Genomic DNA, 288358 nt, shown 5'->3' on the forward strand with positions numbered 1-288358 from the left:
GATTTAAGACATTTGAAAGGGCAATCATTTTGACAGGGCTGTGCACAGAGCTGTGCATATGAGAGCAACCACACGTCAAAGGGCGAGGGCTAAGGCAGTCCCCGAGTCCACTAAGGTTAACTGGGTTGGAGCAAGAGGGACAAGGGCAGCCATCTTGGCTCAAAGTGGCCGGTGGATCAATGCACTAAAAGGGAAAGCCAAAGGTCAGGCTGCTCAGGGATAGACTGTGACAGCCACCAGCACGGGGGAGAGTCACCACCTCCATGTGACCACACACTGATACATTTAGACCCCAGACATCGCTCTTAACACACGGCTACTATTTTGTGTAGGTCTAGATCTTGAAAATGTTTGTTAGTCAACACATGGCTTTCAATCCCCTTGAATTTTAAAGATGTACTCAGCAAATATTACCAATTTGTCACAGATAGGAAGCGTGAAAGCAACAGCATTGCCTCTCCACAATGCTCATCTCCCCACAAAGGCTACGTTGGCTCACGGACAGAGCTCTTGACATACTGGTCTGGACACCTGCTTGGAATACAACTTCTGCTGAGTGGCATACTTGGCAGACCACAGCCAAGGCCACAGCTTTTATAGCGGGCAAACTGACAAAAGAACATCCTGTCCACAAGACCTAAACCTTTCAACTCTCAGTATAAAAAAACAGTTGTATGGCACGTTTAGTTTTAATCTTTTATTTTGCTGTATATTTCAATCATTTTCAGACGTGACGTACCTGATTTTCACCTTCATCCTTTGTGTCTTTTTTTTCTCTCTTTCTCTCTCCCTCTCTCTATCCCTTCCCTTATTTGCCTCTTTGAGCAGACTATAACATCAAACTATCGCACAAGTCTAACTAAATTATAGATTTTCTGAGGGGTGTGTTGGTTGTGTTTGGCAGCGAGATGCAGCCATAGCAGGAAATAAACAAGATGCCCACCAAATTGAAAAGAAAGAAGTCCCCCTGCCGTGCATTCAAATTGGTTCGCGCAATTTGACAGGCCACTGTCAAGCTCGTCTGTTGGATTAGAAGGCCCCGAGATGCTGTTTATATGTGTCTGCTCGTTCGCAGGATATTTTCACTTTTGTCCACAGCTTATCAGCCCCTTCCTCAACCACCGCTGTCAACCCAACTAGGCTTTTAAAGGCTGCAGAACTTCTGTCACGAAGCACTGACCCCTAAAACATCCCCTCTTCTGAGTGTTCCTTCTCCGACATTTCTGCTCCAAACAATCAAGCCAGGGATTTATCACTGGGATTATCCGCGCTGCTTGACAGTCGCATTGTAAAGTTGGATCATGTTGAAATGTTTAATGTAGAGCTGTGGCCATCTACGATTTATTTCACCAGCAATGTAAAGGGTGAACTTATAGATTTTCTTGCATTTTCTAAGACATATAGTGTCTTCAGTGATCAGCATTATAATCATTCTGGTGATCCGTATGTTTTTCCTAAAGCAGTTAAATGCGCTGAAAAACATCAAAAAGCATGACACAATCTTTTGCTCATTTGTCCAGTTGTGAATAATGCTGCACAAACCCAGAATCATCCACCCCCCCTCCTCCACGCAGCCTCTATTTTCCAGAGGATCGCTGGACTCCAAACAGGCAAGAAAAATCGCCAGCATGCTCTCCTTACTCCCCTGAGAAGAGAGTCCTACACGCAGGGATGTGGCTATTACTTATCATCATCAAAAAGTGCTTGTTTGGTGATAATAAGGGCCTGGGATAGAAATCTCAGCTAAAGGGAGGGAGGGGACTACCTGAAGTAGCAACGGAGGAATCCTTCCTCTGCTTACCCAAGCATTTTTCTGCCTCTCTGTAAAGCGGAGGGCCAGCTCTCAGACCCGGCTTAGCCCAGAAATAGAGGAAGATAGGAAAAACTGTTATTAGCCATGGTTAGAGGAACGAAATAAGATAAAGAATAACAGTCGACAACATCAAATGTGCTTACTGTGCAAGAGACAATCGTCAGGGAATACGGGAGGAGGGTATAGTAAAGCATTAGTAGCATTGTGTTTTTATCTAATGTTCTTGTGTGTGAAATGGTAAACATGAGAGTAAAACCACTTCAGACAGAGATGCTGTCAATTTGTGAGGCGTAAAAGGAGTAAAAGTAAAAATACTTTTGAGTGAACCAGTTTATTGTGTATTCCGTCCCCACAGTATTCAACCTTAAGGCATAGTCACATTGCTAATAGCAACGTTCAACCCAAAGGAGAAGTCGCAGCTCATAAATTTCCATCTACTTTGTTATTTTATTTTTTTGCAGTGGGTCAGGAGGACCGTGCGCCTCGGGGGGAAAAGCAGGGACAGCTCACAATTCAACATGAAACGCGACTCATGTCATGCTACGTGGGGAGAAAGTTCACACAATACATAAATTTAGGGTCACATGTTAAGAGTTCCAGCAGGGGTCACGCTCGATAATAGCCCAATTGTGATGCAGGGCTAGCGGGCCTCATCTGTAAAAGTTCTCGACAGTGCGGCGCGTATCTCCTCGCCTCCCTTTGCAAGCAGTCCACGTTCCTTGTTTGTTTTATCTACCGCCATTCAGCTATTTGAGTTTGACACTAGGTTCATGACCACTTCAATTCACCTCCTGGTATCTGATGATTCTGTCGCTCACACTCACTGCACTAATGTATTCTAAGGAGAGAGGGGATACGTGTTGGAGAAAAGGCACACGTCCCATCTGATTGCTAAGGTCCTCTCTGATGAATCATGCCACAATGGACATCTCTGCTTTATCAAAGGGTGCTTTCCACCTCACGAGTGTGATTAATCAGAAAGGGACTTTATTGTTAACACAAAAAGTCACTGCAGATCACCGGAAGACTCATAAAATCAAGTATTCATCACTCTGTCTGTTGATGAGACGAGACCTCAGCATAATGGGATGATATGACTGATGAAGTTCATCTTCAAGTCTTTTTTTTTTTTTTTTTTAGGCTTTGTTTATTATAATTTGGTGAATTAAAGTCGGAAAGGTGAGGATGGTTTATAACGAGGGTAGGAAAAAAAAAGATATTTCCCTTTTAAATAACTGAATGGAAGAGGAAAAGAAAGAAAAAGACTCATAGATTTGTGCTGACAGAAATACCTGCCTTGCCAAAAGCGTTTTTCCGTTCTGCGTAGATTTCTCCACTGGTCACAAGCGGTAAAGCTCTATACCTGTAGGACAGAGGGGAGAGGGAGGAAGAAAAATTGAGAGAATGAAATAAATATCTATTTAAAAATAGCCTCTCAGCATGGCAAGGAGAGATTTGAAGATATTATCCTCAAAGGCTGCTGTGAGTGAGGCCGGGAGAAGGGAAGGCTGTCTACAGTGAAATATGAAAGGCACATACTCCCTGACAGCCTATGGCTTTTCCTGATACTGCCAACACCAGCCCACTGGAGTGATCCATAGACTCTTTGTGGAGACTTGTGATATAAATGCTGAGGGCTAGATGTTGAAGATCCTTAGCTCGCTGCCGCCCCACCCTCCCTCGTCATCCTTCGCCATTCGCCTTGCCCGCCGCATGGGGGGAATTTGTTATGTTCCCTCTCGTACGCCTGCCTCGGAAATATCAGGACGCCGGACAGGGGGGGCAAGTCGACTGACTTGTCCTTGTCCCTTTTCAATTTGACAAGGCAAGCAGCCTTGGGGACTTTCCAGTCTATTTTCAAATTGACCATTTATAATCAGTTTTCTAAAGGAGAAAGAGAAGGGGTGGAGGAGTCGAGCTGTCCCCGTGTTGTTGTGGAAGGTATAGAGCTGGGGGTTGGGAGATAATAATACAGCAGCGTGTTGTCAGATGTGTCAGCAGGTAAGACGAATGAAGAATAGGGAGTGGGTGCATAAAAGGGAATGCACCGTGGGGAATTGACCTCTATTCAAAAAGGAAAGAAAGAGGAAAAAAAGGGAAGAAATCTATATCCTCGAGCAAATAAACATATGCACCACCTCTCTATGAACCCAAGTCGGAGGAAAAAGTTGTTCTGGCGATGGTTAAAAGCTTCCTCAAAGAAGAGTTACCCGTTGTCCATTTTTTGACACCAATGTGGCTGCATATATCAGCACCTGCAAGGTCAGGCCGACTCGGGCGTGGCAAGCGTGGCGAGGGCCCCAGCCCGGGAGGCGTTACAGCATTCTGTCACACTGCTTGCTCCACCGCCACCGCACGATGACATTTCCACAAGATGGCTCTTCTGAATTATGCGGCCCAGCGGAAGGGTAAGAAGGGAAAGGGGGAAAAAAAGCTCATTTTCTGGGTGTCTGCTCCCGACCTGAAACCGCCACTTGTTTTCATCAGCGCCTTTTTGCCGGTTATGCAAAACGCCGTGCAAGGTAATAGGGGAACAATCAAGTCGGGCCTGCTGCTCCTGTTCTCCATGCCACAGCCGCCTCTCGTTCCTTGGGGTGAAACGACACGGTGTCACCTCTACAATGGCCCCCATCCTCCACAAATTAATCCCAATTTGGCCATCAAGCTTTGGGCCGTCCAAAGGGGCAGGCGGCAAGTAATTGACATTCTCAGGTGCATGAGTTTTGTTTATGTAGTAACGCTGAGCCAAGGCCTTTCGCCGTGGATGACAGCAGACCCGGTTTGCATACACCACTTGATTCGGGGGCCCTGCATGAGTGACTGCTCAGCAGCCCGTGGCCCTGTGGCATTTCAGCAGAGGACATTTCAGTAAAGACCGCCTCAGGTGTCAAGCGGCTTGGAAGGTGAAGGCGGCAGCTGGAGGTCGTTTGTCCAGCACATTGATTCCACCGTGACCCCATCGCTCTCTCTAACTATTGATCCATCCCCCAAGACCCCATACAATGCCCATACCACACTGGGGAATTGGAGCTTAGGCGTCAATGTGGCATACCCTTAAACAAAAGAGTGTCAAATTTTCAATAGGACATCACTAGATGAAATGGGCATTGCGGCAGCCACTTATCTCCGAGGTCATTCCAACATTAGGTGGAGTCCATTTTGGTTATTGGGATTCCATGAATGTGGGGAGTGGGGAGTTTATAAGCATGAGAGCATGCTGGGAGCAGGGAATGTCCGTAAGTCATTACGGGTTCTGTGTGTGTGTGTGTGTGTGTGTGTGTGTGTGTGTGTGTGTGTTTGTGTCTGTGTCTGTGTGTGTGTGTGTGTGGTGAAGTGGGGGTGTTGGCACTCGTATATGGAAAACCCTATCCTAAATGCTTTCCTAGGCAGATCTCCCATGCCTTTTAGCTTGTCACCAAGGGCCATGAATCACGATTACAGCACCAACATTTTTACCTGGGCACCTCTAAGGCTTTTTCATTAAGGTAAAAGGGACCCCAGGCATCAGGGACAGGGTTGTTGAGGGGGTTGGCTGTGTTTGTGAAAGGAAGGGTCAGGGATTTGGTTTAGGTGGGTTAATTACAATAACAATGGGGGCGGCCAAAAAAAAAAAAAAAAAAAAAAAAAGGAACACACGCCATGGCAGGGCTGAGCTGCTCTCATTTGTTTCAATAAGGTAAATTGATTCCTATGTCCTCTGGTGCCATTTGCATCGCATCCATTTAGCGCGCGCCTTTCATCCCACTCTCCTCCCACCCTTTTGCCACCACCACCTCCGCCTCCATTCACTTCACGTGCGGAGGGCAAGACGACATCGATGCGGACGCATTGATCTTCCCGGACAGCAGACACATGAGAGTGCTTGTACGGCCATGCGCATTCATGTATTTCACTCGTGCATGGACGTGCATATGTGTACATACATGCACACATGGAACGCACATGTGACCACTGCTGAAGTTATTTGACATTTAGGATTCAAGACTTACTCAGTCTTCTTCAAATAATTATCTGATGAAAACAGATTTTTCTATTGTCATGTTGAACTTTACCCAAGCTGCCTCAGTATTTTAGACATAGAAGACTAAAGGTTCCGCCATCATAACAGTGAACGCGGCTCTAAGGTAGACTTTGTCGCATTTTCTTAACTTCAGTCTTGTCTTATGAGCATCACGTTTCATTCATTTTCTCATCGTACCTGTTAAAAATGTGTTAATTCTACTAAGTGGCGGACTCAGGCTGTCTGAGTGGCAGGTATGAAATATATCAAATTTCTGCATGCAGTTGGGCAGTAGCACTCAGTTTTCTAGCATGTAGTGCAGCCTATATGGCATCATGTTATCTAAATGTTAAGGTCACCTGAGAAGGCACTGCTTTACATTTTCTCCACTGGAAGGGCACACAAGAGGGCCCTCTATCATGTTTTATCTACCTTAAAAGCATCCAAGAGGGCACTTTTGGTGCGATTTGTGAGGGAACCATGGGCCGCCAACCCTGCCCCCCCTCTGAGTCGACCACTGATTATTTCATTTCCTTTTTCAGAAAAATCTGGCAGACAGAAATCTTGTTATTCTGGCTAGTGTGAAAGCACTCTTGTTTGTTAATTGTTCCAACGTTGAACCGATTACTTCAACTTTAGTCAAACTTTACATGTCCCCCCAGTGGACCTCCACGAAACAGTTTGACAACCTCTGTTTTGGAGTAACAGTAAAGCTATGATTGACAGGTTCTCCATTCCACTGGTGAATTTAAGCCACCTATGCCATTCAGCTACACAGTGCCAACATCCTGCTGACTCTAAATTTCTTCTCAGTGTCATTTTGTCCATGTGACAACTGATCCATCTCACCAGCACTGTTGTCCTTGCTTGGCTGCTGCGTGCATTAGCCCCTGTATTGCTCACAGGCATGGTCAGTGATGATCAGCACTGCCTACTGGCCTCTAACCCAGCCCTCACTCAGGGTGGCATATATCTTGCCACCCTCACTGCCCTGCCTACCTGCCACGGACCCCCCCTTCGACACAACATACCACCGTGGTGCTAACACACACTCACACTCTCCCGTCATCAGTCACCGCCAGGGCCGATAGCAGCGGCCGTCAGGCAGATGAGTGACGACTGGGCCTGTTACCTGAGTGCCTGCATGACAATGGGCCTGTGGGTTTGAGATAGAGAGACAAAAGCTGCAACTCTGCGTGACACAACACACCAGCTGATCTTTATTGTCCACTGTACAATTAGCTGTCAACCAGCGGCATGTAAAGATGTGCTGCACAATGCACCCAACCTAGTAACACGTAATTGAATACTGCGTGTATGTGCCTGCGCAAGTCATCGCTACAAAACTTTTCAGACGCCATAATTAGAGCAATATTCTGACAATAGGTTTGATCGCACATGCAGAGCAGTCAGAATACTGTCTGCATTGATCCAAAGTATCTGAAATGAGGATACTGTGTATCCATAGAATAGGGAGCAAAATGAAGCTGCATAATAATGCATCTAATCCAGTCATCATTGCAGTTTCAACATAATAATATCACCAATTCCTTCAAGATGACAACACTCTGAAGGGCTTACACCTCATTCAGTACAAAAACTTGACAGCAAAGGTATTGCGACCACCTCCTTGAATCAGCAATAGGCAAATCCTATTAAATCCCCTTTAATTGGGCCCCATTCAAGCAACCTGACTGCTTGTGAACAATATAAGAATATAGATTCTAATGACTTCAGGGAGGTGGAAAGACCTTGCATATTAGACTCATCAACAGTGTTTTTCCTCCCTATCCTGGCACACTTCTGCACGCTGCAAGTGTGGGATGGTTGAAGGCTAGGAGGGTGCACTCGCCTTCTTAAACCTCCATTCGCAAGTTTACACTAGCAGATGTTGTACCCAAGCTTGCGTTCGACTCCCTGGCACACACGAACACATTTGCTCAAACATACACGCTCTGAGTACGCCACAAGATTTATAACAATAATAGTCTGCCCCAAAAGGCATTGAAACGCACCAGTCATTTCGCGGGCAGCCTTGAACCCTGGCTGATCTGCTATTTGTTACCTCGAGCACTAACGGCTACAGCCCAAACACTTGAAAGGGCTTATTGCTCATGTTGCCCACAAGTTCTGCGCTGTCTGGCTGAAACAAACTATCACAGTTAAGCTCGCTAGACAACAAACCAAAAATACCTTGATCCAATTTGAAACACAGGCTTACTCGCCGAAGTATAAATGCTTAAATTGGTAATACCAGCAGGTAATTATGAAATTCCCCCAAACCCGCCCCCCTGCAGAACATTTGTCTTGCATCCGGAAACACTATAAGCACAACAATTGAGTCACAGATTTGGGCACCAAAGGATGACGATTATGGTAATCCAACAATGCCAAAGCTCTATTGTATGTCACAGATTTTTGTTGCAAACTCATGACCTTATTAACCTTCTTAATCCTCAACTGGGTTCTAGTGATAAGGGGCTTACACGCACACACACAAGCGTACACTCAAAACACTTTCACTTTGATGCCCAGCAAACACTTTAGCGGCCATATCCACCTGTTTTTACCCTGCACACCTGAGGATCCCTGCATAATATCAGCAGAAGCCCTTGAGCCATCCAAGACAATTAAGACTCTCCCTTAGATCAACAGTGGGGAAACAAGTGGATGGCGGCATTTGGAGCAGAGGGCCCTCGCAGTGTAGGCACATGAGAAAGCAGGTCTGATTGGTATTAAGTAGTGAGATTAAAAAGCCATCTCATAGGTCAGGTCAGCTGGTGTTCATTTGAATGCATTACCAGGGTCCGAGGCTAGATAATTCTCTCATTAGCGCCACTCAAACCCTGAGTGACAACACGGGTGAGAAGGGAGCATGTCTTACAACACTTAGAGTTAATTAGTCCGCTCACACTGTTGCTCTGCACCCCATGCGTCCGCTCTCTCTTGAATTGGCCTCAACCTAAAGCGTGTGCAGTTAATCAAAGATGAGCTGTGGAGTTTACCATAGGAACCACCTGTTGTTTCAGGAAATACCTGAAGACTTTACAAACCTCAAAGCTCTCAAAACTGTTAATGCATTATGATGTAATGTGGCATGGAGAGTACTGTGGCTGAAAATAAGTTATATTTTAGCTATGGCCATCATTTCTATTCTATTCTATTGGTTATGATAACAACAGGCCAAGAAATAAGAGCTGGTTAGCCAGAATATCAATAAACCAGGGGTAAATCAGCAGCTAATGTTGTTGTACTCAAGATCCGTCTTGGTCTCAGACAAAGAGGACCCGGAATTTTATTTCAAGATAATTCTAAATTCCAACACATGAAATTCAGCAATAACAGTGCTAAGTAACGGTGCAAACAGCGCTGGTGGTGCAAACAACTGCAACAGTACTGATGGAGCTAACAGTGTTTACCTGGGGGTAGGGGCCGTTATCAGCTGAAACCGCTGCATGAGTGCAGTGCAGAGCGGCGCCCGTCGGCTACGTAGTCGGACACGCTCACGTGCAAAAACATGAGCTAAAAAGCAAGCACGGCCAGCCCAGCTATGTAGAAAAAACAAGTCCAGAGAAACTCAGATTATAGATTGTGATTGTGATTCTTTGCTTGTGTAGCTATTAATGCGCTGGATATTGTATATAGAGCTTTTTTCATGGACATTTACAGCTTGTAGTTATGTGATAATGTACCGCTCGCCTCCATTTGTCTCACCTTGGTCATGAACATCTGACTGCTTGTGTTTCGGGCTCTGTCTGATTTCATTTTAAGGATATCGCTGCGTTTCAAGATCTCAGCAATTAGCTTGTTGAGTTTTGTTATTACCAATGGGAGTGATAGTCAAAACTACGAAAATAAGAAGCAGGTTGTGCCAAACCAGAACTGTCCCTTACATTTTTGATTGAAGTAGGACATGGAAGGCCAAGGTAAATGTGGGATAAAGCTTCTACCGTAAATGGCCCCCAGAATTCCTTTCATTATTTTCAGACAGATAACCATTTTCTGTCTCCAAAGTTTCAGAGGAGATTTACAGCAGATGAATTTTCACTCTTTCTTTGTTGATGACATTGTGTCTGCATATTGGTGGTTATATCCACGTCAATGGTTTCTCTGCTTGGATCCAGGCCTATTAACTACACCGCTATCACAGTTATATTCCCTTTGCTTCTAAAGGTTCCATAAATTGTCTCTTTTTCTTCCCACTATGTTCACTCGCACTCCTACCACTCTTTCCATGAGACAAGGCACTTGGCTCATTGGCCACCACACACATTCACACCCACACAGGGGGGGGGGTTCTCTCTCACCACCACCACCACTGGGCTTACCCACACACACACACACACACACACACACACACACACACACAGACCCTGAATACCAATCTCTGCAATACCCCCCCCAATCACCACCCCCAACCAAGCGCACAGGGTTAGCTGAATATTCTAGAAGCTCTCAATTTTTCAGGCAGGTCTGCGAACCCCCTCCCATCACGCGGCGCCATCACACTCAGGGGAGTTAGAATTTCAACAGTCGTTAGCAGGGTCATCTGCAGTCCCTCAGGGAGGGACTTGAAAGAAAAAGATTTGAATTGCCTTTCTCTCTTTTTTTATTCTCTCTTCGTCTCGCCGCTTTAGTTCTCTGTATGGGTCCGTCATAATTTCACTTCCTGTCTTCAAGGCCTAGCAATATTCATCCCCCTCAATCTTGTCTGCGCCGCCAAATTCATCAATCAAAGGCGAGGTCTTCCAAAAGCGCTTTTTATAGCTCCGTAGTCATGCCTCTTATGCCACTGTCAAAAGTGGCGACAGAGCTCCGAACGGCTGGTTCTGCCACGGTAAGGCGTTTATCCACTTGTATAATGCACTGTGGTGGTCATACAGGATCAAATGCGGGATGTGAGGAAAATGGCTTCCAGCTGAAAGAGAAAGGGAAGGAGGGGGATTGCGAGGAAAGGGGGGGTGAAATGAGAAAAACATTTCTACTTCTAACTCTTTTGCACTAATATGAATTCCCAGTGAAATGTCTGGCGAAGTAGGTCAATGGGATTTAGAAAGTTTGTGCTGTTTTTTTTTTCTCTTTCTCCTCCCTCTCTCCTCATACTCTCTTGTCAATGGAAAATGAGCAATGCGATTAGGAGAGGGGAAGATGATGAGCTACAGAGAGTGAGTGAAAAAGAGCAAGAGAGAGAGAGAGAGAGAGAAAGAAAAAGACAGAAGGCAGTCTGAGTGGTGGTTTGGGCCTCTCACTGGTCCCTCACCAGCTGACTGAAAGACCCAGACAGAGAGGGAGAGGGGGAGGAAAAGGGAAGAAGGAGATTGTATCTGTGCTCCGGAGGAAGGGAGTGGCTGATGTGTCTTCATCTTGATATTGAAGCAACAATCTAATTATACAATTTCCCCAGGGAATATGCATATGAGGGTAATCGGTAAATAGAAAAAAGGTAATTATTTGCCAGAAGTCATACCCTTTGCACCTGTAAGCACTGCACCGATACACAAGATTGTGCTTTTTCATTCAAAGTGAAGATAGTTTTATCAGCAGCTACATACTTTAGTTAATTTATAATAAGTAAATTAATTTCCCAGTTCTTGAATATTTCATAGTTACTGTCAAAAATATAATCAGTTAAGTTTGGTCAAATACAAATGGGCCCTTCTTGGTAATTTGCCAGAATTTTCTCCTTCGGGGTAAATCTCCGCCAGCGAATGTGATTGAATGTTACAATTAAACGTACTAATTCATTGTCAAAAGCAACTTATCTATACACATGATATATTTGGCGCTTAATTGGAAAGCACAATTAGAAATGGTTTCTTGTGGCTTTCTACATCGCGGCCTAATCAGAATAAATTCTGCCCTCTGTAATGAATTGAGGTTGAATGTTCGTTGTTGGGCTATTAAGAGACCGGAGGAGTGAATTATTTAAATGCTAATTAATGTTTTAAGCTTTCCAACCTGCAATAGGCACATATTATTCCTCAGCCAAACGACTGACTCTAACATTCACTAAGCAGAGTAAATTCCTGCTCATCTTTCATTCAATCAATTCAGCTGCAGTGGTGCTTCTTTCACCCATGCACCTACCTCCAGCTAGTGATGGAGGAAGATGGAATCCATCAATACTGGGAGACAGTTGGTGGAATTACTAATCAACTCTCAGCTGAGAATTCAGTTTCCCATTGGAAACATGATTCCAACCTGCTTTAGTTATTTTTTCTCTGACACAGGTAAGAGAATTTTGAATTGTTGCTTTTACTTTGACGACGAAAGATTAAAGTTGTTATTAACTCATCGCTTGATGTTTTTAAAATTCGGTTTCCACCAGTGTTCCCACCCGATGAGCTGCATATTACATCTGTTTAGTAAACGTTTAGTGCTTTGTGGTCTGTCGCCATCATTCTGCTGAGACTTAAAGCTCGCCAGCAGCCTCTGACAGAGCCACAGATATTAGATGAACTTCATTAGCATTGAAATAGTGTGAGATGCGGTTCAACTTTGTGCTCAAAGCAGCCTGCAAAAGAGTTCTAATGTGAGCGGCAGCAGCATTATTCATGTTTCCACAATAGCTTGTTATTCATCATAAGACAAAGGAGAATCTCACTCGGCTTGACATAGATGGAGGAGGGCCACGAGGGTATTACTCACATCTGTTGAAAACAGTATGCACAGCCAACTGGATGTCACGATACACCATGCTTATTAATGCAAACAAAGTCTCCCAACACAGAATATAAATTATATTTTCCTTCACATCGGAGCATAAATATTAATTGTGTTAAATCTATGATGTATTATGGTTAGGGATGGGCTTTAGTTGTTTATTGTTACACCAACAGGATGCATTTTATTAATCAAAGCAGCACACCATGTGACACCATATTGTGATGTGCAGAACAGCACACACTGAGCTGTTGAACGCAAAGCAGTAGTTCCCTTTATCACCACAAGGTGGCACTGTAGGCTAACTAACTGGTGCCTTTAAAAGCCCTCCATTTCCGTGTACTGATAAGAGCATTTGCAGTTGATTTCATTTCTCATTTCCTTCAACTTTGACCTAAACATCACTAATAATCTACAGTATACCACTCTCTTTTATACCTGTATACACTACATGTACAATTCTCAATACTGCTCTCTCAGCTTCGTATATCTGCAGTGCATTGTTCGGCACCCCATATAAATAATCCTACCGTAACCACAGCGTGCACAAAGAATCAACAGAAGGCCTTTGGGAGGCTTTTCATCTTGTTCACTCTTCTTTCTTTAAGTAGAGAGTTTGCACAGCTGTCCGGGGAACACAAATGGCATTACACTCCCTTCCTGTGGCAGGACATCTGTTGCTTTCAGCTGGCATCCCTTCTGAGTCTACCGGAGTGTGCTTTATGCAGCCTGGCGGCATTATGAGTACGACTTTTTGAAGGGTTTCATTCCAATGTGACGGGTGACGTGGCACAGGAGTTTTGCGTCGAATAAACAGAGGAAGGCCAAATTGTTTGTAAAATGTATTTTTCGTTGTACTTCAATAACTATAAAACTACAGTTAACAAACAAATGTTGGTACTTAACAGTAAAATGGAATCTTCCAGAGTACCACCGTAGAGATAAACCAACATCACCTTTATACACAATAGGTGAATGCATGTACTTAAGACACATAACCACAGTATTACTCAAGATGAGGCCTTGATTAATATTGCTATCAATTGCTGAAAAATACAATTCATTCCTACGCATCCTTCTGCAGCAGCTTGGTCTCACAGCTGCCTTGGACCGTCTGACTGGGGAACTCTCCTCTCTCCATAAACCTCTCAGTACAGACTGACTGGGCAGGATAGAATACTAATTTGCATCCCACCGAATCAACTTACGACTCATAGCCCATGTCCTCACGTCCCCGGATGAAGTCAGACTTTCTATAAATGACCCTGACCATTTTCTAAAATGAAAAGAAATTAAATTGCAATAGTGGATCTACAATGAAATGAGCCAGGTTGGTTGACTCATCCTATTTGTATGAATGTCTGAGTCAGACAAAAAAACTATTCCAAATTGTATAAAAAGTGAATATAGTTTTTTTTATTATTCAGTCTTCTCATTTAGATTGACCACATTTGTAATTTGAGATAATCTTTGCATACTCCCGTCCAGACTGATATATGGTTCGGATTAGCTGTGCATCTTTGAAGTCCACATTGAACAATCCAAAACGAACACTGAATCCATCAGCCCATTCAAAGTTGTCCAGCAGTGACCATGCGAAATATCCACGGACGTTGACCCCATCTTCTTGTATAGCTATAAACATGAACACAGAGAGGTAAAACATGATGTAGAAAAAAGTTAAATCAAGTGCGCTATTTTAAAAACAGAAATATGCTGTTTTTGTACTTTAGGAGGCTACAGCCATCATTAACACATCACAAGATAAGCATATTATCAAGATGTCGGATGCATACCAAGAGCACAAATTGTTTGCAACAAGCAGAAAGTAAATATAAATATGTATAACAAAAGTATATATGTAACCTAAACAGAGGGGCTCAAACAATTATCATTTTCTCTGATTCTCGCCTTAGATAACTGCTATGCCATTCTACAGAAACCATCAGAGTTCCCGAGCGACCTTTAAATCCCTGTCAATGACACGTACACAGATTGGCCACATGGTGGTGCCAAAACAAACAATTCTACATTTAGACATTAACTCCTCAGCCTTAAGGTCTGGAATTAAATAATATTAATACAAATAATGATTTCTCCTTTTGTCATGAATCCAGGAAAAAATCTCATCCAGATGTTTGTTGCACCATGATAGCTTTTCTACCTTTTTAGAATTTTACCTTTTTTCGTGAAATACGTAAATAATCCAATTAATAAAACTTGAATCAAGGGTTCTGAAAGTTATAAGACTTTGTCCATAATGCATAGGTGATGTTTTTTTTCGGTGATGTGCAAAATAAAACAATGGTAAGAATTCCTGGTGCAACAGCAACCAATCTTTCCAGATTTGTGACTCATTTAAACCCAATTGCAAGAGGTGAAGGTGTAACAGACCACATTTGATCTTCTGCTACTCTCTGCTAATGGCAATTTGCTCATTCCCAGAGCAGATCTACCAGCCATTACCTTTAGCCACTTCCAAGATGGTGTCCTTGTAAAACTCTGCGCGCTGGACATCCTCAATCTGCAGCTGCCCCACCTGAGAGAAGCCATTCTCTGTAATGTAGACTGCTGGGTTGTTGAAAGTGTCCTGGAAAGTCATCATGGGGCAAATATTATTGTCAAACAAGGCTTCTCTGCTGTCAGACTTTCCGGAGAGAGACAGATTGGTCTACAGTGTGCCGTTTAGCTGCATTTCAACGGTGCCAAGCTCAAACTAATGGCCTGTGACAAGGCACAACAGCAGGAAATTGCAATTGCAAACACTTTCAGCAAAGTAACTGTTTCATTCAATGTGACAGCCCTAATGAAGCATCAATGTGTTTCTGGAGGTGTTAAAAGGAGATTACCGCATACAAAATCAATAGCAAGACACTAAACAAATGTCAGGGTGTTCTACTCATTTGGTTGAAGGCGATTTGTCTTCTTGTAGGTCAATTCAGTTTGATGCCAAGAGAAAAAAGAAAAATGACTTCCCATTTCAGCTGATTGAGTTCACACTCAAAATAAGGGATGTGTTTGGGGATACTTTAAAGTGATGTGGACAGGGGTAATGATGGACCAGTAGTTGTAGTTTTACCTTGATGTACTTGAGAAGGTTCCTTAAGCCATGGGGCACTACGGCGAGCCAGGACACGCCACAAATAGGCCAGGATGGATCCAAAACTTCTTCTGCATCTCGGTCGCTCTTCATACACAACATCCCTCCACATCCTCTTCCCGACTTGACTTTACGAGACGTATAGTAGTTCAACGCAAAGAAGTCAGCTGTTCCCAAAATGGGAGGCTCATCCTTTGAGAAGCTGGGCAACCTCGAGCCACCATTGAATCCCAACTTCTTACTTTGAGCGTCGATGGCAGATCTCATTATTTCTGGATAATCTCCTGTTCCAAACACAGGACAGGCGAACCACCCCAGTGTGAACGCAAGTTGGCGTTCAGTGGCGGCGATATCCTCGGCGCAACCCTCATTCAACGGCTCGATCCAGTCGCTGTTGATGGCCAGGGACACCGCACCCTTCTGCTCCGTCCTGTAGGAGGAGTTGTAGCTGTGCCAGGCCATGGCGTGGGCACGCAGCATGTTGTGGCCCACCAGGTAGGCAGCGACCCCCGGCTCTTTTAACCCCGGGGCGTGGATGCCATCTTCGTGGCCCAGTTTGGCGCACACATAGGGCTCGTTGATAGTGAGCCAGAGCTTGACGCGGTCGCCAAATGTTTGGAAACAAAACTTTGCGTAGCTGTCAAACAGGGTCGCTGTGCCCGCTGATTTCCAGCCACCCTGATCTTGAAGAGCTTGAGGCAGGTCAAAGTGGTAAAGTGTCACCATCGGTGAGACATTGCAGGCCAGCAAATCATCAATCACCTTGTTGTAGTACTGTACACCTGTTGGACACACATCCAGTGCGGTTGTTAGGGAGTGACGAGGTAAAACGTTAATACAACCATCTATTAAAACCAAATGAACTTGCTTTGGATCCAAATATGGCATGGGTGTAACGGGGGTACGGTAATACCTTTTTGATTGACATGTCCCGTCGTCCCGTCAGGCAGGAGGCGGGCCCAGGAGAGAGACAGACGATAGTGTGTCAGTCCAAGCTGCTGGATACACTCCAGGTCCTTCTCCCACAGCTCATAGCTGTTGCAGGCCTCATCTCCATTCTGCTCCCCAAACACTCTGCCTTTATCGTGACAAAATGTGTCCCAGATACTTGGTCCCTTGCCGTCTGCCTGCCAGCCACCTTGATGTGAACAGAGAGGTTGTTTCATTTTTATAAAAGTATATAGGACGTTGACATAAAAAACAAATCACAGTAATGTTTCTGTTGGGACTTGTGTCTGTGGATTTCACTGACTATCCCTGTGTAGATAGTGTCATTTTTTACATTGGGGTCACCTGTGAGCTAGTTCAATTTGGTCCATTAACTGCAGACAGTGTCAGAGTTGGTCCTACATTACAATTGTGAATGGCCGTGGTCTGCATGGGTTACAATTTAACATCCATGCCATTTATGAATACAATACACTTTTGGTATATAAAAAAGACCTTGTGTGACCTTTGTTTCCTGGTGTGTGCTATCTATAGGGAGTTGATGCAATATCATAAAAACCTGTGCAATCTAAAGTAATTAGATCCAAAGGTTCTTCAATAAAATCAACCTTAATGGAGCCTATGGTGTACAGTTTGTAAGAGAAGTGTGGAATCAACTCTGGTCATTTTTTTAAAAGATCATTGTTTGACAAATTGGACTTTATTAGAAATATACTGGATAAGGCTCATGCTAACTCCCATAATGCAATAGTTAATAACATCAGCACAAACTAGTGCAGTTAGTTGGTAATGTTACAGACTTTCTTGACATACTAAATGTGATAGCAAGGATAAGCACTTTTGCATATTTCATGCATATCAATTAATTGGTAACGTTTATTTTAAGTTGAAGCACAAAGCTCAAGTCTCAACGACAATTTAACTTAACTCTTTGTTTTAGATCTGTTAATTAAAAACTGCAAGAGTGTTGCTGATATTGTGCCAAATTCATACATCTCGTGGTTGTGTTTACCTACCTTCTATTTGATATGCAGCAGTTCCCGCTCCCCATGCAAAGTCTCGTGGGAACATGTTTTTTTTAGGATACAGGTAGGCGATTCTTATTTCTTACTACCTGCGTTTTGCTTATCTAATGTGAATGGATTGCTTGGTTTTCATGCAGATAACATCGCATCCGCACGACCAGGAACTCCGAAATGTGACGTTTAGGGGGCGTGTCGGTTGTCTAGTAAAGTAGGATTTACAAGCCAATGCTTTCTATTCGCTTCATTCTGACCGTGCAGCACAACTTAAATGCCGTGTGCAGACATAAGGACACAAGCGCTTTAGTTACTCGGGTCTGCATTTCGATATTCACATGAAAGTTGTGTCCACGAGTTAGGATCTACAAATCTTCCGAGGAGCACTTGAAAGCAGCAAAGTTGTTGTGCCTGCTCTTTTCGCGGGAGCGCGCACAGTGTAAAGCAAAAACTATGATGTATTCGGAAAAGTGAGCTTTAAAAACGATATAGTCTACTTTGTGGGGTTCAACAATTGTGAGAATCATGTTAAATGATGTGACATTGTTTAAATGTAAAGTTTCTAAAAAAAGGAACTTAATAGGTGGATGCATTATTTGGCAATGGGCCTACTTATATTGCACCTGACAGGTTTTGCATCCCCTCTCTAAGACTAGGCCCTTTAGGATCAAACATTGTCACCAGCTCATATATTTTGTTCTCTTCTGAAGGACAGCCTGGATTTCATACATGTTACTACGTGACACTTCCCTGAGAAAGGGGGATGCAATTCTTGGCAGGCAATAAAATAAACCCCTGCTCTGCTGAATGCCTCCAGTTTGAAACTTTATTTATAGACAGTGGGCATTTTGAAATCCACTCATTGCACTGTTTGCTGCATTAGAAAATTGTGATGTCCTGTATGCAGTCAAAGAACGCTAATGTCCTGAAAACAAATAGACTACTGGAGGTGAAACAATATGGCCTGAAGGCATAGGTTCTCTTGTCCTGTGATCACTTAAATGCTATCCCTAGTCCAGTTTCCCATACAGTGAAGGGTCTTCACTCAACCTGATCATAACAAAGAAAATGGATTGTTTGCTAAAGGGCAAAACCCTTTCTTGTCAGCTAAACGTCAGGTCCTTATATAGCTGCAGGATACAATTGGAGTTTTGTGACTTTGTCTTTCATGGCTATTGTGGAGAGCAAACTAGACTGAACTTGTTTAGAGACACCAAAAGAGGAGAAGACCATTGGCTGGAAAAAAGTACTGTTTGAGTAGGCCTAGATTAGTTTTTTCTTGTTTTTAAATAGGCTAAACATTTCTGTTTTAAGCGGCATGTTACTGTAGAAGTTGGTCAGGGAGGAGCTATAATTTAACTACTTTTAAATTGTTAGGTAAATTATTTTGTGTCTTATCCTGCAAAATGATCCACTGAGAAATACATACAATAAACCATACAAGCTCAACTGAATGGATCAGGAAAGAAAAAAGCCTTTTCTAAGAGTTTTATTTTGAAATGCAGACCGGATATGGTTTGAATCCCGAGGGACTTGACAATGGTGGAGCCCGGGGCTGAGCTCTGGGAAGAGGGACTTCTTAATGGACAGAGAACTGGTGTTTGAATACTTTCCATAGACTCACTGGAGCTAAAAAAAAATAAAAAAAGACAGAACAAACTCTTTAGTGATATTTTTTCCCGCGTTGTAGTAACTTTTATTTAGTTTTTCGCGCATTTGCAGCACACTTTGAGCTCAGAAGTTTTGTTGGAGCTCTCTTGGGTGTTTTTTTTTTTCTTTTTTGGAGTAATTTCCTGTTGCTCTCTGGAAAAGAAGACAAGGGGGGGAAAGTTTACTCGCTCTTGTTTGGATCCGTACGTAATCAAAAGTAATGGGGGAAATAAAATTTGTGTGTTTTTAAAAAAAACTAAAAACTAAAGTAAAGTAAGTGCGGATAACGTTGGGACTACTGCAGCCGCCTCCCGTGGAAAAAACAACACTGAATTGGACCCACGCTGCGGACAACAAAGAAAACCTCCCAACAACTGGACGAGTTATTTAATAACCAGCCAGCAGCATTATTATTATTATTATTATCATTTTTTTTTTTTAATTTATATATCTGCAGATTAGTGGAGTTGCAGGAAATGAACAGCACGCCGGGATGGAAAGGGGAATTATGAATGAGTCGTTCGGCAAACAAAGAAGGACACCTCTGTCGGACTGAACTAGGAGCAAAGGAAACGCGTTGGAGAGAAATGGAGGAGGAAGGCTCGCTTGAGACAAACAACACACTGGCAAAGGACTTATTTCTGTCCTTAACGGGGTCATTCTCATAACAAATCTTATCAAAAAACAGTTCCCCCCCCACCACCCTTTGCCCAATGCTGCGGTGGGTTTCTCGTCGTGCGTAAACATGAGGGTGGCTCTGCTGCAGTTGTTGGTGGTTTTGCTGCTCGGTGGAAGCGGCCGCGGCTCGGTGCTTTCATCCGATTGCAAATCATCCGACGAACGTTTGAAAAGCGGGGAGAAAAGCGTCACCTTAGACAGGAAAGTGGTCTGCAGCAACATGGAGCTCCATCAGGTGTTACCCGCCGACTCCTTCCCCAACAGGACGGTCACGCTGTGAGTATACAGGAGATGAGCAATGTTTTACACGCAGATTACTTTGAATTCCTTGTGTTCCACTTCTAGATACTCTATTTAGGAGTCACTGCAGGGACTTTGCATGGTTTTCTGACACGTTGTGCTATTTAAACTTATCCTATTCATAGTAGTTTGTAGCACTTACTATATTCAGATTAGTCTGTTGCAATTATTGTTTTCATAGTAATCTGCCTCTGCACTATACTTTTGCTCTGGCTTATGCTTTAAGATGCTTGTTTAAGAAAGGAGATGCACTTATGACTTCTGGTGACTAGTAGTTCTCTTGAATACCTATGTTGAATACACTTCCTGTAAGTCGCTTTGGATAAAAGCGTCTGCTAAATGACTGTAATGTAATGTAATGTAATGTAAACTGCAGAGTTCACAAAAGGTCATGCTGAAACATTATCTAACTATAGTTATCTGTGACTTCATCCAGTTCATTTATAGCTTAAATAAGGAAAACAAGCTTGACAAGTACTCTTGTTGTCAGACATAGATCAGCCTTTCACAGCTGCACACTGTTGGCTAATGGTGTAAATGTAAACCCCATGTAATAGTAGCTGACTGTCTTCCAGTAGTGATTCACACAAGAAGGAATTTTGGCAACAGAATTGGTGCTCACACAAGTCACATATCAGGCCAAACCTCTGAGGCATTTTAATTTTAAGAGCTCATTAGCTGTTGAGGTAGGTTTTTGGGTTTTTTTTCCCCCCCAACTTGGCGGAGATATAAACTCTCTGCTGGAGTAAGAGCTAGTTTGGGGTATTTTGTTATTGATGAGACAACTCACTATCAGTTTTTTTTTTTAAGATGTCAAAGAGTGCACTTGAACATGCAGGGCGTTATCTAAAATTTTAGCTTGGTCCTTGATTGGTTATTAACCACCAATGTTCAGGTAAAAACAGTTCACTATGCAATTGCAGAGCAGCAGTTGTGATTGCATGTCTTCCACAACACAACAATAACATTAGTGCTATTGATACAATTGTCTTTGTCGGGCAACCACACACACATTAACACACACACACACACACACACATTAACACACGCACACACACAGATACAACGGAGTGAGCACAAGTGGTAATTTCATAACCTCATCGGTTGAGGTCATGAAATCTTATTATGCTGACTGATTTTTCAAATCATGCCAGATTTTTACTCAAAAAGCGTTTTTTAGTTTGTTGGAGAGTGCTTGGCGAAACAGAACAATTGACCCCCCAAAAAAGAAAAAAACAGAATTCAGAGCTGTGTCCATTGCACTTGCTTTGTGGTGGTGGTGAACGATGGGGGGAAATCTGAGAATACCAGGGCAGGGTGCAGGAGTAGGAAGCAAATAATAGACTCCAGGGAAGGAGAGAAAGAGATGGGATTGGCTGCTAAGTAGACTGGGTTTTAACCCGTTAACCACATGTACATTACTTTTGAAGCGCTTACCAAAAGAACACATTTTCAATTCTGCTTTCCATAGACTACATGTTTGTAGTGATTTCAGGACAGTGTCAGACTACAATTGCAGAGACTTGCTTGAGCTAGGGAACCCATTAGTCATTATTTGTTGTCACAAATGACACAATTGTAGCATTGAGATGTTGACACAAGCACTTTGATTTGGGAAATTGTAGATATACATTAGCATGCTGTCTGTGATACCATGTTTTTGTAGAGTAGGTATGGTTGAGCTTGGAGTTTGGGTTTCTGTTTGCGCTCCTTTTATTAGTTACTGGAGCCAAAAAAATCCTGATTAGGCCTCTGTGGAGCTGAACATCTGGCAACAACTAAACTGAGAGTTAAAGCCAAACAGACCTGTCAGTAAAACAGACTATATGCCTCTGTTTAACACTAAATGATCCCTTGAACTCTACCTTACAGTATCAGTGTCCCACTAAGAGTGCAGCATAATGCACTTCCACCTTTAGTTCAACACCTGTTGAGCTGACTCTGACTCTGAAGTCGCCGATGTTGGAGCGTCCCAACAACACATAAATGCACCACATTGGCAGACTGTTGAAGAAATGAACCCAATCAACTACATAAGCATGAAAGTAAACAATGTCCAATTGCCTGGCTCAAGCAAGTGCCATGTCTATGAATTAACAAATGTACAATACCAAAATAAATAGGGACCATCAACTGCCTGGGGAAGTTTCATTGTATCTTATGTGAGCAAGACTTTTACTTGCTTTGAAAGATATTATAAATTGAAATATGCGGTTCTCTTTTAGCAGTGGTCTGCTCCAAAGTCATTTAGTAATAAGCCTTCCATTTTGTCATACTGATTGCTACGTTTACATGTCCTCTTTGAGCCTTGGTTTTGTCATTTTGTTCTGACCTTGATGGATTGGAGCTTCCTATGTATTTAGCAGTGATCTGAAGCACTGCAGTGTCTAAGATTGCCTCCAAAGTACAAAAAAAAGATGTAATTAGAGAGCACAGACAGAAAGCGGTGCAACTTCCAGGACTACCTCCCCGTCTCCGCTTTTGTTTAGCCATTTGTTTTCGTCCATTGTAGGAATGCAACAGCACTGACTTTTTCAAGACGTGCTCTGTTCACAAGTATTCCCTGTAGACCTGAGTCTACAATGAAACGGCAATTTACGTTGACTGCAATGTTTTCGGGTGGTAATTTATGACCAGTAAAATCGGCGTGCCCTCTCAGTTAGTCAGGAGGTCCTGTTTTACGACTCCCCCGCTATCTTGTGGTGGGGTTGACCGTGGCCGAGATGCAGCTGGTCTGGACTGCAATGAACTGAAGAGGAGGATCTCAGTTGCCAGGAGAGACCTAACTCAGGCTTGAGGATTATTACCAGCCATTATTTCTCCTTGTTAAGCCAAGGCAGACCCCACCCAGTGTGAGTGAATTTAATTCTCACTTTAAATTCACTAGAATACTGTTGTGACTCAAGTGGCGGTGACTATTTTACCAGACATAAGATTGTGTTTGGTTTTGTTTCAAGAAATTCAAAGACAGATTGTAGATTTTGTTAGCTTTCATGGAACTAGTATCTAAGTTTTTCTTTGGCTTTTTTTAAAGAGATGTTGACGCTTTTCAACTCGTCCTTTTGGGTTTCGGTGGCCATGTTCTCCAAACATGAAGGACCTGGATCTAAATGGCCAAAGCACCTAACTTGAAATAGTTTCTTCGGGATTGTAATTAATAGTTTTTACTACTACTACTACTACTACTACTACTACTCCTACCCCTTTCAGACAAATGTTTTAAAAACATGGCAACAATTAACAACTGTCACAGTTGGCTTATCAGTCACTCAGTTTTAAGATAATGATATTTCTCCAATGTGATGGTGGCAATACAGTTCTCTGGTTATATGGATGTTTTTCAATTTGTGTGTTGCCATGTTGTGTAGTGAGTTAATTAAAGGCCTTGTCAGAAACGACAGTATAAGCTAAGTGTGATTAAGGACCTGTTCCATTCATCATACTTGCCCCCCCGCCTCCCCTTCTTTGAACTTAAGATTTCCGGCTTTCCTCTTCAGGGGTCTGGATCCTACTGAATAGAAATTTTGATCAGGCTTAAAAAAAAAGAGAACATTAAAAAAAGCGATTTGGAACACAAGCAGATTTTTTTTATTAAATCCCTTAACTACTCTGTGGGCTTTATTGAACTTATTGAACCACTGGGAGGATTGTTTCGACTCAGACACTCTCACATGATGTGATTTATTGTTACCTTGTCCTTTTTTTTTTTTTTTTTTTTTAATAAACCATTCCTATCCGCTCATGAGCAGTTCATAAGTTAAGTAGCTTTTTTTTTTCCTAGACTTTAAAGATAGCTGGTACTAGTTTACTCTGAGGTGGAGTGCATGTGGACACTCTGCTCTGAATGCTTCTCTTCAGAGGAATAATGAGTGGTGCATTCCCCGCATTTGTGCTGTTCAAATGATTCCGCATGCCGAAGTAATCCGAGAGGAAATGACACAAATGTGTTTACAGCTGGCCTGTCCTCCCATGTTAGCGTAGGCCTCGGCTAAAATACGAAAAGCTTGAATTCAACCTTTGCCTCACACGGAAGGATAACTCAGGCTGCTTGAGTAGGGTGTGTTCGTGAGCATTGTTTATTTCTGTGTATCTATGTTGTAGTTTCAGCCTACATTCCTCTGCCTGCATTTAAGCCTTCTGTACTCACCCAGCTCATATTTCTTTACAGGTCTTGTTTAGTGTAATCAGGATCCTTTTACCGGAGCACCTGGGTTGGACAGTGCAAATAAGTGCACCTGGTTTTGTGGGCCTCTACAGAGCAGCGCAGGATTAATGTCAGGAAGAAAAGCAGGGATTTCCTCCCTCGCTGCAGGAAAAAGAACCCACAGTTTGATGACACGTTTGAGGGCAGTAAACGGTCTTGTTTCACAGCAGAGCAAACTGGCAGTTAGGGTTACAATGTCATCTGGTTTCCTTGAGACTTCACTACACTTCAGGCTTGTGGGGAAGTTTCCCATTTGGATGTCAGATCTTTAAAAAAAATCATATGGTAAATACAGACACGTGAGTCTGGAATGCATGATCAGTCCTTATGTCAATCATCTCATGTGTGTGTTCTCCCCGGCATTAAAAAGCTACCGTGTCACACTGGGAGCCTTCTTATTTGTGTAACTAGAACACAGGTGCCTGCTGTCTTCCGTGTCCTCAGAGGATTTGTTTTTGTTGCTTTGAAGGCAAGCCATTGGTCTAAAGGAACGTTCCTCCTGTGTTCTTTCAAAGTTCCGCAGTGTTTGCTAGCAAAATCCCAAAGGCGAGGCACCGGCAGCTGCACATTCAGTCAGTTCGCAGCCTTTCATTTCAAAGACCTGTTGAGGTTTGACTTCGCCAGGTTGCTCCAAGTCTCATTTAATCCCAGACAAAGGGCTCAGTTTAGTGCGTAGATATGAGGCAAGGCTGTGCAATGCCTTCTGTCTAGTTAACTCCACTCCTTTGTCTGTTTTTTATCCTGGTGTTTGCATGGTGGATAATTTTCCATTCAGCCGGAAAGCTATAAGGTGAATACATTGCCTTTAATGGCCTGGCCTGTTGGATGTTGAAAGAGGATATTGTAAGGTCCAAAGTTTGACTTACAAGAATGAGGGTGCACCTACAGCTTATACAAACCTTTTTTTTTTTACCTTGCAGCACCACAAGGACTTGATGTTATGTGTGATCAAAAAATCTTCATCGCAGTCTTTTCTACTCTTTGGTCCCAATTCTCAGAGTAAATCCCAAAACTGCAGGAAAACCTTTGGATCATTGGCGGAACAAGAAAGTGCCGGTTAGCCGCAAGAATTACCTTGGCAAGTCGCAGCACCTCAGCCATTGGACCAGTTCCCTTTTCCACCTGATCTGAGGCCCACTTTTCCATCCACTATATTCAGAGGAAGTCACTCTAGAAGGGGTTTTATGAGCTCAACTGCAGCCTGAGACTTATTTGAAAACCCGTTGAAGGGTTACAGCTCCCCGCTCATGGGAGTTCTTTGTCTAAAAGCCTCCTGAGCATAAAGGAAGTGTTGAGAGAGCACCAGTTGGCTCTGTCCTTAAGTCGCTATGTGCCTGTGAGGGGATTGTGTAGTGGCTGGCCATTTTTTATTCCTCTGGATAATGTGCCTACAGCAAGAGGCGTTTGTTTTCGGAGTATTTTCTCAAGAAAAAACGCGACTACCTTTTTTTGAAAGTGTCATTAAAAACTCATTTTGAAGGCAAGATTAAATTTAGGCCAATGCATTTTGTAACTATATGACTGAGAGGAGACATTTGTGTCCCATAAATGTCGTTTTAGATTTATGGAATCTGTATCAGGAGACAGGATGTGAGATCTGGTAGGATCCCCCTGCAGCTTGTTCCTGGCTCAAGCAGGTCTTATCTATGCATCAAGATAAGAGAGGTTCCCCTCCTCCATGGTTTGAGGCCTAGCCTAAAGACATTCCATATACAGTTTTTCAGTCTGGAGACCTAAGGCTGACATCCACAGACAGACAGTTAGGAAGCAGGCGGTCTGGTTGCAGACCTCCTGAGGGCAGTGGAGTTGTGGGTGGTTGAATGGCTCACCATACAAATTTGAGGCATTGCTACATGTGTATCGCTTGTCAGCAGTTCTATGTCTTTCTCACGAAGGCAAGTGTAAAGATTTGCAGCCGAAGCATTTTCCAAGGCACCAAGGTCACACTGCTGTCATGAAGAAGGGAGAGGGAGGCGCTAGTGAAGTTATTTCATAAGGGATGCGAAGATCTGAGGGATGGGGGCAAGAAAAGGGCCCATGACTCTCAGGAGGACTCTCCTTCACGGTTTATTTTGACGGCCCATAGAGTCACAAGGCTAGAAATGTGTATTTATGCAGCCAGGCGAGAATGATTCCCAGGACATGTTGTTTAAGATTCGTAATCTATTCTGTAAACCTAATTATACCACTTTCCATGAAGAAGAAAACTCCTGTTTGTGGTGTATGCAACCTCAAATAACTTAACGTCAATGTGGGGAAGGGGCTACTTGTGACCACTGTACATCTTTGCTGATAGACTTTTCCTGTTTGGTAAATGTTGTCATGATTTGGCATGCTTTCCTGTCACCACATTACGTAGTTTATCAGTTTTTCTGCCCTCTTTGTACCTCTGTAAATTGGCTAGGCATGTCGTATGAAAAGGGTTATTGTCAGGCCTGAAATAAAGATGAAAGATATGGTGCAAAGGAGGTTGTGTGACTCAAGAGTCAAAGGATACTCAAATATTGCGAAGGCAACTTTGTGATATTGAACTACATAAATAATATTGGCTTGACTGCTAATAAGATAAGATAAGATAATCCTTTATTAGTCCCGCAGGGGGAAATTTACAGGATTACAGCAGCAAAGAGGATAGTGCAAAACAAGAGACATAGTAAATAAAAAAAACACAAGATCAAAATAAGTATTAGAAATAAGCAAATGAGCAATAAAAAAAACAGTAAAGAACAGTAGAGAATCCACAGTAATATTATATATACAGACAGAAACTATTATAAATATTGTATTGCACAGTGTATTAGTGTCAGTATCAGTGGCGACCAATTAGGCCTATTACCACCTTAGGCTACATACACACTACTACGTTTCCATTTTAAAACGCATATCTTTTGCTACGTTTATATTGAGCGTCCACACTACTCTGAGTTTTAGAACACCCAAAACAAAGGTGTTTAGAAACGCTACTGAAGCCGCGTAAGTTGGCAAAGGCAAGGGTTACCTCCTGGTTTGAACAGGCGTAACCGCATACGTTTTAAAACCATGATGTAGACACCCACATTCGCTTCTTGATTTGGTTTTAAAAGTCAAGATGTTTCCTTCCCCGATTTGTAGCGCCCCTATCACATGAGCCTTTTCTGGTAGAAAACAAACAACAGCCTTGATTGTCGATCGACTACCAGTTGTTAAATCAACATTGATAGCGTATTACATGTGTTGCTGACCTTGTTGTCTATGCTAGCAGCTTTTGTGCAGTAAAGCTCTGCATTTTTATTTGTACTACTGCAGACATGGGGAGGAAGCAAGCTATTATTGGAGCGATTTGCAAACAGGATGTCCAGCGAAAGACCTTTTAGTATCAAGGACATTGAGATTGCTTTCATTTTAAAATCCCCGTTTTTAAACGAAAACATATTGGTGTGGATGTAGCATTCAATTCTGGTCCATCAGTTGCCAACACTGTCAGCCAGACATTATGAACTGGCATTATCCGCAGTTCTGTGTTTCATAAGGTGTTTTTGTGCTCTCTTGAGACAATTTGGAATAAGGGCCACATTCCTTAATTCACACAGGCCTCATGGTAAATGCATCCCATTGGCATGCTAACTATTCTGCAATATAAATGAGACTTTTGTGACCACAACCTCGGAAGGCCCAGCGTCTCTGCCTATATCATCAGAACATGTGTACACAGGCAGTGATAGAATTTGCAGCCTTGTACATCACCGTGTTTTAACATCTGCCATTTCAGCATAAAGAAGCCTGTGAACACACAGGAATCGTTTGTGTGAGCACTCTCTCTGAGCGGCATGGAGCCAAGCAGCAAATCTACAACGAGTCTCCACTGTCCAACTCTGTAATAAAACAACCCCTCAACACCCCATAATGACTCCAATCTGGCCCCGGGATTGTGGGTGCAACTAGCATGTATGTCACCCACCACATCCCCTCCCAGCTGGCCAGAAACATATGCTCACCACAAGTCCCTGCTGGGAGTTAACGGTGCTATTGATTCCCCAAGGACCCTTTGAGAGTAGTTTGGGGGGAAAGTCTGGAACTCTCAGGGACAGAAAGTGGAGCTTAAATTAGTAGTTAGGTATGCAGTGAATCAACTTGTGCTGTGCACTGGGAATAAACTGGATAATAAAATCTGTTTTATTACCCAGGGTGTCAAGAATCCACACTTGGACTTGACATTTTAAAAGCTCGCTTTTATTTTTGCAGTCCTAAAGTTGAAAATGATAGATTTTCTTATATACCAGGATGTGTACTTGTTGCTTGTATTAAAGGTATATGTAAGACATACCTCAGTGTACTACTTTGATAATCCTCATTGAGCATTTGCTGCCTCATATTGCTTACATTTAATCAGGCGTTAGCTGTAAGTATGATAAGTTCTCTGTGGATGGCTCTTTTGCTACCGTAATGTAGCATGTTGTATAGAATCACAACTGGGGCAGCATTCTGTTGATTGGTTCAGTGTTAAAAGCAAAGCCGACATAACGGAGGCTTTTCATTACATCAGTATTGCAAAATCTATGTGTTAAAAGGGCAATTGCTGCTACAGACCAGATATTGCTGCATTTACCTGTTAAAGTCAAAGATACTTCACAGAAAAATCACTCTTGATCTTGCATTGGCTACCTGTCTCAAGAATGCTCAGTTGCTGCCATGAAAGATGAAAGCAGAAACCCGGCTGAAGTTTTTTTTTCTTCTGATCTCTCCCTGGTGGCGGGGAACATTCTGTGACATGAAGCTTTAAGAGTGACAAGAGGACACAGAGCCACACTTAATATTGTTATCAGTCAACAAGTGGCAATATGGCATCCTTGCACTGGTTGAAACGGAGACAAGATCCTTTTGAATCCACTTTCAGAAATAAATGAACAAACCTTCCTTGCTGATATTTTGAGTACTGTGGCAGGTTTTAAAGATTTATAAAGATGTTTTATTTGGTAAATTAAATGTAGGCCTATATTAAAGTTGATTTAGTGTGATATCTTGACAAAAACAGTCAAGGTGCCACCAAAAGTGTTTTTATATTCAGACATCAGAAATTAATATGTAATATTTTGGGGACTTTGTTTATATGACGTACAATACATTTCAGTAGTTGTACTATTTTCTGTTTCATTGAATCAATTTATATTCTTCTCCCTACAGAGTTTTGAACAACAATAAGATTCAAGAACTCAGAAATGGGTCCTTCATTGGATTATCTACACTCGAAAAATTGTAAGTATTAGTATTCATTTCCCTTTTCTGCTGGTGATTTGCATGGGCAATTTGCAATTATGCTATGCTTTTCATGCCTAGACTATTCTTTGTTGTTGTTGTTGTTGTTGTTCTCGGTGCACTTTTAAAGAAAAGTTTGCCTCAGCAGTTGAAATTTGTGCATTAATATTCACAGCCTAAAACATTGAATAATATTAGCTTTAAATAGCGATGTTTTCCACCTTTCAAAGTATATTTTAAGGTTGTATGCATCAATGAAATATCAAACGCATAAATGGGGCATTTAGCCAAATACCTTAACAATATTTCATGTTACGTCTACTAGAACATCCATCACTCCACAAATGAAGCTTGGGCTTGTGGAGTAGGTTTGTAAAACACATGTTGGTCTCATGCAAGTGGAACATCCAGGTCATAGAAAATGAGAAGGCCCCCACACAGCACTTAGCCTCAGTCAAGATTATCAGGCTATGGTGGAAGACTGGAGATGCCACTAGAAAAGGCTAATTATAGTTATAGCCCCGAGGGTTGGTTTTTGTCTGCCCGGCGACATACTCTCAACATACAGCTGCTTGGTTATTCTTGGGATGGGGCCCCACTTTTTCTAGAGCAATAACATATAGAAACCTATTTGCTTCCCCAGTAAGAGGAGACAGAAATGAGTTCTAGAAGGAGAAGTCATTTATTGGTATATTCATGTGTAGTCTCTGAGATTCCTCGAACAATGGAGGAGATGTCATCCACACCATTTGACTCTTACTTTGGAGATTGGAATGTCATTACCCGTGTTTCCTTTTCTACAGAGATTTCAAGAAAATGGCTGTGGGCCTGCACATATGGGCCATGGATGATTTATCACTCTGGAATGGCTTCATGCAGATAAAATAACCAGACCTTTAATGGCCGTGCTTTTACCCAAGGCTACAATAACACATGACTGCATTGACATGGAATTCTAAGGGCATGTTTCCCCGTCAGTCTTCTTGGTCTTGTTAAAAAGGCCAGAAAAAAAAGAAGGTATATGGTCACTGATGACCATTGATTTTATGATAACCAGAAAACCCAAGTTTTATGCGTTTCTTGGCAATACTTGCAAGAAGAATCTATTCCTGCAAACTTCCTGCATAACTAGCATGCATAATTATGTACATAAATATATAAATAGTACTGCATTTGATTGAAGTGTCTCAGTCCTTGGAACCTGCAGTTACCCCTCACAGCCATACTTGCAAAGCTAGATATTGTACATTATCAGTATGAAGCACATGCAACATCTTATGGTTATAATTTGTTGTGTTATATCGTCCTGCATAACTTTTCTTGAGTTGACTCCCATTTTGAGATAATCACTCTTTTGCCTTGATTGTTAATACATTTGGAAGGAGAATTCCCTGTTGGCTTTTGAATTGGGTCAAATATTAGTTATAAGAGCTCAGGTCTAGAGGATAAACAGGAGACTGTGTGCTGAATATGTGTAAAAAAACCATTGATCTTTCTCCACATAGACAGCCTTCAAGGCACTTGTGTGCTTTGTCTGTGAACGGCCAGTCAATTTGGTTGTAAACTCTGTCCTGCCTCTTTTTGCACCAATCCACAGGCCAGTTCACCACCCAAAGCAGCTCCCATTGTCCTTCATAGACCCCACCCCACTCCTGTCCACCCACAACCAGCGTAGAGAGGTTGCTAGATGGCTTGCTCGCTTTTGTCATTGTAATGAAGCCAAGCCGAGACCAGAGGTGTCAGCAGTACGATTTCCAAACGCACTGTGAATGCTGGAGCCTCTCCGTCTCTCAAATGTCCCTATGCCCTCCCTCCTACCTTTAACCACACGCCCCCCTTTTCTCCAGGAACTCTCCAGTCTGTTTGAATGAGCCGAGCCTCTCCATCTTGCCTTCCACCCCTCCTTCCCTCCTGCCTTCTTACTTTTTTTTTTTTTTAGTAGTCCACAAAGCAACTCTCCCTCATTTGGACTCTGCCGGTATGCAGTCGTGAAGACTGAGACAGCAGCTGGCTGTGAGCGCCGGAGAGGGGCAGAGAATTGATTACGCCTATCCGGCACTCTGCATGAAATTGCAAAGTAACTGTGGAGACCGCTGTGTTTTGTCGGGGCCAAAGGTGCCCCTGCTTGGAAATAAGCCACACAGAATCCCCATTATCACCCTCCTCATAGAAATAGGAGCCAAGCTAGGCGACCCTCACATGCTAATTCCCTGCTAAATCCGCTGCTGTGGAGGAATGCTCATTGTGGAATACAGAGCAGGGATAACGGCTCTAGTGTGCAGTGTTTTCTGAAGATTTGATTGTTCTCTATTCATAAGTGGAACAATACCTGTGGAAGTGAGCAAGTTGGACATAAACAGAAAGTTAGTTTGAAATGGATATTGCAATACTGCTTTTACCAAGTGCACCTTTTTGAAAGGAGGACATTGTAGACAGAGCTCTGGTTTGCTTAACCAGTGGGATTGAAGCAAGACTTTTTTAAAATGCAATCTTCTTCTTATGAATGCATTAAAATGCACCCTTGCTCAATTCAATACACAGAGTCATTTTGTTGCTACAGCCTTACTTTGTCTTGTATGGCGGGGGCTTGTGTTGGCCAGGGTTAGCTAAGTTTTTCAAACTTTAAACAGCTCTTTCTGTTCAACTAATTAGTAAGTTAGTTATCTGACTTTATTACTCTTTTCTGCCTGTGTTACCATAACACTATGTTTTACCATTACACTTAGCAAAAGTCTTGCTTTAATGTGAACCTATGTACATTTTTCTGAACAACAACCAGTGTGTCCAATTATAGGATGATGTTAAATAGAGTAGAGAACGGTAATATAATAGGAGCACTGCCTAAGTAACATGAGTAACATAGCCGTATCCGCTTAAGTTTGCTAATATTAGACACCAAAAGTTTGTTAGTTCTTCTTTGAGAAGTTACATAGTCTCTATAGGCTGGATTTTAGCAGTGAGTTTGCACTGTAGGGAGGGAAATATTGGTAATGAGTTCTGTATTAATTATCTATTAACGTGGAGCCATCCATCATTCATCACAACTGGTGGCATGTTCACACACGTCAGTTACTCCCTCCTCAGAGGGACTGTCTGCGTCATGCCAGAGATTTGGCATATATACACACACACACACACACACACGCACACGCACACGCACACGCAAGCCTCCTCTAGAAAGAGACGACGGAAGCAAACTTAAAAAAGAACTCCAATTCACAAGCCTGACATGAAAACCTGGAATTTTTCTCTGCAAATATAGGAAATAGGTGCTAGGTCATGATTGGTCAGCGGTCTTTGGAATCAGAAGTGCAGATATGGATAGTAAAGCATGGACTGGTGCCCTCTGGGTAACGGGATACAGAGGATACAGTGTTCTTTTTGGGGTAATTCATTGTAGTGGTTACTGTGGGCAATATTGCAGGTGACCCAGTGGGACTGATAGCTGAACTGTGGAGAAGACCTTACAGTAACTCCATCCTTTAGAATTGGTTAAACTTTATTTAGACATCCTTCTTGTAATGGGAACTTTAAAACAACATAACTTTATTTGCTTTTTTTGTTTTTTTACTTCATTAAAACTGCATTAAAACTTTAAATACAGTATTAATTATCATGTTTGATTAACGTAATTGATTATAAAATATCAACGCTATTGGTAGTGACTCTGTAAATTGGCTCTCGCTAGTCATAAAGGTCTTTAAAGGCTGTTTTTAGATTTCTTTGTCCTGCCTTCTCATTTTTCTCTCAACACCCATGCACGGAAGAGCCATCTCTGCTAGTTCACATCAAACGCTCTAACACGCGATAGCTTTCTGTCTGACTTATCTATGGCCACCTACCCGCCTTCAGATGACGGCTCCTCCACATCAAACGGGCAGAGTTACCCAGGGGCCCTTTGTGTGGGTTCAGGTGGCGACTAGAAAGCCTCCTGAACCTCCACTGTAATGAGTGACTAGGCAGTGCCAGCGCAGGTGAGCGCCAAAGGAATTCTGTGACCGCAAGCCTTTGAACCTCAGGGGAGGGAGTTGTGTGTGGGTGTGTGTGTGTGTGGGGGGGAAGCCACAGAGCACCTTTGGAGAGTCAGGAAGTATATTAAAGATCCTTGGGTGACGCTGGTGGAGTTTGGGATGTTCCAGTTGGATAAAAAGAGACCCATGTATATGGAAGATATGCTCCACTGTGCATATTCAAACCGTATTATCAGTGACGGTGCATCTTAATCATTATGTTCTACTGATGGTAATCCTTTCCTTACCATGTTGATGCTTGCATGAAATGTTAATTTCAAAAGGCCAGCGATTTCTATGTAATTAGACGATTTAATGAGTAGTCTGCGGAATGCTAAAACCACTGTGTTAAAAGTCCATAACTCATACCTTTTAAGAAAGTCAATAAAACGCTTTAATGTATAATTAGCATGACTCACATCCTATGACATCTGCAGATTATTTTTCTGTTGTTTGATGATCAACTAATCGTTGCAGCTCGACTATTTTGTCTCTGAAAAAATTGCTCATGAAAGTTTTCTTTTTTCTTTTTTTCCCCCCACAGGGACCTGCGGAGTAACCTGATCAGTCGTATTGAACCAGGCGCTTTCCTCGGATTGCCAGCACTCAAAAGACTGTGAGTAGCGGTGGAGCTTCTGCAGCCTCACGGTCTCTTTCATGTGTGTGTGTGTGTGTGTGTGTGTGTGTGTGTACTCTACATTCACACATTCAGCCCCTCTGGGACTTCACTGAGGTGTTCTTTTATGTATTTGCAACCCACAGATCTAAATCCCAGCCTTTTTTTTTTAAAAAGGCAGTTTGGAGCGCTTGCTTTAATTATATTATAATAGTGGCTTATGAGATTTGTGAGTGAAGAGAAGCCTCTTGTTCAATTTAATCCTCTTGTGATTATTTGTCATTTTGAAATGTGTTAAATCGCTTTCTTTTGGTACTTTAAATTGGTAGAACTGTTTGTGTTTTGATAAATATACTGCGGGACCAAAGCTTTCCTTAGAAGTCCATGGAGTGTCTAGGCCGTGCAGACTGTGTGCGGAAGTGTTTATTTAACAGCATTTAGTCAGAGGACGCTCTCAGCGATGACACAATAACATACTGCGTTTAAAGCAGCTGTTGTTTCCTAGCTATGTAATGCGCTGTGCATGTTCGGGCAGGTCTAGAGTATATTCAGTGTCCATAAGGGGGCATGGTCAAGCACCAGTCTATTTCTACTGCCTTGTTTTCTCTGGCCCACTGCCAGAGACCACTGCAGACAGCATGATGCTTTATATACTTTCACACACTAGAGGGGGGGAGGCTATATGAACGTGTGTGTGTGGTTTCTGTGAATGTCATGTGGGGATCATTTTGATACGCAAAGAATACTTCTGGGATATGTGGTGAGTGTGGGAGGTCAGAAGCTGTGTACGCAAGTGTTTAGTTTTGTGTGTGTGTGTGTGTGTGTGTGTGTGTGTGTGTGTGTGTGTGTGTGTGAGTGTGAGCGTGAGCGCATGAACACAGCATGACTTGGAATCACCCGACAGTACTCAGCCGCTGCCAACACAAACTTGAGCTTGGCTGCTGTCGCTGCTGCGGAGCAATGAGAGCGAGACAGGAAGGCAGTCAGCTCCTTGGCTCAGAGACCCGGCCTCATTTCTCCCCCCCCCCTCTCCCTTCATCCTCACTACATATTCATGCCACATTCAAATGGATTCACGCATGCCTATATGTCCTCTGAATACCGAAGTCCCACCCACCCCCACCCCCGCACACAAGCTTTTCATAAAGGCTTTTCCCCATCGCCACAGAGTGATCTGCAACCTCGCATGGATGTTTGTTCCAGAGTACAGTTTGGTTTTGCCCCAGAGGGGTAGAGAAGTTTAATTGGCCTCACCCGCCCGCCTCAGCTCATTTTCAAAAGGGGGAGTTGTCACTCACTCGACTGTGAAAGGGAGGGAGCACAGAAAATAGGGGGAGATCAGCGGAGGAGAGGATGAGGTAGTGCTGGACCCTGGGAATGTAAACACAGAAGCCCTACATCAAAGGCTGGCATCCACCACCCCACCCTACTTTTCCCTCCAATTTTGGAAAACGGGAATGGAGTTAATTGGCAGCAAGAAGTACATAAGAACTTGGTCTTTAGATCACATTTATTTGACATACCTTTGGCACATGCTTCTCCACGTTTCTCTCTGTCCTCAGCTTTGACTCTGCTCAAGCCAGGCTTTGAATTCCCTCCATCTGTGTGTCTACCTTCCCCCTCAGCATTACCTAATTAGATTTCTTCTCATTTCAAGATGGGCCATTTGAAGGGCCCATTCATCTCATGTGTTTTGTCACAGAGCAGTGACATGGGCTTTAAAAAGGAGGCTGCAGAAGTGTGGATAATGTGGGTTCCACACATCAGACACATTAGTCTTCTCTGAAACACTCAAACAGTAGTTGTAGTTAGTTTAGTTATAGTTGGTGAGTCATTTTCAAAGTAACTTGGAAAACATGGGATTGTAAAATGCATTAGCTTCATATATACTACATTACCATGTGCTACTCGGTGTGCTATGCTGCTGATGACCTCCTAAAAAAAAAGTTACTATGGAGATACCACATTGGGACCAAAAGAACTGTGATTGGTCAGTATGGAATGCTACTGATGCCAGTGGAGATTACTGAAAGTGAAGACATCTTGAATCAAGTTGGGGGAAAAAGGCCTTATTTTCTCCTCCTTTTCAGTAGCACACATCTAGCAAAGTCATCTCCACTCTAAATTATATTTATCAGTCCTTGACTTGGTGTTGAACACAGAACATACAAACTAAAGTGGATAAATAAAAAAAAAAATGTCACTTGTCACTCTTGCATCTTGTGTTTTCTGAAATGAGTTTGAATTTTAATAAGACTAATTTTAAAGTTCACGATCCAAATCAAAATGCCAAACGAATAATAATAATAATAATAATAAAAAAAAAGACAAGTGTATCCCCTACCTCCCTTTCCACACAGTTCAAACACATTTTCCACACTCATACAAATATTTTAACATGCCCTTGTCTCTCTAAATGTACAACACTCAAAACCCGATCGACTCATCCGGCCTCATCCCTCTTCACTCTGCATTCCACCAACAGCTGAACAGTCCCTGCTCCGGCCTAATCACGTCGGGCTATTTTTTGCTACTGCTCCTCGTATCATTCACAACAACTCGAGCCCTGCACTGAAACAATCCTCTGTGCTGCTAATGTGCCACATGCCCGAGGTTAAAAGCGTTTGGTAATGAATACTAGTCGACTAGTAAAAGCAGACGGAGGATAGAGACATGAGACATGAGTCAGTATAGCCAGACAAGAAAAAAAATCACTGATGTGCATGAGTTATGTGACTTCTAACGACTCCTAACACAGTAAGAGTGAGTTAAAGTGATAACAGTGTTCACCATCTTGTCTTGAGTCCCTTGAGGTAGCTGTAACTCTAGGATCTGAAGTGAGATGAAAGTATGCCTGTAGCTAGTGGAGCCTCCTCCCTCCCTCCACCCGTTCACATCTCCCGTGTTATCCTTCCCCCGACACACAATGCTCGCACAAATTGGCACGGCTGCTATAGGCGGCCTTTTTTTCCTTCTTTTTCTCTCCTCTTCCAAGTGGAACTAATAACCTCACACGGTAAATTCCCCAGCTGGTACCTTTAGGACCAACACCGGTGATTACATAAATGTTCGGATGTTAGCATGTGCCTGACAGTCATTTTCCCAGGTATCATTTTGTGTCAGTATGGCATTCCTGCAGCGCCCCGGGATACAGTTTAGCTGATGGGTGGAGGTAATGAACCGTCTTTTCTCCCAGGCTCTTGTTGTTTTTTTTTTTTTTCACTTGGCACTTCTCAATGATTGGATCATTCACAGAAGAATATATTGTATTCCAACTATTGTGGAGGTGCTGAGACTTTGAACCTTTGAGTCACTATGACTATGGTTGATGTAGAGGTTCTCTCTCTGGGAAGATAAAGAGCATAATAATAATAATAATAGTCATGTTTGACAACTTATCAAAGCCAATTATTGTTTCGCTTTCGGCCATTTTAAAACTGCACAATTATTCTTTTGTCAACAAAGGTTCCAATTTTTTTCCCCTTATTTCTTATATTTTATTTATAAGAAGTCACCTGCAAAAACACTTTTATGATAAATAATAACTTTTTTTGTTTTGTTGGGTTTGTGGGGTCCCAAACCACAGGTGGGAGAAGCAGTGTATCAGAGGATGGTGTGCTACAGTTAACCTGGAGCCTCCAGTGAATATTTCCCTCTTTGCAGCCACTTCTAAATGTTTGCACACTGAGCGTAATTCACTGAGGCAGGATCAGCCTTTTCCATGTTCGGCCGCAGACTCGCCTTTGATATCTTCTGAACGGCATCAGGAGTTTCACACACTTCCATCTGATGTTTGCCTGAGACATCATGTCAGGTCACATCCAGAGGAGAAAACACACACTTTTGACGTTTCTTTGACATTAATCATAGGTGATTAATTGTCTCCCAGAGTCTCACTCTGCCTTTGATATGTAGGTTCCCCCTGGAGCGCCCGCACAGACACATTATCCCAAATCACCTTGAACGTTGTAAACCTGTCAGCTGAATTTTTGGGCTCTTTGCCTCAACCCGTCTCCGTTAAACTTGGCCCTTTTTAAAAAAAAAAATTTTAAACCCAGCTACGCTTTATCTCAGCAACATCAGCATTTTTTACCATTTTTTCACATGACACAATATGATTTTTCGTGGCTCATCTTGTTGGTGAACATTCCAGCCTTAATGCAGCTTGCTAATTGATGGTCTTTAAAACCATTGTGTAGCTGCCATGTTTTGTTTATTCTGAACTGTGAAAGAAATAAACATGAAACTATTTTTTCTCTGTTCTACAGGGACTTGTCCAACAACAGCATCGGATGTCTCAACGTAGACATCTTCAAGGGCCTCAACAGCCTGATCAGACTGTAAGTCTTTCTAATGAATATATGAATTGCGTGCTAAAACAGGCATTCATGTTATCATGTCTTTTTGTAATAGACTGGGATACATTTTCAGTGTTTTCCTTCTTTTATTTCTTCTCCAGAAACCTTTCAGGGAACATGTTCTCGTCATTGACTCAGGGGATCTTTGACAGCTTGGTGTCTCTGAAGTCAATGTAAGTATGATGTGTAGTTTGTGACGTCTGAATGTTTACAATGAAAATGACTGCCATCGAAAACACATTTTTTAACAAATGGCGTTGTTGTCATAAAACCTGTGTTTCTATACATCCACAGGGAGTTTCAGACGCCTTACCTGCTGTGTGACTGCAACCTCCTGTGGCTGCTGCGTTGGATCAAAGAGAGGAACATCGTGGTCAAGAACACCAAGTGCTCCTTCCCCCAGTCTCTCCAGGGCCAGCTCATCACTACCTCCATCAGGCCAGAGCTCCTCACCTGCGGTAGGGACACACACCTGGAAAAACATTTGCACACATACATCCATGGATTTGATACAGCAAAACGATGTCACCCTAAAATAATAGTTTTAACACTCTGAAACTGAGTCATTTGTCATTTCAGTGACACTCTGATGTGTCGTTTGTCCAGTCCCAGACATTTTGAAAGGTTGAAATAAGTCATGCTGAGTCGTGACACAGATTGTAATGTCAAAACGGCGCACAGTCTCTTTAATGTTTCTTTTTTCGGTATCAGTGAGGCTGCTGGTGTTTAGGGAACAGGGGGCTTGTGCAATGACACGGGAGATAAGAAAAGGGCTGCCCAGGCCAGTGCTGCCTTTGTTTGTACTTGCTCATGTCTTATCAGTTTGGCACTCATCACAGTGAGGGATTATGAAATACATGGCACAGATCTAGCAGGAGCCGCAGCCTGACTTGAATGACAAAGTAGCCAGAATTCAAGACGCTGTTTTTAGTTCCCCAGTGGGTCCAGAAAGTGGACAATGAAATTAAAAATAGTTTATGACAAACATGAATCAAGTAACAATTGTTTTCATGTGAGAGTTTAAAACCCGAATCTCCTTCTAACTTTTGTCTGGTTTTTCCAGATGCTCCACTTGAGCTGCCCTCGTTCCAGATGACTCCGTCCCAGCGTCAGGTCGTCTTTCAGGGGGACAGCCTGCCGTTCCAGTGTCAGGCTTCCTTCGTGGCCGAGGACATGCAGGTGCTGTGGTACCAGAACGGCCGCATGGTGAAGCCCGACGCCGCCCAGGGCATCTTCATTGAAAAGCGCATGGTGCAGAACTGCTCTCTCATTGCTAGGTACGGCAGTCTACATTCAAGTTTATGCTATCCAATGGTGGAGAATTATATATTAGGAAAACTAATTGCTTATTATTACATTGGCACTATATTGTGTGTTACAATCGGCATTTTCTATTTTCTATAGAAGCTTTTTGTCAGCTAAATTTCCCTTAAGAATCGATTAAAGCATCCCTCTCGAGCTTTATATGTTCACCTTCAGGCTGGTTGTTGTGTTCATTTATCTGGAATTTCTCCTCCATGTTTCCCCTCAGCGCCTTGACCATCTCAAACATTCAGCCTGGCTTCACGGGGAACTGGGAGTGCCGGGTCAGGACGAGCAGGGGCAACACCACCAGGACCGTCCACATTGTTGTGTTGGAGAGCTCCGCTGAGTACTGTGCACCCGAACGCGTCACCAACAACAAGGGAGAGTTCAAGTGAGTGCAAACGGCAACGCATAAGCAGACACAGAGCTTCTCACTTATACTCGTCGCCTTAAGCACCAAGGGAAACCTTATTCAATGGCAAAGCCTGAATTTTATGTTCCATTTGATTAAATTGAAAGAGCTGTGTTTCACCACAATTCCACTACAAATAGCTGATTATTTTAAAGTGGCGTATTGGGCGCTTTAGAAACTAAATTACGTTCGCAAACAGGAGTTTTATTCATAAATAAATCGCTTTTCTTTTTTTTACCTTGTTCATCTTATCAATGAACCATTATATTTGAAGCTGTTACATTTACAGCATTTCCTCATGTCAAGCACGATGGCCCCCTCTTGTGGTAAACATATAAATTACTTCAAGGCTTCGGCCACAATCAATAAATGAATCTGTTGCTGTAGAAGTTATTCACATGACACAAAGTAAGAAGAAAATAAGGATATCGCATTGTGCCAGTTAATGATCAATACAAACAGCAGGACTGTGTTGTTATTGGTGCTCCTTCCAGGTGGCCCCGCACCCTGGCAGGGATCCGAGCCTACCTCCCCTGCAACAGACTGCCATCGAGCGCGGGCTCCTACTCGGGCGGCCCGGGCGAAGAGCAGCGGGCGTGGCGCTACTGTGACCGCACGGGGCTGTGGACGGAGGAGGACTACACCCGCTGCCAGTTCCAGAAAGATGTCACAAGGTTTCTATACGTCATCAACCAGGTGTGTATCTGACTAAAGGGATTTTATGTTCTGTAACCTCAATCACTGTCTTTCACGGAGCTCCTCTTCTTCTTCTGCTGGTCCCTCTTTTTGCTTGGACCATTTCAATTTGGATACAGACTAATTGTACTCTCTGTATCTTTCTGCTAGATGCCTCTAAATGAGAGCAACGTGGTGGCTAGGGCTCGACGCCTGTTGGTCTACACGATCGATGCTGCCAACTTCTCAGACAAGATGGACATCATCTTCGTGGCCGAGATGATTGAGAAGTTCGGCAAGTTTGTTGAAAAGTTTAAAGACGTAAGTACTACAGGAACTACTCTCGTGTCTGGGAACCTTTTTTACGAGCTTATGTTCAAGGCGTTGCATGCGTTTGGTGTATTACCTTGTTCAAGGACAAATAGATTAATGCTCAACAGCTGTTTGCTGCCATGTTGTTTAATGAGAAAAGATGTCTTGTCACGACTTTCAGCAAAGCTGTAGGCCAACAAACAGGGAAGTTTTCAAAGGAAAGGAGCTCCCAGCATGTTGTAACTGCCGTAGGCAAGGAGCACTATGGTTTTAAAGCATATTAAAAGTTCTGCTTGGCGACACCATGCTTCAAATGTGTTTCCAATAGTCACTTAGCCATGAGACTCCCTAAAGCATGTGTTTAGGGCTGTTTGATGCGAACAAGATGTGGCTTAACATATTCACGGCTTATGTTTCCATTCAAGTAATTTAGAATATAAGCTGTTATGCTGCTGCTGCATGTAGTAAGCAATGTTTTTGGTCACAGAAGTTCTTCCGAGCTGTTAAATCTGCATGTGCATTCACTCAAGTAAAGAAAAATGCATCTTGTCACGCAGCTCGGTGAGGTGACGATAAGCATGGCCAGTAACTTGATGCTGGCCGATGAGCGGGTGCTCTGGATCGCTCAGCGTGAAGCCATGGCCTGCTCCCGCATCATCGCCTGCCTCCAGAAGATTGCTGTTTACCGTCTGGCCACAGCACAAGTCTTCTCCCTGGTAAGTCCTGTCAACACTATGGGCGCCTGTTTTTTTGGGGCTGTACAAAGAACAATTCAAGCAGCGACTTCTTCGACAGTTTAGTGGTTTCCTCACATTGAGGGGAATATGCAAACTCGACAAACACAGACTCTAGCCGACCTGTGCAACATCAGCTATCGTCATTGTACAAATGAAATAAAAACTCAAACAATGGGCCTTTAGCTATAGATTTATGGTGCTGCGTGTTAACATAATGTCGCTCTGCACCATCCAAACAATATCAATTTCCTGAAAAAGTGCCTTTTTTTTATTGTTGTCATTTCTTCCACTTCCCTGTGATTGGCAGCTCATTCCCTCCACCCAGCCATTTTTCACTATGTGCTTTTGCACCTACATTAACCAAAGTGGGAGGTGCACTTGGAGACACCCACAGAGTCTATGCAGCCAAAACCCACTGCTGATGCGCATTTAAATTGTACCTCTATGTCATGTTGCACTATGACATTTCTATTAAAAATGAATCGAGTCAAATTCCGCTATTCCTGTCGTCCTTCCAGACGTCCCCCAACATAGCACTGGAGGCTCACGTCATCAGGGCCAACGACTGGAATGGCATGACCTGCATGTTGTTCCAGAGGCCCAGCCCCGAGCGCACGCCGGGACAGGACCGCCAACTCGCCTTCAAATGCAACACAACCAGCTCCTCCTTCAGCATCCTCCACAAGGTCAGCCCCTTCCCGAGATAATTACAATTTGTCAGCAGGTTGTTAATGGACATGGCTTCAGTGTGGGGGTTGGTTGTGATTGCAGTAAACACATAAAATGATTAACATTAACAAAGCAATAGATCTATTAATATAATATGAAATGGTTATATTTTTATTTGATTGTACCTTTTGTATTTATAGAGCACCATTGTGGAGGCTTCCCTGCAGCTCCCCCAGTCTCTCTTTACCCAGGCTGCACTGCCCGGGCAGGCGGAGGACACGGTCTACAAGCTCCATCTACTGGGACTCCGCAATGGCAAGTTCTTTCCCTCCACCAGTAACTCCTCCCAACTGGCTGACGGTGGGAAGAGGAGGAGTGTCGCCGCCCCGATCATCATGGCCAAGATAGGTGAGTCATAACATTTCAGCGTAGCCGTGTGTAAGTGTTTCATATATTTGAGAAGGAGAAACCTGTAAATATTTTTGGCACCAACACGTAACGCAACCAAAACTTGACAGCAGGACAAGAACCAAAAATGTGTCTATTCTGATACCTCTTTCTGTGTTTTCCATCAGAGGGATTGTCCCTGCGTGTCCTGAGGACGCCCGTCAACATCACCATGCGGCGGTTTGCCCGCGGCTCAGACGCCGTTTCTGCCCGCTGGAACTTCAGCCTGGTGGGAGGACACGGAGGATGGCAGAGCGACGGCTGCCAGATTCTGGGCCATCACGACAACTTCACCACCATATCGTGCAACTCTCTGGGGAACTATGGCCTGCTGATGGTAGGTTGGGTTATTTTTTGTGGGTTTTTTTATTGGTTTATTTGGTAAGGACAGTGCACATTAATAAAACATTTCTAAGTGTGCCAGAGTTAGCCAAAAGGCTATTTTTCATCTGTAGTCCACAGACAGATGTTACAAAGTCACCCCAAAGTTTCCTATGTTGTTTGCTTGACTGATTGTCAATGTTTCCATATATTTTTCCACAACTGTAAAAGTTTAAGGGTGATTTTTTAAAAAATAAAGTGATGTTAGCAGGTCTGAAAAAGTTTAAAAGCAATACATAGACTAACAGGGCTGTGAGTGCTCCCTGCTCTACCTGCTGCCTTCTTTGTATGTTCATTGTAAGACGCAGGGAAATTTGGCAATGCATTTTTTTACAGTGATGAGCATCAGTAAAGATGGCCTTTGTCGTGAATTTTGTTTTCAAATGTAAACCACTTCAAGGATTATGAAAGTAATCCATAACCTTTGTCAATGGCATTTTTCTATGTTGTGATATAACAATATTGCTTAAAACTGATGATTTCTCACCTGATCTGTCATGCAGGACCTCAGCAGTGTGGAGTACTTCTCTCCAAGCATCCAGCCGCTGCACCCAGTCATTTATGCCACTACTATCATACTACTTATCAGCCTGCTCACCATTATCATCAGCTACATCTACCATCACAGGTAATTACTTTGCTTTATTTGACTGCAATTCCTTTTTTTTGCTCTTATCACCATCTATATTTATGTTTGCCCAAGAAAAATGCATTTTTTACTCTGTCATTCTTTGGCCATTATGTTCACGTTGCAAAGTAATCATCCCCAAAAATATTTTCAGTTTTGCCCCGCCCCGTTGGTGTAAAGACAAAATTGTCAGCATCCAGATCTGTGTCAAAACAACAAAATGATTGCACATTACACATTTGTCCGTCTCTTATTTGTTGTTTCTGTGACCTCAGGTCTGTCCGTGTGAGCCGCAAGTTTTGGCACATGTTGGTCAACCTCTGCTTCCACATCTCCCTCACATGCGGGGTCTTCGTAGGCGGCATAAATCAAACGCGATATGCGAGCGTGTGCCAAGCAGTGAGTATACACCACCGGGACTCCTCCAACACTCCCGCTGTGCTCCAGTCCAAACTTCAGTAGTCAGCACACAGAAATGAACAAGTGCTTCCACTCATTTCAAGGGAAAAAATGCTCAGAAAAGTTGCCTTTGGCTAAGTTCTCTGTGCTCATAAAAAAAACTGTCTGGAAACACAGTAAAAGATGCATAGAGAGATTGTTTCCATGGCTGGAGGCCATCCTGCGCCTCCCCTCATGGTGTGTAGTACTGAGACACATTACATATTCATTCAAGTACCTGGATGAAAGGTTTTGGCATAGAACTTTTTGTTTATTTATTTAATCCCCTCTGGCATAAAGATATATCTCACAAGGTGATTTTTCAACTCTGGCTGCTGAAGACATACTCAATTAAAAAGAAATGCTCAAGGGCCATCATGGCTTTTTGTAATACTCTCATGCCCTGCATTCCATCAATTATTCTTTCATTGGTGAAATTATCAACAGGTGCGTTCAATCATTCTGACAAGGGAGATTAATTGCATTGATTTTGCTTTGGCAAATGTCATGTATATAATGATTCAATCTCTTTTAGGTGGGCATTTTGCTGCACTATTCAACTCTGGCTACCGCTCTGTGGGTGGGTGTGACTGCACGCAACATTTACAAACAGGTGACGCGCAAGGCCAAACGCTACGAGGAGCTGGACGAACCTCCGCCACCACCGCGGCCTATGCTCAGGTACAATAACAGCACACTTGCATTACTACGGCTGCATGGCAAAAGTAATACATTTGGGTTGCATTTTCGTGAGCACCTTCAAATAGCAGCATCAGCTAATGCTTGAATATCTTCCACTTTGCTGCTCAGACATCATGTAACATGTCAGTAAACTGCAGGCACTTTTTTTGGTTACCAAGCATGCGTTACTGTGGCTCCTAAAACCAAAACACTGCCAAGGGGGATGAGCTCTAGTCTTTAATTACAGCTTTCTCCCAGTCCTATCTTGCTGCAGCCTCTGTAAGTAAAGAAGTGAACAAACCAGAGCTAAACTTATATGCTGCTGTCTTCTGTTTCTTTTTTTAAAACATAACTGGATCTGCATGTGCGTGCAGTCTTACACAAATGCTGTACTCTTGTGGTATTTTTAATTGTTTCTGAGCCTTTGTAATGTCAGTATAAACTACACTTAAATTTCTAACTCTTCAGAGTAAATAAGGGAATTTATTTTTTATATCTGGTTGGTGTTTTTGACACAATCGGGCAATGTGTGACCCCTTTTCTTTATGTCGTAGGAAACGTATACCTGTTTGTGAATGTGTGTATACTGTATGTCTAATTCATATGCATTTTTCAAAGAGAGTGTGTCATTGATTCTCTTATTGGTGGTCATGATTGTTGGTGAAACTGCCACATGGTGTCAGTGTAGAGGCCTGGAACACCATTGGACCCCTGTGTGCAGTTCATGCCTGCTTGTCATCCTACCAACAGAAAGACTAACGCAGAACCACCTCTGTGTGCTTTCTCCAAAAGGTTCTACTTAATCGGCGGAGGGATACCCATCATTGTCTGTGGGATCACTGCAGCAGCTAACATCAAAAACTACGGCAGCCGGACCAATGCACCATAGTAAGCAGTCCCTGTATAGAAAGCAATTAAAGTTAGCACCCCTGAGTATGAGCTCGTGGTAATGCTTTGTCCATTTATCAGGACAACAGCCTTTTAAAAGCTCTCTTGGGCCCGGATGCTTCTATTTTACATTCTGTCCTCAGGAGGAGTCTGCTTTAGTTATCGACCGGCCAAGCTGCGCTGCTTTAGTAAATAATGGATATTTTTACGAGGGTATGAAAAGTTTATTCCCTGAAGTTCTGATTATGGTGGCCTATTAATGGTATGTGCATCCAAGCAACAAGCAACTGCTGCCGGTTTACAGCGAGCTCCTCCGCCCGCCCCTCTTTCAACAGTAGCAGCTGTTTAGATGGTGCAACGTGGCTGACTAATTGAGAAATCTGGACCCGTATCTGTCTGAAGTCTTTGGAGTTTAATTAATTTCTTGCAAGCAAGACGAATCCAGCCTGTGTTATTAAATGTAATGGGCCAGTTACTGTAAAAACAAGACGCAAAAGTTTTTAAAGTTATTTTAAGTTTGATATAAATAATGACACTGACAGATAAAGATGAGGAGATGTTGTATTGTTTTAATGGGCACTTTTGGCAATTTTCCTTTTAGGATATGCTATATAATTTAAAGGATTTCTAAAAGTTGATCTTATTATAATTGAGGGAAAAACCCTCGACTCGAAATCGAAATGCTTGATTGGTCCCGTCTGTCTTTTCTCCCTCTAGTTGCTGGATGTCATGGGATTCCAGTATTGGGGCTTTCTATGGTCCAGTGGGATTCATCATCTTTGTGGACTGCATGTACTTCCTCAGCATCCTGCTGCAGTTGCGCCGCCACCCCGAACGCCGCTATGAGCTCAAGGAGCCGAGCGAAGAGCAGCAGCATCTGGCTCCATCCAACGGGGAGGCCGGGTCTGACGGTCCCAGCAGCCACTGCCACCCCCTCACTCTCCAGCTCCAGCCTCACGAGGCCTCGTCCTCCGTAGTGTCCGCTCCCCACCCGGTGCCCCTGTCGGCCCTGGAGAACGAGCACACCTTCGCCGCCCAGCTGATGGGTGCAGCGGGAGCGTTGGGGCTGTACGCGGCCCTCTGGGTGTTCGGGGCCATGTCTGTGTCACAGGACCACCCCTTTGATTTAGCTTTCACCTGCCTGTTTGGGGTGGCAGCACTGGCACTGGGGGCGTTCATGGTGGCGCATCACTGCGTCAACAGGCAGGACATGAGGCGCTACTGGTCCCAGGCCTGTTGCTCCGGGAGACGAGCCTACTCCGCACAGGAGGATGCGCTTCTTCCCCAGCCAGGCGTGGCGATGACATCCACAGCAGGATCAGCTAGCAAGGTGGACGGGGAGTCAACCAAGTGTGGCCACAGCAGCGCAGAGTCTTCTTACACAAATAAGAGCGCACCGAGCATGCGCAACTCCGCCCACGGCAGCAAGCTGACCAATCTGCACGCGGAGGCGGCTCAGTGCAAGTCCGCCCCGGCACCGTTGGCCGCCAACGGTGCAGCCGTTTTGGACAACAGCCTGACGGAACACTCACTAGACAATGAAATCAAAATGCACGTATCACCAGTGGAGGTGCAGTTCCGCCCGGTGAACAACATCACCAATCCGACAGCCGTCACCAACGGACACGCGAGCAGGCATCACAAAAACAGAGCGCGGGCGCACAGGGCCAGTCGGCTAACCGTGTTGCGAGAGTACGCCTACGACGTCCCGACCAGCGTGGAGGGCAGCCTGCAGGGCAGCGTGCAGAGCGCCTCCCACAGGCGGCACCACCATTACGACATAGCGGCGCGCAACAGCCGACGGGCGGCTTACATGGCCTACAGGGAGCGGCATCAGAGCCAGCTGCAGCAGGACAGCAGTGACAGCGCCAGCCTGCCACGCCGTTCACGCTCCGCAGACAAAGGAGGGGGCAGCACCCTGGGGAACGGGGCGGTGGTGACCGAGGAGACCGAGCTCGTGGCTACCGCTGCTGGGTCATGCTCCAGTAAAGACTCCAGTCCAGTACAGCAGACAAGCGGCACAGAACTAGAAAGCCAACCCAAGTCGTACGGGCTCAACCTTGTCACTCAAACTGTCGGCACAGTTAAGGAGAACGGACATGCAGTGCCTTTAATGAACACAGAGAGTGCAGCCAGTGTAAAGACGGGCTTGTGGAAACATGAAACTACTGTGTAGCGACCGTTTCCGTCCCAAAGGACTGCATTGTGATGTGCTCTCACCTTTAAACTGTGAAATGTCTTTTTCTGATTGTACAAATATTTTATGAACAATCAAATCATAACTGCCACTGAACTGTCTGTCGATATGTTTTTTTTGTAAATGGTCTATTTTTATAACTTTTTAAGAGTTCTGTACTGCATGGTCTGAGCTGTGGCCCGGCGCATACCATTACCCCGGGGACTTTTTTTTCTCTCCATTTTCTAGTTTGTCCCAACAATAATTAAACAAAAGTTTACCTAATTGAACGTTTTTTTATTCTTGTGATCACACCCACCATCTCCTCTTGGTACTGTAGCCAGTGCAAAGGTGAGTCAGAGCTGTTTTTCTTTCCAAGAGTTGCTCTTGCTGACAATGTATGACAAGCTGGTAATTGGTTTTTTCACTGACCTTCAGGTGGCCTCTGGCTCCCTTCCCATCTGCAGAGCAGCACTTTAATTGCAACTGGCTGGTGGCTTTGGGCTCGATAGGTGTTTTCTCCCTTCCTGCTGGCATTTTTGATGAGTGCACTTTACATCCTGGGTTCCTGCTGAGTTGATGCACGGGCTGTGATTGACAGCTGACTCCCAGAGCGGCTACCATGAGAAGAGTGAAGCTTCTTCCTCTTCCATCTACTTCCATTCTCTGACTCCGACGCTTCCAGCTGAACTAGAGTCCCACTGGCATCGCTGTTGGCCTGAGAGCACATAGTATGATTTGACTGCTGAGTATTCAGGAGATGGAGTCGTATGAATGTATCTGATGTGGTGGTTGTGTCAACAACAGACACGGGCTGAAGAAGAATTCAGATATTTTAATAAGTAGGGGCAAGTACAGATACAAATACATCATAACAGTGCTAAAATAGTATTACATTGAAGTGGATCTATTTTTAACAACTTTATACACTGTTAATTTAGTTAAGTGCTTTGAGGGATCTTTCAGAAATGCCATGGACAACTGTTTGAGTACCCTTTCCAATACAATTACTACCTTTTGAATGTGATATTCATGTCTTCTCACAGCACGCCACTGACAACCATCCTGAAATGTGTAAGGTTGTGCTGCTAAATATTCCCGTAATTTCCCACATTTAAGAAGTAATGAGTGATCTTAGTCGCAGAAGAAGCAGGGAGATGGCACAGCTCCAACTGCTCCAGTTTTCCATTAATGGCATATTAATAAAACACACATTTCACTCAGGCAAAGATATATTGCCCAGCCATCCTGGATGTGACAAATTATAATAAGACTTGTGAATTATGTAGAGAGCAGTTACGCCTTGATTAGTCACCGATTCCCTCGAGGCATGAAAGAGTGATCTTCAAATAATCGCCAAGGTTCTTTGGCGTTGCCATCCGTTATAAAGTTCATCTAGGTTGTCAGCGGGGCATAAATGGCAATCGGAGGATTGTTTGTGCTTTGAGGGGGAAAAAGCTCATCAAGGCAAATGAACTGATATGATCTCTGCTTTAAGATCACAGGGACACCTTGGGCATAAATCAATAATAAATTAAGATAAAACAAATTGAGTTATTCAGATCTTTTCTTAGACTCCGTCAGAAGTCTGAGGGGTCAGATGAAACATCCCAGAAATAGTACACAGTTAATCATATTCATACACCCAAAGCAGCCGCTTCTGATAAACATGTCTATTTTCAGATGCAGTGATGATCCCTCCGTGAAGTCTCTTTTCCAACCAGTTTCCACTTTGTGCGCTCTGTGGAGCATATCTGAGCTCAATTCCTCACCGGCAGGCCCAGGGACGGCCAGAGTCGGACAAGTGATGTGCCGTTTACATTTTCCAATCGCCGCTCGTGGCGCCTGGAGGAAGCATCTGGCTCTGTTGTGGAAACTTGCCACTGGAATGAAGATTGATACTTTTTAGAAAGTGAAGCCATCTGACTGTAGCCTGTAATTAGGTGGCTCCGGCCGTCGCAGGAAAACCAAAATGTTCTTTACCTGTAGTGCATTAATCACCCAAAAAACCTCTGAGGCCTCACATATAGATTAAAGCATTAATTAGCATCTAGGGTTTGTGATGATTGCTGTAAGTGTCAAGCAGCTGTCTGCTGAGATAATTGGTGAACTTATGTAGTTTGATAAGTTTGTTTGAACATTTTGCAAATGATGCAAAGTCACATCAGTATGCATGTTGTGTTTAAGGTCAGGGCTTTTTTTTTTGCAAATATTTGCACAGTCACACAATGCCGCACGACTTTATTTTTTAATACAAATGCATGATTAATGAGCAGAACAGTTGTGCTTCACAAATTGGGGATACTGTGACGTTAATATTATGAATTGCTATTTTTTTCTGTCAGATATGTTCCCAACTGGCAGAATATAATAATTTTGCACATAACTTCCTCAAAAATAGCTTACTCAAGTCTTCACTGAAGGATTTGACTGTGCAAATTAGCATTTTGCTTTGCCGACTTGTTTTTTATGCTGATAATGCTCAACAGGAATATATAAACTTTCCTGACCATGCTTTTGTGTCTGATTCAAATAAGTGGAAGTTGAAAGCTTGAAAATGAGTAAAATTGATGGTAAATGCAGATTATTCTAAATAGAAGGGAGGGTATTTTTAACTCTAGTCTTTAGATGATGTGTTCAGAAGGCAAACACTCCAAAGATTTGGAATTAAGGTGAACTTTGATCTTAGCTTGACATTGTTCTTGGCCAATGTCAAAGGTGTGTCAGCTTGTAGTCATTTATTTTCCAGCTGGTGGACCACAACATGTTTCAAAGTGAAATAACTCTTCTGGGGCTGCGTCTTAAATGTGCATTATCAAATGTCACCTGTCTTTTTAGCCATTAGACTTTCTTTTTTTTGTCACTACTTCTTCGAGTTCCGAGACTTCTCAAAGACAAAACCAGAAAGACACGGCGCTATCACCAATTTGAATTACAGCCTTTGGCAGCTGTACATAAATGCTTCCTGAGATCGCTTTTGTGACATTTATTCCTGAATAAGATGAATGCCTTAACTTTTCTGTTTTATTTCATTCAAACGGATTTATGTGTCTTGGCAGAAGAGCTGGTTGCAGGTGCCATCTTAATTAATCTGCCTTGTCAACGGCTGGAGAATGCAACTCTATATCTCAACCTGTCAAATCACCCAGGACTGCAAAATGCCACAATTTCCACCTCATAATTGACTCCTCTGTTATATCGTGGAATGCCAAACAATATGGCCTTAACTTGTAGTAGTTTTCATACTCCTGGAATGTATGTGGTAAAGATATATTCTTTTTTTTTTTTTTTTAACCTTGTGATTTTTAGATGAATTGAAGCAACAGAATTCCAATATAAGCACAGTCTCCTCATTAAACACAGGGCAGAGACCTAGTGCAAACAGAAATATATCATGATTAAACTTTGGGCACTATCAGAGAGCAGGACAGAAATAGATGCTCATTTGGTGATCTCGAGGGAGAGGGCAGTGCTCTGCTACTGGTTTGATTTCATTAGATCAGAATTATGCGTGTGTGTGTGCGTGCGTGCGTGTGTGTGTACACATGTTTTTTTCCAGAGTAATTTCAAATGAAAAATTCCTTATTTGTATTCAGACAACCTTGACTTTAGTTACATGCTAAAATAATACATTTATTGAAGAGTCAAATCAAGGTTCTCAGCGGACCCATAAATATGTGTATTTTATATTTTAACATCAGTTTTCTCTTTATTCTTCCTATAATTATCAGGAAAAATGAGGTCCAGTCACTCTCTGTCATTTTCCATAAATTTCTCCCAAAGACACACACACACACAGCCATATTATGATGACATCAAGCCATGTGCAGAGCTCCCATCCCCATGTGTTGGTGGACCTGTGCTCTCATTAATGCCCTTTCACTGCCATCCATCTACCTGTGCCAGTCTGTCTGAACAGATTTTGGCTTCATCTTTCTGTCCAGGTGCTCTGCTATTTATAGCAACCTCAAAAAAACAGTATCACTCATGATTCACAGTGAAAGTTTCAGAGAGTAGACCTCTCTCTCACACACTCTTCTTGAAATTTGAAGGTTATCTATTGGAAGGTATTTTTTTCTTTCTACACATAGTAGGCTTGTGATGAGGCTTTAGGCATATATGGATGGAGCCTTCCAATTATTGAACAAATGTGAAGAGGTTTTTATTGACTTATTTGTGTTCGAGGTTATTTTGTGCGTACTACTAAAGAATGCAAAATTAATTCATTTTAGACCTAAAGCAAAAGTAAAGTAACAGTTCATCAGTTTGGGTAATATGGGAAATTGGGAAAACCTTACAGAAGTTACACCGTTTTCTCCTGTTTTTAATTTTGTGCTAAGCAAAGCTAACCCGCTGCTAGCTTCATATTTAAAAGACAAGAAAGAGAGCGGTATCAATCTTTACCATGAAACTTTTCACCAGGAATCGAATCACCATAGTATACTCCCCAAAATGTTGACAAGTTGATAAGTAATTTGATTTAGGCTTACTGGTGGATAAATCACACAGTGATAAAAGGAAATGGGCTGCTACTACGGTCACAGACTGCACACTGCTAAAATGTCATTTTAAAGTGACACTGTTACTTTAAAAAGAAAGAAAGAAAATCACCATGTCTGGTATGACCAGTAGCTCACATGGCCTAATTCAAATGGATTGCCCATTGCTGTCACTGAGTCAATTCAAGTACACAAAATCTCAAAATGCTTTTCATATTTGATTAAACTCTTGAAAGATGCCTCAAGACAATATCAAACATCAGGCACACTGCAGTTTATGTGCATTGTTTACCTTGATGAATCATCCATCCATGTCAGGTAAGTGGAACATGTAAGCACCAGGTACCTTTTCATTTGCTGCATATGATTCATGTATATTCCATAAATAAATATGTCTAAGAATACAAGCTGAGTAAATGGCTTCATCTTTCATGATTTGTTTAAAGCTGTCTATTGTGTTTTACAGTGAAAAACAGGAAAACTTCTATCCTTTGTGGTATTCTTGGGAGACAGTTGAACAATACTTTTCGAGTTCTCATTCTTTGCTGCCATGAAACAGATGTGCTATGATGTTAAAAATGTTCTTATCTTCAAAATAGCTGACAGTTGTCTCAGCTTGCTAAGAGCAGGTCTGATTCATTCGGGGTTTATCTGTTCAGTGTGGGCTTTATTGTTGGCTGTAGTGGGCTTGTTTCATTGTATGGCTACAATAGGCTATGAGAGGAAAATCTCTCATAGCCTATTATATAAAATCATACTGTTCTGCCCAATAGCTGATAAACTGTTTATATTGCAGTTATGTTTTATGAAAGATAAAACAAGACAAACAGAGAACCCTGTGCATTGAGTGTGTGTGATTCCTTCAAGTGCTGTGAGTGTGTGTTTATATGTCTGCAGACTCCCACTTCTCCAGGCAGCATCCCGAAGATTGAGTTGACATAGAATTATGTAACTGTCTAACTGTCAGTGAATTGGAACAGTGGAGAGACGTATGATGATAGCACTGTTAAAGACCCCTAGTGGTGTATGAGCAACACGTTGGGAACCACTCCTTAAAAGTTGAATGCAGCCTAGGCATGCCAAACAAACCAAACAGACTGAGACCCCATACAGTCAGTAAATGCCAATGGATGGAATTGCTGTATGTGAGTGAAGTTCTGAGATACTGAAGGATGATGATTTGACCATCAAAAGTGGACAACAGAAGGCAATGTGGACACCATCATATACAGCGGGTAAAATAAGTATTGAACTTGCACCATTTCTCTCAGTAAATATATTTCTAAAGGTGCTATTGACATGAAATGTTCACCAGATGTCGGTAACAACCCAAGTAATCCATACATACAAAGAAAACCAAACAAATAAGTTCAGAAATTAAGCTATGTGTAATAAAATGGAATGACACAGGGAAAAAGTATTGAACACGCTTACTGAAATGTATTTAATACTTTGTACAAAAGCCTTTGTTGGTAATGACAGCTTCAAGACACCTCCTGTATGGAGAAACTAGTCGCATGCATTGCTCAGGTGTGATTTTGGCCCATTCTTCCACACAAACAGTCTTTAAGTCTTGAAGGTTCCGTGGGCCTCTTCTAAGAACTCTGATCTTTTGTTCTTTCCATAGATTTTCTATTGGATTCAAGTCAGGTGATTGGCAGGACCATTCTAGCAGCTTTATTTTCTTCCTCTGAAACCAACTGAGAGTTTCCTTGGCTGTGTTTTTGGGATCATTGTCTTGCTGAAATGTCCACCCACGTTTCATCTTCATCATCTTGATAGGTGGCAGCAGATTTTTATCAAGAATGTCTCGGTACATTTTTCCATTCATCCTTCCTTCATTTATATTAAGTTTGCCAGTGCTGTATGCTGAAAAACAGCCCCACACCATGATGTTCCCACCTCCAAACTTCACTGTTGGTATGGTGTTTTTGGGGTGATGTGCAGTGCCATTTGACCTCCAAACATGGTGTGTATTATGGCATCCAAAGAGTTAAATTTTGGTCTCATCTGACCAGATTATATTCTCCCAGTATTTCACAGGCTTGTCTAAATGTTGTGCAGCAAACTTTAAACGAGCTTCAACATGCTTTTTCTTCAGCAATGGAGTCTTGCGTGGTGAGCGTGCATACAGGCCACGGCGGTTGAGTGCATTACTTATTGTTTTCTTTGAAACAATTGTACCTGCTAATTCCAGGTCTTTCTGAAGCTCTCCACAAGTGGTCCTTGGCTCTTGGACAACTCTTCTGATAATTCTTTTCACTCCTCTGTCAGAAATTTTGTGAGGAGAACCTGGTCGTGGCCGGTTTATGCTGAAATTATGTTCTTTCCACTTCCGGATTATGGCCCCAACAGTGCTCACTGGAACATTCAGAAGTTTAGAAATCCTTCTGTAACCAATGCCATCAGTATGTTTTGCAACAATAAGGTTGCGAAGGTCTTGAGAGAGCTCTTTGCTTTTACCCATCATGAGATGTTTCTTGTGTGACACCTTGGTAATGAGACACCTTTTTATAGGCCATCAGTTGGGACTGAAGCAGCTGATATTAATTTGCACTGACAAGGGGCAGGATTGCTTTCTAATTACTGATAGATTTCAGCTGGTGTCTTGGCTTTCCACGCCTTTTTGCACCTCCCTTTCTTCATGTGTTCAATACTTTTTCCCTGTGTCATTCCATTTTATTACACATAACTTAATTTCTGAACTTATTTGTTTGGTTTTCTTTGTATGTATGGATTACTTGGGTTGTTACCGACATCTGGTGAAAATGTCATGTCAATAGCACCTTTAGAAATATATTTACTGAGAAAAATGGTGACATGTTCAATATATTTACCCGCTGTATGTATTATATATATATATATATGTATATATATATATATATATATATATATGTATGTATATATGTATGTATGTATGTATGTATGTGTATGTATGTATGTATATATGTATATATGTGTATGTATGTATGTATATATGTATGTATGTATGTATGTATATGTATATATATATATATATATATATATATATATATATATATATGTATATGTCAGTATGTGTGTAGAAAAGCAGGTGTCTCAATAAGAGATACTCATAAATAAGGCAACGATTACTTTCATTATTAATATATTGAACAATCTTCTTTTACATTTTTTCCCCCCAGATTGATAGTCATTTAAAAATGTCGCTTGTTTTGCTCGATCAACCGACTTCCCAAAGCAGGAGGTTATCAAATGTGCCACTATCTAAACAGAAGGAGTAAATCCTCATATTTGGTGAGTTGGAAGTATTTTTTCTTCAGAAATGATAAACTATAAATCACCAAAGTACAAATAGTCGATGAATAGACTAATCTATCCACAGTAAACATTAACAACCAAATGCATTTTTCATATTTCCAGACATGAGACGGACACATGACCACCACCAACACTCCGCCCCCCCCATCTACCGTATGGTCGAGCAGCGTTCTCACTCTCACTCTCTCACTGCGAAACTTGGGAGTTGGATGATGAGCATCAACTAGTACCAGCCGTTTTCAAGTGCAACCCTTCGGAAAAATAAACCAGTAAAAACTATGGACACAAAGAGAGTGGAGACCATTTCCGGTCGGGTGGATGCTGCTGTTTCTTCACCTGGTAGGAAAGTGGCCGCATGTTTTAGTTTGGTGATCTGCAGGTGTTGTGTTCGGGTCTTGCATGGAGAAAACGCAGCAAGAAAAAAAAAAAAAAAAAAGTTTAGCATGCATGTTTCTGCTCTGCAACATATTTGTTTTTTTGTCACTATAAGGTAACTGTAGAGTCTGGACATTTGCCTTCTCTTGAAAGGAACATATGGTTGGTTGATGGTCTTTTGGTATGGGCGACAATATTTGTTAGAAATTCTGCTGTGCAGCTGCAATTTCAATTAAATTCTGTTTCTGCTGAATGATTTGGCACACATGGCAGTGACAAAACAAGAATCCCTTGTTACAATCTAAATACTCATGTTTTACCACTGTAGCTACACACTTTCTATGTAGGAAACTTTTGAACCCTCTTGAGATTTTTCAATTTGAGTAGCTTGTGTGGGCACAGGGGCATCTGTGGGAAGAATAAAAAAACCTCCCCGGCCGTGATGGATGGCATCCAGAATAATGATCACTCAGTCATTGTCCATAGGTTTTCCCCTCAGGCTCCTTACTGCCTCTGTCAGAGCCAGAAGAGCAGTTAACCGCTCATCATTCCTGGCTGAGGTTAATGTTTGTTTGCACACCTAATTGACTCCTAATTATCCTTTGTTAAGGATTTGAGTCAAACCATCAGGATTTGAGCTGTTAGGAGGTATGTCTCTCAAACGTGATACTCCAATCAGCAAATGTTTCATGCAATTTTTTTATCCAGAATTTTTGATTTTCAATTTCCCTTACCCACAGCATGAAGAATGGGAAACAATAGTGTATGGCACAGCTTAAATAACTGCTATTGAATAGTAAAACTCATTCCAGGGAATGAGGAAATGTAGAATGTGACAAATGATTTCAAAGGGGCTAAATAATTCAGATCATAGATATATGCGCAGCAGAGAACACCATATTCAGTTATGACCAGAATAAGTCATGAGTTGTAGTGAAGATATCTGACTGTAACAGTGTGTTATCTTTTGATATCTCAGTTTTAGGACATTGCACCATCGCAGCGTAACCTCTTAGGTGTTATGTTATTTATATCTTGATTGCCGTCCTCTCCCAAAATTAGCTTATTTTAAAATCAATTTGAGTGTTTTAACTTTGATTTTACTGATTTTGAAAAGTTTGGGGTTTCACTAGGTTGCCTCCAGCAAAAAATAACTTGCCGTCTCTCTTTGCTGGCTGTAATTGGCAGTCCTGACCAAGTTTTTCATAGACAGAGGGCTTGGATTTCCGTTGGTCCATATAGGAGGTCAATGGAGGGAGCAAGGAATATGCACTGCATTTGCCTCGAGCCTATATTTAATCTCGGATTCTTGTAGAGAGAATCCAAATTATGTCATTGACTAATGCGATATATTTTATTCCCAATATGCCCTTTTGTTTTACCCTGTGAACTTTTCATTCCTTTTTCTCTTTCCCCACTATTTTAAGCCTCCACCAGTTTGTCCCCAGTGGGCTCCCACATCATAATTCCTCCCCAGGGAAATCAAACATAACGATCTCCCACAAAAAATGTGACATGCACCCAGCCATGAGTTGGTCCTCCCAAGAGCTGCTTCCTTGCTGCAGTGATTCTCTGCATCAGTGCCTTGGAGCTCTCTCAGATCACCATTGCAACTTCTGTCGATTCGTGCCAACGGCTCCCCTAGACATTTCTCTCCTTAAGTACCGTATACCTGAATTTCAGAAAGGAAGTGTATGAAATATATAGCCCCGCTGGGTTTATTGTTCCGAATGAGCTACTTTCAGCACCACGGCTAGCTCCATCTTTTGTATTGAAACTTTAGAGAACAAGCTGAGTCCATTGTAGGCCTTTTTGTGAGGAATGTCCTTATTTGCTTTGTACCAGTATTAATTAGCATAGCTAATTATGCCTCATATTGTTTATTCAGGGCCTCCAGCAATGCTAAACAACATTAAGTAATAGAACATCAACAGTAAAATGTTACCATGAGGAATTACCTCATAGCTGTTGAATCGATGCTTCATTTACCCTGATTTGCATTTAATTACTTAGGCTTATGTTTAACCTGCTGGATGCATAATATTTGTCCAACAGAACTAGTTAATGAACACAAAACTTTCTAGATTACTGTCACTCAAGAGACAACCCAAGATGTATGCAATTTTAGTTGGAAAAGTGCAAGGATAAGATGGAGAGTTAACGGTCTAGAAGGTCAGTCGCATCTGCATATGCATGACAAATTACACTGGGAACATACAGACCTTTCTGAAATAATCAATATTTAGGACTACTGAGTCAGGGTTTTAATGTTTTTTATGTACTTTGGCTTTGATGCAACCCAGGGCAACAACCAATTTGCAGCAGTTATTGGGCTAATGTTATCACAGAGCCATTGATATTTCAGGACGGAGTATACATTGTCTGATGGTTACCACGTCATGTTCTGACAAAAACAGCCAATTTCAATATTGAGTGTTTGGTGACATGATTGTGCTTAGATTAAGCTGAAACCTTGTGAAGAAGTACAGTAAATATATGTGGGATTTTTACTTTAAGAAAGAATTCCAATGATGTGCAGTCCTTGTGCTAAAAGCTGTGTATTTGTTTAGCAGAGGCAAGGAAGGAACCATAGTGAATACTGTGACTTCTTAGATGTGATTTTTTTTTTTTTTTTTTCTTTTTTATGACATTGAGGGCTGACCACATGCGGTGTGTGTGTGTTTTTCTGGGCATCTGTCAGCCGAAGGGCCTGAGATCACAGTGAAGCAAAGGTACACATTGAAGAAACTGCTCCAAATCTGTCAGACAGCAGAATGTTGTGAGAGTGCTTTTCAAAGGGCAGTTTGGACAGTATGCACCAACAGGGTCACAGATCTGAAAGTTGTTCTGTCTGTTTGTAAAAGCAAAAGGTGTGCTGTTTGATCTGTAATTAGAATAAATTAGTGCCTAATGATTTCAGAGTATGAAGGAAATGTATTCCAATAAGCTAATTTAAAGGCAACTTCAGAATTGGACTGATATTTTTAGCAAGTGGCAGCTTCATAAAATACCCTTTTTGACAGCATATCCATGCTTTTAATAAAAAAAAAAAGAATCTAGTGAAAATTAAAGAGGTATATGTGTCTTTATCCAGTCTTGCTTTGCACCTTTTTCAAAGCTGTACAGTAAAAATAAAGCAAGGATCACAGTTTCTTCATAACTGTTTGCCTAGTTTTATATTCACTTCACTCTATAAATAGATTAGAATTTGACAGTTTGACTTATTAAACAGTCAGATTGGGACATCTGATGGTCTTAATGGCACACAAACTGCTCTGAAGTTAATTGTAGCATCAAGATTAGACCCAGAAAGAAGTCTTTGTCGTTGATAGATTGTTTTTCTGACCACCTGTGTGCGTCCTCTCTACCTGTCCATAAAAAGCCAGCACTCGGTCAAATCCAGGATTAATTGTTCCATGAACTTCACTGCTCGTCCCCGGTGGAACCCTCCCAGCAGATTTTGTTTGTTTTGGCTCCAGCCTTTGTTTTTCCCCCTTGGAGAGACTGGGTGGGGGAGCATCTGCTCGCATGGACCATCTGCCTTGGGACTCAGGCCAAAGAAGAATGAGGGAAGGAAAAATAGTGGAAACAGAATGGGAGGCGGTGAGGATACAGGGGAGAACGGAAGAGGTGGAGTAAGACAGCGATAGATTAACTGGGTGACTAATTGGGATGGAGAAGGGAAACTCGTGGAAGGAGCATCATTGCTGTCTTGTTAACTATAGGGACAGCGGGATGAGAGGCGTTTGTTCATGATTTGTGAAGGCAAAAAGAAGTGGCCCTTCTTTCATGTTTGTTTTTCCACCCGCAGGCTTGTTTATGACACAGATTCGCTCCATTTGACTTTCTTGGATGGAGTGCCAGACAGCCGATGCCAACTTGGGGGCAAGGCTCTGCCTCAGCTTGCAAATGTGTCTTTCTTTGTTTGTACTAGAGGTCCACCAATTGGTCTGGATCAGCGGCCGTTCTGACATTGTACAAACTACCGTTATTGATGGAACAGAGCCCTGATGTTTGAAATGGCTTTGCAGCCACCACCAGTCACACAGGGACGTACATCATCATTATGAAGGGAGGCTGCATTCACATAATGATGAAAATATTTTTCATGTGATTAACTTCTGATAATAATCCAAACAACTGTTAAAGTGCCTGCTCGCTTCCGCTTTTCCCCCACCATAAATGCGCGACAGACTTTAAATGATGTCTTAGAATGCATTATTTAGATAGTTTGCGATATTAATGCATTATTCTGATGACATTGGTCTTCATTACAGCTGATTATGCAGCAAGCTGACAAGTGGTATTCATAGTCATATGATCGGTTTATTTCCCCTCACAAAAGTTAAATCTCGAATATATAACACAACACTATCAGCTTCGTTGTCCACGAGACAAGACAGATGGACAGGGAGGAAAATACATTTTTAAACTGTTACTTGAAAAATTGGCAGATTAATCATCTATTTCTGATCTTTAAGCATCTATGAAAAGATGCCCATCTATTTTTAGGTTAAGTGAGCCAATAACAATTTATTACAGGTCAGCATGGGAAGGATGATTTGCTCTGTCATTGTAATTTTAAAGTTTTTAATTTTTGTTGTTGTAGTTATTAATGACTTGGCATGATTGCAGGGTGGCTTGTGCGTGACAGTCACTGTCCCCCCAATCAAAACGTTGCAGGTTTGATTCCCACAGTTCCCTGCCTGTGACCCTCTAATACAAAGTCATCTTTACTGTTTCTTTGAGATAGGGTATCCTCAGACTTTAAATTGTACCTGCACAAATAAGTGATACTTTTTATTATATGACCTATATATCACCTGTTTGAATTATTATCCTTCTACAAATAAGCACAGACAATGCATTACTATGTGTTTTTGAGATAAGTTCCAAATGGTGAACATTTTAACTCCCCAAACATTACTTTCCACTGTCTCTCATAAAACCTGAACAGTTATGGAACCAACTTTAATGAATCAGCCGTATGTCTAGTAGAATGAATCTTTTCAAGGAGTTCTTGATGAAATGGTGTCAGAGCTGAACATCATACAGGCCATATGTGGAGGCAGGCCTGGCATGAGTGGCCAACTGGACGGTCCGTCTGCCTTTCTTCTCATCCCAATTGGGGGGGGGGGATTTTGGGCTTAAGTCCCTCCAGAAGTCCATGTCCTACAGGGCGCTGCCAACACTTAAAATAGACGCCATAATACTAACTATGTCTGTCATTCTGATGGGGGATTATGACATGTAAAGCATACAGACATGAGCCATATGCCTGGGTCCATCTTGTTAATTAGGGTAGACCTAAAAGTAGTTCGGCAGTGTAACAGCAGTTTGCACAGCATAGCAACGATCGTTAAAAGGCTTATCTTCTGTGGCTTAAGTTATTATCGTTAGATGTTTTTCAATGATATGTCAATGAACATTCAACTTTAAAAATCATGGAAGGAATGTGTCTGCTGTATATGGCAGCCGTGGCATCAGTGTAATGTGCAAGGCTGACACCAAGTGGTTACAGAGAGAAAATGGTGTCTCAGTAGTGAAGAATCCTCCTTTTCACACACTTTTCATCCAGTTGTTAAGCACATAGTGGACAGGTGTTCTTGCACTGTTTATTTTGTTATTTATTTGCCTATTTTATCTATATTGACATTACAAGAGACAAAAAAGTACACACTTTTATCTGTTTTAGCCTTATATATCTCATGTGTCGATCAGATCTGATGTCCATCTGCGCATATCCATTTCATTATAATCTGATGTGGCCAGACAATGTTATTGATTTATATATTGTACCTGTAAAACACAGACCAGGTTAGAATTATATGAATTAGTAAGTGATGAAGCTGCTTTTTTCATTTTAGATTAATATATCAAGAACATATTTACCATTTAGAGTCTTTAAATTTTAGCATTTTTGCTTCTAAAATGACTTAAGTGATTAATTGATTATTCATTTGTTGCTGGTTCTTGACAAATTAATAAATATATAAAGAAATTAAATAACCGCCCAATTGGCTGCTTTGTCAGATTCAATTAAATATTTTTCGTTTTAATTTTTAAGATTAAACAAAATATTTGTACTTGAACATGGTTTAGTGCAAACCAGGTCATATTTTATGATTCCCATGATCTAGTTAGCAAACGTGTATTGAGGGTTTCTTGTCAGAGGTATTTACACATTTTTATAAGAAACTGCCTCTGTCCTTAATACTTAGAACAGGTATGGTCAGGTGACTTTCCTGATCTTTAGTCCACATTAGTTATGCGTGGAAAAAATAAAATTGCCCTTTTGTTTGAGCTAAAGAAAAGCGAGCACCCCCAGAGAAAATGAAAGTGACCTTACACCATAAACCTGCTGATAGGCTGTATGCCATTGTGTGCTTCACTGCCACAATGACACGCATCCTTACACAGAAGGTGCCCCCAAATCCCTCCAGGTGCTTGTATAGTCACCGGCACAGTGTCTCCGTACACGCTGACCGATAAAGAGCCACTGTTATCTTCAGATAGCAGGCGCTGCGGCTGAATAATTTATGGAGGCTTCCAACACATTGACTCAGGAAGCTACACACACTCACAGAGGGCAGGGAAGTGGTAAAAGGTTTGACGCGTGTCTCTGGAGGTGTGTGTTTTTTTACAAGTGTGCTTATTCCGAGATATGTGCTAGTGTCTATTCATACAACTTTCTCTAAGCATCATGTAATGTATGTTGAACGCGAACTGATCGACTGTCCACACTATTCCTTTTCATTATGCTGAGTTGCCTTCTCCTATAAGAGCTTTGTCAATTACCCATTTAAAAAGCGCTGAACCCTTATTCTTGCCATAATTAATACTGGTGCATAATTGGAGCATGATAATGAACAAATGCTATGATTGACACATAATTGTATCAGCAGGATTGTTGGGTGGGTATCGCAGCCTGTTAATCATTATGTTGTGTCACGATCTTGCGTTTGGCCTTTGGAGATAATTTTAATTTGAAGTTGCATTCTGATGCTGTAGGACTCCTTACATGCAACCAGTCTAGGAAAGAAGCTTCTCTTAATGCAGTGTGATGCAAATAACTTATAGACACTAGGGATGCAATACCAGTGTTTGCTTAATGAGCTGTATGCCTCACTGTGTGGACTCGCACGAAGGGGATCGTTCTTTTATGCGTAAGGCAACATCGGTCTTGACTTTAACATTGCTTACCTAACTTAGTAAAACAAAATGTAACAAATAAATCCAAAAATATAAATGAACTGTATTGTTTATTACTAAAATAATCAATACACCAACAACTTAAACAGGAATTCAAATTTAAGTATATCATTTATATAGTTTATAATGAATATAATAAATTGGCACTATTGTGCACCATATCCGATCCAGTTACTTGTGTCAGTATCAGTTCCTTCTCCAACTTTGACCCTGATCTTTGCCTTCTAAAAGCCGGTGTGCTCCCTCCTATCAGATTACTCGTGCCATGGTTCAAGAGATGGCTGTATCGATTTCAGGTCAGCTTAGGTAAATAAGGGAACAACCACTGTTTCCGCAAAGCTCTCGTGTTTCAAAACCAGAAAGAAAATGGATCCAAGATCTACTGATACGTACTGGGACTTTACCAAGATAGGCCTAAATCCCATCTTTAAATACTGCATTGCAGTGTATTTAATCCACAAGGCTGTTTCCCCTCATGCATTCTGCTAATTTTAACCACTTTGTAGGACAAGGCCACTGTGGGTGTGTGAGAATTTGGGAAGGGAAAGTGTTTGTGTTGGAGGGAGGCAGAGAGACAGCCAGCCTTGATGCACACAGCTGCTGCGACTACCAACTGGCCGGTTAACGCTGAACCATAGGGTCTCTGACCACCATGACATTGGAGCTGGGAAGGAAAGATGGCATCGAAAGCAGCCGCTCATTTAAAGCTATTTCAGCAGAGAATAATGAGCATTCTGATTTATGGCTCCAACTTGTGACTCCATCTCTTTATAGGGTTCTGTGGTGTCTGTAGGTAGTGTCTGTCTGTGTTTTAAAACTTTCACTGGGGGGGGACTAGTGAGGCGATAGTTTTTTAAAAGTTTAAAAACCTCAAATTGTAATGTTTCCCATCTTTGTCTTGGAACTTTTTATTTATACAGTTATGCCATTGCAACAAGACAAAACAAAACAGACAAAAAAAGAGACTGACAGGGCGGATAAATCTGTTAATATGTTATAATTGGGAACTCCCTATGCTTAAAGTTTAACTGTAGCATACCTATTTATATACATGTATACAGCAGTACACAAGTGTAGGAGTATACTGCAACACAAATTGCACATCAAGGTAATTAACTATTAACTAATACATGAAAAACACAAATGAGTTTCCTTCCATAGATATTTAAAATCTAGCCAGGAAAGATGTTTGCTTCTATCTGGCTTCCATCCTACCTTAGCTTCACATGATACACACCTGAAGATTCCTATGAACAGTAGATTATGTTACAACCTCTTAAATTGGTTTCATGTAAGCCTGATATTTTAATTGCTACTCCCCAGCATTAACATAATTAAATTTATTGCTATTTACTACTTACTCCATTTACTTGATTAGTAAAGGGAAATTGTAAGCTCTACTTGCTAATGTGGTGGGTAACATTCAAAAGAAATAAGAGCTGAATTCATGTTATGCTGCTGATGCTGCCGGACAGCCACCTCCTTCGCTACGGGTAATGGCTTCTGTAATGGGCTACTGCGTTATCCTTGCAAGGTTTTATGGAAATGCAGGGCTTGGTTCCAATGAGCCTGTTGTTTTTGAATGTGTGTCCTCCATCATTTTATACTGAGACAGCAGGGTTGTTAATATTCCTTAAGCTATTCCAAAAACACCAGCAACCCTGAGACAAAAAAGGCCAGAGTCACAGGAGGCCTTAAAGGGACGGAGTCTGTATTGTAAACTTGTTGGAAGTTTTGCAAGGTACACAGGGCTTTGACTGGTTCTGAGTCTGGAAAAACAGGAATCCCGAGAAACATTGCTTGGGGCAGAACTTGAAATCTAGCAAAAAAAAAAATTGGGATGTCAATTATTAAGTGTGTTTGCTGCTTTGAAAGGACAGTTAGTTTTACTGTCTAATCTAAAATATAAAACATATTCTGGTTTGTTGAGCATTTGTTTGTTTACCACATAATTCCATATGTGTTCCTTCATAGTTTGGATTTCTTCAATATTAATCTACAATCTAGAAAAAGAAATAAAGAAAAACCATTGAATGAGAAGGTGTGTCCAAACTTTTGACTGGTACTGTAAATTGAAGTGCTTTAAAAAAAAGAGCAGGGACACATGTCTTCGACTGTTGTAAAATGTCTCAATTATTCCTTTATTTATTTGAGTTAGAAAATAAAAGAGGACAAAATATAGTGTTTACATGTTGTTTTGTGACTGTTGTCATAAGCAATAATAGGTTGTTGCCGAAATTGTTTTGTTATTATTGTAAATGTGATGGGCTTTGTTATTTGACATAACACAGTAAAATGTTCCAAACTGGTTTATAGACAAGACTGTGGAATGTACTCACTGCAAATGTTTCATTTAGTTACTTTTTTCTCCTTTGGCAAATAAACCTGTCTTCCTCAATTACCATTTTTGACTTTTTAACAAACATTTTTAACAAAAATAATAGAAAGACTGGACTTACTTAAGCAAAAAGAAAAAGCAAACGTGTTTAAGTCCAGAAAGCTTCACAAAGCTTTTCTTCTGCATGGTTATTTAAACACTTCCTCTTAACTACTGATGGTATCTCATTCATGGATGCAGCTCTTCACTGAAAACATAAAGTGGAGTTTTTTGTTTTTTTCCTCTGCATCTTCTTCTCCTGTCTCTCTTCTGTACTTCCTGCTGTGACACAGCTAGGCTTTACATTTATCAAACGGCCATATTAGGATGCAGCATCACTTACGAGTAATTCACTTTGACATAGATTACCCACATGTAAAGTACACAACGATTATTGCTCTACGCCATCTCATTTGTCACTCTTCACTTCCACGTTGAACTGTATTGCACAGTGTTTTATGAAACCCTCCGTTCCTCATTTAGTTTACTCATCATTGGTTCTAAACTATTTAGATTGTATCAATAGAAACAGATTATTCTATTGGTTAATTATTTTGTGATTAATCAATAGTCATGTAGTGTTTACAATTGTTTGAAACAATGAAAGGTGAATCTGTTTGTGTGTGGGGCTTCAGGTTGTAGCAGTGCTATCGTTTACACGTGTATGCTGAAATGATGCATGCAGCATGAAGTTGTTTTCTGCAGCATTTATTTTAATATATATTTTAAATACTGCTTCTTTAACTGGTTTCACAATGCTTATCAGGAACTGGCTTGTGATTACATCTTTAATAGAGAAACATATAATATCCACAAGGGCCCTATATCGATTGGACATTACTTAAAAGTCCACGTGCAATACTTGTATTTTTACTTCAGGATGGTTCTGAGAAGTATTATGGATTCAGTGTTGTGCTTCTTGCTGCTGTAGCCTCAAACTCTACTTCAAGTGAGCTTTACTGTCTCTGCTTGCAACCTGGGACCACAACAACTGTCCCAAACTTCTCCAAAACTCGTCGAGAAGTCTATTGTTCATAGATGTTTAAAAAGGCTCTCCTGTGCATAATCAACCAGTTACAGTGCTAAGATATATGTAAATGTTGTCCAACTTCTAATCACTGTTTTGAAGTTCTTACTCATTGTTAATTGGAAGAAAGTTGGTTCAGTGCTCCTTCAGATAAATATACATTTATGTTGAGCCTTAAACAAGCATTATTGATTTTTTTTTTTGGCCTCCAGGGGGAAGCACAACAAGCTCTGGAGCGATGATATAATCTATGTTTTGGCTGTGATCTGGTCTCCAACAACTCATGAAGAAACTATCCGCCTCTTTTGCTGCTAAATGCTCCACTGTGTTTACTCTGTAAAGCGCTGTATAATTGGGTAAATCTGAGATTTTTTGGGAAGACACCTGTATGCTGCGTCAGGCAAGTACACTGCTATCAGTAACATTGAGCCAAAACTGTGAATTCATTGGGTGATAATTCACTGTGGTTCTATTATGACATTGAACCCTTTTACATACATGGAAACATTCAGTGTTAACATCAAAATATTGAACATAGCAGCTTGGAGGAACTCTTTAAAATCCTGCTCTTGACTAAAAAGTCCATTACCCGATCTCGGAGATGACTAGTGTTTGACTAAGTCTTGAATATCATAATCATCATAATAGGAATTATTCAATATATTGGGGATAAGGCTTCAAGCCTTCTCCCTCAGGATGTGGACGTACCTTTAGGATGTGCTCACATAACAAGCATTATCATTCCGTCACACTTCGACCAATCTGTTTGCTCACGTGTGTCTCGGCCTGCTGGGCAGGGCTGGCTCTATTCCCAGCTCTCTGTCCAGGGCTCCCCTTTGTCTTCTCAGGTACAGTGTATGCCTTGCTCATCTCAGGGGAAGCAATTAGATTTAGCTTTGCTGTCTCCCCTGAAGCATAACCATCTATCACTGCGATTAATGTTATGTGCATTTAAATGCAATCTTAAGCCCATTTGGCCGAAGACCAGGGACGTCATTTACATATGATGTATGTAAACGTATGACACTTACTGTATGTCGTAGCATAAGTGAAAGAATTGCTGTGGGCAGTGCTGACACAAATTCCACTGCCAATATTCTGGAAGACATTTACAAGGTGTTAATAAATTCAGGGTAGTTGAGTCTATGCTGTAATGGCTGTGCTGTGGTATGCATCATCTTCAACCCAACAACAAAATACAGGGTTTTAAAAAGGGGTGCAAAAAACGCTGCTGGTCATTTTGATCTGTAATGACATTATAAGTATCTGAAATGAATGGCTGTCTTGTTAAATGAAATGATAAAAGAAATCTGAGATCAGAGGGAAGGGTCAGGACAGGTACAGGAAACTATTCCCGGAGCTAATTCACAGACATCCCAGCAGAGTATGCATTATGATTTTTGATCTTTCTAACTGCTGCTGTGGTGGAACCTTTAGTAGCTGTGAATAGTAGACAAGAGACTGTGCGTAAAAATAATAAATCACGATCAGCCATTCCGAAATGTTGCTCAAATAAAATAGTCTAAAAAAGGCAAGATTTTTATTTAAATCTTGTACTTTATGTGATTAAAGTACTTTGATGTTAATCTGATGTGATTAAAGTATAATTAAACAATACTAGGAATCTGATTAGACATTGAGTGTCAGTTGTTGTTTTTTTTAATTTCTTGGTGGAATAGACGCAATTTAGTCGGACTCTGTTCCAAAAAAGCCTCCAGGTTTAATTAGTCTTTTTTCACGAGTAGTTTGACAGCCTTTTGAGGTTGGTGGTGATTTTTCTAATTGTGATAGAGACCTGTTAAAGGTCATGTGTTTCAAGAGGCTGAAGGAGGATGATCAAAAGGATCCACTGTGAATGCAGAGCCACCAGCATCTTTGAGGCTCTCCTCTTTCTATGATACTTGACTAAAAACACACAGATGGTCTACCTTGAGGCAAAAGCCACATTGTTTTCCATCAGTTCCCTCTCTCGCTCATTCACTCTGTCTGCTTCACAGAGCGGTTCCCATTCTCCTCCTCCTCCTCCTCCTTCACTCCTCTTCCTCCTCCTCCTCCTCCCATCACCGTTCACACTCTGTTGATCAGCTCAGGAAAGGGAAAAGTGCTTGTGTGAAACCTGAGGATCACTTGCAGACTGAGGAAGCAGAGAGAGCGTGCACGTCGTGTTTTATCCTGCAAGGTAAGATGATGCTCAGAGGAACAATTGATAGCAGTTAGCCCTCGCACTGCACCTCAATTTCTGTCCATTGAAGGATATAAATTTGCGATGTGAGAACAGACCAGGGAGCCCTCCAGTCAGAGCAGTTTATGAACTTTTGATCCTGGAATGGGACCTTCAGGGGGACATAACACTGAATGAGGTAGGGTATCCTTAGGTCATGTTTTATTTAGTGATGTCATGAAAGTTTATCTTTATACTTTGCGATGATTATATGGACACCCTCAGGATGTTTGCTGCTTTAATCTATTAGTTTGAGTCAGCAAAGGATTGCAGGACAGTCTACTTGGTATATTTACTTTTACCAGCAATAGTCCTGGAACAGCTGGAAGAATAACTTGCCTCCTTGAAAAAACTGAGGACCAGAAGATAAGCATTTTCCGGCTCCAAAAGGGCATGCTGAAATGTTTTGCATTTTAATATGGCCATGCATAACTAGAGCCAAAAAACTTTGTTTGTTTTGCATGCTGCTGTGGCTGTACTTAGCTGTTTACCAGAGGCAGTTAAGGGGTCATCACTGCAAACACGCAGCCCTTTGAGAAGTACCCCATATAATTAGGCCTGTATCTGTACAGAATTTACCTAAAGTCCTTGCAAATAACGCCAAACTATATTTAATAATATAGTTCCAGCCATGTGTTCACCAAACAAGAGGACCCAGTGGAGGGAGGACCTTCAGCATTTCCGTAAAGACCATGGCTTCTCCAAGAAAGTCCTGTTCAACTGCTGCCTGGTGCGGCGCATCATCACCTGGGCCTCCCCAAACCCAAAAGGTACGATGAAGAACCAAGGTGGTGGAATGCGATTGAATTGCCTATCATTGGTTGGATAATTGTTTGTCAAATCCTTAGTCTAGTCAGAGTTGGCCTAGATTGTTGTTCCCAGGGCCTTATCCTTAAAAAGAGATTACCTGATTAGATAAAGTTGCTAAAGATGAACAAGAAAAGGAAGTTAAGATGAATTGCTTTGGGTTGTATAATTTGCATAATTAACAGGAGGGTACCTTGGCATTTAGACTGAAGGACTAATAAGCAGTTTTTCCATGAAACTAAAGAGGCATTTTAGAGGGCACAGAAGCAGGATCATCCATTGTTGATGGCCCTGGGAACTAGTCAGTTTTATCAGATCTAATCTATACTGTATTGTTTGCTGGAAAAAGGGAATAGCTGCTATTTTTTGGGCTGTGTTTAGTCAATTATCCCTTTGCGCGGATAGCAGAGGTGATGAAACCAACAATAGTGAAATATCAGCCTTTTAAAGAGGAAAATATCTTTTTTCCAATGGTAAGCACTCGTATTTAGTTTGCGTGCTTACCATTCATATTTAGTTTGTGTGCTCGGTGCCTGGTGAATTTGGCAATTTCAAAGGGCACGTAAGAATGTAGGGTCGAGAATGTATTTATCACATGCTCACAGTATTATTTATTCACATAATGTATTACAAGTGGAAAATAACATCTACGCTCCATAAGCAAAAAAGCTGTCTCCATTAACAAAGTCAAAAGAAAGTGGTGAGCTGCAGAACTAGGTCCAGGAAATATTAGAAGTACAGTGTGCACTTAAAGAGGACTGCAAAAACCAATGTGTGTAAACTAATTACATGTATTTGAGATTGGATTTAACAGTAACACTATACCCTCATTAACGGTTCTGTTAACCTGAGGACTGACGAGACAAAGTGGAGTAAAAGCACCGGAGTCCAGAATGATCTCAGTCCAGAAACCACTCAGGGTATCAACACTATATAAAACGCATACATGTGGTATTGATCAGTCATCCTTTCACCTTTTTAGAAGGCACACCAGCATTTATGATTTTTTTCTAAAGTGACAAATAATCAGAACACCATGAGTCGCACTAGCGAGCTAGAGTGACTTCTCATTTAAATCTATATCAGTATTGATTGCTGCTTGGGTATACAATGGTTCACAATGAATATATAGCCTTTATAAAATAGTATTTACAGCTATATTTCCTTGCCACTGGAACAGGAAACATATCGGGCAGTAAAATACAGGGAGAGCTCTCACTGGTCAAGGCTATTAGAACTTGAATTAAGCCCTATTTATTAAACGAGGAAATCATTTAAAGTTGGGTGCTAATAAAGAGTTCATGGAAATCATTTAAAGTTGAATAATTTAAAGCAGATTCATGAGAACTCAATTAGATTTTAACATGAAAAATAAAAAATGCTCGCTCAATAATTATTAATAGTTATTCATTTAGGTGTTTATGCACATAAACATGGACATATTATAAATCAGGAAAATGGAAAGGCTTTTTAATATGGGTTTTTATGTCTTGCGTAGTATGAACTTAATTTTTCCAAAAGCATTACTAAGAGCAAAACTTTTTCAGTTTTTGTCATTTTTTTATAGTGTTTGGTAGTAAAAGTTATGAGATTGCAGTTTCTCTCCTTGCGTCTGTTTCATTGTTGCTGTTAGTTGAGTGACACTTGCTTAGTTCCCAGTGTTGTTTGATAGCTTAGTGACATGTCAAGTATTACCATCAACCTGGGTTTTTCGTATTTGGCAGGTGTTGCTCCGCATTGATGTGGCTTTTTAGATAAATGGATTGTGTTTGGGTATTATTTAGAATGCTATTAAACAGTCATGGATTTCACTGTAGGGACTAAATTACATCTGCAATGAAGATTTTTCTGCAGGGGAAACAACAACAATAGAAGACTTTGAAACAGCTGTTCTTCATGAATAAGAGAATAAATATTATGCAAATTCATCTTTCTTAGAAAAATAGAAAACTTTTCTCATTTTGTATTGATTAGATTGGTGTTGATGGGGCAGGTGCTGTTTCTTGATCACATAATAAAACTAGTCTCCGCTTGTAGCTTTGGTTAACCTCTCCCTACGTGTGTGTGTGTGTGTGTGTGTGTGTGTGTGTGTGTGTGTGTGTGTGTGTGTGTGTGTGTGTGTGTGTGTGTGTGTGTGTGTGTGTGTGTGTGTGTGTGTGTGTGTGTGTGTGTGTGTGTGTGTGTGTGTGTGTGTGTGTGTGTGTGTGTGTGTGTGCGCTTGCACAGTTGTCATTAAGCTATCCCTCTCATAACATGCGAGCTGGCGGCCACATTTGGAGCCAAACCGGGACCCAGGTGTTTATGTCAGGCACATTTGAATTTGACAGAGCATTTGTTCTGTCTTTCATTCCGTTCACTGCTCCTTTTTCATTGGAAACATGCTGCCTCCATCCCAGGCTGGCTGCATGTTCATACTGCCTCAAAGTCGCTGAAACAGAATCAGAGTGCCTTTAAGAAAGATAATAACTTCTTACGATAGCATTGCAGCAAAGGAGTTTCCTAGCTTTTTAGTTAGGTATGAAATTGAACTTTCACCTGCCAAACTGCTGACCACTGCTGTCGGCTGTGGATTTCACTTTCACTTAAAGTAATATTATTTTCTGATGTTTGAATTTAATAGAGACATCAAGAAAACCATGAATTACAGAGCACAAATTAACACCGTACAGTAATAATAATTTCACATCAACACTGTATTTGCAGCCTTCTCTCCCAGCATATGTTTGTTCGTAGGTGTTCCCGTCATTAGATGGCGTCAGACACAAAATAATATTTTTCATCGTCCTGCCCAGAATAACCTCCCAGCATGTATATTATCACACTATAAACCTGCCAGGTGGCAATAGTGTTGGAGCCATCTCCAGAAAATGAGCTCACTAAAACAGGTGTTTCTAGAAATACACAAGCCCCATGTTGTGTCTCTGTGACACGCGTCCGCTCTGAGGAAGCCTGCTACAAATCCCCGCTGTCTCTTTGAGGGAAATGGTGACATACAGTACAGTATGTCCCAAATTTACTGTTCAGTGTGACAAAGATTTCATTTTTACTCAATGCAGGGGACAAGAGTGACACTGTATGCTGTTGCCTCTGAGTATTATTTATATGTACAGGTATTGTGAATGATTTCTACCATAAAGTGTCTACAATGTGTGAGGGATCTATGCACACATTGTAGAAACCTTATAGTAGTAATCCTTCACTGTACCTCATACTTACTGCCAGGAGAGGGCAGCAGGCTACAGAACAAATGGATGATTACCATGAGACTATACATTGTTTCCTGCATTCAGAGCAGTTTTTAACCAGGGCCGTTAAAAATTGTTCCTATTTGAATATAAAGTAAGTTAAAGTGATTAATTGCATTTTGTTATGACAATATTACTTAGGATGTATCACTGAACATGTACAGCTTTACTGCAGCATTGCCTGAAAAACAGTGAAAGAACAACACTGCGCCTGTAGATCGATTTAAAGTTGACACCGTTAATTCTTAATAATGCAACACACTGCAGTGGTTAACCTGGCTCACATAAAATATCGACACCAGTACAGTCCAATATAATCCAACACAACAACCCTGCATGACAACACTCCCCCTGAACACATCAGGTATCATTTTTCATATCACTCAGATAGTTATACTGTCATATATATTCTGTGAATGTCTGCACTGCAGTAGTTATTCAATGGCCCCAAATGCACTCACTTTAGCCAAGATGTGTCTCTTGCTGATGGATGGTCAACTCAAATTCTTCTTCATAGTTGGACATTCAAGACAGAGCCTAGGGCATATCAGTGTTCATCCTCAGCAAATCTCAATGCTCTTTGCCATCTTCTTTTCTTTTTCTCTTATTACAATAATAACATACTTATTTTCTGCCACAGACATGATAGAGAGCTATTTGATTAGTTACTTTTTTGGTATACATTGTTTGTTGTTCTGTCAAAGGAGTAGGTATTTCATTTTTGAAATTTTCATTTTAATTTTCATCATATTTATTTCCAAAGAACACCCTGCTCAATGGAAAATCAGTGCAGTGCCATTTAATTCCCACCTTACCCAGTACACCTTCCCTCCACCTTGAGACTGCCTTTCAGGGACATGTCCTTCTATGTCCTGAAAATCCACTTACTTGCTGTTTTTGCAAGTTAACAGTAATGTTACCTCATGAAGAGGTTTTTAGATTCAAGGCTGTATGTGTTCCTTGTTTGACTAACCCCTCTGGCTTTTTAAATTTTACATACATCAAGTGTTTGTCATAACTTGATTAGAGTTGCTGTGAGTGTGCTCGCAGTGGGAGACTACATCCCATGATGAGAAGTACGGCTAAAGGGACCCTTAAACCTTGAGAAATGATACTAATCACCATGATGCTCTACTTTGGAGATAATGTTTGAGATCATTAAGAGATTCCTGGGGTGCGTGTCCTTGATGAGTGCAATTCTCTCCAGTGATATAGCAAGCAGGATTTCTTTTTTTACGGAAAAATCTGAATTTGGCCTGATGTTTTAGGTAATGTGTCTGCAACTCTTCTTTTTTTTTTTAAATTTTAATCTATTTTCCCACATGGTCAAGAGTGCAGGCCTCTGTAGATCTGAGGTGGAAATGGAAAAAGGCAATGATGGATTAAAGGGGAAGTTGAGGCAGCATGCAGTCTCAGATGGGAGGAGAAGGGGAAGGAGAACGATTGTTCTGGGACTGCTGGTGGGCTCAGATGCAGACATGTCTCACTGTCATTTGATTCGTATGTCGTGAAAATGGTTGCGGGAGGCATCCAACAGTGATGCCTTTCCCTGACATTAATCTTATTCATGGCACTAGCTAGTACCTGTGACAGCCAGCGAGAAAATATTGCACGTTGTTTAATACTAATGGGATCAGAGATGAGGAGTTTGTTGAAATGCAATGGCCAGCGTGTTTCAAAACTCTGCACATATTAATCAAGCATAGACTCGGATGTAATAGCAGGTTAATTCTATTCCATTGGATACAATTTTTTTTTCTATCATCCTCAATCAACTCTGGCTATAAGTGTATTTTTAATCTGTATTTAAATTCATGTTTTGCCGTGCAGAAAGTTAATGATTGTCATTGCTTTTCATGAACGGCAAAAATGTTTTCTGCTGGTCATTGTGCACTGCAGTTAATGCTCTGCCTAACAATTCTATAAATGGCTCAAATATCACCACGCCGAAGGACACATGACTCGAGAAGCACTTTCCATTATGTCACACAACAGCCGGCCTGGGCGCTCTCTTTCTCAGACTCGGCTATGACCCGCGCCCCTCTGTTGATAAACAGGGATTAGCAGCTAACAGGCGAGGATTAGTCGGAGAATAGGCCACCCCAGCAAACCATGTTGTTGGTGAAACGCCTTGAAGTAGCCTGTTGACAGACGATAACACCCACACTCCATCCTGTCAATTGGATACAGCTAAATGAGATGCCGGGTGGTTCTGACACGTGACAGTGTGCTGGTCATCGCTGTAACCAAGCCGGGTCCTTTTGTCCAGGCTATACGAGGAACTCATTCTACACATCATTAATTATGCATTCCACATGCGGGTGATTTTCCACAGACTTGGTAACTCTTAGATTTCTGAGAGGAGGCCATATGTAAGCAAATGGACTCCTTTAGCCCTTGAAAGATTAAAAAAAATACCCACAAACTTCTACAGTGACATGACTGGGTATATGCTAATGAAGATCATGCTATATGATCAAATGTCCCAGAACAGCTGCTAAATGGACTCTGTGGTGAGATTGTTGTCTAAGCAAAATATCTCTGGGAAACTTGGTGGGGAGTTCTCTCTATAGCCTTACATTTTTAAGAGCCAACCATTCATTGAAACAAACGACAACAGATTAATCAATGATGGAAAGTAGAAGTTAGAAAATGTGATGATCAGCAGCAGAGTATCTTCCAACAGGTACTCTCTTTCCTGTTAAATGGAGCAGAAAGCACGACATGGAGCTTTAAATCTAGCTATATACTTCAACATTAGTTCTGGAAAAGTTGCTGAGAAGTTGTGAGTGTCATTAATCATCAACCTCTTCTGCATAACTTATCCTGCACCTGGCCACCGTCTTTTCCTCTCACGTCGTCCTTTGTCCTCTTGTCTGCCGGTGACACAGCCGTTTGCCGGTAACCTACTTCAGTCAAGTGTTTGTATTCTAGCAGCGGCCCGGGCCCCTCTATAAATAGGTTCCCCTGATTGATACCCGGTACAGTGAAACCTCGTAAGCCTTTGGCTGCCGCAGGGCAGAAATGACTTTCTTGTGTCTGTGTCAGTCTGCTTTAACGCACCTGTCCCTGTCACGGTCTAATTTATCTCTGCTGCCTGTTTTGTCAGGCACCATCCAAGCAGCAGGCAAAGGTTTATTGCCAGGCCTTAAAGACCATGCAAATTCACTCATATCCCCCCATGGGATAGCATCTGATAAGGAGTGATGTATTTAATGTTCAACATAAAGGACACGCATCTCCGGCCGACTGTAAATGAGGTATTTCAGGATATATTAATGTCTAGAGCAGAGGTCTTCAACAGGGGGTCCGCGACCCCTAGGGGGTCCGCGGAGGTACTGCATGGTGGTCGTGACATTTTTGGTTGATTAGACAATTTTTTATAATTGTTTTATATTTTTTTTCCCCCAATTCTTTTTCCACAAATGTAAATGTCTTTAAATACACATTAACATGAATCCAGCATATTGTAGGAATGGATAAATGGAGGCAGAATATGTTATCTTTCAGTCAGAAATCAGCTGCTGGCTCTGTCAGGTTCCCCGTGATTGGCCAAGAGCCTATTCAGTCCCCAGCTGACTAAGATCCCAGACACAAGGACGCACTGCAATTTTATTTGAAAAGAAGATACCGTAAAAAATAGAAATAAAATAAATGAAAAAACAACGACATTTACTTCACCCACGAATCCTTGTGCAATCATTTTTGCAAGATATTGGTATCAGTTGATATTGGTATCAGTTGACAAGGTATGTCTTATAAGTACCTGGGTGTTCACTTGAACAATAAACTGGACTGGACTAATCATTCAAAGGCACTTTATAAAAAGGGTCAGAGCAGACTCTATCTGCTGAGGAGACTGAGGTCCTTTGGAGTGCAGGGAGCACTCCTGAGGTCCTTTTTCAACTCTGTGGTGGCATCAGCCATCTTTTATGCAGTGGTCTGCTGGAGCAGCAGCATCTCGACAGCCGACAAGAAGAGACTGAACAAGCTTGTCAGGAAGGCCAGCAGTGTGTTGGGGTGTCCACTGGATACGGTGGAGGTGGTGGGAGACAGGAGGATGATGGCCAAGCTGTCATCCCTGATGAACAACACCTCTCACCCCATGCAGGACACCCTGGCAGCTCTGTACAGCTCCTTCAGCCACCGGCTGCTTCACCCCCGGTGTGTGAAGGAGAGGTACCGCAGGTCCTTCCTTCCAGCTGCTGTCAGGTTGCACAACCAACTCTGCTCCCAGCAGACCACATGACACTAAAAACAGTAAAAACCTGTGCAATACAATACACTGTGCAATAATAGTTATAATAGTTTTTCTGTCTGTAAATATAATATTTCAGTTATTGTTGTTTTTCTACTGTTTCTTATTGCTTATTTATAATACATGTTTTTTTATTTCATTTTTTATTTTTATCTTGTCTTTCTTTTACTATGTCTCTTGTGTGCACTTTACTCTATGCTGCTGTAAGCCTGCAATTTCCCCGCTGCGGGACTAATAAAGGATTATCTTATCTTATGTTTATAAATGGCATTGGCACGGCCACCCTACTCACTGTACCTTGTTTAAAATAAAAACATGAATATATGAACCTGTGTATTATTTGAATAGCTTAGTATTGAATGCACAATAACAAGGTATGTTTATACATGGCACTAGGCCCAGTTTAATATGAAACACAATTTTATACAATACATATAGTAGGGGGTCCCTGCTCCATCTCTCTATCAGTTTGGGGGTCCTTGGCCTGAAAAATGTTGGTCTAGCGTAAAGGTATCTTAAAGTAATCTGTAGCATTTGCACATTTCCTAATCAAAACAACACAATACATGTCAAATGTGTTCCCAGCTCATGACATTTTTACATGTCATGAACTTTTCTACCCACTTAAAATTAATTAGCTAATTAAACTGCCTCACTCTCACAGATATTAACATTTAATGTTTTCTGCAGCAGAAACAGAAGATTGGCATTAAAAAACTACCATAAACAGCAGTAGCTACAGAAATTCAAACTTTCATCATCTGGAAATCTAAGGGAAGCAATTTCATAATGCAGTGTTTTCGAGCCGGCATATTGGGCTCCCAATAAAAAATTGAAAAGATTTGCCCATGCCCAAGGTTTTTATTGTTTATTCGATCAATAAAAAACTACTTTAATAGGCAACACTGCACACCGGCTTAGGATATCTCTATCACAATCTTTTATCAAATATAACTGACTCAAAAGCAGATTTTTCGCAATGACAAACATGTCACACGACATGTTAGTGACAAGTATAGAACAAGGTGTGAGCACTGTCCCAGATGGCTGCCTCAACCTGTCACTGTCGCAAGAAGCAGAAATGAGATTGAAGTCCTACTGGGAGCATCCCACTGAAACAGCCATCCAACAGTGCATGTGTGTGCAGAATGGTCCCGAATGACAAGGTGTTGGACTGTATCTCAGGAGTGCACATTGGAAACATTTTGTCATTTACATGCCGTTTTGTCATGTAACGTTGCAAGCTGATTGTAATTTTGAGACAGTTTGGATAGTTTTATAGGCATGCTGTTTAATTGTCATCTCACTGAATAATGCATCTTTAAAGGAGTGTGTTTGACTTCAGCTGCTCAATTTCTCAGTTATAGACTTACCAATAGTTGTTACTGGTAATGTTAAAAAACAAGTAGTAGATTGATTATTCTCTTGTAATCATTACCATGGTTAACTCGAAACTGATTTGCAATTTTGAATGTGCTTTAATAAAGACCACTTGTATAACTGAAGTTAAAACACCCTAGAATTAACTCTCAGAACTGTAGTGTTAATCATATTTCCTTTTATTTAAGATAGCTACTAAAAGCAGTTCTATGGCAGGAGGTTATTTTACTTTTACAGCTTTTCTAATTGAGGTCATAATTATAAATGAGCACCAATCATACTGTAGTAAAAATAATCCATTAAGAAGTAAATATTCTGGTGGCGGTAATATTGATTTAGTATTCAAAACAGGGTAGAAGCATTTTACAAGAGCTTGACTTGGAGTGGTCCATTGGTAGAGTTGGTTTTATTTTGTCTCGGTTGATGGGGTGTGCTTTCTATTTAGCATTCCTTAAGCTCTTACTTTTTAAGAATACATATTTGCTATGTATTCCAGAGTCAGACCATTAATAATGAAATTATAGTAACTTTCCAGCCTCATTAGGAAGGCAAAAGAAAATGACTATAGAAGAGATAGGCTGGCCTGCATGTACAGTATCTCCTCACTATCTGTCCTGTACTCTGATGTACACCCTGATACAAATGTGTTACTTTACTTGACTGTTACCAGATGTCATTGGTAAAAAATAATAGCAAGAGTCCACAAACAAGTTGGTATAATGTGAAATGGAGAACTTTCCAAGTCAAAAGCATTTAAAATACAAATCCCATTCAGGGAGGCTTTGAAAGAGTAAAGTCCTTGCCACACCAGGGTGTTTTTTTTAGATTGATTTAATTCTCACATAAGTATATTTTTTTTAGTACCTGACTACTTTCACGCAGAAAGGTTTTTTCTTAGCTTTTGCACTTCAACTGATCGTGTGTAGAACAGACCTATTCAATACATACAACACAGAGGCTCCGTGGTCTTAACAGAGACGGCAAACTTTATTATTCCTTTCAACCTTGACTAATGCAGCGGATACCAGATCCACTTTATCTGTTCTTACCTTTCACAGTAAAACCCCTAGACATATACATTGCATAAATGTTTACCAGAGGGAACTCAAATTCACTCTGAGCATTTCACCAAAAAGAAACTCAATAAAAGAGCTTACAGTAGCTCAGGCCATACAACAATTTACTTCAGAGAGACTACCAGACGCTGCTCTGGGTCAATAGGATCCAAGTATACGGTCGTTTGTCTGCGTAAATGTATTTGAACCTTTTACTGAAAAAGTGCTGCAACTGTCACAAATCCTCCTCTCTTTTATTCGTTGTGCCCCCGGTGTGTTAAGGCCTTTGATTCATTTCATTTTTTGCCATATTAATACTCACAGAGTTGTATGATCTGATACCCTGCAGTTGAACCTGTGAGACAAGTGAGCAGTGTTAGATACTGTGGTAGAGGAAGCAATTCAGACCACTACAGCCAAGAGAGACATCTGTGAGCAGATACATGGTGAAAGCTGGAACACAGAGAGAGACATTTGAGACAATAGAGAAGTTGAGAGGGAGAGGGAATAGTAATTAGGAGGAGAGACGGTGGAAGGAATAGATAGGGACAGGGCATGAACAGGAATAGAGACAGATGGCTGAAGGTGGAAGCTCTGTCCAAAAAAGTTATATTTTACAGCATGAATCTGGCAGGCTGCAACAGAATGAAAACCTGCTCCTCTGAGACACAAGCAGAATATTTTTGATCAGCCTGGAGTCTGCTGCAGCCGCACTGATAAACCCGGACATGTTTGACAGTAACTGGACCGCCACAATACCCCTAATATTAGCATTTACTGAAACAATAATAACAAAAGATCAGAGGACAAAAGTCCATATTTCAGTTATGTAGAGGGTTTATATTACAAATTCACATTATGAAAGCATAGGGCTTGGTATAAAGCCATGATACTTTTTTGGTATAGATCAAAATTTGTTCATGAAAGCTAACATTGAATGCTTACTCATATTCATACTCTTCAGCAGGCTAACATACTTACAATGAGAGGATGCTAATTTTTATACGGTGTAATGTTTGCCATGTTCACCTGAGGATTAGTTTGTTGGATGCTAACGCGATCTAGTTAGCACTAGTCACAGTACAAGTGAGGCAGATGGGTCATTTTTTGTGCAGGTGTTTGATCATAATGTACTGTATAAGACATTATTGCAATTTATCATGAGGGGAACATGAATGTCTGGGCAAAATTTCACCATGATGTGAACCTTATGATGGCTCTAGAGTCGGGGGATAGACAAGAATTCTTTGTCATTGAGCATTTTATTCAGTTCAACATTTTTTTTCCCAATCTGTCAGAGATGTTGAGATATTATAATGGATAAGTGGAATATTTTTACCTCCTAGTGGCACATGAGTTCTCCCTTAGTTCTCTGGGATCCATGAATGTGACAAAATGAAATGGCAATCCATCCAGTAGTTGTTGAGATTTTTCAGGTTGAACCAAAGTGGCGCACTGACCGATATTACCACCCAAAGGCTATGGCGCTTTGCTGAAAAGAATTTAATGAAAAGACTTGTTTAGATTCCTTAAAGGAGGCTGCTTAAATAAACTATATTCTGATAGCAGCACGGAAATGATGGTGCGTATTGGCAATATTATAGTAACATTTCAAACAATAAAGAGCCCTACATTGGAATTACATCATAGCTTTTCGTCAGACTTAAACGCACTTGTTCAATTTCCCTTCAAACACCAGCCAGTGCCTTGCTCATTGATTGACCTTGGAGAATTACTTTTCTTATGCTTTGAAAGAAAGCTTACCTTGTTATCGTTGTGTCATAGTGAATGTCCTTTTCTCGCTGTACAACTGTAAATTGGTGTCTTATTAGTTCCTTGGTAGCATCGACCCGATCCAGAACATTCTTATTCAATGGCATTTCTAGGTTTTAGTCACTTTTGCAGAGAACAAGGTTGGGAATTTCTCACCCATGCAGCTACACATTAAGGACAACCTCTATACTTGCTGCTCCACTAATGGCACCAGTCCTATTTGTTCTCACTCGAAGGAAAAAAACAGGACTATCATTGCTCCCAGTAGACTAGGCCTGTCCTTCTTAAGTAACTATTGTAGTTTGTGCAAGTCGGTCCGTCGGCAGATGTGCGCCCTGCAGAAATTGGGTCAACGAAACCACACCAGGCCTACTGCAAGAAAACCAAACAAAATGAGGTCATGGAAAAGAGAAGGCTCTCAGCTGGCCTGCAGAGCTTTTTAGCATGGCACAATATACGCTTTGTTATGACAGTTTACTCCGTCTTAACACTAACAGAGTCCCTCGCCAGAATAAATTGTCTGCATGAGTTCTTGCTGTGTGTTTGTTTGACATTACGGTTAAGTAATGGCACCTATTTTGGAGTAATAGTGCTTGTTCATTACTCTGCGACTGCAGTGTACAAGCCTGGATTGGTGCAACTTGTTCACCATCATCAAATGATTAAATTGACTGTTAGATCATTAAATATATAAATTACATCAGTACATTGCCCATACATCCAAACTCAAGCAAACAGTTTTATTATTTAAAAAAAACTGCTAGTTGAGGAAATGGCACCTTTTTGTAAAACAGAGGACATTAGCTCACCACATAATGCCCTTGTGATGCATTTTTCGTACTTCAAGGAGTGCTTACTGGCAATCCACTTCTACTGATGAATTTCTAACATGATGGCCTTCCAATAATTACAGTGGTAATGATCATTTGTACTGCATGGTGGTGGATGTAATTTGCCTATTCCCAGGGCAGCAACTAAGTTGTTTTATTTTTCTCATCTTCAGGGCAGTCATTCAGTAAATAGCTTTTTGCAAGAGAGAATAGTGTTGTGCCCCCTGGGGTTAAAAGGTTCAAGGGAAGAGTTGATTTATAGATGCAGAATAAGTTAATTTAAAGTTTGTTGATAAGGTGACTATAGTTCCTTGCTGCCACATCCCAATTCCTCTGTGCAGCCATTATAGGCACACTGTAAACTCTGAAATAATCTTATCTCCAGAAACACCTTATTGTTTGCATTTATATAGTAACATTTCTATTTAAGCTGAGACTACCATGGACTACCATTGTTCTTCAAAACAAAGAAGAAACCAGAGATGTTACCTGTGAGGCATTTGTCAGTAAAAAAAGAGCATTGGGAGGTTGGTACTCCTTATTTGCTCAGTGTGTTTTTGCTCTGGGCAGGTTAATGATACATGCGACCATATGCCAAATCCTAATTGTTCCCTGGGGAGTCTGAATGGCTTAACTAGTGGTGTAATGGCAACTGTAATTTGAATATGGAGCTTAAAGGTTATTTCATGCTGCACCTACTGTATATGGCAGGCCTCCCATTTGATTATTGTTATAATGTGGAGCATACTAGGAACGTATTGCTCTTGAAAATGCCATTTTGGATGCTAGGCAGACTATAAAATATTTTCCAGCTGTTTGGCCTTGAGTTCAAAATTCATAAAAAAAACAAACTACATGTGCTTGAACATTTGCTTAGAATTAGACATTCACTGTCCCCAGAGGATGAATCCTACTTACATTGATGATCAACTAAGCCACTATGAGTTTGATATTGTTGCTGTTTAGTGAAATACCTCGACAATTGCTACATGAGTCGCCATGCCATTTAGTACAGAGAGTTTCTTCCTTGTACTTCCAGAGGGTTAAAGTTGACACTTACCCAATTAAATAATTTACGCCTACTAGATGGACTACCATTACATTACATTACATTACAGTCATTTAGCAGACGCTTTTATCCAAAGAGACTTGCAATAAGTGTATTCAACATAGGAATTCAAGATCACCAGAAGTCATAAGTGCATCTCCTTTCTTAAACAAGCATCTAAAAGCATAAACCAGAGCAAAAGTATAGTGCAGAAGCAAATTACTACGAAAACAATAAGTGCAACAAACTAATACGAATGCAATAAGTGCTACGAGGAAGGCTCAGGGTAGTACTTCTTGAAGAGGTGAGTTTTCAGCCTGCGCCTAAAGATGGGCAGCGACTCTGCTGTCCTGACGTCAGTGGGGAGTTCATTCCACCACTGTGGGGCCAGGACAGAAAAAAGCTGTGACCGGGTGGATCGGCCGCAGGGACCTCTGAGCGACGGGGCAACCAGTCGCCCCGAGGCAGCAGAGCGAAGTGGTCTGGCGGGGGTGTAAGGCTTGACCATGGCCTGGAGATAGGAAGGAGCTGTTCCTTTCACTGCCCTGTAGGCTAGCACCAGAGTCTTAAACTGGATGCGAGCTCTTACAGGGAGCCAGTGTAGAGAACGGAGAAGGGAAGTTGTGTGGGAGAACTTGGGGCGATTGAACACCAGGCGAGCTGCAGCTTTCTGGACAAGCTCCAGAGGTCTGATGGCCGACGCCGGGGTTCCGACAAGTAGTGAGTTGCAGTAGTCCAGGCGGGAGATGACCAGAGCCTGGATGAGCACCTGCGCCGTCTCGTCAGTGAGGAAGGGGCGAATCCTCCTGATGTTGTAGAGGAGGAATCTGCAGGAGCGTGTGACGGATGCAATGTTTGCTGAGAGCGACAGTTGGTCGTCCAGGGTCACACCCAGATTCCTCACAGTCCGAGTTGGCGTCACCACGGCATCATCAATGGTGATGGACAGGTCTCGGTGCGGGCAACCCTTCCCCGGGAGGAACAGTAGCTCGGTTTTGTCCAGGTTGAGCTTCAGGTGGTGTGTCGCCATCCATTTCGAGATGTCAGCCAAGCACGCAGCAATGCGTGCCTCCACTTGGGTGTCACCGGGGGGAAATGACAAGACCAGCTGGGTGTCATCGGCATAACAATGGTAAGAGAGACCATAATATTGTACAGTAATTCATGGTTCCCAGATGATGATGTACCTTTAATGACTTTTTATCGAGTAGAAATTTCTCAAAGTCAATATGGACCATTTGTCTACCAAAGGACAAACTGTAATAACTTTGGTGATCCCCTGACTTTTTCCTCTCTTGCTATCATTAAGTCAAATTATTTATATTTTTAACATACTATTGACATTCCCATCCCCTTCAGCAGTACAATGTGTGTGCACTTAAACCCTAAATTAAGATAATGATCAGGCTAAACGTCCACATGTTAGCATTGTTGTCAGCTTTGAACTCAAATCACTGCTGTGTCTACAGCCTTACAAGTGCTTTGGTATGAGTGTTGACTCTTGACAAAATTGTGAATTTGAGTTAACATAATATACTTTAGCTGTTTGACCCTGACTGTCAGACAGGGTTTAGTCTTGTTGAGTCTTGGATCTATGTTTTGCTGTGTAATTCTGCCTTCAATCCTTTTAAAATGCTCCCTCAGTTGATACAGTCTCTGCATGGTACAATGGCAACTAGTGGACCTTTGTGGGTTAGCTCTGAATCATGAAATAAAAAAGCAGCCACACAGCAGTAAACCCAGTGTCCCGGGTCATATTTTTTCTCCCCTAAATCAAAGCTCAGGGTTACCTCTGCCACATCATTAGTTAGCCAACTAAAGGTGGCCTTGTTGAATTTACTCCAGCACACTATGGCTTATCAATGCTTTAGTGTGTTAGGATTAATGTTCACACTCCATCCAAATAAATACTCAGTCCATTATCTGGTTGTCATTTCCGGTTTTATGGGAAAAGCTGTTTTTAAGGACGATACAAGGAGAAAAAGTCAAACAAATAAGATAAAACATTTCCCTGGGTGTGCTAAATGATATAAATCATGTGCATGTACATTTGTTTTTAGTGTTTAGTGTTTTCATTAGCATGTTAACAAGAAATCTACCGCCTTATTGGTTCTGCTTAGCCTCACATTCATTGCTCCTGAGAGATTGAGGAAAGGCTTATTGGCTTCTTCTCAGGAAGATTTACATAACCAACTCCCATATGATTACCATATACAACTAGAGATGTGCAATTATTTTGAAATGTATCAAAGTAACAAGATTTAAAACCACATATCTTGAGAGAATGAGCTGTTTGTGTTCCTTTTGATGGAAACGGTATTTGATGCAGCTCCTTAAACAGACTGATCAGCATGCAGAGTGCCTGGCCAGTATTTCAAGATCCATGCACTAGAAAATATGTGATTTTATCAAACCCAAGATTCAAATCTAACTCCACACTATTAACAAAAGTTTGAGCATTTTCAGGCTTAAAATTGAAATGGGGAGTTAAAGCTGTTACCTCATGTATCACAATTTATCACATTGTCAGTATAAGGCAAAATAAATAGTTTTTGTGTGTCAATATCGTGTAACTATCAAGCCAGATCCAGGAGTCAATCAGACCTGCTTTGACTCTTTTTGACATTGAATTTATTCTGAAATTCAGTATGATATCCTTTTAGTTCTGTCAGAATTTTCTCCTGTTTTAGTTTAGGCTTATTTCCCAAAACAATATGTCTTGTTGCTTCATATTCATCCTTTTAAATCAAGTGTATACTACAATTTGTGGCAACATATTGCACCTTTTTTAAGAATTTGCCATATTGAAAATTCAGAGCATTAATATGATAGCAAACAACTACTTTGGTGATTTCCTGAGCAGAGAATGTATGGGCTTAATGCCCACACTTTGGTCCCCCCAGGTTACCACTGTTAGCTCTGTCAGCACTGTTACCATTGCTTGCACTGTTAGTGCTGTGAGCACTGTTTGCTGCTAACCGCCATCTCCATGATGGTCTATAAATGTTTATTAAGAATATAAGATATGTCCTTGTTACAGAAATGGTCTTGCTCAGAGCAACTACTAAAAAACAAATACATTTTGAGAGATTACTTTAACATTCAATACTAGGCAAAACCTATTTCAAATAGAAGCAGCACTCTACAGTGTAGAACCATCTTTAAATGCCATCTACATTTTCTTGGTGCCATACTCTGACCTCTTTTCCCCATATGATTGCCTCCCAGAATATATGTTGAGATTCATGATGTCTGTGACTTTAGTGTGTCATCATATTTAAAGACCTGGCTGGCCTGAGGAACAGTAAATATGAGGGACTACTTTCCTGATCATTATTTTTTTTTTCTAAGTGAAAAGGTACGTTGACCCCTCACTCAATCAGACTGAGCGATGGGGTGAGTAGGAGGAGTTCATTACTGTCTCTGGGCAAGATGTGTTCATTACTCAGATATATTGTGATTTCCTTCCTATTTCCTCTTATCGTTCTCTCTTTCTTACCACCTTTCAGTGTAAAAAATATAATCAGGCTGATCTTAAATGTCACCAGAAATCCCCCAAAACCCTCAAACTGTAAGGAAGAGGGGCAAAATCTGCAACGGCTTTCTTTTAAAAGCCTTTGCTTTCTTGCTGAGGAAACAGAGAAAATAATATTTAAAACAAGAAAGGAAATTAAATCACATTGCACAATCAATAAATAAACAGTACCAATGGCGAAAAACTAATCATAGTCAAACTTGCTTGCTTATTTGCTTGGTTAGATTAAATTCTAATGAGTTTTCCGTTTGAATTTACATGCTCAATAAAAATTATAATTGGATTCATCTTACTATAAAATAAAGTAATAAGACTGTACATAGGCGTCTTGGGTGTGGGTATGTACTAGAGACACAAGGCAGTGCTTTGTTGAATTTGGTGCAATTTGGACATGTGGCACGTTTAATATTGATAAACAGTATTAATATACAAATGAACAGTGCACTGTTCAGCACTGGGGCAGGGTTTCATGGCTCTGCAGACGCTCACAAACTTTATTTCAGTCCTGTTCATTTGCATCCATTAATAACCCAAGCTTTGTATGTTTTTCCTCTCTATTTGTTTCGTAACGTGGTAGGTTAGAATGTAGAGTTCCTGATGGGTGAAATGGGCTTCGGCGAGTTGGGACATACACCATTTTCTGTAGATCATGTAAAGTAGAATGATTTCATAAGCCCTTGGTTACTTGAAGAACTTTAGAGTGCTTTAGCATGTGTGCTAACAACAAACCTCCTTGTTGAAGAGTGCTCACCAATACTAAACACTGCTCTCTGTTGGGTGAATCTTCAAGCATAAACATCACCAGACAGTGAAGTTCTCTATCAGGTCACCTTCATGCATTATCAAGCTACAGGGGACATGCATTAACTTCTTTGCCCTCACTTTATAAGATAGACGGCATGCTCTTCTGTTTGATAAGCCCGCCAATTACACAGAAGGTCACCTGCTCTGCTAACAGATGTAGGCTGAGCTGAAGAAGAGTTGTCTTCGGTTCAGAGCCAGGTGAAGAGCTGCAATGGCAGTACTTGAGTCGCACAAGGCTTTGCCTCCGTTCAAAAATCTTATACATTAGCAATCTAAAAAGTCTCATTACAATTCATACAACTTTTATGTCCCCTTAGGATGTTCATTATCCTACAGCGGCACCCTAACATACAAATTGTTGCCAATAGAGAGCATAAAGGACATTGTTTAAAGGAGAAATAATGAGAGTTGCATAAATTTAGGACATTGTTTAAAGGAGAAATTAATTACATTACATTACAGTCATTTAGCAGAGTTTTATCCAAAGCACTTACAGGAAGTGTATTCAACATAGATTCAAGAGATTTACCAGAAGAAATGCATTTTTCTTAAACAAGCATCCTAAAGCTAAATTCAAAAGTTACTACTATCATAACCGGTCTGTGTTTTGAATGCATATCAAAAGAAATGGCCTGACAAGATCACAGCTGAATGTTGCTGCAGTGTCACTGCAAACTTAAGAGCCTAAGGAAATGGTTCAGACATCTAAAGAATTAACAAAATAAGCATTTGTGGTTTATTTTGAGCATGAAACTTTCCAGATTGGTATTAGATAGTAGCTACACTGAAATCATAATGTGTGTAGCAAAAAGAAAAACTCATCAAATGATCAGAATTGAGTACTAAGGCTTGCAGTGTGGAAGCAGCTTTTGTCAGCAGTCATTAATACAGACCTAATAAAAACCTAATGTCCTCTGAAAAGGAACTGGAAGTGAATTTAACCATTTCAGAGCCTGCAATCAAGCAGGAAAAAAAGCATTACTCTTCTGAAATGGAGCTGGTCCAAGCTCACTCTGTTTGGTTATTTTCTCCGAAAATAAAGAGTTTTCCATTCCAGGCCCACTCTCAGCTATATGTGAATGGACGTATAAAGCGAGTCAGCCTTATCAGTGTCTTCTTCGAGAGCCTTCATCTCCCCCAAATAGCCCCAGCCGCAGTGTAGATAAAAACGTCGCCTTTGCATCGAGGAGTAATGACAGAGATATACAGTACTGTGTTCTCACTGGGAAGAGATTACATTTCAGGTGTGTTCTGTTATAAGTATCCCATCAGCAGATTTATAATGAAGGGGGTTTTATAATTTTTCTCTAATGACCTTTTCAAAACTCCCGATTCTAAAGATTGGTAATGAATGCCAATGAAGAGTGACTGCAGTGGGCATCCTGATAAGCATTTAGAAATAGCACCATTTCAAACCTGCCATTTGTTAGGGATGACAATCCATTATTATCTGTTGCAACACAGAGATTTCACACACTGCATCTGAGTGGTCTGTAAAGTGCATGCAACTTAAAATGGATTTCAATGTGGGGAGGCATCCCACATGCTTTTTTCAGCAGAGCCCTGAGGGAGCAGTTAGTTGTGCTAACATTAGTACACTGATGTCATAAGCAATTCATTACTGTCCTCGGATATCGACCCTGCTCTTATCTGCAGTGACACCCTGCATTGTCACAGCCACCGCTAACGTTATGATTCAGAAAAGATTTGATGTCAAAATGGTTCTTATCAGCAGCATTTGGGTTTTCAGTGTTTAAAGGGGGCTTGTGTGGAAGTCCAGATATGCTTTTATATATGCTTAAAACTCTATACATGAAGAACAACAAATCAGAAATTCACGATATGATATCATTACTAAAATATTTGAACATGTTGAGTAGCTCAGCAATTATTTCTAATATCTATTGGCAAATTAATGGAGTGGTTAGCACTTATACTCCATTAATCCTTTAAAGATACTTCAGCCTGTTGAACTTTTGCTTAGTTCATGTATATGTTTCCTCTGCATAGTTGACCACCGATCCCTTAGAGTTGCTTTCATCTTTCATTTCCATGTATTTATTTATGGATATATATGGTTTATATTAAAATTGAAACAATCCGATAGAAAATATTTAATGAAAAACCAATTTTTCTACCAAAATTGACAAACTTCTGCTGTCTCAGATTCTTAAATGTTAGGATTTGATGATTGTCTTGGTCTTGCATATTGCAAAACGGAATGATTTTGGGGTTTTCGTTTTTTGGGCGGACAAAAAACATAATTTGGAAACATCACCTTGGGCTCTAGAAAATGATAATTGCCATTACTTACTACTGCCTAACATTTTATATTAAAAAAAACCCTAACATATTTTATTTACTTTATGCATAAAGAGGTGTGATGAAATACAAATCAATTAAAAATACATGAACATGGTAATACTTCTTGTGGCAAAGCACAAGCTGTTGTCTTTCTGCTGAGTAAGTCTTGGTCAGCCTGGAGAAATGATTATCTATCACTGCTCATTGATTGGTTGGTGGTACTTATATTGTTTGTACCCAGACAGGCTCCAACGGGAATCCTGCTCTGCTTTGATTCGAGTCCAGCCCTCACCTTTATTCCCAAAATGCTAACTTGATCTGCCGATGAAGATGCAGCATTAATTATTTCATGGAGCACTTTATCATCACTAGGGCCAAGATCCCCGCAGTTGTTGTTGTTGTTGTTTTTTTCCTCCTAATATGCTCTTAACAAATCTGCTGACCTTTTTCCTAATGACAGCTTATCAAAATCGATCAACCTTTTTTTCCTTAATGACAGCATCTGTGTGCTTTATCTCCATAAAGGTTGCTATGGCAGCCGTTTGGCTTGATAGCTTTAGAGTGTCCTGCTTCTCCTGAGGCTGGTCACTTCTCTTTGTTCCCTTTTGGTTGCACAATGCACAATAGAAAACCTTTACTTGTACATTTATGACGATGAGAAACCCCAAACAATGCTTTAGAAGACTTCAGCGTTTTTTAGATTTCGGCAGTTGTATAATGCCTTTGAGCAAAACTATAAACTTCATGTGGGGAGAAGAGAGCTGCACTGCACCCATCCCCTGATTTGTATTGGGTTCACCCTGACAGAAAGAATGAGCTAGACATAAATGTGAAATCCCACCACTCGCTCATCCTGTCATGTACAAGAGGATTTGAAGCTGTACTTCATGTTTATAAGGCAATATGGTCATTTAAGGCCAGGTGCTAAAAATTGTGTTTAATGTCTTTCTGCTGCAGATAATCAAGGTTTTAACTGCCTCTGTTGAAGTGATACGGATTCAGAGCTCTTTGCAAAATCACATTCTGGCAACTTTCCAAGATATTTCTTTTTATATTTGTTATTTTGTTCTCTGACTGTGAGAATGTCCCATTTCACTGTCATTGTGCATGTTTGGCAATGATGCATCATATTACCACCTTACAATCTTTGAGCCTCTGAAATTGTGAACGCAGAAAGCAATTCTGGGCCGAGAGCCCAGACTTAACTGTTCTATCATAAATTGAATGCATTACCCTTATTCTTCAGTATATCTACTGTTTCCAGTTATTTCCCCCCTTACTCTTGAAATCAACTGCAGCAGGAAGGTTAATTCAGGCAGTCTCTGGGGATTGATTCCTACATAAAACCGTATAAACAGAACTGATACTGACGATGTAGTCTCCTCCAAGCTTTCTACATACTCAGCAGAATATCCAGTATTGAAGCATGGTGGCTCGAGTTGATGGGCTTTCTGTTTATTTGCTCTGTTCATTTAAACATTGGCTTTTGTGATCTTAACAGTGTTGCTTTTAATTATGAAAGAAAGCTTAACTGTTTTTACTTGCAGTCACCTATTTGACAAAGGTAGAAGATTGCCATTTAAATATTTAAATTAGCACTCAAACAAATAGTCTGTGTTTTGCTTCTAAATTGACAGAATATTAACTGTCAACAATTAGATAGTCATATATTCATTCAAGTCATTTATTAAGTTAAATTGCTGAACATTCATGGTTTCCAGCTTCTCAAATGTGAGAATTTGCTGTTTTAAACTTACAGGTCTAGAACACTGTGATTAACACTATTATAAAAATTGTAGACTCAAAGATTAATTGATTCATCATTAAAATATCAACATATTTATCAATAATGGAATTAATTGTTAGTTGCAGCCCTAATTCAATGATGATAATAATGTAGGATGATTTAGCACAAGTAGGAAAGTTTTGCCATCATCAAGGTTTGTGTTTAGAGCTGGACAAATTGCTGATTCATTGATAAGTCCATCTGCAGATGTGTAAGCATTTAAGATATTTATTAAGGAAAATGTTGTTTGGTTGAAATAAACCCTTAATACATCAAGTTAGATATAAAATATACTGGCTCTACATTATGTTTTCCCCCGTTGTCTCTCTCTCTGATCGCTAAGCAGCTGCTCTCTTGTTCTTACGTGGCAGATCATTAAATTAGCAAAATAAAATGACAGAAATTGCTCCAAATAACGTGCTTTGTGTGACCTAAGGTTTTGCAAGGTTTGTTTTATATGGTGACTACCATACTGTTGAACAAAAAGAACCCCTCAGTAACATTACCATCAACTGTATTAATATGCTCGGCCCATGAGAGATAACTGTCAAGGACAAGGTCCAGTATCTTTGCCTTTTCCACCTGTTGTATCAGTTCACCAGATATGGAGAGCTCAAGTTTAGGCTTAGAAACCAATTTGTGTTGTGACCAAAAGACAATACTTTTAGTTTTAGATACATTTTAGGATAATTCCTTTGTTTTAACGCATTCAAATTCAACAAATTAGCCAAAGCTTAATTTATTTCATGGCATGTAGGAATCTTCAGCGTACATAGTTATAACTTCATTTTTCAACGCAGAGTGCAAATCACTTATAAAAATAAAACGGGAATTGTCTCAGAACTTCTTCAATTTGATATATTTCGGTTATATAAGACCCTCAATCTAGAGGAAAGATGATTCTCAATCAATGAAGTTGCAAATGGACTGAAAATCTAAATATCATGACCAATACAATCAAGCTCGGCATGAGGTTCCTTGACTGTGCTGAACTGTTGGTATTGACTACTGCAGATACTGTTCATCTCTGTGTGCATGCTGGTGTTCAGTGATACGTTCAGGTACTAGAGGACATTACACTCAGTGCCTGTTTAATGAGCCTGCAGATACTGTGCCTGCAGGGTTTGACAAGGCCGACTTTTGTAGCTGTGCTGTTAATGAGTTTTTCTTGTTTTTCACGTTTATTTGATGGAAAAAACTGTTTAATCGTCTCCATTCATTTATCATGTCTGCTTCTCCTATGGAGCAAATAGCAAAAGTGTTTTTTGACAGAACACTTGTAAATATTTAATACAAAGTACAATCAATCTCCCCTGGAATAAACACATTTAATAATTCATGAGTCACCAGCAAAATAAACAACAAAATTGCAGTGGTTAATACATCAGAGTGAATACAATGTTTAATTGCCTTACATCCATTCAATACCTGCACAAGCTATTAACGTGCACAACTCTTTAGGTGCGTCCGTCCTTAGGGGCAAGAAAACCCCCAAAATGTACACATTTTAATAAGGAAGTGGTATTCTTTTATAAATATACTTAAAATCTGATATGTCTTAGGCTGCCCAGTTGACAACAGACCGTGTCCTGGTCCACTCCAACAACTTTCCAACCCTTTTCTGGATATTGTCGAGCAGGGTAAGGTGAGTAGGTGGAGTACTTATCCGGCCCAGTGAAGCACACTCCACTGCAGACGGGTGCGTTATAGATTGTGGCTCAGCTCTTGATGTTCAATTTAGTGGCCACATTCCCCCGAAGCGCCCAGTTTCTGGCCTGCACTGATGGAGATGTATCATGCACTTTCATTTCAAGGATTAGAAGAGCGTATTTCATTCGTCTCTGCAGATGTACTTTGTGTCACAGTCGAGCTAGCTTCTGTGTAAATCTCTGATTTTCATCTTGCGGTTTGTTTATTTAATGGCAAGTGTTTTAGCACGGATACATTTTGCAGAGGAAGTCTATGATGGTAAATTTTGCCCCCATGTTTTGATGACAAGCTGCTCTCTGCAGTTTTACAGCCGATCAAGCTGCTTTCACACAGGAGGGGGGGGGGGCGGTTTGTTTAGCTCTCGTGGTAATGGTGGCTCTCACCCTCGGGCACATGCAGTTACTGTTTTCTAGATGGATCAATATATCTGTCAACTTCTCCCTGAGTGGAGCCTATTTCATGTCCCTCCTTTGATTGCCGCAGGGTGCAACATGAAAAAGCTGGAAAGACAGAAAAGTTTCTTTAGTACTTTATATTCTAGAATGACGGGGTAAGCTTCAAACGGGGTTTTAAGGACTTATTGACATTTTTTATATTGTATGGTGCACTATTTTGATTTAATATTCTGTTCTGCAGGAACATAGGTGAAATCAGTCCACACTTAACCAACCAAACTTTTCTGGGAGGTTTAAAGAGTGTATCGCCTAATTCTTCTGCATCAAGTTTACAGTTACTTTCACAATACCTTGATGCTATTGTAGCTACAATTTAGATTGCATTACATGTATTGATTCCTCATCAACACAGAATATGACAATTCGTTTTTAAATTCTTAGTTTGTGCCATAACACAAACCTTTTAAAGTATCAACCCTCATTGATCATTGAAGATATCACTTGTACATCTATTTTGTCTTTAATCTAACTCGCACGTCCCTCAAGATTTCAGCATTTATGTTTGTGTTGACCCGAGCCTCCATATCGCTTTTTGTTGTGCCTCAGCCACACTCATTAATGTAAACATGACTCATGTTAAGACATTTTCCTGACTGTATATGGACTTGGAATGTGGTGATATGTTCCACACTTCACACTCAACAGGGGGATGGTGAGGCGTTGAGTGTGGGCTTGTAGGAAAAATAAATGACTTTTAGTTAAATGCTGTGTTTGCCAGAAACACATTTTTCACCCTAATTATGTTAGTTTGCCAATCACTCATGTGAGTAGTAGACCATCTGTTCACCGCAGAACTAGTAAGGTGCTCATTGAACCTAATGTAGTTTGTAATAGACAGTTGTGTGTCTTGAAAATACTCCAGTGTAGCTTCGCTCAGGTGGCTGTCTGGATATTAGTCAAGGGAAATGTTTGTTTATTGGAAATATGGCTAGAAATGGAAACCAGGGTCGAGATGACGGCACTGCACACAAGTGTTCTACACACACTTGGGGATATCACGTGGATCCTAATTGTTTGTTGAACTGTAAAGCTGTCTGTAGGAACAACTGTCGCAGCCATACCCTTAGAAGAACTTAAGGTTAACATGTCAGTTTGTCATGTGGAAGGGGCTTAGGACAGAGGAGGAGGGGAGATACACTGCAAAGGCTGTAATATCAAATTCTATCTTTTTTCAATACAAGCTTTTTACAGAACACTGTCTACCCTGGGGTATCACTCAAATTACCAAATGCTAGCTAGCTAGCTTGCTATGATAAAACATGTTTGTGAATATTGTCATTTCGGCCAGAAATACTGCCAACAACAACTGCAAAACAATTTTAAAAGTCATTATCTTTTTGAATGTGTCCGTCTTGTCCCCTGCCAAAGTCTATGAAAGAAAGTCATGTCGCAAAGGCACTGCTACGCCCCACAGGTAGCTTGTAAATGATTCACTTTAATTGAGACACTGTTCTAGTTCTCTGTGCTGCCCGACCCAGTAAGAATTGTCACACAATACTTCTAGTCTTTCAAGTCTTTATTTTTTTCCCAAAGCACACTTTTTATTCCTATATGTAGAACCATCCCCTCACTTCTAATTTCTGTCCACTGTGTGTGTGTGTGTGTGCGTGTGTGCGTGTGCGCGCGCTGGCATAATACCATGCCGACAAGAACTCCAAGGTCGGAGTCTGCAAATACTCTACACAGAGCAGGACTCACCAAAATAGACCTGCTTCTCTGTCAGGTAACCTGTGGAATATCAACCCTGTTTCAGTGCAAATTTATAGCCCAATCTTATTTTTAATAGCTGTGGCCCGTCAGCCTGATGGACGTGAAATAATGAGAAAGTGTGAACAAGTCAGTGTTTTCTTAGGCCAATTCAGTGCAGTAATACGAGTGGAGCCGGTTAAAGGTTTTGAGTTAATGACAGGCTTTTCAGAGGGGAGAGCCTGGCAGTGATAGATGAGTGCAATTGAGGTACAGTGTGGGCTAATTAGTGGAGAAGATGATGCACTTGGTTGGTCCTAATGTCATCATCGACACTGGGCGTAGCCTGTCAGTCATTATTAGTGCCGACCTTGACATTTGGTCGTAGGAAACCTCACAGACAGTGGCTCCACAGCTTTTCCCCTTTTGTCTGTAGACTTTCTTTATTTTTACAGTGTATGTATCACTCCCTCAACCACGTCCCTCTCAAGAGCCCATGTTTTACCATTACTGTCACTCACTGTTTAAACCTTCAATTAGACATGATGCGGCAGGCCCTTAATGTACTGTCATTGCAGATTCATTGGTGGACACTTTCCCCTTAATTCTCCCTTATATCTCTCCTCCTCCTCCTTGTGAGCTTTCTATCTCTCCTCTTCTTCTCCTCCTCCTCCTCCTCCTCTCGGGCCAATCAGACCACACCTCCATGGCAACCGTCAGTGAGTGTAAAACATCCACAGATGGTGCTGAGTACAGCGAGCAGCAGGCACACTACGAGATCAAGTGTGGGAGTGTGTGTTTGTTTGTGTGTCTGAGAGAGACAGATACAGAGGCTCATTGGATAACCACTGTATGAAGCCAACAGGGTATATTCTCTTGTAACACAGAAGAAGAGTAGGAAGCCTGTTTGCTTAGAGGGGTTGCAGGAAAAGTCTGAAGAGAAGGAGTGAGTTGTTGGAGGAAGAAAAAAAAAAAGAGACTGAGAGAAGCCCCCAACCTTCCCAAGAGAGCAGGAGGTAAGCCGCTGGTAAGGAAACATTATTGACTGGACAAAAAAAAAAAGCATACAACATCAGGCAGCCTTACCTTGGAGCCGCGCAACAGAGGAGCCTAGACACACACATACACACACACACACACACACACACACACACACACACACACACACACACACACACACACACACACACACACACACACACACACACACACACACACACACACACACACACATGCGAGCCCTAACTCACTGCTCTCCACTCACTCATGATCGTCGCTCCCGCCACACACAGACAAAAGGGCCACGCTGACACAACCAGAGGAGAGGAGGAGAGAAGAGGACACCCGTCCTGTCCCGGGACTTTGTCAAAGTAAAAGTCTTCCTTGGATTGCTATTTTTTTTATTTATTTTTAACCCTGAAGCGAGAGTTGGTCTTTTGTGCTGACCTTTCCAAGGCCCCCCACCTCCCCCCTCCCAGGAGCAAAGATGAGCTGCAGGAAAAGGTGCAAGCGGGAGATCTTCAAGTTCGCACAGTACCTGTACAGACTTGTCACGGGCACCCTTAACACCGGTAAGGCTCCTGATGGACTCTGAGAGGCTCCCTCCTGCGTTTCCATTTGCGGTGATTCCCTTAATTCTGCTGAGATTTTGGTGTTATCGTCTTGGCAGTTTGGTCAAACTTCTCCATTTGATTCCTGTTTTGATAAAAATTGTCTCATTGCAAAGTTAACATTGGAGACATGTGGCTGTGTTAGGACACTTTTATCACGTCAATGCCTCACAGTATTTATGATGTACTGTGTGTACATTAATGCCTGAAAGCCCTGCTAGAGCACAGTGAGGATTTCCAGAGTGGGCTTGAATTTATTACCTTCTCTGCATCATATTTTGTTGGTGTGCGTGTATGGCAGTAAGGATAGTGTATGACGAGAGGCAAAGGTGAAATCACTAAAATGAAAAAATATATATATATATATGGCTTTTTAAAGTAAATGTATTTAAGCATTTTACAAATGTATTGGGTTTGCAAGCTCTGTCTGGCAGTCATCATGCTTCAAGCACCTTATAATTCTGACCATTGTAGATTTAAGATTTTCTCAAAAGTATGGACAATGATGTTGAGCACTATTCTAAAACTGAATCCTTCTGAAATCCTCCCTATAAGCAGCAATTGTTGCACACAGCATATTTTTATCAGTATTTCAGTAGCTGTATTATGCTGCAAAGCATAATAGATTTGGTTTCCCTTTTGTTTCGCACGCGCACACACACACACACACTCACTCACACACACACACACACACACACACACACACACACACCAAGAGCTCTTCTAATAGGATAGATAGACTCAGTGTTACTAACAGTATTAATTCTGGGATTATAATGGATTACCAGCAGATTACACCATGAGGAGTTCAATACAGGATAAGGTCAGCAGCAGTAGCATATTCTGGTATCTGGCACATATTACTGGTATGAATCAAACTGGAGCTAAGGTTATTTACATATGTTGTTAAGGCTGTGTTTTGCTATTGCTTATCCTTAGACCATACAGTGCTGCGTGCCTTTTTGTTTATACAGTATTGGTGAGCTCTACAGATGATGTGACTACCCTAGTAGCAAACATTGACACCTTTGCCTTCCGTGGCTCTTGTTTCGCTCTCGGATTAACTGAGCTTCACTGTCAAGTAAATTGTTGATTATCACGCTGCATGGGCGAGATGGTGCGAAGCCCCAGAGAGGTGCTACATGAGCATGCTAATGAATTCCAACATGTTTCTGTACATGTGAGACTCCTTCCTACTCGTATGTAGAAAAAAAACACACATTGAACTACTCTCATACAGAAGAGAATAATTCCGTACATCCATGGCCTACTTACTACCTCTCCTTGACCTCAGAGACAGAGAGTGGGAGAGTGGAAGTGGGGAGAATGGGAGGCAGCTATAGAAGGGTTAGCCCTATGAAAAGTGTAGATTGTACCAATGAATAAAGGCACATGGGAGATACCAAGCGTGGAGAAATCCATCTACTGTATCTGCCAGAGCAGTTATTTCCCATAGCAACCAGCAGATCGTTTAGGGCAAATTGAATTTCCCATGGTATTACCATGATGAAAATTTTATATTTGGTAGTAATTTCCTTTAGGGTCCTCATAGGTTTGATTGATTAAAAAAATAAATGTGGCATTGCTTTATACTGCGCTACAGTGTTTGTTTGGGTGCAAAATGGCCTTTAATGCCAGTGTTGGTACTTATTAATTATTGATCATGTTAAAAACAAGGCTGGACATATTTCCCTGTGGACAAATACCAATTACTGTATCTGTTTTGAGTAAGAGAAATGTTCTTTATTTATTGACCACATTGTCTGAAGAATATTAGTTTGGTTGGTAAATTATGAACCTCAGGACCGACAATTACTTGAACTGGCAGTACTGGAGCCTATTTTCCATCTTTGGAAGCCACAAGAGGATAATCCAGAGGCCAGATGTCAGCGGATCAAGCATACTTTGATACTGGTGGATTTAACCTATGTTCTGGCACACGCTGTACAACTAAAACCTTTGTGACCAAAAAGTAGAGCAAGACAATTACAATTATACATTTCCGAAACCATCAGCAGTCATTCAGGAGACAATTTCTGCTTGAGTGGATCCATTCCTCCATAAACACCATATTAACTTAACTTACACAGCCCGTCCAGCAGATTAATATAAATGGAGTTTGACCACAGCGATGCTGGCTCTCACATATTTGGGTGACCGCTGGAAGCGAATGATAGATGGAGTCAGTTAGCAGACCATTTTAATTGAGATGTCCTAGAACAGCCTCACAGTTATTGGGTCATTGATCACTTGCCAAGGCCAGCAAAAACACATAGTGTAATGTGGAAGATAATGTGTGTGAAGTAACAGACCTGGGCAGATTGAGCAGAAACGGTTCTAGCACTGATGTGAATTCATCTGATGTCTTTAGTGAGCACAGAAAATCATATTTTATTGTGTACTGCAACTGGTTGGAGATGCAGCACCGAGAGAAGCCACACATTTGTATTCAAGCCACCAGTGCTGCCCAGTAGGCCTTGCACTTTCCAGCTGTAGTGAAAAAAAGCGAGGCAACAAATCTTCCAGGTTATACATTTAAACGGCAGTGTCAGCATATATTCAATACATCGGAAGGCAGGAAGTTATTTGTTGCTCACACCAGTGAAAATCTTCATCTATTCCAACATTTCCAACACAGCCTCTGTGACAGACGAGCAGAGCGCTACCAGTCCACCAGCGTATCCATCAGGGTAATTTAGACTTCCTAAAGCTGGGTGATTGATGCTGCTAACTTCTAAGTGACACATTTCCAATGTCCATTCTTTATGTAGCCAGGACCACTGGTTGTGCAATGAGGCGTCTATGAACAAGTCTTTTTTTACCTATGCAACTGGATTGCTTTTTTTTAAAAACATTTCTTCTGTAGCAATCACGTTTTGAATCTTTCACTGCATCTGTACTGATTGCTTCTTCCCTCTCTGTTTGGCTGTGAGGCATCTCGGCTTCTATAATGCATCATCATTTTTTTCTCATCAGGACAGGCTCAGATGCTCGTATCCGAGTCCAAGCATATTGTAAGAATTGTATGTATTGTAATACATACCCTCCCAACCCCCTACACTCTCTTTTTATACAAAAAACTAGTAAAAGTTTGCTTTGTACTACTATTCTTTCTTCTATTGAAGCTTTGTTGAGCCTCTGTGAACATTTTAACCTGCTGTTAATGATTTCAAGCAGTTAGATAGATTCAGCTTGTCAATGCAGGAGTTTTTTTCCTCAGTGGTAATACATATTTCCTTGGCCTTGTTCATGTTCTCTGTAATGGAACAATGCGGAACGGCTGTAATGTCTCTGAGCTTTCAAATTATTAGATATTGGTTGCGCAGGGATGCAGTAAATGCCAAACAAGCATTTATTTATTCCCTCTCAAGATGTTTAATTTTTTCAATAGGATTTGTTTCTTTGTTTCTCAACAGTGCAAAAATATGCCAGTTTTCCACAAAAAAATAATATTTTATATACCAGTTCAGTTACATCCATCGCTTAGTCAGACTGACAGCTGAGTGAGACCGCTTGTCTGGGTCATGAGGGGCAACAGGGCAAGCAGAGAGACACCTGCATCCTTTTTTCCAGCTCTCCTTCTGCACCCGAAGGTCATCTTAGAGATGTTCTTGTCCCAGTTTGCCCTGTCCAAAACAGTCCACTTCACCCCGAATGGGACTTTCCACAAATGGTTTCTCTTTGGAGCTGTGGCTTGAGTGAAGGTACTTTGAGACAATGTAGTCCGAAAACGAGGAATAATATCTGTCTGAGAATTTACTTTAAATAAACCTTTTCATCTACTGCTTAGGATAATATGTGGATATGTTTGTTGAATTATTGAAAAAGCCTCTTTAATTCTACAGCAATTCAAAGTTGAAAGAGGGTCTTATCTGTACTGCTGCAAGGGAAACAGTCTGTTCTTTGTGAGTTGAGTTGTGGACGTAATTATCCACTCCATTGATACAAGACAATGTTGTGAAAAATGCACTCTGTGACTTTTCAGCATGCACTTGTGAGCACGTGTGGGGCCCCTGCCCAGTGATGCGAGGAGCCGTCTTTGTTTCCCTCTCTTTGGTTTCCTGATTGCTATTAGCAGGTCATGTTCCACCTGTCCCATGAGGACAGCACGTTCAAAGCCCATAATCCCTGACCAAACACTGAATATTTGATACCCACATGCAGGTTGGGTTTGCATCTTGTCTGTGCAGCGTTGTCTGAATGGCAGGTAAAGAGTTGCTATTTAACACTGCTTGATTTACTGTATCGGCTTTGGTTTGGAGTAGACTATAAAGTCGTAGTGTATAGTGTAGCGTCTGCAAAGTTTTAATATAGACAGTGATAAAACATTGCACAAACAGAAATATATCATGAGCCAGTGTTTGAAGTCAATGGCTGCTTTGCTTATAGAGAAACCTAATAAACTTTGCTTTGTGGATTCATTTACAGCCTTTGAGCTAATACTAATTTGCATAAACGTATGAACTTTTGCAGAGTTCATAACATATTATGGTAGAACAAAATGACTGCAGCTGGTTTATAGCTTATTTTCTTAAATATAACACAATTTGGAAAAGCACAAAGTAGCGTACTTTCTGTAGCAGAACATTTCTCCCGTGATGTTTGGTCAGGCGACAATAACAGATGGCTAAACATGTTGCATAATGTTTTCTTTCACACCCAGTGAGCTAACATGGCATCTGCTTGACTTAACTGACAAACATCAAACTTCAGACCGTGATACACACATACGCCTATGTTCATACTGTGTAACACTTGATTGCTTGGTTACAGTTTGCTTACAATCCTTTGATGCGTTTTAGCTCCTTTTTATATTGACAAATTCTCCCACTTTTTAAAGTAATTGTTTAATAATTGTGTATTGTATATTGTTTATGACCAATGTATGTTCTTCATGCTCTTTGCACTAGTTTAGGATTAGGCTTGACATAATGTCTTTATGCTGACTTGAAGACAGAATAGGATGTTGCAGTGATGCAGAACATCACAGCATATATCTGCCAAGCCTCTTACATAACGGAAAAAGCAGAGTAAGTATCAGTGTCATCTGGTGACATGCTTTCTTTTAAGCTTTCACCATGACCCCTTTTCCAAGGTTCACTGCCTTTGGCCAGGGCAGAAAGAAGACATTTGACTGTGATATGTATATCCATATCAGCTTCCTGGCAGCCCCAGCTCACTGTCTCTTTGTTTCACAGCGTCCAAACCTTCTTCTGGTTTCTGGTTTCTGCTGCTGTGTTTTGCCGGCCAACACTAGAACAGCACAGATTCTTTGGCTCGTTTGGGTCAGTACACACAGTGCTTGGCTACATTGCCAGAGTGTCGTACAGTAGCTAAACCCCAGGCTGGTCCACTCAGATCCCCCTTTGCCTGATTGAAAAGGAGTAGACTGTGCTCACTGTTGTGGAAAATGAATGTCACCATGATGTTTTGTCTTCAACTATTGTTGAGGTCAGGATCGGGAAGTGGTACCACATGAGGGTTAAACACTCACAAGGTGAAAACAATACAGCATCTCTGCTGTGGCAGGTAATAAGCCCTGGATCTCTCTATTAATTTTCTCTTTAGAAGTCCCCAGAAAACACTATATCAATGCAGTCATTTAATCATCTTCCTTGCTGTGGTTGCAGAGGAAGTCCGCCGTCACTCATCGTTCCAGGTATTCCGTGCCTTGTTATTAATTACTAAATGTAAAATGAATAATTAGTGAATGATGAGCGTGACATAGAAATGTCACGCTCACAGTTGAAAAGAGTGATTAATGCTTTATATGTCAGGGGGACTCAAATCAGAATTTTAGTGTACTGTTATTTTCACTCCAACAGACTCTATTACTGAGATGAATGTGTTTGAATCCAATTAAAGGGACATCAAGTGCTTTATATTGGTGCTCCACTGCACTGACACAATTTTTGTTTTTTGTGCTATTATTGATCACCTCTCCGGTCACCACAACAACATCCACCAATTAAGTTGCCTGGATTAGATTTTCCCCCTAATTTATTCTATATTTGCATTCTACATTCACCTCTGGTTGTCCTGTGTGCCTTTCAATCTAAATTCACCCTCGCTACCCCACATAATCAGTTTTCCCATTTGTTCTAATGTTTGTAAATGACCGTCCTTCTGATGGGAAAGGATGGCGGGGTTATTTTTAGTTTGGTGAGCATGGTTGAGTTACAAAGCTGCTGTGTACGAGGTGTGACTGTGTTGAATCCAGCAGAAAAGCAAAGACAACACAATAACCGGTACACTGTTTTCATGGTTAAGCTTGATATTAAATAAGAAAGAGGTATCCTCAGTGGACCATAAGCTAAACGGCGCAAAAGAAGTGGCAAAACAAGACAGTGTGCCCTGTTAGATGGTGGACCATTAAGAGGAGTTTAATTTGTTTGGTTGTTTTCTTAGCTCATTGTTGTTATCACCTCAGAGAATTGTTCTATTAACCCAGTGCATTTGCTATCTGCTCCGACTCTCCCTCAAGTGATCAACTCAAATTAAAATGTTCCCCCCTCTGCTATCACCCTTTCCTTCCTTGTTCTTTCTCCGTCCATATTATCCTGCTTGTCCTTTTCCAGCTTTACATCCCCCTTTCTCTTCTCCAACTCAACTTTATCTCCTCTCTCACACTTTATAATCACTTAATTTCCCCTGGAGACTCTTTGTTTCAAATGCTGCCTTTTGTCAGTTGCCTTGGCTTTGTTTGCACAAAATGTGAACCCTCCGCTGTGCGAAAACGGGAGACAATGTTCTCTCCATGCTCCGTTAGCTGGCAATTACTGGGACTGCCGCCCTGCTCCTGCTAAGTGGCAACTAAAGGAGAATCGGTACACTTTTGACGGTCAGATTTGAGATAAACAAGAGGACCTTCGTATCATTTATATGCTCTTAGATAATCACACAATTCATGCAACAATCATGCACAAGCCATGTGGTTAGCATAGTTGTTGTCCAAGAAAGTGATGAAGTAGAAGCTCTCGTATTAAACACATCATGTTTTATTGAGAGACTTGTCTTGCTGTAGTCTCGCAGAAATCTGGCCTTTTGTATTTTTTGTTTATCATATTTCAGTTTCCTCAGGCTCTGTGTGGATCGACTGATGAAAAGGGCTGTTCTCAAATTGTTTCGGATTGTTTTTTGCGAAATGTCAAGCAGTGGGATAAAGTGATTCAATGAAAAGTTGGACATGTTGCAGGATGTCAATGACAGCCTATTTCTGCAAACTGATGTTTTTAAAGTGTTTTGGTGTGGAGTAATTTCCCCGAGTAACTGATGTGATTGTGTTTGTGTTTTGTCTTTAATTATGACATAAAGGGCTGTTGCTGGCTGTTCAGTGATTTTCAGCAGTTTTGGACAAGTATTAATAATCTTGCACAAAACCAATTATTATCCGGGGACAAAGTTAACGAAGTGCTCTGTATCAGGAAAACAAAACGTGTGTGTGCATCTTAGATCAAGGCAGGTAGTGCAGACAGTGTTTAACTTCTTAATTACTGTTAGCTTCTGTCACTGTGGAGCAGATTTATTTCTCACAAAGGTGTCTCATTGATTAAGAGTCAGTGAGCTAAAGAAAGGTTAGAGCTAAAGACAGAGAGCTCACACACACACACACACACACACACACACACACACACACACACACACACACACACACACACACACACACACACACACACACACACACACACACACACAGGCTGTATATACAGTCCCATTGAGAGAGTATGTTCCCCTTGCAGTCGTTTCTGTTAGACATACAACACTATTGGCATCTGAGGCACTGCAGAGTAAAATAGCTGCAGTATGGCATCAGTATTGCATGTTCATTGTCAGAAAGGTAGATTCTATTGTTATGCATACATTTTCTTGATGCATTTTGTCCACAATGAGATGAGCTCTGCATGTTTCCAATACACTTTGAGTAGCCTGTATGGTCTCAGATGCTGTTTGACCCAGCTCAGGGTTTGTGGGCCTTGCAGGGTGCAGAGGATAATGTGCTGTTGTGTGACCAGAATGGCGCTGCCCATCCTCGGCACGCAATAAGCTCCAAGTCAAGGACACTACAACCTAGCCACTCAGTACCGCCTGGTCTGTGGGCGTTGTGGCCAAGATTAAGCCCAGATACATTTCCCCCATCAACTCCCCACACCTCCGTTGTAATCAGTCACACTCTCTGGCGCAGCTCGTCACGGACGGCCATGCAGACAATGGAGCTCCGTCTCCATCATTCTGCAGATCCACCTTTCGCCCCATTACTTACCTGGCTAACTCTGTCAGTGCCCGGCAGGTGTAAACAAGAAGGATCATGCTCGTCTCACATCACTGTTGAAGCATGATATGGCACAAATGAATTGATAAGCAACCCCAATGTCTGTAGTGTTTTGTAAGGTGGGTGTAGTGTCAGTATTTTAGGTTGTATATGTATGTGTCTCTGAGAGCTCTGAGTTAACACATTATGTGGTTTTTCAAATAACACTAAGATTGGGCAGACATAGTATTCATATTCCAACATTGACTATATTGTGATCTAGACAATGTTGGAAATGTGGCATTGTGTCTATATAGGTCTGAGATGTGCTTTTATTTTGATAGGCGTAAGTGCGACCATTGTGAAAATTATTCCATTGATTAGCGAGTTTCCCTTGTTCTGGGACTTTCAACAGTTTGACACAGTTCGGGGACTTGGGAGACTTTAAAAATGAAATGGTCAAAACTAGTGCAGCAAAGGACAAGATACCCTGACTATTAGTCAATTGTATGTGTCAAGCTCAAAATACACTGAATCCTACATTCCTCATAATCAAACTAAATAACATATTTTATTAAATTCACCCTTAGTTTTCAGTTAAGATAAGATAAGATAATCCTTTATTAGTCCCGCAGCGGGGAAATTTGCAGGCTTACAGCAGCATAGAGTAAAGTGCACACAAGAGACATAGTAGAAGAAGACAAGATAAAAATAAAAAATGAAATAAAAAAACAAGTATTATAAATAAGCAATAAGAAACAGTAGAAAAACAACAATAACTGAAATATTATTTTTACAGACAGAAAAACTATTAGAACTATTATTGCACAGTGTATTGTATTGCACAGGTTTTTATTGTCATGTGTCATGTGGTCTGCTGGGAGCAGAGTTAGTTGTGCAACCTGACAGCAGCTGGAAGGAAGGACCTGCGGTACCTCTCCTTCACACACCGGGGGTGAAGCAGCCGGTGGCTGAAGGAGCTGCACAGAGCTGCCAGGGTGTCCTGCATGGGGTGAGAGGTGTTGTTCATCAGGGATGACAGCTTGGCCATCATCCTCCTGTCTCCCACCACCTCCACCGTATCCAGTGGACACCCCAGCACACAGTTCGAAGGCTAGCTCGAGTTTACCCTGGTGATATCACTATGACAACATCCAGGTTATTTTCTCAGACTTAATAAAGCTTCTCCAGAGACACAAAAGACATTATACAACTGTTTTCATAGGCTTCACAGGCTACAAGTGGACTTCTGCTGTGGAGTTTGAGCAGTGTTGGCTCCACAGCAAGAGTTAATACTGACTGGGTAAAAAGGAATGTTTTCATCTTGCTTCCTGTTCGTTTAACATTTCCTCCATCTGAGAGCCTGTAAAAGCCACATTTATGTGACAATCTTTTTTTTTTAGTTGAACTACTGTATTTTCCTTTATTTCCTTTTCTTATTTTGAAAGGAAGGAAACCATTTGCATGAGAGCGGTGATTCATTTCATCCTTTTCATATACAGTTACACATAAAAACTGAATTTCCAAGCTTTAAATCATCAAATTCCAGATATGTCTACTTCCAATGCATGTCTCTACGAATTTACCCAGCTTGAATAATTGAATTATATTCTAAACAGCCATTTCCCCATCAATCAGACATCTAGTTAAATGATCTGACATTGAAATAATTGGGCCACATATGTTGCATTTCGAGTCGTGATTTTGTGTGTAATGCTATTTTGAATCTATGTGGTGATAGAAAGAAGGATAAACTTCAAATCATGGTGGATGTCAGAAAACATGGTTAGATCTTTTTGTTGATTTACAACTTTATAGACCACCAATGCTGTCTTTTTTGGATTGATTAGTGGCAGATTCCCATCAGTGCCTTTTTTGCCAGAATCTTAGTTAAACATTCATAGCCCAGAAAGACTGCAGTACAGATCACACTGTGGAACAGGTAAGACTGACTGCTGAGCTGCTTCCTTTAGGAATGACACAGCAAAATACCACCAACAGATTAAATGGTTGCAGCTCAACGTGTGAATGTAGCGAAGAGTAGAGGAGGTGATGTATGACACGCCGAGCAACAGAGCGTCCTCGGGGGAAGCAAGGTGTCATTTAGAATTTCTCCTCAGTCTCCTGCATTTTCCACGCACCGACGAAACTGTCGCAGATTCAATTTAAATGCAAAGCAACGGAGGAAAAGGTATTTGTGTTTGCCATTTACAGTACTTCTGCCTCAGCAATCACTGTGCTTCGCCCAATACGGCTAAGGCCTTTCTACTTGTGGGCACCGCTCCACAGATCACGCTGACCATTCTATTGCCTCTGACGGGCTGCTTGATACATTACATTTGTTCCTAATAAGGATAGATCACCCTTTTGCACTTTCAGGTTCTTGGCCCTATTTCTACTCTGGCTGTAGTTTTTTGGGGGTTTTTTTCTCTTCTGTTATTTTACTCTGTCCCCAAAGGAAATCTGTGTCTTTTCCTCTGATCTCTTATTCTGAATAAACTGATTGTAATTAATCTTCAGGGAACACATCTACACTTGCATGTCATTGTCCAATAGCTAAACTGTATTGTGGAATAATTAGAGTCATATTGTCCAGATAAGTGGGTTGGTTTGATTCAATGATCGTGTACATTTTATCGTTGGATTAGCATGATTTTAATTGGTCACGTGGATTTTTATATCCTACTTTTGAAGGGGAAACTCATTTGGATGCAAAGCCACAGGTTTTCCACCCAACCACAAAAGGTCAAAGGCAACTGTTTGTGATGTATTTTATATCTCTCGATGGCAGTTAGTGTTGTTGTAGAGAATTAACCAGGTCACCTAAGGACAGAACGTCTGTCAGGTCTAACAGCCTTAGGACAGTGCAAACAGGTACATACTTGTGGCTTAGTTTGTAACAATAACTGCATTTGAGCCTTACTGTGATGTGACCAAGCTTTCAGACCAAATATACATGAAAAAAAAATGCTTCGCGTATCAGTGAGACAATGACCATCCAGGAAAGCCAGTTTGAGTAATAGATCTTTGAGTTTAAAGCCTATTCAGATGCCAAAACATTGCACAATTGTTTTTTATACCATGATCTCTTTTTGCTTGCAACTCATCTTGTTCAGCCTGAGGATTCCTGTCTTGTGGTGTACAGTTGTAATCTCCTAAAAACAATAAAAACAGCTTCCTGTTTGTGGGGAAAGAAAACAAAAAAGTGTAATCTGAGTTTTGCTCGGGTAAATAAAATGGAGTTAGTGGAGCGGGGATGGAAATGCTGAGGGAGTAAATAGAGATGCAGACAAAGCAATATTCGCTTCCTGTATTTCCATTCTTGTCCTTTGAGAAATGTATCACTTGATGCCAGGGAATGAGCCAGAAAAACAATACTCTGAGGTGGCAGTTTCACTAGAGAAGCCAACCATTCCTCCATGCCAACATTAACAAACAAAAAAGAAAAGTTACCGTAAAAGTGCTTTTAATTAATTCTTTGCTCTTTAATCTGCGTCTCTTGATAATTTCTAACCAAGACAACTGAACAAGTAATTTGGCATGAAATTGCACCTTAATAGAGCCACAATAAGAATATTCATTTTGTAACCCCCTATGTGTATGTGGAGTCATGCACACTCGAGTGAGCTGGATTAAATCAATTCAATAGATACAATCTTAACTATAATGTTGTAAAGCTTTGACAGATTCAAAGGCTCAGCTTTTGCAGACACAAATAAATAAATAAGCAAGGTCACATTACATTCCCAGATCTGTGAGGCCGAGGCTGTGATGCACCATTTTCAGTGCATCATTTGATTGAAAATTGTTCCTACATGACCCCATTTTGAGATTAAACTATTTATCTACTCAGGCAGAAGATACGTTTGAGCTCAGACTTCTGCTTCAGAGCTCTGGCATAAATAGGCCTTCAGGGTCAGTTCCAAAGTTTTGCTTTATAATCATGTTATGTGTCTGTGACTTCTCACAACTCAAAATCACAGTTGTGAAATATTGTCCCAAATATTTTGTCTTATGTCGTATCATAGAACAAACTGTTGCCCAGTCGAAACCGAAAGATGAAACAGTGTCAACAACAGACTGTAGGACTTTTACCTACCACAAACTTTCCATTTACCAGTGCTTGAAGAGGAAACGATTAAGTGCCAGAATTTCCCCTATTCAAATATTTTCATGTGAATCTGCCAGTATTAGCAAATCATATTAATTTCTGAATTCCTACAGTGAATAATATACTAGGGGGGATTGGGTTTTGGGGTCCTCCTCCACAAAAATCTGAAGGCTTTTTGATTGAAAACTAAGCAATTTCCCATCTTTTTGGACCGTTATTACTACTAAAGGTTTGATAACACCTAAAATGTTAAAATATAAAACTGTTAGATAGTAAAATTTGCTAATAATAGTTTACTTTGGCTTTAGTTAGAAGATAACATTATGAAAATAATTATCTTATTCTCTGTCGCCACTCAAAATCTGTGTTTATTAACATATATACTCTATCTATTAGCTCCAGTTGTCTAAATAGAACATTATTTTGTGACATTGCTTGCTTATATGCAAACTTAATTACAAAGTGATGTTTAATGATCAAAAATGAATTCAATTATATTTTCTGCCATTTTTGAAACCAAAAAAAGGTAACTGGTGAGTATATTCATTCATGGACAAACTCCATCACATAAACATTCAGCTGCCTTTTGACTGTCATATGCATCAGTCTTACTTAAATGATGCAGAAGATAAAAGAATGTGATGTGGCAGATAGAAAATGAATGTTATACAGAGACCCTTTATGATTGATTGCATAATTTTTTGTGGATGCCACGGCAAGTATGTTCCCTTGGCTCCCTTGTAGATTTTCTTATTGGCCTCATATAAAATAAATATGACCCTTGGTTTAATCATGGAGAGAGGCCAACATGTGGTCCTCTGGGTTGTTTGTATGCCGCCATTAAAGAGAAATTTAAAAGACATTTGAATGAGGTTTGAGCAGTGGGGGATCGATCAAGCAGCAAATATGGTCTTTTTTCAAACCAAGTGTAATTCTCATTACCATCACATCACAGCATGTAGTTTTCCCCATCTGTCTTTGAGATTACATTTCACTTACTATGCAATGTATCAAAACTTCACTTTTTTGAATATAGAACCTGCCGGAGGCAACGTTACAACAAATTTCTAAATTGCAGAGTATTGCATACATTTATGCATGTGTCTGCTATGCAAGAATCTGCCTGGCTGTAATGATATCAGGATTGGTATAAGGTATTATACCCATGTCTTATAGTGAAATCCTTAATTGTGTAAGGTTGAATCACAATTGAATCAAGTTAGCATACTTACCCACTTTTAACTTCTCCCACCTCAGATTGCCCTTTATGAATTTTTATTAAAGTTTAACTTTAACTTTTCATTAGGTTTCTGTCACTTCACTTAGGCTGTCTGGTGAGCTATGACTTACCCATACGTAAAGGGCAAATATAGAGTGCCAATGTTCTCTCAGCGGCTGCAATTGAAGCAGTGTACTCCACAATGTGCTGATGGAAAGTGCAAGTCAAAGACAAGGCCCCTCTCTGGGAGGTTGATATTGTCTGTCATGCAGTGGTAGTGGTGTGGGGTTTCAGTGTGGTACAGTAGCAGGCTGGATTTCTCTGCCATGTTTAATACTGGTATTGTCTGTGTAATCAGACACTCATGGGTTTTGATAAGGGATTATGGAAAGCATTAGTTGCTAACAACCGGTTATTCTTATCTCTTCGTTATTGCCTCTTTTTCTACCATACATGGATTTGGAGCTCAGCAAGGTATTAAATATAATCTACTGGAATAAGAGACCCAGTTTGAATTTTAATTATTGCAGTCTCATGATTTTTTTAAATGCCATCTCAAGGTTAGACCGTATTACATTTATAAATGTATATCTCATTTCTGCACTAACTAAACTGTTAAACTTGCATTAACTGATTTTTAATTGCCATTTTTAGAGTGACACAACAAGTTTTATACACAGCATTGACATATCATTACCATAAAAAATTGATATGGCTGAATGTGTTAGCACACAGATTGATGCATCAAGCAAACATGGAGCAATATTAACAATCATCAGATCAGTCATATTTACCTGGTGAATGTAATACTAATATTCACTCTGAAAATCTCTACTTACCACTAATTTATTAGATCTGTAGCTGCTAAATGCTCCGCTATGCTAGTTGCTAACTTTGTATATTAGCCTGCTGCAGGTTTGAAGGGGCTTTGATGGCAGCGGAGAGAGTAAAGCCCCGCTGGAGCTGAGGGGAACTTTAGATTTTAGTCATAGTTCTCTTTGGGTGTGTTACAATAGGAATTTTTTCTATTGTTACTGTAAAAATATTGATGAGTGCAGCTTTAAAGTTAACGGAAATTAACACATAACACCATTACAATATGCATCACACATTACTGCACTATACTACAATCGATATTCACTACATTCATCATTTCTCAATAATTACTTGGATAAATATTTTCAGAAAAATGCGAAAGTCAATACCAAACTATCTTCCTATTTCCCATTTTTAAGACATTGCACTGCTGTGGTAGTTTTGTGGAAAGTGCAAATTTTGAGCTGCTAACTTGCTTGCGGTACATTGCACATGAAAATAGCAAACACTTTATCCAATAAGTTTTTTGAGCTGTGGCAAATGGTACGCTACAGAAATTGAGATTATCAAAATGAAGGATTTCTTATGATTCACCAGACCAAAGGATGGGGAGTATTTGAGGCCTGGAAAAAGTGTGTCCTAACGTCTCTCCTTGAGAAAGCCATTGGTGAGAGTAATTAAGTTCCCTTGTGGTAAATTCACCCTTGTAGCTGATACCAGAGGTTGAATGTGAACACCTCTGTTCTGTTTGCTTCAGTTGCTCTATCTCCCTTTAAAGCTTTACCGTTTCAGTGAGTCTCATCTCTTCTAGTATCTGTAGTTGGTTTGTGGAAGTGATGGCGCCAAGCTAGATGATAGCACCTCCAGGTTCATGTTTAATGGAGGACCCCATTACACATGAAAAATGGGCCTTGTTCTGTAATGGCTGGCTAAATCCAGAGCCTGGAGCAACCACAGTGAAAATGCTCTAAAGAGGGAAGACAGAAGAGGTGATGATTTCTCTGCTAAAGATGCTCCATGATATTTTGTGGTAAGGTTTTCTGAGAATGTGTTTGTAGGTGCTTCTACACTGAAGAATGCATTCACGACATGTCGTTTTTATTGGAGAAAGATGCTGACGGGATGTGTGAAATTCCATTTAGCCCGACACAGAAGGGGGTTGTTAAAGATTGTTCATGGTGACGGCGTGTTATGTGAAAGGATAGTATCGGCATATTGAATAATGCTTTCAGGAGGCCGGCCAAGTCAAGGTTTTTACCTTGTTAACTCTCTGTGGATCATGGAGAGTAAATAAAGCTCCTGCAGCAGAGGATCTATTGATCATTTGTTTTCTACTTGTTCAAACAGGTAAAACTACCTTTTTGATGTGTTTAAGAGCAGTATATCAAAATATCTTGGCCAAACACTTGAAACTCACATTCCCAGCTGCAAAAGGAGTTTACCTGATGATATAAGAAACAGAAAAACAAATGTTCTCCCTGCGTAGCTGGATGAGTCACATCTGAAATTCTACGCTCTAAAGCAACAACAGGCAGCCACGCTACAAACTCCAACAAAAGGGGCCTGATTATCGATCGTCAGTGTTGTGGTGCCCAGTAGCACACACAGGAAAACACACTCACTCTTCAGCAAGCAAACTCACACAAATACGCGGGCAGGGAGCACTCAGCACGTCACAGGGAGATCACATTTCCCGTCAGGCTCCTACTCTGCCCCACACTGAGTTCTGAGGCCCCGGCCCTCAAGTGACAACCAGACAAATTGATCTTGAAGAAGCCCAGAGGCAATCAGAGCACACCACTCGCCCACAATTACTTGTCCTTTAACAAAACGATCAATGTGCTCTGCGAATCTGACCATTGCAAACTGGGACAGGCTGAAATAGACTCTCTGGTCGGGTGAGTGTATCTCTAGGATAATGAAAAAGAGAAAGGATTAAAAGGGAAACGTTTTGATATGAAAAGGCAGTCAGAGACTTCAGCTTGAAATGTCTCAGGTTTAGTGCATAAAAACTGTTATTTCCTCTCTTTTGCTCGTCCTGCTCAATGTAGGTTAAAGCAGGGGAAAAAATCCAAAAGAAACACCAATCACATGGCCTGCATTACAAAAAATGGATTAGCTGAATTTGGGCTATTAGACAATTACAGCACATCATAAATGTATTGTAAGTCCCATAATGTCTGACCCAGACAAGAGTTAAGAAGATTACTTTCCTGCAGCTTCGGGATGTAGTCACCTCACGTGCTGCAGCTCTGATTACCCACGACTGCTTTATAACCCTTGCATGTGTATAACCTATGCTAATACTGATTGCCCTCACTTTGCAAGTCTGAACATCCAACCATACCGTTGTAATGCACTATCAAAATATGATATAGTAAGTGATTAGAAGGGCAATGGAAGTAGATGTATGTTCCTTTGTGTAAACCTATAGATCATGCATGTTTGTTGACTCTTATTTGGATTCCATTTTATCTCCATCAGCAAGGTTTTTTTTTGTTCCACTGTTAACCCAGAACTGTTTGTTTTTTTTCTTCCCATAAACAGGTTAGAGTGCCTGTCACTGGGATTGTGAGTGGGCTTGTGTCACTGTGGCAGGGCTACTGCTGGTGGTGGCGGTGCATCTGCTTTGACGGAACTGTGCAAAAAATACTTGCATGTGTGGGCTGTCGCGATTCATCCGCCTGCCATCATCAGCACAGAAAATGTTGGGCTTTTATATACAGATACAATCTGTTGCATGTGGTTGAAGAGTGAACGACTGAATGCGTTACTTTTGACATTTGTATAAAGTAGGAAGTTGGAATTTTTCTCAAATGCGTCATAACATTGTACAATAATTGCACTTGGGCTGTTAAGTTTACTCATTTTGCATTTAAAGGGTGACTTTGGAGTTTTCTACCCTATTTTTCCACGTTCCCATGCAACCATTTTTTAAATTGGTCCAGTATTGAGGGATACTTCTGTAATCCGACACAAAATGAGCTGCTAGAGCAGTTGTGCAGCGTCAACTTTACTTCACTAAAAGCAATTTTTCTTGCTTCTTACTGGCTCAGAGTGTCGAACCAAATTATAGAAAGGACCCTATACAGAAATAAAACATTTTCCTTGCCTTTCGCTACATCCCATCCAAGACCTGCTCAAGGAACGGTTTTGAAACCTGAATATCGGGCAGCAACAGGTCCCACTCTTTACAGCATTCCTCCCCTCTGGTGTGTGCAGTCAAAGCAGCCACAGGAACACCACCAGTCTCCTGAGCTTCACGACAAGTTCAGCCCCGACATTACGGCTACATTGCCTCGATAGGATTACATTCAGCTCGTGAACAGCTGCCGTTTATAGCACTCTGGTTCAATACTGGACCAATTTCAGAAACCGTTTTACTCAGTTAGACACACAAACATGGTTCAGGTTAAAAAATACCAAACTTACCCATGAAGTTGAAGCCATACTAAGTCATTTATTAGCCTAGATTTATGTATAAGATCATTAAAAGTACCTCTGTTGATCTCTTATTCATGACCTCAGCATGACTCCAGTCATCTAACTCGGATCCCAACACATCATCTTATCATATAAAACACACAGGCATCATGTTCACTCTCAAGTCAGTTGTGTTCTCATTGTTATTTCATATTTTGCCTCTCTGTTCTTTTGTACAAACAAAAGAAGAACACATATGAAATTTTGCCTTTTTGCACCTATTCCTCGCAGCCTCAACTATGAATCACAGATGATTTGTGTTGCGCTAGAATCTTATTGAGTTTAAATTCAGTTCCCCACTTCTGGCAAACAGAGCAATGTGAATAATTGATGTGGAAGCCATGTCTGAGGGCAAGAATAAAAGAGAGCACGTTCCTGGCCGAGCTAAGCTTTACGATGCTTCGGGCGATAAAGGACAGGATCCTTTCAGAGATGTGAATTTGATGCAAGTCTATTCTTTTTGTGAACTAGGTTGGCTCTGATGAAACTCAGCTGCATGAACTTATGATTCAGAGTGCAGAATAGGTGTCAAAGTTGCCTTTAAACCATTTTAAATGATAAAAAACAATCAGTAAATGAGGCATGAACTGTTAATTCTAAACATGTAAGTTATCCAGATGGAGACGAAGAGAATTCCCAAAACATAAAGGAATATATTTCTCAATTATTATCAACAAATGGGTTAAAATTTCATGTAACCTTCTTACAAATGTAATTGAGTTTTATGTGCAGTTGCTAAGGCGCAAATAAAACTGCACCCAGCGATGCTTATATATATATTATATAATATTATTCTTTCTGCACTCAGATGTAATTATCTGTGTGATCATTTTTGATCGTCTTTTTACAAATATTCTGTGTTAAATAGCTTTTGCATATTGTTATCTTAAAATCCTAACCATCATGCTAAAATGCCTGCCGACATGCCCTATATCTGTTCCATACTAACGTGATCCCTGGTCAATTTGGTAAATTTTCTATTGCTGAGCTATGAAGATGGGAAATTAAATTCATCGATTGCATATTGACCCCAAGCACAGATATAAAGCAGCTCTGTGACAGCACAGCTTGAACATGAAATGGGATTTTCTGATGCCTACAGAGCCTGCACTGTTTGATGCACACTTTAACCTGTTTCAGCAAAGGCAGGCGATCAGGAGATTATGAAATGTTTATCACTGTTAAGAAAAGGAGTTACTTTTGCTTTATGGATGTCAGGATGGCTATAGTACATTACTGCAGCTTGAGGGGATTCAAGGCTTTCCTCAAGGATAATTCAGCTGTACAGACACCTGCCACAACAAGGATTGCTACATTTGAAGGGCTGTCTGCTTACGTCTACAATGAACCAGAAGAACAACATAGAATTCAAATAGCTGTTGAACTGCTGTCAAACTGTGCTGCCAGCAAATGTCTCTGTACTGACTGTGACTTGAGGTCCGTGTTACTTTTTCCTGACACCCCACACCAGATCGGGGGAGCTTGCAGATTGTGGTTTTAAGTATGAAATATGAGGAGACACTCTGTCTTGGTTGTAAGCTTCTGGACTCATGTACTGTAGATACACAAAGTACCTGAATGTAATTCATCCTCAAAATTAGCAGAGGAGAGAAAAACAAAATCAATTCATTGGAAACACACTTGCCACTTGCCAGTTTTTCAACAGTTGAAAAATCAGGTCACAATTTTGACTGGTAGCAGGCAGTGATTTATCTGCAAATTTGATTAGTTCAGCTGAAGAATCTGCACACACAGCAGCATTTTAAATCAATAAAAACATTTCGTTTCTGGCCACAAATCACACCATGTTAAATGAGCAAACACGTCACTTTAATTGTAGTGTCAGCTTTTCCTGCTGAAATGATGAAGCAATGAATCAATCTCCACAGAAAATTAATCAATATCAATTTTATTATTGAAGATTGATTAATCTTTAAGTGATTTATGACATAATAATTATGATCATAAATTGAATATATGTGGGCCTAAAACTCTTACCCAGACAAATCAACCAATATGAAGATTAATTGGAAAAACATTCAACAGACTAACTGATAATGAAAATCATCAGTTGCAGCCTTACATAGATGGTTTCGAAAATGTTTTGGGCTGTTGACATTCATACCTGCATCTCTGAACTCAGACATGCAGGTCTTTCCTGTGTCCAAACCCTGGGGGTCCCTCTCCCTCTGGTCATTCCTAGAGAGCAGAGCAGATGATGGGCTTTGAGCTCGGGCCATAGCAGAGGCGCACAGTGTCCTCCACCAGAGACGGATGACACGCCGCAGCAGTCGCTAACTGCATTAAAAGACCCCCATTCCACCATTTCTCTCTTCCCTAGAGCACATACAAATCTGAGCTCTCGTTGAAAAACTCATCTTGGGTCGGTGTGTATTTCTGTGTGTGAGTGGTGTTCCTCGACATCAGTATGTGTGCATTTGTGTGGTTGCACCCTGCTGCGGGAAATTTCGCCTGATTAAATTTTCACGTTTCCTGAATATGAAGGAATTAAAAACTTGCGCCCCATACATTTGTACTGCTCTGACGAATGCATGTCAAACAGCACTCGTTTAAATTTGCGGTGGTCTCCCATTAAAACTGCAATGAGGCTTGTAAACTCGCACAGTAATCAGAATCAGTTGCTTAATTGCAAAGGCTGCTTTCCAACATTGCGTTCTAATTTAAAACGGAAACCATGAAAAGCCTACCGCCAGCAAGTGCTATCCCGTAATGCTCTGGTTCCTGTTTTTGGAAAAGGAATCCCTCCCTTGGGTTGAGCTGAGAAATGCTGAAATGTATTCACCTGCTGTAACTGTCATATACAGTTGGAGGTGGGTGGAAATAGAGAGGGAGTACAGTAAATCTGAAGGGGAGTACAATGAGGACAGCCTTATTGTGTGTGGGTGTGTGTATGTGTGTTTTGCATAAATTTAATGGCACCACATAGACAGGACACACGATTCAGAAACTGCACCAGCCTGTCAAGATTCAGTGAAGGGGAATTTGGCAGTGGGAGAGAGAGGCATGCCTTGAAGAAAATAGTTGATTATAAGACAACTGGCCTCCGGGCACAGGCACGTAATAGGCCCCCAACCCCTCCTACTGTACATAGGAACAAGACCCTCAGACTGAAAGAGATGCCACATGAATGTCTCTTTAATTTTGTGTCCCTTTGCAGGGGTTTTGCATCTCCATGTCGTTGTTTTGCATGTCTTCTTAGTTGCTTTCTGTCTCTTTTTTTTGTTATTTTGTATCTTCGTTACAGTATGTTAGAATCTCCATAGAGTCGTTTTGTGTGTCTTGTGGTACGTTTGCATGTCTTTTTGATCATTTTGCATCTCTGTATTGTTGTTTTGCGTCCCTTTGTAACCATTGCAATCACTTTGTAGTCATCTGATTGACTGTGTCACTTGTTTTGTGTCTCTTTCAGTGACCTTCGGTAGATGCACCAGAATTCTCAGGTGCTTGTGTGAAATTATGTGTTCAGTCCATGTTGGAGGTGAAGAGAGGCTGTCTGATTGAGTTTTACTGAAATGGTACTGTTGCCTCAGTAGGATGTGCAGCTGTAATATTAAGGAAAATAATAAAAACAAATATCGTATTGGATTTGGTTGCCCGATACTCAATATCAAAATACTGCCAAAAAACCTGACATAAACAGTCCTGATTTTAACCAGAATCCCAACAAGAGTGTTAACAGTCACATAAAATAGAGGTTCTGGTCTAAGGGCCCCCTGACCCCTTGGGTCGCTGGGCCTGTGCCCAGAAAGCCCATTCAATAGTCCATCCATGGTTGACTCAGATAATTTGGCAGCCTTTGTCATTTTTACGATCACTCTTACCATATACTCCCTCACATACACATATGGATTGTCAATGAGCCATGACTTGCATCACTTTAAAATGGGCCTAACTCATAACATGCCTTTAACAACCACAGCTGCTAGCATCAATATGACGACGCGGCTGTGGCACATGAGGTAGAGCGCTTGTCCCGTAACCACAAGGTTGGTGGTTCAAACCCCTCTACCGGCAACATGCCGAGGTGTCCTTGAGCAAGACACCTAACCCCAAGTTGCTCCCCGGGCACTTCATTGCAGCCCACTGCTCCTCCAGGATGGGTTAAATGCAGATAAATAATTTCCCCGTTGTGGGACTAATAAAGGCTTTATTATTATTATTATTATTTTGTCCACCTGACTTTTCTCTTCTCTCTTGTCTTGATTTCTGCACCATTAACTGCCATCCCTCAGGGGAACATTCAGCATTTAACGTTCACCTTATATTGTGCTGGAACGTCTCAGGAAGGAGGACACTGTCAGAGCTCAGTATTTACCATGCAATGCATAATTCACACAGACATTTCTCTACGTCAAGTTAACTCCATGTCATTTTTATGAGAAGGAACTCAACCTTGTTCTGTTAGGTACACCGTAGACAAACCGGCTCTGAAAATAGCTTGGATAAGGTTAAAGGTCAGTCACTATAGTATCATGTGGAGGTGGGTCCAAGGGTTATAGAGTTGTCTTGACTTTGTCTATGGCAGATGAGAGAAACTGTGTGTACAGTGGCAGTTACACAGCAGATGATCGCTGTGTGATTAATTCATAGATTTGTGCTCTCAGTTATGCATGACTTGCATTGTATGGCATGCTCAAATAGGTGGTTTACCTACTGTATCATATTACACACCAAAGGGATGTCCGTGCTGTTGTAACTAAATCAAGCATAATGAAAAGGAATTGGATTTTCATCCTTTTGTAGTTACCTAATTGCCAAAAGGTGTACACCGAATTGTTACATTACATTAAATGCTTTTCAGTTGTTCCCATTGACTTTCCCTTAAGTAGTTTTAAGCTTCTGAAAGTCTGACAGTATCCTGTGTTCTTCAACAATTTGTTCCAACTCTTGAAGCAAGAGTTTATGCTGACTTAGTAAAATATTCAGGACTGCTTTTGTTTTATCGGCAGCAACATTCCATCAACTGGAAATATTCAAGATGTTTCATATACATTTCTCCAAAGTTCTTCCTAACACATTCGGTATCTTTGGGATGTCCACCAGAGTTTAAAAGAGTTCTGTGAGTTCGAATAGTGTTTGGTTACACAGTTTGTAACATTGTTTCTTAACCTGGGATTGGTGACCCTCAATGGGTGGCACGGTTTGGAGTTTAAGGTAATGCAAGATACAAACAAATTGAAAAAGCACACTTCTGTGGCACAAAATGATGTATGTATATTTTATATACATTCTATACTCTCTAAATGGTTCACGTGAAAGGAACATCTCAATGGCTTTGTATCAAATCTCTGTACCTTTTTGGTGCCTACCTAAATGTTTCTGCATAGTCCAATTTTAGGCAATTTTACATAGGCCACATTCTTGTATGACTGCATTTGTTAAGACAAGATCTAACATTATTTTAAACAGGAACATGTTGCCTAGAGAATAATGCTATATTTCCCAAAGTAGAATATTAAGAAAATACCATTTTATTATCAATATCAAAATGCTTGTATTGTAGCGACAGTAAAATTTAAGAACTTTCAAATGATACCCAGCCCTCCTCATCACTCATTCCTTATACACAACCTGTGATAAAGGAGCGTGAGAAGACATTGCTTTGAAGCCAAAAGTGTGGAAAGCGACCTATCTAAGCCACGGTGCTGAGATATCTACACTGTATTTGGTAGAGAAGCGATTGTCTCTCCTTTGTCTCAGCAGGTAAGATACACCAGCAGCATTAATCACAGCGTTTATCCCTTGCTGTTGGTGTGAGGTGTGTGCAACTGAATTAGCCTGACAGGTTATGTGCTGTAGCATTCACTTGGAAGACAATCTGTAGCCAGCAGTGTTCAGCCTTTGTTTCTGTCATTGCAGAATAGGCACATTAGTGCCATGACAATGAAACATAAAGGCAGTAGAAACTACGAAAAGAACATGTGAGATGAACACTCTGCGTGAGGTTGGTTACAGATCAAAGATGCAACCACAGATAATCCATGAGCAGTTCACGATTTTGATGCAATCAGACTTTTGGAGAGGCATGAAACTGATCTTGGATCCATTCTCAATCTATAAGGATTAATGACCAAAAGCAGTTGGCTCGATTTCATCTTTTAAATTCGATGATAAACACAAACACGTCTGTTCCAGGAATGCTCATCTCTTTTTCCACTGCTGCTACTCACATTTTAATCATTCGCTTGCCTTCCTACACTGTATCAGATAAGACTCATAATCATCTGTTTCCGCTGAGCATCATCAGCACTTTTTCTCAGCCCCTGATAGTGAACCAAGTGCTGGCATAACACGATGAAACACATGCTGCAGCTTCCCAGCACTGACACGTAATCTGGCCTTGATGTGGGGAACATAAGAGAGGAGGTGATACTTCAGTGTTACCCTCGCTGCTGGTGAAGATACCGTTTGGTTTTGGGCTGCAAGTCTGTGTGAGAAGATGGCTTGCAACATGTCTCGCTGTTTACCCGGGTAAAAAAGGGTTTCCCTTGCACTCTGTGGTTTATTGTTGTAATAGAGAACTGATGCATGTCGGGCGTGACTTGAGTGGCGCCGCAGTGTTGGCATCATTGACACGGCTGGTGTTTCACTTGTCACTGTTGGTGATAAGCTGTCGTCAGAGCCAGCCTTAATAGCTTGTAGATGAGCTCATTGCTCGAGGCGCTTGATGAAAGTGTCATTCATGGTTCTGTTTGTGACGTTCGGGAATCACAAGGTTTGTCCATTCATCGATACATAGTGTGGTTTCTCAACTGGTATTTGAACTTGTCTTTAAATGCTACAGTAAAACTACCAGTGTGCACACATGGACATACACTTACACATTCGTAAAGCGATTCCTACTTGACACAAAAGCTTTGCCTATCGTTACACTGACTGTTTCACATGTAAAACTTGGTTGGCCATGAGAAGGCTGTAAATCCATTTTGGTTTGAAGGCACTACAAGGGGATGTAGATAAACAAAATACATTGAATGACATCAACATAAAAACATTGTGCACACCCACTTAGCCTTCTAAGGACGTAAACACTTTTTTTCTTACTGAAAGAAACTAAGTCCACTGTACAATTACAAAGTATTTGTATTATTGCTCAATCTGTAGATTAGCTTGTATTTATCAATTGTCTAATGTATACCATGTCAGAGAATAGTTGAAAAAGAGGCTGTTGAGCGGCTGTGGCTGCTGTTACTTGATCCTTTAAAGGGGTATTCTAGCATTTTAGCATCAAACTTAGTATCACCATAAAGATGGAACAAGAAAAAGAGCAGAGTTAAAGCAGCAGAAGTACATACCATGACTCTTAAGGTCTTTAAAACACCTAAAATTGAGCTCTTAAAATGTTGAATCATTTAACTCTCAAGATAAATATCTACACTGAACAAAACATGTGATTGACACAGAGCAAGCTGATTAAACTGTGCATTTACCTGAGTAGAATGAGCAATGCAGAAGACTAAATTGTTCTGGTGCAATCTCAAGAGGAGCACAATACAGTGTGTAGCGATGGAGTGCTGAATGATAATGTACAGTACACAGTGATCCTAAAATGAAGTGGAATGAGGAGTAATGTTTATTGCTGTTGGGATTTAGGAGCGCTCACATTCAAAGGAGCATTAAATTATGTTTTCATCTAGCATCTGGATTTCTTATTTAGCAATATTTGTGCCCCCACATAACTGCAGCACATACTGCACCACAGAAGGGTTTTATTAGGTTCATCCTCACACCTCAGGATGAGTTTCATAGCTTTTTATTTGGTGATTGAATCAAGTGTGAGAAGTTATGATTCAGTGAGTGAAAACTGCTCATTACCTTGCTGTAATATCCACTGTGTGAAGAAGTGATGAAGGGGTTTGGCTGGGGAAAACGAAACCAGAATTTTGATGGCTTTGTTGCATCTGTGCAGATTTGTCATTTTTGATTTGGATGTGTTTTGGCTCGATCTGGTACATTACACACCAGGTGGAATAGAAAAGCACCTGTCTTGCAGCTCTATTGTAATTTTTGTTTTTGTCTTTTTGGACACCTTTCGATGTCCTGCACGGCTCGGTGAACACGGGTCCGTGACAGTGGGCTCAGTGTCAGGGTGTAATAAAATAATGTGACAAAGGCGGAGCCTTCAGGGTGCACAATGGCAGCAGGTGGGGCTGTGCTAATGAAAGATTGACTCGAGCAGCTGATATTGAGCCTGGTGCCCGATTGTAACTGCTTGCCTGGTGTCCATGCTGGATAGCCCCTTATAAACACTAGCGGAGGATGTGAGATAGTTAAAAATCTGTGCCTTGTCTCTTACAGCAGACTACAGTTAAGAGAAGCTATTTGTTTTCCACTGTTTGTCTGTGTAATCCTGAATGTGCTGGTTGTGCTTCATGGTGCGTTAAAACAAATTGATTTATATCATGACTCTGGTTGGCTCCTCAGCTTTTATTCTGTCTTGAGGAAAGTTCTGGCTTTGGATGTGTCACTTAAACGTAGTGCTGAGTCATACACCTATTTCTGTGCACATGTGGCAATCGTTCAAAGAAAAGGGGGAAGAAAAACTGTATTCACATACATTAATACACACAAGAGTGTAGTTATTTGTGTCTTTTAAACTAATGGTGTACATCAAAGGCCTGAAAAATCCTGTTTGCCAGGGCTTCTTCATTATTTATGCAGGATGTCTTCAAACAACTGTGCTACCTCGTTGGACATTGTGGGAAAGAGATATTTTATTAGCCAAGATATATTGCCAAACAAATAGCGGATTTACTGGTGTCTAATAAATTAAAGTGCCTAAGCTGCCCTGCTTGGCCCAGTTGTGGAAATTAGGCTTCTGTTATTGTGCCATCATTTGAAGGGAAATAACATTTTCACTGGACCATATTTGTGTGTGATTGATTGCAGTTTGATTTGGTGCACACCACGCGGCCCGATGCCCACTGATTCAGACCATCTGGGCAGGTAGTGTTGCCCGTTGTCACTGCAGCAAAGTACTATGGTTAATCAGGTCTCAGGATGATAGCAGAGTTGCTTTGCAGATGGAGGTGTTGCAGGCTTTTGTGTATACAGACGCTTTGGTGACAGTGCGGTAAAAAATAAAGTGCTGAGTGCGAATATACTGACATTTTTACTGCTGCATCGTTATGACTGTGATTAGTTTGCCGCCCAGCCATCCTTCATATATGACTATACTGCACGGAGAAGCTTGCGGTTTTGCAAACTCTCTCACTTATCATCCCCCACTGCTGCAGTGTGGCTTTGAAAATATGCCTCATGATAACCTCTGCGCCCACTGTGTGTCTTATGTCCTCTGCAGACCATTCTTAATTGATCCCTAATTAGTAACAGCAGGTTGCAGATTCTTTCCTAAAGGAGCATCTGGATGTTGAGCCTCCTCTGCCAACCGCTGCTTCAGTTCTCTTGTTCTGGACAGGCATGGGAGTATTAAAAAATGCTTTTGTTTCTTTTTGAGGTTGCAGTATCACCAGTGACTGCTTTTCCACACATCCATTATTAGCATTCGAAAAAGTGCTTGTAGCATAATGGAGGATAACCACAAAGCCATTTTTCTGTTCTCTTCCAATATGCTGTGACAGACAATACCATTTCCTGCATTGCTGCTTGCAGTATCTTTCTCCTCACGCAGCGAGAAAAGCTCTCTTCATTAACAATATTCATATTTAGTGTCATGTTGATGACTTTCCACGGAAAAGACTTAATGTGTTTTCTTACCCTCTTTCCATTTAATTTCCTCTTTCAACAGAGCTGCTTTGCTTGCAGTTCCAAGAAGTATACTCATGTTACATAAAAGTAGTGACTGCTTGAGTTTTCCTCAACTCCTAGCAGCCATCAAACAGAGTGGATCATCACTTCCTTGTCTGATGTGTTTTTTTGCATTTGTATTCCAACACAAAGCTGACAGAATAATTCCAATGTACATTGGGAAATGAAAGATTTATAGTTTGTTTTAGAAAGAGTTCTGACACCTTGCAGTGTGCTTTTGGCAGGCCGTGTATTACGTCATGGAAAAAAAAGCATGTCTGCTCTCTGTTATTTACATTGTTCTTTTTCTCAAGGGGCCCTAATCTTTGTTATAAAGTCTATGTCGCATGTTATGTCCAGTTGTTCAAAGGCAGAGTGGTTTTGATCTAAATACTGTTTGGATGGGGAAAAAGGAATCATAGCATGCATGCTTTTAGCGAAGTAACACGATATTGTTGTTTAGTCAACAGCTCAAACTGTAAGTTGATACTTTTCCCAGATATGTATTCAGAGATTTAGAACGTTGTTCTGTTAATATTTTGGTTTGTCCAGATAAATCAATAGTGCCCTCTACTGTCCAAAACATGCAATTTCCCATTCTGACTCACTGATTGTTATAACTTAAATGCAAAAAAACACCCCTAATATGAGTAAAACTTTCTTATTTCTTGCATGCAAGGCTTAAAAACAATACATAGTGGTGTTCAATAATTAAAAAGTAAGGGGGGATTTTGTAAACCAGATCCCCCAAAAATACAGTGGCTTTAAATTTGTGGCATTTGATCATAGATTGTATCCAAGTACACTCTCCTGTCGGTAACAGCTTTTTGTAGTCAATTTGTCTACTAATTGGCTGTTTTGGTCTTGGTTGCTAAGATTTATTTTACCAGTAAGTTGTTTTTTTTATGCTTTTTCAATGCTGAATGACTTCCAAACACAACTCTGATAAACACAAGATTAAAAGAGGTGCTTATGTGATTTTTGGAGAGAGACTTCAGACCTGTCAATTAAATCATCTAATAAACTAGTTGAGAAAATTGTATGTACTAAGAATTATTTTGGTTGAGGACAGCCCTATTTTTTTGCATCGCGTTGTGAAAGGTTGTACTGTAAATGATAAGATGAAATGAGTGCAGCAAACTGTACTGAGTTGAAATAGGTAGACTGGTTTTAAGAGCTAAGATGTTTTGATATATAATTTATATTTTTATTTTACCTGTGTGTGTGTGTGTGTGTGTGTGTGTGTGTGTGTGTGTGTGTGTGTGTGTGTGTGTGTGTGTGTGTGTGTGTGTGTGTGTGTGTGTGTGTGTGTGTGTGTGTGTCAGATATGTATTACACTAAACTGTACAGCAGTAGCTTGTAGCCATCGATTAAGGCACAGGTTTACAGGCAGTCATTTACATAATGCACACCAGAACCATAATACCACTGGTGCAGATAATCATAAATCACAACCGTTCAGTTGGGGCCGGATGATATTTGAAGAGAGAAACATGTAAACGAGAATACCCAGAATGAGAAGCTTCTTACTTGGATCGTTTGTTTGCTATAACTCCTTGCCATATGTGTAGCACTTTGACAATGATAACCATCATCATTTGTCTGGTTTATGAGTCCATATTTTTCTATTTTGAATTAAGAGTGGACAGCTTGCAGGGAATGTCAGGAGTTGCTTGTAGGCAGCACAAGCTGGTCATCAGTGTCTGCTCACTGCAGGAGGATAATGAGACAAATGGATCAAACCTTCTGTGGCAGTTTCTGGCAATTCATTTATCAGTTTAGAGGAGTGGGTCCTGTCTAATAGGAACAAGCTCCTACATTAGTTTTGTTGATCACATGTCAGCTGTCTTGCTTATATGTTTCACTTTAAAAGCACCGAAAGAGCATTGGGATACAGTAACTTATGGTGTATAGCGCAGGGAAATAAGCTTGAAGCTCCCATGCAGGTTTGGATTTTTTATTATATATTATGTATTGAATCATGCATCTATTTATTGACCAGATCACTGGATAAATCCATGTTATGTATGCATACAATTCTGCCTTGCATGGAGAACATAACCATGTTTTAAAATGCAAAAGCTGACAAAGATTCACACTTCATTTTGTTTTGCTGCCACTTAGTGGACAACATGGATACTGTTACTATGGAGATGAAACTAATCATACCTGCAGAAAACTGGGCCATTGCAAAAACAAATACATATTCATAGTTTTATATATATCTACACAGCCAGAAAATAAATATGAAAAATATATATTCATATTCACATTACGAAAGAAGAGAAACATGCACTCATGGATGTGCAGAATGTGCAGACAATAATTTGAAATTAAAACCTACTGTCAATAGTGATATGCTTAGTATATCCAGATTTGGCCAGAAATAGACACGGTGTATTCTCGTTTCAATTAAGTGAAGTATAACATGCTGAATATAATAAATGGTTGAACCATCATAAATGAAAATGTTTAAAGACACAGTGCATACTTTTTCAGACCCAGATATTGCAAATGTTAAATGGCAAAATGCATAACGTAATTCAGTTTACTAATGTTTGTTTACAGTACTTATTAATCTGTTAACTGTTTTCCTGATTTATGCAAAGATGGCGGAAAAAAGTGAAAATCGGTCATTCCCATTGCTCAGTTTGTCCCACCAACAGTCCAAACCCAAAGATACTCAATTTACTTTTATATAAGCATAAGAAAACCAGCAGGTGCACATTTGCAGCACACAACAAAAGGATTGTTTTACTTATTCTTTCATAAACAAATGTAATCAGTTTTTAACATAAATTTAGAGCATAGAAAGATCAGTGAATATTATAGGTAACACTGTCTGTGCCAATTACAGTTTCAATGCATTGCTTTGGTACCTTAGCTTGGAAGAGAGGCATTATGAAAAGCTTTTTCAAGAGTATAAGATTCTCCTCATGTAACTGCTGTTCACAAGCTTCCTGTGGCGATGGGTTGACTGCATCTCTATTTGCCTTTGCACACCGTTAGTTCAAACGACAGCCTGTGTCTGAGTCACAGACACCTACGGACTAGAAGTGTTCCTTTTAATGAGGTGCTGTATATGGCATCACATTGATTACCAGCAAAAAAGAGGAAGAAGAAAGGTTATGTATGGTTGACGGGAAAAAAAGGCTTGAAGCCCACCACTTAATAATGGACGGACATCTCAAGTATGTGGGCAGCTGAGCAGCTACATACTTGAGATGTAGAAACGGTGCGCTTTTAGGCAGATGTTTGAACATTAGTCCTTGAAATCTCCAGGCCAAATTGTTATAGACGATGTTATTCATATGTGATTTAGATTGCTGTTCTCTTTTGCACTTAAATTCTACTACATTTCAATTATAAAACACTTGTGCTGCCATCTCAATTTCTCAAATCCCACATAGTTAATGAGATTGTTTTCTTGAAGTGGTGTGGAATAGGCTTCAGTATGTGGAGTTGGTTTACCCCAGAGGCATTCTATTATTCCCCCCTCTATTCTCTGGAGTGCCTAATTTAATGAAAAGTCATTACTGCTCCAACATAATTAGGCTACCCTTTGAAAAGCCATGCTCAGCTGTTTTGGACCGATCATCAAAACTGAGGCTTCACTTCAAAAGTTCATGCTAGGTGGATACGCTTTTGACACCTTCTCAAATAGTGGCTTTTGTACGGGTTAAAACAGACATTATCTGTTGTTCTGCTCGTGCTTTACACCTTTAGAGCCAGCTAAACGTAGGAATGGTGTCATTGTGCTTGTTAGCATGCTGTCGTTAGCATTTTGAGTACAGCTTCGCTGAGCCGCTAGCATGGCTGTAGACACTTGTACAGCGTTCCAAATCACATTATTTTTCTTTTAGTTTTAGTATATATTGGCGCTGCCCTTAGGAAGGACGTAATATGCAATTAATTGGGATATACTTCTTCGTCATAACGTTGCACCTTGACCTTTGACCCTCACGCTAATATAACTGCTGCACAAAGGATTGCAGGTCAGAATAGCCAGAAAGTCAGGCTGACTTGCACAATGGAAAATGCGACCAGATGCGTTAAATATCCTGGTATTCTTGGCATACTGCAAATTACATACTATGGCTGTATTTGAAACCTCATACTATACTAGCAGCACATAGTGATTTGGCCACCATGTAGCCTGTAGTATGAAAAGCAAAATCTACATTATGCCAAAATGGATACAAAATCAATAAAATCCTCAGATATCATCTTGATTTTGAATATCTCCAGCATGCATCAGACCATTGATTTCCAGCAGAGTTTGCCAGAGTAACCAAAATCAGAAATCTTTAGATTTTAAATGAGGAAGTTTGATATTTTCAGAACAGCCATCATATGTTCCAGCATTACAATCCAAACTAGAGACATGTGAATATGCAGAGAGTTATGTGTTCATCAGATCAGGTGTAGGAAAGGTTAAAATAAATCTTTATTGAGCTTTGATTCAAAACCCAGTATTATAACTAAGGCGTCATGCTGAAATAATTGCACGTGTTGCTGGTCAGACTCCTTAAAGAGAAAAAGAAATAGAGTGCACATTGGTTATTCAAAGGTCCTTGACCTGAAGAATGGTCACGCATTTCTGTGTGTGTTTGTGTGTTAACACAGTTTATGTATGTGTAGGTTACATAGCCTCCCCTACTGTTTGTTCCTTACCCTCTCTGTCTTACAAACTAAGGAGGCGTCAGAGCTACAAAGTGCACACGGCTGACAGGAAGCAGGTTAATGGAGTGGGTGAGAAATTATACTTTATTGCAATGGACTGCTGTTCAACTCTGAATTGGACCGCCGTCACACAGTTCATGAAATTAATTGCATGTGGGTGGCACAGTTGGTCCTCTTTTGATGTGTCACATAAGGCTAGAATCTCTGTGGCATTTCCCCCCTGATGGAAAGGGAAAAGATAACATGATTCTGACCTGCAGACCTTCACCATAATCCTAATAAATCTTCCGCAAAGTCAGACGGATTCTGCCAAATAAGCAGTCGCAGGATCAACTCTGAAGAGGCAATCGCTTTTTCTCATAGGTTGTATCATGGAATGGCTCACTTATAAAGCCGGAATCACTGTTGCAAGTACATATTCTTTCTTATTATATACAAGGTTGATGAATTTTTCTGGAGGGTCTCGGGGTCATTCCCCTCTCTATTTATTGTTTATTTTCTCTCTGCTGCAAATATGACTACCAGCATGTAGGGATACAAATGTCACATGTTTCAATTATAGTAAATGGATCAAATTATGTTGACATTACCACAGGAATATCCAGCTTTCATTAATCTGTTTATAAAAGGACTCATCTGCATGAGTAGGTATACTCGCTAACACTGCTCACAAATGATTGCATCGTTTTGGTATATAATAACCAGCCACTGGCAGCCTGAGCTCTCAGCGCTTAGTTTTTATGGACAGCACATGGTTTCCTCCCCCTGTTCTCAAAAGGAGTTGTTGTTAAAACGCAGCAAGTAAGGACTAATGGTTTTCTACAGCATGAGCTCTCTAGCCTTCCTCCAATCTCTTCTTCCTTCTGTGTGTGGAGAGATCTGCCCAAAAGGGCAGCAGTACCCCTCTCCCCAGCATGTTACTGGCTCTCTTTCTGAGCGTGCTCAACTGGTACAAAGAAGCCTTTGCAGAGTAGAGATCAGATAGCAAGCTCTCACTTCAGAGCGGTGGAATAGAGGAAAGGAGGGGGCTGCAGAGTGTGCGCGTTAAAATTCAAAACTCAAGAGGCACGCATGCTTCTTTTTTTTTTTTTTTTACTCCCACTCCTATTTCCCTTCGTGCTGCCCACCTAGCCGGGGTGAATATAAAGGCAGACTTAGACCGGAGACTTCATTTTCCAGCAGCTCTGTTTTGTTTGTCTCCATTTTTTCACTCTCAAGCCATCCTAGTGTGGGAGTGAAAGTGTGTGAAATCTAGCAGGACTTCCAGATCACTAAGCGAGAAAGTCTGGAGGGCATCATGGGGGCTTTAATGGTCATCTTCTCTCTTCAGACGAAACAAAGGCGCAAGACTACAGGTAGGCTTGATGGGAAGGGGAGGAGACGGGTTAATTTGATTCTTTTTTTCACGAGCTGGCCACTAAACTAATTGCCTAAGATGAAAATGAATTGTCTATGTTGAACAGTGGAATTCTTGTTGAAAAACTCGCAAAAAATGTGCATTCTGTGTTTTTGAGAATGTCCTGCATGTGTTTTGGATTTTGGTTTTCAGAAAGTTCTCCCATTACTCTGCCGTTCTCTTTATAATCCCATCTGAATGCATGTTGCCACACCAGCGGTCCATGAAATTGACTTTAAATCGGCCACCTTTTGGTAAACATCACTGTCTGAACTCCACAAACTTGCTTGACTTTTTCCATTCGTTTTGCCCACTGGATTTTTCAGTGGCAGCACATACGCAGCATTGCCACACTGGCTCTCTGCCAACGCAGTCACACGAGCTAATGTTACATCTCTTTCTCCCTGCAATCAGGTGCTGATCAGCATCAACGTCACAGCTTGTCACTGTAACAAAAGACCAGGAAGTCCAGTCTTTATTGAAGAACAATGAAATATTTAGTGGGTGGCCAGCGGACAATAATTGTTAGAGGGTTATATTTAGTGGTGTAGTGGGAGACAGACACAATGGATGACACCCAAAGTACAGTAAGTCATGTTTCACTGTGGTGTTGGAGGAGAGCTTGAAAGCAAAATGAATGAGGGACTCTCTGAAGCAATAGATCAAAGAGCAGGCAGTTGTGTGTATTGTAAGTGGTGGAATGAACTCCCCACTGACGTCAGGACAGCAGAGTCGCTGCCCATCTTTCGGGCGCAGGCTGAAAACTCACCTCTTCATGAAGTACTACCCTGAGCCTTCCTCGTAGCACTTATTGCATTCGTATTAGTTTGTTGCACTTATTGTATTCGTATCAGTTCGTTGCACTTATTGTATTCGTATTAGTTTATTGCACTTATCCTATTCGTATTAATTTGTAGCACTTATTGTATTCGTATTAGTTTGTTGCAATTATTGTTTTCGTAGTAATTTGCTTCTGCACTATACTTTTGCTCTGGTTTATGCTTTTAGATGCTTGTTTAAGAAAGGAGATGCACTTATGACTTCTGGTGACTAGTAGTTCTCTTGAATACCTATGTTGAATACACTTCTTGTAAGTCGTTTTGGATAAAAGTCTGCTAAATGACTGTAATGTAATGTAATGTAATGTAAGCACTTTTCACAGGGACCTAGAAAGGAGAACATGAGATCCAGATGCACACACAGCCTTACAGTAGATAATAAGCATGCACTCTACTGTATTACCATATTTATTTACAGATGGACCTATATATTTTATTTAGCTTATATGAGGCAGATAAAGGGAAATTAAAGAACAGATTATGTTTGAGAATTAAAGGACAACACATTATTTGGTTGATGACTGCTTAAGAATTATGGGTATTCCTAAAAAAATGTACTGTAGCTACACCTGACAAGCTTTCTGCAGTTCACTGAATAGTGGCAGATTAACCATAAAAATTCTTAGTATTTTTTTTTAAAACCATAGTTCAGATGGTGGAAGGCAAAAGAAGACTGGTGACATTGGATCACAGCAAATTACAGAAATTATAATTGTTGTTAGCAGATTTTATCAGCTGTACATGGTAAAATGTAATAATCTAGCTTTAGTTAACATGAGTTGTTTGAAAATGTTGTCTTTGAGTGCCTTTTAACGACAATCATACAAAAAATATGATTTCATTCCAACATAATCTGAAGATTTACACTCGACATAAGAGGAAAAAAATAAATTTTAGGATGAGGACTAATCAATGCGTGTAGATTTTATCACTGTATTAATATCCCAGATTCAGTAAAGAGCCAGACAGGGCTTTTTTCTTTTATTATTAAATGACCTGTACCCACTTGTATTCCTCGCAGAACAAAGGCCATTGATGGAAAGTTTCCACACTTGTCTTTCTTGGGCCATTTTCTCCAGCAGTTGCCACATCAGTCCATTCTTGTTAAACTCTTGCTCTGTGCTCCTTCTCGAAGTGTTTCTGGGTCTTCCTCTTGCCCCAGTTGCCTTGTGGGTCAGTGCCTGCTTGGTTATTGCTGTTTGTGTTTGTGGTGTTAATTGTGTTGCTGACATAACCTGTAGCCTTTAAACTTAGTTGGTTAAAGAAATCATCCTTGGACTTGGAAAAAATGCTGGGTTATAACTGCTGTAGTCGTTATAGTAGTTAAATACCCTGTTTGGTCTTGTGTTTTTTTACATTGGAGAGGCTATCCCCTTCACAGCTTCAGAACGTTGAGAAATCCAAAGCTTGACAAACTTTCTTGTTATGGTTCCTAAGCTATGATTGGACAATTGCTGTTCAGGGGAGAGGTTTAATGAAGGCTCATTAGCGGATTAACTGATTAATTAATAGATTAGTTAGCTGTGGATATATCAACAGACAATTATGTAAAAAAAATCAAAATAGCCAAACATTTGCTGGATGTCATTTCTCAGAACAATAGCCCCTTTTCTCTTTTTTGTATCATTGTAAGGTTAATATCTGTCACTTCGGCACCTGCAATTTGTGATGCAGACTTCTCAGATTTTGTTTACTAAAGAATAGATTAAATGAAGAAAACACCAAATGTATTGATAATGAAACTTTAATACAGTTAACAATTAGTTGTCGCATTTCAAAAACTGTAACCCTCACATCCTTGAAGAAGGTCAAAATATAACACGTTTAGTGTGCAAATCCAGCTAAAAACATTTTTTGTATTGAAATTTCTACCAAACATTTTGTCAAATCATGTAACATTCTGATTCACACTATGTAGTGCTCTTTAGATGAGGACAACATAATAAAACATGCACTGTCCTGGACCTTAGTGCCACTCCACCACCCACTCTAATATATCCCATTAATTCTCAAAGCCGCACTCATCTACATGACAAGAGATGATGGTCCAATAAGCACCCATAAACTCTGCCCTCCAACTCTTTTGTCACACTCGCCCCGGCCTGGCTTTGAGTGTTCCCACAGTGTTTCAAATGTTCCTAAGGATAAGAGACGTGCCAGTGGCATTATGGTGCTACTCACTGATATGTCCGTCGTGTCGGGCTTACTGTCAGTGCTGTTTTTAATGTCTTGCCTGTTTTTGTTTGAGTTTGTGTGGGAGTAAAATAGGTACACTCAGAAGTAGGGCTGTTCGAATGGAAACAGCAAAACATTAACTATGATTCAGGCTACCAACTGGAAGAGTAAATGGTACCAAATGCAGATGAAATTTGTTCAACAAAGTCTGAACTAGTTGACTGATACCTAGAATAAAAGCACAATTGTTTTTCTGCTGAACAAATAAGCGTTGTAAACTAAATTTAGATATGCTGAGTTTTGTTTTCTCGAGCTTATTCCTCGTGACATTAACCCACAGGGTGATGGAGATGTCTGTTGTGGTTCCTATTGCTGGCCCCGTCTCCCTCCAGGCCTTCTGGTGTTTACAGAACTGAGTGGAAACGTCGGCCCACCACAGGGAGGGCATCTGTCATTTTTTGTGGGTAGCCAGTGCAATAAATTGCTTGCTAATGGCCAAATCTGATCGCATGAAAAACACATTAAGAGCTCTGTTTAAATAAGCAATCTCTAAACTTTAGATGACCCGGTTGAGCAAAATGGCAGCAAAGAAATGTACCAACACATTTATGAACAAGATTGATTAACAGCATTTTTCAGACAAATTCTTAGAGAAATGCTTGTTCTTTACTGTAAAAAGAGTCTAATAGTTTAACTGTATATTCATAGACAGTCCCTTAGTCAAAGGCACATAATTACTGTAAAAATGACCCATTTGCCTAAACCACTTCAAATCATTCTCATTAGATTTTTTTCCAACCCATCTGTCACATGCAACATTTTTCACATAACTACTCATCTTGTTCAGAGATGCTGGATTTCACAACATGACAGATTTGAGGGAACATTTGGTATGGACATGGTTATTTAGCACTCTCCTCTCACCTCAGGTGCTAGTCTACTGATCCGTATCACACTATAAACTACAAGCTAGTGAGAAGTCCTCTAAGGATTCTGGTAAATGCCCCATGGTCATTAATATGTTCAGAACTTAATTGTCCTTTATGAATTACTCTGAGCTGCTATAGACTGCAGAGCAGCACTTTGTCGAGGCGTTCCACTACTCAACATGTTTCTGATACACTTACCTTGCATTTTAAAAAGGTTGAATCTATAGCCTATCATTGGAAAATTTTCTAGATGAAATAGATTTTCTCTCACAACAGTTGGAAAATGTCATTGGTTTTATGAAGCCACATGGTGTGTAAAAGTCTTTAGATATGCATATTTATGATATGCAAATGTACAAAGGCTACTCTAACATGAGGAAATGAGGAGGGGTCACTAATACAGCTCCCACTTCCCTCTGGGTTTTCTTTTTCCCTTCTGTTATCAGCAACATGTAATCTCAGCCCTTTTCAAAGTCAATGTGTCATTACACTGTACTGTTTTTTGCAGTATTTTAAATTAGCATTTAAATTGAAAAGAGTAGTTGCATCAGTTGGCTTTTGGGCTGCGAGTTTGTTTTGGGTTTCCCGCTGTGGGATTACACTAAGGGCAGCAGTTTGTTCTGTGAAATGAATCGCTGCATTGCCACTGGACACTGTGACCAGTATTAAGAGGGCTCACTTAGGAGTGGAATAATGACCAGCATCTTGCTCAGAGGCTCTGCAGGTGCAGAAAAGTGGGCTTAGCCATGTACAGACAGTGATGTTTCTCACAGTGGGCCATGGCCATACATTGTGACATCTGCAAAGCAGACAGATACTTTCCTGAGTGTCATCCCAGGATGCAGTCCTGATTAGCTTTCACACGTCCTTCCCCACCATAATGCAGACCGTTTCTGCTGTTCAATGTTTTTATCATGGACCTCCGTCAGTCAGTAAATTGACATTGTAAGAAAACACATCCATGTGCTAATGCTACAGACTGTATAAAATACAAATGAAAATAGAAATAAGAAATATATGTTTTTCCTATACATTATCAGATAGTCAATGCAAAATAAATATAAGCAGTCCAAGCCTCATGTCCAAACTAGGATTATTTTTACACACATTATGCATCTATTAATGCAGGCAAGGAAATATGATGAATGACTGTTAGGGTAATATGAAGATAGTTGTCTAATATTACCCAAAATATTAAGTCCATATAGCCATGCATTAATCACTAATAAAAATTGCAAAAAATGTGGAAACAAGTGTTACAGATTAAATTGTATTTGCAGTATTTAATCTGCTCTCTACTTGCAGTCTTGACACATACATTCTTCCACCTAGTTCAAAGCTTTGAGTTGTTGGTTATCACAGTTTCCACTTGATGGCAGCAAAATCCAACAAACGAGCTTCCTGCAGAACGAGGCGGTGAAAGAAACAGTAGTGCACTTCAATGGCTGATTGACTGAAATGCATTGCATTTCAAACCAATATTTAAGTTTTGCTAATCAACTGTAGGAGGCAGTATAAAAAATGTGGGTCCTGTAAAGTTATCATTTATCAAACCTTATCAAAGTCACTAAGATTATTTGAAATACTTATTTGGCAAGATTTCACTCTAACTGCCCTTTAATATTGTTTTACTGGGAATTTAACAAATCACATCACTCAAATCACATTAATTTGCAAATTAAATAGATTATTTTAAGGTTACAGGCCACTGGGGTCTTCTTGTGTAATTTGTGTGAAAACAAATGGAGGACATTAATTCATTTAAAGGCCATGTTGCAGCAATTTGCTTTGTCTGGAGATGGGGAATTCAATTGTAACTTGATTTAAGCAAACATAAGGAAACAGATTTTCCCTTTCTTTGTGCTTATTTATTTACGTTAAGAGCAGGTTTTACCTGCGTGCCCACCAATCACAGTTGCAATTGCTTTGCTTTAAATAGGCCTAAATATAGAGAGGACTAAGAGGACTATTGAAATGGCTAATCAAACAAATCCCATTTAAGGACCAAACCAAACCAAACAATGCGTCAGCCCATCTCTCACTACATTCAGTTAACTTTACCCAGATTGTCTATGACTCACTGCCCCAATTAGTTCCTACGGGAGATGAAGACCTTTATTATCGGGTTCATACATATATATACTGCAATTTTAAAAAGAAATGTTGCAGTTGGGACAATTTTCAGCTCTTGTTGTTTTTTCCGCTTCCAGGTTGGTGTATGTGGCATTGAGTAAAAAAAACATATTGCCCATGTAAAATAAGTCAATTGTTGTTTGGTCATTTATTGGGATTTTCCAACAATGAGGAAAACAAATAATATCATCAGTCTTAACTTTAAAAGAAAAATAATTGTAATCTCGGAACATTCAAGTTTTGATTTCAAATATCAATATGTAATAAACTCTTTGCCATTAACATTGTTTGTGTTTTATCATAATCATCATTACATTACATTACAGTCATTTAGCAGACGCTTTTATCCAAAGCGACTTACAATCAGTAGTATATTACATATCATTCACCCATTCACACACTGATGACAGGCTACCATGCAAGGTGCCACCATCAGACTTCATTCACATCCAGTCCACACCGATGGCAAGCCTTCGGGAGCAACTTGGGGTTAAGTGTCTTGCCCAAGGACACATCGACTGCCAAGCCGGGTATCGAACCACCGACCCTCTGATTGGAGAACTACCTTGCTCTCCACTACGCCACAGCCGCCCATCATGCGTATCACGATTCCCACCGGGTATCAATGATTCCCCATCATATTTTAATTTCGGACTGATACACTGCTCAAGTCTTACTTAAATGTCAAGTGTTACTTTTTCTCATGCAGCAGTTTTTTTTCTCCCAGTTTGCAGGTGCTGCAGACGTTCTGTGCCACCTACAGTACAGTGTTCGCTCCGAGCTTTAACCAACACACCACAATGCTCCACACTGGCAATTACGTTCATCACCAATCACACACTGATTGATACAGCATACTGTGTGCTGATGACATGCACAAAGCGTGATTATTTTCATAACCATTAGCCAAGGGCTTTGATTGCACCCTATGCAAAGCTGTGAGGTGACTGGAGAGGAGATGGAGGAGAGTGCAGGCAATTTATTTGAGATAAGGTCATGTTCTGTTATAAGGGCTGAATAGAAACACACCTCAGAAAAAAAAGAGGCAAAAAGTATGTTCAATTTAAAACACAGCTGGAAGTTCCTTTCCTTTCTGTCTAGCAACATCTTTTGCCTGCGGGACTTCTATCACACATTTTCATCACCTTTACAACCTGTGTTCCCTATAGGTGCTTCCTACGCTGTTGCCTGCCCTGTCATGTCCAGAGGCAGCACACACACACTCTTGGGGTTTGGGAGCTATATTTAGCTCCTGCTCAGCTGCCACAAATAAGGAAAAGTAACTCATAGTGGGCTAATTGAGCTGTCCAATCGCATGCGCAGCACAGAGGTTGTTTCCATGGTAAATCACTGTCCCAACAAATCCCTTTGAGCTGACGAGCTGTGAAGATGAATGGAGGATCACCTCCCTGTGTTTTTGTACTAGGCCGTGGTGAATATTGCTCAGCATGAAAGAAAAAATTCACTTTTTTGGAAAATTTGCTAAAAGCCTTTTTTCATCTGCTTTTGGAAGAGAGATTTTATAAGTTTATAGTTTAATGCGTACTTATACCTGGCCAAATAAAGCAGATTCTGATAAGTTCATACAGCCCATTTTAAAGATTCATTGAGGTCACACTGTAAAACATGATGGAAATGTATATTTTAGTATGATGTGAAGCATAGAATAAAAATGGGCATTCATTTGCTGGATTTTAAAAGGGGACTAAATACCTTAACATGTTTAATAGTGAATATTGAAAAATGTAATATAGTGGTATTATCTACCAACTGAAAGAGAAGCTGGAGACACCAAAATTATTTTCCATTGTCTCCAGCAGCCACCTGCTGCTGACTGCAGGCACATTTCAACTCACAACCTCCGAGTCCTTTCTTCTCTGCTGTGTTGTCTTTCTCTCTGACCTCTCCCTTGTCATCTCTCCTTTAAGGTTCCGTGCTTTATTTTAAGTCCAGGTGACGGTGAGGTCCACACATGGATTTTTTCTCGAGCTGACATTTTGCACTGATCAGTCCGCCCACAGCTTCTTTGTTGAGCCACAGCTCGATCATACATGTTATTACTTACATAACAGAGTAAATATTAAAAAGGAGGGAAATATTGGAAATCTTTTTGCGTCATTGACTTTGGTGGCACGGTGTTATGATGTGCCGCTATTGTTCAGAGAAAAGCAGTGTTTGTGATAAGCTGTGTGTCCAGCCATATTTAGCCTGTCTTTTGTTCTCTTGGGACCAGATAATATGGGGGTTATTAAATCATCATCTTTGACCTCTCTGGAAGAACAGATCTTGGCTAAATAAAGGATACAATGGGGGAAGGAGTTTTGCAAGTAATTTAAGTCTTAAAGTATGGATTTTATTCATTATTATGGAACACAATAACAACAATGCTATTCTACTGTGAATCAACATTGTGGCTACAAAAAAAACATCTAGAATCTACAACTACTTGACATATAATTCATACATGTTGTAACCTCTAATTAGTATTTTGTACTCTCCTTTATAATTTATATTTTACATTAAAAACATGCTGATTAACGGACAAGTGGCCTCAGTCCCCTAATCAGTGGTGAAGCTAAATGTTAGGGTTTATTGTCATCAGATGAGGAAAGACAGAAAATGTTACAATGACAATGCTTATATGCTAAGGTTGAAACTATGATGGTGAACATAGTTAAATATTTACCATGTCCACATCATAGTTTAGCCTTAATTTTCAATAAACACAAAGTGCAGCTAAGTATTGAGTCATAAGCTAAAGTATATGACCTGCTGATGACGCTAGAATAAAACTTACCAAATAGATCTTATGTTATAATGTTAAAGACAACTTTGCTTTGTAACTAAACTAAGTTTTGTTTTTCTCTTTCTCTGATGATGAACATGGTTAACATAATGTTTACCATGCTCACCATCATAGTTTAGCCTGTTAACATATTAACATTTAATAAACACAAAGTGCAGCTTAGTATTTAGTCATAAACAAAAGTATTTGACCTGATGATGGTGCTAGACTAAAGGTTACAAAATGCATCTAGTGCGAACAAAAAACAACTTGATGAATATCTTTTTTTCTTTTCTTGGCTAATGTCTATCACAGTGAGTGTATCTAGAATGTGTTGGTGAATAATCATGTTCTGTCTTGCATCCTAGCTGTTGTGAACAAAAAAGCTAAACATTTTTGATTTTGGATCACCACCATCCCTCATTCTCCTGTTTTTATTTTTAGCACCAAGTCCATCATTTGTCTTTGTTTGTCACAACGATCATCCCTCCATTTCCTCTCTTTCCTCGTCTCTCTTTTTCCATTCTCCCCTCACTCCCCCCTCGTCTTTACCCTTACTACTCCCTCTCCCCCCTCTCTCTCTTCCACACACTTCTTCTTCTCCCCCTCCCTCCTTCTCTGACTTGTATTGGTCCCTCATCAGACCCAGAGATGCCGGGCTTTTGAGTGGAGTTCAATGGCCTGCAGAGAGTGCTGCACGCTGAGCTCTTCGTCTTTGGCCATGTGCAGGCTGTGACCCGTGCGACATGTTGACTATGAACTTGGAGGGACTGGAAATGATTGCTGTGCTGGTGGTTGTGGTCCTCTTTGTTAAGGTGCTGGAGCGGTTTGGTTTGTTAGCAGCCAGCTATGATGGTAAGGAAACTGCAAACTCCTTTGATGTTTGAGAAGGATTTATTTTTTTACGACCACTTGTTGTTGCTTAAGTTTAAAAGAACTGCAGTTTTTTGAGACTGTATGTTTGTTTGAACCATCTGAAGTTGAGGCTGTTATCTTTCCATTTTTCTGTTAAATATGTATTAAGATAAAATGTTTCTCCAGCTGTTTATTCCTGATTAAGGGCTTCTATCTGTTGCTCTCATCTTTGTCTTTTTTTTGTTAAAATGTATCAAACAGTAGCCTTGAGTTAAAGCAACTACAAGTTTAACAAATTTTTGCTAATATCCTGAAAAGATACATCATAAAAGTCGTGATGACTAATGCAGACCAATGATTATAATATCTGACATGCTTTTAATCCTTTGTTTTGACCTTTTGCTGTTTCTCAGTATCCTTAAACGCTTTGCTTTTGCATCAAATAGTCTTCGTAGCATCTTGACACGTTGCTTCCACTTTGATGATTAGTTTATTCCATTTGAATTAAACTAGATTGGATGTGAAGGCTTGCATCATCTGTGTATTGTTCATTCATTTCCAAATGAGACAGTTGAGGACTGAATGTAATTTGGCACCAGCTGGAACCATGAGAACCTGGATCTCTACCAGTGAGAGCTGGACAGTGCCATGATGGCATTTGCTGTTACCTCAGAATGAAAATGGTGAAACTCAAAAATGGCATTGGGTAATATGTTTGTCCCTCAGAAATGATCTTTTAGGAGTGTAAATTAGTTGTGAAGGAAGAGTGAGGATATTTAAATTGTTTGCATTTAGTTATGATACTCTTAAATAGCAATGCAGTGATGTGTGTACATCAATGCTGCTTATTGATAATGTGAAAGACAACTTTGCTTTGTGATTAAAAGTTTTGGTTTTCTCTTCCTTTTTTTCCCCCATGTAGCGTAGCGGAGAACAATGGTTGAGTCTGTGTCCACTCGGGATTTGTCAAGGTGCCATGCGATAAGATGCAGATTCTGTCCCTCGAAGGTGTGAATCTAATATTCAGTTGTCAGGTCTCTTTGGCACTGAAGACCACCTGCTATTTATATGCTCCACTTACTTTACACGCAGCCAAGCTGTTTACCTTATGGCTGGGCTTTCACAAGTGAGATGCAAAAAAAATGTCTTTCAGCCAGCCAGAATAAAATAAGTTATTTAGATAATGTAGTAATATCTTTGCTTATTTTTACTTACTTTACCTTATTTCTGATATTTACTCATTGTAAGAAGTTATGACTTATTTTCTTTCAAACTGTTCTGGACTAGTTATTCTGTTTTTCTTGGTGTGAAATCCCAAACAATGTTTTTATATGAACGCCCACTTGGAATATATAAACCACAATCGCATTCACACTTAGGATTGTGAAAATATCACTTAAGCAACTTTCCCTCAATTTTTTTGGTCCCTTTACTGTCTGTGTGAGGACAAACTGAGATGTGCAGTTTGTTTGTGCTTGCAATAGTCTGAAATACAGGAGTCCCAACATATTTGAAAGATTTCAGCTCTGAAAAAAAATAGTTTAGTTCAATAGATACCGGTGGCAAATGAATCACAAGGTCATAAATGCCAATCACATGACAAAAACATCTTGATTAATCATTTATAGCCCTTACAGTATTATAAACATTTTAAATGATGCCTGACATTCTGGAATTTTGCCTGCCTATTTTTAATCAGTCCACAGAATAATCACCATTTTTATTAAACATGCAGATTATTTTACAAACTAACATGTCACATTACATTCACATTACATTACAGTCATTTAGCAGACGCTTTTATCCAAAGCGACTTACAATCAGTAGTATATTACATATCATTCACCCATTCACACACTGATGACAGGCTACCATGCAAGGTGCCACCATCAGACTCTAACTAACATTCATGCAACATCCAGTCCACACCGATGGCAAGCCTTCGGGAGCAACTTGGGGTTAAGTATCTTGCCCAAGGACACATCGACTGCCGAAGCCGGGTATTGAACCACCAACCCTCTGATTGGAGAACTACCTTGCTCTCCACTACGCCACAGCTGCCCTTTTGAATTTATGATCCTTTTTGACTGGACCTAATAGGATTATCTAAAGAAGAGGAAAGTGCTTAATCATTGTAATCACCAATTTGAAGTGGAATTTTGCAAGTTTAATATTGTAGTCTGTATGCAGGCTACAATACTTCTATAGTTGTGGAAGCCTTCTCAAATGTACCCAACTTTGGCATACGGAACTGTATTTTTCTGCTTATAGCGAAGTTTTGCCTGTTTTCAACTATGCATACAGTATGCATTCAAGTGTTTTAAAAACATCTTTAAATTAAATCTGATCAGTTTTGATAAGGGAATTGAAGGATGAGTGCCCTTTTTAGAGGTCAACTAAAAACAAAATTCTTTCTATTGCATATTAATCAAAATTGAGTTTTCCAAAAATGTACCCAACAAGCAAAAAAATACAAAAAAATGTAGGGCTGCTCATTACTGTGTGGTTTTCTGTTAATAAGTAGAGAATTGTAAGTGAACAGGAATACAAATGGATCCAGACTGCTCAACCAGATGAATGACATGATTTGAACAAAGGCCTAAGCTGTGCACGGCTTCAAATATTCCACATTCAAGTTTATCACAAAAAAGCACATGGTTTGGATTCATAGAGGACCCTAATATGTTCCAGTGTGAATTAATGAATAGTTAACATCATAAAAGTATTTTCTCAGGAGATGTCGCAGTGCATAATAGTAGGAGACACATACCATACTGTAGCTAAAAGAAATGAAGGGGGCTTAATATTTTGCACTCCAGCTGCTATGTCGTGGCTTTCAGACATGTTTTTTATTTTATTTTATTATATCCTGTTACTTTTTTGGATAATAAAACTATATTACAATAGTTTTGTGAGCCAAAGAGACTGCCAACATAATAAAACACAAGGCTTGGAGCCTTTCTTCTATCATAACATCAAACATTTATTTACCTTCCAATATTTGCACAAACAACCCCAGCATAAACAGTGTTGGAGTACATTAGAAACTCATCAGTATAAGTATATTCAATTTGCTGTCCTTTAAGCTAACAGGCAGATTTTTAAGTATTGAATGAAGAATCGAATTTTATTTTATTTCCAGCAGCAGTGCTGCCCGTTTCACGTTTGCAAACATTCTCCTTGATTCAAGTCCATGTGAGAGTTAGCAGATGTGCCAGCAGAGGGAACCAAAGCTTACTGTCTCAACCAGTCACACCAGTTGCTAGTCTGGTATTGAAGTGGAGAGCTCATATTAGCGACGCCTGGTTTTCTTCCCAACTTTTTTTGAACATGAACATGATTAAATACATTCATAACTAAACAATGATCTGCTGATAAAGCATTTAATTATCCCAAATCCTACAAATAGCTTTGACAACTCTGACATTTGAGAATTTGATTACCCAAAAGACTTTTAAACATTCAATCAATTTACCCCAAAATGTTTCAAATTGGATATATTATCAGTTCAGGAGAGTATTGACCTAATTTATCGTGCACTTAGAAAAACAATGTAGCAATGGGGTGGCTCAGGATATATAACTAGTCATCTTTGAATCACTAGGTCGGGGGTTGGATACCCGGCTCCTTCTGTCCGTATGACGAAGTATCCTTGAGCAAGACAGTGAACCCAAAGTCGCCCCCAATGGGCAGGCCAGTGCCTTGCATGGCTGCTCTGTCGCCATTAGTGTATGAATATGTTTGAATGACAGGCAATATGTAGAAAGGCGCAATATAAATGCACTCCATTTACCATTAACAACATGATAGGAAGCAGACAACATAAATCTGTACACATTAAAAATGCATAAAAGGTAGTGACATTATTTAACTGAAGGAGTTAATGAGACAGGCATCTTAAAGCAGCTAAGGGCAAAAGATCGATCACTGTTCAGCACAGATAAAAGTGGCAGGTCCTTTTCTAATGGCTTGCTTTATATAAATATGTGTAAGCGGAGACTGAAGCGCCCTTGTGATTTTGCTCGCTACTCTGACATGCTTTTAAAGGTCTTTTCTTAATTTGGAGGATAAGGATGGCACCCTGCCAAGGTAGTAAAGTTCAAGCCCATTTTGTAAAAATGTCAACATTATAGGAATATTGTGACAGTCAGATATACACTTTAGCAATCGTTAATCATTGTGTTAGTAACATATAGAGATGGGAAGGTATCAGGGAAGTGAATAGAGCATTCTTGGCAGCGTTCTTTTATGTAATAGAATGTTCATTCAGATCCTGAGTTACAAATCAAAGCCATCCGTCTCTTTTTAATATCTGTACTCTAATTCCTATTCATGTTACTATTGCTAATGTGCTCTTTATTGCCTTTTTTTGGCGTCCTAAACAAATTTGTTGGATATTATTCAGTGAAGGAGTATTAAAAACTCTACAATATATTATACATTTTGATAATAGCCTGTAGTCTCAGGAAGGTATTACAGGCATAAAGTTGTGCCTCATAGCTTTCCACTGAATTAAACCCTGTTAATGGTGTTTCCACAGGCGTTAGCCTCCCTATCATCAATCACAGCAATGATAATAGAGCTACAAGTCACTGATTTTCAGAATCCACATGTACGCGGCTGTAATTAGCTTCTGCTCTCTCTGCAGGCAGCCTCGTGGAAGGCCAGATTGTTTTCTAGCCTTGATTGAAAAACACTTGAGTAGGAAGTGTTGAGCTGTATATTGTAAAGTCACATAGTTGATTGTGGAACCTGAACAATCAACTCTGCTTGAACTACCTTGTTTTGCATTAAGTGAAGTTGATTTTTCTAGGCCACTGAATACATAAGCTAATGGATAAACTAACTTTATAGCATGTGCATCTTTGAGGTTTAAATATTGTTTTTCAATGACCTTAACCTGTTTACATATTGAACATTGGCATTGGAGTAAATATAAAGCCTCTTCTCTGGGTTAACTGTTCTCTCCTGGTTTGTTCTGGTTTGTAAATGCTCTCCTATCTCTTTCAGCATGAGCTCTTTTTATCAGGGTAAGGATTAGCGAGTTCATTCGTTTTACAAACCTTCGATTGGTCCAAATAGCAAGAGCTTACACGATGAGCGATTTATCGATCATACAATTAATTGGGCCAATTAATATGATTGTAATTGGCCAAATCCTGCTCCCACTATGCTTTGGAACAAAGTTAGAGCTTCCCCTTGTATCAATTTCACTATTCCATCCACACATGTCAGTGGGGGCCAAGCTGTGAAAGTGACACTGTGGGAAACGTGCCAAAGGTGGATGTAACGTACCTGAGAGATAACTGAAAGACTTAAATTCCTATTTTTCACAGCTCAATATATTTTATTTTCTCCTTTTGATAACGTATACGATGTTTATTCACCTACTGGCAAACTGAACTGAGCGCTGACAGAGCATCTTTTCTTCGGCAGCACGAGAGCTAGTTAGCTGTTAGCAGGAAGAGCGCAGCAGAGTCCCGCGGTGTGTTTGGCTACACTGAGCTAACACCTTATAGAGCAAACACAGCAGGGTTAGGAATTTCTCGTCAGAGGAAGCATTACACAGCGTTGACCTGCAGTTTAATGTGACAACACAAGTTTACATTTAAAAAATGTACTGCAGTGCAATTTGGAGGTGAAAGTACTTTGAGTATGGAGTTACGGACAGTTAACAAATTTGTATTGGCCATCAGCTGCCCTGCTCTCTAAATATCATAATTGGCCATTGAAAAACCCATATTGGTCAACAACTACAAGCAGAGAAACATTGGTTGCAGAAAGTAAGACCTTAAAGCTGCTCCCTTGTTAGTCCTCTAAATTCAATCATAGAACCTTTTTGTTTTTCCTTAACTCCATTTACGTTACTGAGTTAAGGCCAAGCTGACAGTTTGACTTAAATGTTGTTTTTTTATAAATGCATGCATTTAAGGGAACCACAGTATGAAGAAGCCACTTCATTTTTTTCACATTTGTTCCAGTCAAATCATTTTGCCATTTGTCATGCATTGTTCATAGTTAAATGAGTGTCTTGGGCACCTGTTTTGGCTGTTATTTCACACGTGTGATAAAATCATACTAAGAATGAGCTGATGGGGAAAATGTAGACTTTTGCTTTTAGTGTTCTCTCAGTTTCTGCATTTTTGCTAAATTCTCACACATTATTTTGCCACCACCCGATATAACATTGTCTGATTGTGTGCCACACAACAATATGGTGCCATTCATTGTTGCAAGGTTTTATGTAACTGTGCCCAATGTTAATAATCTAGAGACTACTATTAACCTATAGATTTAGTATTTCCATGTTGAATAATGTTTAGAAAGGGTTAATTGCTTTACCACACCATACTTACTCACTGACATAACCAACTTGTATTTTATGACATGCCTTAATGAACTACTGCATGTCTATAAAGGACAATGGAGGTATATAGATAACAACAACTTTATTCTTTGAATTTCAGGAAATGCTTGATAGTTACTTCGGTTACCTCTGTCACAGGGCTAAATAATAAGGCTGTATATATGTAAATTAAACATACTTGAATGATAATTAGTAATTCATGGTGTGTAATTAACTTTTTTAAACATTATCTGTTTCTCTTTAAAATCATTCAAACTTGTACTTTAACTTACTGCCTGCTCTGCTGAAAAGTGATATCTGATCTGCTTCATAGATCTATGAACAAACCGACTCCAATAAATATTTTTCTCTCATTTAATGGTGGGGGATGTCTCCACACAATTATCTTTGAATGGAATACGGGAATATTTAGTAGTGCAAGAATATCAACACCTCGACCAAAGCTTGCCTCAGGAATGTGCTATGCTTGGAATATTAAGCTTTATGAGTTTACCGTTTATCCATTACATTACATTACATTACAGTCATTTAGCAGACGCTTTTATCCAAAGCGACTTACAGGCCTAAAGGGTGAAAGATAATTGTTTTTTTATTATTTTGTAATCGTGAATAAGGATACAATAAAGTGGATGATTATGTTTGCCTCATAGCATTTAGTTGTGGCAATATAAGATTTGTGACCATTAACAATGCAATATAGACTGTTGTGAAAAAAGCGTGTCCCTTTTTTTTGTTAGCAATCAAGCGGTGACGCGAGGCACATTTCTGCAAATCATTTCACACTACTCCACTAAAAGTGCAGCACTGGTCCAATCAAGGGAGCGATGAAGTAGACATCTAGCAAGTTAACATGGTTGTAAACTATGAATGTTTCAGAACCTCAGCTTTATTAATGTTACATAAAAGTATACACTTTTTGACCTCAAGGATAAACACAAATGTGTTTCGGTGAGTAACACTGATTGAACTTTTAACTAATTTAAAAGCTGCATTTTCAGGGGCAGAATGTAGACTTAGTAACAAACACAACTAAAAGCCTCACTTTATCTTAAACTTATAACTTCAGAAAGTTCTAACATGTTAGAAAATACCTGCCTTACACATCAAGTCAGAGACAGAGCAGCATGTCAAATTCACTCCTCATTCTCCCTACCTGTTGAATGCACGTCAAATTATTACTAATGCTTTTTTACTTTGGTTCGATCCATCAGTTAGGGTTGCTTTTTAGAATGGCTAACTCACCAGGTAATATTTAGATTTAATGCTTAATAGAGTTTTAACATGATCTGTGTGTTCAATAAACCTGGAAACTAGGCGAAGCATTTCCCTTGATATATTGCCAGTGCCTTGACTTAACCCCTCCACCGAATATTAGTTTTCATTTATAAACACTGTACTTTTTAGTCTGACATATTGCTTCAACAATTTTATACCCAGCTGTATTGATTTCCTCTGAGCGTCCGTTGCTTACTGATGAGCTATGCTTGGTATAGCTCATCCTCTGAGCAGTGGCTCCAGCGGTATTGTACTCTGTCTGCCATTTTATGTCTCCCTTGTCATCCCTATTTTTTTTACTGCTCCTGCTAATGCATATTCTCCGTCGACCTTTGCACTTGCGGTTTAGTTTGACTGGCACTTTGCCGCTGACAGATGGCACACGATAAATCAGATGACAGGATCGCCGGGGAAAGGCAAAGCATGTCCTGCTCTCTCTGCTGCTACATGTTGTCCACAGTGAGCTGTCAGATAGCCACGTCAGAGCTAATATGGTTAAGAAGTGGAGAAAGGCGGGTCAATGTTATCAGCTGCAGCACACTGCCCTGAGCCTTGTGCTACTGTCCATTTGCAGACAATGCCATTGACTTTTCCCCCTTTTACACTAGAACTAATCACCTGGAATGAATTGGGATGTTGATAAAAATCTTGTGGTCTTGCTGTAAAAAGAAGACTGACATGTCTTTTGAAAGTGAATGGCATTCACTGAGGCAGGCTTACATTTCTTAAGAGACGCCATACTGGGCTTTCACTGTCGTTTGAACAACAAACGGCATAAGTCAAAGCTTTTAAAACAAAGATTTTAAATTGCAACATTCAAACAGGCGATTGATTTGTTGTTTCAGCTTAAATTCAATGCTTGTGGGTTTGGTGAGAAAGCCCAGTGAAGGTTAAAAAGTGTAAATCCTGAATGGGCTCGTTCAGGATGTACATCCAACCCTGAATGGTGAGACGTTAGCCCAGGATCTGCAAATACATATTTAGGGTTTAAAACTTCCCGTAAATGCATGAATGCACACGCACCTGGGAGAGTGAGCTAGTGTTATCCAGGGTCCAAAAAGTAAGTCCTCAATATCAGAGTTACCTGATGGCACTGCATGGTTGATTGCACATGCCGCTTCACTGAGGGTTGCCCCGGTTCACAGCTTATAATTGCCTTCCCCATCATAGGGTGACGGTTCAGTAAATATGACAGCCTCATTTTAATGTGCCTTGGAAAACACATCCAAACACCAATGCCGCTTTGCATGTCTGTGCAAATCACTGCAGGTGTCGCCTAATTATATCACCCACTTATGCCCTAAGCTGATCTGTAAACAGCGGGACGATCTTATCTTCGCCTGTTTTCCGTGTCCACCGATCGGCGCCGCTTTGATTGATGACGGTTACCTTCATCCCGGCTCCCTTCTCCTGGTTCCTGTATATTTCACAGAGGCTCACTGTGAAAGATAACACTTGTTCAATACTTAATGAAAATTTTGGTCTCGGGGGTTGTTTGGAAAGCGCCATTTCTCGCTCTATGGGATAAAATAAAATAAAAATCCAGAGGTTGTTACATTGTGAGGAAAATACTCATCTGCACCTGTGGTGTTCAGCTTTGTTCCATCACAGTTAACTATTCTAAAATATCTGCCTTAAAAGTTTGGAAGGAAATTCTTTCAGTTTCCCCACTATTAACGCTAGCTTTTGTTTGTTTGCATGTAATAGATGGGTTATCAGTCAGTTTTTCCTTTCTCGATGTATTGTATTTCACAGAACCACTGTTGGTGAGACAGTGGTTCTGACGTCATCAGGTCGTGTCCTCTGTGTCCACTCTGCCCAGACAAAAGTGATAAGATCCTCCCTTTGCGAATACTGAGAATGGAAACTAAGTGACGAGACAGGTGGCAGCGACGAGTGAGAAAAATCTGTAATCTTTCCCAAGATCAATGTCTATCAGTCTACAGAGGCGGATGGACAAAAAAGGCCGCAGGTTTGTCTCTCAGACTTGTGCTGTTCATTACACCGATAACGGCTGCAGAGATGGTGACATGCCAGACCTCAGTGCAGCTTGACATTTCAGACTTGGATCACCTAGAGATGCCGCCCGTCAAAGGTTACAGAGGATGGAAGAGTTCTGTGTGAAACCCTTTACTGAAAATATGTTGGCGTGGGGTGATTTAGGAAGTGCAAGCTGTGGATTTGATGTTTTTTGTGTGGCCATCAAAAGCTAAAAAAGGAATTCTTGATCTTATCTTTTATCTATTATCTTTTTGTCCAACAAATATTTCACCACAGATTTTTCAGCAACAACATTGTGTCATCAATGGTCATTCAAGTGCCCTGGTTTCCTCAAATCTTTGTTTCACATGATAGGAATGTCACCACTCTACAGCTTCCATTTTCTTGTTTCATTTGAAATACAAAATCATTTAGCAATTTCAGTCTTCCAAAACAAAATAGCCTTTCTTGTACATAACTGCAGATTTTTAGGTTCTCTATCTGTCAGACTTGCCACGCTGTAACGATGTTAGTGGTGTTTGTCCAGAATTTGTGTGACAATAATGGAGCTAGATGTGTGGCTTAATATTTACCTGTCAGCAGTGTTGATAGAATCATGGCTCCTCTAATAGTTGGACGGATGCTCCGTGGCACAAAACATCCACCCCCACTGTTCTTTTTTCTCATATGTCTCACCCTTTCACCCCCACCCTCATTGCTTCAATAATTGATTTGGCGGATATAGTTTCTCCGTGCTGCAGAAAGGTTATGATTGGTAAATCATTCCTTCATGTTTTATTAACCATCGGTCTACCAGGGCCTGTTTTGAGAGCCAAGCCATGGCAGAGTAAGTCCAGAGGCAATGAATCCCTCTGGTTTTGGGGAACTTGGCTGCATTCAGGAAACCGTACATGTGGCTTGAATGGCCATGTGATGTGGCTTTACTGATGTAGTGCCAGCGGCCACATGTTGGCAGCCCTGCTGTGAGCTGGATGTTGCAACCCATCCCAGGAGTCAATGAAGCATCCAACATTTAGGTCAGCTAACACTCAAAACACTATACTGCACATGACAGCTGTGTAATGCTTTGAACCAAACCAGCAGTTATTCCTCATGGGAGTTTGTTATTGACTTTAATCAATTTACTATTGTGTTACAATAACATTTGAGCATTGTACATTTTTATTCTGTTTCGAAATTTGGCCATCTGTTGCTTTTTGAGATGTCATCGACAGAGTGTAGATTTAAAAAGATCCTCACCAAATTCAAGAAGAGTCATTAATTATTCTCTTGCTGCTATCACAAGTTAAGTTTATTCTAACATGATTTATTTGGCCAATTAGGGGCAGTGGAAACAAGCTCAACACTGACATATTATCGTATTCAAAGTCTATATGGTAAACATGTCAGCAAACGGTCCCTTTTTTCAGATTTCAGCAGACCCAGAGCAACATTAGCTTTCATTGAGTTCTGTTGCTGACCACTTAATGAATTACTAATCTGGTCTCCACCAACTCTGGAGAAAATGATCTGTCTCTTTAGCTTCTAAATGCACTACAAACACTAGTTGCTAACTATATGTTTGTTATTAAGTGCTGGAGATAGTGTTTAGTGGGCTTTTGAAACTGTCTTTGCTAAAAATCTGCTTCCTGCTGGGTCATGAAATGATACTGATGAGAGCTGTGAGTTTTGGTTGGAGCTGAAAGTCACTAACACACATCACACATTAGTCATCTAATCAATTGTTGATGTATAAATATTGATTATAGCTTTAATGTTTAATTAAAATGTTTTTGCTTTCCCTTTAACTGCAATTTGTACAGTTTGGCAGTATATAGTTTAAATGATATGATCTAGAAAAAAAAATTCCCTGGCTGCGACCCTAAGACAAAGAAAATGTACAGACAGTTTTTTTATTATAATCAAAGGTCCATTCATAATGGCGACCTAGAACAAAAAAATGAGCCTTTTTAGTCACTCTGTTCCGGAACAAGCTAATTGCCCATACAGGAAGCATACGTCACTACGTTGTTGTCCGAAAAAGCGCTTCTCTCTCTTATTCGATTTCAAGAACAGCACAAACAATCGAACTGTCCGTGCAGTCTTATCATCACTGTGTATTTTTCACTTTCTATGGATGAGACTCGCATAGCAATGACTCCTCACATGTCCAGGGGCCATCCAGATCAAGTAGGATGTGTCTGCTGAATATTATTTTTCTTTTTCAACCAGCATCATGCTAAATTATTCACAAAGATTATTTTTTATTTTTTTCTAAAGCAGGATTACGTCTCATGTTTTCCATTCTGTGTTGTTAGGGACGGAAATCAGGGCAGATTGGTGAATGTAAATGACTGCATGTGAGTTTTTCCATCTCTGAAATAAGATGCTTCTTATTGATCATTTATCATAGAGGAATCGAGTAAAGTGGTGAGGCACAGTTTCTGTTACGGTAAAGAAAAATAATACACTGCCGTGATAATTGTAATTAAGGAGGCTTTGTGCATTTACATTAATGATTAACGACTGACTTGATTGTATATGGAACTAAGAAAACAAAGAACAGCAGAGGACGTTTCTTTGGCTAAAAATAGTGCGTTTTAGTTCTAGAAAAACTGTTTCAAATTGCAAATTTATTAAAAAAAATTCTAAAGTGTTTTTGGATGGATTATAATATAATGGTTAGAGACTGCTTTCTTCAGAGTTGTGAAGAAATAATTCTGCTGCTGGTGGATGATAAAGACGATGACTACACAAGGGCAGTAGATGGTGGTGTCTTCACTCATTTTCTACAAACATTGACTGCATGAATCACTCTCTCGCGCACACAACACACACACACACACGCTCAGGCTTTGTTTGTCCTTTTCAACACTCCATAACATCTCAGTGGAATCAAACTCCTTTTGAAAACAAGCAGTTAGATTTAATAAAGTGGTGTGTCACTTTCTATATTCTTACATGCGTGTGTGTAAAGACTACTAAGACCTCTTGACTCCTCACCTATTCCCCTTACCCATAATACCCAGCTCGAGGGGACTGGAGAAGGCAAAACCAGTACTCACATTTAGGAATTTTACCTTGCGTTACTTTTACAGTATGTATTCTGTAACTGTTTTATACAGTATGTAGATATGTGGATTGTGTGCATTGAAGTTTCCTCTCAGCTTTAAGCCTTTAAAAAACTTTAAAAAACCCATGTGAGTAAGATTTCCAAAAGCCTCTTTTCAATAATAGTTTGAAGCGGGAGAGATTTACTTTGTCTGTTTGAAGTAGATTATAACGAACGCCTTTTAAGAAAGCTATTGTTTTGGCTGTCTGTCCAGCTTTTCTGAGTGGAATAGTTTCCCTCATCATTCCTCATCGTCATCTTCAATCCCCCACATAGCCTGGCAATTGTGACATTTTCATGATTTACTGATATGACCAGATTGTAAAAGTGTCTAAACATAGACATACACACCGAAACTAAAAATGTATGTCCTATTAAAATGAATTGACATAATCTGTGCCGTCATATAGTGCTCTATTTGCATTTTTAGGATTTGTTTTTGGCAGCATGACCTGCCAAATGCTGGGTAAATGTTGGAATGTAAAAATATCAGATCAACTGCCACCCTGGCAGATAGGTTTTCATTAAATTAAGATACATTATTTTTAGAAAGCAATTTTCTATGGATTGAGGTTAGCCTACATAATATAAACTGTCTGGTACCACTGACCCTAAAGCGTTCTACAAAGATAGAATAGTCGTCAACGACCTGCCGCAGTGGCAGGAGAAGACAAAACTTAATGTCTAGTATGTTTGAAGTCATTGCGAACATGTAGGCTCTCGCTCATGAGAGGTTGTGCGTCCTCCACTGTAGCACCACACCTCCCCTCTGCCTCAATCTCATCTCCCCTCCCTCCCTGCTCCCTCACTCATATCCACTCCCTCTCATCTTCCCTCCCTTTACTTTGCGTCGAGAGCAGTCAGTGTGCCTGAAAGAGCGAGAGAGAGCCACAAACTGTCAGTGAAGAGCAGAGGTCCCTCTGCCTGCTTTTCCTCTGCTTCCACATGTCTCCTAGTTTGCGAGGAGAGGAAAGTAGAAGAAGGAAGGATTGAGATCAGCTTGCGTCGACTTTTTTTTCCTTTTTGGGTCAGATTTTCTTAATTTGCAGTGACCCCTCGATATCAGAGAGATCCTAAATGACTTCAGGCTCCTCACAAACCTGAGACCAGTCCTTCTTGCTCCTGAACCTCTTCCCATTTGAGCTTAACCCGGACTGGATTCAGGGAGCAAGCGGGCAGAAGGCGGGTGCTAGGCGGCTCCCGGCCCGTGCGTGTGGGTCGGTGTAGCACTGGAGTGGGTGAAGGGGAACTGGAGCGCAGGGCCGGGTGGCAGCGCTCGCCCTGGCGGTGTTCCAGAGGGTGAGGAGGCCGGCTCGGGTTCCGGGTCCGGGTATGGGGGCGTGGACAGGAATGAGGGTGGAGCAATGCTGAGCGCCATCTGGGAGACAGAGGGGCTGCAGACGGTGGGCATCGTGGTGCTGGTGTTCGCCTCGATCAAGCTGCTGCACCTCGTGGGGCTCATCAGCTTCTCAGAGGGTAAGACACCGATAGAGATTGAGGGAGAGACGGACAGAAATGAGGAGAAAGATGACACAGAAATGGAGAAATCATGAGAAAAAAAACATAGCTGACTGATAGAATGTGTTGTGAAAATTGCAAATGCATTTCCCTTGACGTATGAAATGGAAACTTGTGTTTCAAAGGAGTTCTAGCAACAAAAGGTTAACTCATCTTTGGCTGCTAGAACTCTTTTGAAACACTGTTTCCATTTGAAAACTTAAAGACAAGTTAATGGAGTTCACCATACCAAAGCAGGACGCAGTGACTCAGAAAAAGAAAAATGGACTGTGTTGTCTTACGAGCTGAAGTTATGAAAACCGAGAGAGGTTGTGATGTGACTGGAGGGAGAGAGTTATATATTAAGAAAGAGGTGTCGGTACAGAAATTTCAAGAAGCTATACAGACAATATTTGATTGTATTTCTAGAGTTGATTCAAAATTTTCTTGGTCTATGGGGCCAATTTCCTGTTTTTTTTGTGTGTATATAGTTTATAAATGTGTGAACAGTCATGTCAATTAGCTAAAAATACAATCCAATTACAACTTCGTCATGTATATGCATCTCGTTTTGGAATCGAGGCAAACCTATCATACTCTACGGGCACAGTAGGGCTCACTAGGCTGGATTGTTATAGGCCTAAATAAACCGTTTAGTTTGGACGTTCTGGAGTCGTCTCATTAAAATGAAGTAGAGCAGCACAGTAAGCAGTTTGAGCTAAAAAATCAGCCCATCCATCAGACTGCTGTTTAGAAAACCCGCCTTATTTTCTAATTAGGATAATCAGTCAGAAGTCTTCAAAGCTGTATGCATATTCAGCGAGATGATAATAAAAGTGCGTATGTGTAATTGTGGGGAGCTGGAAAAAGCTGACCTGACCTGAGAGAAGTGTTTAGATGGAGCATGGTGGTGTTGGCCGTGGTTGTGTTATTTTAAAGGCACATGGGAGCCGTGTTTTCATTTCGGGGAGCTGTGAAGCTCATGCTTAGCGAAACAGTTTACATGGCTCATTAAACAGCGGCGAGTAGAAATGTGTTCTACCCCCCACTCTGCATTAGACAGATGCAGCCGACATGATATTGATTATTTTCCTTGTTTGGATGATAGAGGTGTCAAACCAGTGTGCCGAGCGCCTGATTTTGTGATCTGTATTCCACACAGGTGTCTCTGAGTGTAATTCTGACAGAATATCTGCTATCTGAGCGTGTGTTACGTGACGAGCAGCTAATACAGGTATTGATGTTTTGCTGTTCAGGAATGGAAGGAGGGCAAGGGATATTCAAAGTTTTGGTGCGGGAGTCTGAAATCTTTTTAGGGAGATAGACTTGGAAATAAGGGTTAATTAATAAATTATAATTCATATGATGATAAATTTCCCGAAAGCCTTAATAAGTAAATATGCCTATTTTTAATTTGCCGGACCCCAAGGCAACATATGCTCATTGAAGAAACTGAAACAAGCAAGTCTTTTGTCAAAAAAATCAAAAAGACATAGAAAATGAAAAAACACACTTCTGTAAATCTGGTGCTCTGGTCCAGAAATGCTGAGTTGAAACCTAGGTAGACTGGTTTTCAAGCTGCAAGTGTGTGTTTTGTGTGTGTTTGTGTGTTGTGTGTGTGTGTGTGTGTGTGTGTGTGTGTGTGTGTGTGTGTGTGTGTGTGTGTGTGTGTGTGTGTGTGTGTGTGTGTGTGTGTGTGTGTGTGTGTGTGTGTGTTTTTAAGATTTAGCGTAGTGGTTCTCAAATCAAAAATGACTAATTGATTTTTTTTTTGTAGTTGATTAATTGGCTAATCACTTCTTCTTAATGCAAACTTCACTGTAGCCGCAGTTAATTATTTGTATGATAGAGGTATCTGTTGATGTTTTTCTTTATTAATCAGTTCATCTTTGAGTCTCTAAAATGACAGACAGTAGTGAAAACTATCCATCACAATACCACAGAGCCCAAGGTGACATCTTCAAGTTGATTGTTTTACACAGCTAACAATTCTAAACTAAAAATCTATTTCTTTCACAGTAATATTAAAAACATAAAAGCGGCAAATCATGGCAACATTTGTTAATTTTGATAAATAAGCCTTAAACAATTACTTCTCTGTCCATCTACTAATCCATTGATTAGTTGATTGATTAATAATTTCACCACTTAACTCCACATGCAGAGGGGCCAGTGTTGAAATCAGAATTCCAGATCTACTTTCTTTGAAGTGACAGTCATAACCACTTACTGCACTGCTTCCCTTTTATAATAAAAACCCAACAGTCAAAAGAATGACCTTTTGTCTACATTTTTGTAACACAAATCCACTTTTACAGCTGTCGCCTTCTGCAAGAACTAAATGTTTGTTTTTCACCTTTTTCTTGTTGTAAAACCTCCGGGGAAATGTTTCCCTGAGCGTGCATGCTCTGCTTAACATTCATACAGTCGGACATGTTCGCAGCTGGGAGCTGTCCAGTACGGTCACGTGCCTCCACTGGGGACCACCTGAGCAGCTCCACTGAGGGTTCTGGGGGAGAGGTATTGCTCTAAAAAGTCCCTGTGTGGTAAATGCAGAGTTTCTCAGCTGGGCTGCAAATCTGAAGTGAAAACTTTCCAATTTCAGGAAAGAATGCGAACCGAGAGCTCTGGATGTATTTAACACTGTCTCACTCTTTACTGTAGAGTCAGTTAGCAGCAAAAAAGAAACTGCAAGCTTTGTTCGGACGAAGTCGTAGCAGACGACACATTGCCAGAGGAGGGGGTCACGTCAGGCCTGCAGGGACTGTCCAACACTCTGATCACTTCTACTGCAGACTGAAAGGACGTCCGACCTGAAATAAAATAGTTTATTAACAGCCGCTCCCTGCCACTAGTCCGGCATGCCTCCTCGCTGGAGAGAAATAACGAGAACATTGCATCAGCCAATGCTCAATCACCAGAGCATTGTACTATGAATATGAGCAATGCAGCAAGGCATGGCCAGCAGCGTATGGGTAGCCACTCAAAGTTTAATGATGGATGTAGCTGTACTGACGTGTGCATGTATTCCTGCTTACTATCCCAAGACAGGGATTCTCTGCTGCCTAAGTGTTCGCTCAACTTGGCTAGTAAAATTGGATAATGAGCTCTCTTGGTGGATTTGATGACTTGTGTAGAAATGTGGACTCTCTGTTGTTATTTGGATGCATTGCAACATAACAAGAAACAAATACAATTTTTTGTTTCTCCCGTCCACTCTCACACACACGGACACACAAAGACACAGACACCGTGATTCTTTTTACATGCATGTACATTTCTGCGTATACTCGTACAGCACAGAGCCATTAGCGCAAAGTGCTGAGCAAAGCCTCATAGGGTGCAGACTAATCAGTGTGTCACACAATGATAAATAATACTCTGGTTCAGCAACCCCCCCCCCCCCCCAACCCTATTCCTCCCCAATCAATCACACACACACACATGCACAAGTACACCATTTACCGAATAGGGATGGAACGTTGTGTCAATTTGGACCCGCCGTCTGCTATTAACGGGCCGGAGCGCAGAGAGTGTCTTAGCACTGATATCCATCTAGCAATGTTCTCTGTGTGTCCTTGATGTGGATTTATGGCCTGGCAGCAGAGATAGTTAGTGTCAGCACCGACCTGGCCCGGTTTGCTGCCGATTGTCTGTCATGAGTAGGTCAAAGCTGTGGGGAGGGGTTTCAGAGGGTAGGCGTGTGATTGTTGAACCACAAAATGTGTTTGAAGTTTATTCAGAGATAACTATAGTTTAACCAAACCTTGTATATAATAGGGCTTGAAGATATAACCAAAACTCTACGTCACAAAAAAGTCACATTGACTTTGACAATAATCACTAATAGAAAATGGTTATAGCCCTTTTCCTTGAGTGTTTTAGATTAATTGCAGCACCACCAAAATAATTTACTGGACTTCTGGTCCAGACTGTGAGCTGATTAGTTGGTTGAACGTCTGGTTTCATGGTGGTAGCTATTTTTGGTTTAACTACATGGGATTCTTGGATTGGGCAACGTGACAATATACACTGTAACAAGACAAACATTTGTACCACCATAATTAGACATTTAACATATCGTACCATTTATGGTCTTGGTCATTGCAAAGGTTTTTGCATCAAAGTAATGACGTTTGATTTTTCAGTTATTTGATTTGCTCAGTTGACCCCCAAAAAACATTCCTCTTATTTTATCAACTGATTTGCAAGAATATTTACAATGTCACCAGGTATATTGATAATGTGATATTATATATACTGTATATACCGTTAGGTAGTGTTAAAGTATCTGGTAAATTTTTTCCTGACCCAGTGCATATTTTCGTTTTTCAACCACTTTTACTTTGAGCTTGGTTCTATGTATGGCAGTGCTGGTTGGTCTGTCATACCAACTCTTTGGTTCAGGTAGCTTTGTATAGCAAATGTTATCAAACTGACACGTCTAGCTAAAATGGTAAACATGGTAAACATCACGTACTGAATACTAACTGTCAGTGTTGCCATTGTGAGCAGTTAAAATGCTGACACTAGCCTTTAGCTCAAATTAAAACTGCGCCTTAAGCAGCCTCTCAGCAACACTAATGGCTTTAGTCTTGTTTAATCAAGGCTAAAACCAAAACACTTTCCTCATCAAAACTCCTCTCATACTTTTTCACATTTTCATTCCGTCGTTAAGGGTCAATCCTTGATCAAGCTTCATCTTGTTGTCCAGTATCAGATACAGGGAGTTTCTCAGGTTGACTGTTATCCAGCACATGAACGGACACTGGAGGAATGTGACAAAACTTTGGGTTTTCTTTGGCTCAGAATTTTGAACATCAAGCAAGCTTGTTGAATCTTTATGATACAAAATGATAAATGACCTTTCTGCTGTTGCTTGGTGGCATTCAATTGTGATCCAGCAATTCTGACGTGCCTGTCATTGATGATCACATCATGTGGGTATGAACAGCAGGAGAATCACAGTTATGTTTTAGAATCCAAGGCAGTCATAGTGGTCTTCATTTTACTGTCGTATATTTATTGTGTTGAATTTAGGCTGCCAGCCAGCAATTTGAAACGCAGTGAAATATTGAAGTGAGTTCTTCATTTTGTTAAGTGCAGGAGTGTGTACACTTCCAGTACACATTGTTTTATGGGCGTGGTGAAAACTGCATCTTTATGGGATTGTTTTCTGTGTTGAGTCACACATCCATCATCAGAGTTAAGTTAGAAACAGGGGTATGCATCTTTTCAATATTTTAAATCATGGCATTCAAAATCCGTCCAGCTAATTTAATTTAATTGGCAATATCCATTGGGGAAATAAATTGCATGATTACTCGAGAAAGCAGGTAGGATTTAAAAGATTAAACGATGGAAACAATGACTCAGTTACAGGTAGTGAAGTGTGAGATATTTAGCAAGCAGCTCCCCTGCTGAATGTAATGGTTCTTTATATACCATTCCATTTAGAGGACAACAATCAACCGGCCCAATTACCCTTTGGCTGTTTTCCATGATGCCTATTGAGAGCGATGACATGATTGACTTAACCTTTGAGCGCCCTAAGTTATAGGTCTCTCTGGTGTCTTTAGAGGGAAGAAGGGCACGGCGGAGGAGCTAACTGAAAGTAAGAGGACTCTGCCTGTTGATTTAAATCAGGACAACCAGTATCACTCAGGCAATCAATTTTGACGAAAACATCACAAATACATTCTGATAAGAGGAGGATACCAGATGATTCTCAATCATTGATCTGATTGCTGATTGCTGTGTTTAAAGGTTCCCCGTGCAGGGGAGCTGGAGGTAGATTGTATTCCTAAAGATGAATTTAATTAAATGACCTGTGTGCTATAGCAGAGCAGGGATGTACTGTGTGTGTAAAGCACTATCTTGTGATATCCTCAGGTCTTACTGAACACCATTGGGATTTGGACCATAACACTATTTGGCTATGCAGATTGAGTGTTTTTATTAAAGGGAATTGTAGCGTAGTTTAAGCTTAAAGTGTTGTTGTGAAAACAAGAATCCCTTTTTCATAAACCTTGAGTTATCCCTAGTGCTTTAGAGCTGCACATGTGGTATTTATTTTTTAATCAAGGTTACACAACCAGTATACGTATGTTCAGCATGTTCAGTTTAATTAGCCAACAGAATGAATAGTAATGTTGCCACATGAATCAACCATGCATAATGCAGTAGCTCCTTTCTCAGCTGGATTTTACATGCAAGGCTTTGGAGCCCCTTTTAATTTTTATAGATGAGGGAAAAAAATGTTTGAATGTTTTTTTTGTGAAGTCTGCATACTGTCTTCTTTGTTCATATTGATCTTGGCAATTGTTCATTTATTCCTTCTACTGATTGAGGATAACATTTCTGATGAAGACTATAATGAGACCAGGCCATCTCCACCACTCTACTTTCATCAGATGGGTACACTTATGTAAATAGAATTGGAAAACTGGGATGAAAAGTGCAGAATTGGACATATAGTTGACCCATCTCATTACCAGTGATATCTACAGTATATTAACTGCACAGAGCAAACTTTTTAAGTTTTTGTCAAGTTATTTTTTGTTTTGCTTCCGACTACACAAAATAATGATTCCAGAAAACATCCTGTCACAAAACTGGCTAGCGCCTTTGTATTACAGTAATTAGTGAAAGCCTTCTTGTAATAGAAGTAATATAAAGCAAGCAAGTACAAATGTAATCGACCCTCCAAGCCAATTCAATTTTTCCACAGTGCCAAATCTCAACAGATACTATATTGCCTCTCTTTGTTTGTCTTCTGGCTGAGTTACAGTAAATATCAACGATGAATATGTTGTCAGAATAAGTTCCATAAATCCATTGAGTGACTGATATCATCAGTGTGATTTCCTGTCAGCAGCTGGGATATGGATGACTTACTTCCACATGATTCACAAAGACTCTCCCCTCTTCAAGTGTCTCTAATACGTTGTCCCACCTTATAATCTTCACAAAAATTGTAGAAGAAAGGACAGAGGACCTTTTTTTTTTTTTTTTTTTCAATGCCAGAGAAAGGTTTTATTTTTTGACACATTGAAACACTTCCAAATGACAAATGTTTGCAATTAGAAGCACAGACTGCTCTCTCCCCTAGATTCCAATAAAGGCCTCATCCTGATGGTGTCATTATGGCCAGCATGAGAGCATGCTCGCCCTCATAACAAACCTTGGCCTCCAATCCCCAGTGCTCCAGTCAGTGCAGTCAGTCACACTCGGTTCAGAACAGCAAATGACAGCATTTTATTTGACTTCCACATGCTGACATTTCATATACTCAGATGTGCTTGTTTAAACTGATTAAAAGGACTGTAAATACATGAGCCAATACACACTGAAGCAAATTGCACCAATGGCAAAAAGCGATGGTGCAAGTTTTTTTTGCCCGTAAAGAGCTACTGTAGTTTATGCTACATTGCCTTCTGTCATGCAATAGCTAACCTGAAGGGAATAATCAAGGCTTCAGTCTATTTGGCTGTAAACACAGATCTATTCACAGGATGCTTGGATTCAGATTTATTTGCAACTGCCTTTCATCATTGGCAGTAAAGCACAAGAGTTGATATCATGTCCCAGGGTAAGCAAATTCATCATCTCATCAGAAATATTGCAAACTTTTTTTTTTATTCAGGACCATTGGACAGACCGTGGGTCTTTGTATTCTCACCAATGTTCCCAACTGGCTTTTGTTTTAAGACAAAACATGCAGTTACTCTGCTTTCTTCTTGCTTTTGTTCCATAAGTCGATTTCACAGACATTTTTCCTGCCATAAAGAACTGGAGGCTGTTTTATTAAATAACAGCAAAGACCTATCGCTCTCCCTGACTCCAATCTTTGGGGCTTATTTGTATTAGGGCCCACCAAATGGGAACAAATGGCCGATCTGTATCCACCTTCCTCATCTTTAATGTGATTTATCTGATATGAAATGAGCTTTTTCTCATGACACATGGGGGACTGTGGTTTAATTATTTATTTATTTTATTGACTTGGATCTGCAGGTCTAACATTTGCAAAAGCAGTATTGTAATCAGCGGATGTCCACTGCTGGCAGCTCTGGTATTCTGGATGTCTGCTATAATTTGGTTTGGCGCATCGGAAAATATTTGGTTCTACAAAGGGGAAATCATTACACCCCAGGAAAGACAGAGTCAGATATAGCAAAGGACTTGGATTTTTAATCTTCTGTCCTTGGGCAGATCTGTACATCTATACACTGATGCACTTCCATTCACCTTATCAGAGTTAATTTCTTTAATATAAATTGTCATGTTTCTATTGGGATTATTATTATGGGGGAAGGGTGTAACAGCCAAGTGTATTCCCCAATGAACATCGTATCACCAGCTTCTTTCAACATGCTTCTTTGTAGGTTCACAATATCCCAACTGATCCCGCTCACCTCAAATAGTTTTTTGTACAGTATGTACAGTGAAAATGTCTTGCAGAATGTGTATATCCAAATTTTCCCATTCCAGTGAAGCACAGTAAAAACATTTGTCTGAGCTATGGAAGGTATTACTTTTATAGTAAACTCCCTTTCAATCTAATCCTTCCATTCAATGTGGCTCTGCTCCAAATGTCAACATGTTGTATGTATGCATTACACCAATGTTCCTTATGTTTTGAATTAAAGAGGCAGATGGATCAGCTGTAAGATTTGTGACTGAAGCATTTCTTGAGCAATAAATCCAAATAGCCACACGATTTTGCCAATTTAGTATTCTGCTGGGAGGTACGTAATGCAAGGAGCATTGGTGTAACTTTGGGCAAGCAAGTCAGATTGATATCACACTGGCCTTTCTTCTTTTTTGATTCCTTTTGGGAGACCTTGCCAAAATGGCAAAAATCCAAGACTGGCCCTGCTGCCAGACACTGCTCATCTGCTGTCCTTGTTTCTGTCTCGTTGGGTGTCATTTAAGTTGATTGCTAGCTGAAAGGTGTCTGTCACATTTGTCCCTGTTTTACTCAAAAACCACATGCAGCTTTGGGACTTCAACACTGGAATGAGGTGTTAAAGTGAACCTGCTGTCCGCACACTGACCCAATAAATATTTGGCTTAAAAATAATCTATCCCCCTGGCTCGTTCTGATTAACTTGGATTTAATTTCCCCAAAAGGCGTTTGCCTCTGCATTTGAGTAGTAGATCAAATGGCAATATGACTTTGTGTAAATGTTCCACGACTGTTAAAAATGACCTTTTACAGAGACGGGGGAGTTTAAATTCAAAATCGAAAGAGGTATTGACCAGCCTGCATAACATGGCGCAACCAATCATGAGCTTCGACCTAAAGATCATGCAGTTAAACAAGCAGTTCTTACTGATTTTTTTTTTTGTGCGCTCTATGTCCGTGTTTGGTGCTTATATTGATGAAATACTATTTATCTTTTGTTAGAAACACCTGCAAATGATGGATCTTCAGGGAAATTATTAGTTTGACTCTGCAGTTGCATTTAACTGCCTCCAGATCTACAAGAGATAGGTTAAGAGACAAAGACACCACTGACTGTAATACCTGGTGTGAAGACAGTAAGCGTGTCAAAATGCTCCTTCTACAGTATAGCATTCAATGTTCAGTAAATTAATATAGCAAACAACATCAAGGGTATTTAGTTAAGTACTTTCCATAGAGTAAGATATTTTCTTGGTTCCCCTTTAGGATTCTGCTCCCTGCTACATTCGGACATGCAACAATGAATTACTTCCGAACTTGAAACCAGTGAGAACATTAATCAAAGAGTCACATTAAGATGCAGAAAGATGGGATGACAGAACTGGTGTCCACTGCCAGATACGATCACTCACATAAGGGACTTGACATGTCCCAGAAATTGACTACTGATTATACTTTGCCGAAAGCAATGATAAATCATAATGAAGCCCAAGAATTTAAATTCCAATTTGAATTCTCCTGATAAATTAAGTTCCGGTAATATCCGCTTAAAGCCTGACACTAACTTTAACATGTATAACTATTGCTCCTTTGGTCTGCAAAAATTGACACCTGTTTTGTGACCGTTTACATATTTTGCCTTTAAATGGACAGCAGTGGACACAGTGCAGCCTTGAGATGAACTCGATACCCTGAGATTGCTGGTTGATTGTTCTGTGTTCTAATGCCAAGACTTGGAGCAGGCTATATTAGGAGTGAGCTCAGGTTAAGATAAGATCAGTATTGAGTTTGGTCCAGGTGTTAAGTATGTCAGGATGGTGTTTCATCAACAGTGGGAGCCTATTGATGGGAAGCCTCACAGTAGTGGCGTCGGTTTAAGTGAAGAAATCAGATTTATTTTTTTTAAACATTGCCTGTGTTCCTGAAAATATACGCTTATTAAGTGGCAGCTGAACAGCTTCTGCATATATTTATTGTTTATGTAGTCTTTATCTAAGACTTTATCGGTTACACATTTTGATCACAACTAATACTTGTGATTTCAAAGTGCATTTACCTTCTCCAACCCCAAGCTATGTTGCTTTCTGTCTAGTGTTTCTACTAGCCTGAGAGTTTAAATGTTTAATATCCGGCTCATTTTAGCTGCCTTAGCTAACTGAGCTACATTTCCTTCTGAAGGACACATGTATAGAGTAATTGAACAAGTGACAAAAACAGTTGATGTGTCTTTGATCGTCGTATTCACTGAAAACAGATTGATGAATGAATGAAATTAAGGATGAAAGAATGTGTAATGTTTTCAAAACCAAAAAGAATTATACTTTAGATTTTGTATTATTTAAAGTGGTTTTCACATTTCCTGTGTAGAAACAGGCCTTTCCAGTCAAAGCAGCAAGTGAATCTAAAAAGAGATCATTGAGGCTCATTTAATTAGACTAATTCAGCCATCAACTTTGTCTCAGAGCCATTGTCCGGGCGTGGTCAAAGATCTTCAGACCACTGCTGAAGCTGCACAGGCTCACATGCTGGGTGCTGTTGCCTGGTACACCACAGTATCACGTAAACTGTCAGAAGATAAGTTATGCTCCCTTGGAGTCCCTTGGCCTACTTTCGTGAGTCCCGCCTTCTTGGCGCCGCGGTGCTAAAAGGACAGCGAGGAGCTGGTGCTAAATTGTATAAGTCAAGACCTTGTCTCAGACACACACACAGAAAACACACTGAAGCTCTCAAGAAAAGACGATGGTGCTAGTATCACACACACAGATGTAGCGACACTATTTTAGTACTAAAACATCGAGGAGAAAAGGCCTGCGACAACTAAGCAAGAGAGGATATTAAACTCAGGGTCTGATGAATGCTATCAATGCCTGAAATTAAGAAATATCACGGCCAATTTCACACAGATTAAACCTAGAGTACCCCATTACAAAAACCTCTAATTTTAGTTTCAATCTCACACCACGTGAGGGGCTTTTGCACTTACTGTATTAAATTCATCTGTCCCATGTGGACCTCCAGGCTATCATTTGCCTCTGCGTAGCACTTACTGTAGATACACACCCTCGTACCACAACAAAGAAGCAGCAAGCTCAGCAGCACGGTTCATCAAACTGCGTGCTTCAGCACAAAAATTGACCCAAGATTTATCGATATCAAGCAGCTTTTTGTGGTCAACTGAACAAGTCTTACTTTGCACATGATATAGATTCATCAAATATTTGTTAGCTACTCATTTTTTAGTTAATTGATCGAGTTGATTTCGGGCTAGGGAGGTTTTACCCTCCAGCTTGACTTAACCTTTGAGATTAATGACCCTTGAATCAAATATCTTGAATGAGCGTGGCAGTTGAACTATGACTGATCTGTCCAGACTCATTTCGGTGAGTTATATTCTCACTTTCATTTTTTAGGGTTTAAGTATTTCTGCAACTTTGTCAGCTCATTGATGAAGACGATAGTGTGCATTAGAATGTTTATGGCTTTAGTCTTCAGAGCTAATTGCACTATGTCCCTTGGTAATTATATTTTGCTGAGGCATTTTTCTTTGTATATAACCCTTGAAAGGCATTCAATCTCATCCTCTTGTATTGCTGCAGGCTAAAATGGCTAGGGCAGCTTTGTTACTCAGTGGTGGCTATGAATTACATTTCTGATGAGTTGCACAGTCAGCTGCAACCTGCTGTTAGAGCATCAAGCTGCTGTGGTCAGGTTTCTTTCTTTCAAGGAAGGCAAAAGTAAGGCATGACTTTGTGTGTGCACGTAATGACTGAATCAGTAAAATGTTTGGACTCCACAGAATCCTTCATTATTGTTTGATATACTCGATTCCTCAGGACAACAACAACAACAACAATTTAAGATTTTTTTTCGCAGGAAAAAGGCAACCTTTAACCTTTGTGGGTAAGGGCACCAGTGCACAGCACCAGCCGCTCGCTCCATTATCACACACATACTCAAGTGTCGGATCCATTACGTCAATAAACTAAAGGGCAAACATTAATCAGACAGCCATCACTGCATGCTCTTTTCCTGCCTGATTAAGCGCTGTGTCACTCACACTCTGCTTTATTCCGCTTTAGAGAAAGTTGTTTTTATTGCCCTCATGTTCGTTCAGCTTTTCACAAACAGTCATGCTTTCAATTCTATTAGTGATAGCACGGATCATTTGGTCTTTCAGTCATAATGTTTGCACTTCATCCTACACTCAGTTATTGTGCTGGTGCTAAAGAATACCACAATGTCATTGTGCTCTAAGTTAGACAAACAGTTATGTTTCCTAATAAAGCAAACTTGCTGTCAAGACCAATATCACTTGGAAAGAAAAGCAACATCTGTCTAGTTCAACCTCAGTGAAGACAGTCAGACGTCTCCTCCCCGCATTTAGGAAGGAAGGTGTGTGGGGAGCAGGTAACAAGAACAGATGGGAGCTTCACTTCGTCTCTTCATCCTCTAAATCTCAAAGTTATTGTGTCATTATAAAGGGCAATATGAACTGGTCTTAATCTGAGAGCATGGCTTGCCAGAATCAACCATGCCTTTTTATGAGAGCTTTGTTGTGCACCATAATGATATTTATTGTGTACCCTGTGCTAGATCTGAGCAAAGAGCTTTTAGCCATCTGCTCAGTATCTGTACAGTGTTTAACAGTGCACAGAAAGGGCTCGGACCATGCAGTATTTCCATTTCAATGTTGCAACCTTTCTGTCAGGGTTCCTTGCCAGCTTGGTGAAACAGTGTTTGTCAAGATTTTGAAATCTTGCTTTAGGTCACGTTTGGTTCAGCTACCCTAACTCTTGAACATTTTCTCAAAGCTTATTGTCATTTAACAGATTATTGAAGTATATTTCATACATCACTTTTGTGTATATGAAACATCTGTTCAGAATGATAGAACAGCATAAGTAACATCACAAATTAATGGTATGTAATTATTAGACATGTAAGCGGCTACCTTGAGGTGGACTGTTGGATGGACTGCCATTAAATGTTGTGTTGACTCTCATTGTGGCAAGAGGAAGAATTATTTGGTAATCATTTAAATTTGAATCCAGGGCCATTATCTATTTTAAATGGTTTAATACTTTGGTAACCTGTAAACTAATGACATTCCCATCAATGTCAACTTTACTTGTTGATTAGAAAATGTTATGCTAACATGCTAAACTCGGATGGTAAACATTGTACCTGCTAAACATCACGTGTTAGCATTGTCTTTGTGAGCATAGCATGCTGACATTAGCATGTTGCCCAAAGCACTGCTTTGCCTAAGTAGGCCCCTAGCATGGCTGTAGATCTATAGATTTATAGATGTCTTTGCAGTATTTTCTACTTGTTGATATTTCTAGGAAATGTAGAATATACTATTTTTTTTATATTTGCAGCCTTGGTACCTGCCTTAATGATCTTTGTGAACTCAATGTTCTCAGTGTAGTACTCTTACTACAGGTAGAATGACTCACACACACAACCTCGGGTATCATTTTTCTCTTGCCCAGTAGCTTTATACTGAGCCATTCTGTAATTTTCCACTGGATTTAAATGATGTGGCCAGACCAGGTTGCAGATTTATGATGTTATTTTCAGTGATGTGATTATTACCACTATGTTCCATTATTTTTATTATTTACACTGATGACCTACAACGTTCTAAGAGACTTGTTAATAAGTAATGTAACCCAGTGAACTAATTGCACGTGACTTGCAGTGATACCATATTTCGGCAGCCTTGAACTTGTGCTGCTGCTTTACATGTAGATACACATGGTAAAACAAGAGAAATACTCCTCTTGAACTTGTTTTCATCTTGCTCATATTTTTGCAACTCTTTTGTAAATGCAAAATTAACAGCAAGGTAAGCTTACAGCACATGTTCCTTTAAAACCTAAAGCTTTCAAACTAAAACAGTGCAAAAATAATGTGTTGTTGTCCTGAGGAACCACCTATGAAGCAGCCTTATGTCTGTCTATGTGAACTTTAATAGACCCTTGCTTCTTGCATGTCCACTTTCCTAGAATGTGCTGAGGCTGTGAGTCGCCTGGGTAACCGTAAGACCTAATGCTGTATTTCCCAGGTTACCCTCAGATTGTCCACAAACGCGGGGTGAGAGCTCGACTCATGAGGCTATTTCCATGCTCCACAGCCAAAAAGCCATCCTCCAGTAATCAAAGCAAGTGGCTCTTCCAAGGCTCTGCGTCTCTCTCTGTGATGAGGTTTTTTTTTGTTGTTGTCTGTGATGCTTTTCCTTTCTGTGTTTTTCTCTTTGTTTGGGGGGCACACACTCAATATAGGCTTAAGTCACACATAGTTGCTTAAGCTTTCTGATTCACAAAGAACATTTGGGTTTTACAGATCAATAAGAACAAAGGATGGATGATGAATGTGTGATTTGATTAGATTTTTTATTTTATTTATATAACAGATAAGACAGTTTCTTAATGTTTTCCCCAAACCCTGTTTCCTATTATAATGTTTGGGCTTCTACATTTGTTTTATCACAAATTGCATTTTGCAGAATATTTTCATCACACACATACTCAGCAGGCTGTATGCCTAATAATTCTGGACTAATTTGATGATGAGAACTCGATCAAACAGTTGTCTTATTTCCTTTTAATGTATCAGTTAACACAACCTATGAATACTAAGCATTAGCACCTTAGTAGCAGGTTAATAGTGATCAGTTAGAAGACGTGGCCTTTTGGCTGTGGGCCACAGTAGTACCCTTTGAGCTAATGAGGCATTTAGACACTGTGTCACACATATGAGAGACCCTGTGCCAACAAGACAAGTCAAACGCTGTGCTAGGAGGATAGTGCCGGACGGTGACAGGGCCCAGACAGCATCTGCTATCATTACAGGCCCATTAAAAAGTTTCACAGGGTCCATGAGGCTCCCTGCCACGAGCACTTTGTTCTGGTGCCTCAATAGCACTAATTATCTCTCCTGACAGAAAAGGCCATTTCGAGTTTTGTTTGGTTTTGTGAAATGACATTTGCAAATAAAAGGACCTGACACAACAAGGAGAAAATGCCCTTCCAAATGGAATCACCTCGATGGATTTTCTTTGTTTTCAAGAAGGTTATACAGAATTTCTGACCATTTGATGCCAAAATGTGTTGTTTTGGAAAAAGAAGATGCAATTATCTAGGCTTATTTGCTTAGCTATTGATGATACTTGTAAGTGTTATGTGATATCTCAAATTCTAGCCTCAAACAGTCTCACCAGCCTTAATAGTACTAATTATCTCTGATGCTGTATTGGATGTAAGGAAGACTACAGCATTTCAATATTTTGGGGGTTTTGTGAAGTCACATTTGCAAATAAAAGGACCTGATATTACAACGAGAAAATGGCCTTTCAAGTGGACACATTTCTATTGGTTTTCTTTGTTGAAAAGAAGGTTGTATATAATTTGTGACCCACTATGCCAAAATGTGACATTTTGGAAAGAGAAGATGCAAATATCTAGGTTTATTTGTTGAGCTACTGCTGATATTTGGAAGCGAAATGGTATATCTTAAATTCTGGCCTCAAACATGCTAATTTGCCAAGAATTACCAGCATTTGCTCACATCTGACCTTCTTCCTCCTCCCCTCCAGACAGCGTTGAAGATGAGCTTGAGCTATCTACAGTCCGCCATCGCCCTGAGGGACTGGAACAGCTTGAAGCTCAGACGCGTTTCTCCCGCAAGGAACTTCAGATCCTTTACCGCGGCTTCAAAAATGTGAGTGACGGGGCCACCGTTAACCCTCAGCTCCATACATAATGTACAGCTCAGTGGGCTTTGTTCTCTCCTGGACATCTCTCCTTGACATAAAAAACAGGGTTTCCTTTGATTTCTTTTGATTAATTCCTTTTCATAACTTTAGGGGTGTTGAGTTTTCGACAGCTCCTCTTCCTTCTTGTTCTAATCACTATTCAGCGTCCACTCTGCTTGTGTAGCAATAAATTATAATCAAGTCTCTGCTGAATGCCATTTTGCTGAATCATCTACATCATGCACTAAATGTTATGTAGCCCACCACAGAAAATTGAATTTTCTGTACATTGTTCACTGTGCCAAGGATAATTAGTTCACACCTCCAACACATTGTGTGAGATTACTGATGAGCAATCAGGTCAAAGTCCTCCAGAGAAGCCCATATCACTTCATTGTCACCTCTGGTGTGAGGTGTAATGAGATGACCTAGAATTAACTCAACCCAGATTGTCTGGCAATGAAAGCGAGGAGGAAAGCTAGAGTCCTGTGATAGAGGAATTCCTATGGGGTTTAAGTTTTCTGTTGAGCCTGCAGTGTGCTCCAGCCAAATCCCTGCAAGGCCTGCCCATTAGTCCACTTCCACTTGAGTACGAGTTAAGAGGTAAGCAGTGTACTAATGAGGCCTTTAATTTTTGCTGCACACTCTGCCTGACTTCCTTTAACACTGAGGGAAAGAATCTTGCATATGTTTATAGGCACCCTCCTGGGTTTTTTATTTTAATTTTAGCTGTACCAGTGGCATCACTCCGAGAAGGGCAATGTCAGTCAGCTGGTTGGTCTGTCGGTTGGTCCACTTCAGTCAATTGGATGGAATGCAATTCAATTCAATTTTGTACAGACTTTCATGGTGCCAAGAGGATGAATCCTACAGACTTTGATCAAGCCCTAGGTCAAAGTTTCCCTTATCAAAGTGAAAAATCCTTCCTCTATGGCCATCGTCAGGTTGACATTTGAGTAAAATGTTTCAGCAACTATTGAATGGATAGCGATGGAATTTGGTGCAACCATTCATGTTCCCCTCACAATGAATCGTATATAACTTTGGTGATCCCCTGTTTTTTCATCTAGCCACCTTCGGGCCAAAATGTCAGTTTGTCCAATACTCTAATTGACCAAATATCTGTGAATCGTATTACATCTCCATCATCCTCAGCAGTTTGTGTTGAGTGCTAATTTGCCAAATGTTCAAATAAGCTGCTGTAGACTCTATGCTTTTCATCGCTGTTGTGTAATTAGACAGATGTTGTTGGGCAAGAGTCCAAATTAGACCAAGAGAGAGAGAGAGTCATGGCACTATGGTAGCCACTAAATTGCTTTTGTTCATCACTTAGTCCAAAGTGTAGCTCATCCCTGTCTTGCTGCAACCCAGTGACTTTGGCAGAGCTTTTTTTGGCCAGACAGACTAATAGAAGCCGGCCTAGTTCCCATGATGAGAATTGTGTCCGTTTGTCCTTGTTGTCTAGGGTTTCAAAGCAAATCAGATGCCTATGGGAGGCAGGATGAGGTAATTTGTCCTGACAGAAAACTTTGCAAAATTCACTTGACACACAAATGGTCAATGTGGAGCTTTGTCTTAGATCCAGCAATATGTCTAGTAGGGACTAAAACGAGACCTCCAGCTCTGGGTCTTGCTGTTAGGGAGGGATTTCTGCAAAGGTCACCTTAAAGGTATGAGAGAATCCATTGCGTCACAAATCCCTTGACCTCAGACTACAGGAAATAACACAATATTGTCCTCCCGTCTGGCTGAATCTGCTGGGCTTTAACAGTTCACAGTCCGGGGCACTGCCTTGGGCATTCGATTAAGATCTCATCTTTTCTATATCATCAGTGATGATGCCTCTGTTCACAGCTTATTTCAATCCACACACTGGTTATTGCCGCATCCCTTCATGAGTCTCGGAGAGGAATTTCATGCCTGGCTGGTTTTGCATTTCACAGATTGTATTTGTTATTTTATTATCACGGATGAGCTGATTTTACAAGCATGTCAAATTAGGACAAATACATTTTCTGACTTCTCACTTCGTCGGAGATTGTCAATGAACGCTGTTTATAATGGAGCAACATGCAAGGGCAAGTGAAAAATAACACCCTCATTTGTTATCATTCTACACAACATAATATTTAAATTATGCAAAAAGTTCTTTGCCCATCATTTCAGTTTGATTTACAGGTAAACAAATGTACAGATATGAAAAACTCAATAAGATATAAGGATAAACATCTATAAATGTGCCTTGACCATAACCTTGCATGGTAAGAAATGTAGCGGGTGTTAAAAGTTGAAAGAATCAATGCTAGTAGAAAAGAAAGTTTGACCTTGGTTAATGCCATTAACATCAAAGATTCCTACCATGCTTATAATTAGATTCCCCTTAATTGTAGATGTAATATATCAAAATGTAAATAATATTGTGTCCTCAATGGGTAATTTATTCATCTGTCAGTGCTTCACTGATGCAGAGAAAAAATGTATCAAAAGGAAACCGTATTCCCAAAAGCTCAATATTATTGACTCATGTAGAGAACAGTGTGAATGAGGTCCTGGCTTTTAGCTTAGCGACATCAAAGTCTATCCCGGCGGGACCTTAAGGCAGTTCAGGCAAAGAGTGAGTGTAACTATTTCACTGAACTTTAAATTGAATTGCAGGGGCACAGCGTTGTACGTGATGATAACTAGATAACACACTGGCTTCATTCTCAATCGAAAAACCGCCTCCCTCTCTCATGTCATCGTGAGGCTGAAAAGAGACGATAAAATGTGATCAGATGAATTCTGCCCTCAGTGTGAGACGTAGTTCAACAATCACAGTTTATCTGACCCTTCATTTTACTTCATTTTTTTAGAAGGTTAGAAGAAGAAGCTTAGTTGGAACACAGCCAGTTGTATATTAGTATCTCACTTGAACAGTGTGTTATTAGTGTTGACAGCTGCAATTACCCATCTGTGTTGAAACACACACACACACACACACACACACACACACACACACACACACACACACACACACACACACACACACACACAAACAGGCATGCACACACAAGCGACGTGAAATTACATGTTTGAAAAATCTCCCCCTCCCCACTATAAGTACTTAATTACTTGACATCTCCTTGCACTTCCTCAATAAAAGGTTGATGTTGACAACCCATTCACTGCAGTGTTGTGGATCATAAACAACTTTGTAATTGACAGCTCTACAAAACAACAAATAAATACTTCTCTATGTCAATGTACAGAGATGCTGTGGAGCAACTTTGCTTTTAGAGTCGATATATTCAACTCCTTTAGTAAACTTAGAAGTTTTTTACTCTTATTCGCTTTGTTGCTGAGAGTTGGATGAAAAGATCAATACCACTCTCGTATCTGTCTGTTTAATAGGAGGAAGAATAGCCTAGCTTAGCATAAAGCAAAGCAAATATACAATATTAATAAGGAACTAATCGGTTTCCCTTTCAGAAAATTCTATATTTTTGTTGCTTAATATTGAATATTCTCTGTAAAAACTTAACACACTTAATGCATTTAAGTGCCATATTACATTCTAGGTTTGAATGCTCCTGGCAAGCTATTTCACCATCGCCCTGGTAAAAAGTAAGCTGTACTGAAGTCAGGGTGAACCGTAAATAATATGAAATGTTATCCTTTTAATTTGTTATTGTCATCTATAATGGTTATTTGCATGAGACACAATACAAATGTTAAGCAAATATTTGATTGCATTTTTGAAGTTTCTCAACAAAAAAATAATTCTACTAAATTACATTTGAACACATCATGATAACGTTATAAATTACCATTGCCCAATAGTAGTTTTTACTAAATAATGCTTGAATGCTTCATAATGTAACTTAATGCAACCTCTGTTAATGTTAGCGGTTAGCTCCGTCTTTTTGCCGAGAAGGACTGTGCTGCCCAATGACTGCTAACAGCTAACATTACCAGCTTAGTTTCAATCTGTGCACCATCGATTAGCGGCACCGCAATCATTTTTAAATCAATGATTTTTAGTAATTGAATTACTATGCTTCTCAATGAATTGTTTCACCCCTAATTTGCTGCAAATTATCTCAGAGCGGTATCAATATTCCAATCTAACACTCAGCAAGAAGGCAAAAACTTTAGGTTTGGGTTTTTTTGCAAAACAAAGGGCAAAATCAAGTATTTCAGCTTGAATAGTTTTGTCAATTTATACCACATTCGCAAATATAATTCCAATACTACTCAGTGTGTTCACCATGGAAAAGTTTTAACAAAGCTGCATCATATGCTAGTTAAACATGAACAGCATCATGCACTCAACAGGCTCTCTGACTTCATTAAATCAGGTCGCTGACTGCCAAACTACAATATGGAGACAGACTTGTGCTCATTCTGTCTCTCTAACTTCCCCCAAATTTCTTGACCTCACCTCAACCCCCACAAGATATGTAACTGGGTCAGTGAGACAACAGAAGGAGTGTCGGGGGATTCATGCAGACAACCTCGCAGCATCCTTTTGAAACACAAGGAGCCCTTTTGAAGGGAGACGAAAAGGTTTCCTTTTTATATTTTCACCCCCACTGTTCTGTTTCCATTCGCAGCTGATCAAACATGGTCACGGGGGAGGAAACCTAGTGTGCCCTGTGTTGCTCACATTAGGAAAATGGTTTGTCTCCCACATCCCACTATCCCAGTGAAATGGAGCACATAACTGGCCATAGCAAACTCTCTCCACTCTATTAAAATCCAAACATTTAATTTCACAAAGATATAGAAAATGTAGATGCAGAAGTGCACAACTATATTTCTTTATTTTCTGGCTGTTCAATTTCTGTTGAAGCTGTATCAGAGAGTTGTTCAAGTTATTGTTTCCATCCCGTCTGTTCCTTATCTTTGTTTTCCTGCAACAACCTCCACTATAGACCTGGTTTATTGTCTTGTATAGAAAACCCAGAGACATATGTGCCTTCCCGTTTGGAAATTGCCTGTATAGGTGGAAAATTTCCTCTGTTCCAGAGATTTAATATCCTGCCACAGTGTGCAGCCTCACAGCAAGCAGAAATTGAACCTGCAAAACTAGTTGCCTTTATCACCACGCTGCCCAGAGCAAGGTTATCCGCTGAGTCTTCGGTTGGCCCTTTTCTTTTAAAGGAGACCAAAGCATCCTTCTTGGAGGTGTTATGTAAGAGTATTCCATCTTTACTTCTGATTGCTACCAGACAACCACAGGTGGGTGACACTGAATGACTGTGGACAGGATATCTATTGAGACTTGGATGGTTTTCAGTTTAAATACCACCAAACTGAACATGAGCCTTTACCTATTACATACCGTCTGAGAAACGGTCAAGGTTTAGTAAGAAAATGAAACCATGTATCCTTGAAGGAATAAAATATTGCTCTTCTGAATGCATATTTCTATCATAGACAGTTGAATAAAATGATCCAGATATGAACTAGCAACGAATTTAATTTGACATTAAAAAGTATGTTGCCCTCTCTTTTTGAAAAATGCAGGTGTGTTAAACCCAAAAAGAAGATTTGTAGCTGCTAAGTGCTCTTTAAATATTTTATTAAGTCGTCTAATTTAATATACTTTTTTAAAATGACTGGCCACATTGAAAAGCTGACTTTAGTTCAGACTCTTAAATGCTGAAAACCCCTTTAGGAGTGTTTAAAGGCATATTCAAATAATTAGTCTTGGTTTTTTTTCATAAGAAAAAACATCTACTCCATCTCCCTAATTAAAAATATAGAATCAATCATTGCTCATTTTACAAACGTAACCACTGGATTCAAGATGTCTCTTTCTACATTGAAAATTGTCTTTTCAGTAAAGTGTGCACTGGGGGTGCCAAGTGTCAATCACTCTTGTGTAAGTTGTATATTGGACCATGATTGGCATGTCTTAACTCAGATGTAAGGCAAGGACTTTAACAAAACAGGGAGTCTTTAACATAGATGCTGAATGGCCTGTGCAATTCCATTTTGTCTTTCAGGAATGCCCCAGCGGAATCGTCAACGAAGAAACCTTTAAAGACATCTACGCACAGTTCTTCCCGCAAGGAGGTTTGTGTCATGTGAGCCTACTGTTTTTGTTTTTGCAGCTTGTGTTGATGCTTCTTATTACCTCCTGTGTGTTAGAATGGCACAAATTGGCTTTCACTCATGTTTAGAGAAACTGCACCAAGTCCAGAGTACTTTTAAATTAAACCTCCATCCAAGAAAATGTGTGAGAGAGGGAGAAAGTAGTTTGTATTTATGCAGGCTGGAGTTGCTCACTGTTTGAATTCATCATTATTCAAAGATTCCACCCGAGGAACAACAGAGAAAACATTAGGATTCTTTGATATATCTGTTCAGAGAGAGGAAAGGCAGACCAGTAAATCTAATGGTTCACCAAAGAGGAATCACAATGATACAACTTTTAGCGCTAAGCATATTGTTCCTCTATCTCAACATGAAACTAAATTCAGATTCTTTGAAGTTGTCCATAAAAGCTACAAAAAAGACGTTCCTTTGAACCGTGTTGTGTTTTGCAGTATGTGTTTCTGCTATTGATGATTGAGCTGTCATCACAGCAGATGTTTTTTCTGATTTCATTCGTTCTCTCCATAGATGCTTCGACATATGCGCATTTCTTGTTCAATGCATTTGACACAGATCACAATGGCTCTGTGAGTTTTGAGGTAAGCCAAGTAATGTCATATTTCTATTCATAAACTAAAGAAGTATTGTCTTGTCCATCACAAAAGTCTCCTACAAACTACATCAAACTGAACATTTTTAAAGTTTCAACGCTGCAACCCCCCTGAGGCTTTACACAGGGGCATTATGTAATCTGCAACCCCAATCATTTTGAATAAGCCCAAGCAGTGTACTTGGGATGCTATGAACATGTGATTAATATTCATGAAGGGCATATATTAGGAGAGAAAAGCTGTCATTATGCCAAACCAGAGCTAATGTGCAGTCCATTCAGTTCAAAAGTACGAAGGATTCCCTGAGGGCCAACACGGATTATGAGGCGGTTAATAACTTTAATAACGAGGTGTTTGTGATTCCTTCAAATAAATACCTGACATGATATCCTTGCAGAAATGTTGATGCGTGAAATTGGCTGAAATACTACCTACGTGTAATGGGCATGGTGAATATTTCTACTAAATGTTTTTGTTTATCTTATAGGTTTTTAAGTACATGTTTTTTGACAAAAAGCTAGTTTTTGAATCTGTGTATTCATACAATTCTCTGTGAATTTTGTTCTCACTGCAGGATTTTGTCATGGGCCTTTCTATCCTCCTGCGTGGCACGATCCAGGAAAAACTCAACTGGGCTTTCAACCTGTATGACATCAATAAAGATGGCTATATCACTAAAGAGGTATGAAAAACTTGAATATCTACCTTTTATGTGGAAAAGATTTAGTGACTTTTGTTAAAGGGTCAGTTCACCCAAATTACCAAAAACATTTTCTTGCAAACATCAGGATGCTAACATGCATGTATGCTGATGTTTAACAGGTGTACTGTTTACCATGTTCACCATCTTAGCTTCTTAGTTTAGCTTGTTAGCATGCTAACACTAGTTTATTAGCACTAAACACAAAGTGCAGGCTGGTGGCATGGTCGTTAGTTTTGAAATAATGATGGCCCTAAATGGAAAGAGGGGAACAAATTCACTACAATTTATCCTGAGGTGGATGTCAATGTTGGTAGCAAATTTATTTGAACTCTATCCAATAGCTGTGGAGGCATTTGAATCAAAAATGTTAATGTGCAAGTGGAAATGTTAGGAATTTGTCATATTCATAAGGATTCATCCTCTTTGGTTTAAAATGTATACATGGCAATCCATCAAATATTCATTGAGATATTTATTTTATCAACCTGGACCAAAATTGAGGGCTGACTTACATCCATTACATTCCCTAGAGCCAAGTAAGGTGTTCAAATGTTCCAAATCTTTGTGGACAACAATATCCATTCACCTTAATTGTATTGGAGTACCTGCAGAAATCTCTATAGCTCAAAATGTCATGCACATGAAACTAACGTTATCTGCATGGCTTCAGAGGTGTTAATAAGGAATTATTTTGTTTTTTGTAAATTTCAGTGGATTGACCCTTTTCTGTGTGTTGCAGGAAATGCTAGACATCATGAAGGCCATCTACGACATGATGGGAAAATGCACATACCCCGTCCTCAAAGAGGAGGCGCCTCGTCAGCATGTAGAAGTATTCTTTCAGGCAAGTGTGTCTTTGGCAGCACTCCCTGCACCCTAAATGTCCCTCACAGTAAAGAGGCTGTTTTTTCATCTCTCCTTCTCTCCTTCTCCAACAGAAGATGGACAAGAATAAAGACGGAGTGGTAACCATCGACGAGTTTATCGACTGCTGCCAAAATGTAAGCTGGATATCCCGACGCATCTCTTTCAATGCTGTTGGCACACTTGCTTTTTCTCATTACATTTTTCTTCTCTTGCGCAGGATGAAAACATCATGCGATCAATGCACCTCTTCGAAAATGTTCTTTAACTTTTGGCGGACTGTGGAGGCTTTGGAAAAAAACATCATCTTAAGCTTGGCCTAACTTGGACTCATACTGTGTACAGTGTGCTATGCAGACTTTTGATCATAGATACAATATTGTTCATTACTGTGGGCCACATGTAGAAGTCGGCAATACGTTGCGAACCCTCTGGAATGAGTTGCCTTTTGAACATTTTATTAAATAAATCTTCAAACTTTATTAAATGAAAATGAATAGAAAGGAGAGGGAAAAAGTTGTTTTCTGTTTCATTTTTCACAAAGAAAACATCTTCACTTCAAGGTTGATCTCCACCATTTATCTCTGGAATGTCTTTCTAATTGCTGAACACCGTGTGCTGCGAAGTGCATTAGCCTCCAACATTATAAAAAATCGGGGGAGATTCGTGATGAAGCATTTTAAACAGGATGCCTCTCACTCTGTTGCAGCCTTGACTTGTTTTATTTACTGCCAAGTGAAATCACTGTGACTTTTTACAGCATCAAAAAAATGAACAAAATATCTAAGGTAACTTCACACCCCCTCTCTGTTTTTACATTCCAGACTGGCTCTCAATTCCAGAGGGTTCCTTCCTGACTTAGTTAACCATTGTGGTCTGTCTTTTTGCTCTTTCAAAGAAGCATTTAGAGAAAAAACAATATACATTGTACCATTTTCAATTGTATATACCATAGATAAAGCATTAGATAAGAACTCTATGAGAAAACTTTACAACTTTGTTCATGTTTACTTGCCAACTAGAATGAGACAACACAAAGATTGTATTGATGTCAAAATCGGACCATAGTATCGATGGTTGGTCTACAGAAGCACACAGGTAGCTATATTTACCATGAGTATAACATTAGACGATATCTTTTATCGTAAGATAAATGCTGCTTTCAGTGCATTTTATTTTACCATATGTATGTATGTATATTCTCTGTAAAGTAAACCATCTATGAATATGTTTTTATTTTTGTTTTGAAACACTGTTCGGGAGGTTACACTGAGAGCAGTGTTTGAGGTTATTTATATGGTATTATGGTCATTGTACAAAAGACTGTTGGATGTACAGTATTAAATGAAATTTTGCTCCTGGGTGAATTTCAGGTCTTTAGATTTGTTCATATACTTCACTGTTTTTAATCATAAAGGGCAGTGGGCTTTGATTTTTCAAACACTGTAACTTTGTATTTTACTCATCTTTTTTGGGGTTGTTGGCTAATATTCCTCCTGCTGTTTTCCTCATCATCCTGTGGGCCAAAGGCCTGCCCACACCTATTTAGCCTGATTGGTTCCTGCTGTATGTGATTAAAGCTTTGCTTGGCCCCAAATGTGATCAAACACAAGGCATGCTGGGTACAAGGCTCACTTACCGACTTACTGTTGCTCGTTGGAATCTACTGGACCACTGTCTGGACATTATGTAAGTAACTTACTGAGTTTTTTAACTTTTTCTCTTCACCTTTTCACAATGACTTGGATATTGGATACAGGAAGTATCCATCAAACCAGCCAGATCTGATATAAACTTGAGAATTGGGGGATTTTTTGTTAATGCTTTGCAGCATTTGACAGATTATCATGTCGTTTTTCATTCGAATTGTTCATACAGCATGTCAATACACTGTTTGGTCACAAACATATACAAATCTCGTAAGCAAGGCATGTTGGTAATGAATTAGTTTAGTAAGAAAAATGGAAAATATATTTTTTAGTTCCATCAAGAAATTGCAATTTGCCACTTGATTTGTGTTTGTGTGCCTTACTGTTTGTACAGGTGTTCTTTTCTGTTTGATTGTTTTTTATCAGCAATATGATTATGAAACGATACTGATGAAATGGAGGGAAAAACAAATGTTTGCAACATTGCCCACTTTTCTTAGCATATCTACAATATATATCCCAGTGGAGGTAGACATGTTGTTTCTGAAAATAATGAATTATTTATACATTTCTCCTGTACATAATATCAAAAGACAGCAATCTGTGACAGAAGTTAAAAAATAAACTATACACCTCATTCCATATTCGGCGCATATCTAAGAGGAGCATGTATATATGTGTGTATATATCTATATATATATATATATATATATATATATATATATATATATATATATATATGTGTGTGTGTATATATATGTATATGTGTTTTATAAACCAGAATCTGTTCACCATTATAGTAAGAAGTAGTTTTATTGTCCAATATAAGCAGATCATATCGGGGATCAAAAAGCATATTATTCAGAAATGTGATGCCCCCTAATGGTGGTAAGTTGATGACACACACTTGTACAAAAATACTTTTTTCCACCTGGACTGGATTAAGGCTCATAAAATAGTAAACAAAATTAATATAATTTGTTGTGTGTATATTGATTCTAGTATCCTGGTACTTGTGTCTGGAATAATTTTTTGTGTAATAATATGTTGCACAGTAGATATCTCACTTATTGGAAAGTGACACCCAATCAGCAGACTGAATGTGTACATTTTGATTAGTACTACCGTAAATGCAGACTGTAATTCGGTCAATGGGTTTTCTGTGTTTTAATGCTTAGACAAACATGTTCTTAAAGATAAATTCTTCGTCTGCTAAATTTTCTGTACTGTACAAGCAGAAATTTCTTAAGGGTTTGGAATAAAATACACATGCTAGACCTACCCATGAAGGTCCATAAGTACTAATACTAAAAAAAAAAACAACCGGCCATGTTTCCAGTTATATTTAAATCACTTCTTCCAGCTATAATAAGGTACTCAAATTACCTGAGATAAGTTTGCATACAAACCAAAACGATTGAAATCAGCCATAGACATCTCAGACATATACTTTCATGTATCTTTTAGCAACTATCATATCAACTTAAGGCAGATGGTAATATTTTGAAAAAACACTTTGTGTGTTTCGTGTACAAAAAGACTGTTTGCTGGCCACAATACACAAAATTGTACAACGTATATCAAATGCATACATAAATTACACAGAGCAATTATTTCAATAAAAACAAGCAATCCAATGCATTACGATGCTATTGCTGTACACAAGACTGAAATGTTACATACCATTACGGACAATGATGACGATTATAGTTATAAGTGTAAAAAGATTTGACTGAATTTGGGTTGAAGAGTGAGCAGACACAAATCTGATGGTCCAATAGTAACTGGTGGTTATATTGTCCTGTCAGATTTGTCAGCTGGGGCCTTTTTTCATTACAAAATGAATCACTCACAATATTATCTTCTTCTTTTGTTGGATTGTCGGTGACAGTTTTAAGTAAAAGTCTTATATTTGGTCCCTAAACTTCTTTGATGATGATGCCTCTAACTATCAGCATCATTAGCCGTCCATTCCCTTATGCATCCCATTTTAAATTCCAATTCTGACTGGTGCAGTGCAGAAAAAAAGGTGTAATTTTTCAACCGGGGCGTGTGAGTTTGTCCTCTATGTAAAGCAACAGCTGCGATCATTTCATAGTAATCTCAGAACACCAAAACAAAACGTTTTCTGCGTCACTGCACACTGTGGAGATCAAGTCTCTGCTATAAATGGTCGAAGAATTTTTGTTGAGGGTATGCGCAAATCAAATGCTTTTTATCACTCTTGGTGTGATGACAAGTCTCATTTCCAGTCCTTGGCAGCTGCTGCAATGTTTCTTCTCAATTATGAATAACCTGATACTGTCCATGCACTACTTGTGTGTATGCTTATTTGAGTCAATTTCCACTAGGACAGCAAAAGTGTGATAAAATGTAGAAGCCTCTATTAGCAATTAAGTTTTGTAAAAATTCTATGAGCATTTCTTGTTTAAAAAGATTTTAAAATGTGAATTATTGTGACTCATATATAACAAAGACTTGCAAGCTTCATTGAGTTCCAAAGTGAACATGCAGTATTGCCCACAAATAACCTCTTGTCTGAGCCTGTAAATCTACAAAGTGAAATGTCAAACTCAATTGACTTCCCTGTGGAGATATATAGTGTATTGCTTATGCCCATGGGCTTTATGCCAAAACGCATTTCAGCCTCAGACACTGATGTCATTCCAGTCTCCACAGTTCATCACACAAAGTATCTGTGCGGGAAAATGTTGGATGTGTTGTCCATGTTTTACTTAGAAGTCCTTCAAGTGACAAGTGGTTATTTGAAGATCATACTGTGTGTACACTTAAGGGTGACAAAAGCATGTTGGAAAGGCAGCTGTGAACTCTCAAGGTTAAATCTCAAAAAGGCTCTCCCTCGTTCCTGGCTTCTTCCTCTGTCTTTGTAAAACACTTAAAAAGTTTCTTTCTGTGGACCATCCTTAAGATTGAGCCAACTGAGACTGACCCTGTGGAGTTTGTGTATTGTCCATGGCGTGTTCCTCCCAGGCCAGTCGATAGTAGACACTGAGGCCGAGTGTTGGGATGGGGGTGGAGTGTTAGGTGAGCAGCTGCCTGATTTCTCGGTGAACGTAGCAAAGGAAGTCCATGTAGGAAGCTCCCCCGTGCAGGCCTTTATCCTCCACCAGGAACTGACGGAACAACATCTCTGGTTTGTCCTTCTGCCTCACGATATTGAGCTAAGAGGGAAAGGGGGAGAAAAGTAAGATAAGTGTGATCTGTTTCCAGTCTGACTACTATGAACAGCTGTTCCCCAGGTGCACATTGACCTAATTGTATGTGTTTTTGCTTCAATTTATGGATTGGGATAGCACAGTCCTCTATGGATTCAGAGTAATAAATTATATTCTTGCTAACTCCTCGATAGCACTGGGCTTGCAGTGCTTGGGGACACTCAATAAAATGTACCAATTAAATAATACAGTTCGTTTCTTTTCATGGAATTGTGTTCTATTTAATGTATACTAAATATTTTAGCCAGTCCATTTCTACACAAATAGTATTTGCATTCTAGAGTTGTACTTTGATTAAGTGGTTTATATTGAAACATAAGGCTGTTGTAACCGTAACATTTACTTACTAACTCCACTAGAGGGAGGCGGAGATCAATAAATTCTGCATGGCAGTTAGCGTTAATTAAATTAAATTGTTCTGAGTTTGAAAATTATATTAACAGAAAGAGGCATGCTTGTTTTCAAACATGGGACTATGTTACTTATCTGGGTTTCTTACCTTCATAGAATTCGGCCTGTTTTCAATCAGACCGTTGATGATGGATCGGACCTTGTTTGACAACGGGTTGTCCAGTTCTGGCAGCACACACTGAAAAAAAACATAAGAAAGGTTGGTTTAGTCTAAAATAAGGATTAATAGGTCACTGGTACTAGTTCAACGTGTTGTCCTTGGAGGTATTCAAGGACATTGATACATGATGATGTGTTGATTTGTGGATGGTAAACAAACCGCTTTGATTAATTAAGCTGGGTTCACTTAAAACAATATTTAATTAAGTTGTTACTTTTACCAAAAATAATACTGCCTTCTGTCTTTAATTCAACATACTCTGCTTCCTTCTCTTATGTTCTAGTGCCATACGTTGAGTGTTTTTTAGCTCTACAGAGCTCTACTTTGTGTGAGGTTTTAATTACAGTAATATTGGCTCAGAATAGCTAATTTATAGTTTAAACTCGCTGAGTTGATCTTCTATTTGGATCAAAATCATGGTCAGATGTAAGATTTTATAACGAATTCAATCTTTGTTGACTTGTGAAGTGTCTCAAAAGTGGACTTTGAATTTCAAGTAATTTTGCCTAACTAAACATCCAGCCATTCTCCAGCATTTTGTTTGGCATCCAGGCACCAACAAGGTAAGAAATGTCTTCTATAAATCTCTACAAATATATTGTTTCAGTTGGTTTATAAATACGTTGAGGTGGAAGTGCTAATAAATTAATTCTGACCATTTGTCCTTGCAGGTGGGCGAGGGAGGGCAGGTTGAAGATGCTCTGGATGAGGTCTGGAGGGATCCCTTGGCCCAGCCACAGAAACATGGAGTGGCCGTTCTCCAGCAGGAACATGCCAGAGTCGGTCAGACGCTCCTCCGAGCAGCGCACTGGAGCAGGATGAGCCTCACTGCTTACGTCCATGTTGTGCTTTAAAAAAAACAAAACACATGTAGTGGATTAAAACATTGTCTAAAATGAGATAAAAACACACTAAATGTGTTTGTCCTGTACCAGTGGGGTGAGGCGGGGGTAGAGCAGCAGCTGTGTGTCCTCCACACCCATGCCCATGATCAACAGCCTTTGATGGGCTCTGTCGTCTGTGGAGAGCTCTGTGCTGCCGACCAAAGGGGCAGTTTTCATAAGGCTGTTCATGTAAACCGGAAACACCTTCATGGCATCAGGCAGGATCAGCTACATATGGATACAGGCATAAAAACATGATTGTTACTTTCTGAGGGATAGATGTATGATAAAGGCTGTAGTCGCAGACATTAATTGTATCACATATGTTATGTACATAAAAGAGTTCTTTGTATCCTAAAATCAAAACCTAAATTCAACCAATTTTAATCCAGGTGCTGCCCTGCACTGACCTGGCTGGCAGCAGAGGGGCTGGCACAGTTCTTCCTGTAGCAGGCCAGCATGTGGGCCGTCTGGTTGACAAGGATTTCCTTCACATTCTTCAGAGGCTGGCTCAGTATGGCACGGCAAGCTGAGTGGGCACGAGAAAAAGGTCAGTTAAAGACAGCAGAGGGAGAAGAGAGGAACCGACGGGCCTAACTGGCAGCTGAGGATAAGTATGGGAGTATAACACAAAGGATGAAAGATGAGAAAAAGTAGCCGAACAAATGAAAGAAGATAACTGAAGGTCAGTAATACAGCTGTACTTAAGGATCACTATGTGCAGATTACAAAAAGGCTCATTGTCATCTGAAGTACTTTATCTGAAACATGTGGTCCTCATTTCCATTACTCATCCTTCTTTTACCCATAAATCTGTGAGAATTAGTGGATTATTAAGTGATGCATGGGGTAAATTCAACAAAGGTCAGGCTGATACCGCAGTACATCAGCAGGCAACGTCTGCACTACGTGACACCCTGAACAAAAGAAAGCTGACTGTATGGAATGAGTCCCCCATGAAATAATTTACTGCTCATAAATCATGGGAGGAAAAATACATATTTTCTGCATTTGGCTATAGTGTAGAAATCTGTGCTTTAAGTGCTAACTTAAAAAGATAAAACGAAGCCTAAAGTGTGGATGAGATCTTAAAGAATGTCAGTCCAGAGAAGAGTACAAGGACAGTCACCTGATTTGGCAAAGAAGTTGATGAGTGAGTCGGTCTCACAGCTCTTGAACAACTCAGACAACTGCAAGCTGCAGTTCAGACTGAGGTTGTGGATGCGGAGACGCCGCTGTCCACCGACGGTGGTGTACAGCAAGGCACACTGGGAAACAGAGTCCAACCATTAGTTATGACCAAACCTTAGGGATTTATTCCCTTACCAAACAACAAACATTTTGTGTTTTGTTTTTTTTTTTTTTTTGGGGGGGGGTTCAAAGAAGGCATACCTGCATGAGTGCCCCAGTCTCCTCACTGAGCGCGTCGTCATGCTTGAACTCTACGGTCACAGCCTTATCACAATCCACAGCTGCCATCTCTATATCTGTGGTGTTGTTCATATGGACGGCACCAAAGAACTCTGTGGCTCTGAAACCTGAGAGCAGACATGCACAGTAAATGTAAATAACTGAGGGGTAACTCTGTGATACATTGGCACATACCAAATGTAAAGTCTTAAAGACTATTCCTTACCTGTACTGGTACGAACACGCATGATGGCATCAAATCCGATGCTTTTCTGCACATCTTTTCTGAGGTCTCTCAGAAAATGCTCCCCGTCAGTCTCCACCTGACAACATCGAGTATATTTGAGTCAGCAGCAAATCTTAGTGATAGTAGTAATCGTTTTAACCAGCAGATGGCAGTGTTGTCTCAAATTGGTCCCACGCCAATGACAATAGGTTTGGGCTCATTTTGTCTAATACATAGAGAGATGATTTACTGAAATGTCAGCGTGGGCCAAAATAGACAACAAAGAGAATTTATAGTTTATACCACACTAAATTACATTATTTATGTTTTAATAGTAATGAAATGCTGTACTGTTTTGTGTTAAATGTTCTAATTAACGTATTTATTATAGATATTGTGCTTGTCTTAAATTACATTGTACTGCCTTTGTATGTGGTCTGTTTGAACAGTTTGGAGTCCTTTCCCATGCTTGTTGCACCATTCCTATGGGACAGGTCTATAATAGATTCTGGGTACTGCACCAAAGTTAACCAGCTTTTTTTAGGCTTTATATAACTTGCTAGTGTAATGACAAGAAATTCACTTAGTTTCTTATCACTGTCCATTTCCTCTATGTGGCTCTCTTGCAGCATATTTGCATGTGTTCTCAGAGGCCTGACCATACTGTTAACAGCCCGCTTACCTGGAAGTTGCAGTACTTGTAGACGGAGCCACCGGTGTGCGAGGGCACATCAGCCATGGTTGCAATGTCCATATACTGGCTTGGAAAGAGGAAGAGATCCACGCAGCAGCCCTGAGCCACACACTCCTTAGACAGCTGCTCATACACTCCTTTCTGAGGCTGGAACAGGGTCTAAGGATAAAAACAGAATTTAACTTGGATAAGTCTGCAATTCCTAATGGTAGCATTTGCAACTTTAAAATTAAACTCAAAGTTCGCATCTTACCAACTCCACTCATGCAGGTGAGTTTCTATGATTACTGCAATTAAGCCCTACGCTTTTACTTAATCTTTAACTGCCAGAAGTGGTGTTAAGAATAAATTGTGAAATATAAGTTCACAAAAAGCTACTCACTTTCTCTTTCTCAGTGTTGACCAGCTTTTTGTCATCCCTGTTCTTCAGTTTGCCAGGAGCCTCAGCCGTGGGCATGGAGGACTGGAAGATGAAGAGCTTTCCGCTGCATTCTGCTGCCTGTAGGGAAGAGAATAATGGGAAAGATATCACAAGAAGGCGTGTAGTGTGTTCCTTGATGTTGTGTTGTTTATAGCTTTACAATGACAACATGAGGTCACAAGGTGCAAAATTCCACATCTGCAGGGAGGATTAGATTATCCTAATAATAATAAACTTTATTTTCAAGAGAGATTGCAATACTGACATTGAAAGATAAATATGTAAGCAATATCCCAACTGTTTGCTGTTTGCTGTTGTGTAATGCCACAACTGCTTTCAATTAAAAGCCTTGTGTGAACTTTTCCTCTGCTGTGCGCCAAAACACTGACCTCATGTTACTGGGAAAGTTTTTGGGACTTGAAAGTAAACACAAACATCAGAAAGAAAAAAAACGAAACTTTTTTTTTTTTTTTTTTTTCACTCGAAACAAAAACGTCACCAAGTTGATAGGTTGAATCTGATGGGAGTGGGTTCAGTGCGATTTCTCTTTAGTTCAGACGTGCTGTTTAGACGTAGTTCAGATTTAAATTGGTTGACTTTAATAGAAAAACATAGTTATCTGGTCTGGCTGCACTACATGTTATTGGAAAAACACAGTGTGTTAGATGACACTTCAGATGCCGCTTATCAAATGTGGCTCATCAAATAGAAATCTAATCACGCTATGCTAATAGCTAAACCCAAGAGTCTATATTGAAAGCTGTACCAGCCAGGCATGACTCGGGGAGGTTGCAGTCGGCCCCTAGCCTCCCACTTCATGTTGAAAGATGTCACACTGCGGCTAACCTTGAATGCCTCCATGCCGGCCTGGATGACAGGAACAAAGACCGTTTCACTCTCGTTGGTGTCTGCAAACATATCAGGGATCTGGTCCAGGAGGCTAGAGAGGAGAGGGAGAGGATTATGGTTTGATCATAATAGGCATGTCATCTTGTTTCACTGCCTTCTTGAAAGCCTTCACGTTACAATGTCTGGTTGAAATGTATCCAAGTAAAACACTCAACATTGTTTCAGTATTTTGTCTTTCTCATGTTTTGTTTTAAACTTCAAAAAGAAGATTAATCTCCTAACTAAATTAAACAGTTTCCAGTCTAGTGGTATAAAATAACAGCTTTTTTTGTTTGGCTGGGTCAAACTCCAGAGAATTGTTGGGATAAATATGCCTAAATCTCCTTCCCCCATCTGCATGGGGCTTCCACAAATGAGTGACCCTTTGTATCTTACTTGTAGATGACAGTCCTGGAGTCCTGATAGTTGACGAGGAAGCCATCAAGCAGCGGGACAAACATCTCCGCTGTGTCTGAAACCACCATCATCTGGGGCTGGGCCAAAGCGCTCTTCACGTTGTAGAAGTGGAGGACCTTGTTGTAGGTGACAAAGCCAACCTTAATGGCAGAGCTCTCCGTACCTTCCTCGCTGTGAGGGAGAGAGAACAGGCCACGGTTAAGTCCACGATGTTTCGAGTAAGTCAGTTGAATGTTATTAACAATGGCTGCAGTGTATAAATGTGGCAGCTGGTATGTTAACAATAATCCACTGCCATCCTGCAGTCATTGCTCAGATCTTAGTGCATAACTGTTTTCAGGACCTTTGTATATTATATTTCTACAACCACCGTTATGCACCTGTTCTATAAGAAAGTAAAGCAAAGAAGCATTTACTCGATAACATAATGAAATGCAAAAGAAACACACACATCTGGTTTATCTTTGGGATGGCCATCCATCTGAAGCACTATTTGTCAAATAATAAGGCCATTTCCCAAGTGTGTGAAATTGCCCAGTATAAACATTTTTCCAGGAGTGGAATTACATCCAATATGGACTTGTTTATTAATGTTTAACGTACTAAGTAGTGATCCAAAGATAGAGGAAGTAAATAGCCGCTACAGGTTTATAAAATCCAAGCAAACGTTAGTTGGTGAAGAATACGACTTTACCCATGTATTTGTGAGTCATTCCTGCTATTTAAGTATTTTCACTCAGTATTACAATCAAATTGCCTCTAGATTCACACTGTTAAAAAAGAGGCTAATACTATTATGAATGTTTGTATTTTACAAATAAATTCCTCTGAGGTTTTCTGGAAAGGACTGTGTTACATATCCATTTCCTTAAAATAGCTGCATTATTGAAAGTTCATATTAATTTATTACTGCAAACTTGAAAACCCCTGACATTTACCAGAACATTCTGATTCTGACATAGGTATGTGGTAGCTATCTTGAACATAACCATATATCAAAACCTTTCAGCATCACAGTAATTTAAAAGCATTCTTTACAGACACTCCAAACTGCAGTTTGTAGGTCTCTCTTCTAAAATCATGCAGACACACTGAGCAACATGTAATGTGGCTTTAAACAGTTGCAAAAGCCTTTGACGTAAATATGCCACTGGTCAACTTTGAGCCCACAGCTTCTCTGTGAGCATTAGAAACAGGTGCTGTTGGAAAGAAACATATTTCAGATTGGATGAGTTTATGTTGGTCTTTCTCATACCACCAGACAGTGATTAAAAAATACCAGTGATGATTAAAAAAAAAAATCGGTATGTCTACATCTGCATTTACTTAAACCGGGCTCTAGCTTATCTTGAGTGTATTAAACATACTCGAAAGATGCATGTCCAAATGTTTTATTTAGTGCCTAGTCAAGTCAAGTTTCAAACACAGCTGAAGAGGGGACCATCTGGAGTACACTTCTACTTAGTGTTTTAAGGATGATGTCATGGCAGCAGACAATTGTGGATGTATTGCTGGTGGCACTAATTAAGCAGAGAAAAGAAAAGTTATTTTAGGAGTAGCCAGGTGAAGTGCATCATTGTCTCCTCTGTGATAAATTCAAAAACTCACTTCCTGGAGCCTACACTATAATATTTTCCATTTCTGGCAGCCATGGCGCCCTGCTCTACGAGTCAGTATAGAAGATGTATAGCACCTAATGTAGCAGATGATACATATTACATTCTTACCTGTACTGTGTGACCATGTTTGTGTGTGTTTTCCTGATGTATTGCATTTACCTGGGCAGATTCTCCAGTAGAGTCTTCAGCTCATCACATATCAGTTTGACCAGTCCACTTTTAATGTTGTTATAGGACACATCAATCATAAAGATGTAGGCAGGAGGATTCGGAGGCTTGTTGTTCTGTGTGAGAAGAAGGCAGCAGGTGGAATGAATTATTTGCTATTTTGAAATCTTTCCAAGCTAACATGGCATAATAGGCATGCAGCATAAACTTGCCTGATTACAAAAGTAAATGAAGAAAAATATTCTTAAGTTCCTGAATAAACTAAAAATGATTCCTCTTTTCAGTCCAGCATCTTCTAATTTATGGTCTTAATCATACCATATCAACAGAGGCCCGAAACCTGTGGTCTGGCCATAAGCCATAAGCCGTCCTCCTCCCGTTTCTGTTATTAGTTCTAAAATATTGGAGATTTACTTTCTGTATGTGCTTGCTTATAACTTGGAATAACTGTGAGGAGACCAAGACAGTTATGATTCCTGAATGGAAGGTTATGGAGTGTGTGTGAAGGGCTTTGTCGGTTAAACACTGTTATGTTTCCACAGTAACAACCCATGACAAGACAATCACCTTGCAGGCTTTTGTTTAATATCTGCCCTGCAGAGGCTGTTTATATGTCTTAATAAACAGAGCAAAAGAAGTCCAGTGGAGTGGAGTGACTCAGCTTTGCCAGCTTCACTCTGTTGTTCTCAACAGCCACCGCCTCCATGGGGATGTGAACCTGTTTGGCATCGCTGTCTTTTGAGTGTTTGCAAAACAACTGAGTTGCACACTCATGTCATAAGTTTTGATAAAGAGCTCATGATGAATAACGTAGAGGGACAAAAGGTCCCTCAGAAACATCAATAATGCAATTATGTGGATGCAGGTGTTGTTCCATACTAAACAGACTTATACGAGAACCTTCCATTTCAAGTGACATAGTTTTGAGTTTAGTGTTGAATCATATATGCATTAAGTCTGCTTAACACCAGCATACAATCCATGAATTCAAGGGCTTTTCTCTATTGATCAACTTAATCAACTCTGCCTGATGTGCACTAAGCAGTAGTTGATATATCTTTAGTAGATTTCCTGTACCCTGCAGTAATCCATGGTGGCTACAAACTCGTATGATCCCAGGGACAGCTCGGGCCTCTCATAGAAGTCCACCCTCCGGCCCATGTGGTCAAGATGTTGGAAATAGAAGACTGGCACTACAGTAAGACAAAGAAATCTGATTGAATATAGAACTGTGCACAGTAAATGTATAGTTTAACGTTCACCTGTTTTACTTTTCTTTCAAATACATTAGATAACATTCCTTTTTGAAGTTAACTTGAAATATACTTGTGTATATTTTTCTGGCATTGTACTTTACCTTCATTGACACAGTTGCAGAAACCACACTGGTAGCGACGCCCCCCATCAATAAACTGCATGTAGGGACACATGTAGGCCTTGCATCGATTGCAGCGGATTGGGCCTGTCTCACCGTGGTTCACAACATACAGAGGAGTCTATACAGGGAGAAACACAAAAATACATTTTGGTCAACAGCTAACTCTTGCAATATCAAAATCTTTGCCTTTAATAGGACGGCTATAAAAAAAAGGATTATGGTTTATTATTTTTTGTGGCATGATTCCCTGGGATATTTCCCATGTTGTATTAGTACAATATTCACTGTATTTAGACCATACTCTTGCACAAGCTGTACAGTACACCAGTGTACATTTTGCTCTGTCTAAAGCATCTGTGATTCCATGGCACCCAAACAAAACACATTCTGCACTCTCATATACAGAACATTTGTCTAACATGGAATAAAGAGGCTTAGCATGAAGCTGTTTAATACACTGTACATTCCTGACTGACTGACTGACTGAGTGAGTGAGTATCATATCCAACCTGCAGATGGAAACTGTCTAAAAATCACTATTTTTTTAAGACTCCCGGCCAGCTAAATTGAAAATGTTTGCTTCAAATCAACTCAACTACCATAGAACACATGCAGACAATGTAGCAAGTAGGTGTATTATTAGACTGGAGACTTCAAGGTTGGGAGTAGAAGTGTTTACATTATCTTAGAGCTGTTAAGTGCCCAGAACAAAACCTGTGGATGATAGAACAATGCATACAGCTTCCAAGTACAACAGCATGCCCTTTCAAGTAATGTATAAACTGATTGCATTGAATAGGTTTTACTATTTTAGTATAAATGTAGTGTAAATATGCTCCATGTTGTACTAGATGTAAAAACTCTGAGTGCAAAATACTCATTGTTTAACATCTAGTCCCATTGGAGCTGACATTAGCTAATTAGCCTAACGCCAGATGAGAGAAAGCTAACATTGCCTAAAAAGGCCAATGGATGGCTGGGACAAGGCCAGTGGAGGGGGGAAATATCTTAAGCAGGATTGTTGGACCACAAATGATCCAAAAAGAGGTCATTCACAGGACAACTTAACGGTTGTAGTACAGAGACATCTAATAAAGGAGAAGTACATTTGGTGGTTGCATACTCTACTGTCCCAAAGTGGCCTTTATTTTTAAATAATCTTTTAAAAATAAAAGTAACCCAAATTTTCTATCCAACAAGTAAATGCCACAGAAAGGAATCGTGGACAAAACCATGTACCTCAATTAGGGCCTTAACTTGCTCAGAATTGCTTAAACAGATACATTTAAAGTAGATTTTAAAAAGTGGGAGACTAAAATGGGAGAATATGACAAATGCCTCCACTAAAAATGCAAAAATTCTGTGTTCCTTCTTCAGAAGAACACAGAGTCTCACACAAGTGTTCCTGTAAGTTTCATTAGTCATTCTTGAGATGACAGTGTACAGCATTTGGAAAACACATTGCACTCTTAGGATATAATTGCTTTGGTGTGGGATGAATTGTGTTCCATGCGATGAACCCATTTTTAGAATTTAGGCCCACCAAAGAAGATTTCTTTTTTCCTTTCAAAAGTCTGCATGGAAATGCGGAAAAGAGTGGGGAAACGATCAACAAAACTCAGGGCACAGTGCTATATCACAGCCCACTCAAGTGATGGATGCTTCCCAACACAAGGCCGACTACCAAAAATACATTTTCAATCTGTGGGAGACCCTGGTGTTTATAAGCATGTATTATTTCCTGCCAAAGTTGGACTCACAGCCCATCAGGAAAACATGCTTTTTCACAGCAAAGCCACAACAAATCTATTCAGTCTTATATCTTTTCTTTTGTTTATCTAAGCAAGTGATTGTGTATTTTTTCGTGTTTTTATTTTTTTTTTTTTTAGATGGGGCAACTGGCTTTAAGTTGAAGATAAACCATGACTTACCTCATTCTTTGGCAAATTGGCAAAGGGCTTTATGATGGAGGCCAGGGGCACTTGGCACTGTTTGGCCAGATCAGCGGTGCAGGGTAGGGAGTAGGTGGTGCAGCGCATGAACCTGGGACTGGCATTGCCTGGGATTAGCAAACAGAAGGGTCAATGACATCAATATTATGACAGAGCAGATAACTGTCACCACTGTATAACAGAAGTGTGGACTATAAGTCGCCCTGTTTAATTTATGATTACCAGAAAGAGTCAATGTCTCAAAAAAATTCTATCCTATACATTTTAGGTTCATACCACAAATGACACAGACAAATGACTGAACTCGATGTGCACAACAAGTAGACATGCTGTATTCATATGGAGAAATTGTAGGAAAAAAAGTGTTTTAAAAAACAGTTTTAATGGGTATAATTGGATGCTCACCTACATTTGCTGCAGATTAGCATCTACTACAAATAGTTGGTGCTTGGAGAGGGGTTTAAATGTCATTAGGAGTTACCTTGGTCCTGTACTGTGAAGTCAGTGGTGACCAGAGGTGGAACCTGTCCTCTGATGTTTGTGCTGTAGATCTGTCCCCCTCGTTTTGCTTGGTCATCCTCGATGACTTGAGTCTAAAGCAGACAAGTTACGCATTACAGCAAAATCAAAAGAGAACATGTACATGCCTTTGCCAAACCCCTTTTGAAGAATTAATAAGCTGACACAAAGCTAAGACAGAAATGTGGTATGTTGGTTATGTGATGGTATGCAGTCTCAGGAGGATTAGTTGACTCACTATGCTGGGGATAGAGTCAGGGTCCAGTTTCTTCTGAGGTGGTCCAGCCAGTCCGCCTGGAGCGCCAGGGAAGGCCCCTGGCATGCCTGGCTGGGGCCCAGCCATGTGTCCCCCAAACTGACCTATACATTAAAATAGGATATATTGGCTATTAAATTATATTCATTGGGTCCAGTCAAATAGAATTGTGGTCAAAAGAGCTCTGTTTTGTTGACTAAATGTAGGCTGTAGAATAAGTTCTGATCTGACTTCTCTAATATAAGAAATGAGAACACATTGTTTTCATGTCTATCAAAAAGACAAAGATTGTTTACTCTCCTGCAAGACTCTTCTGTATTACAGAAGATTTCATCACACAAAATAGTTATATGACACAGTACAACCTAAGAGGAGATTCAAGCATTGAAGACACTACATGAAAAGATTCAACATTTTCTGTTGTGAATGTTTTTTGTTTTCTTTGTTGTGGTTTAACTAATGAACTGCCCCGATTTGCTGATGTTATTTCTAAATGTCAAGCAGGTGATTTCTCTGACCAAGGAACCCTTACAACAAGCAAATAACTGACCATCAGTTTCAGTTCCAGTAAGTAACTGATCGTCTTATGTAAAAAGAAAATGTAATATCCCTTTAAGAATTCTTCTTTTTTTTTTGTACTTGGGTGATCTTTTTTTCTTCTTTTTTTGCTTATAAGTGTCACGGTTACCTCCTTGCTGTGGGTATCCTGCTGGACCAGCAGCTCCAAGACCAGGCTGCTGGAAACCTCCGGGGCCTGAAGGAGGCGGCCCGGGGAAGGGTCTACCCATGCCTGCCATTGGAGGGCCGGCCATCGGTGGGCCTGCCATTGGCATGCTTGCTAGGGGTGACTGTGGTGGAGACATCTGGGGGGACATGTGGGGTGACATGTGGGGTGACTGCGGGCCTGGAGGCATCTGTGGCTGGCCCATTGCTGGAGGAGGAAAAGTTTGGAAAGGCTGCTGGGCTACAGAGCTTGTTGGATGTGGTGCGCTCTGCATGGGACCTGGTGCTACACAATCATGAGGGAAATTAAGAAATCTGGTGAGTATATTCTTGCTGCCATTTTTTCTCATCCTGTCTACTGAATAACTATCATTAATAATTAGATTAATAAAGGATTACTTAGGCTCTGTTTATTTTTGATGTTCTGTATGCCACACAATGCGGTATGATCTGTAACAAGTATAAATCAGTAAATAGCAAACTTACCATAGTTGCCCAAGTTCATGGAACTCATCTGATTGGTGAGCTGCTGTGCTGGAGGCGGGGCCGTAGAAGCCATGCTGTTGTAAGGGGACTGAGGTTGTCCATAAGCAGAAACAGCTGGTGGAGCAGGGTATCTGAAGAATATAAGAACCCTTAATATACAGCTGATTAAAAAAAAACGTTTTACCTGGACAATCATACAGTTTAACAATGAATAAGACCCAAAATTGTGGCCTCTTAATGTTCATCAACTGTACACATCTTTCTTTGTCTAGAATACTCTCCTTGCGTTTATTTCAGGGAGTAATTTAGCCCAAACAGTTTCTGTGTAGTGAAAATTGTTACCTTTGTGGATGAGCACCATTCTGCTGGACATTTGGATTGTACTGATTGGACACTGGAGGTGGAGGCATACCGGCAGCAGAGGAAACTGGCGATTTCATCATACCTGTGGTAAGTAACAGACACCATGTGTACAGTAAAGTTGCTTAGTCTTCACTGCAACAGCAGATAAATATATTTGATAAAGTATATTCCAGTGAAGTACAACTTATCAAAGATTCTTAACATGACTTCTTTTGTTTCTCGACTTTTCAACTGTACATATGTAAATGAGCACAGGGTTCTTAGAGGGTTAGAGTTTGATCAATGCAGGTGATCATTTTAAAGAAATAAAAGCTAAATGGGTAGTTTGTTTGAGCAGATCTCTTTGCCTGAAATGGTTGATCCAAATAGAAACCTGGTTCCAGTGCTGTCAATTGCTTCTACTGTGATTGCACTGCACCTCGTCATTGTTGCTAAAAAAGCATGACAATTTCTTTGATGTTGTCTTGACCTTCATTGTAAAGACCATTAGTATGTCAGTAGTTCTACTGAGAGTCTAGTAACTTGTTTGTACTTCAATCATACAGAGCTTACTTCAGTGGGTTGTGACATTTAAAATAAAGTTGATAAATTTGCTGGCACTTAACATGCATGCTATTGTAGTGTATATAAACATAATGAACATTACAATACTGAACACCTTCAACTTCAAGCTAAGACATGTTATGAGCCATTACTCATATTCTGCAACGCAAGCACTTCAGCCTCTTACATGGCTGTTGCTCAGTGGTGGAGCAGGGTCATCCTTCAATCAGAGGATCAGCGATTTAATTCCCAGCTCTGCTAGTCCATGTCGATGTGTCCTTGGGTAAGACACTTTACCCCAAATTGCTCTTGCAGGCTGTTCCGGTGGTGTATGAATGAGTACTAATCAGATAGTCCTGATGGGCAGGTTGTACCTTGCATGGTAGCCCCTCCTGTCAGTGTATGAATGGGTTTGAAGGGGTGCATGATGACATGTAGTGTTAAGGCGCTTTGAGTGTTCCGAAGACTAGAATGGGGCGGCTGTGGCGTAGTGGAGAGCAAGGTAGTTCTCCAATCAGAAGGTCAGTGGTTCGATACCCGGCTTCGGCAGTCGATGTGTCTTTGGGCAAGACACTTAACCCCAAGTTGCTCCCGAAGGCTTGCCATCGGTGTGGACTGGATGTTGCATGAATGTTAGTTAGAGTCTGATGGTGGCACCTTGCATGGTAGCCTGTCATCAGTGTGTGAATGGGTGAATGATATGTAATATACTACTGATTGTAAGTCGCTTTGGATAAAAGCGTCTGCTAAATGACTGTAATGTAATGTAATGTAATGTAGAAAAGCACTCTACAAGCCCAGTCCATTTACCATTGATATGAAAATAGTCACGTTAGCCCAAAACAGCACTCTTCATCTCTGAAGTGTTGTAAATGAAAGCTTAACAACCACGTTAGTCTAGAAACAATCAAAACACATGAGTAAAAGTCTTTTACCTGTTGGTGGAGCGGTGAACGCCTGAGGCTGTCCCCCATAGTGCCCATAGAGGGGCTGTGCAGGACCAGCTCCAAATCCACCTTGGTAGCCCCCCATCCCTGGCTGTGCCTGGGAGTAGGGCGGTGCAGCAACATAACCCTGTTGACTCATTTTGATGGGATTTTACTGCCTTCTCATGCCAGGATGAATGAGTTTTGACAACCTGTTAAATTGAAAGATTGAAAGTTTAAAGTTAAGCCTTTTTAATTTAGGTAGTCTAGTTATGTGTTCAGACAAATGTATAAATCCAAGCATATTTACAAGGCCATACAGCAACACCTGGTACTTGACCTCATTCAATGATCAACACTCACATAACATGGACTTTTGACATTGGTTATTGAGAGATAAGGCTGGCATATCCTTGCATGTATTATCTTCAAGTGACTACATAAGAAGAACTATAGTTCCCTCAATTGCCCTCATATTTGCGCAATTCCGGAAATATGAATAACCATACAGGCCTGCAATTAAGGCCATTTAAAACACGTGCATTAAACTGCAGCTTTTCAGTTTTAAAATCAATGGACTTGTTCAGGGTGACAAACCTTTGAAACAAGTTGAACTTCGGCACAGATGGCGTCAACACAAATAACAGCTGCGTACTGACAACTCCATTAAATCCCTTTTACTGCTGCGTAATAAACCATTGCAACACGTTTTTACCGAAACCAAACAAAAAAAAAGCATAAAGAACAATGAATAACCGTGGTTAAGTGTTCAGTCTATACCTAGTTAACCGTGTCTGCCACTTCAGAGGAATGCCACGTCAAAGACCGCTATGATGGCTGAAGACTGGAGCATCCCTGCCTGCTTTCTCTTCTCTTCCAGATTATCCTACCCGCATGTTGTCCTCTCTGTGTAACCGTATGTCTTATCTCTAAACACCATATCGAAGGAAAACAGCAACATGACAGAGCAGCACCTTTTAATTAACGTGACATATTGATACAAAACATCTCGCTAGCTACGCGGAAATGACCACAAAGTTTCCCTTTGCACCGGAATCCATTTACAAAATTGAAATGCTTTGAAATGAAAAAGACAGAATTACACGTTCGTATTAGCAAACATAGTGGTGATAGTGTTTACCTGAAGATTGGGCAGAGTCCTCTTCACTGTGTATTGCCCTGAAAGCAGAGTGCCACGTCAAACTCCACCAAAGCACCGGTAGCTGCGTTGGAAGCGCGACTGAAAAACTAGCGGTGTTGACAAGGAGGAAAAGACTTGACGTTTCCGGTTAGGCATTTCAAAATAAAATAATCAATGACGCGTTAAGTTTCTTATACGATGTGAATGATACAAACACACTACTGGTTTCTAAATATGGGATTTTTAAAGCATATTGAAAAATAAATGTACGCTCCGTTTACCCATATATTAGTTTTGACAATGTATATAATGCTTTTATGTTGAAGAGTAAACAGTTGGACTTCTGGCTGTGGTCGATGTGTTTTTAGCTAACATGACAGGGCCGTGAGCTGTCCTGTCTGGCGCTGTGCGCATGCGTGAAGGAGAGGGAACCCATACACGTCAGCACAGTCTTTGGATGTGATGTGGAGCTGTGCTGTCTATATACTGTCATTTCCTCCATCGTATCTGAACAGCTTTCACTCTGATATGATAAAAGAAATACACTTTAGCTTGACTAAATTTAACATATGGATGATGACAGAAGGAAATAATCAATTTTCCTTGTCACAAGCTGTGAAAATGTACCCTCTATTTACACACACATCGTACAGAGATTGTTTTATTAAATAATAAGCAACGATCCATACCTTCACATTTTCTTCGCAGACTTTGATAAGAGTATCCTTTAGTGCGAGGAAATAGGTTCCAAAATATGTAATTGAACGCTTAATAAAATTGATATAGGGTGGTGTTTGCACCATTCCAAAAAGGTTAGTCATTGCCCTGATAGTAAAGTGATGTTATTGCATAAAAAAACACTAAAAATGATGGCAAATATATAGCTAAAGCCCGCAGATTGTAGAGAAAATAAACAAAAAATGATGAAAAGGTGTGCCATCCTTTTTTCTACAATAGCCCGAAAATATGATGTGATCGAACTATTATGCATACATACACAATGGTATTTTCACGTTTTTAAAATAGATAATTAAAGACTACACCCATGTGGTTTATCCTTTGGATTCATTATATATGATATTTAAGGACATTTTCTGGAGACGTGGACATTTATTGTTCTCAAAGTAAGTCTCCCATGTTTATTAGGATCCCATTGCTCGAGTATGTTCGGCAGAGTGTTTAAACGCAACTTTTTCCTGACAAACCACCAGTTGCATGCAACGCCTGCAGGCGGGTCCCTGCGTCGTGACGTTTCTTCAGCGGGCTGGACTCAGGGAGAACTCAGATGATGGGGATTATAGAGCGGTGTGTTGGAGGTGTTTCTTGCAAAGTGCTGCTGGTCCAGATCGATGATCGAGCTGAAAAGTCTTGGCTGAGGAGCTGTTCGCAGCATGGGCACCGGGGATTACATCTGCGTGACGCTGCGTGGTGGTGCACCCTGGGGGTTCTCCCTGAGAGAGGGAGAGGGGGACACCTACAGACCCTTCTTCGTCTCCCAGGTATCTATATAATCTATATTTCTCTTCTTCTCTCTGCCAATCTGTAAGATGTCACATTTATTGTTAACATTGTGTTTTCATTTGATGTAATAGAGGGCTTTGCCATACTTTTGTTATTGCTATCTGATCTGGTCTCTTAGTGCAAATATAATATAAATACATTTCATAGGATAAAGCCCATGCATTCTCCACTTTGGATCACCAGTATAATATCTATGGCATCGGTTTTTATCGAGTTTTTTTTTGAATAATGCAGTTTAACAAACCCAGTTGGGAGTGTTTTTATTCGGAGCAGTGCGTGTCGCTGCATTTTTCAGTGCTTTGGCTGTGTTTTGGTGCTAGATTCCTCGGGACCCTTATATGGTCAAGGCCAAGACAGAGTGTGAAGCTGAGGGCAGTGTGATCTGTTATCACTCACAAAGACTTCAGCAAGAAAGCAAAGCATTATTCGGAAGAGTAACCAACCTGAAGAGGGAAATATGGGCGTTATGCTAGAATATCAATGCAAACAAACAAGAAAAGTCAGCAAAAACTCAGCTGATGCCACTTTAGAATGACATTCAAATAGAGAGGAGGGTAGGCAAATTGTAGGTTATTCTGTAACTGCTTTGTCTACATTATATTTGTTTAGCCTGATAGTATGGTAATAAACCTTATAGGTAAAATAAGTAGACGATGTCATCTGCCCTTCATGTGATCCATTACATATTGACAATGGATGGATAATTGTTCATTGCATTTGGCTATTATTTGCACAGAAAGTGCAACTGTTTATGTCAATAAATATTATAAAATACAATTCAAGTTTGAGTAGTAAGCTGTGATGACAGGATCACACATGTCATATGATTTTGCTAGTGGTCTTTTTGACCAATATTGTTGATTTCTGTCTTGCATTAAAATACAATCGAAATAGATTAGGTTACATTCAGAAGTTTTATTACACGTTGCTCAAATAGAAATGTCCAAATTAATGTAGACATCTGATTCAAGATTACCTCAAGGTATTTTGTGGTGATGTAAATGTGCACTGAGAGAGGTAAAGGTGCCTTTACTTTGAAGAGCTGCTGAGACTCTATATATGGTATAGCAGTGCATGTCCGCAAGTGCTCCAGCTGTACAGATCCCTATCAACTTGTCCTCCATGTGGTGAACATGTAAATGTTTTTCTTAAGCTGCATACCTTCGACAGCAAAGCTCCACCATGAAGAGAGCACTCTGAAATCATCCATAGATCATTCCAATGACGGACACTTGACACATTTCAAAATATCGAGGCCACAGTTCTGACGTTCATTTGGGACTTGTTATTTAGATTTTTTTGTTTGAATGTAGATATTATTCCTTAATTTGTAGGCATGAAATAGTGTCTTTAATTGAGCAAGTGGATACACATCGACCAAAGCTTCAAATCAGCTCATAAACATCGGCTTAGTTGATTTTAAGAGACAAAAAATCACTCTATCATTGTTTCTTGCATTTGTGAGTGTATATCAGCATAAAAGCATTTATAAATGATAATTGTTTTAGACCCTTATTCTGGACTTTAGGTCTCTTCTGAAATAGTTTCCCAATGTTGTATAATAAATAAAGGACATAAAGACAAAATCACAAATGTAGATTGCAGAAAACCTCAACATCCAATCATAATTGTTAAATAAACTAATTTAGGTAAATTCACAGCAGCCTTCCAATGTTTTTCATTTTTATATCTGCACATATGTCACAAAGTCTTGTACACTAAATGAGCAGCAACAGTGAGTTTTAGTGCTCAAAACAGCAGTGAACATCTTTATCCTTTTCCCCGTAATGCCCCCTACTTGTAATGTTTCAGTGTTAATTCTCTCTTGAAACTTTGCAGTCTAATTTGGGACATAAATGAGGTGTTAAGAGTATTCTAGCCTCCAGTCTTGTGAATACAATGCGTTTAAGTGCTGGCCTGTTAAAATGAAGTAGCTATAGGATGCTTATGTCTTGGTGTAGGGATCTGTTTTTTTTAGTCCACCTCATCTGGAAGGCATAACTCTAAACATACCCCCAAACTCTTCTTGAGTGAAGAAGGACAGAGAGCCAAGTCTGCTAGTTAAAATGCAAAAGAGGCAAACATACCAAGAACATGACAAATACTCTTAGGCCAGAGGCTCTCCTGTGTTTATTAAAGCTTCTGTTGAATGTAGTGGATACTGTGTTGTGTTTCCTCAGAGAAAGTGATTGTTCAGTGTACTGACAGGCAGTACAGTGTAAGGGCACGGGGTATCCACTCCGTAAAGGTTCTGTCCATATAAGGGAGGCAGTATTTTTCTTCTCCTTTGGAGTCCTGGCTTGAGTACAAAGTGGATGAGGTCAGTTTATTTTTAAAGCTACAGAAACTCCACAATGCAACATTTTACAAGTTTTGACCCACAAATACATTATCTCACCTGAGAAAAACAGGAATAATTTATGATTGACTGGTAATAGTGTAGTTCTCTTTTTGGATGTATTAGCAAATGTGAAAAGGCTTTTTTGTAATTTGTATTAATACTCATTAGTTGCCTGAATCCAACCAACTTGAACAGTAGACATTTTGATCTCCTAATTACTAAGGTATGCCATCTTGGTATGGGGAATGTCAACATGCATCAGATCAATTTCAGAGCACTGAATGACAAAGCAAATGTTATCTTAATGCAAGTCTGAAACTTATCAGAGACTATACTAATATGAACTAACCAAAATGTTACCCCTGTTGCATTTAATATATTCATACATGTAGCTAGTAATACAATTCCTCTTTCTCTGCCTGGGTTAACTTGACCTTTACAGAGCAAAAAGGGCTCTTGTTGACGATGTGTCCGTCCTAATAGTGCACCATAGGAACGGTATTAAGCTGCCAAGCAATCAGCAAAATGCTTCATTCATCCAGTGCCGTTTTACCAGAGTAAACAAAGTGCTTCACGGCTCCTTCCAATACTGGAATACTGGAGTCTTTGGCATTGTGTTTCTCAGCAAAACATCTACATCCTGGTCCCGGGAGAAAGCATTGACCTCAGATGATGACTGTACAAGTTTTTCCCCCTTCTTTTTCACATCGTCTAAACAAATTAAGACCAGTGTTCCAGCTGCTAGATATCTTGATAATATAGTTGTGAGTTGCAGTGTGTCTGGCTCTGAATGTTCTTTGCCAGTGCCAGCTCAAGTGAGGTCAAGATGGAATTTTATGTGACTCACCAACAGCCTTGTATTTTAGCTTTTTGACAAAGCATTTTGCAGTCAACCCCAACAGGGGTTTTGTGGTTTATTTGTCTTCAGAAGCCTGAAAGGCAGTGGAACCTAATCAATAATTGACACATTTGATACACACACATTTAGTTTGATTCTGTTAAGTTCGGCAACAATTACATTACATTACAGTCATTTAGCAGACGCTTTTCTCCAAAGCGACTTACAATCAGTAGTATATTGCATATCATTCACCCATTCACACACTGATGACAGGCTACCATGCAAGGTGCCACCATCAGACTCTAACTAACATTCATTCACATCCAGTCCACACCGATGGAGCAACTTGGGGTTAAGTGTCTTGCCCAAGGACACATCGACTGCCGAAGCCGGGTATCGAACCACCGACCCTCTGATTGGAGAACTACCTTGCTCTCCACTACGCCACAGCCGCCTCCATGTTTAAATCATGGATCATAATAACTTGTATATAATTGATAATGTATTATCCATGTTGCTTACATTTTATGTATGTAGGCTTCTTTACAAATTAAATGTACTTCCCAAATCCCAAATTAAGAAATGAGTCATTTTAGCTCAAATAAAAGTAAATAATAAATGAAGAGAACTGGAACTCTTGTATAAACACTCTAGAGTTTAATTCAGCATAATGCATTACAATTTGTTTGCAGTAAATTGGACATTGTTGGCAGGGAAAGTGGAAATTAGTACTAACCTCATCTGCCACAATTTATCTGTCCTATAGATCACTTATGAGAATAATGTTTTTGTACATGTTCCTTGACAAATAAATGTAATAAACTAAATCAAATAAACTAAACTCTCTATCCCTCAAAATGTTTCTCCTCCAAAACAAAAGAAGAATACACTAAACAATAAAGACAATAAATGTAACCAGTGCTACCTGTAAGACAGCTGGAAAATACTTTCCTCAAATGTAAAAAAAACCCCATAATTGCTTAAAGCTGTGAAGGGCAGGAACCGCCGGGAGCTATGTGGATTTCCTGTGATTATCTGTTGTGTTGAGGCCTATTTAATAGATCATTTGAAAATGGGCAACCAAGGATTACAAGAGCATATAATGTAGTCTAATTGTTGCCCAACATGATGTCAGTGGTAAATTCTGCTGATCAGGGCAATGTTTTTTTTGGGGAAGTACTTTATTAGAAAAATCTGGCCAACACCATTCATGCTCCTCTTCTGACACATATGGCATTTGTTTTTCTATCCTTTCCTGCACAATGACAATAGACAGTGTTTCTCTTTACAAGCAGAATATGACAAACAAGAATGGGACACTCTGAGGTATTTGCCTACTTTGAACATTGCCTGACTAACCGTGTTTCTTTGTGATGCGAATAGAGACAACGACAAATGTTTCCCCTCCTTTTTTGGAGCACGAGTGGCTGCTGTGCATGGCCTCCCAGACAATCCATCCTCCCTGAAATGAGGTGTTCCGATAGACAGGCACACAGGCTGCCTTATAGGGCCTGCATGTTAACTCTTAGAAACTCAGGCATGGAGTCAGAGGGGTTTTATCTGAAAGTTACCAGCTCATAAAATAATTTGTATGTATAGCAAAGTACCTCAGACTCAGCCTTATTTGTTTAAAGTACTGTAAAAAAAAATAAAGAAAAGAGCAAGAACTGCAGTCTTTCCCCATGCTTATGTTATGTTCACACAGATTCTCTTCCTCCAGCAGTGAAAGAGGTGTGTGCATGCAACGCCATCTAGTGACAAGATTGTTTTACTGCAAGTATATCAAGTTGGACGCATGTCCGTGGAGATTATCTTACTGTTTGCTGTGTTTTTTCTGTTTTCTGTTGCCTAACCTTTATGACTGTAACATATAAAAAAAACAGTAATGCATGAGAAATAAAAAAAAAACATTTATGTTGTTGAGATGGTTACGTTTGGAATTGAGCTTATAGCAGTTCCACAATTTATGTAGATGCTGGTTATTTGTATGGAATTTTGCCTTTTACATTACAGTTGACAGACAAGAAACATGGAGAAGAAAATAGAGGGATTGTATGCAACAAGAATCAAACTGGATATGTCAGTGTGTTAAAACACCCCAAAAAACACTTACTACTATTGCTAAATTTGTACTTGGGAATCTCCAAAATTAGTAAACCAATGACGTTTTAAAGCTTCTTTCTAAAGCGGTTTGTTTGTAGTATTTGCAAAGTATCCTAACATATTTCCTAAGAGCATATTCTCTAATTGCATGGTACTGAACAATTCATTTATCCCCCAAGCTGTATAAGTGGCCTTTTGTGCAACATATACAGGTATTTCTCCTTATTAAATCATCTTATTAATGAACCATTTTATAGGCCTCTGGAACCAATTACAAGAGAATGAAACCATCAGTCATTAGTTTAACTGTATAAAGAGGTGCCCTTTAAATGTGTCTGTGCAGAGCAGGCCTACAGCAATATTATGCAGATGCATGGTTATGGTACAAGGTAGAACTGGCACTTTATTAAAATCATTGTTCACCTTACCTATGTCTTCGAACTTCGAGTGATTGTACATTTTAGTGTCAATTATGCAAATGATTGCTTGGCTCGGTAGTGACTTCTTGATCACATACTTTATTACCAAATATTTTTAATTAATTTGTGGATAAGGCCGTAACATCGCCTTCCATGTTGTTACTTAATATCACTCAAATATTATCATTGATCCAGTTTGAAAACATTTTTTAAGCTGATTCACTTAGGGTGTACTTCACGTAGGACCATTGTGAACTAGTGTTTATTTACTTTAATTTTCTGTTTTGTGTACATTATTACTATTTGCAGGGGGGCTCACTTATACTCCACTTAAAAATACTGCTTAAACACTGTTGTCCTCTCGTTTTCCAGGATAAAAATAGATTTTTGTTCACTGGCCTGGAGAGAAGTTTGTGTATTATGACCTTAGTAGCTACTGACAACATTTGAAAGGTGATTTATTTGGACTTCCTGCAAAAAGCAGCATTGTCATATCCGGGCTGTGTGTAAGTGTGAGAGGGCAATTCTCACACCATGGGCATTTCCACTTTACAGCTGGTCTAGATAATAATCTGAAGGAGTACCTTTGTGTTTTGGGTGTCTCTAGCTCAGCCTATGTCTTCAATATCAGGGCCATTAATTGTACATTGTAGTGTGAATTTGGCAAATTGTTGCTTGACATTAACTTTAATTAGCTGAGATTACTGTTACCTGATGCAGACACTGTTAGTGAAGATGATGTTTACCTATGAAAATGGAAACTGACCAGGTATTTGATAAGTTTGTTTTTCTAGTGTTTTGCCTTCTTACTAAAATTTTGTCTTCCACAGGTAGAAGAAGGGGGTCGTGCCTTCCTTGCTGGAGTGCAAGAAGGTGATGAGGTGGTTTCCCTCAACGGAGAGCCATGTGCTGATCTCACCCTTTTACGAGCCTTTGCACTCATCGACACATCGATAGACTGTCTGCAGCTGCTTGTCAAAAGGTAGGGCCACATGTGACATTAAAGATAGTGAAGTGGTACGCTGTACATCTAGTATCTGTGTATCATACCAACTGAGCCATGCAGAACTGTAGGTTCTTGGCGTTTGCAACAACAATGCAAAATAATTATTGCACCACTGAATTAGCATTTAGATGGTTTGTTGTTTTATGACCTGTGCCCTTTTGCGTTGTTCAGTGAACCGACGACTGTGTGTGTAGTATGTGCATTTGTATCTTTGTGTGAATAAGTGAGTTAATGTGTGTGAGTCATGCTGATCTTCCAACTGGCTCGGCCAAGGTGCTTCAGATTTTAGTGTGCGATTGACATGCAGCTGCTCAGCCATTACTCAGTGGGTATTGCCAGTGTGTTTATCAGGCTAACATGTCCTCAAATATTGCTGCATATGCCTTAATGTGCCCACATTTAAACTGTAAAGGGACATACAGTATATTTTATAGCAGGGCTATTAGCACAGTTCAGGATTTGTATTAGGATTGCTTCTCAGACTACATGACCATATAATCTGAATGACCTCAATTTAAAGCTATCAAAAGGTGTTATGATATGTCACAGAAAATTAGAACTCACTAAGGTCTAATCAAGTTAAATTTAATAATTGCAGTCAGAGGTAATGAGATTCTGTTATGCTATTCCTTGCTGCCCTTGAAAGTCGAAATTAAACCGAGCGATGTTGAAACGTGATTGCTTTCCTCTTCAGTGACCTGACCCTTTTATTTAACTTGCTTCAAGAAGATTAAATCTACTTGATTACTTTGACAACTTCAGCAGTGGAAGACAAGCTTCACTTACTCAACAATCCTAAGTGATGATGTATTTCTTATTCTAATGGTATTGTAAATGTGTGGACATCACACCTTTTTATGGAAGGAAAAATTGAAAAAAGACTTCAGATGGTTTAAAGGCAGCAGAGGGACTTTGTAATAATCTGAATGTCACTTATCTTTAAAACCACTAGTCCAAAAGCCCAATGCCTTGTTTAAATAACATAATACAAGAAGGGACATTTTGATTAACAATTGTTACTGAACTAAGAAAAGTTGCTCCAATCATTTCTGTTCTCCCCTGTCCTCTGAAAGATACTGCACCATCCTCTCAGGAGAATCTGAATCAGAAGAGACATACTGTGGTGGGAGAGATTCCTCTGGTGAGGCTTTAAAGAGCACCACCCTCCACATCTTTACCCCAAAGCACAGGTCCCAAAGCCCAAGGGAACTCTACGTATCTGAGTCACAGGAGGAGGCCTACTATGGGGAGTTGGGCAGCGACACAGAGTTTCACAAGGGACCCCAGCTGCTTTACACCCAGCTACATGTTCCATCGTCTGGTGATGGGAGAGACCGGGAGCATGATTTTCAGGACAATGATGGAGAAGGACGGCAGTGCTTCTCCCCTGGGGACATGGTTGAGCTCCAGGTGTCTCTAGCTGAGCAAACGTTGGATGATATGGGCTGCACCTCTCTTGGGAGTGCCCATGGGATAGACGGAGAACTCTCAAACAAAGAGGCTGTTGGCATGATCCACACCACCGCCGTATCACACTTTGTACCGTGTTCTGTCAGAGAGCCGCTCGGCCAGCATGGAGTGGTGCTCAGCTCTCCTTCAATGCTTGGGCAGGTAGAGGTCATTTTGCGGCAGCCAGCAGCATCAGGAGCAGGGAGGGGCCTCCTGAGTGTGGGTGGCCCCAGGGTCAGTGGAAGTGTTGGATCCCAAAGTGAAGGAGAAGAAGGAGGAGGGCACTGCGAGGGAGTTCCTGGGTCTTTCACTGTCTCATTTGAAATTCCCTCAGAAGAGGCGAGACAAGCTGAAGAGCAGGACTCTGATTCTGAGGGGGATGAAGAGAAACCCAACAAGCACCGGGCAAGACATGCCAGTAAGTACCTATGTACTATTTCTATTTGCACCAGGGAGTATTATCCTGTGTGAGTAATAATGACCTATTCTTTAAGGGGGATCTGCATGCTAATAGGTCAACAGTAAATTGCATTTGTCCACAACATGTGTGCATTCCAAAGCCTGATGTCCAGTGTATGTGCTCCTCAAAATAGTTTCTCTCACTGCAGTTGGAGGAGGGTGCTCATTCCTTCAAATGGAAGCTCATTCTTCTGGCTCTAACCTGAACTACAACAGAATCAAAAGGATAGTACTGAGGCACAGTCAATATAGAATAGCCACAGTTTAGAGCATGGTTTAAAAGCTAGATCAAAGCAGCAAAAGGAAAAAAAGTGATATATAAGAAGCTACTACAATTTATTAAACTTTTGAACTATCCGTTTGAAGAGGCTTGATGATATTAAGGCGCTCCTCTGAGCTGTGTAGAAGACATAAATATAACACCAGCACGCTGATGATGCCTGCAGAAGTGGCCCTTTGACGGACACCAGCATGTGCTCCCCTAGCCCGTTACCTGATCCTTTCAAACTGGGTGCTTTAACTGAGCTAAAAAAGTGAGTCTGTCGCTCACTCCGGCTGGCTCCCTCCACCTTCAGGTTAGTCTTGCAGGAATATGAAAAAGGAAGCCTACGTATTATTTTATTACAGCCTTGCATTGTTGGATGGTTTGATAGTGGCTTTGTCGTGTTATTTCTGTTATCGCATTGGCCTATGTGTCAGCAAATGTGACAGATTTAAGAAGAGCAGAAGGTTTTAGGTGGACAGCTTGTGAACTTACAGATAAGGACTGGTGAAGACGCTCTGGTCATGGTGAATTTATTACAATATAGGGTTTATTTTCATCCTTCTCAGTTCCTATTCCTGGCTACTTTATGAGGAACAACTTATTTAATGTAGTTTATTGTCTGTGGACAAATGAGGATATTAGACATGGATTAGACGATTTCATTATTGCTTTATGGGTTGATGTTTTATATTCAACTGAATGAGCAAATTAGGAAAATACATAGTTATAGGTGGATAAATATCTGTGGACTAAGAATGTTAAAGAAACTGTTAATAGCTCAGCTTACAGCATGTTGTGTGTTCGGATCAGTTCAACCACAATGCATACAGTATTAATTGTTTATAAGTGTATAGTTGTTTCTGCTTTTAATGTGAACATTGGATGTATTTTTAGAACGTATTGCAAATATTTTTTTGATTTACAGAAGGTTGATATCAGTGTAATGTTATATGCTGAAATGAATTCCTGGTGCCTTGCTTCGTCTCGAAAGTTAAGTTTCGAAACTTGTTTCGAAACTTAATTTGTCATCTGTCAACCTGTTATTTGGGCAAGCTCTATTTTTACTCTGCATAGGGGTGTAAAACCATAATAGAGTTTACATGATAAAAAAAACTGACTGACATTCAGGATGGGCTTATGATGAAAAAGTATTTTATAATTTAAAGTAATTTAGTCATCTTCAATTAAATGATCGATTCGTTATCAAAGAGCTTAATAGTACTAAAAAAAAACATTTCTGATGGAGACAGAAAAGCAAGCAGATGAAATGATTTGTGTTGATTAAAACTCCAAAATCACTATATTGTCAGGTGAAGCACTTATTTTGATTCCCTGATGTAGGACCATTTATTCTAAACACTGAACTCTCTTCTCTACACAGGGCTCAGGCGCAGCGAGAGTCTGTCTGAGAAGCAGGTGAAAGAGGTGAAGTCCAAATGTAAACGTATTGCTCTCCTTCTTACGGCTGCTCCGCCCAACCCCAACAACAAGGGGGTGTTGATGTTCAAGAAACATCGGCAGAGGGCCAAGAAATACACACTTGTGAGCTACGGCACAGGAGAGGACGAACCAGAGTACAGCGACGAGGACGACGAGGAAAACGAAGACGAGAAACAAGAAATCCATGCTGTTGAATTTACCCTTGTGGCTCCAAACGGTTCTGAAATAGAAAAGCATTTCCTTACTAATGCCCATAGTAGCAAAAGTGTGCTAACTGTCAATAGGGACAAGGGTCTCCTTGAGATTGAAAGGAACCTAAACAACCAAGCAGAGATGGAATGTTTGCCTGAAACCATGGGCAAGGGTGCCGTAATGTTTGCCCAACGACGTCAAAGGATGGATGAGATTTCAGCTGAACATGAGGACCTTAGGAGTCAGGGGATTCCCGTGGAAGGAGTGTCAATGGTTGAAAAGAAGACAGAAGACCACTCCTACATGCAATCCACAACAGAGGGCCATGCTTACATGGATGTAAATATACACCAACAAAGCCAACACCAACAACAGTTTCAGCAATATCAGGAACAGCAGTACTATGAGCAACAAAAGAACTACCAACAACAACAACTACAACAACAACAACAACAACAACAACAACAATACCAACAACAATATCAGCAGCAACAGTATGAACAACAGCATTATCAACAACAGCAAATATATCAGCAGCAGCAACAATATCATCAAGAGCAACAGCAAATGCAGCAATATTCTACAAACACCAATGGCACTGTCCATCATCAAACCAGTGAAATGCAGAGTTCTTTCAGCAATCGTACTGCAAAGCCATTCTCAGTAGAAACCACGCCGGCTACCCCTTATTCTCCCACAATAAGTGGGACCAATCAAGATTTTGTGGGCCAAGGAGAGCAGATAGCTTCCCGGGATGAGCGCATTTCTACCCCTGCAAGCCGGACTGGTGTTTTGTCGGATGCAAGGAGAAGAAATGCTGGCAAGCCTATGTTCACGTTTAAGGAAGCACCAAAAGTATCGCCTAATCCAGCACTGCTAAACCTGCTCAACAGAAAGGATAAGAAGTTGGGATTTGAGTCAGGACCTGAGGAAGACTACCTTAGCCTTGGGGCTGAGGCTTGTAATTTCTTGCAGTCTCAACAAATAAAACATAAGACTCCTCCACCAGTAGCTCCAAAGCCTGTGATCAACCCCAACTCTCCTCCTTGGTCCCCTGAGATAGAAGTGACCAACCAGGACATGCCTCAACAAGCTGAAAATAGTGTGTCCACACCTGCTGTGGCCCCCACCACAGAGACTACCCCTGCTCCAGAACTAGAGCCAACCCCAGCACCTGCCCATGAGCCCTCACCCCCTCCTGCCCCCCAGGAGACTCTTGACAGCACCACTACAGAGGAACAGCACACATGGACTCCCCCAGAGCCTGAATCTCAACAACAACCTATGCAAGTGACAGCTCAGGAGGAAAATAGTCATATAAATTCTACCCTGCAGCCTGAGCCTTCTCCTGTTTCTAGCTGGACTCCAGCAAAAACCCAAGCACAACTACAGCCATCTACCAATTCTTGGCATCCAGCTCAAGTGCAGCCACAGGAACCAACTCATAGTCACTCTCCACCACAGCCACCGTGGATGACACGACAAACTTCTCAGACGCAAGCACAGCCTCAACCCCCCACAAATATTTGGACCCCTCAAATTCAGCCATCCTGGACTCAGCCTCAAGGGCAAGCACATGCCCAGACCCAAGCTCAGCCACCCTGGACTCAGCCTCAAGGGCAAGCACAGGCCCAGACCCAAGCTCAGCCATGCTGGCCCCAGCCTCAAGAGCAACCACATGCCCAGACCCAAGCTCAGCCACCCTGGACTCAGCCTCAAGGGCAAGCACAGGCCCAGACCCAAGCTCAGCCATGCTGGCCCCAGCCTCAAGAGCAACCACAGTCTCATTCACAGGTTCAGCCACCCTGGGCACACTCACATGAGCAACCAAATCTGCAGCAAGTGCAACCAACTTGGGGTCAACCTCAAGAACCAATGCAGCAGCAGCCCCAGGCCCCATGGGCACAGCCATCTCAAACAGACTCTCAGCATCAACCACCATGGGTGCAACAACCCCAGCAAAAATCACAAACACAACCTCCTTGGGCTCAACAGGTTCAGCCAGAATCCCAGCCACAGCCGCCATGGGTTCAGCAACCACAGCATCAGGCTCCACAACAAGCATGGCCACAGGCCCAAGCGCCAGGTCAGGCCCAAGCGCCAGGTCAGGCCCAAGCGCCAGGTCAGGCCCAAGCGCCAGGTCAGGCCCAAGCGCCAGGTCAGGCCCAAGCGCCAGGTCAGCCCCAACCACCGTGGGTCTCAGCTCAACCTCAACAGCAACAGCAACCTTCAATTAATGAATGGCCTCCATCACAAACTCAAGCCCAAGTTCAGCCACCTTGGATCCAAGCAGCCCAAGCACAACCCCCAGCGCAGCCTCAAGCCATTATGAATCCATGGCCGCCAGTACCTACCCAGGCTCAGTCCCCTCCATCATGGGACCAGCAGCCTGCAGAACATGGTCAGCAACCCATGAATTCTTGGGCCCAAGAGCAAAATCCGGCCCAACATCAACCACCTTGGGCTCAACCAGTTCCACCCCAGCCCAAACCACAGCCAAACTGGCAACAATCCACTTCAAAGACTCCACCACAGGCAACAATGAATACATGGCCTCCACCTCAGACACAACATCAGGCACCTGTAAATGCTTCGGCACCACAGTCACAGCAAACGCCTGTGAATGTTTCCTCGTCGATGGTGAACACTCGTCCGTCTCCAAAACCTTGGCATCCACCACAAGATGCCCCACAAAACCGGACCCCTCCGTCCCCACCACAGCGACTGCACTCTTTAACCATTGGTCAACGAGCTTCATCACCCATCAACCCAATGGCCAGTGTCTTAAACCCATCATCACAAGGTTCAACTTTTGGGATGCCAGCCGTCAGAGGGAAAGGAGCTGATATGTTCGCCAAGAGGCTGTCTCGTATGGAGAAGTTTGTTGTGGACTCTGAGACTGTGCAAGCAAACAAGACTAGCCGGCCCACATCGCCAGTTGCTTCCTTACCGAATGAGTGGAAATATACACCCAACGTACGTGCTCCTCCTTCACGGGCATATAATCCTATTCAGTCTCCTTCTTACCCCCCAGCAGCAACAAAGCAGCTCCCCCCAAGTAGCCCTTCAAACAAAGCCAAGAAAAAAGGCAAAGATAAACAGAAGCCTGCCCCTAAACCCCTCAATGTTATTGATGTTATGAAGCATCAACCCTATCAACTCAATTCCTCACTCTTTACCTATGGCCCAGCAGTAGAGGCTGCCAATCCCCCTGAACCTAAATCAGACTGTTCTCCTCCTAATCCACCTGTTGAAAACCAACCAATTAGATATGAGCAAATGGCCATCACCCAGCCAGCTGGAGCATTTAATGCCCCATACCCCCAGCAAGCTTATGGGATGCCAATGCAGCCCATGATGCATGATGGCCACTACCAGCAAAACCCAGCTAATGTTTATCCTCCCTCCAATCCTTATCAGCACCCCACTCAAGGTCCATACCAGCAACCATATAATCAACAAACGTATCAGCAACCTGCCCCACCTGCTTATTATCCCCATGCTCCTCAGTCTCCAAACCCTACCTACCAACAGGCACCGCAGGCCCTTTACCAACCAGCCACTAGCCCTCCCTACCTGACACCTCCCTCAGTACCTTTCCAGCCACAGCCTCGCAGTAGCTTTGTTGCTCCTAGTTTTCCTGTAGCTGCAAGGCCTGAATCCTCCGCAGGTGGCAACACTGCTGCTGCTCCTAAACCCAAGTTCACAGCTAAAAAGAGTTCAGCTCAGGTGTGGAAGCCTACTGCAGTTGAGAAAGAGTGAATCTGGTAGGATCATGATATGCTAAGCTCAAAGGATAGTGCTCTTGCAGTCCACTGCCAAGTGAACTATTTGAGCATATGAACTCGCTTTTGCACGGACTATATTCACAACCACCTGCTCTTGTTATTGTCCTAGGACAGAGATTGATGGTGTTCACAGTTTTAAGAGCTGATATGAATGGCATTACAAACAAATAAGAACCTAAGAATAAGATATAAGGTATGTAAGCATATCTTACAAACCCACAAAGGAGCCAAAAGGAACTTTACACGTTTTTAAAGTATGTACATTTAAACAAGTTTATACAAAATGATGCATATGGGTTCTTACAAATACAAATGAATGTACTATTACGTAGGGAAAAAAGCTAAAGTTGTGGAAATGTAAGAATGTAGGGGGGCAAGATGCTCAGTAAGAATTGAAAGAAGGGTGTGAGAGAAAAAAGAAATCAGAAGTGAATGGTAGCGGACAGTGACAACAAGAATTAGATTTTTGAAAAGAAGAAAATTCTAACTGTTTCAAATGTTATTTGATAAACAAACCAAATAAACAGACAAAACAACAACAAAAGAATTCATATAAAAATAACAAGTAATGGATAAGGTTGGGATGTAGGGTGTATTGATACCAACATGAAGGCTTCATTTTCAATGTCAGTGATGTCAGAGTAAAGATTGTGTAGCAATTCTGGAGTTTCAATTTAAGGCTGGAGAATACAGCACTCCTTACAAAAAGTGACTAAGTAGCACTCACTTGCTAAAACTTAAACAGACAAATGAGTAAACGATTTATTCTTTAGTGGCTCTCCACAGTGTCTTCTCAATAACACCTACTTAAGTGGGTTTTATTTCAAGCCTTTTACCAGCTGTTGCGTCATGTTAGGTACTATATTTAAACTGCCTCATGAGAGGGGGTGCTCAGGTCCAGGCATAGTAGGCTTATATTTCAACTTAAGACAGTAAAAGCTACTCAGACCCTAATTGTATTTTTCCTGATAACAGAGTAATAAATAGTATTGGAGACTCTCCTTCCTATGGCTTCACTCTTCCATACATCTTCTCCTGCTATTGTATTATATAGATAGATGATAAAGACCATCCAGCCTAGTAATGTTCACAAATATATTGCTGGTACAGGGCTGCTTTTGATCTTTATGTTCTTTTCTTTTTCCTTTTTCTTTGTGTGTTTCTCTTCATAGTGCTTTTTCTGTATGATTTAATGCAGTGCCATTAAAATGTATTTTATCCTTGGTTGACTTTCTGTTGTCCTTTCAGCATGCTCTTTGGGTTAATTTATATTCTCTTTTCTTTTCACCTTGCTGAATTTCACCACTTCGCCATTTTTACCATAAATACACTGTTATTCCATATTTTCTCAGAAAGAAAATTAGCCTTGAATAAGTCAGTTTCTACCCAAGTACCATAATGTTAGACTAAATCTATACTTACATATTAACTCCTATCTTTTTGCAAAGGTAGTGGTTCAAAATCAGTTTTCAACAACTATAAAGAGTTTGTTAACATAAGCCAGAAACACCTCGTTTTCCAAATCACCTACTTTTATAGCAGTTGAGGTGAACGCTTGAAAAGCACATTCCTGTAGAATGACTAACTGATGATGCATTCATAAAGGATATTATTAGAATGGTGACTTCAGTGAATACAGGCCACCTCATTGGACAATTCTGGAGGTCAAGTGAGTGAGCCCCTGCTGAGTTGAGTAATGCATTTTTAGAAAGGGCAGTTATTTGTTAAGTGGAAGTTTCAATATCTAATTGTGTCCTTGGTTGGCAGCTATATCTGGAGGAATTTGATTTCTACTTTACCCCCAACTTTTCTGGTCTTTATCTCAGCTTTTGAGGGCTTAAAAAACATGGAGACAAAAAAACACAATGTACTCCAGGTTCAGAGACCACACAATAATTGATAGTTACATGTTAAATGTATGTTGATAAAACTAAACTTTCTATCTAATGCTTAGAAATGCAGGACATATTTTCTACACACTTTCTACTTTCAAATGTACTGTCTAATAGACTTAGGACCCAAAAGAAAACCTGCCCTTTCTGAGATATGGTAAAATATGCATAGTGGTAGACATAGACAACATTTAAAGCATACTGTATGGTTATTTTGTTAATTTATTTCAGTAGAATAAAAACATCCGTAGATCATCTACTAATCTGCTCGTCCCTTCTCGTGTCAACTCTAATCCAGGACAACACTGCCACAGGTATTGTAGGCCTACCAGATACCTGAGTCAGTAGATCATTTATTCCCCCTTTACTCATTCAGCTACAGTTCTCTTTCTTTATGACAGCACTCTTGTCTGCTCTGTTCTTTCATTTTTTTGCCATCTCTTGCTATCTGCTGATTTTACACATCTTCCGCCAGATGATGGCAGCACTGCCTTTTCTGCATGTCTGCCATATCCAAAAGAATGTATTGTCAGAGACAATGAAAAGTAGAGAGGTGCTTTGTCATTCCACATAATTGGCTGTCTAGGCATCCTAATGGAGATTTTAGTTTTAGTTTATTAGTTTAGTAAGTTGCACCATCTCTAAATCCAAATCCAAACTTTCCAAACGTCATTGTCATGCTTTGAAGTGTTCAAGTGTTGCTGTACAGCAGAGCAGATCCAATGAAAACAAGATGAATGCATCTTATTCTGAAGAGCTCAGGCACCCTCATAATCCAGTTGTTCTAAGCAACAAGAGGGCATTCCACTATGTTAGTACAAATGCTAAAGCACTGGGTTAAGGAGGCTTATTCTGTAATGGACTATTAAATCCACAATAGGTTTAAAATAATACATTTACTGGAGCTTTTATCAGATCTTTATATTGTTTTACAAAATTATACATACGAATAAAACAGAGAATTACATGAAACATGAAATGCAAAATGTAAATATTACAGCACCTAAAAGACAAAAGTGTTTTCCAAACTGCGTGAGTCCTTACTAAAATACACATCTGGATCTTTCTTTACAGTTACTTGGCAGGAGCTACTCCCTTTCCCCACTAGTCAGAGTACCATCCACAGGCCAGAACACAGCTTCGGCTTCTTCTTCTCCCAAGCCTCCGGCTTGGGCCTCCACAACTCCCCCAGCCAGACAGGCATCCTGGCCACAGAGAGTCCGCAAACCCCTAATGCCCTGGGAGGCCGCCTCCCGCCATCCCCTGGGCCTGGTGGATGAAGCCTTTGCTTTCCAGGACCTCCAGCAAAGCCTAGCCACAAATGTTTGCTTGGCAGCCCAGCGCAAAATGTTGCCTGAGCCGCCAGCAGAGTGGAAGGCCAGGGTGTCTTATGAAGCCCAGCAGAAACCAGGCAGCCAGACTTGGAGCCGGAGCCAGAGTGGCAGTGAGCGTCGAGCTCCGCTGCCATCATTTGGGTCCCTAACAAGGAGCGCTGTCTCTGCCCCTGTCGGTCATGCTGGTTACAGGTCTCTGCCCAGACAGTGGCAGCCTCAGAGGTCAGTTACATCGGAGAACATGGGGCCCCCAGTGTCCTCCTCAGAGTGTAAGAGGCCCGTGGGAAAACAAACTTACAAGTCTGTGTACACGAGCAACACTTGGAGTTGGAGGCGATAGAATACAACTCAACCTGTGTGAACTTTGAATAAGAAAACTCCCAAGTTTCAGTGATTCCATAATACATTCAAGTACATTTCCTTTTTTAATTTCATAGATATTATAACAAACAATAATATGGTAAGTTAGGAGTGTGAGTTAGAAAGATTGCTAGACTTATTTTGGTCCTGATTTGATACTATTTTTTCTATTAATTCTTTCTGCTTTTTGCTGTTAAATATCTAGAAAAAAAGATTTTAAATGAAATCTGATGCATGCCATAATCAAATGTGAAAAGGGATGATTACTCTCACAACATATGGAGGCTTACAATTATTTCTATAACATTTACCTGACAACTTTGTAGTTTGGTAAGCAAACTGAAGTGGGCCTGTAAGATACGGCAATGAGTATGTTGTTTAGAATGAGTGTGAATAGACATGACAAGTACAAAAAAATGGAGAGATTTAAGTGATTGTAAAGTAGCAGTATATCTGGAGAAAACTGTAACTGTTGACTGTTCAGTTAAGCTTTCGGAATATAGGACATAGGTTTTTTACAGTGTCTTAAGAAAAGAGATTTGTGAGGATGCTAAAAGGGACAAAGGAACAGTGACCCCCAATTGTTTTGAGCTTGTGGATTTGGTGTTCTTTTGGTTTCATTTTCTGCTGTGGATGTATGTATTTAGCTTGCAGTGATTGTGGATTTTTTTTCTGGTTTTGTTTGATTTTCAATTAGATTTTCAGTCAAACAAATGAGAACATTTGCAGTGTTTCCAGGTCAACGAATAATTTCAGTGTCACAATCCAATTATTGAGGCATTAGACATGAGGCTTAAAACTTGGGGGAAAGGTTAGTGCTATAACTCAGCATGTTGTATAAGCTCTAATACGTGAGATTAATATACTTATTTACCAGGTGCATTTTAATTAGTGCATTAGCATTTCGCCACTAACTATGGAAGATGAGAAGCTGACTTGTTTTTCTTTTGGGCACCTAAAATGAATTGGCACACTCCAGTCATAGCTCGGGGTGAAATTTGAATTGAGGAATGTTGATAAGTACTAATTAATAAAACATTATTCTTGTTAATGGTAGGTTTACTGGGACTGGGAGAATTGCTTATGGTATATAATGGCTTTGCGACTTGCGTTTGGTTTGGGCTTTTGCTATAGACTCCAAAGATTAAAGCTAGGTCAGTGTTTGCACAGAGAGTACATAATGTCCTAATGTCATTCTCACCAAGCAATCTCATAAACATGAATAAGATTTATCACACAGAATGTTGTGTCTCAACTGACTCACTGAGCATCCTGACATATAGTGCATCTGTGATGGTTTCACTGTATTGCTTCCATTCAGAAAACACTTATTATACTCATAATGCGATATCGGTAATCAATTGTGCTCCAAACTATTTCAGATATGGATTCACATAAAGGCTTTTTACAAAATAAACACACCCAAATACCACTATTTCACAAATTGCACTGTGTGTTTGTGCTCTTTGCTCTCAATTCCAAGCATGAAATACTTGGCTCCGGGCCATTTGTTGCTTGCTGTACCATCCCATGAAGCTTTTTGTATGATGTGTTGTCTTGAATAGTCACTCGCTCCGTATCCAGCGAGGGGGGGGCTGTTCCCATGGTGACCACCAGTTACATAACAGTGGATACCTACTGTAGCTGAAGCATTAGAGAATGAGAGATAAGGACACAAAGAGAGATAACAAACAGAAGTTATTTCCATACCAATTTAGATTTTGAAAATACTGTTTTGGATTCAAATGTCATTAAAATGGTAAAGCGCCGTGCACGTAGCTTTTAAATATATTTAATTTTGTGTATTGGGTTCCTGGACTAGTTTTCCTTATGCCAGGCATTGCAGTATGCCAGTGAACTTACTGCTTTTAACATCCAACCTTATGCTTTCCTTCCCCGCGGTGTGCTCCAAATTCAACCTGCTTTCCTTTATTTGTCTCTGTTATCAAGTTTAGAATTATATTGGAGGTAAATTAAATTTAGCAAGGTCAATTAAAACATAGTGACTGGATTATAAAGTGAGTGCACCCTATTAGGCCTTGCTCCTATATCACATGATGGCATTTAAAACAAATAGTATCTGATTGGCCTGTAGGCCCTGAGGGGGCCATGTTCCCACACTATATGTCACTGAATATAATTATTGTTAGCTGTGCACTGCAATCCTGGAGCGCTGACGAAGAACAACTGCAACTAAAACAACTTTATTTTTGATGTTAAAGCTTTGCCAGTGGTTATAAAGAGTGTTTTCAACCCTTATGTTCTTTTTTAGTTCTGTTATTCATGCAAAGTTGCAAGATTGCAACAGATTATTGCTCTTTGAACAGGCAATTTAGTCCAATGCTTAAATTGTAGTGACCTTTATTATGCCTCAGATAAAGCACATTCCCATGCAGTCATGGTGACTGTAGAAGAGGTGGACCACAGTGGGCCAAGCAGGAATATTATAGACCAGGGGTTCACAACCTTTTTTTGTCATAATACCCCCACAGCAGATGAACTCAAGTCCTCCCTTCATCTACTCTTCACATCATTTTTTCAAAAAGTGTCTATATGAATACATTTTTAACTGGATATTATGTTAGAATCGTTCATCATCTGTTTCAACCATTTTTCCATAACTTTTTCCATAACAGTGACTGTTTCAACTTTTCTGCCGGCATGCATATTTTTATCTAGTATAATTTTTTATTTTATTTTACATACTCTTAATCAACTGCAGACATACCCCGCTGGGGTACTCCTGGTTTTGAAATCAGTGATATTGATCCTCCTGCTACTGGCAGGAAGATAGATAGCTAGATGGAGGGTAAAGCCAGCAGTAGTGGCAGTGCTCTAAATTTAGTCGCCCCTCCGCTTGTGAACTAAATACCAATGACAACAGTCAAAGTGACACCCACCCACTCATTCAGTCACTTAGTCGGGTTAGGCTGCAGCCCCCTCTGCCCTCCCTCCCAATGACAAACCACAGTGCCGGGGAGCACGAGCACCCACACGGGTTGCACCACCCAGTCTAACTCTCTCTCCTCTTACCTTTCCGACTTCCTACCCCAAGGAGATAGAAAGAACTTAAGACTCCGCCCAAAAGGGGTCCTTCAGGACAGGTAAGACAACACTCGGGCCTCTCCAAAGGTGTGCTTTCTAGTTCTAATGTGATACTTCCACTTTGACTCAAGCATGATTGTCACAACCACCTACAGTTGCTCCCTCCTTATTTTCCTGTCAATCACACAGCTAGCCTCGTGTTTCTCTTAGATAAATGCAAATCTCTTTGTTTTATTGTTTGACGTTTAATCTGGGGAATAATCTTATTTATCAGCAGCAAGTATGCATTAATCCCCAAACATGTTTTTGCTTACATGTCTTTTTTAAAAGTGAATACAATTAATATGATTCTGAAGTTGTTTTAATAAACAATAAAAGTAAACTTTACAAGCTTGCCTTCTGCTGAACTAAAACCAATGATGAGTGATTTGCTTGTTCAATAGACTTTGGCTATGAAAAGCTCCTTTGTTCCACCAAGAAACTTTATGAACATAATTTTGGATTGACATGAAACATTTGTGTTGTGTTCACTTCCGTGGGGCTATTACATCCACTGTCACAAGTGTTTGCTGTGACAGCAACATGTTCTCTATCTGTTTCCTTTCAGCCCACTTGGGTAATTTCAAACATATTGATTCCCAGACCCCTGACACAGCTGGTTGCCATGTCTGAAGAGCATGTGCTTGGCGTTTAACAGCCCAAGGTTATTTAAAGGGATGTGCTAACTTTGCCCTTTTCACTGCCCCAATAAATTCTATCTGCTTCGGTGGGTCTTTGTGCGTGGTGTGGATGCTCGATGTTGGCCAATCGATGGCCAACATGCAGCCGTGTCGTCTTGCTTTTGTGTTTGAACAGGCTGCACTGATGTGCTTTGTCTCCTGTGACTTTTTGCCTTACCCCCCGACTCCCCAGGGCTAGCCATGTCACAGTTCTCCACCATGACGACCGGGGAGAGGAAAATGCAGGCAGCAGCAATCTGCAGGGAGGTTCAAGCCCAGGAAGGTAGCGGCATCATTTCCTCTTCACTTCCTTGTTTTATAATCCCTCTGACCTCTCAGTCTCTCTCTCCTTCTCCTGTTGCATCACTTTCTTTGCTTCTGTTACCATCACACCTCCTCTCCTTCTCCTCACATCCTGCTCCTTCCACCCCCTTACATTCTCTCTATGTCACACGTATCAACATAGACATGGATTTAACACCACAGCTTACAGTTCACATTTAATTCTCAGTCATATTAACTTTACTGTAATTGCTGGCTCTCCCTGCCAGACGCACTGGACACTGCCACATTCACTTTATAAAAGGTATGAGCCCACCACTTGCCAGTGCAGCAGTTGCCAACCTTCCCTTCTACGACCCTGACTATAAATAAGCAAATGAATACTTTTATGGGCCAAAGTAACTAATCCCTTTGTCGTTGTCCTTTGAACGCGCTATTTCAGGGCGAGGACAACTCTGTGGCTGGGTCTGAAGGCCACTGACAGCTGAAAGATATTCTGGCAAATTATGCCCCTCACACTTGGATATAGGCCTGTGACATCTCCATGATCAGCATGCAGTAGTGAGCACGTGGTGCTAACCACAAAACAAGCACTAGACATGAGTGGATTTCAAGAGAAGATAATTGCTCATTCATCATATTGGCAGGAGTACCAAGTCAGCAGTCCATGTAGATGGCTTTTTTTTGCAGCAGTTTTTTTTTTTCTTTTTTCTGTAGGCATATTATTTATGTTCATTGAGGTTTGATAGGTGGGAGTATAGGAAATTGGAAAAAATAAATTTGTCTTGTCTGAAATCAGATCAATTTACAAGTATATATTGTATACACAAGGCCTTCAGTCTTTTGTATGTCTCCTTGTGTCCAGACATGGAGATGGATCTTGGGAAGAAAATGAACATGCCTAAGGACATCATGCTGGAGGAGCTGTCTCTTGCCTCAAACCGAGGCTCCCGTCTGTTCAAAATGCGCCAGAGACGCTCAGAAAAATACACTTTTGAGACCATCCAGAATGAGAACAACAATAAGCTCAATGTAAGTAGGAGCGTGATGCAATAATCATATGTGAAAGAATACATACAAAATTACTCATTTTATTAAGTTAATTCTGTCTAATTTGTTTGTTACAAGAGTAGTTGGACATTTTTCGGGAAATACACAGAACCCCCCTTCTTGCCAAGAGTTAGGTGAGAAGATCAATACCACACAAAAGTGTGTTCGTTACTGTTGAGCTAGAGGTTAACTAGCTTAGCATAAAGACTGGAAGCATGGGGAAACCGCTAGCATGGCTCTGTCATTTCTCAGCAAGGACGTAGATTAATATGGATTATCATAACACTAGTAAAACCCCCATTGATGAAGAGGTTATTGTAACACTGTCACACTACCAAAGCAGTTTTCTTCAAGCATATTCATCCATTTTCCCCACATCTTTCCCCTCCTTCACTTAATAAAAACAATCAAACAATACCTTACATCCTGACAAAGTATATGTGGGAAAGATAAAGCACTTGAAGTGTTTATTTGACTTGTGCTGCAGACTCGGAGTAGCACAAAATAGTAGTTATGAAAGTCTTCCATTCAGTCACAAGTAGCTTTATTAATGCCCTTTTGTGTATGGATGGGCACTGTGCCAAGTCAGCATTTTCTTTTCCCAGCGGTGCTTATCTTAGCGTGGCCTGGTCACACATAAAGCAATTTATGTACCAAAGCTCTCATTAAAATTGAATCAAGATAAACTAACTAAGTTCTCTTTGTTATATCCAATTAATTAGCGGCACTAGTTATATCCTCTTTAATTTACTTGTATGGTGACTTGTGTACTTGATGCCCTCATGAAGTCCAGAGATAAAATAATTATTATGCTCCAGGGAAGTTTTTCGCCTCATCTTTGAAGTGAGAAGAACACGCATATCTCTGGTTTGTTTATTGCTCGGGGCAACAGAGGGATTTTGTTTTAAGTTGTCAACATTTCCTGAGGAAGTCCTGGAGTAAATCATCATAAATATCTTTCAGAGGGATGAAAGCTGGATGCTTGGGCTGCAGTGCATTTTGTCTCAGCCCACAAAGCAATGTTTCTTGTTGAGGAAACTCAGACAGTTTCTCTGCTTGTAAAATCAAGGCTAGTTAACTGCTTTGAGTTCACATGAAAAATAGCAGCACTGAACATTGGGGAATTTGGTTTCTTTAAGAATCCGCAAAGCTACTGTGCCACTGGTTTTCTGTCCTCGCAAGTCACATTTTTCATTTTAGTTTAATAAACTATTTTTGTCATCTATCAAATAATCAACCAGTGCCATGCGAGTGCCATGAGAAAGGAAATTGTTGTTTAAACAATGTCTTCATAATGTCAACTTAAAGGTACAGTCTGTAGCAATAAGGGATATCTATTGGCAGAAATGGAAAATAACGTTTTTTTGCTATGTTTTCTTTAGTGTATCATCACCTGAAAATATCATAATGAATCATAATGTTCTTGCTACCTTAGAATAAGCCGTTTATTTCTCCATAGGGAGTGGGTCCTGAACAGAACAGACAAACCAAACACTGGCTCCAGATAACGCCATTCTCGTTTTTTCTTTGACCACCATAGTTCTCCAACATGCTGAGCAAAATGGAGAAGTTTCAGTTGGTTGCAAACTTCAGCCTCACCGCTAGATGCCGCTAAATCCTACACACTGCACCTTTAAAAAAGATTTTCTGGAGCCAAACTTGATCTACCAAAAAGAAAATCAGTAAACGCAAGCCTAATAAAATAAAAACTTAGACTACATTTCTAAGACAACTGGGCAACTCTACCTGCCGAGGCGATATTAAAAAGTCCACTACTGTTCTGGGTTAAAAATTTCAATTTCAATCAAATCTTAAACTTAAATCTTTACTTAATCCTAAATGTATGTTTAACTTTTCTTTTAAGTTCAACTCACCTCTTGGATCTTTCTTTCAGAACATGATACTTTCTCAAACTGAGAATGGGAGTGCCACAGACAACCACAGCAGCCAGAACAATGCGGATGGCGACCAGTCACCTGCTGTGCCATCTGACACACCAGATACAAGCATGGTGGCAGATCCAAACAGCATCGCCCCAGGTAGGTGATAATAAAACCAAAAGGACCCAAAATCATTGCAGCAGTGACATACTGTAGCTAAGGTAGGATCGACAAACCAGACGACCTCTGTTCCAATCAGTGACCGCACTTGGTCTTGTTTTTCTGCAGAGCAATATAGGAACTGCTTTTATACATTTATCCATTTATTACATTGTCACTGACAAATCCCAGTCCTGTTATTTATTTTAGCTAAAATAATCGCTGTCATATCTTGCAAGGTTTTGGCTTCATTAACATGTTTGGTATTATATTGCCATACTGAACTTCATCTTCAGTTGTTTCTTTCTTTAAACATACTGAATGTTCAGCTCATGAGATTGTTCTACTCCTGGTGGATAGAGTGTTTGAATCTGCTCTCCACAATGCACTGCATGTGCCGTGTTTTGATTAGGATTCCACAGTTTTTCATTGTTTGTACTCACGCAGGCTTTGATCATGCAGGAAAATGTTTCTTCTTGCCTGGAATCTGCTTGACGCCAACATATTTTTATTCCCCCTCTCTCTGCCTGTCTCCTGTTTTTCTATCTTTATCCCACTCCTGTTTCTTTTCTACTCCTCCACAGTCCCACAATTATCTTACACTCCACCGTTTTTTGTTTTTTTTAACCCCTCCTTATTACAATCAGCTTTGACCATCTTTTCGAAATTTGTTGAGTTTTACCCACGGGAAGTGTTTCCTGTTTGCCACAGATACCATCAGGTTTGCACTCACTTCCTCCCTCGCGTCTCAATTCTGCCCAGTGGACACAAAACCAATACAGATTTAGGTACCAGTGCGTCTGCAGGAGTGGGGTGTTATTTCTGGAGCTCAGGACCAGACACCAACCTTCAATGTCTCAATGAAGTCACTTCAGCCTTAGCAGAAATCAGGCCAGAGTTCATTAGGTATCAAATGGTAGGACCTCTTAAAATAGAACACTCATTCACCCAGGAGTGCATTTTCCATACTCCTGTACAGCAAAATGTCTTAACAAGGCTATAGTGATAAGGCGAACACTTACAATGATTGAGTTTTAATAATACAGCAGTTGGAAGATAATATGCTGAAGATAGAATAAAGTTGAAACTAAATTATTGTGACAATTTACCATAAGATGCATGGTGCCATAGATGTTGATCAAGGGTCTCTTATATGCATTTTAATTGTTTTGTGCCATTCTCAAAACAAAGCATATATAAATATCAAATGTGTCTTTTGTTTAGAACCATTTTTCAAAATGCTGCCACATTTTCATGTTTTAGAAAACTAGTAAAAAACACTTTTTCTGGCTTTTCAGGGCTTTTCGGGATCCCTCTTTCACCTCCACATAAAGTACATAGAGCTGGATGAATGGCAGTCCTCTCCCACAAAAATATTAACTCAGCCAAAATACCAAACCACAAGAACAATATTCCATGGCCTAGGAAAATCTTTTGCACAATGTTTTGAAATAGATTTCCCCCCAAAACTGTAAACCTCCCTACAGGTCTGTTTGGTCTCTCTTGCTTCCTCCTCAGGGCAAGACATAAAGTCAGGAAGGGGATTGTTCATTGTGAGAGGTTTGGACGTGACATGACGCCCTGTGTTATGTAATGCCTGAGCTTGCAAGCCCCCCTGAGTGAAGCACTGGGTTTGAAGGATAGTGGTTTGGATAGGCCTCTCCCATCGACACACATAGACTATGCACAGAGGCATACATGCAGGCATCCACACACACACACACACACACACACACACACACACACACACACACACACACACACACACACACACACACACACACACACACACACACACACACACACACAGAATTACAAGGAGGCTGCCCCTTGATTTGTTTTGCTTTAACAAGGAATTAAGGGCTAAAGAAAATGCAGTGGAAGGTATTGCAATGTTGCACACTTGTGTATTGATACAACAGTATGTGTGATACAACAGTATGTGTGTGTGTATATATATATATATATATATATATATATATGCAATCAATGTTATTAAAAAAGCCCCTAACACTCAGTCATTTAAAAGTTTAAAAAGCAAAAAAAAAAATTGTAGCAAGAGGTACATTTTTTAACTTCAGTACCAAGAAATCATATGATGAGACATTAGCAAACTGCATGCACTCCTACTCAAATGTACTCATGACCAGCTGACCAGTCTGTAATCGTTTCATACAATAGAAAATTAAAGTGAAGGATCAGCACTTTTTGGATAGCCTGTGTCTTTGTTGCTAAGAAATAGTATTGAATTTGGCTATTAGGTTTTACTTCATTACTAACCACCAGTAGTGTAATGCCCAAACTTGACTCCAGAATTGAGTAAAATCTAAAAAAAATCAAATGGAAAATTTGGAAATGGATATATTAATGCCTGCTCTTTATTTGACATTAGGAAAGCCCTATTATCAATCACTATCTATGTTGTCAACCCAACCAGGGTACGGAGGTCCTTTGAAAGGCATCCCTCCGGAGAAGTTCAACAGTACAGCTGTACCAAAGTCCTACCACTCACCCTGGGAGCAGGCCATCATCAGTGACCCGGCATTGGTTGACATGCTCATCACCCATATGCCGGAGCCGGAGCCCAAACAAGATCTACCAGGATACAAAAGTTTCAACAGGTAACAACCTAACATACGGAAGGCAAGTCATTAATAAAATAAAATTGTCAACAAAATGCCACATTTAAAGAAGCATACACATATAAACTGATTTGTTGTTTAGCCTGTGTGACTTTCTGTAAAAAGCAGCCACTGTGACCCCAAGTAGCGATTATGTGATGATGGTAAATGTTTGACCGTGGGAGAACAAAATGAGACTCATAAAGTCTTAAAACTGACTCAGTGGTATCGACTATATACAGAAATATCTGAAGTTTGCTTACATTAGCCACCATAAGTATCTGGTCATACCAAACCAGGTAAGGCTGTCCTTAATTTCTTTTTAACTGAACATAGGTGCGTGTTATTGCTTATAAATTAAATGTTTATTTCATAAAGTTGTAATATTTTTTTTATTCAAAACTGACATAGCTTTGCTTCTATTTATCATGCGCACAAATGCTGGCTGAGCAAAATGAGTATTGTCCTTCATCTAACTCACAATGTACAAAAGTATGCTTTTCACTTAAAGTAGCCACCTCTTAGAATATGTCCTCCGGTCATAGTCTTCGCTTGGCTGTAATTAGTTGCATCACTTCAGATGTCACTGCAGTCCCTCTCATTAGCACATGACAACTACTGTTAAAACACTGTTCCTCCGTCACCTCCAGGGTGGCAACCCCGTTCGGTGGTTTCGGCAAAGAACCTAGACCTGCTCCCATCAAGGCCCTCCAGGTGGAACCCCTCCCCAACTACCCCGAGCTCCAGGGGGACGCGGAGGTGGATCGACCCTCCTTCAACAGATCTGCTCTGGGGTGGGTGTCGACCGGCGGCCCAATCCCCCTCCAGACAGTTTCCTTTGAGCCTGGGCTCATCCCTGAGTCAGAGGACCTTTGAACCCATAATGAGGTCACACAGAGATGCTGTCTACTTAGTTGCTGCACCAGAGGTTAGGGTGGGCGGGGTAACGTCACAGTCAGGACATAGTCAGGGAGAGAGAAAGCTTCAAATTACCGAGAATGCAGCATCCCTCTGTTTTCCAGGGAAGTTAACTATGCACTGCTGTTAAAAAATGATTAGTCATCCTGTACAGTATGCAGAGACACTACTGGAATAAATGGAATTCATTGTAAATTAATGTGCATAAGAGTATTTTATCTTGCAGACACAAGCTTTTGCTCAATAAAATGGTGTAGAATGCAAGAAGTCTGACATAATCTTTTCTGTCCTTTTTTTTTATAAGCTTGAATTTCATTTTCTGCCACTAAAATTGTATATAAAATGAAGGCACACTTTCGAGATGCTTATGCATTTGGACAAGGACGCAAATCTGTAACATATTCCGTTAACATACCCCAAGGTAATAATTTCACAGTGAGTTGGTCTGAGCTACACTGAAGGATCACTTTGAGTGAATGATGCTGTGCCTGCGTGTTAAATTCGTATGCAAACCCATCAGTTATCGCATCGTGTGAGAGACCAAAGATACATGTGAGCCACTGTAACGCGCCTCAAGGTTACACTGCCTGACAAATCAAATCTGCTTCAGTGAGATGAGCGGCTTGACGGATGTGTCTCTCACCTTTTGGCTATGCCCACACGAAGGATGGGTGGGATTGATAGCGGGCAGCTTGATGAGCTTTGCCCACTCCTTATCTATGTGTCTGTTTATTACTACAGCATTTAGGAATTTATCACAGACATAACAGACTTAAGCGAAAAGAGGTGACTGATTGAAAGTCACAAGCAGGTTCTACAAGAGTTGCACAGACTATCTAGAGCGATCTAACCGTGTGTTTATTCAGCTAAAAGAAGAGCAGCGTTCAATATTCACCCTTGTCTTGAATTTCAAGTTTTTGAGTAATAATGTTAAATTAATTGTATGTACTTAGTAATTTCCTTTAATGCTATAATGTGGGAAATATAACCACAATTTAAAACACTAATGTATTATTTTTTGACTGTCTTGAACACCTTTGCACATTTACAACAGCTTCTAAACCAACAGTCATATTTGAATAGCTGAAGAAAACCTGAGGCAGTGGAGAAGGTCAAATATATTACAGCCCTTTTTCCAGCTTTTTCCGGTTTCCATTATTATCATTCTTGTTTTGTGTAATCACTGACCATTTGGGTTAAAAGGATAAAGCCAGAGAAGAGCATATTCATTTGTTTCAATTGTGACCCCTGATTAAAAGTGCTTTGACCTTTTTGAGTATTAGGTTGCTCCCAGTAACTGTAGGTTTGGTGTGAAATGTTCAATCATGAGAACCACACTCAAGTCTGATAGATCAAAATGTGATGTGAGGGATGCTCAATGATGGACAGTCTGGAGGTCAGTTAGGATGACTTGTAATAGGAGGGGTCAGCTCTCACTTTAGGTGTAACTGTCTATCATCGTAGCAGTGTGTTGTATGTTAGATAACATGGCATAGTGATACATGACTGAGCTTTGACGTCAGATAGACAAGCTTAGAGTCTGATTTGTACACTGTTTGATAGACAGCAAACTTTGTGCTCCTGTTATGAATTGGGCTGGGTGTTGGTCCTCTAGACCATTCTCTGCTTTGTTAAGTTTTTAACAATTTCTTATGAATAAAAAACTCTTGTAACTGTGATACAGGTCGGTGGTATATATATATATATTTATATGTATGTTTATATATGAGCTATGAGAGTAAACATTTTGAAAAAGTTATTGACACATTCTCTTTCTCTAAAAAGGAATTAACTCTCAGATTTCCCTCAGCCATGTGATTAAGTCCGGCATCAGCATTCCTCGCCTCTGTCGGAGACCCTTTGGAATGTGCAGCTCCCGGTGCCACTCCCTTTCTGAGTCCTACTGAATTCCTCTTGCCAGCCTCTTCAGGAGAACGGTGTGTACAGACCAGCAACCAGAGTCTGACAGTGCCACTACCTCTGCCAAGCACCACAGTGAATATTGAGCCGTGTTTATCAAGGGCAGGCATGACCTCTCTTTGAACTTTGATTGTAGCCATTATCAAAAAGCAGCAACGGAAATATCATTGGCAGGGACTGTGAACGTATGCTGAGGGGTTGGGGAGCCAGGCGATTCGATCATTGTCTCTAACTGCTACCAGTTTCCCAGGTCGTGTTTACTTTGGCATGAGATGGCACAGCAGGCACTGGACACTGCATTATAAGCTGTGAGGTCCACAGTTGGTCTAGCCAAACATTTTTGTGAGTGCAAGAAGTGAAAGGGACGTCAAATTGGACTTAATTTCATCATTCATCAAATGTGTTTTACTCTGAGACCCAGCTCAGGCTACAACTGAGCAGCTGGCCCTTCTGCATCTGTATCAGCAGTTAACAATGGACTCTGCTGCTGTTGCATTCACTGTCATGTTTTAAAGCTAAGGTCCCAGGGGTCTCCGTCTGCACACACAGCACCTAACACTGAGTGTGCTGCATGCTGCTGCTGACACAGACAACTGCTAAAAGGTTGAGCCACATGACCAACCGATATCCCAGTAGCTTTTCTCTGAGTAGGCACGGGTAAGGTGAGAAAACAAAAGTGTTGTGAAATTAAAAACTGCAAGGGGCAGTGAGAAGTACATAAAGGGAGACATATGGTTCTCTCAAAGGTTTTAGCACACAGACACACTTTTGAGTTAACAGTTAGATTTTGTGTGGAGTTTATACTCAAATCATCCACCAGACATGTTGGAAATCCGGGATTAACCTTGTAATATTGTGTTGAAGTGACCTCCTGACATCCATGAATGGCCTAAAAGTACAGCTAATGGTGTGTCGGAATTTTAGCTCACTTCTTTATTATTTGACGTCACGATGGATATGCCGACAGCCTGATGGATGTGCACAGCAGGTGGTCACTCTCACAGTAGTGCAAAGCCCAATAGGATATCTAAAAATATGAGTGAAAATAAGGCATCCCAGGGGTCAGTAGGGTGGTGTTGGGTTGCCGATGAGGTGATGTGAAGGGTGTCGGGGCACACATTCCACTCATGAAATGAGGTTATATGACGCAGTGGGTTGAACTATGTTTCGCTCTGAGAAAATTTTCAATCCGTCAGGTGTCAGCAGGGTGTGCCAGGGGGGATGCCTGCGTTTGTGCACGTTTATCCATGGACAACGATGAGTGTGCTTGTTTGTCTGTGTCTGTGTGTAAATTTGTTGGGGATATTTAATTGGATGGGATCACAAGTTGAATGCCAGTATGAATCTCTGATCTCTACTACAAATACATACAGAAATCAAGCTTAACTGCACAAAACTTCACCGCTGTAGAAGCTACTTTATGGAAGGATGCACACAGCTAGGTTAGTAATTAACCTGTTTGGACAAATGAACATTCAAGACTCTGTTCCTGTTTACTTGCAAAAGCCCTTGAGACCAATTAGTGCTGTGTTCTCTCACAGTAAACCCGCTGCTGACTATTACCTCAGTGGGCTCATCTATAATCCGGACTGGTCAATATTTGTTAACCTCTCCTCTTTGGTTGATAGTCAGTGAAGAATGATTTACTTACAACTGCCAACACTACTAGTAAGTAAACAAACTGTAGCACTGAGACCTTCAGGTGACAAGTAAAATGCTCCTTTCTCATCTAAAATAGCAGAGAATAGCTTTAAATATTCTTAATGTGAAGATAAAGGAAATAGACCATTTTTCAGGATGTTGCCAGGGAGAGAATTATTAATGTGCCTTATCTTAGTCAATGAAGGGTATTACTCTCACTAACAGACAGCACTGAGGCCCTAGCATGCTTTTGCGGGGTGCTGCAGCTACCACGGATACGGCAAACACAGCAGTGAAATATATCACAGTCACCCCTTTGGCTGCACTCCAGAATTAATGTAACATGGTCAATTGCCAAAAAATGATGCTTATGTCATCCACTTTTCTGCAGTAAAACAATGAGCACAGTCCTACAGAAAAGTTAGAAAGAAAATGGAAATTACTTCAAATGAATAAAATGTAGATTAAAGGCACACAGAAGAATCTTTCCTCTTGAACGGACAATATCTCACCTGTTCCTATGGTATATTATGAAATGCTCCCACGCTGGGACATCTTGCTGTGTTTGTGGTAATGATACGTCATCATGGAAGCACACAATACCATTCCATTGAATAATATACAAGTTTGACAAGATGTACAAAGGGAAACTTTGTTGTATCTTATTTCTGATTCTGTGAAACAAGTTTTCTGCAGGGCAGGCCCTTATTTTGAAATTTGACTGCACTGAAATAAATTTCCAGATATCACAACCAATGAATATACCAAAATGTAGTTGAACAAAAAGTCCTCACCAAGAACTGAAACTGGATTGTTCTTGGGAAACGTGAGGAGCGGTTTCGTTCCAAAAAAACTTGTCAACACTGGATTTTAATCCCCAGTGAAATAAAGCAGGAGTTGCTTCAGAGGCATCGCCTCCCCGTGGCCCCTATTGTGGCGTTCGAGCATGTCTAATTTCTTTTGTAACAACAGGGCATTCACTACTGTGTGGTTCCTCATTAGTAGTAATTCAATAGCAACACAACAAATGTTGCTCACAGAGAACATTAAGCGTTGCTTCATTCAGACATTCACTTTGTGCAGTTTTTGCAGAAAGTGACAAAAATACATTTTCATTAAAGTTGAGTAACCTTACTCCTAACAACCCAGCATGTTCAGAACATCTTGTGTCCTCATATTACTTTTCATAAGTACAAGCTGATCCATTTGAAATATTTGCATTTCCCATGACACCACAAAAATCCAGGGTTGCGTGGTCGTACACAACAAACATGCACACAAATTAGGGCATTAATTACTACCCAGGCTGAGACAGGAGCAGATTAAGTGTATATTTTAATTAGACATTTAATTAGAAAGTTTGCATTTGCAGATGAGACAAGAGGCACAAACAGCTGTAGATGTGTTCATTTAAATGTTTATTTTCTAATGCTACATGCCCATACAGAAAGTCCAACAGTAAGTGTTTGAGGAATTGCTTCTTGCTTTGTGATTAATCATATTCCTTTCTAATATATTTTAACTATGTGTGGTTCATATTTTTGCTTTGGTCTTAAAAGAACCACCCTCAATGCACAGACTTGTAAAAAAAAAAAAAAAAAAAAAAAAAAAAAGTTGCATGGTTCTAGAATTGTTGCCCCACTTTCCCTTTGAGTACAGTAAATATGGATTGAAAAGCCAGACAACAGTGCTAAAAATATCCCACTTCAACTGGCACAGCCGATTTGGGGTGAATTGGAATTTAGCTACTCAGTGACCCAATCAAGATCATCAATGAATCAATGTAACGGCATTGACAGACTGGTGGCTGTGAGAGTGTGAGAGAACAAGCAACATAAAACACATCACATTAAAATTAAACTTGATCCCATAAAGTTGATATTCACCAGTTTTGTTGATGGTGCTGTTGAAATTATAAAAAAGGTCAACACAGGCAAAGAGAGGACACAGCTTTGTTGTATGAGCTGTGTTTATCCACTGTGTTCAGCAGATCTCCTGCTGTTCATTGGGTCTTTCTCAAGGTGAGAAGTCAGGGCAATGGCACCAGCTCTCAGCGGGACATTTACTGTGTGCACTCTCTCCTTGCAGAGCTGGCAAAGTCTCTCTCATTAATCTTAAATTAAAAATGCCCTCCACAACAGCATCAAACTGGTGTAGGATCAGTGGTTTGCTGATTTGAGTTCAAGATCTCACATTCAGTAAATTATATAAACATTCTGATTGAAACACTTTGTTGCCAATAGAAGCAAAGCAGTGAAGACTTGACAATTTGACATATCGAGTGGCAAAAAAATGTCATATCCAAAAATCAATGAGCCGCTATTCTGCAGAAGTCATTCAGAGGGCATGACAACCAGGCAATGATGGGTCAGTGCAATGCTACAGTCATTTATTTTAGACTTTTGGCTCAGAGTAAGGCAAAAATGCTGACAGGGCGCAAATTGTCAGATTCAGCGGCTGGATTGCAAGCTGTCCACCGATGTCAGAAAAGAAAAGTTAACGTTTGTGGAACTTGTTAAAGACCTGATCTGTTTGAGCTGTCTGATCCATAATATAATGGCTGGTATAAGATATTCAGTGACAGCACTTCAAAGCAAGGAGGCCTACAGCCAGGGTGGGAATGCCCAACATCATAATGTGAATATTTTCTCTGTCAGCTCAGAGAACCACACTGATGATAAAATACTGATTTTGTTGACCAAGTATATATAAAAAGTATATTTATATATTAATGTCAACCCTCCAGAATGCCTAAAGTTTGGCTGGTTTATCTTATTATGGTAAAGGGTTATAAGTTGAGTTTTTACACCAAGACCATTAAAGCTCACATCCCTCAAACTGATTATTACCACACTCTGAACTTTTTTATATTTTAGGAGGAAGCATTATATGTCCCTTGAGGAAATGTGTGTGGAGGGAAATGGCATTGTCTCCTCAATGGGCCCTTTCAAGTACTTCCTGGAGAAAGGCTGAACCACGCTGATACATTGTGACCCCTCACCGCACACGTGATCACTGCGTACAGTTTCCTCAACCTTAATGAGTGACTGTGCCACTTTTTAAAGATAATTCTTACTTTAACACAAAGTTTGCTGGACATATAACCTGATTGTAGGGGTTTTATAGAAGGTGACAAAACAATTTACTGTTATATAGTCTAATCTAAGTAAAATTGCAAATTAATTGGTCAAATATATTTTTAAAGTGAGTGTGGAATCTGCTAAACAACAAAAAAATAAAAAAATAAAAAACACACACAGAAAAGGAAATCTGAATTTAAGAGTAAAAATCAGAAAATCTGAATAAAAGAGAGTGCTGGATACAATTATTGTACAGATTCCTCCTCCATAGCAATCAAACAAAAGCAGCCTGGATATCTAAAAACATGCATGCTTGCATGTGTAATCAGTCATGTTGGCTTTATTGAAATTGTGCTGGACTCACAATAAATAGTGGCTATGTAAATAATGACTATATATTCTCATTTATAATCAGGATAACCCAGAGTCATTGCATGAATTAAAATTGGATTACCTACAGTAGAAGTGTTTTGGGAAATAAATGAAACATGTAATTTATGATCTAGTAATGATATATCTCTTTTGGAGGCAATCCAAACTACTTATTTTAATTAATTTAATCTTTCCAAATATAAATGTGGTCAGCTTGCTGGGGGCCTTGAGCCATGAAACATGATAGGTTCTGTTGAACTCAGTAGTCTCTTGCTTCAAAAAAGGGGGAAAGCTTTAATTGCACATCTCTCTCATTGCTTTATTTATATAACAGGATCAGGCAGATGGTGTTTGGGTTACAAGAGCCTTACATCACATTTCCTCCGCTCTCACTTGTTTATAACCATCAGTGTTATAATGGTCATCACACTGTTGGGGTATAACCACACAGGTTAATGTACAACATCCCTCAAGTATGTGCAGTCACTGACCACCACACTGCTGCAATGCATATGCATGCAGATATTCTATTGGTTGCTGGCTTTGTGTCATGTATGCATCCCTGTATGCAGACAACAAAAACAGAAATAAATGTCAACAATATCAAAATGCTTTTAAAGTGATTTTTTTTTTTTACAGGTTTTGAAAGACAAGTTACTTTTAAAGAAACGTTTGAGGCGCAGTTTTGCAGTTGTAAACTAACACTACGCAGTGTTGTGGGCTAACTCTAGACCCCTGCACCAGAAAGAAACACTATCGTGCCTGAGTGTGTGTGTGTGTGTGTGTGTGTGTGTGTGTGTGTGTGTGTGTGTGTGTAGCTGTGGCAGTGGTGTACAGTAGCATGGCAGACTGCAGTAAATACACTGTTGAAGAGGCGGGGTTTGACATCTCAGCTCTGAAAACATCTCTAATCCAGTATTTCAGGTGCCGAAGTCGACCGAGCGACCATTGCTCACTACCGCCGCGCATCAGCGAACTGCAGCGGAAAAAGGAATATATATATATATATATTTATATATATATATATATATATGTGTGTGTGTGTGTGTGTGTGTGTGTGTGTGTCGCGAGTGGACAGAGACGGCTGCAGGGTCCTGAGTGGGATTTTTTTCTAAGAGAAAAGAAATACTACAAAAAGCCAGAAGTTTCAGCGGCGTAGACACAATACTTTCTTTTTTTTTTAGGGGGTGTGGTGTTTCTTTTTAGTTTCCAGCGTCTGCCTCTGACTTGAAGTAACGCTACATTTTAACCAGCGACTCCTCCGGCTTCTCGGTCCCTCTCTCTCCCGAAACTCACCGAGAAATACTTCAACTCTTGAGGATATTATCACCGCACTTCGGGCTTATTTTGTCTCCCCTCTGAGGTGAGTAGCTCTTCATTTGAGTTTTATAAAGTACTTCTTTACACTTTTACTGTGTTCTGTGTTGCCAGCAGCTTGCGAGGCGGAAATGCATTTTTTACCTGAAACTCAGGTGAGACGGAAACCAGGTAGGCCTGGTGCTGAGCTGCCTCCAGGTAGCTTCAGTTAGCACAGGTAGTGAGTAATACAATGTGCTGTGAGTAAACGTGTAAAAACACCATTGTTTTGTCATTTGTATAGTTAATTTCGAGTTACAGTGAGGAAAAAAAACCCCGATATATTTTCAAAAGTGGTCCGTAGTCGCAGTGTTGTTGACAGCCAGTTATGCGCAGGGTTTTATCATTAAGTATTTAAAATATGTGGCTAGAGCAACGAAAACGAGGTTTTAAATGACTACTCGTCTGGTGTTAAGTTTGAATTTCCACACAGTATTTCCTTGGTCTGTTCAAAAAAAACTGTATTTACTACCATTCTTCTCCTCTGTGTTTAATGGTGTTGTGTCACTTCAGGGTAAACAAGCACAGTCTTGGTGTGGACTGAGAGATGTTCCACATTGCGTAATTTTCGCACACCATTTTAACAAAAACATTCAGAAGTTGATAGGAGCTCATTTGCTGACACTTATCCCTTCTCCACCTGGTGCCCAGAGGAGAAGACCCCCACCTGAGCAGGCAGACCTCAGTCCCAGAGGCTCAGTGGTGATGAGGCAGTGAGCTCATCCTCCCCCGTAGACATCATGCACACTCAATCCTTTATGTTGATGCTTGGAGAACATTTCCGTCAGGTCTGAGAAGGTGAACTAACTTAAGGAGTCATGCTGAGGAACCGGTTCTGACCTTAAACCTTGTGTCACGGCTTTGTTTGCGAGCTTGTTGAGCAAGAGTTCTTGGAGTTGGTGTGCTTTCATTCTGTGTTGTTTGCTCAATTTGATATTTGTGGATCTGCTCTCGATGAGGCGATACACACTTAACTCAGGCGTTTGCATCTTTTCATTTAGTTGCAGTAATTTACTAGTAAGTATATAGATGGATAGAGGTATGATATTTTTTTTCTTTTGAAGAAGAAAAGTTGTTGCTTTTCATTACACTTAATATGTATTGGCAAGCTGTTGTTAAATGGGGTGGGGGTGGGCATTAAGGAAGCAATTATACAAGTGAAGAGGAGGATGTTATATTTCAATTAGATTATTTGCAGCATGGGATCCTGGACCCTGTGCTTTTGTTCCCCCTCTTTCCTCTGTCAGGAATAATGGGTGACTCAGCGTGGTGTGGCTGACCTGTTCAGTTTCACAGGGTTGAATGCGGTGAACGTGTGCTGGAAAGCGGCAAGCCATCGAGCAGGAAGCCCACACAGGAAACGACCGTTGCATTGTTGCCTGAAGGCTTGAACCATGTCTGCAGTCCGTAGGGAATGTTGCAGTCAAGTTTAACCGTCTTCAGTGTTTTTAGAATGCAGGGTCATGTTTTATTGCTTCTTCTCTCGTATGCAGTGGCTACTTGTGCTTTGTGTGTTTTCAGACTTTTGTGTGTTTGCCCAGTCCCTACTTTTAATTAAAATAAACTCACTGGCAGAAGAACTGTCGAGAGCCAATGCATTCAATCAGAGAAAATTAGAACATTGTGTCGACAGTAGAGAGGAAGGCAAGGGAAAAAAAGTTTGTCAGACACTTTGTTCACCACTTTATAAGAAAAACAGATAAAGTGGAATTCTGAGTCATCTTTGAGACTTCTCTATAAAAATGTGGCTTTGCTCCTGTGTTTACCATATAAGTCACAGATTTAAGAAGTTAGCATGACCGTGTCCAAAATAGTTTTTTTTATTACTCTGAAGGCGAATTTGAGACATGGATAACGGCCAGATGTCATACGTCACTGTACAACAGTGAATGCGTTTAAACATTCAGTGGGGGATAACTAATTAAGATAAGTCCATTTTACAACAAGTTCATCTAGCAATAGAAGCAGTGCAGCCTTTGAAACTGCAGTTTATAACCTAAATACAACACAATCTGTTACGTTGCAGTTTTTATTCCATTCATTTGGATACCTTTTTGCTTTTTCTCGGACCAGGTCATTATCAGATGCAGCTAATGCCCCACAAATGATCCGTTAAAGAAATGGTTGTTCATAGTTTGTTTGTTACTCTATTTTAGAAACCATTTAATCCTCTTTTTAGCCAGCAGTTTACATTAAAAAGTGACTGTGTGGACCGCTTAAGTATAGGTGTGAATAAGGTGGAAAACTTTCATAGGTCACAAAGTATGACTCAACATAGCTCCAAAATAATTTTCTGAAGGTAAAATTTTATTATTTACAAGTTTCTCATTTAATAAAACTCTTATTTAATTTCCCTAAAAACAGAAGATAGAAGGATGCACAATACTGTGCTACCATGGGAGTAGAAGTTGCTGTTGAACGTTTTCCCCAGTAAGGAAAGTCATTCATCAACAGCAAGTCAGAGTTGAGGAGTAACACAGGGGAACGCTCTCAGTTGTCATGCAGGTGGATAATTCCCCACCTTGACGGAAAGATGTATTGATCTGCATTGAGAAAAAGCTAGGGCGTACATCAATTTTACTCATAGTGTCCCAGAAGTTGTAGAGGCTGAATGTTGTACCGTGCAGTGGGGAAAGTTGTGTTTTATCAAGTAAAAGGAGGATTAAATATGTATTTAAAGGCTATGTACGACCTATGAAAATTGTATGCATTTGTGGTGTTTGATAGAACTGATGTAGAGGGAATTGTTGGCATCATTATTGGTATTGGGTAAATTGTTCCAACAAAGGCCTCATCGAATGTCTCTTCTCTCTTTTTCTTCCGTTTCCACCATGTGTTTCCTTTTTCACTTCTTCCAGACATTTGATTAGTGTGACTCGATTTACCACAGATTGATTCATCAGCGACTCTTTTCATTACCATATGTAGGAGATCAATTGAATCATTCTTAATGAGGCTATCCATCAACATATCACTAATAGATAGATTATAGCAACCGACTCCCCATGCCTTCACACCAAACATGCCCACATCTTACTGACTCCCTCGGCTTGTCAAATGTGCTGATGCACAACACACTCTTTGGCTGATTGCTCCAAGGTGCTAGCCTTAGCATTGTCCCTATGACGAGGAAAAAGTAAATCCTGTCTGAGCAAGCCTTTGTTTAAAAAGGAAGACTGGAATTCCTGTACCGGTGCTGCTGAGAGAAAAAGTGAAATTACTTCTTTTGTTTGGCTTCTTAGATCTGTGCAACATTTTTTGCAAGACTTTCCAAAAGCAGGACGAGCTCTGTTGGTTTTGTTTTTTACCTGTACATAGTTACAATTATATCCATCAAAAGTGATGTAGCGCATGATCAATAGTCTGGAGCCTTTAGACCAGCTGCTATAATCAAACAACAAAAGGATCTGTATCTGGCAATATGGATCATCAATGATCGGCAATTAGTATCGGTGTCAAAAAGAACTTGATGAGATATCTCTCAAAGTGATATTTGCTCCTTTTTTTCTTTTGTGCTGATCCGTTTTGTGATCTGATCCGTGACTCTGATCCGTGATCCGATCTGAACCGTGAGTCTTATGATCCGTTGCACCACTATCCATCAATGTCAGAGTTCTCTTGGTTGCTTTTAATAGTCAATGTAGAAATCGTGGCACATAAGCATATTGGACAATGACGCTAAACGCTCCTAGCATCATGTTGCACTCATGTTCTCTGGTGCTGCAATGATGGAACAGAAGATGTATCTGTGTAAACATACAATAATTGTTTTATAGACTAGGTAATAGAGGATAAAAGTATTCCCACTGTGCAGGGGTTATCTGGTTATTTTTAGTAAAAGTATAAATGTCTACACAATGAAAATGAGTTTAAGTACATGATGTTTGTCGTATTTTCTGCTATTTTAAATGTTTGGTGCTTTGATTTTGTAACATTTACCTCACTGAATATTCCTTTTTGCTACAGCCATGACTTTATTTTCCCATGGGGATCAATGATTTCATCTTATCTCATATCAAACTCACTGCTCTTAATCTTTTAGCGTTGCATATGATTGAACCCTTCTTCTTTCATGTGTTTGAGCTCATAGCTGAATTGAAAACCCAGACGTATCTGGGCCATTTGTTGTCCAGGAATCCCCAATGTTAGGTTTATTAATGGCAGATAAAAGATCAGTGTTGAACAAAGAACTGACTATCATATGAACATAAACCCAGAGGGTTTTAAGGAAAAAAAAAGAAGTGGAAAAACTTGTAAGGGTTAGCCGAAGTAAGGGAAATTAGCCTGAATAAAATGGTTTCATTCACTACTGACACTTCAAACGGAAGGGTGTCAACAGACGTCTTGGCTTACATTGGGTAGTGACGTAAACCTGGCTTCTTGACAACATTGTCAGAAGCCAGTTGAGTCATTTTCTCCACTTAGGTTTATAAACAAGGAGGCCAATACATCACATGGCTGCATTCAGTTGAAGTCAATTATGAGGGATCTGTTTTACATTTTTGAGAAAGGGTCTTTTATTGAAAAAACATAAAAGCATATGAAATACAGAAAATAAGCCTAATATCGGCAAAGCCGCCTGCTCAGGCAATGTGCATCAGTATTTCAAACTCTTCACTTTTCATACCCGCTCACAGTATGTGCCACTTTAACCTCTCTGGATTGTAACTCAGCCAGTCCAAGTCTAAAAATGTTCGCCTGTCCTGCAGTGCAAAAACTACATGGTGCCAGTCACATGATGTTTTCAGATGAAAGGTGTCACGCTTAATCTGATAAGCTTGGAATGTTGTTTTAATTTCTTGTGGCGGAAAAAACGGATGTGGGAGAAATGTTACTAAGTTGTTCTCAGCAATAGCCTCATCATATCACAAAGATAGGAAAATAACAGTGAAAGTACTGTTGGTTATTGATAAGTAAGGGCAAACATGTTAAAATGAATCAACTATTATATTCAAGAGGTAAAAAAAATGACACTCCTTTGCCCTCAAGTATCGTAGCATAATCTTTTCAAGAGAAAATTATGTTATTGAACTGTAGTCAGCAAGTGAAAATATAAAAATATAGTTTAACATAATTGGGGTTGGCAGTTTTCAAGTGGACCACCTTAATGCGATAATATTTCTAGGACCAGAAAGGCAGGGCCATATTTATCCTGGCTGTTGTCAGCAGTGTCACAATAGATGCTTTGGCTTCATTCTCCATGCCATCAAATGGGCATTGAATAATGTGAATGTTAATGGAAAATTGATATGGAAGAGATACCACATGGTTATGTTGACGTTTGTTTGTGGAAGTCGTTGAATTGTGATCTCCTGGAGTGATTGAGTGATAGTAATACCCCTGCAATTTAATTAAATTTGAATAAAATTAGTTACTTTATTTAAAAAAAAACTAATTTCCTTTTTCCAATATTTACATATTCAAACTCTTTATATTTATATCTATTTATATTTAAAAGAGTTTGAATATGTAAATATTGGAATAAAGAAATAAAGTTTTTTTTTTATTCCATGGATATTCTGTATGTGCCTGGAGATGTCTTATGATGAAACCTGCAAATAGTAGCAACATGGTAGGGCATGTGTTGTCATTGGTGAAGGTGGGCCTGATACTAATCCAGAAACAGCAGCTCTTAAGCAACTGTGAACTGATTGAAGTGATTGCTTTGGAATGCCAATTGTTATGGAGTCCAGACATAAAGTACAGAGGCAAACACTTAGCATGTTTAGTTGAATCATGAATCAAAATGGCTGTGAATTCTACATGTAAATACTAAACTTCAGGTTGCACCATTAACTTGCTGTAAGGTAACATTGTTGCAACATCATCATTCATTGTAAATTCCTGAAATACCAGGATGGAAATGTTGGCCAACTGGTTTTGGCAGAAACTTATTGTGCTTCTGGAGGCTGTCACAAGAGGGAATTTTCATTGTTTGTGCAAAGTAGGGCAGTATTTCTTTGTCCTCACACCGAATAACACAATGTTGGAGGTTTCTTCTTTTTTTTTTTAGGTGTTGAGGTCTAAAAGAGGCTGAATCACCATGTGTCACACAGGGAACTATTGCTCATTGTGGCTTCTTTATTTTTTTTTAGTTGCTGAAAGTACATCGTCTTTGCTTAAACTTAATTTGTCTATAAAGACACAAAACAAGCTTAGAATGACATGAACGAATATCCTATTAAAATCACAACAAGCATATTAAAACGTGCAGGCCATGGCTATGTAGTATGTCCCTTTTGGGGCATTCCTTATTGTAATAACCTAGACTCAGCTTCCACTGCCTCACTCAGCGCAAACATATTCATCCATCCAACCTCTCAAAGTAGATTGTGTTCGTTGCTGCTCTCGTAGGTGCAGAGTGCAAGTTTCATAAATTGAACTGCATCTTCAGTGGTCTGTTACAATGTCCTCCACTGCTCATCTCATGATACAAGTAGGTCAGGCCAGTACTCTTTTGTAGTTGAGTTCAGAAAAGAATGACAATGCCAGGAAACTGACAAAATGGGACACAAAAGATACTTGAGGCACTATTTTATGTATTGACATTTTGGTAGAATATATATCCACACACTTAAATCTATGCAGAGAACACTTTATTATTAGCTTTCGGTCTAAATGACCTTTCTCAGAGCATACATGGTTCAGCTGGAACGGCAGGTGTAGAAACAAACAAATCCTAATCACTGTATGCACAACAACTCTGCACACCCTAGTTGTAGAGGCTCCGCCTCCTGTGAACTACAGTTTAAAGTGCTGAATGTAGTACTGGGAGGTGCAGCTGAACCATGTATGCAATGAGGAAGGTCCTTTGGACCGAAAGCTAAAAATAAAGTGTTCTTTGCATAGATTTAAGTGTGTGGATATATAGTCTACCGATTTGAGCTTTTTGATATTTCCAGCACCTTATTTAAGATAAAGCCTGGTGAATCGGTGGTTATCCTGTATGTATGGACATTTTAACAAAACTCTATAGAAAAATCTATCGGGGTTAGTTGTTCAGCAGAAAATTTATCAGAAAACTAGTCTGGCAAGTATGATAAAAACATTTTTTCAGATACCAAGTAAATTAATATATAAACAATTCTCATTTACACTTAATTAAATGACTTAAAATGAAGACCTTCAAACTTTCTTGTTGTTGTTCAGCAAAATAACCAATTTTTACAACTTAACCTCTGGGCTCTGGTTACTACTAATAAGTATTTCTTGCTAGTTTTATTTTGACTTTTTAGTCAGATGAAAAAATAGCAGCTTAATCAAAATAATAAAGTTATTGCCTTCCAGTCAAATTGAATATTAAGAGGTTGGAAAGACTGGTCAGCAATGAACAATATTAAGAGCTTGGGACGACGTGTCAGCAATGACAGGAGACCTTTAATGTTTGGAGATTTTCCTATTCTTCGCAAGTCATGAATGAATATGAGCTAATAGTACTTACCGTGTTCATACTAGGCCTGTTCTTGGTCTACATTATTTTTGTTTCCTTTAAATGTCTACTTGCTGTTGTCATCTATTGTCTAGGAAACTGAAATAATTATTTCTGAATGGTAATGTGCAACTTCAGCTGGGGCCAACTTTAGTTGGACACGCCTCCAGTGCAAAGGGTGTTTGTAAAAGTTAATATATAAGCTTTGTTGACATCTAACCTAGATTGAGCAGAGATATGAAGACTGTAGTCTTATTACAGTACAGCACAGTTCATTTCTCAACTACAAAATGTTGTACGGTGAAGATAGCAATTGAACATGCTAGAAAATAATAGTGCTCACATACTAGAAAATATCAGGAAATGATAATAAACCCCATGATGTAAGCTAAAATCTCATTTAACCTATTTTTTTCTTTCTGTAACACAGCCCAGCCGTGTTTCCTGCGCAGCCCGGATACGTCTTTGCTATGGATGGACCTCTGAGAGGGACCACTGAGTGCAGCTGCACATCTTAAATAGCATCAGGACCATGTGGCAAAATTAGCTGACAGGCGTCCAAGATCTCTTCTGACGCTGTTTGTGCAGAGCCATCAAGACTACAGGATGACTGTGGAATGTAACTTCGTAGTCAAAACACATCTTATCAGAAGAATTAGACCGCTGATCATCAAAGGCTTCCCAAAACAAAGACTTGGATTGTAATTTTTTTTTTTGTATTTTTTCTTTTTTTGTATTGACTTTTTATTACTTTTTTTTTTGGGTGGAAAAAAAACTTTCTAACTAGCAGAAGAAGTCAAAGGATCTTCTACATGAGTTGCAGACATGGATTAGAAGCCCATGTGTAACAGGGCAGCTGCTGCAGCTCGTGGAATAACTTAACCCCAGACTGTTGGGGAGTCACTCCTTCAGGGGCCGAGGGATCTGATCCCAACACCAACCTGCCCTGCTGTCGTCTGACTATCCCACCTGTCTAAAGGCAGACCCCTCTATCCAATGGCATGGGTCAAGTTCTTCAGGAAGCCGGGGGGCAATCTGGGGAAATCGTACCAGCCGGGGAGCATGCTGTCTCTGGCCCCCACCAAAGGTCTGCTGAACGAGCCGGGCCAGAACAGCTGCTTCCTCAACAGCGCTGTGCAGGTAGGTGTGTCCTGTTGTTTCGGTTGTTTTTGGCTGGATCCAATTCAACATTTCCTGAAATGGTTAAGCTATCCATTATGTGGCTGTCAATACAGTGACCAATTAAGTACGTCATGTGTTTGCAGGAAACAAGAACGTTTCTGTATCCTCTTGTTAATTAACTTGAATTACTTCTTTTATAGGTTTATGTAAACAAATCAGTATGTGTAGGAATATTTTGTTATGAACCATAATGCATAGCAGTTTGTAATTGGATTTGTTCATTTCATACATTTATTTCATATTAAAGATGAATTATCAGGATTGAGTAGCACTAAGCATTGAGCTTTATTGGAATGATCACCGTTTTCTGTGTTTCTATACTTTGGTTGAGTCAATCTGGACCAAAGTGATGGACAGAAAAATATTAATATATAGTAACATATTTTAGCTTTTAATTGTAATGTGCAGAAAAGGTCATATTTGTCACGCAATATTTATATGAGGTAAGACTGTGTTGCAATGTTTAACTTTTTCACTTATTGCTGTCTTCCACAAGGAGCTGTACACCATGTTCCACCCGCTTAACCACTTAAAATATGACCATTATTTATTTAGAAATGTCAAAGCTTAGTCACTGTCTTGTTTTTGACTATTGGTCCACTAGCGAGTTAGTACATTACTGCAGACAAACCCACAGTGAGGTCATTCTCGGTGACTGTGACTCAGAGGGTGAGACAACCGATGAGCTGGTTTCTACATGATCATTACCCGCAGCTTTGTTTCTGTGAGTCTTTCCCCTCGCCCACTCCTCATCCTCATGACCTTGGAGACTTAGTCCTGATATCTTATTGCCATAGAAACAAAAACAAAAAAGATATGGATTTGTCAAGTTTTCGTATATAAGATATTTCCCACCTAAAAAAGGCTCTAATGTCATGTTCATTCTAAAGAGTTGTAGTGTAAAGAATTAAGCTCACCTCCTCTTTCCCTTGTGTAGGTACTATGGCAGCTGGATATCTTCAGACGCAGCTTGAGGCAGCTACCTGGACACTTCTGTCTGGGAGAGTCCTGCATCTTTTGTGCATTAAAGGTAAAACACAATCAGAAACTTGTTTAATGGGAGCTTGCATTAAGGTTACATTTTTGTTTGTCGTTATGAATGTGACATCTGTTTGGTTGACATATCTGGACTGTGTAACTGAGTAGTAACAAAAATGTTTTTAAAAAAAATATTTGTTCTCCTCTTCAGGGCATTTTCTCCCAGTTCCAGCACAGTCGGGAGCGCGCCCTGCCCTCTGACAACCTGCGTCACGCCTTGGCAGAGACCTTTAAGGACGAGCAGCGCTTCCAGCTGGGCTTCATGGACGATGCCGCAGAGTGCTTTGTAAGTTCCTGTGGCAACACGTCTGTCCTGTGGAGGGAGACTAGTGTACGGAGAGGCATGTGTGTGTGTTTGTGTGTGTGTGTTTCCCTGCCACACAGTTCGGGTAATGCACCGCAACAAACTGTTTGGCGAGGTCACTGAAAGAGCTTCTGTCCCTCCCTTCCCCTCCCATCAACCCCTGCCACATTGCTGCTAAATATCATCATGACAGGTTATGTAAGCGCCAGAGTTGTGCTTGAACCTCTCTGTTTTGTGCTACGATAGTATGTCGCATCATTTCTGTGCCTTTTATGCATTCTTCATCTTTTTTTACACCTCAGTCCCTGATTGTCTCCTCTTCTGTGCACAGCTAAGCATTGCTTGGGCAGAATATGTGTTTTTCCTTAACTGCAGTGTCATTTTCTTGTATAGTGGTTTCAGTTATATTTTTACTTTAACCATCAAATATAGAACGGATCCTGCAGCATTTTTTGTTCATCAGGCTTAATTAGTTTATTTTCTTCTCACACTTTTGACCAACTCTTAATAACAGTTTACCCAGACAGCACAGATGTTTCTTGATTTCAGTCATTGTTTATCCACGTAGGAAGACCAATTACATTGCACTGGATAAACAAAGAGAGAGAAGCCAATGTTTCTGGAACAGAAGGGCAGAGAACTGTACTATAAGTGAACACTGGTTGAACACAAGTTTGAACATGTATGTGTGTCACTTTGCTTCTCAAATGAGAAAGTAATCACAAATGTAACAAATAATCAAGATAGATGCAGAGAAAGCAGCTTTGGGGCTTTTTTACGCCACTGTGCCTGTGATAGCTGTGGTCAGAGGCATTATGTTTTTGGATTATCAGTCTTCTCCATTCTTATGAATTTTATATCTCAGACACGCCTGCAGGGAACTTCATTACATCTTGCAAAACTGTCCACATTGACTCAAGGATGAGCTGAATAGAATTTGGCGGTCAAAGGTCAAAAGTATCTTTTTGGCAATACCTCAAGAATTCATATGCTAACTCTGACAATTTTACATAAACTTCTAACAGAATATTATGATGAAGGATTGACATTTTTGACAAACATGGATGCAAACTGCAACTCTTTTGGTTGACAGGGGCATTCAACCACACATGGTAATTCTAAATTCTAGTTTCTTTTTTTGTCTGCCAATTCCCCAAACTAAAACTCAACAGTAACTTTTTTCATCTAAGACTCAAGCTTGCGTGCCAAAGTTCCTATCTTTTATAGACAATCTTAATTCTTAATCCTACGCAGATCTTTGCCCTTGAGCATTCACCATGTAATGCATTGGCAGCAGTGTGCAGTGTGCACAATTTATGTGAGGGCTTGGCCAGTGTCAGATTAACGGCCTGTGAAGTTGTGCCTGTAACCTTTGCAGGCCTACCTTGCAGCCTTAATATTTTATAAACTCACAAGCACTCCATAGAAACAGGTGGGAGCTAGAGAATAACTTGCTCTTTAAATGTGTTCCTTCTGTTGTCAGGAATAAAACATGACCTCATTTTATACTATTGATATGTAACAATGTGTTCCACTGCACTGCAGTTTTGCTATTGGGAAATACCTGCATTGTAGTAAAAATAGATAAATAATTGCCAGTTTTGCTTGTAAAGAGTTGGCTTTACAACAACAGTGTAGGAAATAGTTGCCCAATACCTGATAGATCTCCTATTGTGTCACAGGAGAACATTCTGGAGAGGATCCACCTGCACATTGTGCCTGAGGAGACAGATGCCTGCACTTCCAGGTCTTGCATCACTCATCAGAAGTTTGCTATGTCAATTTATGAGCAGGTCAGTAGGGTGTTAAAATGCATAAGCACCATGATGTTGTTTTATTTGGACATTTCAAATTAGTCAAAAAAAAGTTTGTGATACTAATGGGTTAATTCGGGCCGTCTGAGGAGATGTTAATTATAATTTTTCCTCTTTTCCTTTTTGTTTATATAGTGTTTGCTCAGCCTCTACATTAATGTGTGGACAAGCATAAGACATTAGCCAATGTTAGGATTAATCAGCACACACAAACACAGACAGGTACATGAATCACTGTCTGAGACAGTAGAAATCCAATCCGTCATGGTTTGATACTGGGTTGACCCAGAGGAATAAGGAGGGTGTTTCTGGTCCGATTCCACAGTGCAGCAGCAGCAGCAGCAGCACCAGATAAATCACAGATGGTGTACAAATAAATCCCAGCACAACACCACTCTTCCCTGTGGCTGTGATGCCCATCACTGACTCGGTCCCTGTCCCAGACCAGTTCCATCTCTGAATCAAACAGATAATACGCCTTTGGACTAAATCCCTTAGGGGCACAGTCTGTGGAATTTATTCCACCTAGACTTCAGGACTCCCAATCAGGCAAATATTACCAAGCCTAAATGAGGAATGTCTTGGTCAGAGGGAGATTGATAACTTCATATATTAAATTGAATGCTTTATAATGGCAGTCATTTAAGATAGATGCTAAAAACCCATTGTTTATAACTGATCACAAGGAAAGCAGCAAGAAAAGTCATAATCTCTTGCGTTTTTTGTTTGTTTAATTTTTCCATCTATTCTTGGGAAAATGACATGCTGACTTTGATAATTATTCTTTGTCAGCAGAAATGTGTGCTAAAATAACATCTGTGTATGCTTATTTTTTTTCTTTGGTCTCCGACTCTCTCCCCTCTGCAGTCTGTGTGCCGTAGCTGTGGGGCATCCTCCGACCCACTGCCGTTTACAGAGCTGGTGCATTATGTCTCCACCACCGCACTCTGGTAAGGCACAGGCGATACGAAACTTTCTTTGCTTCCCCATTGTCATCTGTCCGGCTCCACTCTGTTTTCACTTTTCACGTCGCTTTCTGCACATTTTCACAAGGCCATAACTTTTTGTGCTGACGTTCCACACACAACTCCTCTCCACATGCCTTAATCTTCATTTGTCTCTGTCTCCCTTCCTCTTCCTTGCTTGTTTCGTTCCCATGCTTCTGCTGACAGTGCTTCTCATCTTTTTCAGTCAACAGTCGCTTCAGCGCAGAGATGAGTCATTTGGGGACCTGTTACAAGCCGCCAGTACAATAGGGGACCTTCGGAACTGTCCAGTAAGTGCTATATGCAAAGTGTCCTGCAGAAGCCTGTCGTCCTTTCATCATTCTTTGGGAATGTAGTGATTCTCAAATATTTAGTTTTGAGATATTTTTACCAGTTAATTGGGTGAAGTTGCTTTTGGGTAAAACTAGCCTTTGTTATATGTCTTTGTCCTTCTCCAGAGCAACTGTGGCCAGAGGATTAGGATCAGACGGGTCCTCATGAACTCCCCAGAGATAGTTACCATAGGCTTCGTCTGGGACTCTGACCAGTCAGACCTCACAGAAGACGTTATCCGCTCGCTGGGGCCTCATCTCAGTCTCTCTGCAGTGAGTCTTCTTTAAGTAACATTTTATGTGCAATTTACGCTTTGGAGTTCTGCTTTTTGACTTCTCGAAAAGATTTTTTGGCATTTCAGCAAGAAAAATTGACATACGGCTAGACCGTTTCATTTCACTGACCTTTTTCAGATGAAGTAATTAATTATACAACAGGATATAAAATAACTCTCCAGACATGGTTCAGTTTGTAAGTATCATTATCGTAGAATCGTATAAATTCGTTCACTCACACAGCTGCTATTTCTTGTTTTTTTATGTTCTAGGGTCAGTCTATTTTGGTGCAATAGAACATATGTGGGAAATAAAGTGGGGATTTATTTCTCTGTAAGTCGGGGCCGTTGCGTAAGCAGTCAACACCCAATGCCCAGTTGGCCAGCGCCACTGATCAAAAAGCCCCTGCTGGCATTGGTCAACTTGTCAGAAAGCCCCTCCCCTCATTTCTGTGTTTTCCTGAGCGTGTTTGTGCATGCCTGGCTGAGGGAACACGTGGGCTGAATAGACGTCACTGAGATGGGGATAAAACATGTGCTCGAGACTGCTTTTGTTGCAGTGTTTATATTCACACATTCTTTATTGAAAGTATGCACAAATATGGGCCAATGTAACTCCTTGTCTTTCCCTAAAAACACATTTTCACACACATAAACATGGTAAGGTTGTCTGCAGCATTCACAGGAAATATGTTTGTAAAAAATTGGCACACAACTTACTAAATATTTCTTAGTAGCATACTCACTAGAGTACACTGTGTTGGATAAACTTCACAACCAATAAAAAACAAACAGCGAAGTTTAGATTAGTACAATGCCCATATGCTTCACGCATTACATAACTTCTACATTGAAGTATCCAAACCGTTTGTTTGACAGCTCCCTCGTTTGCATTTTCCAAAGCACACAAACAGAAGAATCTGTCAGACCCCCATCCCACTAGTGTGCCACAAAGGCCTTTATTCATCAAGAAGCGTTTATATTCGACTTTATTGGGTGTTAACGGGAGCCCTCCACCCCCATCGTTTGCTATGAAATCTATTGTTTGACAGAGTGAGAGGGAGACAGAGAACTGGCTGTGCTGGAAACATGGGCGGGAGAAACATGAAACCAACACTTTCTCCATGTTTCTGCTAAATGCAGTACGCTTTAGATTTTTACATCTTTCATTTTGTCTTGCTGGTATATTTCCACAACTTATGAAATAATACAATAAGAAATGACTGCTTTATGTTGGCATTTAGGCCATTAATAAGTATGCTGTGGACCACTGTAGAAGTAGTCTAGATATCAAGTGCTTTGAGGGCGCTGATTTAAACCAGCACTTATTCGTCCTGATTGTCAAATCAATGCAGGTTCATTCCCTCAGACCTTAATCTATCAGAAGATGGAGTAACTGATTCCACTAGCTGTCAACATCCCAGACTTGCCTGCCTATTTACTGTAGTGTTGATGCCGATAAGTAATTGGTGCATATATTTTTTATATTTTCACTCTTATGTGTATCTATGGACACAGCTCTTCTACAGGGTGACAGATGAGCATGCCAAAAAGGGAGAGCTGCTGCTCGTGGGAATGATCTGCTACTCCAGCCGTCACTACTGTGCCTTTGCCTTTCACACCAAGTCCGCCAAATGGGTCTTCTTTGATGATGCCACAGTAAAAGAGGTGAGACATTGCGCCCTTGTGCTTAAATTATTTGTCAGTTTACTGAATCAGTTCATACACAGAAAATGAATCGTCAACTATTTTGGTGATCGATTAATCATGTCATGCCATACCAAAATATTTTCTGGTTCCAGCTCCTTTTTAAATATGAAGATATGGGATTTCTTTGTTTCATATCATTCTAAATTGATTATTTTTAGATTATGGACTGTTAATAGCTAGCAGTTTGGAGACATCACCTTGTGCTTTAGGACATTGTGATTGTGTGTGTTTTGGATTTGAAATTCCATTTTACAGACTTGGTAAAAAGGTTGTTAATTGTGAAAATGATTGCTAATACACAGCAACACAATTGATATGAGCTATTACAACACATCAAAAGCTTTGTTTCATGTTTTAATATAGGAGTCTACAGTGAATTTCAGAGTCAGCCATGAGGCTTGTTATGTTGCATCTTGCATCAAAATCTTTATAGTTTAGTTTCCACAGGTTATTGGTGTACAAATGGACCACAGAACTCTAAGAAAACTACTCACAAACATGTGCTCTTCTGATTTAATAGAACATGGTCTTATTTAACAAGCAGCAGCAAAAAGTAGCAATGTTCAGTCTCCTATCTCCATCACCAACTCTCTTTATCGCCCAATAAGGACCACATCGATTGCCCTTCATGAGCCTCTGGGTTTGCTGAGCCTTTATGGCACTGAAGAGCCAGCTAACCCCGCAACCCCCACCCCCCCATTTCTACTGCAGTTCCCCAACTCTGTCATCACAAAGTACTGCAGTAGTGAATTGAAGCTTAACCAGTAAAGATTATTTTATGGATCCCTTCACACGTTAAAGTTGAGGGGTCATTGAGAATGCCGAGTTGCTTGGTGTAGATGTGTATGCTGTCTGTCTGCGAAAAATAGTTTTTATTTGTGTGTTCGTGTTATGTTGCTAGTGGTTGTGTGTGTGTACAGCATATAGGCTGTGAATTCTTTTGTTTCACATCCTCACAATTTTCTCGGGGACTGTGGTGCAGCGGCTGGCTGGCTCTGTGTCAATCCATCAGCAGCTTGTGCTGTGTGTGCAGCCCCCCGACTGAGATGGAGGAGCCACAGTGCTCAGCGCTGCCAATTCCATACCTGGTTCAAAACTTGCCAGCAGTTCTATGACTCCCCTAGTCCCAGACACTAAATGACTACAGTGATGTAGCCTGATCGGTGCTTTTTCAGTGCATGTGTATGATAAAATACAGATGAAATACAGTTTGTTGAATAAAGTAGCAGAAGGGTGAGTTACATTACTTGTGACTATAACATGGGCATGGAGAACTCTCCATTCGTAGTGTCTGGTAGTGTAAAAAATGTTTTCTTGTAACTGACAGTATAACTGGACACCTGACACAGGTATTTGTTTGTCACTTCAAATTGCTCAGTATTACATTTTAGGTAATGGCATAGATGAGATGTTGTGTTATAGCTACACTTTTAGTTAATGTGGCGAATACAACATTCAGAGAAGTCGGTGCAAAGATCATTTCAGCCTCATGGTGCTCTTAGAATGGCTGTGGATTTTAAGTATTTTACTGTACAGTAAGCATTCACATAAACAGTCTATTTTTTAAATGATATCTACCTCTGCAGCGTTCCATTGTTTGTGTTTCCTTTGTTTTGCTTTGCATTAGTTCTTCTTTACCACATACCTCCTCCTCCTAGCTCCCTCCCTCCTCCCTTTCCACCGTCATTTGCTTAATTAAGGAGTACACAAGCTGTTAGCCTGCAGCCTGCCTCTGTGGTGCCTTTGTGGCGAAACACGCACCTTTCACAGCTTAGTTATTAATGTGTTGCGCTATCTGGCCTCAGTGTGATTATATTCACTCACAAATTAGACTATGCACAATAATGTTGAGGTTTTGTATTTTAAAGTTTACCACAGAATTTTATGGAAGCTGTCTGATCATCGCTGTTGGGTTGAGATTGACTTGGGTTGTGATATTCTGGGGATGGCTTATATCAGATCAGTTATACAACAAAACCTTTTTGATACCCCTTTGTAAAATGAAAACAGATGCGGGTCACAAGAGAATAAATTAAGTATAAATGAATTATAATTATAAAAATTCAAATTGATTGATCTGAAGAAAGCATGTGGATGTAGACAGATTATTTTAACTGTAAAGGTTCTCTTTTTATAACATTTTTTCCTGCATAATGGTGCAGAACTACTGTGTCAATGTGCTTACATCTGCAGGTGCATTGACCACCTTTCCTCTGTCTTTTGCTGTAGATTGGCTCCAGGTGGAAGGATGTGGTCAGCAAATGTATCAAAGGTCACTTCCAGCCTCTCCTCCTCTTTTACGCCAACCCAGATGGGAGTGCTATCACCGCAGATGATGCCTCAAGACAAAACAGCAGCCAGTCTCACTACAAAACTCCTGTCAATGGAGAAATGCAAGGTATGACCTGTCTCAATCAGTCCTGGTTCTGCATTGGTTTCTATTACGTATATAGAGAATAGGTCAGAGGTAATAATGATGAAAGGAAAGTCCTTATCATTATTAACATGTAAAATATATGTTGGCATGTTGGCAACATAGTTATAATCTATGGGGGAAGATGAGTTGTTGATTTAGTGTCCATCAAATTCCTTTGGGATACGTGTATCTCTGTTATTATTGCTGGTGAGTGTTTATTCTTTGCTTTCACTAACCATAATCCCTTCCCAAATGACCTATTTGATTTTAGTGCCATACTGTAAAAGACCCGTTAATATGAAGCTCAGCACGGCAGCTACCTCTCTTTCGTAGTGTCTACAGTCGTAAGGATAGTGCTCGATGTGGAGGATATAAAATAAAAAACAATACGCCTCTGCAAACATAGCTTGTTTGACAAAGAACAAATGTAATTTTAAAGGGGACATATTATGAAAAATGACTTTTTGATTGCTTGTGCACAGATATGAGCCTATCAACCCACAAACTGCTAAATAAGACAACCCAGACAGGGGCTGGGCTGCATAGATGTCTGAACAAACATGATTCAACAAGCCTTTCATTTGGCTCCCTTTCCTATGTCACTTGCAGTCTCATTAAAACATTTAGGCTTTAGAACTACATTTGCGAATGTGCACCATATTTTTCTTGCAAGTCAATCAGAGCAGACTGGTCTTTTTTGGGTGGGTGGCTTAAAGAGACAAGCTATTGCTCACACCATTAGTTGCCATTATTGCTGACATTGACGCTGAAAAAATGCGTTGCAATATTTAAAATCAAAAATTAAAAATATAATCCTCTGTTCATGTTGCTGCTAAATACACTCATAAAGCCATATGCATGCTACTTTAGGAGTTCCACTGATTAATGCATTATGTCAACGCACTGCGGGCAGTGGAGGGAGACCCGATGTTGTTCATCTGCATGTATGCTTCTGCATGTAGCCGGTGTGTTCTGACGATTAATGCTTACTTGTCCAAAAATGCTAGACTATCGATTTTGATTACAATCGGGGAAAGTGTACTCTAAGAATATGGGGATCACATTTTGATAGTCTATTATGATATATTTGTTTAGGATTTCAAGGGGAGCCTTTTGTTTTGTGCTGCATCATACAATGACATGGCCTACAGTTTGACAAAATGGTCTATTCAGTTTTGGGGATTTTAAATTATCATTAATCCATTTTTTGATGGATTATACAAGCGCTAAAGCAAACCGTTTCAGACAGAATTTGGGTGAATACCAGTATATTCACAGAAAATATAAAAATGATGTGTTTTTTGAAAATTAAAGCATGTAAACATGTTCTAGTAGAAAAAAACAATACAAAAATATTAACTTTAAGTTTAGCATTATATGGCTCCATTAAGCAGCTCTTGCCTTTGAGCCGTAAATAACCCCCCCCCCTTATTTACAAATCACTTTAACTGGTAATCTAATTCAGAGAAACATCAGCATCCAAAAACAACTCTTAATAGGACGTGAAAAATCCCAGATCATATTTTTTGCCTTTGCAGGCAGTAATGAGAATTTGTTGATGACAGCTGAATATCTCTGCTGTTTGGATTATATATCCCTGGATTTGTTTGGTTGGTGAGGTTTTTATCCCCTTTAAAGATCCTCCTCCAACTCTGCATGCTGGCCAAGCCCCAGGTCCAAGCTGTGGCAGCCGCTCACTGCCCATCAGAGCTGACAGGGCGCCGGACCAAACTGGATGATCCTACCAAAAACTAGGGAGAATTTTTGTGTGGATCTTGTAATTTAAATTCAGTCTCTTATAGTCAGGTGCAGTCTGTGTATTTGTTGATATCACATTTATTTTTTAGCACAAAACTTCAGTGAAAAGGTGTTTTGGAAAAGACAATCCTGCATATATGGCATAAGCTTGACATTTTTAAATGTTTGTTTCCTTTTTTTTCCTCCTTCACAGGCTTAGAGTCCCCAATTGTAGCCCACAAGAAGCTGGACCTCACTAGGGAGAATCTGAACGCAATGTTGGGCCAAGGCTCTTTCAAACAGAAGACCCCTTCAACCCTCAGCAGGAGCAGCATTCAGGCCAGTGGAGGACGGGAACCAGGTAAGAGGGGACATATGAAAAGACTGTCAGTGTTAAGAATGCAAAGAGAGGGAGATTCATAAGTCAAGATGTAGACGAACATACTGCATAACGTTCCATTTTAGTTGAAGTCATTTAATCAGGTTTTTTTTTCCTTTTGTTATGAAAATTCTTTCAACATTACAAAAAGTTATCAACCTTAACAAAACTATGGTTTAAAAACACAGTGCGTGCTTATGGAAATAATGTGTCTTGTAGTGATGATCAAGAGTGAAAAATGTGCAATTAAAGAAATGTGCTACAAAAAAAAGACATTGTGAGTTGTTTATAGTTTGGAGCTTTGAAAGACTTCTTAAGTTATACATGTTTTTGTCGAAAGAGAGTGCAAATAGTTTTGGCATAGCAACCAGAAGAAGAGATAATTAAATGTCTTCGCTGTAGAACTAAATCTGTCCATGTTGGTTATACAGAGGGGATTAGGGAACCTCATTGAGGAGACAGGTCACAAAGTGCTGCCTGTGCTGCACACACTTAATGCAAGTACAAAGAAGAGTGTAAATTTAGAAGAAGAGATAAATTAAGAAAAACAAATGGCCTTATTCGAAAGACAATAAAACAACTTTGTTTTCAATAGTCACTCTGAGCTTTCAGAAGCACCACAGTCAAATCTGAAGTAAAATGATTAACCTCTGGTTCGTCGATATATATATTTAGTCTCTCAAATGTAGTCAAAACTATTTTTCTTTTAAATGCATGATCTCTTCCGGTTGTACTCTCATACAGCTAACAACCACAGTGTGATCATTGTTTCCAGTGCCATGACTCATCATTAGGTTTCAGAGTGAAAATCTGCCAGACAGAGCAGGGACGCCACTGCATGGGCATGTTTCCACCCTGATGCCTTTCCCCTCATGTAGCAGAAAATGTACCGTATACATCGGCACAACGATGTGCTGTAAAGTTTGCATCTGTCTACTCACTCTCCAACTGCTAAGTGCCTTGCGGGCTGCTAGGGACTAAGAGATTGAAAACATTGACAAGGAAGAGGATGTAGTGACAGTAGATTAGATATTGAGATAAAAATAATTTTAATGGTGTCTGCAGTATGGAAATCCCCATCGATTCAGCTGACTCAACTGAGATAAAAAAAAAAAAACTAGAATCAATTACATACTGGTTATATCCCCTCTGTCCCTCCATTAGGAAATTGTGCCAAATTCTTCATGGTTCTACCTTTTTATATCTCTTTTTGTTTTATAGTGAAAATTGGCACCAGCGAGCCCAAGAGTCGCCTCAGGGATATTTCTCGAGAAGTTGCCCAGAGAGCAGGAGAGGTGCGTGGGATGCATCTATCCAGAAGAGAGCCTGAGAGGAGCGGTCATCGGAGGCCTGAGTCAGGCTACAGAGGTGGGTCGCACAGAGATGTCGTCTGGATTTATAGATGTGGACTGTATACACATGATAACTATCAGGCTTTAAGATACAAAAGGCTAGCCTTCCACTTCCACAGCCTTTATGTAACCGTTTGTTCAGGAGCAATGTGTCAGAAAGGGGATTAAGAGCTGACGTCTGTTGGAGCTTGCCTTCACCCCACTCTCTCATACTCAGAGCCATTGGTTCTCCTCTCTGTGGTCTACGTAAACATTTACAATTACAAATGTACACTATAAAGTAGATCTAATACTGTATGATTTCATAAGAAAGTGAATTTAACTAAGAAAAGAAGCATTCCTGGCACAATATCCCCATGTCCCATTTACCTCACACATTGTGTGTCGGTTCTAATCGGTAGGCTGATTGGTCTACTACTTTAATACTCTTTTAGAAGATCACTGCTTTCAATTAAGTATCAGTGAAGGGATTATGGAGCACAATTGTAACACACTCCCAAATCCACCATGTCAACAACAGTAGCCTGTGTTAGCAGCAAGCTCACGTCCCATTATGATTGAATGCAGTCGGCTTAAGGAGGCTAGTGTCTCTGCCGTGATGAATGGCGAGGCTTGAGGTGACACTACAGTTAATGTAAGTAGTATGAATTTACAGCAGCAGGGCTCGTGCCCAGGCTAGCACTTAGAGACTAAAAAGTCTTCTCCAGAAAACAAAACACTCAAGATAGCTTATGCAACTTTGATGCTCATATTGGAATGTGGGATAACCCCAGGGTATTTATGAATGATTTCTGGCAGTATTTATTTAGACATTTTATAACATGGTCCACAGCCTCTTTCAAACACACAGGTTGTATATATATACGACCAACATGGAGAGAGCAATGATTTAACTCTAGCAAAAAGTCAGCAAAATCCAAAGCGATAGGGACTATATCTCTTGCAAGCTTTCCAAGCTCTGACAGTTATATGTAGCATTAAATTCACTCTTTGTTCCTTCAAACATTAAGTTGCAGCAGATCAGATTTTCCAGGTCATTTACATGATGACGCCAATGCAAAGCATGCAGCCTCTGTCAGCTTGAAGTTAGGAAAATGCATCGGATAGATGAACCTATCAAAGTAATACGCCACATTTTCCATGAAAAATTAAAGAGATTTAAAATTTTATTTCAATGATTGAAACAAACCTTTTTTTAGCCGATTGAAATCAGAAATGTCACTGCTGTGTGGATATAAAGGGTGTGTAGGTTAATTCATAGCTTGACAAGAAGGGACTTGTTTCCAGGAATGACGTCTGGCCATATATTTTGAAAGTGGCTATTATGGCCAGAAGTGTCCTTGGAATAGCAGACACACTATCATGTGCAGACATGTCACTTGTGCATTCATAGATAATGCACATGTATGCGATACACACACAAATACACATTTTATCATGTGTATCTGCATGTCTGTCTGTACCTGAGCTGGTTACCCCTCTGTGTACACACCACGGAAGAAAATTGACTCCTGTCGGCTGTAATTCACACCTTCCTGTCATCTGCACACATAAATGTCAGTGACCCTGTTGTCGTCATGCACGTCTCTCTCTCTTTCTGCCCAACCTGCACTGTGCTTTAGAACAGCTTTGTGTCAAGGTGTCAGTGAAAGTCAAATTTTGGTCTTGGCATTGTTATTAATGACACTGTCTTTTGCCATCAGGCGATAGATAGATAGGAATTTTAGCAGTTTGAAAGTGAGGAAACATTTTTTTCCGGCCTTAATAGATGTAACATATTTCTAATTTCTAAAATTTAAACAAGTGTTATATTCTTGAATAATGATTTAAAGTGGCCCTATTATTACTTTTCACTTTTCCCCTCTTCTTTAGTGCGTTATATATATATTTTTAAATGTAAAAGGTCCGTAAAGTATAAAACCTGAAGTCCACGCCTAGAAGGAGTTACCCTCCCCCTCAGAATCACTGCTCCTAAGCTGTCTGAAACGGCTCCATTGAATTCTCTCCTTCACTTCCGTAACTTTATGAGGTCACAATGTTACGGAAGTGAACTACAACTCTCCGGCTAGTTTGGCCCTCAAACAGGATATTAGAGAGACGGAGCAGAAGTTCATATCTACCGTGGTGTAGTGGTCATGAAAGCGGTCTCTCACCCAGGAGGCCCGAGTTTGAATCTCACTGTGACCTGTTGTTTATTTGTCATGCTCCATGGGGGAGAGTTTTTGAAATGTGAAATGTTGACAGCAGAGCGGGCTAGCTGACCAATCAGGGCAGACTTTGCTTTCTGGAGGGAGGAGCAAACGCTACAATGGAGTATTTCAGAGTGAGGGTGAGAAGAGGTGCTGCAGGACAGCCAGGATGAGAAAAACAAGGCAGATTATGAGCATTAACGCATGTGAACATGTTGTAACTGAGATAAACTTGAGATAAAAATATGCACCTGGAAAATAGCATCATAGGGCCTGTTTAAGATCTATTTTGGATGTGTTTTGCTGATCTCATAGTTAAAGCTCTCATGAAAATTCCTTTGTTTAAACCAGATCCAGGTCAGGACAGGACCTACTCCCGCTCCGTCTCCCCTCCGGAGAATGGCTTCAAACAACACCTGGAAACTCGTCTGTACAGCAGCCAAGGAAAAGGTCCCACACGGACTGAGCGAATACCCCACCTTGGTGGACGGTCCTCTCATGAGCCCCCTCGCTCTCACTCCAGGGTCCAAGTGTTGCCCAGTGTGCCCATTATCAATAGTGGTCATCACATCCGGAGAGTAGACCAAGGCTCCAACGGATATGATACCGACAGCAGCCAAGACTCCAGGGGACGTCCTGGAAGCGGAGGGAACAGCCGCAGCAGGCCCAGCCGCCCCTGGAAGCCCATGCGCGAGGCGTTAAATGTGGACAGTGTGTTAAGTGGCGTCAGTGGTGGTAATTTGGTCAGTCAAGAGCGAAGGCAGCACAGCCCACGGAGAAGACCCAGTAGTCAGTCGCCTCCCGTGACCGAGAGCGAGACAGAGATCTCACGTGGGGAGGCAGAGAAGAACGCAAACCTAAGAGCCTTATGACCATCTACGAGGACGAGCAGAGGCATGAAACAGGTGGCAGCCGAAGCTCGCTGGACTCAGATGGCCGGGGCGGCTACAGTGACAAGGACAGGTCAAAGGGCTCAGCAACTCTTAAAGTGCGGAATGACAACTGGAAGATCCAGCGGACTGAATCTGGATATGAAAGTAGTGACAGACTAAGCAATGGCTCCGCAAATCTCGACTCGCCTGTGGTAGACAACCTTTCTTCCAAAGACCTGCGGACCATACCTGAGCTGCATCTCACAAGGTAAAATACACTGACTGAGATCTATGTTTTTTTTTATCGGCCACAAAATCTTGGCTATGCAAAGTATGTCCAAAATGTCTGTTGCACAATTTTTGCTGTGTGATGTAAGTGTCAGAACTTTTCTTTGTCATCCCACCCATGTCTTACTCATTTAAGGATTTGAGTCTCAAAAGTGCTGCCATATTTAAATGATTAAACATTACAAACAAACTGTTCTAAGAATAGCAAGACCCCATTTAGCATAAATGCACACAAGGCCGATGTGTCAGCCTTATTATGTTTGGCTGTCATTTGATGGCTTTGTAGTACAGGTTTTGTTTGGAGATAATGATCGCAGCTAGCTGACATCTCCTGTACTCAGAGGGGAGAGCCAGCAGATAGCCGGCTTCCTCAACCGCAAGTTAATTATTCAAGCCCATCTCTTGACAGCCAATTGCTCCTTTGTTCTGGGACTGACTAAGGCTGAAATCACAAAAAATGTATGACATTCACGTAATTTTATTTGGGTAATATTGCATGACTTTTAATCTTTTCTCCCCAGTTTCATTAGGTTTTATTACAACATCTTTAAATATTTAATAGCACAGACATAGCATAGCAGTTGCAAAAGGAAACCACACATGCCCCACAGTGCACAACAGTAACAACAAAGGGGGGGAAAAAAATAAGCAATCCTTTTTTGACAATCACTTTCAGGCAAAGACTATTACTGCAGAAATTATGACTTGGTATCAGATTACACCACAATCAGTGGTATCATACATCATATATATGTAGCAATACGCAATGCATGAATAATTGAATTGATTTTGTATTTTAGGGATCACTTCCCTCAGAGAAGAAGTGACGATTTGAAGGCTGACATATTGCACTCCACATACTCCACTGGTAAGTCATTCTCACACTATTTTATATTACTGGCGAACACCTGTGTGTACATCATCATTTAAGATATACAATGGTTAAGATTTGTTATATTTAGACATTTGGTAGGTTCCAGGAAAAATAGGAAAATGGAAAATGTCTAGCCATAATTTTGTAATTTACACATATAAATCCAGAAGAAATATAGGTTTCCTGTGTGTTATGTTCTGGAAATAAGCCACATATTAAAGTCAGGCTTTCACAAAGGCTGGCCCTGAATACATTTCCTCTGCCCAATAGACTTCTGTGTGCTGTAAGGATCTGAAACATTAAGATAGTACTAAGCCATTTCCTTGATTTATTGTTCCATCAGTAGTGTAAGGTCACAGCCTGATGGAAGGGATACTGTATTGAAATAAGTGTGCTCTGGTTCCTCACTGACTGGCCTTGACCTTTGTTTCCTGAGTAAAGTCTATGTTATGCAGCACACAGAGAAATGTACATGGGCTTAAACGAAATATTTACCCTTTAAACATTATTGGTTTGTATCAGGTCTTCTTTCCTTCTTCACTCATATAAATGGTAAATAAGAAATTTTGAAAAGAGAACCTTAAGGACTTTGTTAATTGTTGACTGCAGTGAATAATACATTTTTTTTTCTAAATTTACTGTAATACAAAATCTTGGGGATCAGTTTGGACACAACTACTGTTAAAGTAAGAAGTCTGTAGAAACAAAAATATGATGAGCCTCAGATATGAGCCATCTTACGCAGTTGCAATAATATTATTTTTATATTCTAGACAGGATGGAGGGAGATTAGATGACACGAATAACACTAGGGGGTTTCTGGCCTGAACACCCTTCACATTCTTTATCTAGCACATGCTTACTTGTTATACACAGTATCAGCACAGAGAACAGGGAAGAAAAAAAACATTTTTAAATTAACAAGTATCTTAAAAAAAATGCCTCACTAATTCCCTCAACAGGAACACGCTGAGTTAATCCTGAATAAGAGGGGGAAGATGAGTGAGCTTGTAGGGGCCACCCAGCTGTGCCCAGCTGGGCAGAAAATGCCATGACTGGGCCTGTCAGGAGTTGGTATTCAAACATGGCAATGAAAATGCCATTTAGTAGCACCGCAGTTATTTCAAGGTCCCAAAGAGTTATAAAATGCAGCATGAAAAAACAGCAACTATAATTTGATCTTTCTTGAGTTTTATTCAGAGTTGAAAATGTGCTTTTACAGAAGTTCAGTTAGTTGGGGAAACAAGCAGAAATGCTTAGTGTTGAATGCTGGTTTTGTCATTTGCCTGTCAGATTACATTATTTCATTTTTTTTGGTTTACATTTCTCTAAAGGATGTCCCCTGAAATAATCCTGAAAGGCTTGTCAATATCTGTTCATTATTGATTGCACAAACCTACTTGTTGTACCAAGGTGTTTGTAGAATGTGTAACATTTTTGGAGAGATGCGCTTAATGAGTTTATTTCCTCACTCACACTTCCTCTTTGATAAGTACAATTTCAGAAAACCTCTTTTTGTATTTGAACAGTATCTACATCTGTATCTTGAGTTAGTCTTGATTGATTTGACCAATGCCTAGTAATGCTGAATTGTTAAACCTAAACTTGGCTAAATATCTCTGATCGGGCCTTGCGAGTTTGGTTCTTCAGGAGCCATTTTAAAATCAGTACGGGACATTTGCTCTGCTGTCTGCAAATTGTATTGACAAGCTTCAGTTAATGTGTTCTAAGGGCATTTGGCCCGTGTTCAGCAGTGGAAGTCTGGCCTGAGCTGCAGTTTGAGTGAAGGCTGAGCAGATTCCAGTTGTGCATTTAAGTCCAAAATCCTTTCTAAAATTGCATGTGTGTGTGTGTGTGTGTGTGTGGGCAGGCAGTTGTGATGAGGAGTTTGTTTTCCATTATGACTAATAATTCTTATGCTCATTCGTTGCATCAAATGAGGGACCTCTAGTCTTGTTCTAGGGCCCTCTTAGTCACCCTAATGTCCTCGTTGTGAGTGAATCTCATTGTGCTTCATTATACCAATATGGAAGTGGCCTCGGCACATTCTATAACGGCTGAAAGGTCAAAGCTGTCAGAGATGGATTCACTTCAGCCTGTTATCCTGACAGAAAATCACGCCTTTTCTCAATTTATCTTTATTTGCCCCGGCGGCTCCTGCAGACCTCATCAAGAGTCCAGAGAATCTCACTTGAGAATTTGTTATGGTTCAGTTTGCACATGATTGATTATTATGATTACAGAAACAGAAGAGTTGTGTACTTTACTTGGCACTCCTATTTGTATAAAACCCCAAATTATGATTTGTGTGTCCCACAAAGTTCAGAAAAAGACCATAAGGAGTAATTATGAATATTATCTTTTATCCGCCTTGAGTTGTCCTGATGAGTACTCGGCGTGAATGAGGCTGTGGCATGGTATGAGTACGTATTTTCATTGTTGCATCTGGCATATTCTTCCTATGCCTGTGCCATTTCAACACAGTGTGATTACTTTTTTTGAGTTCTGGCCACTGACTGATAAAAATTGTTGAAAAACTTGACATTATTCCAGGGTTAATTTCTCCTACCCACATAGTTCAGATCTCAATGAAAAGCTGAACTGCAGATATGCCCACGGGTCTGATTGATGTTCGAGAATTTTAAGTACCCCAGACAGCAGAACGCACAGACCTACAAATCTCAACTTGACAGCCTTTGAACCGAAATGTGTAGAGTTTTTGTTTTTTTCTGTCGCATCAACAAAACTTCAAAGGGCTGTCGGGATTTTTTTTTTTGCATGTACAATTTCTCAAAACCGGGTTCGGATTTACTTTCATGGTTTGTTTAGAGGCACATTTTTTATTTCCTCAAGGAGTTTCACAGTCTGGCAGTTGGTATAATTGAAATGATGTCAGATCACTTCTCTGTTCCACTCATTTCAATTTCCTGAATAACTTTTAGTGGACAACAGCTAGGCCCCAAACAGGTGCCTCTCTTGAACTTTTCTCAGAGTTACAGTACCAGTCAAAAATTTGGACACACCTTCTCATTCAATGGTTTTTCTTTATTTTTATTTTTATTTTTTTCTACATTGTAGATATATATTGAAGACATCCAAACTATGAAGGAACACATGTGGAATTATGTGGTAAACAAACAAATGCTCAACAAACCAGAATATGTTTTATATTTTGGATTCTTCAAAGTAGTTGAATGAGAAGGCTGGTACTGTATGCTTTATGGTGAATACGATGAGAGGCCAGTCCGTGATTCATTTACATGAGTAGAGTATCTCTGCGCTTACAAGTGTTTAAAAGATGAATATATAGTTATTTTACTTTAATTTATCCTAATAAGTAACTCAACTTAATGTTTTTAAGTTAACATGCAAATGGGAAATTTTGCTGCGCACCATTTGGTGCAGTTTAGACAGTACATTGAATGCCACTGAACCTTAGCCTAATCCATGCAATCACAGTACATGGACGCTTTCCCAGGCAAGTGCAGTAGGCCATGTAAACAGCAGGACACCTTGAGTACATCTGTTTCTCTGGCTTCCGCAGCTACAGCAGTGATCCCAAAATTCCAACTGAGATGAATGTTTTCTGGAGATAAGCCAGACCCTGAACCTGAAGAATTGATTTACATAAAATTTGGATGGAAATATAGCGATTATTTGATAGCTGTTTTTTTTAAAACATATTTTGATTTCAACGAGAACTGACAGGCAACCCTACAATCCAGTCGCCTTGCCCTTTCGTTATCCAGCTGCTGTCTCCTTCAAGCTTTCTCCTGGCAACAGCTATGTGACCATAAAGATGAGGGGGTTTTTGGAGAGAGAAAGCATTGTATACTGCCTCCTTGTTTATTTGTTTTTGAGAATGATATTGTTGCAGTTGCTTGCCAACATTGCAGATCAGCGTCATCAAATTGTGAATTGCCACATGGACTTAGCGGCTTAAAAATGCAATAGTGTTGTGAAGGGGATCTGGAGTCTGGAGTCTGACCCTGGCGTAATTGCATGCCAGCACAAAGGATTTAGCCACTAATGCTTTGAGAGAGCACAGGGAGGAAAAAAAGAAAAAAGAGGGTATGCTGACACATCACAGATGGTCCTCAGCCACTCACTCTCTTACTTGTCCTGTTAGTCAGCTGTTGTCTGCCTCAGGCCTTGTAAATCACACCCACCCTGCTAACTTGGCTAAGCTCCACGCCAGCCCACACCTAGGGACCTGTTTCGAAACATGTGTTTTTGCAGATCTAACGGCTAAAATCCGCTATTATCTCAGAATGATTACAGCATTATTCATGGACATCATATTATGACCTTAATAGATTGATAGAATTTCCCTTGCTTTCATTAGTATGCGTATGTTCCAACTTCTAAATCCGTCAGAGTTCATTCAGGGTCCTTATTGTTTCATTAGCTCTGTTAGCTCACAGCCAACTGGTTATGAACCCAAATTCCCTTTGAGGGGCCACGTTCTTTGGCTGGATCAGACAGTCAGAGTGGTACACAGGGGGCCTGAGGGCGCTCTGCCAGACTAGCTGCTTTGATACTTCCTCTCACAGCACCAGGCAAAAGGGCCTCACCATGACCCCTGTTAGATAACATGTCTTTGCTGGAGAGACACAGGAAAAAAGTACTGTAGCTCAGTTCAAATAAAAAAAAGGAATGACAGATGTTACCTAGCTCTATTTTTTTACAATCTGCTGGTGATGTCCATGAATTTAAAAAACAAGTGTGTTGTGATATAAATAAAAATGCTCATGAGGCTTCATTATTGTTTAGGTGAACAAGGAAGACAATCTCCAGATCTACGAGACGAAGACATCCTTTCTGGTCAGCCAATACAAAGGTAATAAAAGGTCTTAAAAACAACGCTGTTAAAGTAGTCTGCTGATTTGGCACAAGGGGAAAGTGAAATACTGTTTGTTGTTTTTTTCTTCCCCTTTAACAGAAGAAGAGCATTCCGATACACTCCTGGGAGTTTTGAAAAGAACAACGGTCTGGACAGCGAACAAGAGGAAAATGTGGACGGCAGCCCTGTGAGCCCCGTGCCTCGTTACTTAGCCAAGACCAGCAGTTCTGAGTGGAACAGCTCGGATGACCTTGCTGGACCTTTCTCCGAACAAGAAGAGACTGGCACAGCCGCCCACATAGACCCTTTCTCGCACAACTATCCCCCACGTTTACCCCCCAAGGCCTTCGGCAGCAGTCACGCTGACCCATCTGCCGTCCACTCCCAACCGCCGGAAGTGCCAACACGTACGAGCCCCCGCTATGAGCCCAAAAACGGATTGTCCCCTCTCTCGCACACCGCCCTCCGCCGGTGGATCGAAACACCTGCCGAGCACAGGCTTTCATCAGATGCCAGCTCCAAGTCGGGGTCATCGGATCAGGACAGGAATGACCTGTCGGCCAGCGAGAGCGACGAGAGGTTACCCAGTCCAAAGCCCGGACATGGCGACGGCACAGACTCCCCTGGTCTGACGGATATGGCTCTACCCACCACCTACTTTTCTGTGGATAGCTGTATGACTGACACTTACAGGGCCAAATACCATAAGAGACCTGCCTACATGAAAGCAGAAGACCATACGTCATCAGGGGAGAGTGATGTGGAAGGGAGGCTCGCTTTGCCAGATGCTCAGCCACCAGAGCTTTCCAAAAGCAGATCAGAATTAGGTACCATATGCTATGATTATTGTTATTTTGCGTAACTTTTTTTGAATCCCTTTTGTAAATGTTTGGATTAATTCAGTCCTTGGCTTTTGTCTTGCAGGATATCCCACCACGAAGACGACTGCAAAGTGGAACCCGATTACTTCAAAAGGACTTGATGAGCATGGTTTCCTATGATTTCTAGCAAAAGAGTCAATCAACCCTTTGTAATCCAGTGACTGGATGCCAAAAAGAATCGCTATGCACTACGGCTGCTACACAGTTTGACTCCTTCTGACTGGGATGTATATATATATTTTTATATATCATAACAGAAAGTTGGAAAGGAAACTGGATGCCAAAGAGATTGTAAAAAATAATGGCAGGTGTCCTTAATAGCTACCCTTCTGTTTTGGTATGACCTACTAAACGCTTTGAATGAATAGTGAATTTGCACAGTAAAGAGCACCAGAAAGGTACAGAGACAGAAACATACCTAAAACAATTTTGCTTTTTGGGCTGTTGGAGCTCCAAAGCAAAGGATTTAGGTTTATAAAGAATGTGTCACAAAAAGCCACTTTACCACACAAGAGATAAAAAGTTTTATTTTTACATGAAGAGATCATCAACTCCTTGCAGTTCTACTTTCTGTCACTTCATGAAATGCTTTAATTTGTTTATTTAAATACTCACATTTTATTGTTACAATGTGTCTGCCCCATCTATCTCTTTTTGACATTATATACCTAGTTGTTGTTTTTTGGAACGTAATTCAACCTATTGGTCACGCTTTTGGCACGTCTTAAAAATGGATCCCAGGGATCCTTGTGACTATGAAGCTCCAGGACACCCACATTTCACCCGATGAAACATTGTCAGAGGGAACCGTACAACCCCTGTTTCTTGTTGGTACATGGAGTTTATTGATCTCTGCAAATGAGACTCTTAGTTATTTCTGTTGTCTCTCCTTTCATCAAACTTTAACCAGAGGAGATCTAATATCTCTAAACCACCAGGGTGTCCAGGGCCTACATGGTGATTGGTACATATGGTTACTTGATTGATTATTGGCACATCCCTATCTCCTCACACATCATAGCCGTGTTTTTGTGTTTGCACTGTATTTCTGTTCGATTATTTGTATTTACACACTTTACAGTTAAAATCTTATTTTTTTTGTATTTAAATCATTATTCAGTTCCCGGTCCTGTTTCTTAAGAGTAGCTCCTATTCGCAAAGAACAACAAGTCAGCACTTGTAGGACATGGACATCTAGAGATAGATGAGTATTTTTTTTTTTTGAGAGGGGTTATTGATAATAACATGTTGTAAATCTGAGTAGTGGACTATGTTTTGGTTCAAAATGTTTTCTATATGCAGCAGACTCTAATGCACAGTGCCTTTTGTATTTTTCTATGTCATGACCACATGAAACTGGAGCCATGATTTGTACAATTCTGTGATTTGGAAGAAATTTTGAAACATTTTCATTTTATTTTTATTGATTAATAATGTTAAATAAACAATTGTATTTAACTATAAATGTATGTCAAGCTTTGTTATTTTTAAAAGCACAATGTGTAGAATATAAAAATGCTGATCTGGAATCTTAACCATTTAGTAAGAAGAAACCAATTTACTAATCAATATGCTTATTTTGAAATTAGCCCTGATGATAAACTTTGTCTTTACAAAAAAATAGTTTTCACTGAAAGAAAAAATGTTCATCATTGTATTCAACAAATGCTGGGATACTTAGGGATTTGCTGCCACCTGCTGTCATGTATCCTAATGCACCTCTAATGTTAAAAACAGTCTCCTCGACTAAAAATCCACAGGCTCGACATCTTGCAGACAACCAAAAGCCTTAATGATCTCTGTAGTCATATCTCCTTTGGAAAGTTTTGCCTTGGTATGCCGCTTTGAACTCTACAATACATTAGACTTGCCTTTTTTCTTTTAGTTAATTCTCTTAATCCTTTCAAAAATTGATTCTCATGCTTTGTTTTTTTACATAAACTTTCCTACATAAACCACATTGAATTGTTGTGTATAAAAAGTACCACATATGGCTGCCTTAATGAATACCATGCAGTCTATGCATGGTATTCCTTCCAATGGCTTTTTAGCATCCTTTAAATCCCAAATATGTCCTTCTCGTCATGATAGTTTACTTTCACTAGATATTGTTTTCCCTTTCAATTGCAGTACTTCACAATTTCCCCCCAAATACACGTTTTCTGTTTTACCCAATAGGCATCAGTGAGCAATATTGTATTTTTTCATAAGGTAGTGTCCTTTCAAAGACTTTTACAAAGACACCTTACACTTGAAACAGTCTTACCTGATCAAAATGATGGGTGGGGCTGTAATTAATGGGCAGAGAAAGGACTATATAGGTTAATCTGCCCCTCAGTATGTGCCCAGAAAGCGTAAAAGACTTTCATGCTCAAACTAGATTTATACATATTTCAGAGAACTAAGTTAGTGCCACTCAATAACACTGTGTATACTTTGAATAAGGTTGATCAAGGACGGGTCAAACCCATGATAGCTTTCTTCAAACTAGGGGTGTTAGGATATACCAGTAATGACAATAATTGGGCTATTTAAACATAAAATGTTGATATAATGTGAATACTAGAAATACTCATTGTGTAAATAATCCAGAGCCTCTTAAATAATTCTAAATATACAGATTTGATAGAGATTCTTTCTCCACCTCTCTCCACTCATATTTTGAGTGAAATCAATTTGCCTAAAAGAAAGAAAACACACAATAAACAAAGTTAAAGATTCATTTGAAAGAAGGTATTTTCAGATTTTCTGTTATTGTGACAGCCCCACATCAAACTGTTACAAAAAAACCCATCAAACTGAATTATTTAGCACAGTGGATTCGATATACTTTTATTACACTAATGAGCTATGAAACAATGCTCAAGTACAATCCATATCCAGAGATGGGAGCTTATTTTACGGTTGGACCATTTTGACAGATTATGAATTCCTTCCAGAGTGTAACGTCACAGCCGCCTGCACGGCCAGTGGATTTAATTTACCAATGATTTGAGTTTGAAACAAAGACATTTTAGGATTAATGTGTTATGTGGTTGTTCTAAAATAATGTGATTTTTTAATAATGTCTTGTTAATGATCCCAGGCTCCTTGAAATGTCTCCTGATATTTGGATGATTCAGAACATAAAATAAACAAACATACTGTTTTCATCCTCAAGAGGGAAGTAGAGAGCTTTGCAACCAAAACAAAAGCTGTGAATTTATCTGGACGTTCACATTCTCTTCATGTGTACTATAACTTTAACTTTATTTCATTACCAAGCCCTTACTGCAACTCTCTTTACATGTGTATATTTAATATGTCATTCTGTATCTCAGTAGGGCTTTATTACAGATTGTGGCCTACTCTTTCCATTGTTCAGACGTTATCCAGTTGGCACGTGCACTTAATTTAACATTGGCCAAAAAAAATAACAGATTGAGTAAATTCTTGCCTGCAAAACCGATATTTTTTAAGCAATCCCTTTTGCACATTTTCATTCTCTAGCACATTGCCCCTGAAAATGTCTTCATTCTCCCGCAGTAACAATGAGAATGATTCACCACAGGTATTTCAAGATTTTATTGAATCTTCAATAATGCTGAACAAATCTAAAATAAGTTGAATAAGAAAAACAGGTCGGGCATGGATTTTCACCCCCTTTTCATCTACAACAAATAAACAAAATGTGTTGCCACTTGTAGGAAGACAATCACAAATACAGTGAAGATGGGATAATTATTCAATAACACTCGATAATTATTTACTAGAGGGAGAAAAGGGAAAATGCTCACCATTCTATGTATTCAGTGCTCTGCTACTCATTGCATGGTAAGTCTATCATAGTTTTAGTATGCTTAAATCTTCGCTGTCTTCTGGTGTGTGTGTGTGTGTGTCTTCTCCACAGTCAGAGTGGGACTCGGCCTGTCAGTATGGGATCCTCCTCTGCAGCTGCCTTACTTCATTAATGGCCATCAGCTGAGCTCAGTGCTCCAATGTCAGAGTAAGACTTCTGTTTTCCTCGTTTCTCCTCCTTTTGCACCCTCACTCTCACAGACTGTCCCTCAAGCTCACTCACATCCTTCATCGTCATATGAATTCTCACTCTGTCAACTCACTTCAGTCTTTCCCTTCTTGCAGAATGTTCCCCTGCCCTCACTCTGCACCTTCTCTTCTAGCCAACTTCTCATTTTCTATTCAGTTTATTCTATTTTTTTTTGTATAATACCCTCCTTAAATCAGCATATCCCTTGTGCTTCAGAACCAACTCAGACAGTTGATTTTCCTGCACAGTAAAAACAGTTTCCATTGGGTCCGCTCTGAAATTACACATTCAGATAATAGGAATAGTTGTATTGCTTCATTCTATGCTTGTTTGTAACTTTAAATGCTGGCAAAAAAAAAGTCGTACATATGATTGTAGCCCACAGAACAGTGTTCTTTCTGTCAACTAGTATTACATGTGGCATTGAGGGGCAGACATAGCAAATGCTGGAACAAAATTGCAAACACATCACAGTATGCAGCGACTACAACATTTGGCTGACAAAGTAATTACAACAGCAGTTGTTGCAGCAGAAACCATTACGATGATGATAAAATGATGTAGGAGTGAGTGTTTTATGTTACATACAGCTTGTTAGACTAAATATACACAGGGGGATGTGACATTTCTAGTAGCCCTGATGCAGAACGGATGGAAGCTGTCAATCATGCCTTTCAGTACATCAATATTGTTGCCATATAGCTTCTGTCCACAGGTAACAGCACTGAGCACAGATCTACAGGGCTAACCTTGGCTTATTTGGGATATTAGCGTTTATATGAGTTGAAGTGAGTTCAATAAAATCTACACTAATTTGAGTAGGTTGTGTTTAAGCTATTGTTCGGTTTGTATTTTTCATAGAAACAGAAATAGAAAGTGCAAGCCATCAGAAAGGGCTACATTTAGTTTACATGAAAGTATTACCCTGTGATTTTTTTTTTTTTTTTTTTTTTACCAAGTCACCAAATCACCAAGACATTATATTGTGGCAATTTTTATTTCCCGATTATAGAAAGTAGAAATCGCTAGTTCGGACTTTACGAGGAGTGCTTGAACGGAGCTTAATCAAAGCACCTGAGCCGCTCTGCTAATTAGCAACACCTGGGGACAGCGAGGACGCAGAGGACCGAACGATACCAGTACAATTACCCAAAAACTTAAAAGTAACTTTATGACATTTTCGAAACCAAAAAAAAATGGTGGGTCACGTGCTTTCTTTTTCTCCGTTTTGCATTTGAGACCATAAAGTTATCTGCCCTTGGTAACCTTAAAGGGACAGCTATGAATCACAAGTACAGGTACATTTTAAGACTACATGGAAAACAAATCTTGACATTAGTTATACAAATACAAACATTAACTTTGACTATACCCTACTGTATACTACACCTAAAAAAAATTAAAGGAAAACATCCATGTAATAATACCTGTCAGTCACTTTGTGGGCTAGTCATACAGCCTCACCCAACCCAGAAACCCCTGTTAAGCCATAAAACAATTACATGGACGATAAAAACACAATACTTTATCTCTACATCAAATATCCAAAGATAAAATTAGATAGTGTAGTCAGACAACCAAATACACAAACAACCGTGTCCTTGATGATGACATTACGGTAAGTGGTCTTCCCTTCTCCCTACAACACATGTCTTTCAAATATTTATCTGATGAAATTAATCAATAATATGAGCGGACACAACGAAGCTTACTGAATTTTAAATCTGTGTTTGACCGTAAAATTATCAGATTGTTTTCACAATATTTTCCAAACCCCACCATATGTTGACAAAAGCAGCCCAAATGTCATCTACTAACCCAACACCCATTTTTTTTCTAAGCTCCAAAGGTTTTAATGTAGAAACTTAACAGTTTAGAAACATATATCCCCATTTTCCAGTCCATTGTTCTTCACCACGATTAGCAAATGCACTGACTGACATTTGTTCTGGCAAACGAACCACACTGACTCTGTGTGTTTGTGAACAAAGGATAGGCGCAGATTCTTTTCAGGACTTAAAGCTTTTCAACTTCCAACGTTATGTCTTCACCTCAGTTTACATGACTAGACCCAATAGCGTTGTTCCATTGATATTGTATGGTATTGTGCTGCCTCCACATTGGTTGCGTGTTCTATCCAGTCACACATGTATTTCTGTTGGTGGTGGCATCTAGTGGCCATCAGAGGAACTACCTGTAACCATTTGATCTGGCTCTTGGTAATGGTGGTTGTTGCATGGGTTCAACTAGACAGTAGTCACACATTTTGAAAAGTTTGAAATGTATGTTCTCCAGTGCTAATGCAATGCTTATGCACCCCTGCTTGTGCTGTGTAAGCTTGTTGCCGTCTATATAAATGTATTTGTTACTGCAGCATTTTTTTTCATGCTAAATAAACTTGGTCCGTCGCTGTAGGAGGCAACGACATTTGTAATTAATTTTCAGCTTTGAGCTGCAAGTTTGTGATTTCTATCGCGGACTAGATCTCTGGCTTTGAGGAAAAGTTTTCAAATAAAAAGGGGGATTGAAAAAGTGGCTAGAGTTGAAAAAGGTTCATTGTTATGTCAGGAAATCGAGTTTGAGATTTGGTGTTGCTTTCTCTTCATTGTTCAGATTTAACTTGACATACCATATAGTTTAACAAAGCTTTTGAAACTGTAAAGTTTTAACAAAAACAGTTTTGCTGCAATTAGGTTATCAGTCTATTTCCACTCCTTTTTTAAAAAATGTATTACTTTCCTTTCCTCACAGTCTTTTTATATTTTTCTACCTTTTCTGTCTCTGTCTGTATTTCTTCTTGAGCAGACCGCCCATGTCCAGTTGTGTACATGTGCGGACACAAACGCATGCACACACAGCCCACAGGCCTCTGTTCTTGTTGTCATCCTGACAAGCAGTAGGAACAGGATTATGGGTAGCGGCCCTCTTACTTGGGGCACAAGAAAGTGTGAAATCTGATTGCTTCGGAAGATTTAAAAAATGGGACCCTGTGAGGTCGGTGGAATCCTAAATATGAGCAGGCTGAGGAAGTATAGCAGTAGGGTGTAGTCTGTTCCGGGGATTTGCCAAATGTTCAGACTTGAGAGGGTGGCTTAATGGCCAGAGAGAAGGAGCTGCAGGGTGCATAGGTGGCAATAGCTACTTTTTCCAAGCAAATCTTTTTCAAGTTTAGTTTTGTCTGTTAACTTGCTACAGGACTTCTTTGTGATATCAAAATCATTTGGAACTAGATATCACAAAACATAGTGTTGTAGTTTGTTTTTTCCAACAGTCACATATTGTTCTGTTGTTTTAAATGCAGCAGATGCAAATAATTTCCCAAGTGCAGCTCTTATGTAAAAAAAAAAAAAAAAAAAAAAAAAAAAAAAAAAAAGCTTATTATTGCAAAGTTCCATGGTCTGTCTCCTGTGGCATTATCATAATTCATCACTAGGGGGCATCAAAGTATTGCGTTTTGGTTCCAGTCCAGCCCAGCCCAAGGCTGTTTGGCAAAAGCCACTAGCCTTTTTCCACCACTTCCACTTATGAACCTCTTACATTCGCCTGCATGAAACAAAATCACAATAATGACTGCACGGTACGGAGAAACAGTAGCACAAGAATGAGAGGGAACAGCTCTCTTTTGGAAAATAAAAAAGATATAGCAGCACTTTTTTTTTTCCTCTGGCAATACGGGAGTGGGGGAGCCAGCAGGACCCACTCTGAGATTAGTCAGATAAATCCAGTCTTGCATCTTATTGAAAGGCTTTAAGAGAAGTGGACTGCCAGAGATGGTATTGCCTTGGAGGTCGAAGGCATCATCAGCATCCTATGAAAATCCCCTTGCTGTATGCCTTACCATCTTTCTCGTTTCTGTTTTCTCCTTATAGTTCACTTTTTATGTCATTATATATTTTCCCCTCTGCTGTATGTACAATTCAAGACGGTATTCTCTGACGGCATGACGCTGCTCTGTTTGTTTTTGTTGCCGTCTCCAGGCATGTGGTTTGTTTCTCTACACCTGCAACAGAGCGCTATCGTCTTTCCTCACCTGCAACAAATCAATATCATGCAAGAAGGACGCTTAGACTCTATAATACTCTGGAAGCTATTATAAGGATTAGAATGATAGAAAAATGTACAGAGCAAAAGAGAGACAATACTGAACTTGAAATGTGTCTTTCCTTAATAAGTGCTTGCTGTTAACTTTTTCTTTTTGTGACTTGAATGTTTTTTTAATTGCAGTTTGAAAATGTAATCCTTTCTTTAGCTGAGTCATTTTTTTTCTTTGTGCCTTCCATAATCTTCCTGCTTTTCACAGAGGCCACACTGATTGCATGTTGGTGTTTTGACCCTAGCAAACCGATTTTGAAAACAAATTTAGAAAACTGTTCACTGTGCTTTTTTTTGCTTTGATAGCTAAGCCCCTGAAGTTAACATTAAATTGTAAATACTCTTACATAAAGATCAACTGTCATGCCTTTTGAATGATGAAGGTTCTCTGTATATGCGTTTTCAGGATTTTGCGTTATTGAGATAGAATGAGATCAAATTATTTTGATTAGTTCTAACTAATGACATGCCTTGCCTGCTACTTGGAACTTGTTGAATCATTTGGATTGGTTCAGTTAGGTTTCTATGAGAATGTGTGTCAGTAGCTGAATGTTACAAAGCTAAATAATGCATCATTGTCCTGCTGCAACAATTTCTTTCATATCCGCCTCAGATGTGTCCACTGTCTTTGTTTTTACCTCGTACTCCTTTAACTTTTTAGGGCAAATTATGCCTTTATGATAAACTCAAGACTTTTCAACATATAGGCCTGTGTAGTAAATGTTAACCATTTTGTTTTCTGTGAATTATCCTTAATATACTTATTGAAATCATGAAAACACAATCATTTAATAAAAATTTTTTCTCACAAATCAATTCTATAAATTTTCAAAAAAGAAATATTACTTAGCTTCACCTTCTTTGAGGTTAGTAGTGGGCTTTACTTTTATTTTTTAGAACATTGAGGCTGGAAAACAAAAACATGAAGACTGTTGAATATTTCAAAGGGGAAATGATACTGGATTGCAGAGGCAGGACTAACATATTATTTTGATTCAAATGCCCCTTTAGAATATCCTTTTTATTTTTTAATTTATAAGGAACATGCTATATTATTACTATATTGTATTATAAAGATCCACACTGTACTGAGTATTCTTTTGAATTAGTTAGTTTTACCCAATTTCCTTTTTCATTGTACATTAACACAAACTTGTGATAACCTCGTCAAAAACATTAAACTGAAATATGATTTTAAAAGCTCCAAAATCACCATATATGGTGGAATTACTCTGATGCTCATTGGCGGGTGGGAACACTATCGTCCATTATTGCGTCCTGAGACGATGTGACAAACACGGGTTCTAGTAGAAGCTTGCTGGATAGAGGACTGGGGGGCTTGTGCCGGAGAGCAGAAATGGGGCGTAACGCATTGTATTCCCGTGCAAATTGGAGCATTGCTTTTGCTGTCTCCTTGGAAACCATTACTGCACTGCCACTAGTCTGTCATGGATTCAGGTGGAAACACGAGCATCTTTTCGTGCCAGTGAAAAGGGAAGGCGAAATAGAAATGGGGAGCGTTTGCAAATAGCTCTGAAGTCTGCAGGCTTAAAAGTCTTGATACGGATTAGCGCTGCCTTCTCCCTCAGGCATTTTAACTGTGTGGTCTCTTTCTCTTCAACCTTCCTTTTGTCTGTACATACAGTAGGTTATGTAGAATTCCATTTGTGCATACCGATGTTTTTTTTTTTGTTTTTTTTTAAGATTAGTTTTGATCATGGCTGAATTTTATTCAGTTAGTATAATTATTTTGTTGTCGTGTATCATTTCATATGTTCATAGGCTCCTTCTTACAGATAGTACAAACATATTGGGCTGTCTTCTTCAAAATGGTTCCGTAACTTTAAGCACTACAGCAAATTACATTTTCTATTCAATATATTTTTTTATAGCCCAAAACATACAACACCATTGGACCCCGGAACCTTGCATCAAAACAGGGAAAACTCCCCCCAAAAAGAACCTTTCACAGGGAGAAAAAAAGGAAGAAACCGTAGGGAGGGCAACAGAGCACTTCTGTCTATTCTCTCTAGGATGGACAGAAGTGCAATTGATGTCATGTGTACAGCGTAAACGGCATAATATCATAGGTCTATAGCATCATATCTAGGGGCTGGACCAAGGCAAACCTGAGCCAGCCCTAACTATAAGCATTGACAAAAAGGAAGGTCTTAAGCCTGCTGTTAAATGTGGCCAGTGTGTCTGTGCCCCGGACTGAAACTGGAAGCTGGGTCCACAGAAGAGGAGCTTGATAGCTGAAATCTCTGGCTCGTATACGACTTTTTGAGACTTAAGGAACCACAAGTAACCCAGCATTCTATGTGTGATAATAGGGTACAATGTCTTGTGTTACCTTGAATATGGGGTCAACAAGGTATTCTCCCCATCAGTCTTTTTAAAGTATGCTCAGTTTTGCTAAGCATGAAATGGCTTTTGCATTTTTGTCATTTGTTTGATGCCAAGGAAGAAAAGCAACCTTATCTTTGACACTTGTTTAAACAGCCCATGGATGCATATAATTTGTAATCTCCATCATCCACTCCATGTATTTGTGTGAACAGCTTTGGTTGCAAGGATCAGTTGATTGACATTGTGCAAGCAGACACAATTCAATCTCTCAAAGACTTTTAGTATTCAGTGTGTTTTTTTGTTCTATTTTTCCCTTGCATGCCGCAAATGATAAAGCTTAATACAGGGTTTCTTAGAGGGTCAAAGCATGAAGCATTATTTACACTAGCACTGGGAATATCGTTGCTAACACTGCACTTGTTAGGCAAATAGTATACCATAAAGTCTGATAATATGAAGATGACTGATATTATTAATAATTATTTTATCCTAAAATAGAGTTTGCACATGCCATGTTTCAATGGCCTAATAAAACAAATGTAAACACAACCAAAAATAAACAATTTTAGTCAGGCCCACTTGATGTAGCACTAATGTATACAAATACAAAATATTTCCCATCTATGACCGTGCCATGGTTGATTGTGCCTATATACTTCGCTTGAATGCTTTTGGGCATCAACCGTGTGATCAGCCAAATGGCTAAAATCCCATTGCTCATCTCTAGTACTTCCAGTGCAGAGGAGATACCCTTGTAATCATGCAAATCATAAACAACTTAATTTTCATTAAGTCTCTTATGCTTTATGGTAAATTAAATTTAGACAGTCATATGATTAATGTTCTCAGCTGACCTGACTTGAGAGAAGCAGTGGGATAGCATGCACTGCTCCTAGCGTGGGGAAGGACTACACACAAAAGGAGCCAGGTTTAGGCACTCATGCATAGCATGTAATAGGTGTGCAGATGATATCATTTTTAATCAGCCTCGTGTTGAACACAGATTAAAGAGACTATAGTTGGGGGGAAAAAAAAAAAAAGTTGTGATAACCTGTTGGATACGATAATTATATACTTTTGTGAAAGTGATACTTATCCATCTAACTATACGCTTATAGATTATGGCTGAAAAGCAAGAAGTGAATGTAAATTACGAGGAATTTTTTAAAGGTAAATGCCCAAATTGCAATCCTTTTGTGATCCGGTATCGGCAGGCATCATCAATGCAACAAGTAGCTTACAAAGCTTACAAAGCCCATGGCCCTTCTCTTCTTCATGCTGCAATGATAATGTCATGCTCATATGCTTCTTTCATGGGGAAAAGTACAAGTAAATATTCTCTGACATTTGACAAAACTGTGCACAAAAACACGTGCATACGCAGAGACGGATCACAACCCCCACTGCTCTCATCAAATTAATCCATTTTGGATTTCACAAATATGACCTGTGATTGCTGGTTGTCAGTAAGGGGGGTGGGAGGGGGGGAGGTCAGTCAGCAGCTGATACATGAAATGATTGGGAGAGTGCAGCGTGTTCCCATTATCTTGTCCCTTGCATTGTAATTATCACTGCTGCTCTTTCTGCACCACTGCTCCCATCTCTCCTCGCCATTGTAATCGTGATTGACTGGTGCAGCGGCCAAAACAGCGCAGTCTGAAAAGGCATCAGACACACATCTCATAACCGCCCTGCCATTTGATCTTCTCCTCCTCCTCCTTCACACTGACTGCTCCTCCATCTCTCCATCCTTCTCGTGTTTTCGTGTTTTCAGATTGAAGGGAAGTGGCAGCCAGATGAGAGGAAAATATGCTCGTAGATGAGCACAGATTCGACATGCCAGACGCATGTTATTCAGTGTTTTTCTTATTCAGTGTGATTGAATACAATTACAGTTTATGTTCGACCCGTGCATGAATTGCTAATGCATGCGTTCAATAGTGCTGAGGACTACGCTAAGGTATGTGACATGATGGATGCACATAGCTCTACTCGCTGCCATTCAAGTGACAGGTGGGGGAGAAATTCTTTAGAAACACAAATGTGTCGTGGACATACTTTCAGAAGTGTGGACACTGTCTGCTCAGTTTACCTTAAATACAAAAATGTGGCCTTCAGTTTCATCGGTGCTTTGAAATGCCAGACAGTTTTGCTCTGCGACAGGTCTGAATGATACACCTTGTCAGAGAGGGAAGTTCATCAGCAGCCACTGAGAGCACCATCGATTGAGCTGCCCTGAGCCCCGCCAGGTAATGGATTGGATTTATCCCTCTCTGGATAAGGCTCGTCCTCAGTTGTGTACACACATGCACACAAATCACAGTAGTACTCTCTGCACATATCTGTGTGCATTCTACACAGTCAAGCAGGAGCACATCACATACCACGCATGCATCTACACAACACTCACTGACAACCTGCGCCAAAACTCGTGTGACATTCGGCAGACATTTAGACAGGAGGGATCAAGGGCTGTGATGTATTGTCACAGCTGCATGGATGGGGGGGAAAAACAAGACACCGAGATAGTACTTTGATAGATATCAGGATATTTGTCAGGCATCTGTCTGCTTATTTTAGGAGTGAGAGATGAGTATCATCAAAACCATATTTTGAGGAGAAAAAAAACGTCTTTAAGTTGATGGAAGATGTCTTTGATGTGAAAGAGTCACAGCAGCTCAGCTGTTTCTCAAGTATTTCTTGGCTTTTTGTGGCCAAGATTTCTCAAACAAATATTAAGCAAATCGTCATCAATAAATCGTTTCGAGAGCCATTTAAGTATTTCAATTCTCATTATGATGACACGGGTAAACAGATTGGAAGATGTAAAACACTCGATTTAAAGTGGCATTCCAGTTGCCTCTCTAAATTTTAAAGAGGCAATGCATCATGAACGTGTCCAACAAAAGACGAGCATAGTTGAAGAGAGAACTAATTAGAATAATCTTTTTGCCAGTAGGTTTACCTATAATGGTTCTAATCTATGGACTGTAATATGATTCAGAAGACACTTAGTGGCAATCCATCTTCCCCTATGCCTCAAGGCAATGGTGTGTGTGTTTGTGTGTATGCATTCATATGCACACATTTGCAAAGTCTGAATTTGCACACCCATCGTAACTACCATCATTAATGTAGAAAACTGCAGAACTAAACTTTCAGAACTCTTTAGATCTTGTTTATTGATGAGCAGAGTGAAGTGCGTAGATGCTATGAAACTATTGAGCAATGGCTGTCAGTACATTCATGCTTTTTAGAAATGACCTCATCCATCAAATGTATTCAACTAGTAGAAATACTACCATGCTTGTATTTCTTGTGTAAGAAATAAAAAAAAAAAATCAATAAGTCAAAGTGTCAGTTAACAGTAAATGTGACTTATGAAATTATCTTTAAATGGATATGCAATGTTTTTAGAATACAGATGGCTGTGGTCAAAGTTGTAGTTACTGGTTCAGAACCTTGATGGCCCTTGCTAATGAGTCTGTGTGGCTGAAACATCTGTCTCAATATCTAATGTAGATCGCCATGTGGAGAATGTCGTCCACTGTCTGGCCTCTAGCCACAGTCAAGTCTCTACCGGCAGGGTTAACATTATAATTAGTCTACAATCAAAGGATTCTAAGAGGTTCACTTTACTTTGTGCTGACCATGACCCATCAAAAGTACCATCTTGAGATTCTATGAAGTGATATTGGATCAATCAAATGAAGGTCAATTTGAATGAGAATTTTTTTTTCTTTTTTAAACCTAGTCCTAGTTGTTAGTGCTTTTTTTCAAATGTGTCATATATTGTGTATTATGTTATACAATTTTAGTTGAAATGGATGGTTTTGGTTTAAAAAAAAAATGACCGTTCTTAAATTTCTTGCTTGAAGTGAGGACATGAAACTTGCAATTGCTACAGTATGAGACTTTCCTGGCACCTCATAGCCAGCATACAGACTTCAAAATGTTACACTCAAGGGCCCTTTCGGTGCCTTTTCACTCTATGGAAATCAGAAAAACTATGAGCAAATACAGGCAAACCGGCATAAAAGCTAATGAAGCACCCACGTACCCGCTGTCACAAGGTAATGAGTGTACTTAGCTCTAAGGGAAAGGACATCTCCAAAGGATTTTCAGTGTGTGCCCACTTCCCCAAGTGCTTAATCATGGTGCTTGATTATGAGCAGCCATTAGAAGCCTGTGAGTCAGCCCCACTCATACATTGCAAGGAATTATGGTGTGCTTGATTGAATTCAACATTATTTGCCCCTGGCCTATGGGAGTTTGCCAAAAGAAGGCAAGAAAGCCTCCATGAATTGGTGTGTCACTTGTTTGGACAGTGCTTTTTTTATTAGGTCATTAAACTGGCTTGCAACTCACAATCGAACTCGGTCCCATTTGGCCCATTACAGACTCTCCACAAGTGGGAGCTGTTCAGTCATTGTCGGTCCAGTTATATACATGGCAGCCCACGGCACCTAAAAATAAAGTAATAGCAGCAGCAGATGTATGGGAATGTTACCGACTAAGAATGTAATAGACACAACAATTTTAAGTCTATTCCTGCAGATGGAGAGTATTATGGAAGTATTTTCTTTTTTCAAACATATGCTTTTACAGTCACCTCTGTGTTAAAGTAATTGAACAAAAATTTGTGATACACGATGATGATCCAACTTTGTCTCTCTTGATAACTTTTCTGATGCCTAAATTCAGGATATCAACTGATACTGAGTACTGATCCAATACTTGGTCTCCCTTTTCCCCTAATTTGAAAGCTATATACTTTGCTGTGTGGAATCCCCCCCCCCCCCATTGCTGAATTAATTCTGACACACTGCATCTTTATAATGACATTGATGAAGAAACAGTTAAACCACATGACTTAATCCCCTCTAGATCATCATTGGGGCAAATTCTGATCCGGTGCATTGGATTGGCGCATCTCTAATAAAAGTACGATTCAGCCTTAAACTGCATAACACCAAATGATGAACCACTGGACCGCCACAAAAAATTGCCAAAGTGTAACTGAATTTAGTAATCCGCAAGTGTATAGTTCAAATATTCAACACCAAAGACAAAACTTGGACAACCCACTTTGCTAATTTCCTTTTACTTCTTCTCCTTTGGCTTCCTAATCCCCCCCCCCCCCCCACTCTATTCACTTTTTTTATTTGGACAAATAAATCTGTTTAGGACCTTCCTCTCTCAATCTCCAGAGCCTTAGATATCTGTGCCAAGGAGAGGTAAGAATCTCCTTTTGCCTTTCTTAATCCATTATCACTCCCGCTTCCTCATCCCATCTTGTGATCTCTATGTCCCTTTCTCCTTTGTCTCTCTCATCGGGCCACTGTGTTACTGGGCGCACCTGTTTCATCCAGCTGTCAATTACAGCACAGAATTACAGACTGGCACACAATTAGGGTCCGCCTCACGCACTGGCCCACGCTGGTAATGAGTTTCCCCAGTCATTGATCAAAGTCACAATCACACTCTAGCCCAGAGTTTCCCAATTAATTTTCCTTTTTTTTTTTGCGTTCCGGAGAGGATCAATGTTGAGCCGCCTGAGACTGTTTCTATATTTATATGCCAAAGCAGCAATTTTCCATCCGAGGAAAAAAAGAGAGAATCTAATGTCAGTTTTAGGGTATGTTTTTTTTTAGCCAACATCTGCAGAGGGAATTTATATTTGTTCGTAAAAAGTTTGACACAATTTTGAGGTTGGAGAAGATGATAGCCAGCAGTGATGCCACCCATGAGAGCAAATCGGCACCGCCCAACTAGGGATGTCAAAATATGCAATTCTATTCCTCCAATATCACAGTTTCATGGTTTTCACAATCATTAATCAGAATATTTCGAACAGGCCTATGAACAAACCATAATGTAGCTAAATAAAACCTAAATATCTTATAACAACAGCTGTTAGCTGTTGCTGCCAAAGTTAGTTGTTCACACTGTAGCATAATCCGTGATCAGCGACTATAAATTATTTATTATGCGGTTCATACCTGGTCATATCCAAAATGCTCCCACATTGCCGATATACGCTGAAATGTCAGTTCGGTCTGACATTTTTACAGCTCTTCTACACGCTCCAGGTGAGGGGCATGACTCTCCAACGCTCAGTTATGAATCGCTGCATTTCTTGGCAAGACCTTCTTTGTGCAGCTGGTTGAGACGATTGGTTAAGTCCGTGTGGTCAAAGTAGTTAACACAATAGTCAGGACCGAGGTCTGAGATGACAAGGACGGAGACGAGCGTCTCAAGTGTAGGCTCACCCTCACCCGCCTGACCCCATCACTAGTAGCAAGAATGCTAAAATAAGGAGCCGATAAGGTAACTGCAAAGAGATGTATAACTGATAGAATTCTTCAATATTTGAAAAAAATGGATTGTCAACACATAATGTGAAAAGTATTTCAAAAGCACATAAAATGCAACTGCAGAGGACATATTTGCCATTATGCCGGTGCAAATGTCCATACATTTTACCCCTGTGTATTTTTCCTTATCCAACAAACTCATCAACTCCTTGGGCTGGTGATGGAGATCATTTAATAGAGCTCTCGTCTGAGAAGGGACTTCACGTACATCTACTTCTCATTATGCAAGTGTCAAGACTTGAATAGTGGGCTTCCTGGCAAATAATAGAGGAATGACATTGCTTGTTTGTTTTCCCTTAGATGTGAAATGCGCTGAAGCAGGAGGAAAATAGGTGGCGGAAGGGGTAGAGCGAGGCCAAGAGTAAAAGAACAAGCCGAGCATGGTCGCACACAGTGTTCAAAGCCGCTAGGCACAGGTTCCTGTGACTGACAACCTGCTGTAGATGGGAAACCCCCTGTCACATTTTGCTGTCTCAATGAAATTGCCTCAGTCTGTAGTCTTATTCTTCTTTGCCATATTCACTTGAGCAGTTATATTGTGCTCTGTCTCTTCTCTGTTTCATCTAAGTTATTTTAATTAATCTAGGTTTTGTGAGAAAATATAAAAAAAAAAACCCCCCGTCAAATGTTTGAGTTTAAAATGAGGACTCAACTCCTGCTAAAATAGCAATCTTTTGGTGAAGACAAGGTAATGAATTAATTTTGGTTCATGGCTCAGTAGTGAGGAGAACTAGGTTGAGTAATGAGAAGAGGAAGCTGTGATAATGGAAATCTAAATGATTAAAGTGTGTTTGCATGGGTTGAGGTGGGGTGGTGGGGTGGGGACTTGCAAGAGGGTTAGGGTGGTGTGACAGTGTGCAAAAGCGGTTCTGCGTTGGCATCTCAATAGTGTCGCTGTCCTGTCTGTAACCATTGACCTGCCTAAAATACAGTTTTAGTTTCAATATACTATGCTTATTTAAAATCCGCCATTACAAATGTAGGTTTGCAACATGGAAATGGAAGGCTTAAAATGTATGGACAGCTCAATTCACTTAGATGTACAAAATTGTCATTAGTATAACGGCAAAACTAAACTAAACGAATAGGATGGCACTGGGTTAGCACAGATGTCCAAGGCCAATGTGCTCCAAAGTTTGATGTTTACTTTTTTGGCACACGCTTCACTCTTTCACCAAGTTTCATGAAAACTGGGCCAGTAGTTTTTACGTAATCCTGTTGACAAAGAGACAAACAAACAAACTGAGCGGTAAACATAACCTCCTTATTGGAGGTAATAAGAACAGTAAAGTACAAGTAAAATGTGTCGTATACAGTGAAAAGGATGTCACACAAAACTGTAATCAAGCAAAAGGTCTTTATATGAAAATTAAATTCTCCACTGAAAACACAGTATTGATTCAGAATTCTAGGGCATATATTGGTATTAGAAATTGCAGTAGGTGACAGGAGCCATAACCCTTTCATGCAGACCAACCAAATGCATTAAGCTATTTACAATTGTTACACAGTAAACCATAACAATGGGGCGATTTCTTGTAGTGCACAGACCATTGTGCATCTGGATTTAAAAATGAGACAAAGATTTAAGTGGAAAGAGTTGTTTGCCTTTTTTCATTTCAGACAAAATGTTGTGTATGAAGGGCATGATTAAGCAATTAGCATGGAAGATTTTGAATGAGTAAAACTCAGTAGTTGGTATTACCAGTGATGATAATCACTCAGTCATATTGAGCAGACACCTGTAGCTACATTACAAAAAACACATCAACATAAAAACCCAACTTGTATTACAATTATGTCTGTCATCCATGATGTAGTTTTACAGCATTTTTGCAGAGTATTATTAGTTTTTCTCGTAACTCAATGTTACTTTGACAAAGGGTTCGGCATCAGTGCTTCATTGGTGTCTGTAAGGTGGAAGGTGATGTGATTCAGTACACATGCTCATTA

At 40.2% G+C, this 288358-nt stretch overlaps 7 protein-coding genes and 1 long non-coding RNA gene across 13 annotated transcripts; 6 read left to right on the plus strand and 2 right to left on the minus strand.

Annotated features, from left to right (window-relative positions):
* Positions 1-13549: 13549 nt before the first annotated feature.
* LOC129093344 (cytosolic beta-glucosidase) lies at positions 13550-17701 on the minus strand. Its single transcript, XM_054601343.1, has 5 exons — positions 17541-17701; positions 16490-16714; positions 15556-16358; positions 14943-15066; positions 13550-14111 (listed from the first exon to the last, which is right to left on the minus strand). The coding sequence occupies exons 1-5, from the start codon at positions 17593-17595 to the stop codon at positions 13909-13911; spliced, it is 1410 nt and encodes a 469-aa protein (XP_054457318.1). The 5' UTR covers positions 17596-17701; the 3' UTR covers positions 13550-13908.
* Positions 17702-19075: 1374 nt separating this feature from the next.
* adgra3 (adhesion G protein-coupled receptor A3) lies at positions 19076-48641 on the plus strand. Its single transcript, XM_054601342.1, has 19 exons — positions 19076-20147; positions 29536-29607; positions 34162-34233; positions 38502-38573; positions 38693-38764; positions 38886-39049; positions 39655-39868; positions 40123-40287; positions 40803-41004; positions 41155-41304; positions 41853-42011; positions 42551-42718; positions 42902-43109; positions 43277-43485; positions 44033-44157; positions 44433-44556; positions 45131-45276; positions 46069-46164; positions 46882-48641. The coding sequence occupies exons 1-19, from the start codon at positions 19939-19941 to the stop codon at positions 48338-48340; spliced, it is 4086 nt and encodes a 1361-aa protein (XP_054457317.1). The 5' UTR covers positions 19076-19938; the 3' UTR covers positions 48341-48641.
* Positions 48642-69982: 21341 nt separating this feature from the next.
* kcnip4a (potassium voltage-gated channel interacting protein 4a) lies at positions 69983-180004 on the plus strand. 3 transcript variants are annotated; one of them, XM_054601199.1, is made up of 8 exons: positions 69983-70121; positions 171319-171443; positions 177468-177537; positions 178087-178157; positions 178744-178851; positions 179612-179716; positions 179811-179873; positions 179957-180004. In XM_054601199.1, exons 1-8 carry the CDS (start codon positions 69983-69985, stop codon positions 180002-180004), a joined length of 729 nt encoding a protein of 242 aa, XP_054457174.1. The 3 variants fall into 3 exon arrangements, with proteins under 3 accessions (XP_054457174.1, XP_054457176.1, XP_054457175.1); XM_054601201.1 differs by lacking the exon at positions 69983-70121 and adding an exon at positions 140978-141077; XM_054601200.1 differs by lacking the exon at positions 69983-70121 and adding an exon at positions 155176-155287.
* Positions 180005-181336: 1332 nt separating this feature from the next.
* Positions 181337-185749, plus strand: LOC129093515 (uncharacterized). Its single transcript, XR_008531292.1, has 3 exons — positions 181337-181425; positions 185129-185231; positions 185726-185749. It is a non-coding gene; the product is annotated as an uncharacterized LOC129093515 (long non-coding RNA).
* On the minus strand, positions 182802-200298 carry sec24d (SEC24 homolog D, COPII coat complex component). 2 transcript variants are annotated; one of them, XM_054601554.1, is made up of 24 exons: positions 200207-200298; positions 199846-199994; positions 199075-199277; positions 197576-197678; positions 197234-197364; positions 196713-197033; positions 196007-196128; positions 195731-195842; positions 195229-195356; positions 193277-193415; positions 192997-193112; positions 191911-192035; positions 190112-190303; positions 189674-189767; positions 188789-188905; positions 188395-188565; positions 187713-187809; positions 187469-187614; positions 187206-187344; positions 186487-186605; positions 186125-186304; positions 185849-186040; positions 185121-185210; positions 182802-184567 (listed from the first exon to the last, which is right to left on the minus strand). In XM_054601554.1, exons 3-24 carry the CDS (start codon positions 199223-199225, stop codon positions 184427-184429), a joined length of 3126 nt encoding a protein of 1041 aa, XP_054457529.1. In that variant the 5' UTR covers positions 199226-199277; positions 199846-199994; positions 200207-200298; the 3' UTR covers positions 182802-184426. The 2 variants fall into 2 exon arrangements, with proteins under 2 accessions (XP_054457529.1, XP_054457528.1); XM_054601553.1 differs by lacking the exon at positions 199846-199994 and having other exon boundaries at positions 200207-200293.
* Positions 200299-201553: 1255 nt separating this feature from the next.
* LOC129093079 (synaptopodin-2) lies at positions 201554-224653 on the plus strand. Of its 3 annotated transcripts, XM_054600982.1 has the most exons (7): positions 201554-201705; positions 208262-208413; positions 209511-210304; positions 211992-212035; positions 218997-219478; positions 223574-223663; positions 224105-224329. In XM_054600982.1, the coding sequence occupies exons 1-7, from the start codon at positions 201598-201600 to the stop codon at positions 224148-224150; spliced, it is 1716 nt and encodes a 571-aa protein (XP_054456957.1). In that variant the 5' UTR covers positions 201554-201597; the 3' UTR covers positions 224151-224329. The 3 variants fall into 3 exon arrangements, with proteins under 3 accessions (XP_054456957.1, XP_054456956.1, XP_054456955.1); XM_054600981.1 differs by lacking the exons at positions 201554-201705; positions 208262-208413; positions 209511-210304; positions 211992-212035; positions 224105-224329 and adding exons at positions 212042-215218; positions 224528-224653; XM_054600980.1 differs by lacking the exons at positions 201554-201705; positions 208262-208413; positions 209511-210304; positions 211992-212035 and adding an exon at positions 212042-215218.
* On the plus strand, positions 224575-230248 carry myoz2a (myozenin 2a). The gene is made up of 4 exons (XM_054601092.1): positions 224575-224694; positions 226607-226751; positions 229189-229372; positions 230023-230248. The coding sequence occupies exons 1-4, from the start codon at positions 224575-224577 to the stop codon at positions 230246-230248; spliced, it is 675 nt and encodes a 224-aa protein (XP_054457067.1).
* An 8252-nt stretch (positions 230249-238500) lies between these two features.
* On the plus strand, positions 238501-271025 carry LOC129093217 (inactive ubiquitin carboxyl-terminal hydrolase 53-like). The gene is given in 18 exon segments (XM_054601152.1): positions 238501-238666; positions 246519-247228; positions 248208-248300; positions 248460-248594; positions 250295-250405; positions 251294-251376; positions 251618-251702; positions 251871-252017; positions 253538-253687; positions 255959-256127; positions 258097-258243; positions 259483-259629; positions 262154-262600; positions 262603-262942; positions 263763-263830; positions 268610-268676; positions 268779-269506; positions 269604-271025. Coding segments are annotated over 17 exon segments (3138 nt in total). The 5' UTR covers positions 238501-238666; positions 246519-247084; the 3' UTR covers positions 269681-271025.
* The last annotated feature ends 17333 nt before the right edge of the window (positions 271026-288358 follow it).

The sequence above is a fragment of the Anoplopoma fimbria genome, chromosome 7 (assembly GCF_027596085.1).
Source record: "Anoplopoma fimbria isolate UVic2021 breed Golden Eagle Sablefish chromosome 7, Afim_UVic_2022, whole genome shotgun sequence".
In the NCBI taxonomy this organism is placed as follows: Eukaryota; Metazoa; Chordata; class Actinopteri; order Perciformes; family Anoplopomatidae; genus Anoplopoma; species Anoplopoma fimbria.

What these genes read in the sequence shown, in the direction of transcription:
- LOC129093344 (XM_054601343.1), bottom strand. Translation starts at nt 17,595, where the DNA reads ATGTTCCCACGAGACTTTGCATGGGGAGCGGGAACTGCTGCATATCAA. An exon ending in TGCTGCATATCAAATAGAAG is followed by an intron (nt 16,715 to 17,540) that starts GTAGGTAAACAC and finishes GTTCACATCAAG; the next exon opens with GTGGCTGGCAGGCAGACGGC. An exon ending in ACCTTCTCAAGTACATCAAG is followed by an intron (nt 15,067 to 15,555) that starts GTAAAACTACAA and finishes ATGACTTTCCAG; the next exon opens with GACACTTTCAACAACCCAGC.
- adgra3 (XM_054601342.1), top strand. Translation starts at nt 19,939, where the DNA reads ATGAGGGTGGCTCTGCTGCAGTTGTTGGTGGTTTTGCTGCTCGGTGGA. An exon ending in CTCAACAGCCTGATCAGACT is followed by an intron (nt 38,574 to 38,692) that starts GTAAGTCTTTCT and finishes TTTCTTCTCCAG; the next exon opens with AAACCTTTCAGGGAACATGT. An exon ending in AACTGCTCTCTCATTGCTAG is followed by an intron (nt 39,869 to 40,122) that starts GTACGGCAGTCT and finishes GTTTCCCCTCAG; the next exon opens with CGCCTTGACCATCTCAAACA.
- kcnip4a (XM_054601199.1), top strand. Translation starts at nt 69,983, where the DNA reads ATGTGTTCACCAAACAAGAGGACCCAGTGGAGGGAGGACCTTCAGCAT. An exon ending in TTTACCGCGGCTTCAAAAAT is followed by an intron (nt 171,444 to 177,467) that starts GTGAGTGACGGG and finishes TTTGTCTTTCAG; the next exon opens with GAATGCCCCAGCGGAATCGT. An exon ending in ATGGCTCTGTGAGTTTTGAG is followed by an intron (nt 178,158 to 178,743) that starts GTAAGCCAAGTA and finishes TTCTCACTGCAG; the next exon opens with GATTTTGTCATGGGCCTTTC.
- sec24d (XM_054601554.1), bottom strand. Translation starts at nt 199,225, where the DNA reads ATGAGTCAACAGGGTTATGTTGCTGCACCGCCCTACTCCCAGGCACAG. An exon ending in GCCCCTCTGCTGCCAGCCAG is followed by an intron (nt 186,305 to 186,486) that starts GTCAGTGCAGGG and finishes ATCCATATGTAG; the next exon opens with CTGATCCTGCCTGATGCCAT. An exon ending in ACAGGCCGAATTCTATGAAG is followed by an intron (nt 184,568 to 185,120) that starts GTAAGAAACCCA and finishes TTTCCCTCTTAG; the next exon opens with CTCAATATCGTGAGGCAGAA.
- LOC129093079 (XM_054600980.1), top strand. Translation starts at nt 212,111, where the DNA reads ATGTTCAAGAAACATCGGCAGAGGGCCAAGAAATACACACTTGTGAGC. An exon ending in AGACAGTGGCAGCCTCAGAG is followed by an intron (nt 219,479 to 223,573) that starts GTCAGTTACATC and finishes CCGACTCCCCAG; the next exon opens with GGCTAGCCATGTCACAGTTC. An exon ending in GGAGGTTCAAGCCCAGGAAG is followed by an intron (nt 223,664 to 224,104) that starts GTAGCGGCATCA and finishes GCGCTATTTCAG; the next exon opens with GGCGAGGACAACTCTGTGGC.
- myoz2a (XM_054601092.1), top strand. Translation starts at nt 224,575, where the DNA reads ATGCTGGAGGAGCTGTCTCTTGCCTCAAACCGAGGCTCCCGTCTGTTC. An exon ending in TCCAAACAGCATCGCCCCAG is followed by an intron (nt 226,752 to 229,188) that starts GTAGGTGATAAT and finishes CAACCCAACCAG; the next exon opens with GGTACGGAGGTCCTTTGAAA. An exon ending in GGATACAAAAGTTTCAACAG is followed by an intron (nt 229,373 to 230,022) that starts GTAACAACCTAA and finishes CGTCACCTCCAG; the next exon opens with GGTGGCAACCCCGTTCGGTG.